At 37.4% G+C, this 241,392-nt stretch overlaps 3 protein-coding genes across 3 annotated transcripts; 2 read left to right on the top strand and 1 right to left on the bottom strand.

Annotated features, from left to right (window-relative positions):
- Nucleotides 1–19,412: 19,412 nt before the first annotated feature.
- LOC132559140 (cleavage and polyadenylation specificity factor subunit 2-like) lies at nt 19,413–162,375 on the top strand (the record flags this gene model as incomplete). The annotated part of the gene is made up of 12 exons (XM_060223749.1): nt 19,413–19,994; nt 111,982–112,149; nt 120,755–120,858; nt 124,214–124,316; nt 135,619–135,722; nt 140,661–140,715; nt 148,303–148,336; nt 148,574–148,716; nt 149,122–149,262; nt 152,583–152,760; nt 156,736–156,938; nt 161,444–162,375. Coding segments are annotated over 12 exons (1,908 nt in total), but the record flags the coding sequence as incomplete, so codon positions are not given.
- Nucleotides 162,376–204,131: 41,756 nt separating this feature from the next.
- Nucleotides 204,132–215,638, bottom strand: LOC132559139 (SNW domain-containing protein 1-like). The gene is made up of 14 exons (XM_060223748.1): nt 215,619–215,638; nt 213,446–213,515; nt 213,082–213,156; nt 212,450–212,611; nt 211,217–211,416; nt 210,839–210,943; nt 210,564–210,633; nt 210,127–210,192; nt 209,780–209,896; nt 209,342–209,477; nt 209,039–209,135; nt 208,782–208,902; nt 207,245–207,402; nt 204,132–205,176 (listed from the first exon to the last, which is right to left on the bottom strand). Exons 1-14 carry the CDS (start codon nt 215,636–215,638, stop codon nt 204,969–204,971), a joined length of 1,605 nt encoding a protein of 534 aa, XP_060079731.1. The 3' UTR covers nt 204,132–204,968.
- A 361-nt stretch (nt 215,639–215,999) lies between these two features.
- LOC132559141 (aarF domain-containing protein kinase 1-like) lies at nt 216,000–223,693 on the top strand. The gene is made up of 10 exons (XM_060223750.1): nt 216,000–216,096; nt 216,711–216,886; nt 217,265–217,348; nt 217,923–218,126; nt 218,702–218,860; nt 219,399–219,557; nt 219,873–219,989; nt 220,527–220,670; nt 221,425–221,622; nt 223,093–223,693. Exons 2-10 carry the CDS (start codon nt 216,746–216,748, stop codon nt 223,453–223,455), a joined length of 1,569 nt encoding a protein of 522 aa, XP_060079733.1. The 5' UTR covers nt 216,000–216,096; nt 216,711–216,745; the 3' UTR covers nt 223,456–223,693.
- Nucleotides 223,694–241,392: the final 17,699 nt, after the last annotated feature.

Genomic DNA, 241,392 nt, shown 5'->3' with positions numbered 1-241,392 from the left:
TCCACGTATTCGAGTGCGTGACTACTTGTCTCGTTGCTCGGATTTGCGTGAAGTTGGAATTTGTTTTCTTGCTGCTTTGTCGGCCGTGTTGTACGGCCGTTTTATTTATGCAGTGCAATCTTGCTGCGTACGGTAGGCTTTGTGCTCTCGTTCGTAGTTTTTTGATTGTTCGAGAACTTCGTTTCCGGCCGTGTTTTTACTCCGCGTGTTCGAGTGAGTGACTACTTGTCTCGTCACTCGGATTTTCGTGAAGTTGAAATTGTTTTCTTGCTGCTTTGTCGGCCGTTTTGTACGACCGTTTTCTTTTTTTGCAGTACAATCTTGCTGCGTACGGTAGGTTTTATGATCTCGTTCGTAGTTTTTTGATTGTTAGAAAACTTTTTATCCTTGTTTTCATTGTTACAATTTTTTATTGTTTCGATGCTGGATAAAGGTGCCGGGTTTACGTCGGGGGTCAGCGCATGGATGTTCCTATTTCTATAGATAATGGGAACCCCATGATACCTGTCCCATTTGCCGACATTACAGCCAGACCTCACTATGTGAACTTTGTTTGCACATGGAGTCTGCTGCTTAGGCTCCCATGCCTTTCCAGCTTACTTTCCGCCGGAAGAGGGATTCGTCCTCTTCTTCCGGTAAGGGAAGTAAGCTTTTTAAGACCTCCCTCCTGAAGTTCTGAACCAGAGCGTTCCTGCTGGGGGTGCTCTCGTTCCACCGAGCTCCGCCCTTCAGCAGGGGGTGGCTCCCCCTGTCCAGGTGCGTCCTGGAGTAGGGGGGGGGCAGCCCGACCCTGACTCGGCGCAGTCAAGGGTCGAATTGGCCGGTAGCTCTCGATAGGCGGCGGTGTTACCGTCGGAAAGGGACTTCCGGTCGAGGTCTCTGATTCCTTCAGGGACCTCGGCACGCCAGGTGGCGTCGTTGGTGGGGGCCGCTTTGACTCCGGAACTGTGCCTTCGGGTATAGGTTCAGGGGCCACAGACTTTTTGTCAGGATTGTCTGTGGCTACGGGGATTAGTGACACTTGAGTTCACTAATCCTGGTGTCAGCGCGGGGTCTGTTTTCCCACCCTCACAGGCTTCTGGCTCTGGGACTTCCGTCCCAATCCAGATTTCCCAGTGCAGGGTTTCCCAGGGGGTTTTCCTCCAAGGGTTTGGGGCTTCAGGCCAGGAGTCCGGTTTCCGGTCTCCCTTTCCCCGGGGCTCAGGGAGTAGGGGTGCCTGCGGGCACTTATTCCTGGGTCGCCCAGGCCAACCTGCGGATGGTTTTGGGTACCAACAGTTACTCAGCAGTTACGGGCTTAGCCTGTACATGTCTGGGTTTCCACCTGGTGGGAGTGGCGGTTCATCCTGGTCCTTTGGACAGGATGTCCAGCCCCAGACTCAGGCAGGCCATCTTGGCCAGTTCTGGGGTCACTCCCGGCCCGCTGGACCGTTCCCATTCCCTCAGGGGTTTGGGTTTTTACCCCATGGGTCTTCACTCGTGGAACCCATAGGGGTTGGTCTCTCCTCTAGGAGATGTTATAGCAGTGCGGAATCCCCCCAATGTTCTGCTACTTCGGGGGCCTTGTTGGCCGGTCCTATAAAGGTTTGCCAGACCTTAAGGACTTCCGCCTCCAGCGCGGACCCGTCGGTCTCCTGTTCCCAGGGGTCGGCTTCGGGTCTCCGACCCAAGCCTACAGCTACAGCTGTTGGTCGCGCTGCGTCCAAATGCCATAAAGAGGAGTTCCCCTCTGCGGAGATGGCTCCTCTGGCGGCCCCTGTTCCTCCCAAGGGGACTTCGGTCTCTATTGAGGAGGAGATGGACATCGAGGGTGCGGGCTCGGCAGAGGAAGACGATGTCATTCATCTTTCTCCTGGGCCAAGAGGGTTCACAAGGGGAAGATGGCCCTGAGACTGCTGAAGCTGAGGCTCAGCATGTGCTTTCTGGGATGCGGGTCCTCCGGGCCAACATCTCCCGGATTCTCAGGGCGGAGGTTTGCCCACCGCCTCAGCATCGTCGGCGCCTGAATCCACCATCCTTCTGGGTTCCCTGGTGGCTCCTCGGGCTTCCGTTCGCTCAGATCGGTCTCTGCCAGAAGGCAATATCATGTCTTCGGTTCTGGCCACGGCCCGGGCTCCGGTTTTAGAGAAGGACTCCTTCTCTACCCGTGCTCTCGGGTTTGTCGGTCTGCAGCTCGGTGTTGGTGAATTGTCGGAGGCTTCAGCTTCCGACTATGCCACACATGATGGGCAGCTGGCCTCTCAACCAGCACAGCTGGAGTTGAGACAGCTGGCTGCCTGGCCCGGCAAATCAGTGGACCAGGTGGTGCTCGATCCCAAAGAGCACCACAGGATGGAGAGAATGTTGCACCTCTCCATCCAAGTTCTGTCATACATAGACTTCCTGACAGTTTGTCTATACAGGGTATCCGATTTGCCTGAGTGTCGGTTATCCGAGACAGAACGGCCGACATACAGGACACGGCAGCCTTGCAGGTTCTCTGCTCGTCAATGCCGTGTTGGCTAGGCAGTTTTCAGTTCTGAAATTCCGCCCAGTCCAGTAACCCTACCGTTTCCGCTTGTTGAATGCCCCCTTCTAGGGCTCTACCCTGTTCAGGGGAGCTCTTCCTTGGGTTCAGAAGGATATGAAGGAGGACTCGGTCGCCTCAGCACTTCTGGTGAAGAGGTTTCAGGCTGAGAAGGCCAGTGCCTCGCAGGGGTCAGTGCCTCCTAAGAAGAAGGCGAAGTCTTCGGCTGCTCAGTTTTCTGCACAGCCCAAGTCCCAACCTCACTTCAACGGCAACAAGGGGAAGGGTAGGAAGGGTAAGAAACCTCCTGGGGGCAAGAAGAAGGGTTCCTGACTATTTCTGCTTCTTGGCCGCTAAAGGCGAAGGGTATGGCCGGGTGGACGGTGGTTCTCCTTTCCCGGGCTCATGTCCTTCTCCTGCAGGCTCAGGCTCCGGGTGGGCAGACGATTCTCTGGTCTGGCAGGGGCTCGATCTGCCCCATCCGGAACTCCCTGTGGGCGGACGTCTCTCTGCTTTCCTTTCCTAGTGGCAGGATATTACAGAGGACGCTTGGGCTTTTGTCGGTGGTCAGGGAGGGTCTAGGTATTCCCCTTCTTCAGGATTCGTCCCTCGCCTCCTGGCCGTTTTTGTTTCTTTCCTCCTCCCGGGGATTCAGAAAGGGCACGGGTGCTCCAGGAGGAAGTAGGGACCATGCTGCCAAGGCAGAGATGCCCTTGGGGCTCACGACAGCTCCTTTGGTGTTCACCAAGTTGCTGCTGGTGTTTCCTTCACTCCTGCAGAATAGACGTCCACATCTATTTCGACGACTCCCTCATGCCTCTTTTGGTGTGGGAATCGTTAGTGAAGGACACTCGTCTGGTCCTGAAACTCTTGCTCAGAGTCGGCTTCATTCCTTCCAGAGAGAAGTCAGAGGTTCCTTCATATTAGGACTTCTTCTTCCTGGGGAACCATTTTGACATGGTTCGGGGCTTAGCCCTTCCACCTCTGGAGAAGTTTGAGAAGGTCAGGGCTCTGGCTCTGACTTTCATCACTTGGTCGCTTGTCCAGGTACATTGGTTCCTCAGTTTTCTGGGGTATCTCAACTCCTTGGCATATGTGGTCCCCCTAGGGAGGATTCACATCGGACCTCTCCAGATGTTCCTCCTGTCTGACTGGGTTCCGTCATCCAGGAGGCCTGGATCCCGCTTACCCAGTCGGTCAGGGAGTTCTCTTGCTGGTGGACCATTCAGGAGAACGTTTTCCACGGGGTACCTCTGACCAAGCCTATCCCCTCTATGATCCTGTTCATGGACGCGTTCATGACAGGAATGTGAGCTTACCTCAATGGGGGAGTGGTCTGGCGAATAACTCTCAGAGCACATCAGTGTACTCGAGATGAGACTGTTCATTTGGCTCTGCAGTCCTTTAGGGGTATCCTGCAGTCCAAAGTGTGGCTACCGACAACAGTTGTCGCGTATCTGGAGAGACAGGGGCCACCAGGTCTCATGTCCTGTGTGCCCTTTCCATCCACATCCATCTTCTCTGCCAGGACATGCAGTTGACCATAGCGGTCAAGCATCTTTCTGGCAGGCTGAGTGTGTTGGTGGCCACTCTCCAGGCGCCACCAGCCGGTGTTGACGGAATGGCAGCTGTGTCCCTTGATTTTCAAGGGGAATTGTCAGGCGTGGGACAGACCTATTATAGACCTGTTTGCCACTTCCCTGAACAACCAGCTGCTAACCTTCGTCTCCCCGGTCCCAGACCGTAAGGCGTGGGCTGTGGACGCCCTTTCTCTGGAATAGGAAGGGACGTATGCATTTGCATTCCCTCCCTTCAACCTGGTGGGCAGGGTTCTACAGAAGTTCGGGGAGCATCACTGCTCCTTACTTCTGAGATCCCCTCTGTGGCCGAGGCAAGCTTGGTTTCAGGAGCTCTTGTCGTTTCTGGTGGAGGAGCCCTTGGCTCTCCCCACCAGACCGAATCTCCTTCGCCAGCCTTGGCCCAGAACGACACACTCTTGACCAGAGATCATCCACCTTCACGCGCTGAGGCTATCTCTGGAAGCCACGCCAAGGCAGGCTTTTCTCAAGAGGTGTCAGATTGCATTGAGCAATCAATCAGGGCTTCCTCTTCTGCCGTCTACCAGTCACGTTGGATGATCTTCTGTGATTGGTGTGTCGGCAAGGAAGCTTATTCATTCGAAGCCTCTGCATTTGATTGCGGAATTCCTAATCTCTCTGTTTAGGTACCGCTATCTGCCACCTGGCACTATTGCTGGCTATCGTACAGCTATTGCCAGAGTTCTTGCTTGTTATGGCAGGAAGGAGATCGGTTAGTCCTCCTCTCTTTCTGCCCTAATCAGAGGCTTTGCTATGAATAGAGTTGTTTTTAGCGAAGAATCAGGTTCCGGGGTTCTCGCACGATCCCATCAGGATCCTGGCTGTGACTAGCTCGGAGGAGCGAGATAGGTTGCTTTGTCCTTGTCGGGCTCTTAGGTTTTATCTTGATAAAACCAGGGGGGGGCGGGGCTCTCGATCCCGTCTGTTTTGCCCATTAAACAGGGGCAACGAGATATCTCCTCCCAGTCGGTTTCCAGGTGGGTTTGCCAGGTGATTTAGTATGCTTACGAGCATTTTGATGATCTGGCTCGGGCGAGAGTGAAAGCGCGGTCTCACGAGGTCAGGGCCCTTGCTTCATCGTGGGCCCTTCTCTCAATGAGTCCTCCTTTCAGGAGGTCATGTCTGCAGTATTCTGGCAGGGCAGGGATACCTTAACAGATTTTTATCTGTGATCCCTAGCTTCCCACTCAGAAGGCCTGTATTCATTGGGACCTTTGGTGGTGGCATAGTCAGTGGCTGGGCCTCCTCGTTAGCCCCGGGCCATGTCTTTCCGTACGGCGGCATGTGGGTACACCTGCTCTTTCACAGAGAGGTCCCTTCCTTCACTTTAGCACTCTGTTCTCCCTCCCTACTACTTTGGTTGTGCTGAAGGGGCTGCCTGGCTTCTAGTCACCACTACGGTAAGACGAATTCGCATACTAAAGTTATGGTAATTATTACTGAAATGAAATTGAGGTTTTTTAATGTAAAACCAATTTTCATGATGTAATACTTACCATAACTTTATGGAGTCCCACCCTATCCTCCCCTCTTCCTTATCTGCCTGGCTGCCCCTCTGTGGGGTTTACGCCATAAAGGTTATTAGAGGAAGGGAGATCACTCTGCGTTCCTGCCGTGATGGCTCATGGATCGTAGGGAGGGCGGGATTGTTTTTCTTTTGAATCTTTTGTTGTTGGGATACAAAGATGGGTGTAGGTACTGTATTTGCATACTAAAGTTATGGTAAGTATTACATCATGAAAATTGGTTTTACATTAAAAAACCTCAAATTTCTGTTCTTGCCGTACCATTTTAATCTTTTATGATAATATAACCATTTACATTTTTAGCATTTGTCTTTTACCTTTTAGTTTATTTGATGTTATTTCCTTTTGGATTGCTGTGTATTTCACCTGTTCATGGCCCTAATGACCTTTTATGTGTGTCGACGAGCCGTTAAGAATATCATAGTAATATAACTGTTCTTGGCAGAGAAATGGATGAGATATTCTATTCACCCCAGAGAGAAGAGTGAAGTATTCTATTCACCCCAGAGAGAAGAGTGAAATATTCTATTCACCCCAGAGAGAAGAGTGAGATATTCTATTCACCCCAGAGAGAAGAGTCAGATATTCTATTCACCCCAGAGAGAAGAGTCAGATATTCTATTCACCCCAGAGAGAAGAGTGAAATATTCTATGTAAAGAATGAGTGAAGATATCAATTGTACAGGTAAAATAAAAATAGTCCCCAAGTTTTCCCTGTAGAACGAGTGCTTAAAAATTTTAAAGAGATTTCAACAGATTCAAAACATCTGCAGAAAAGACATATACAATGTATATTCTGTGTCAGTAAAATAGTAACTCCAGTTCTGTCATATTCCCATTTATTTTTTAACGTTGCTAATTTGATTATTTGTAAGCATCCTAGATACAATCCACCTGGACCCGATGGTAATTTTTATCCCCATGACTTTGATACTAGGTAAGCTGAGCCTTCACCTTTACTTAGTATTTACCTTTGGTAGACAAGGTAAAAAAGTCAACAGTTTCCCTATACACAGGTGTCTCAGTATATAGTTATTGACTTTGGCTGAGGGTGACAGGTGATTTAAGTGTGTCTGACTCTAACCTTGATGATAAAATCCCTGGTTTCATTTATTAGTAATCCTATTCTGACTATTTCCTCTAGAACACATGTTCTTCCAGATCCCATCTTATTTTTGACCAATTTCTGAGAAAAAGAACATCTTTCCCTAAAGGTTAACAACTGCTTGTTCTTGAATCTCACCTTTTGTTAAGTGATGTGAATTGGCATACAAGCTGAAACAGCTGGCTTATAGTCAGAAAAAACACGTCAAAGGTTCTGTGATGTTACAAGAAAAGGACCTATAAAATCCAAAATGGGTTCTGCAAATGTGATCCAGCAGAGATCCAAATCAGGACCGGGTACATAATTCAGTAGGGATCCAAAGCAGATTCAAAACAGGACCTAGGGACTGTAGGGATCCAAAATAAGATCTTTGTATATGATCCTGTAGAGATCTAAGACAGGACCTAGGGTAGGGGAAATAATCCTGAAGAGTTCTAAACAGGACCTGGATAGGGTCAGGGGAAATAATCCTGTATAGATCTAAACAGGACCTGGATAGGGTCAGGGGAAATGATCTTGTAGAGATCTAAATAGGACCTGGATAGGGTCAGGGGAAATAATCCTGTATTTCTTTATTAATGCTTGGTGGAAGAATGGATGTGTTGGGACTTAAAGCAATACATTTTGATTTTTAGATTGATTGCCAGCTACAGTACATGGAGTCTGAAGAATTGGCTAGTGATCACATGCCATAGGCATAGTCTCAGTGTGTCAGACATAGCTTTAGCTATAGTAACTGTCTCTGTGTACTCTCTAGGACAGTATTCCTCCCCTCTACCTTCCCGCTATATATACATGTTAATACCATCCCATAAAAGCCTTAAATTTTTACAGAATATATACATCAGATGTGTATAAACTATTTAAAGATTCCCTTTAATCCATCAACCCTCTTCTTACCCATCAATTCTCCCATAATCACAATGGCTTATTATCATGTATATAGCCAATAGATTTTTCTTTCCTCTAAATGTACTGTATCAAGGTATATCAGCACAGCAGCTAAAGTAGAAGAGTGCATTTTACTTTCAATCAGAATTTTACTACATTAAGAAATGGTTGTGTGGATAATGTGAGATATTATGATATTCATGTGCAATATACAATGAAGCTATGGTTTTCAGCATCTGAATTTGCCATGAAGATTTGGGTGTAGAAATAGAGTTGCCATGAAAACTAAGATACAAGTGTCTAAATATGTCATTAAAATTAAGATAAAAGAGTCTAGATATGCTGTTAAAATTAAGGTAAAAGAGATACACAATTTAACCAAGGTGTAAGACTCTAGATACACCATTAAATCCAATTTGTAAGAGTCAAGATACACCATTAAAACCGAGGTGTTAGAGTGTAGATACACCATTAAAACCGAGGTGTTAGAGTTTAGATACACCATTAAAACAAAGGTGTTAGAGTTAAGATACACCATTAAAACCGAGGTGTTAGAGTCAAGATACACCATTAAAACTGAGGTGTTAGAGTGTAGATACACCATTAAAACCGAGATTTACCATGAAGATTGGATGTGAAGGTCTAGATTTACCATTAAGATTGGATGTTAAGGTCTAGATTTACCATTAAGACTGGATGTGACAGTCTAGATTTACCATTAAGATTGGATGTTAAGGTCTAGATTTACCATTAAGATTGGATGTGAGGGTCTAGATTTACCATTAAGATTGGATGTTAGGGTCTAGATTTACCATTAAGATTGGATGTGAGGGTCTAGATTTACCATTAAGATTGGATGTGAGGGTCTAGATTTACCATTAAGATTGGATGTTAAGGTCTAGATTTACCATTAAGATTGGATGTGAGAGTCTAGATTTACCATTAAGATTGGATGTGAGGGTCTAGATTTACCATTAAGATTGGATGTTAAGGTCTAGATTTACCATTAAGATTGGATGTGAGGGTCTAGATTTACCATTAAGATTGGATGTTAAGGTCTAGATTTACCATTAAGATTGGATGTTAAGGTCTAGATTTACCATTAAGATTGGATGTGAGGGTCTAGATTTACCATTAAGATTGGATGTTAAGGTCTAGATTTACCATTAAGATTGGATGTGAGGGTCTAGATTTACCATTAAGATTGGATGTTAAGGTCTAGATTTACCATTAAGATTGGATGTGAGAGTCTAGATTTACCATTAAGATTGGATGTGAGGGTCTAGATTTACCATTAAGATTGGATGTTAAGGTCTAGATTTACCATTAAGATTGGATGTGAGGGTCTAGATTTACCATTAAGATTGGATGTGAGGGTCTAGATTTACCATTAAGATTAGATGTTAAGGTCTAGATTTACCATTAAGATTTGATGTTAAGGTCTAGATTTACCATGAAGATTGGATGTGAAGGTCTAGATTTACCATTACGATTGGATGTTAAGGTCTAGATTTACCATTAAGATTGGATGTGAGGGTCTAGATTTACCATTAAGATTGGATGTGACAGTCTAGATTTACCATTAAGATTGGATGTGAGGGTCTAGATTTACCATTAAGATTAGATGTGAGGGTCTAGATTTACCATTAAGATTGGATGTGAAGGTCTAGATTTACCATTAAGATTGGATGTGAGGGTCTAGATTTACCATTAAGACTGGATGTGAGGGTCTAGATTTACCATTAAGATTGGATGTGAGGGTCTAGATTTACCATTAAGATTAGATGTTAGGGTCTAGATTTACCATTAAGATTGGATGTGAGGGTCTAGATTTACCATTAAGATTGGATGTGAGGGTCTAGATTTACCATTAAGATTAGATGTGAGGGTCTAGATTTACCATTAAGATTGGATGTGAGGGTCTAGATTTACCATTAAGATTAGATGTTAGGGTCTAGATTTACCATTAAGATTGGATGTGAGGGTCTAGATTTACCATTAAGATTGGATGTGAGGGTCTAGATTTACCATTAAGATTAGATGTTAGGGTCTAGATTTACCATTAAGATTGGATGTTAAGGTCTAGATTTACCATTAAGATTGGATGTGAGGGTCTAGATTTACCATTAAGATTGGATGTTAAGGTCTAGATTTACCATTAAGATTAGATGTGAGGGTCTAGATTTACCATTAAGATTGGATGTGAGGGTCTAGATTTACCATTAAGATTGGATGTGAGGGTCTAGATTTACCATTAAGATTGGCAGTGAGGGTCTAGATTTACCATTAAGATTGGATGTGAGGGTCTAGATTTACCATTAAGATTGGATGTGAGGGTCTAGATTTACCATTAAGATTAGATGTTAGGGTCTAGATTTACCATTAAGATTGGATGTTAGGGTCTAGATTTACCATTAAGATTGGATGTGAGGGTCTAGATTTACCATTAAGATTGGATGTTAAGGTCTAGATTTACCATTAAGATTGGATGTGAGGGTCTAGATTTACCATTAAGATTGGATGTGAGGGTCTAGATTTACCATTAAGATTGGATGTGAGGGTCTAGATTTACCATTAAGATTAGATGTTAGGGTCTAGATTTACCATTAAGATTGGATGTTAAGGTCTAGATTTACCATTAAGATTGGATGTTAGGGTCTAGATTTACCATTAAGATTGGATGTTAAGGTCTAGATTTACCATTAAGATTGGATGTGAAGGTCTAGATTTACCATTAAGATTGGATGTGAGGGTCTAGATTTACCATTAAGATTGGATGTGAGGGTCTAGATTTACCATTAAGATTGGATGTGAGGGTCTAGATTTACCATTAAGATTGGATGTGAAGGTCTAGATTTACCATTAAGATTAGATGTTAAGGTCTAGATTTACCATTAAGATTGGATGTGAAGGTCTAGATTTACCATTAAGACTGGATGTGAAGGTCTAGACTTACCATAAAGATTGGATGTGAGGGTCTAGATTTTTATGTAAAGATGTCATGAGAGTCTACTACACAGCCGTTGTGGATCAGCTATATAAGTGAAAGTGACAGTAAAGACACATACTTCTCTTTTTGTATACTTTTTCAACTGTTGACAGCTGATATCCATTTTGATATCTTTTCTTTGATACAATATCTCTGTTAACAAAAAAAGTTGACGTTTTCCTTAACCGTGATTCCTGATTTGTTGCGAACAAGCAGGGATTGAAATAGCCCAATTATGTGTAGCAACAGGTAGTGAGTGTGTATTTTTGTTCTGTTTGAGTCACGATTCATCATCCTCAACTTCAAACAGACTCGTTTTTAAAAAGACCTGTTTGTAGAGCTCTATGTGTTTGAGAAAATTTAATTAGTGGTACAATTTTCTTGGAAGATTTCTTTTATAAATAGATTTGACAGAAGTAATAGTAAGAATACATAGAATTAATCAAGCAGAGTTTGTATTCTGCTAAAATTCAGTTTGAATTATATCTGCTGGAAAGATTAAATGATTTCTTTAACAAGCCCATTAAAGTGTTTATTTTTAGCAGTAAAACATATATACTTATTAGACCATTTAGGGAATGTTTACTATGTTTGGCTTACAATCTATGTTTTTTTCTGTTTATCTCACTGTTTGCCTGGGGTCCTTCACTGGTAATAAATCTGAAATAGGGAATAAAATGGTTCAGAGAAATTCCTATAGATGGATTTCTTTTGAGTTATAATTTTTTGAAAAGAGACAAATAGGAAAATAAAATTCTGCATTCATTTCTTTATATAACTAATAGCGGACTTGTATATTACGTTTTACGGTTGGGATTATCATCCTGTGAACAATCAAGGTCATTTTGAGGTGGGATATCCTTGTAGTAGCTGGTGGTTACCTCCATGAACAACATACAGGAGGCCTGCCTCATGCCATCCAAAGAAATTAGTGTGAAGTGTCTTGACCAAGTACACGACAATGACAGCTCAGACTGATTTTGTGGTTTCTGTCGCAGATTTTGATTCAGTTGTGTAACCAAGCATCTGTATAGCTTCTACATTCGCCATGAATGGATGACGATAGTATGATTTGTCGTATCTATAGCGTTCCTCAAGTATCTATCAAGGATGTGTTTTGTTTCCCAATCACTAGCACCATTGATTTTTCACAGTGAAACGCATTTGGTACATTGTAACAGCCTATCTCCCCTATATATTCTGCCATTTACTTAAAGTGCTTGTTACTCAGAATAATTGATTTGGCCTCGTCGGAGATTAATTATTTTGACTCTGTATCAATGTTTTGTGTGATAGATGACCTCCTCAGCAATGGTTCCATGGTCAAAATAACAGGTCATTCACAAACAAAAACTGACCAGTGGTCAGAGAATCTGTGTTGTAACAATATGAAGTCTTCAAGGATTCAAGGTGTCGTTTCTGGTTTATAAAAAGGGGCCATCTTTAAAAAAGGAATTGGGGAAAAAAATTATAAAAACTGGCTTATTTGAAAATCAATCTTTCTTCATTTCAGGAAATTTCAAAGCACTGCTGAAATATGATGAGTATGAATGTGGAAGGACACAGTAAATGGATGATTGATGAATATTTTTGTCCTTTCCTGATTTGAAATAATGATTGATTTTTTTCACCAGATTCAAATTCTGTTTTGATCAAAATCAAATATATCCATGAGGGAATTGAACAGCAAAGTAATTTAAAATTTACTTCAATTTCTTTTCCTCTTGGCACTGTAATAATTCACAATAAGATTTCTGCTGTCTTGTTTTCAAAGGTGTTCCTATGGACAACAAATAAAACACACAGCCTAAAGAAAAATTATCTACAGTCGTATCATATTTTCATAGGATTCAAATTTTCAAAGAGCTCAAATTTTGTGGGGATTTTTTTGAAAGAATTCTGTTGTCATATACTCTTTATTAGAAGCATTTTCAAAATAAAAATGTATTGATATTAAATATGTCAATTTTTTAAAAGTTTGACAACATGTAGTTATGAGTGCAGGCACAATATCATGGAAATGACGTAAAAAAATTATCATATTACGTTATGGAGTCATTTGTAAAAGATGTCAATTTAAATAGAAAATAGATTTTTTAATTAATGTCAAATTTTACAGATTAAGTCTGAGTCATTGTAAGGTTAAGAAAACTCTTTGTCAGTTGTAATAACTGGTAATTGTTAGGTAATTTAATGCTTTGCCTTGGTCTTCAATATAAAACACCACAATGGTAATTTTTAATTCTTTACAGTAAAACCTTTATATAGCAAACCTGAGACAGGATATAAAACTAACACTCTGCAGTAAAACACAGATCATCAGAGATGTAGTCTCTATATTAAAACACACACAGCCATCTTGAGGGATTTTAAGTTGTTAATTTTTAGCTGTGAAAATGTTTGCTTTTAAAAGATACTCTGAGACTAGTTGCAGAAGCATGTTCCTAAGTCAGTGATTATCTCAAAGCATGCCGGATGAATGGCTGCAGTTTTCACACAAAAACAGCTCCATTGAGAGAGAACATGTAATTGAGTTCTTCCAGACGGTGCCGTCATCTAAGGACCAAATATTATAGCTATTTGACAGCCTGGGTTTTACAGGGCTGGTTACTGGTCATTGATTAGGACAGATAGGACAAGAGTACCATCTCTGTCATAATGCATAAGCACACTCCAGTAGATAGTGGTTAGAGAAACTTGGCATTCTCAAGACTGTTGTGTGGCTGAGTGTTTTGTGTAGAAAGGTTTATGTGTATCCCCTATACTGCAGTATATGCCATCAATAATTGAATCATGGATCTTACAAAGAAACAATGTCATTTTATTTCTATGTATAAATGGCAAGATGAATGACTCTTTTGAAATTCACACCAGCACATTCTTGGTGTGTGTTTAAGTACACGTCTGGGCCCACTGTTAAGTTTACAGTCATTCTTATGTTGCATGCTTTTACTTCTTGCGAGAATTCTCGTTCAGCACCAAAATTCCTTGGTAAAAAACTTTTTTTTTTTAGATAAAATGACTAGTTGGATACTGTCATACAATGTTGGAATTAACATGCATACATTTGAGATCAAAGGACATTTGGTTTGTAGATTGAGTCAGTATAAAGACATTTTCACCAATAACAGCTTCAGCCATCACAGTTATTATCATCCTCATCATAAAAACTTCTAGATAATAACATTATACATTAATAGATCCTTGAAAATAAATCACTCACAAAATTTATATAGGTATTTTTTTCTAATTTTTGAAACAAGAATTAAACACAAAAATGACATGTTAAGTTCCATGTATGTGATGTTTTGCTGTCAATTGACATTGGGAGCTGTCAATCCTACTATGTCTGAAGACTACCACATATTTAAGTTTGTTTTTTATCATTTATAATAAAAGTGCAATCAAATACATGTGCAACAGCTTAAATCAATATTTACACTTCTGGTATTGTGTCGAGATAATGTTATATCAGTAAATATTGACTTACCTGTGCTGTAGGAGCAATTTATAATTGATAAACAATTTTCATAAACATGTTTTTGAAAAATCTGTAAGACGACATCATGACCTTAAGGTTGCTTTAATACCTCTTACTAAAGGTCATTATTAGCAGGTGAATATACAGGCCTCAAGTGCCTTTTACTAAAGATCAAGACATGGTCATTAACATGTGATTGGCCTAAGTATGATTCAATAAATCAGGATAAATGTTTTCAGGTAAATCATTTGATCTCCACACAGACCTACAATCTGTTTTTACCAGTGTGTAGGTAGATAGGAATGTCCTGTTCTATCCAGCTACAAACAGATGTGCTGCCCCATCAGGATATTGATATTCAGCTTTCTACTATCTGTCACTGTTGATAAGGCTTACTTAGAGTATTCCTGTCTAACTCGACATCTAGTAGAATGGCTTCTCAGTTCCTTGATTATTTCTCTGTTAGATATAATATGAATCTATCTACTTGTAATCAGTAAAGTCAATTAATACAGAAGGTTAAGAGATGAAATATGAAAGACTTTTCACCACTAATATAATCTGTGGGATGTACTGAAGGTTTGGGTTTACTGTTATCCCACTTGTATCATTACTCCTTACATAACTCATATGTATGATAACCATTGTCCTAATTGGTGTGTCATTATTCCACCTGTATGATAACCTTAGCCTGTGTGCACTGATAACCCACCTGTATGATAACCTTAGCCTGTGTGCACTGATAACCCACCTGTATGATAACCTTAGCCTGTGTGCACTGATAACCCACCTGTATGATAACCTTAGCCTGTGTGCACTGATAACCCACCTGTATGATAACCTTAGCCTGTGTGATAACCCACCTGTATCAATATCCCAAACCTTGATATACTGATAACCCACCTTTATGGTAACCCCTAACCTGGGTGTACTGATATCCACCATTCTGATAACCCCAAACCTGGGTGCACTGATAACCCACCTTTATGATAATCCCTAACCTGGGTGCACTGATAACCCACCATTCTGATAACCCCAAACCTGGGTGCACTGATAACCCACCTTTATGATAATCCCTACCCTGGGTGTACTGATAACCCACCTTTATGATAATCCCTAACCTGGGTGCACTGATAACCCACCTTTATAATAACCCTTAACCTAGGTGTTCTGATAACCTATCAATATGAATACCTGTGACATGTGTTTACTATTCACCAACTTCATATTAGCCGGTGAAGGTTTCTGTTTATTTACTGCCTTGTTCAATTCTGAAATTTCTGGTAGTCTGAGGCCAATGTCTGTTGTGTCATGACAAAGACCTATCCAATTTTACTGATCATAACATCACAAGTGATTTAGATAATAAAATATGGCTGTGGAAATATCAACATTTGATCCTGTTGTAGGGCAATAAGTGGTATTGTCCTTTGATAAGTATCAGTGTCAAAGATGATACACTGGAAATAAAAACAAATATCTAACTAGCGTGTTACTAGGACAAAAATATAACGTGTGCAAATAAGTGTCTGCTCTCAAACCTTGTCACATAGACTTCTAGTTAGGTAACTAGGATGTCAAGTAAACACAGCTGGGAAAAAATTGATATCATCTCTTAATGTCATGTGTTACTTAATATCACGTGATATTTTATGTCTTGTGTTACTCAATATCACATGGTATTTAATGTCATGTGTTACTTTATATCATGTGATATTTAATGTCATGTGCTACTTAATGTCAAGTGATATTTAATGTCATGTATTACTTAACGTCATGTAATGTTTAATGTCATGTGTCTGAGAAATGAAATGATGAAGAATATTTCTGATTGGTAGCATCATGAGGTTCATAAGACAATGAAATATTTTTGCCGCATCACATGGTTTTTATTATAGGAATGTATTGTTTACTTCTGTAGCAACAAGTGGCTGTAAGGAAGGTACCTTGTATAATTGTTCTGTTTTGTTAGGAAGGTGTTATATACACATAATTGTGGTGCTATTCACAAGGCTACATTGTTATGTTCTAGTAATGTCTTTTTGTTTCCGTTTTTTTGTGTGTACCATGAGATTGTAGATAGACAAGTCTTGTGATAGGATATATTTCTGTCCCGTTAAGAGCGTCTCGGAGACATCTTGTGTCTGACACTGCCTGAAATGGCTGTGGCTGACTTGGAATTGATAGTAAATGTATATGATACAAGTATTCATTTAAATGAATGTTTGTAAGGGCCAACACCTCATGTGACCACAAACAATTTCTGACAGATTTGCCCCACATTTGGGCAATACCTGTTGTTGGTAAGATGTTGTCTCCATGGTGACAGTGATTGTATGTCTGCCTTGTAAAGGTAGAGTAGCCGTTTTATTATCTAATTATCCTGTGTCACAGGTTAGGAGGAAAACACGTGATTAGCTGGAAAATGGGGTTTTGACTTTCTATAATTTAGTGCTGCATAGAAATTTTGGAAAAAGACTGAAAACGAAACCATCCATTGAATAAAAATTGGAATTCCCTCTGAGTGTTCCTGTTGGTTAATGGAACTTACCAGTCGATGTTGTGTGGAATAGTAACATCTCAAGTGATTTTACACTTTATAATGGGGGAAGAAATGCATCCATGAAGATGTGTTTCACTAGTTTCATTGACGCCTTGATTATTTCAGTACAACTATAGTACATTGTTTTAAATATCTTAAGGCCATGTTTGTGTTACTATAATCAATAGATCTCTGTAGCAATACCTATATAGGCAGCCTGGTTTAGATATTTTTGTTTATTTCTAAATAAATATTGATCCAGACACAAAGCCTTATAACTTGAGGAAAAGATTTTAATTCTCAGAGTCAGTTTATGTCTAATGTGAGAGCTTATTTTTCTTGGAGTCTAGAAACTTGGTAACCATTTAAAAAAAACAACCACATGCTCACAAAAAATTGAACTGTTGATATGTTCACCTTTATGACATTTCCACCAAGAAAGAAAGGTTATGGGTTCTGTTCTCTGGTAGAGACAAACCAAATCATGTAAAACCAAGTGCTTACTGCTCTGTCTGACATTCAAATAAAGGTGACCTAGTGGTAAGGACTTGTTATATTGTGCTTATAATTTGACCAGAGGGATGAAAGGCTACCATGTCCAAACAGGAAATTTCAGTGTGATGGCACATTTTAAAATGGCTCAAAAAAGACCCTTCAAGCACGAATATTATTATTATATAACGTTTTCCTGCACTCACAAACAGCAAAGCTTTGTTTGGTAATGGTTTGATCCTGGCCTAAAAACTGATGCAATTGACGCTAGGACCCACAGTCATTACAGACACAAATCTGAAATCTCTGTTTCTGCATTATTTGAAGAGGTCTCCGTTTGTCTTCATTTGTGATGTTTTATAATTGTTGTGATAAATGAATTTAAGTAGTATTACTTAGTTAAGTTTTACTTAAATCAGCTAATTATCTTTGATGAAATGAAAAAAAAACATTACAGGAACAAAAAGCGATATGAAGGAGACATGTATACTGTTGATTTGGTTCCTATATTAGATAAAACCTCACTAGTGTGGGGTGCTTGTCAGTAATTAAGACTAAACAAACACACTGCCACTCGTTAGTGTCATATAAATCATCATTACAAGCTCTTTCACACGTTTCTGATCATTTTGTACAGAAAGGATACATAAAACCAACCCCATCCCATCTCTTAGGTGTCCTTCCAGTTCTCAACCCATCAGTCATAATATATAGATGATGAAATGCTGTAACAAAGCTAGGCAGTCTAGTTCATGCTGACCTTGAAGATAGATTGGGCACTGGCATTTCCATAAGTGTTGGGTAGATATCAATCTAACCCTGTGTTTAACTTGCCAGCCACCAGCAGCTTTAGCTGTGTCACTTAAATAGTAAAGGCCTGCATTTTCTTACTATTTAAAAATTTTTTGCTTTTTTTCATCCTCGAAGAGAAAAAGATTTGAAATAAGAAAATGAATATTTTACGTGATCAATGCTCCACCAGTTTAACCATCAGGATGTTTGGAAATTACAGTGTAATTAGTTCATTCCTATTGATAAAGGTGCTGATCTGGTATAAAATAGGAGTATTGATTACGATGTAAGTAATTATTTATAGGACAAATTTTCATACCAATTTGTGTTACCTGTGCCATGACAAATTTTACAAATTATATTCCTTTTTTGGAAAAAAAAATTGTTTTCATATTTTTGGTTTTGAAATATTATCACACTTTTTTAATTTTCATCTATTTAATGATAATTATCAGTGTATGGAAAAATCTCCCTTGTCTTGTTTAATCTGTATTCTAAGGAATTTTATTCTTATAATATGTCAAGATCAATTTCAAAATTTTGAACGTCAAACCTTAAAGAATTTAGAAGGAAATTATTGCTGTAATTTACTTTGAGAAGCACTTAAGAAGCATTTTCAGTAAATCAGCTGTTCTTTACATCTATATTAATGTGATTTCATGTGTTATGGTGGAAAGTTTTCACATGTTTTCTCATTTTCCCATATATTATTAACAAGTAACCGTTCGTTAAGTTCTTAGAAGAATTTATCTCAGAATGGACTTCTTTGTGATTGTATGTTGAGTCTTGAAATGATTCACTGACAAAATATCAAAGCTTTTAAAGGAAAATAGACATGATATTTAAATGATGTATCTTGTTACGAAGGCATGACTGACAGTATAACCTATACCTTATAGGCAGGGTGAGAGTGTAGTCATCAGACAGCAATGACTTACCTTGTGGAAGAGATATTCCGTTACAGTGTCCTAAGACCCTACAGCTCCTTATACTGACTTATCTGTGACAACACAGGAACTAGCATCCCACCACTGATATATAGCACTTCACAAAACTTTGTTCTCCCGAGGATGAAGGTGATATTTTTTTTGTAGATAAAAACTTTTACATCCTGTTGTTAAAGAGATGGTGTCTACAGGAACATCATCAACAAAGGAACATTGACAGGTGTTAGTTCCTCATGTATGTGAGAGGATCAATGCAATATACGTCCTTGTCAATCACAAAGCAGCAGGCGGGATGTTGAGGCCCAGCCACTGCATCAGAGGAATCGGTCTGATTGGTCCATAGGTGATGTTACATCTCTTTATATACATTCAACCAGAGGAAGGGTACTAGGGAGAGGGTGTTACATCAATTGTTTATATACACACATCTTTTGTCAGTGGAAGGGTGAATCAAAGGTTTCACTTTCTACCAAAGGCAGTTTTCAGGTAGATTCGTATTGTCTACTAAAGGAAGGGTAGGGGGAGAATTGTGCTGTGTACAAGGGAAAGGATACTGAGGAGGGTTGTGCTGTGCACAAAGGAAAGGATACTGAGGAGGGCTGTGCTGTGTACAAGGGAAAAGGTACTGAGGAGGGTTGTGCTGTGTACAAGGGAAAAGGTACTGAGGAGGGTTGTGTTGTGTACAAGGGAAAGGATACTGAGGAGGGTTGTACAGTGTACAAAGGAAAGGGTACTGAGGAGGGTTGTGCTGTGTACAAGGGAAAGGGTACTGAGGAGGGTTGTGCTGTGTACAAGGGAATGGGTACTGAGGAGGGTTGTGCTATGTACAAGGGAAAAGGTACTGAGGAGGGTTGTACTGTGTACAAGGGAAAAGGTACTGAGGAGGGTTGTGCTGTGTACAAGGGAAAGGATACTGAGGAGGGTTGTACAGTGTACAAAGGAAAGGGTACTGAGGAGGGTTGTGCTGTGTACAAGGGAAAGGGTACTAGGAGGGTTGTGCTGTGTACAAGGGAATGGGTACTGAGGAGGGTTGTACTGTGTACAAGGGAAAAGGTACTGAGGAGGGTTGTGCTGTGTACAAGGGAAAAGGTACTGAGGAGGGTTGTGCTGTGTACAAGGGAAAAGGTACTGAGGAGGGTTGTGCTGTGTACAAGGGAAAGGATACTGAGGAGGGTTGTGCTGTGTACAAGGGAAATGATACTGAGGAGGGTTGTACAGTGTACAAAGGAAAGGGTACTGAGGAGGGTTGTGCTGTGTACAAGGGAAAGGGTACTGAGGAGGATTGTGCTGTGTACAAGGGAACAGGTACTGAGGAGGGTTGTGCTGTGTACAAGGGAACGGGTACTGAGGAGGGTTGTGCTGTGTACAAGGGAAAGGATACTGAGGAGGGTTGTGCTGTGTACAAGGGAAATGATACTGAGGAGGGTTGTACGGTGTACAAAGGAAAGGGTACTGAGGAGGGTTGTGCTGTGTACAAGGGAAAGGGTACTTAGGAGGGTTGTGCTGTGTACAAGGGAACGGGTACTGAGGAGGGTTGTACTGTGTACTGGAGGAAGGTTACTAGTGAGGGTTGTACTGTGTACTGAAGGAAGGGCACTAGTGAGGGTTTTAGTGTGTACTGGAGGAAGGGTACTAGTGAGGGTTGTACTGTGTACTGGAGGAAGGGTACTAGTGAGGGTTGTACTGTGTACTGGAGGAAGGGTACTAGTGAGGGTTGTACTGTGTACTGGAGGAAGGGTACTAGTGAGGGATGTACTGTGTACTGGAGGAAGGGTACTAGTGAGGGTTGTAGTGTGTACTGGAGGAAGGGTACTAGTGAGGGCCGTACTGTGTACTGGAGGAAGGGCACTAGTGAGGGTTGTACTGTGTACTGGAGGAAGGGTACTAGTGATTGTTGTACTGTGTACTGGAGGAAGGGTACTAGTGAGGGTTGTACTGTTGAGGAAGGGTACTAGTGAGGGTTGTAGTGTGTACTGGAGGAAGGATACTAGTGAGGGTTGTACTGTGTACTGGAGGAAGGGTACTAGTGAGGGTTGTAGTGTGTACTGGAGGAAGGGTACTAGTGAGGGTTGTACTGTGTACTGGAGGAAGGGTACTAGTGAGGGTTGTACTGTGTACTGGAGGAAGGGTACTAGTGAGGGTTGTACTGTGTACTGGAGGAAGGGTACTAGTGAGGGTTGTACTGTGTACTGGAGGAAGGGTACTAGTGAAGGTTGTACTGTGTACTGGAGGAAGGGTACTAGTGAAGGTTGTACTGTGTACTGGAGGAAGGGTACTAGTGAGTGTTGTAATATGACAGAATTTCCTGAGGAAGTTTAATTAGATTATCTTAATCAGTGGAAGATTTCACATCAGTATTACGTTGTAAGGGATGGTGGATAGCATCACATCAGTATTACGTAAGGGATGGTGGATAGCATCACATCAGTATTACGTTGTAAGGGATGGTGGATAGCATCACATCAGTATTACGTAAGGGATGGTGGATAGCATCACATCAGTATTATGTTGTAAGGGATGGTGGATAGCATCACATCAGTATTACGTTGTAAGGGATGGTGGATAGCATCACATCAGTATTACGTTGTAAGGGATGGTGGATAGCATCACATCAGTATTATGTTGTAAGGGATGGTGGATAGCATCACATCAGTATTACGTAAGGGATGGTGGATAGCATCACATCAGTATTACATTGTAAGGGATGGTGGATAGCATCACATCAGTATTACGTAAGGGATGGTGGATAGCATCACATCAGTATTATGTTATAAGGGATGGTGGATAGCATCACATCAGTATTACATTGTAAGGGATGGTGGATAGCATCACATCAGTATTACGTAAGGGATGGTGGATAGCATCACATCAGTATTACGTAAGGGATGGTGGATAGCATCACATCAGTATTACATTGTAAGGGATGGTGGATAGCATCACATCAGTATTACGTTGTAAGGGATGGTGGATAGCATCACATCAGTATTACGTAAGGGATGGTGGATAGCATCACATCAGTATTACGTTGTAAGGGATGGTGGATAGCATCACATCAGTATTACGTAAGGGATGGTGGATAGCATCACATCAGTATTATGTTGTAAGGGATGGTGGATAGCATCACATCAGTATTACGTTGTAAGGGATGGTGGATAGCATCACATCAGTATTACGTTGTAAGGGATGGTGGATAGCATCACATCAGTATTATGTTGTAAGGGATGGTGGATAGCATCACATCAGTATTACGTAAGGGATGGTGGATAGCATCACATCAGTATTACATTGTAAGGGATGGTGGATAGCATCACATCAGTATTACGTTGTAAGGGATGGTGGATAGCATCACATCAGTATTACGTTGTAAGGGATGGTGGATAGCATCACATCAGTATTACGTTGTAAGGGATGGTGGATAGCATCACATCAGTATTACGTTGTAAGGGATGGTGGATAGCATCACATCAGTATTATGTTGTAAGGGATGGTGGATAGCACACTAATAACTTTAATCTATTGTCTATCTGTTTAGAACCTACCACTTACATTGGACCATGCTAATTTCTGGCTTTAATGATTATACACTAAGTAAGTGGAAGACTTTGTAATTATGATAGATAAAGAAAGGTATGGTAGACATTTCTGTATAATGTAATGTCCCATAAGAGCAGGAGATAATGAGAACTTATAGGTCTGTGATAGACAAGAGTACCTTGATGATGACTAACACACAGACTGATAAACTACTTGTGATAGCGAGAGGTATGGATAATGGATGGAAAACTTGCTGTAATTGTCACCTGTAGCCACTATAATATAAGTATATAATAATATACAGAGAACAGGGGACAGAGTTTTGTTATCAAAATACCCATAGGTTGAATAAGATTTCTGTGGTCAGGGTATATAAAATTATCTATGGTCAGGGTATATAAAATTATCTATGGTCAGGATATATAAAATTATCTATGGTCAGGGTATATAAAATTATCTATGGTCAGGGTATATAAGATTATCTATGGTCAGGGTATATAAAATCATCTATGGTCAGGATATATAAAATTATCTATGGTCAGGGTATATAAAATTATCTATGGTCAGGGTATATAAGATTATCTATGGTCAGGGTATATAAAATCATCTATGGTCAGGATATATAAAATTATCTATGGTCAGGGTATATAAAATTATCTATGATCAGGGTATATAAAATTATCTATGGTCAGGATATATAAAATAATCTATGGTCAGGGTATATAAAATCATCTATGGTCAGGGTATATAAAATTATCTATGGTCAGGGTATATAAGATTATCTATGGTCAGGGTATATAAAATCATCTATGGTCAGGGTATATAAAATTATCTATGGTCAGGGTATATAAAATCATCTATGGTCAGGGTATATAAAATAATCTATGGTCAGGGTATATAAAATTATCTATGGTCAGGGTATATAAAATCATCTATGGTCAGGGTATATAAGATCATCTATGGTCAGGGTATATAAAATTATCTATGGTCAGGGTATATAAAATTATCTATGGTCAGGGTATATAAAATCATCTATGGTCAGGGTATATAAAATAATCTATGGTCAGGGTATATAAAATTATCTATGGTCAGGGTATATAAGATTATCTATGGTCAGGGTATATAAAATAATCTATGGTCAGGGTATATAAAATAATCTATGGTCAGGGTATATAAGATTATCTATGGTCAGGGTATATAAAATTATCTATGGTCAGGATATATAAAATTATCTATGGTCAGGATATATATAAGATTGTCTTTGGTCAGGGTATATAAGATTATCTATGGTCAGGGTATATAAGATTATCTATGGTCAGGATATATATAAGATTGTCTTTGGTCAGGGTATATAAGATTATCTATGGTCAGGATATATATAAGATTGTCTTTGGTCAGGGTATATAAGATTATCTATGGTCAGGATATATATAAGATTGTCTTTGGTCAGGGTATATAAGATTATCTATGATCAGGGTATATAAAATTATCTATGGTCAGGGTATATAAAATTATCTATGGTCAGGATATATATAAGATTATCTTTGGTCAGGGTATATAAAATCATCTCTGGTCAGGGTGTGTAAAATTGTCCCTGGTAGGGCAGGTGACCCCTTACCTTATCATGTTCATTCAAATATTGAAACCCGGATGACTAGGTGGAAGGAGAGAGCATTACCACTGTGCCACCTGATTTGAGGGAAATTCAAGGTCATTCATATAATGTTGATTAAGGTCATTGCGGGACTGAAACAATTGATGTATGAACTTGTTGCTTCTGCGAGGATATTGGCTATCCTCAGGATGACAGTTCTAGTTTGAAAAAGAGGTCCATTACCAGTTAGTCTGTAACTTGATTATTATGACTGATGATGGGGGTGTTGTCTTTTGATTGAATGCCCATGTGGTCACACAGGAAATGTCGAAATTCTGTAAGAGGCACCCTCATTTAGAAAACATGAATAAGAAATGAAACAGCATCCCCAAAATCAAGTCAGGAAAATTGGAAATAAAGAATGATTAGAGTTTGAGAAGGAAACGTTTCTGTGTTATGGGTGGTGGCTTGATGAATAGATTAGTTAGGTGAAAAAGGTCAATTTTTACATTATCAATGTAACTGCCACATGTTATATTACAAAAACACACTTAGAAAAATTCAGAGTAGCTACAAACCATCACATTTCTGTATAAAAAAACCTGAAATACATGGTGCCAAGCATTAAGTTTTGTTAATGAAAAAAAAAAAAAAAAAGAGATAGACCTGAAAAAAAAATTGTTAGGTCAAGAATACATCATACTTAAGTATTGTAGTTGATGCAGAAAGAAGGCTTAAAAAAGTACACTTTGCTACAAATCTCAGCTCTTGTGTCAAAGAAGCTGGAGAAGTATACTTTATGTTTGTGTAAAACATACACAGATTTTTTCCGAATGGTACTGCATGATGGCTTGCGGCAATCTCTACAACAGAGCTAGATGATGTGACTTTAGGTAGTAAAGCATCAGGGATGGTCCTGTACACAGAAAATACAGAGAAAGGGAATGTTAGTGCGTTTCACTCTCAAGTATGCACAGAGCTGAATGAAATGTCTTATCCTTGTCAAATTGAAAAAATCCACAAAAGGCAAAACTACTCCATACCTATGCTCATCAGGGATGCTGTACAGGTGCCTTGTTCAGAAAATTGTGCAAAGTTTTCAGTGTAAAACTCACAGCTGTCAACTTTTATAAGATGTAAAGAAGTTTAATATCTATCATTTTATTTTAATGGAACACATTTGTCATGTTTATATTACTGTTTTTATGTTTATTGAATTATTTTCGCATTTAGAGACTGCTGTACAAAGTTCAAACCAAATGTGAGAGTTCAAAGTTCAGAAAGAAATGACCCTATAAGGAATGTGTAATTTAATAACCAATGTACTGCTGGTCAGGTTAGTGATAAAGTCCTGCTTGGGAAGATTAATCTGGTATATATCTTATTGACCAAGAAAGTGCCAGTGCCTGGACGACTACGGAAATGTGGACATATTCCAACGTCCTGTCTGGGTACATCTGCTGTTGATGTTGAGTTAGGTTGATGTTGTCAGTAGTGAATCGACCAGACTATAGCACTGATATTCTGATAATTGAGAACTGATGTTAAACTGATATCTTCACTGGTCAGCAACCAATGTAAAATTGACATCCTCACAGGTCAGAAGCCTATGTAAAATTCACATCCTCACAGGTCAGAAGCCTATGTAAAATTGACATCCTCACAGGTCAGTAACCAATGTAAAATTGACATCCTTACAGGTCAGTAACCAATGTAAAATTGACATCCTTACAGGTCAGTAACCAATGTAAAATTGACATCCTCACGGGTCAGCGACCAATGTAAAATTGACATCCTCACAGGTCAGAAGCTTATGTAAAATTGACATCCTCACTGGTCAGTAACCTATGTAAAATTGACATCCTCACAGGTCAGTAACCAATGTAAAATTGACATCCTCACTGGTCAGCGACCAATGTAAAATTGACATCCTCACAGGTCAGTAACCAATGTAAAATTGACATCCTCACTGGTCAGCGACCAATGTAAAATTGACACACTCACAGGTCAGAAGCTTATGTAAAATTGACATCCTCACTGGTCAGTAACCAATGTAAAATTGACATCCTCACTGGTCAGCGACCAATGTAAAATTGACACACTCACAGGTCAGAAGCTTATGTAAAATTGACATCCTCACTGGTCAGTAACCAATGTAAAATTGACATCTTTACAGGTCAGTAACCAATGTAAAATTGACATCCTCACAGGTCAGTAACCAATGTAAAATTGACATCCTCACAGGTCAGTAACCAATGTAAAATTGACATCCTCACAGGTCAGTAACCAATGTAAAATTGACATCCTCACAGGTCAGTAACAAATGTAAAATTGACATCCTCACGGGTCAGTAACAAATGCAAAATTGACATCCTCACTGGTCAGTAACCAATGTAAAATTGACATCCTTACAGGTCAGTAACCAATGTAAAATTGACATCCTCACGGGTCAGTAACCTATGTAAAATTGACATCCTCACTGGTCAGCGACCAATGTAAAATTGACATCCTCACAGGTCAGTAACCAATGTAAAATTGACATCCTCACTGGTCAGTAACCTATGTAAAATTGACATCCTCACAGGTCAGTAACAAATGTAAAATTGACATCCTCACGGGTCAGTAACAAATGCAAAATTGACATCCTCACTGGTCAGCGACCAATGTAAAATTGACATCCTCACAGGTCAGTAACCAATGTAAAATTGACATCCTCACTGGTCAGTAACCTATGTAAAATTGACATCCTCACGGGTCAGTAACAAATACAAAATTAATATCCTTACTTTGTAACATTCAGTACAGATTTGGTAATATGTTGATGTGGTGTAAATGTAAAATATATAGATGTTGCACATCTTGAATCTTGTGTAGAGAAGTTGTAGTTTTGTGGGCTTTAGAAAATTCACACAAACCCATTGAGAACATGGTGAGCAGCATGTGGATAAATGTCTTATTATTAGTTGAAAACACGTTGTCATACTTAATATCTGTTGAAACAATATACATGATTGATCTGTTAAAGAGAACACCTTTACAGGTAAAATGCTGCCATTACTTAAATCTATAAATGATTGCTGCTGTTGTGCCCTTTCAATTTTGGGACTTATAAGGAAAGCAAAGTGGCTAACAGGTGATCTTGTTGGGTTTGAACAAGAAAAGATTGTTTATGTTATTCCCGAGCAGAACTAGATGAACCATTTCCCATTTTTATATATAGATTCCCTTGGTCCCTAGTTATGCCATTTTGATTTTAGTTTAGTGGCCATTGTGTTTAGAAAAATCAGTATAGGTTTATATTTAGCATATTTGTATCTGATAAAGTGTTGGATACCGTATATGACCTTTTTAGGGCGCTTGCCTCAATAAGGGCACCCGTGCCTTTTTTCATGAAAATTTCTTTGCCGAGTGTCTAGTTGATAAAAGATACTACACCTACCTTTTTATTCAGAATCTATAAATAGGCCTATGCTGAGGATTACAATGACTGAACTGTGGACATTGAAAACAGGCCTGAGTTCAATGTCCAGGGCTAGTTTATATCACTGTCCAACTAGCCTTGGCTACATCAATGTAACTTTTCAAAGTTTTCGGTTGAATGGCTTTCAAAAACACTTTCACATGCCAATATTCTGGCTAGACTTAGTCTATAGATAACACCAAACGGTTTCTTGGGAATTCCACTATAGTCTGTTTCAAATTTCAACTTACTCTCAGTTGAACTGGAAACTCTGCTGAATACATATCACCTGTATCCCGTTTTATAAAACTTCTGAATTTTAAGTCTTATTAAGGGCGTCCTCGCCTAAATTACCCGCGCCTTGCGCCCTTATTAGGTCATATACGGTATGTCTGTAGTTAACTAGTCCCCCTATCCATCATGGGTGTTATCGGGTACAGACTGGAACGATTCCTTGTCCACTGATTCCTTTTGTGATTGATGCCCATGTAAACTGTATGCCTTGTCACAATGACCGCTCTATCGGATTTTGGAAGATACAGAATCATTGACCAATATTTCTGCTATTTTTGTATACGTTGCTGATTCTGTGAGATGCAGATTATTGATAATATATATCATCTGGTGTCTTGGCTTGTCTTCATTTCAGCATGAATGGTTTGAATTGATGGCTTATAAGGCAGAACTCATTGTGTTTGTAACCTCATTGTTCCTTTGTTGAATCTTCAGTGTTCAAGCTTCAATGAACTTACAATTCTTTTCATTGTTTTAAGATTTGGCAGCTCTGATTAGTCATTAGATTGTGCAGCTTCTGATACTTCTGTGTTAATGTGGCCTCTTCTGACTTCAGGTCACTTGTGTGACCTCTTCTGACTTCAGGTCACTTGTGTGGCCTCTTCTGACTTCAGGTCACTTGTTTGGCCTCTTCTGATTTCTGGTCACTTGTTTGGCCTCTTCTGACTTCAGGTCACTTGTGTGGCCTCTTCTGACTTCAGGTCACTTGTGTGGCCTCTTCTGACTACAGGTCACTTGTGTGGCTTCCTCTGACTTCAGGTCACTTGTGTGGCATCTTCTGAATTCGGGTCACTTGTTTGGCCTCTTCTGACTTCAGGTCACTTGTGTGGCCTCTTCTGACTTCTGGTCACTTGTGTGGCCTCTTCTGACTTCATTTCACCTGTGTGGCCTCTTCTGACTTCAGGTCACTTGTGTGACCTCTTCTGACTTCAGGTCACTTGTTTGGCCTCTTCTGATTTCTGGTCACTTGTTTGGCCTCTTCTGACTTCAGGTCACTTGTGTGGCCTCTTCTGACTTCAGGTCACTTGTGTGGCCTCTTCTGACTACAGGTCACTTGTGTGGCTTCCTCTGACTTCAGGTCACTTGTGTGGCATCTTCTGAATTTGGGTCACTTGTTTGGCCTCTTCTGACTTCAGGTCACTTGTGTGGCCTCTTCTGACTACAGGTCACTTGTGTAGCCTCCTCTGACTTCAGGTCACTTGTGTGGCATCTTCTGAATTCAGGTCACAAGTGTGGCCTCTTCTGACTTTAGGTCACTTGAGTGACTTTGATTTGTATGGCCTGTTGTGACATCAGATAATTTGTGTGTCCTCCTGCAGCTACTAGTTATCAATGTATGGCCTGTTGTGAATTTAGGTCATCAGCCACCAATGCACCACTTCATTCAGATTCGTCTTTTGCAACTTTTCTGTTTTTGAACCAAAATCAACAAATGGTGGGCTATTTAAATTGCCCTGTGGCTGTCGTCGATGGTCCATCAGTAAACAATCCTTGTTATCAACATTTCTTAATAAGTATAGAAGGGTCATTTCAGAAACTTCCTTTGTAGGTTTACCTTGGTCTCTAGTTGTGCCCATTGAATCAGATTGATGAGCAAAACAATATGGCCGACAGGTGGCCATCTTTGTTTTTGACAATTGAAGTTTGTTATTGCTATATCATGAGAAGTATTGGAAAGATATTTCTCAAACTTGACTTGTTATGTCTCCTTGGTTATGATTGTTCAGTTTTGAGGTGAAAACCAAACCGTAGTGGACACCAAGATCTTGCTTGGATTCTTTTTTAGTTGGCTTAACCATTTTCATTATCCTTTGAACAACCACAGTTTTTTATAGATATTTAACCAAGATCAAAACATTTGTAGAAGTATCAAGTGATCTGTGTCCATGTGTCACTTCATTGTCTACACAGTCTCAATGATAAGTTCTTAACATCAGAGTTTTTCTGCAGGCATTCGCTCCTATAATGGAATGCAGAAGAAATAATTTTAGCATGATCAGATACATCATATAAAATTGATAAGTCAATGTGCCAAGCAAATTGTTTTCAATAGAGAATTTTAAGAAACTTAAAAAACAAGATGATGCAGTTACTTGTTATTAAATGATAATGTATTTAAGAATAGAGAGAAATATGGCCTATTGATCAGAAATGAGATTTGTCTTTATTGTAGGTGTGGGAGATGTAATTCCTGACAAATTCTCTCATCCATCTTTATGTGATTTGGTAAAGAGATGAAGCTCTATATATGTAGGAGGAATTTCACACAAGTACTAGATACTGCTCTCCTTGTTCCCAGGCTCTCTAACATCCCAGAATGTTAGATTGGGCAATTTGATCTGTCTGAATTTTAATCCCAGAAAAATATGGATTTCAGTTTCTGGTTAAAGGTGCGGTCATGGTGAGACCTGCTATTACACGAATTGATGCCAAAGGGAATGTTTCCTTCACAATCACCTTGAAATAATTTAATCAATGTTTTCCTTAATTATATTGCTTTTCTCATTCTATATCTCCTCTCTTTGGAATTATTTAAGGACAATTTCCTAATGTTCGTTTTGACTTCATTTAGAGGCTAATTTTGCAAACATTACATGAATCTAGTAGTTTTACACCCAGACTGAGTAGTATACTGGTACTCACATGTACCAGGGCCTGTGAAATATTATTTCATATTGATACACATATTTATTATTCATAAAGCATTGTTGTAAACAAATATAATGGGAAGTTTCCTGTAAAATTATGGAAATGCAGCCTGTTGCTGTGATTTTCATGCAAGTAAATAAATGACTTTTTGTAAGATCAGATCTATTACTAAAGAAAAAAATTCTTCAACTTGTCCAAAAGCAACGAAAGCATAGGCTAGTCATTTTCGTAATGATGTTCAGATGTCCTGACAATTCAAATCAGCCTTCTCTTACTGTTGTTCACCTCAAGGGAGAAGGACATCTTGGTTTGTTAACAAGCTAAGTATCAGTTTGAATTTGTCAGCAGTCCTCAACACATCCCAACATAGCTATATATCTTAAATGGTAGATATATTTTAAAAGACAGACCGTCTATCCTGGGGATTTTTCTTACATATACAAAGTACTTCTTGTCATGTTTGTTTTGAACTGTAGTTTATTTCTCTGTTATTTGTCAATTTGTTGCTGTCTGTGTGTGGCTTCACATTTTAAAACTATTATCAGCTTTCTGTTCACAGTTATCAGAATGCCAATTTTTAAACAATATTTTTACCATTTTGTTTTCAATCTTAAAATGATTGTTTACATTCAAATCTGTATGAAGCATTTATCAACTTTGAACAAACAATTGATCAAATCTCAATCTTTGTTCCATGTCATTGCTCAAATAAAAACATTTTTTTAACAGAGATTATCCAGATGGTTGAATACTTACTGATAAATGAATTTTTACTTACCAAAATATTGCCTGTTTGTTGTTTGAGGGATAAAAAGTAAATAAATCATTTGTATGTCTATGTTCTATATTTAGACATGTTGTATGTCTATGTTCTTTATTTAGACATGTTGTATATCTGTGTTCTTTATTTAGACATGTTGTATATCTATGTTCTTTATTTAGACATGTTGTATATCTATGTTCTATATTTAGACATGTTGTATATCTATGTTCTATATTTAGACATGTTGTATATCTATGTTCTATATTTAGACATGTTGTATATCTATGTTCTATATTTAGACATGTTGTATATCTATGTTCTATATTTAGACATGTTGTATATCTATGTTCTATGTTTAGACATGTTGTATATTTGTGTTCTATGTTCAGACATTTTGTGTGTCTTTATTCAGTACTGATCTAGAATCTTGATTTTTTTTTGTTCTATATGATCCCAGTGTTGAGAAGCCCAAGTCCTATATTATATAAAATTTCATTTGTAATCTCTTTCAAACTCCCCAAATTTTTATACTAAACTTTACTAAACACTGGTTGGAGGGGGAGCTTATTTGAGGATATATACGGTAAGAAGAACTACAGTGGATTATTTGAGGATATATACGGTAAGAAGAACTACACTGGATTATTGAGGATAAATACGGTAAGAAGAACTACACTGGATTATTTGAGGATAGATATGGTAAGAAGAACTACACTGGATTATTTGAGGATATATACGGTAAGAAGAACTACACTGGATTATTTGAGGATATATACGGTAAGAAGAACTACACTGGATTATTTGAGGATAGATATGGTAAGAAGAACTACACTGGATTATTTGAGGATATATACGGTAAGAAGAACTACACTGGATTATTTGAGGATATATACGGTAAGAAGAACTACACTGGATTATTTGAGGATATATATGGTAAGAAGAACTACACTGGATTATTTGAGGATATATATGGTAAGAAGAACTACAGTGGATTATTTGAGGATATATATGGTAAGAAGAACTACACTGGATTATTTGAGGATATATACGGTAAGAAGAACTACACTGGATTATTTGAGGATATATACGGTAAGAAGAACTACACTGGATTATTTGAGGATATATATGGTAAGAAGAACTACACTGGATTATTTGAGGATATATACGGTAAGAAGAACTACACTGGATTATTTGAGGATAGATATGGTAAGAAGAACTACACTGGATTATTTGAGGATATATACGGTAAGAAGAACTACACTGGATTATTTGAGGATATATACGGTAAGAAGAACTACACTGGATTATTTGAGGATATATACGGTAAGAAGAACTACACTGGATTATTTGAGGATAGATATGGTAAGAAGAACTACAGTGGATTTTTTGAGGATAGATATGGTAAGAAGAACTACACTGGATTATTTGAGGATATATACGGTAAGAAGAACTACAGTGGATTATTTGAGGATAGATATGGTAAGAAGAACTACAGTGGATTATTTGAGGATAGATATGGTAAGAAGAACTACAGTGGATTATTGAGGATAGATATGGTAAGAAGAACTACACTGGATTATTTGAGGATATATACGGTAAGAAGAACTACACTGGATTATTTGAGGATATATACGGTAAGAAGAACTACAGTGGATTATTTGAGGATAGATATGGTAAGAAGAACTACACTGGATTATTTGAGGATATATACGGTAAGAAGAACTACAGTGGATTATTTGAGGATAGATATGGTAAGAAGAACTACAGTGGATTATTTGAGGATAGATATGGTAAGAAGAACTACAGTGGATTATTTGAGGATATATACGGTAAGAAGAACTACACTGGATTATTTGAGGATATATACGGTAAGAAGAACTACAGTGGATTATTTGAGGATAGATATGGTAAGAAGAACTACAGTGGATTATTTGAGGATAGATATGGTAAGAAGAACTACAGTGGATTATTTGAGGATATATACGGTAAGAAGAACTACACTGGATTATTTGAGGATATATACGGTAAGAAGAACTACACTGGATTATTTGAGGATAGATATGGTAAGAAGAACTACACTGGATTATTTGAGGATATATACGGTAAGAAGAACTACAGTGGATTATTTGAGGATATATACGGTAAGAAGAACTACAGTGGATTATTGAGGATATATACGGTAAGAAGAACTACACTGGATTATTTGAGGAAAGATACGGTAAGAAGAACTACAGTGGATTATTTGAGGATAGATATGGTAAGGAGAACTACACTGGATTATTGAGGATATATACGGTAAGAAGAACTACACTGGATTATTGAGGATATATACGGTAAGGAGAACTACACTGGATTATTGAGGATATATACGGTAAGGAGAACTACACTGGATTATTGAGGATATATACGGTAAGGAGAACTACACTGGATTATTGAGGATATATATGGTAAGGAGAACTACACTGGATTATTGAGGATATATACGGTAAGAAGAACTACACTGGATTATTGAGGATATATACGGTAAGGAGAACTACACTGGATTATTGAGGATAAATACGGTAAGAAGAACTACAGTGGATTATGATGATATTGGAAATGTTGGAGCAATATTTAAAGTTTTAATCACATCATATCATCTCTAATAATTAACTCCTTGGGTTAATTAGTGCCAAACACTTAACCCTTTAATTAGTTAATCATACATCATTGATGCCTTATCGTGACAATTCTCTGATAATTGGTAAAGGACACATGCACTTTTAATATGACCTTTCATTATCATCATTGACTTATATGTTAGTAAAATACTGTCAACTGTTATTTTTTTGTTGAGCAAACTAAACAATTAACTTCTGTTGTGTTAGATCAGCCATGCTGCTCCAGCAGGGCTCCAATGAACAATTCATTAGGCATGGCTGCTCACTTCATTTCTGTGTTTATTGTTCTTTGTTTAGGAAAAGTATACAACTGTTATGGCCCGGGGGATGTGTTGCTGGAATACTGATTGGATGTCAAAAATGTTTATTGTCATTGTTAATTCGTATAAATATTAAATGGTGCTGGGAAGTGTGATAGATAAGACACGTGATTATTGAATAGGTAAGTTAAGAGTTAGAGATAATGGGGAAATGATGAAATACGGATGTGAAGGATGGAAATCATGGAGAATCCAACATTATGTACATTATATGAATGTCATAAAGAATGATACAGTGAGGTCGGGTGTTGCAATGGTAACTCCTGCCTTTCACTGAGGCATTCGGGGTTCGATTCCTGGAGTGGACGTGAAAAGGTAGGGGGGTAACCTGCCTGGATACTACGGCTTCATCCCGCAGTATGTTCTCCATTGTGCTTCCATCTGAGTCAATAAGAGTGATTTACATCACTTGTTTGGCAAATTGTTACACAATAAATGATGTTTTTGTATCCTTATATAGTTCTTAGGGTAGAAAATTGTAAAATAAATAAATACAATACTGGGAATCATTAACTATAGAAAAACTTGGAAAACAAGTTTTGAAGCAAAGAAATGCCTAATACACAAATAGTAGAAAAATCAAAGGAACAATGAGGAACTGACAGGTATCAGATAAACGTATTATAACAGTATAAAATGATAAAGTCGTGCAATAAAAGGTAAACAGAAACATTGTAAGTTGTTCTGTTGTATCTGACAAGATTAATCGTGTTATTAGTTAAAGTGCAAATAGGTTACCATTTGCACGTACGGCTATTCTCTAAGTATCAGGTGTCATTGAGAGCCAAGATCATAAAACCTGATCATCAATTACCGACTACTAGCCATCAGCATATCACAGTGTCCAACTTAGATGCCTGCTCATCTCCACCATTGGCCATGATGAATTTGTCCTATTTGGTTGAGGTAACGAGATGCCCATCCTCAGACAGACTTTGCTCCACAGTAATAATACCTACCGGAATCTATTCCTTGATAATAACACAGGATAATATCTTTCATTGACAGAAATAGCCAAAGGGCTTAGCATATTATCACATAGACCAGAAGTAAGACGAGCCATCTATATTGGAATAGTGTCGTTACCCCTTACACATATGATTAGGCGGAGGTATTGGCAATATTGAGTCTGTACATCCTTGTTTGGAATCACTGCTAGCCGAGAGTGCCATGGAAGTGACACTATTATCATTTATTGAATGAGATGTAATTTAATTCGCAGCTCAGTGATTCAATATGAAAAGTTGTATCAGTTGTAAAATTTGATGGCAGTCCCAAGGAGAAGAGCCAGTATTTACAAAGTCCAGTGATTACCATGATTATATTATAGTCTCAACCAGCGGATAAACACTACAGTATCACTGTCCAGTTGTGGTAAATGTCTGACTGGACGGATATTTCCTTACTGCGTAACTCTCTCATGAAAATGCCATTCACAAACAAGTGACATGAATAGAAATAGAACTATTAAGTCCAGACCCTATGTCATTATTGCTCAATTTTATTCACTAAAAATTCATGATGAAAATGATCTGGTAATGCTTTCCTTAAGTGGACACTCTGAGTGTACGTAATTGTCAATCTGTGACAGAAAAAGAAGTCAAGGAGAAGTTTGGTCTAGATGTATATGTTGAAGCTAATGTTGGTTTTAGTTATCTGACTACTGTTTATTGGCTGTCCCTATCATTATACACAAACAGTTCATAAAAAAAATCTCAAAACATATACCTCAGTAATATTCTTTCAGAAATCTAAAAATTATTCTTCATACCATTACGCTACAGATATGCTTCCATTGAAGTCTATTTTCATCATGTAATGTATATATTTCAGATCTTACAGGCAGATTATCAGGTCAGTGTTTTCTGATATAAAGAAAATTGTATCTTGGAGACATGTAACAGGAGATTATTTATATCACTGATCTACATACATTCTTATTGGAATAGCTTGTAAATCTTAGTGAGAATCCCAGTATATATTTGTAGAGTGTTTGCTGTGCACTTTATTATTTAAGCATCCATTCACCAGTTTAATTTCAACAGCTTTATTCCAGATTCAAAGCTCATTTACATGACTAGTCAATAATGAATTTTAGTGTAGCCTTCAGGTCTGTCTCTACCAAGGGCTCGTACATTCATCATTCTGTTCTCTGTGACAGAATCAAAATGCTTATGTGCAGTTTGCTTAAAAAGTGAAGTAAATACATAAAGATGTATTCCAATCTATGGAATGTCTATGGAATGGAATGTTGAAAGAGTTTTTGTGACAATACAGTCATCTCTGTTTGTTGTTCTAGCCACTGACTTGTTTCAAGGTCATTCAGTTCTTGTTAACAAAGGTCATTTAGATCATAAATCTTGTAGGCAACTTGTTTCAAGGTCATATTGGACACAATTCTTTCCATTGACTCATTTCAAGCTCATTCAGACCATAGCTCTTGTTGGTATTTGAAGTGATGTTTGTTTACTTCAGGACTGTGTTTTGTTGCATGAATGTTGAAACAACAATGGTTCTCCTCATGATACAGAATTCTGGTCTTCAATACTGACCAAGGTGTTATTCCTTGTAGAATAAATAGAGACTAGAGACTTGGGAAGTGAACACAATACCAATTACCATCTTAATTCTTTTTGTCGGCAAAGACATTTTATCTAGTAGAGAAAGGAAATAAATATACAAATAGCTTCAATATCACAGAAAGGCTTTTATATTTTCTTGGGTTTTTTTTTTATCTGAATATGATAGCTGGGCATTTGAAAGGCAGCTTCTTAGTCTGTCCGAATATGCATGTGAAATACCGATTCTATGGATTGTTTCATATTACAGATTAAACTATACACCACTCCATCAAGTTGGTGGGATTCACACTAGTTGAGTATTGTGGAAATGTGATGTTTAGATTACCGTGAACCTGGTGAGGAGTTCAGGAGATCTGGTCATTGTCTCCATTTTTTCCATGTAGGAGGATATGTCAGGCATAAATATCTGTCTGGGATGCAGACCCTATCAAATCAGTAGACGACATATGGCAGCTGTATATGCATGTTTGTGTGTTATAGGGTGTAATTCTCCATTTCGATGCATTTTTGTTTTGGTAGAGATTTTCATGAAAACACTAGGTCATTACGTCTAAATGTCATATAACTGATCAATTTGAAATTGAATTGCTGTGTACGGGTTTTCTCCAAGTAAACAGACACTGTTACATCAACAGACTTGGCCTAAGGTGTTGGCAACTGTTCCAGGAATGTTCCTTAACCATTGGAAAGCATTGCAAGAGTTATGGATAAAGTTCAAGGCATTATCGTCTTTTACTGGAAAAAACTTTTGTGAAATTCCTTGAAAATAGATTTAAATTGGCAGGTTATGTGTCGTATGCTTCCATTGATCCCATTAGTCCTCAGGAAAGAACAGCTTCAATTATCTTGTTTCAAGGTTTAAGTTAGTCAAAATAGGGTCTATGAATGCACTTTTTTGAAGATTGAAGTATTTCACAAACAACTGCAATTTCATTTCTCTCTCCACTGCCGACCTTCCCCCTCCACTCAGTAAAAGCTGTAAAAAATTAACAGTACTTTTGTACTAATTAACACAAAATTCATGTTTTGACATTAATATTTTGTTTATTATCTAAGTGTGTACGGTGACAAATTTTGAGAGTAGTTGCATAGTTCTCTTTAGGTGAAGATACTGACAGTGGTGGCATGGGTCTCTTTAGGTGGAGATACTGACAGTAGTGGCATGGGTCTTTTTAGGTGGAGATACTGACAGTAGTGGCATGGGTCTTTTTAGGTGGAGATACTGACAGTAGTGGCATGGGTCTCTTTAGGTGGAGATACTGACAGTAGTGGCATGGGTCTCTTAAGGTGGAGATACTGACAGTAGTGGCATGGGTCTCTTTAGGTGGAGATACTGACAGTAGTGGCATGGGTCTTTTTAGGTGGAGATACTGACAGTAGTGGCATGGGTCTCTTTAGGTGGAGATACTGACAGTAGTGGCATGGGTCTCTTTAGGTGGAGATACTGACAGTGGTGGCATGGGTCTCTTTAGGTGGAGATACTGACAGTGGTGGCATGGGTCTCTTTAGGTGAAGATACTGACAGTAGTGGCATGGGTCTCTTTAGGTGAAGATACTGACAGTAGTGGCATGGGTCTTTTTAGGTGGAGATACTGACAGTGGTGGCATGGGTCTCTTTCGGTGGAGATTTAAACATTGGTCATTAAACCACATTGTCGCAGTAAATGGAGGCTTTATGGTCAGATCCAAGAGAAAAAACTATTTACACAGGCTCAAATGACCTTAATGTCTCTGAAACAGCTAACATATAGACACAGAGGTGGGATAGGATGAAAGCTGGGAGGGAGGCTGAATCATGGGGACTGATAAATGATTCTGTGTTTAACTGACCAAGTGATGTGATGAATCTGATAGTTATCAGCCATGGCAAAATGAAATCAAGGACAGGAACAAATGTCATAGATAAAAATGCCATCCATACAAATTGGGATCAATGAATTATTCTCCCACACTTCACAGGTACATTTCCGTGTTTGCTGTGGAAAATGATAACTTATTCTTTCCCCAGGGAAAAGACATCTCACACCAATTTTAATACTGCCTCTCAAAGTAGGGCACAGCACCACTTTAGGTAGCATAACCATGGTGGACAGCATCATCAATTTGACACACATTTCATCAGCTGTTGATGAAGGCATGACATGTTCAATTTACATCTCCAACTTCCAATATCTTATGATAGGAAAAAGTAAGAGAAAAATATTACATTACCTCTGTGTGATGTGAACAGAATTATCTTAAGCCTTGGGATAATTTATTTATTGTTTAGCACAAGGCTTTGCTGAATCATGGATATTAAAGATATAACTTTCTCTGTCTACAATTCACAGGAGTGATATAATTTTTTATCTATTTGAACTTTGCTGATCACCATACCTTCATAGAAAATGTATTGGTCTATGGCCGAAGAAAAAATAAGATTAGAGCTAGATATCACATAAACTGATATTGAATTGTGGAACCAGAAAAAAAATCTGTTAATAGAAAACATAAAAATTTGTTCAATATTTATGATATGGTCTGTTGAAACATATCAACTAATTCATTAATTAGAAATTTTGAAGAGATTTGTAATATATTATTTACAAGCAATAATGGCCTTTCACCGACATAGCTTTGTATGGTATGGGTTATGCTAGTGCTGCAAGTACATCTACCGTGTGTTATGCCACACTGTTCAGAATCAATGGAAATGATATTCCTTGTGGATGCAGCAGGATACTAAGAGATGGTTACTCCATACAATCTGGGTTATGTTATGTTGCTAATTACAATACCTGATGAGATCAACAGCCACAGTTTCCTACACATATCAATCTTTATGTCTTGTTTGGTAAAACAACCTATTTCCAGTCCAATGTAACCTCTTGATGAAAGATATAGCCCCAAGGTGTCAGGACACAATGTAGGCTAGTCATGGTCCTTAATCCTAGATCTTAATCCATTCCTTCAAATTTTCTTCTATAAGTGCCAGTTTCTACATAATAACCAAGATTCCCTTCTATAAGTGCCAGTTTCTACATAATAACCAAGATTCCCTTCTATAAGTGCCAGTTTCTACATAATAACCAAGATTCCCTTCTATAAGTACCAGTTTCTACATAATAACCAAGATTCCCTTCTATGAGTACCAGTTTCTACATAATAACCAAGATTCCCTTCTATAAGTGCCAGTTTCTACATAATAACCAAGATTCCCTTCTATAAGTGCCAGTTTCTAAATAATAACCAAGATTTTCTTCTATAAGTGCCAGTTTCTACATAATAACCAAGCTTTTCTTCTATGAATGCCAGTTTCTACATAATAACCAAGATTCCCTTCTATAAGTACCAGTTTCTACATAATAACCAAGCTTTTCTTCTATGAATGCCAGTTTCTACATAATAACCAAGATTCCCTTCTATAAGTACCAGTTTCTACATAATAACCAAGCTTTTCTTCTATGAGTACCAGTTTCTACATAATAACCAAGATTCCCTTCTATAAGTGCCAGTTTCTACATAATAACCAAGCTTTTCTTCTATGAATGCCAGTTTCTACATAATAACCAAGATTCCCTTCTATAAGTACCAGTTTCCACATAATAACCAAGATTCCCTTCTATAAGTGCCAGTTTCTACATAATAACCGTTACATGCTTATACTTATTGCAATGAAGTAAGAGTGTCGGTCTTTCCATCTGTTAGAAGATTGTTCTTTCTCTTGCCACTAGTTACAGTGACTACTTGTACACATAGTCAGTTTCCTTGCTGTTCATTTTAGTTATGTTCATTGACTTGGAGTTTGATAATTTCTGTTCTTGTTTGGTTTATATACTTTTGATCCTTGTTTGACGGAGAAGGGTATTTTTTAACCTGTGGACAGTGTCTTTCTGATGATTTCATTTATGATGATGAATTCATGAAGCCAATTTCATTTTCTTTTTTCTTTTTTGTCATTACAGGTAAGTGAGTATACATGGACTGAGACAAGTGTATGATGGTAAGTGGAGACCTGCACTGACAAGATAGATCTCTTGGAGATCTGTTGTATTTCTTGGGCACATTTTTCTTCCAGTGGGAGATTCAGACACCTTGGATGTCGATAAATGAATATATATGGCTCCAATGGGATGGCAAGTTGACTATTATGGAATGATAAAGCTGTTTTTAAGTCTAGAATAGAAATCCCAACTGACCAGTCTGGTCCCAACGACATAAAAAGTGATGCTGGTGCTGGCCCCTCGCATCAACACTGACCCTTGTCTTCATACAACCTTGTCTCCATGTCACCCTGTCATGGTAACTGAAGCATCGGTGTATGTCTATATCCAATCACACTTGGTCAGGGAATGTTTCATTAGTCTCCATGTGATCACTCTTTATGGTCATTTATTTGGAGTCTGGACGGCCATACCAATTACAATGGCATCTGTCAGGCATAGTATGCCTGCATGTCCTGGATGCCTTGTTATAGTTTCAGTTCTCTTCAATGCTCCCTGTAGGATATCTGTGGTATGTGTTTATGTAGGTTTTAACCCAACTTACCAAGCTGTTCAGAGCTTGATAATTGCTTCATGATCAGTTGAAACCAAACGTAGATGTTGTATGATTAGAAATGCTGAAATTTAATACTGGAATTAAGATCACTGAATATGGGACAAACATTCCGTGGCTTAATTTTCACTCTCTCTTTAACATGTCTTTGTCCTGTGTAAAATTTGCTTGAAAAGCATACTGACATCTTTAACTATAGATATCACTCCATTTTTGTCTTTTTGGCAAAAGGGTGAAACAGAGGAACACTAAATGGTGGTGAGAGTTTCCTCATTATACAGTAGTTATATGGAGAATGGAAACAGATATATGTGAAATTTCTAGGTCATCTTTAAGAATTGAATTTGGAAAGTGAGTAGCTCTAAGAAACAATCATAAACTGGACAAGTAGACCTAACACTATACCATTTAGTCTATGTCCTAAACAACACACAGAAACACTGAAGAGAAACTTTCCTTGGAAATGAACTGATATGACGACAAAATTTGAAATTTGAATGAAATTCTTTCACAATATTGAAGTTTGATATTTCACTATATCAACACTAGGATCCACATCACTAATGAGATGAAAATGTTTCAGTGACACAGCTCTGTTATACTGTAAGGGCACTGTATGTAGTTAGCTGGGATATGATATATTGTAAACACAGCTCTGTTATACTGTAAGGGCACTAGTTAGCTGGGATATGATATATTTGTAAACACAGCTCTGTTACTCTGTAAGGGCACTGTATGTAGTTAGCTGGGATATGATAAATTGTAAACACAGCTCTGTTACACTGTAAGGGCACTGTATGTAGTTAGCTGGGATATGATATATTGTAAACACAGCTCTGTTACACTGTAAGGGCACTGTATGTAGTTAGCTGGGATATGATATATTGTAAACACAGCTCTGTTACACTGTAAGGGCACTGTATGTAGTTAGCTGGGATATGATATATTGTAAACACAGCTCTGTTACACTGTAAGGGCACTGTATGTAGTTAGCTGGGATATGATATATTGTAAACACAGCTCTGTTACACTGTAAGGGCACTGTATGTAGTTAGCTGGGATATGATATATTGTAAACACAGCTCTGTTACACTGTAAGGGCACTGTATGTAGTTAGCTGGGATATGATATATTGTAAACACAGCTCTGTTACACTGTACGGGCACTGTATGTAGTTAGCTGGGATATGATATATTGTAAACACAGCTCTGTTACACTGTAAGGGCACTGTATGTAGTTAACTGGGATATGATATATTGTAAACACAGCTCTGTTACACTGTACGGGCACTGTATGTAGTTAGCTGGGATATGATATATTGTAAACACAGCTCTGTTACACTGTAAGGGCACTGTATGTAGTTAGCTGGGATATGATATATTGTAAACACAGCTCTGTTACACTGTAAGGGCACTGTATGTAGTTAGCTGGGATATGATATATTGTAAACACAGCTCTGTTACACTGTAAGGGCACTGTATGTAGTTAGCTGGGATATGATATATTGTAAACACAGCTCTGTTACACTGTAAGGGCACTGTATGTAGTTAGCTGGGATATGATATATTGTAAACACAGCTCTGTTACACTGTAAGGGCACTGTATGTAGTTAGCTGGGATATGATATATTGTAAACACAGCTCTGTTACACTGTAAGGGCACTGTATGTAGTTAGCTGGGATATGATATATTGTAAACACAGCTCTGTTACACTGTAAGGGCACTGTATGTAGTTAACTGGGATATGATATATTGTAAACACAGCTCTGTTACACTGTAAGGGCACTGTATGTAGTTAGCTGGGATATGATATATTGTAAACACAGCTCTGTTACACTGTAAGGGCACTGTATGTAGTTAACTGGGATATGATATATTGTAAATACAGCTCTGTTACACTGTAAGGGCACTGTATGTAGTGAGCTGGGATATGATATATTGTAAACACAGCTCTGTTACACTGTAAGGGCACTGTATGTAGTTAGCTGGGATATGATATATTGTAAACACAGCTCTGTTACACTGTAAGGGCACTGTATGTAGTTAGCTGGGATATGATATATTGTAAATACAGCTCTGTTACACTGTAAGGGCACTGTATGTAGTTTGCTGGGATATGATATATTGTAAATACAGCTCTGTTACCCTGTAAGGGCACTGTATGTAGTTTGCTGGGATATGATATATTGTAAATACAGCTCTGTTACACTGTAAGGGCACTGTATGTAGTTAGCTGGGATATGATATATTGTAAATACAGCTCTGTTACACTGTAAGGGCACTGTATGTAGTTAGCTGGGATATGATATATTGTAAACACAGCTCTGTTACACTGTAAGGGCACTGTATGTAGTTAGCTGGGATATGATATATTGTAAACACAGCTCTGTTACACTGTAAGGGCACTGTATGTAGTTAGCTGGGATATGATATATTGTAAACACAGCTCTGTTACACTGTAAGGGCACTGTATGTAGTTAGCTGGGATATGATATATTGTAAACACAGCTCTGTTACACTGTAAGGGCACTGTATGTAGTTAGCTGGGATATGATATATTGTAAATACAGCTCTGTTACACTGTAAGGGCACTAGTTAACTGGGATATGATATATTGTATTCTCTACAGACAGATTCTTTGGGTATATACCCATCATGTCTGAAATGGTCAGCTGAGTTTCATTTTTGTGATACTTTCTTTGAATTAGAAGCTCAGAGTACAAACTCTTCATCACATTATAGGTAAGCCTGTCGGAGGCATCCATTATAGCACGGAAGTGTGACTGACCTGCACCAGTAATAGGTTTTAACCCTGCAATACCATTGGATGACCATTGGGTGCCATTGTTTTCCAATTCAGGGAATTAGAAGGAAGCAATTGTTTGGATCAGTGGAAGGAGATCTAATTTGAGCTGTTCAAGGACTTCTAATCTGTTCCAAGCAGAAGCTTCACTGTGAACGGTTCCGGAATGAAAAGCGATTACAGTAATTTGTTGAAAGATATTGGAAGTCATGCGCATCTCTATGTCATCACCATGACAACAACATACTGGCAGGAACAGGAAATTGGACATTGGTTCTGAATAACACATACTAGGGAAATTAACAAGTATTTTATTATTCATAAACAATTACTGTATAGGGTGTCTTATAAGAGAATTTCTTAAGATCTGTATTCTGATGGTTACATCCAAACTACCTACCACACCAAGGTCACTGTTACTACCTGGTCTGTACCTACCACATCAAGGTCACTGTTACTACCTGGTCCGTACCTACCACACCAAGGTTACTGTTACTACCTGGTCTGTACTACCACATCAAGGTCGCTGTTACTGCCTGGTCCGTACCTATCACACCAAGGTCACTGTTACTACCTGGTCTGTATCACCACACCAAGGTCACTGTTACTACCTGGTCTGTATACCTACCACACCAAGGTCACTGTTACTACCTGGTCTGTATACCTACCACACCAAGGTCACTGTTACTACCTGGTCTGTACCTACCACATCAAGGTCACTGTTACTACCTGGTCCGTACCTACAACGCCAAGGTCACTGTTACTACCTGGTCTGTACCTACCACATCAAGGTCACTGTTACTACATGGTCTGTACATACCACACCAAGGTCACTGTTACTACCTGGTCTGTACTACCACATCAAGGTCGCTGTTACTGCCTGGTCCGTACCTACCACACGAAGGTCACTGTTACTACCTGGTCTGTATCACCACACCAAGGTCACTGTTACTACCTGGTCTGTATACCTACCACACCAAGGTCACTGTTACTACCTGGTCTGTATACCTACCACACCAAGGTCACTGTTACTACCTGGTCTGTATACCTACCACACCAAGGTCACTGTTACTACCTGGTATGTATACCTACCACACCAAGGTCACTGTTACTACCTGGTCTGTATACCTACCACACCAAGGTCACTGTTACTACCTGGTCTGTATCACCGCACCAAGGTCACTGTTACTACCTGGTCTGTAAGACCACACCAAGGTCACTGTTACTACTTGGTGTGTACCTACTATAATATGTCAGTACAATGAGAAGTAGAGAATATGTGGTATTGTTGACAGTATAATTGCCATGATGTTGATGGTTATTTATTTCTATGTATAATTATTGGGAGCTGTGTCTGATTTCAACATGATACTGGCATTCACACCCTAATGAACTTATTATGTGTTTGTTATGAAGCATGAACAATATATTTACATATTGGTCGATTGTATTTAATTACAATTTCCCTCAGGGACACACTATTCTATCAGCCAGAATGTCTGGACACGACTTATACACTGTTAGATGTTGTATTATTCACAATATCCAAAGGCCAAAAATCTCAACTTGTCATTGAAAATAAAAATTATTATTCTTTTTAATCAAAATTGGGTGAAAAATAATTTAGAATTTACAAATGGTATGTAATAGCTGTGACAGAAATTATACATAACAAAGTTTGATTGAATATACATTTGTAGAAACAACTTTTCATGTTCCAACAATTTCAAGTTTTTAACCTGAGGTTACTTCAGCATCAGTTACAATTGTACATAAGATGGCGTTAGATTTTTACTTTCTTTCTAAAACTGAAGCATGAGATGGTTTCCAAAGTGAGTGCTTCCGTAGTTAAGGACTTGAGGTTGATGATTTAAGTTCTCCGATTACTGTTGAATTTGACACAAACTTATAAAAGTCTATATAAAAAATACCCACTAATAACACTGAAATGAACAGGTACTATGTTCACATCTTAGAAACGTTGGTGAACACTCTGGTATAAAACTACATGGTTTAGTCATCATAATGAGTATGTATGGAAGTAGATTGTCCTTATCAGTTTCAGCTCATTTGACAGCTAGACATTACTTCGCTGATCAAAATGGCAATTTAATGACGTTATTTTCCACTATTAGATGCTTTTATAATGCCAATCAACAGTGGGCAATAGAGTTAATGTTTCTAACGTATAGCATTTTTATCTTCATCTGCTAACCGTAGATTTAGAACAAATATGATCGGGTATATGGTCAGGGAGCAGATTTCATCATAGATTATACACAGACACAGTAAATGGTCAGTGGTTCTTAAATGATATCAGAATGCTGTTTATTTCTTAGTTTGATGTATCTGTAAATATGGCCCGAGACATAAGTTTGGCAAATCTCATTTGTCACCATCAATATCTGAGGGAACAGTGACACACATCCTCACACACAGTATTACTCTACTGACCTTTGCACCAAGCCACCTTAATTCCTTAGGGATTGTGCTATAAAATCATACTGATTTACTCCAATCAAACTTCGATGTTTGGAAGTTCAAGGGACTACCAAAAAAAAACTTTGGTACATCGAGACCTGGAATCATAGAAATTGATGAGAAATCGATAATACAAGCTTATGTTTCCATTTGTACCTTCATGTCACACAGTATATGTATTTTACATAACTATTTTAAATGAAATGATGTGCAACATTAAAGTGGACTTCAAGTGTTATAGTAATTATTTTAAGACTAACCCATAAACGTTTTGGCACTCATGAATTTAAAAGAAAGCAAATTAATATCATAATGAATTCTGTCCAAAAACGTCACACATCTTCGGCCATAGAAATTACAAGAGTGTTTGCGGATGTTCTGACGACGGCTAGTCTGAATCAATCGGAGAACACATGATTGACAGATAAATCACTGTGTTTCTGATGCTTTTATGCATAAAACTGAAAAGTGATGGTTTGGGAATGGGTGAAATCATCATACAAGTCATAGGATTTCCTCGGATTGTTTTTAAAATTCCGTAAATTAGACCAAACTGAATCCCATTACAGCATAAAGGGGTAAGTTACTAGTAATACATAGGAATAAAATTCAGGGTCGGACAAAAACTTTGATCACGTCGAGAAATTCAAACCATCGAAGTTTGATTCAGAGAAGTTGTATTTCCTGTATGTGTTTTTAATGGTGGATCTCTCTTAAAATATCATATAACGTAGAAGTGAATTCTACATTCAAGATTCAATAACCCACTATCATGAGATATTGGGCTAGATTCAATAACCCACTATCATGAGATATTGGGCTAGATTCAATAACCCTCTATTATGAGATATTGGGCAAGATTCTATAACCCACTATCATGAGATATTGGGCTTGATTCAATAACCCTTTATCATGAGATATTGGGCTAGATTCAATAACCCTCTATTATGAGATATTGGGCTAGATTCAATAACCCTCTATTATGAGATATTGGGCTAGATTCAATAACCCACTATCATGAGATATTGGGCTAGATTCAATAACCCTCTATTATGAGATATTGGGCTAGATTCAATAACCCTTTATCATGAGATATTGGGCTAGATTCAATAACCCTCTATTATGAGATATTGGGCTAGATTCAATAACCCTCTATTATGAGATATTGGGCTAGATTCAATAACCCTCTATTATGAGATATTGGGCTAGATTCAATAACCCACTATCATGAGATATTGGGCTAGATTCAATAACCCTCTATTATGAGATATTGGGCTTGATTCAATAACCCTTTATCATGAGATATTGGGCTAGATTCAATAACCCTCTATTATGAGATATTGGGCTAGATTCAATAACCCACTATCATGAGATATTGGGCTAGATTCAATAACCCTCTATTATGAGATATTGAGCAAGATTCAATAACCCACTATCATGAGATATTGGGTTAGATTCAATAACCCTCTATTATGAGATATTGGGCTAGATTCAATAACCCACTATCATGAGATATTGGGCTAGATTCAATAACCCTCTATTATGAGATATTGGGCAAGATTCAATAACCCACAATCATGAGATATTGAGCTAGATTCAATAGCCCACTGTTTATGAGACCAAAGCATTTGTCCTTGGTCCTTGTCACCCATCAGCCCTTCTTTAAACAATTGATATTACTGTTTCTTGAGAAGTTTTGGATGACACTTACACGATTCAGATTTGAGATTGTTTTTTTAAAAAAATGGATTATATCTTTGATTTTACAGATAATATTTTTGGTAGTTTATATATGTTTCTCTTGTTAGATAATGTTACCATATGGTTAAATCACCTATCAATACAACACATCAAAATAGCTATGAAAAAGAGACAAGATAAAAATAAATATAAACCTTATAGAGGTCATACAATGATGGGTCCCAAGATCCCTCAGGTATATAGGTCCTGTCTAAATGTGTCCAATTATTAAATGTCGATGATAGTTTTAATGTAGATGTCAAAACTGAGGTCAGACAGGGTTAAATGTCAATGGTAGTTATACTGTAGATATCAAGACGGAGGTCAGACAGGGTTAAATGTCAATGGTAGTTATACTGTAGATATCAAGACGGAGGTCACACAGGGTTAAATGTCAATGGTAGTTATACTGTAGATATCAAGACGGAGGTCAGACAGGGTTAAATGTCAATGGTAGTTATACTGTAGATATCAAGACTGAGGTCAGTAGATGTCAAAACTGAGGTCACACAGGTTTAAATGTCAATGGTAGTTATACTGTAGATATCAAGACTGAGGTCAGTAGATGTCAAAACTGAGGTCAGACAGGGTTAAATGTCAATGGTAGTTATACTGTAGATATCAAGACTGAGGTCACACAGGGTTAAATGTCAATGGTAGTTATACTGTAGATATCAAGACTGAGGTCAGACAGGGTTAAATGTCAATGGTAGTTATACTGTAGATATCAAGACTGAGGTCAGACAGGGTTAAATGTCAATGGTAGTTATACTGTAGATATCAAGACTGAGGTCAGACAGGGTTAAATGTCAATGATAGTTATACTGTAGATATCAAGACTGAGGTCAGACAGGGTTAAATGTCAATGATAGTTATACTGTTAATGTCAAGGCCGAGGTCATAAGTCAAATGTCGATAGTAGTTATATTGTAGGGGTCAAGACAGGGGTCAGACAAGGTCAAATGTTAAGAAGCTGATTCATTGTAACCAGTTGCTTCGTCTGGTTTAATGTATCTTAATTTTAACTTTCTTCTCTTGCCAAAATAAACCTGTAATAATCTAAATTGAAATTGAACAGGAGGCTTGTAATTCTGGGTTTCATAGTGGGTGTACTTCAGGTCGGGGTTATAGCACATAGCTACTCTATTTACTGATAGAATAAATGTTGCTTTAGTGTTGATGGTGCTGGATTGATATGGGAAATGCTTGTCTCTATTGTAATATTTACTGTGTACAGGATATTGGAAATGCATGTCAGTCTCTCACTAAATTGAAATCTTGCTGTAGCAAATTTAAAATCTATCAATGAAAAGAGAAAGATAATACGAACAGCCTTCTATAATGTGCATTTGTCCACAATGCTTTACACATTTAAATAGGAAGTGTGACCATAATTAACTGAGTTTGTGATAAATAAGCAGCCATTAAATAGAGCACAGGTCATTGTCCTATCTGCTAATGGTATGATAGTAATGGTGTCCGTCATCAGTCACAATATCAGATATGTGTAATGGTACGGTAAATGTCCTCATCCTCTCTATATCGGCTGTGTGTAATGGTACGGTAAATGTCCTCATCCTCTCTATATCGGCTGTGTGTAACGGTACGGTAAATGTCCTCATCCTCTCTATATCGGCTGTGTGTAACGGTACGGTAAATGTCCTCATCCTCTCTATATCGGCTGTGTGTAACGGTACGGTAAATGTCCTCATCCTCTCTATATCGGCTGTGTGTAACGGTACGGTAAATGTCCTCATCCTCTCTATATCGGCTGTGTGTAACGGTACGGTAAATGTCCTCATCCTCTCTATATCGGCTGTGTGTAACGGTACGGTAAATGTCCTCATCCTCTCTATATCGGCTGTGTGTAACGGTACGGTAAATGTCCTCATCCTCTCTATATCGGCTGTGTGTAACGGTACGGTAAATGTCCTCATCCTCTCTATATCGGCTGTGTGTAACGGTACGGTAAATGTCCTCATCCTCTCTATATCGGCTGTGTGTAACGGTACGGTAAATGTCCTCATCCTCTCTATATCGGCTGTGTGTAACGGTACGGTAAAAGTCCTCATCCTCTCTATATCGGCTGTGTGTAACGGTACGGTAAATGTCCTCATCCTCTCTATATCGGCTGTGTGTAACGGTACGGTAAATGTCCTCATCCTCTCTATATCGGCTGTGTGTAACGGTACGGTAAATGTCCTCATCCTCTCTATATCGGCTGTGTGTAACGGTACGGTAAATGTCCTCATCCTCTCTATATCGGCTGTGTGTAACGGTACGGTAAATGTCCTCATCCTCTCTATATCGGCTGTGTGTAACGGTACGGTAAATGTCCTCATCCTCTCTTTATCGGCTGTGTGTAATGGTACGGTAAATGTCCTCATCCTCTCTTTATCGGCTGTGTGTAATGGTACGGTAAATGTCCTCATCCTCTCTATATCGGCTGTGTGTAATGGTACGGTAAATGTCCTCATCCTCTCTATATCAGCTGATATATAATGATATGTTGCTAACAAGGAATCTAGTGTCCATTGTAAGGTAGATCAATGATAGGAGTTGGTTGCCATTGGGTTACAGTGTCTGTTAGATGTAGTAGAAGTACTCAGTATGCCATCTAAATCAGTCAGACTCTAAAATCCTTCAGTAGTGACCTTTGACAACAGGCATTTAGTGAACCAGTAAGGAAGCTCATGTTTTTACAGAAAAATTTATTTCCAATCTGTACAAAGTTAGAAACAGATCTTTTAAAATAAAAAGTTCAGATGCTGTGTACTTTAAACGAGCTATGTAAAGATTTTGCTTTCCAATAGTTGATGGTTTATATACAACTGGTGTCAATACTGAACAATAAACTATTATCATCTGTTCTCTATGGAAAGTTAAAGCAGACTAATATGTTGATTTCAGTGGAAATGTCGATATCGACCATTATCATCCCACGCACCCTAAATTGTCTTACACGCCAAAAACAGTAACACTTCAATACCGTAACTTTAAGTTAGAAGTGTTGTCTGAAGTCTTGTGTTATCGTGGAGTTGATCTACTTTCTGTGTGTTTCTTTAATCAGTCCAGATTGGCGTTGATGCTTTAATTTCCTTCAAATTGATCTACTCACTTTTGGTGTAAGGAAAACTTATCAATAACAAGATTTTTATTTCATATCCTGTTTTCAAAAATATCAAAGTGTAACTTAAGTGTTACAGCAAATATTCACCATAGATCTGGAGACTAATTCCAATCACCTCCTAAGGATATCTAAGTACTAATTGTTTTTTGACATTTGAATGGGATACAATTTCAGTGTTAGGTGTGAAATGTAGAACTGAGTAGGACAATAAATAGTACAGCCCTATTACCAAGGTAATATAGGACAATATGGAAGATTCCAATTGTTTGTGATCATTCTAAAATTCATTACAATTAAAAGCATGGAATTGCATTACTGAAGCCATAAACGAAATTTTCATCTTATTTTATCACTGCGATATTTAGGAAATTCACAATTGATTTGAACACAGGAATATGTTGTGCTGTAATGAAAGGGTTTAATGTCTTGGGTATAGCATTTATGTTGATTAAATCATTGTTTAATTCACCTCAAGTGGATCTGAAGGGGAGCCAATTGTTTGCCATTGGACCACTGTTGTTAATATAACATGTTATGAAGAAGTAAATGACAATTGCAAGTTCTAGTTACTGACAGACATTAAAATATGGAATATTCTAGTAATGTAAAAAATCAAAAATGAGAGAAAGCCATTAAAAAGGAAAGATCACAAGCAGGTCTTAAAGTCAGAGCCTTGTGAATTTTCTTTGGAAATGTATAATTTTGATTGCAGAAATGACTGATTGCTCTTTTCTTATACACAACTGACACCTCAAGGGCTATTCCTAACTTGAACAGGAGTGGCTACTCTTTGACAAAACTGACCACAATTGTCCCACCACCTGGACACAATTGTCACATCACCAGGACACAATTGTCTAACCACCTGGACACTTGTCACACCACCTGGACACAATTGTCACACCACCTGGACACAATTGTCCCACCACCTGGACACATGTCACACCACCTGGACACTTGTCACACCACCTGGACACATGTCACATTACATGGACACAATTGTCCCACCACCTGGACACAATTGTCACACCACCTGGACACAATTGTCTCACCACCTGGACACAATTGTCACACCACCTGGACACAATTGTCACATCACCTGGACACACATGTCACACCACCTGGACATATGTCACATTACCTGGACACATGTCACATCACCTGGACACAATTGTCTAACCACCTGGACCCAATTGTTACACCACCTGGACACAATTGTCACACCACCTGGACACAATTGTCACACCTCCTTGACACAATTGTCACAACCTGGACACAATTGTCACATCACCTGGACACAAATTCACACCACCTGGACACAGTCACATTACCTGGACACATGTCACACCACCTGGACACAATTATCACACCAGCTAGACACAATTGTCACACCACCTGGACACAATTGTCACACCACCTGGACACCTGTCACACCAACTAGACACCTGTCACACCACCTGGATACCTGTCACACCACCTTGACACCTGTCACACCAACTAGACACCTGTCACACCACCTGAACACATGTCACACCAGCTAGACACATGTCACACCACCTGGACACCTGTCACACCAACTAGATACATTATTCTGCTTACACTCTTGCCAGATTCATTAGGGCCCCACATCGCGATGCGGGTCCCTATAGTAATCACCTTGTTTGTCATTTAGAAACACAAAAGTGTTTTAGAAAATATCAGTTCTGTATCTTGGACAGATGGAAACCATGGCAGTATTTCTTTAGAAATCTTGGCTCTCATAATTGAGGCCTTAACTTTATGTAATGTCCTGTATTTCTCTAGAAACCTTGGCTGTTGTAATTGAGGACATAACTTTATGCAATGTTTGTACAATGTCTTAGAAATCATGGCTGTTGTAACTGAGGACCATTGTTAATGTAATATTTTGAAGGGTCTGTAGTTACCAAAACCCTTTTGTCTTGGTAATACCCAGTATTTAGTTATTCTGCGTAGAAATTTTCAATCAAATTTCTACCACCTTGACCACATGCAATCAAATAGATCACACATCAAATCTATGACTGATGGGTTTCGTTTAACATTATGGAACACATTTGTCTTGATTTTCCTCCTCAAAACTAGACCCAGGATGGCACAGATGGATTTTTCATCCAATTTTACCATAGCATTTATATTAATAAACCATTTCAGATTGTCATGTGTTTGACTGTGTAGAGTACATTCCACTCACAAATGATACATCGACCTGATCATATTTTTGTAATCAGTTTAGATTGACAGAAGATTCCTAATCCTTTTGGGCTTCTCTTGGAGTTGAAAATTAGGACAGACTTTTGACTCTTTACTTTCCTTTTTTTCATTGTAGAAGTTTCAACCAATCAAAATTAAATTTTAAAGGTGAACTTTGCTAATATCATGGATTTTTATTTAGTTTTGTGTATGTTTTATGCTCCCTGAAGGGAGAGCATGTAGTCACTGTTGTATTCATCCCTCAGTCCCTCCATCATAATTTTGTCTGGAGTATGTCTGGAGTATAACAAGGAAACTATAAGAGGTATCAACATAAAACTTCATAGGCAGATAGATCTAAACAAGGAGAAGGGCAATGAACCAGAACTATCACTCTCTTTCGCATTATATATGAGTTATTGCCCTTTGTTATTTTTCATACTTTAATTTTGTCCGGAGCATTACACTAAAATTATAATAGGTGAACTTCCTAGGTAAATAGATCTCAAGGAAAAGGAGGGCGGATCACAAGAATCAAAACTCTTTTTTGCCCTTTGTTATTTTCCATACTTCAATTTTATCCTGTCTCTGATGGCTGTTGTTATTTTCCTGTAAAGATTTTATTATCAGCTTCAGCTGATATAGAGGTTTTTGCCTTGTTATTTTCCTGTAAAGATTTTGTTTATCAGCTTCAGCTGATATAGAGGTTTCTGTGTGATGCCTTGGTTGTTGTTTAGTGGTTAATACTAGATGTTAATGCTTCTGACCTTTCACCATCGCAAGTAACAACTTAATTGTGTAAATATTGCTGCATACTTACTAATTAGCAAGTAGGATTGTTGATTGTTTTTGCTCTGTACCTAGCTTGTAGATAACAGTGTTGTTATGAAGTGGAAATGAATAAAGGATTACTACAGCAGTCTTCAGATGAAAAAAAATCTGATTTAGGTAAATGAACATAGCCTATGTATATATATGTGTGTAATTTTTTTTTTTTTTTTTTTTGCTGAAATTTAGCTAAGAAACAAAGAATCACATTTTATACAAAAATTACAGCTTGCCTTTAAAAAATTTGAAATATTCCTTTTTTAACAATAAGTGAAAAAGGACACCATTTCTGTTGGCACATGATAATCATCTTTGATTTTAACATCTTTTCGTAAAGGTTGTTTGTCCCCATCTGGTACAACGTGAATGTTAATTTAGTCACATAATTAAATTGCTATTCCTTTGTCTGTTTCAAAAGCTAGTTATTGTTTATTATGTGAACAAAACTGGAGTTCCTTTGTTCAAGTTATAAATAAAGTTATGGCCTACTAAATACTGAGTTATTGCCCTTTATGAATAAAAATGAAGGAAGCCATTGATTAGATCTATATTTGTTCTTCAAAAGCTGGATTTTCATTCTTTTTGCTATTCTTTCTTCTGCCCCTATTTTGAATTATATGTTGCCTCCACCAACACAGATGATTCCACAACTTGACTTTCGTCTTTCCAGTTTGAGAATCCAATAGGGGTACTGTAATCCAAGCCTGTCTCACTCTGATCTCTATAGTCACTACTGGAGTCTCACCATGTCTGAATATCTTTTACATCAACTGAAGTCATTGGCTTGGAATTCAAATGGTCATGACAGCTATGTACCACTGTTTTGAGGACGGCATGCCGAAAGCATGTCAACAATTAATCCGTTTTAATTCTTCCTTCGGCTGTTGTCTGGTCCTCTATATTTGCTGTTTACACATCTTTGAACTGGACTCCTGTATTTCACTAGGAATCTATCACAGGAAGACTGTCGATATTACTGAACCTACCAGACTGGATGATATTACGATATTACTGAACCTACCAGACTGGACGGTATTACTGAACCTACCAGACTGGACGATATTACAATATTACTGAACCTACCAGACTGGACGATATTACGATATTACTGAACCTACCAGACTGGACGATATTACGATATTACTGAACCTACCAGACTGGACGATATTACGATATTACTGAACCTACCAGACTGGATGATATTACGATATTACTGAACCTACCAGACTGGACGATATTACGATATTAATGAACCTACCAGACTGGACGATATTACGATATTACTGAACCTACCAGACTGGACATCAGATTTTATTTTCTTTGTGTTATGTAACAAGATTGTTAATTGCAGGACACCTTGTCTAGTGAGATGAAAATAAATCTCTGGTAAAACTCTTTGTCCCTGAAACACTAAGATAGCCTATAGAGATTTTCATGTGTATTATAAGGTTATTTTCAAGTCCATGGGTAAGTCACCCAGTCAAATTTTACCGATGTAAACTACAGTGAGATAATCACTCAGGGTTTCTTGAAACTTCATGGAGACTGTGTGTTTGTTTGATTCAAACACTTACCTGCTACTTTTCATATCTACACAGTATTGTTAAAGTGTTGTGTCATGTGTATAATGCTAGTTTGTGATGAAGTTGATGAATATCGTTTGCCAGTTAAGAATATAAAATCATGGCTTCAGCTCCAAGAGAAAAGACAGCTCTCCCAATCAAGGTCAGATTTTAAATGATTGATTAAGTTGAAAAGGGATTGAAATCAAAATCCATTACAGCCACTGAATATGGATTCACCCCTATAGTACAGCGAATGATATTTTTTTTATTTGGACAACATAAGGGCAGCACATACAAAGCATTCCCACAGATCAAAGAGATTAATGCTCCAACAAATGAAATTTTTAGAAATTGAGGATCTGTCATTTTCATGGTCCTAAATTGAGGATCTGTCATTTTCATGGTCCTAAATTTGGTCACTTTGCAAGATCCTGATTTCCAGGCTGCTTATAACAAGATAAATTTGACGGTTCACTCAATCTTTTCCTGTGTCAAATTTATTGTACAGAGTTATGGCCCTTTTGTGAGCAGAAACCGAGTCCTATGCTCTTCTACATACTAAGTTATGGTCATTATAAACAGAAACCTTTATGAACAGAGATAAAGTCCTATGTCCCATTACACAGAGTTATGGCCCTTTGTAAATAGAAAGTGAGTACATATTTCATACAGAGGTCATTGTCCTTTGTTTTGTCTATCAAGAAGCTATGGATTGCTGACTTAGTCGTTATTCCTTGTCTATGTCCAAAATGTAGGGAGAGAGACACATGTCTCTGTCATATGACTTGTCTGAAGACTGCACACAGGACATGTGGTGCTAAAGAGTATATTCATATTTATTTGTTAAAATGCTGCTGTACCTTATTATACATATTTATTTGGATATGATGAGGTTTTTTTTCATTCCATTAGCCTGTCGGCCGTGGCCCCTGTCACAGACAGAGTACTTTGCAGTAGTAGTCGTATCACCATTGTCCAATCCTTCTGTGTCATATGAAGATTTACACTGCTGGCCTTTTCAAAGGCAAAGTGCTCTAGAGATGAGGCAGATAAGAAAATATTGACAAGCCATGATAGATGTGGATGGCTGTTCATTTGAATGTTATCAGTATATCAAATTCAACCTTTGTGTCAAGGTAATATTGATAAAGTCGGTTGGTCAGACCATTTCGACATTTGAGATGGATCACCAAACAGAAAAGACCTTGCGATCTGATGAAACAGACTGGACCTGATATTCTGATAAATATAAGGTCCTGTTGTGTGTGAGGTTTTCGTTCTAGAAACATTTTTAATGCCCTGCAGATTATATTTTTTCTAGACTTGTTCATTATAACCTTAAGACTTTATGATTTCTCCACAAGAGTTTGAGAGTTGAGCTAGTATTGCTGGCAGTTGGCCACCATTTCAAACTAGTATAATGGTAAACAGAGCCAGGATCATGTTGTAGAAATATGTATAGCAACACTCTGGAAACATTATAATTATAAAATTATTAAGAGTGTTAAGTTACCACCTGTAGTTTATATGCAGGCTCTCAAAAATAGAAACATTTGGAAAAAAGATTTTGGGAATGGACAGTGTAATCCTACGGAATTGGAGCTGTTCCCAAAATTTCAAGGTTTTCGGTGTTGTATTCAGGAAGTGTAAGAAAAAACATTGATGAAAGTGACAGTTAGCATACCGTGAATGACAGTGAGGCTCGGGCTTTAGCATCTGTATGTCTGTTCTGTGTGTACAGTGGTAATTATCATTATACCAGTTGGTGAATGGCTGTATTTATGATATAGAGCATTAAGCTTATTGTCAATGGTAACCCAAAAATTTTGATATGTGTATTTGGATGGGTCTGAGGAGATTGCTTGTGACTTGTATTTAGTCTAGAGATTGGAGATGTTTGTAATGATGGCTAATTATTGTGTCTAGAGTTGGGAGAATATGGTGCTAATTAGTGTCTGGACTATATGGTGCGCTGGGAGTCAACACAATCATACTGATCTTTGCTTGTTTAGTATATTCATGAAGGTTGATGTCACTCACATATTTACTTGATTTTGCATTTTCCTTTCAGTATTTAAATTTTAAATCTCAACATATGTGATGGGGGTACATTATTATCAAGCAGTATCAATTAACAAACAAAACTTTCAGTTATTACACTTAAAAAAGATTGAAAAACATTACCATTGTCAACATTACACAGCTTAGTCGAAATTATAATTTTCAGCTTATGTAAATAAAATCCTCCCAACAGTTTTAGAAAAGTCATGATGAATTCTATATTAGTTTACCATCTGTGTAGAAATCAGATCAAGCAAAAACAAAGCAGGATCCTCAGCTGCATCCATTAGTGGATGTTTATTTCAGAGTCCATTATACCTTGTTATAGTTTAAACAAGGAAGGTATATGGAAACTATTCCTGTTTCAGGTAAAAATACCTGTACTACAAGCAAACACTCATGGAACTTTTCTGCCATGTCATACATTTCAAACATTGTCTACAATGTCATACATTTCAAACATTATCTATAATGTCATACATTTCATACATTGTCTGCAATGTCATACATTTCAAACATTGTCTACAATGTTATACATTTCAAACATTATCTATAATGTCATACATTTCAAACATTATCTATAATGTCATACATTTCAAACATTGTCTGCAATGTCATACATTTCAAACATTGTCTGCAATGTCATACATTACAGACATTATCTATAATGTCATACATTTCAAACATTGTCTGCAATGTCATACATTACAAACATTACCTATAATGTCATACATTTCAAACATTGTCTGCAATGTCATACATTGCAAACATTATCTATAATGTCATACATTTCAAACATTGTCTGCAATGTCATACATTTCAAACATTGTCTGCAATGTCATACATTACAAACATTATCTATAATGTCATACATTTCAAACATTGTCTGCAATGTCATACATTACAAACATTATCTATAATGTCATACATTTCAAACATTGTCTGCAATGTCATACATTACAAACATTATCTATAATGTCATACATTTCAAACATTGTCTGCAATGTCATACATTACAAACATTATCTATAATGTCATACATTTCAAACATTGTCTGCAATGTCATACATTACAAACATTATCTATAATGTCATACATTTCAAACATTGTCTGCAATGTCATACATTACAAACATTATCTATAATGTCATACATTTCAAACATTGTCTGCAATGTCATACATTTCAAATATTGTCTGCAATGTCATACATTACAAACATTGTCTGCAATGTGATATATTTCAAACATTGTCTGCAATGTCATACATTACAAATATTGTCTGCAATGTCATACATTACAAACATTGTCTGCAATGTCATACATTACAAATATTGTCTGCAATGTTATATATTTCAAACATTGTCTGCAATGTCATACATTTCAAATATTTCTTTGGACAGGATCCTGTTTTAGCCTTCTCTTAAATGTTTTCTCCATCCAAAATCATGTTAAACAAAAAAAAAAAATTTCTAAAAGTTGACTTTGTCGCGTGAAGTATAATGATCTACATTGGATAGGATTGTAAGTCACCAGCTAGAAGTTATGGTTATATTGTAGTGTTTTCTTCTTTCATAAATAACTGCAAATAGACGAGGGACGTCAGGAATGGAAAGTTGATTTACTGATATGATAGCATTTTTAACACCTTGTCAGAAAACAAATCATGCCTGATATTTGTGGTGGGGGGAGGGGGAACAAAATAAAAAAAGGACAAATAATCTTGTTGGTAGAAAGAGCTTAAAACAGAAGTATGATTTAACTGAAGTGAGTTACTGTTAGTTTCAGAATTTAATGTACAGTTTATGTGCCACAAGAGTTGTTGGTTATGGAGTTTTAGAGTTGTTAAGGAAAGTGATTGTCTGAGGAAGTGACACTTTACGTACATCATAACTACTGTGAAAGGAAATAATAAGTTTAGGATTGACATATTCCTGTGTCACTTCGAGATTTATTTGACACTGTTGCATATAGTACAATAAAGTGGAGCAATGATTTAGCTGGAGATAGCTGTGGGTAACAAGGCTTGATTGATAGTTTTTATATGTACTGTAACAAGTCTAGATATTATAGCTTTTTACTCACTTTAAGAGAATAGATGCTTTTAAAAAAAATGACCACATGTAACAGTGCTTATAGTGCAGTCTATACCCATCTAGATATGATGCGAGTTCTATACAAGATATCAATATAGCTTTGTCATCAAATACTGACAAGTCTCAGGGATTTATAGCTTAATTTTCTCAAATTCACAAATAATATTTGATGCCATGTCATTCTTTGATAAAAGATGACATTTCGAAAAAAGACTGTTCCAGTTACTGTTGTTTGTAACAGGAGGGTTGATGGCCCTAATGACTTTTTATGTGTTGACGTGCCGTTAAGTCTGTAATTATAATTGTAACAGGAACTTAAATTAGTGGAAAGTATCAAGTATATGTACTGATACTTACTGGTGTCTAAAAATGTTCCATCAATGTCTTATTTTACAAAATTTGATTAATTAAAAATGAAAAGAAGCAATAACAAAAAATATTGCAAGAGGAAATTATACTACTGGGAAATTTATTGTAAAACAAAAACATATTTGAATATAATATTGTACAGTCTTGAGTCCAGCTGTGAGTTTCACAACAAATATCACATGTTTATGTATGAAATGATAATATGAAAATATAACAAAGTTTAACAAATATCACTGTGCAACATACTTGATTGTGTGAAAATTGTAAATAAAGTTTTCTGTTATAACATTGGCTTACTGGAATATTCTTGTACATTCAATTGGTCAGTTGCATTTATTTCTGGGTTCAAAAAACTTTTTAAGAATTTAAAAAATTATTGCGAAAGTACTATCAAAACATTGTCATGACAGCTTTTTTGGTCTCAATAGTTACCCCATGATACCCCATATGATATCATTTACTAGGGGAACTAACTCTAAACTAGCAACGGTTTTCTTCTACATCGTTTATATATGAGACAAAGTATTATAAAAAAAGCTCTTTGCAGTTAGAATTGATTAAGAGGTACTGTTTGTAAGAGTGTACATATATTAAGTTTACTTAACGTTTACTGCATGGACATAAAACGATTCATGTTAGTTCTGAATGAAAAACAGATTTTAAATTCACAGCTCCGGTTTAATCAAATGATTATCTTTCAATGCCAGATATTCAGTGAATCAAGTTCCCTAAAAAAAAAGAAAAAGGAAATGTGGTTATCCTTCTGATTAAGTGTTTCCAGTTGTATTCGCTGTTGACATTAGTACACTTATTTGAATGATGAAATCTTTCCATTGTCATGACAGTCCAGCAGTACGGATTGATTTCTTTGTGTTGATGATGAATGACTTATTAAAAGGGTGGCCCAGCAATGCTTACTGTGCTGAAAGGATACAGGCCATCAGGAAATTACTTCGACTGTTGTTCAGGCAATAATCATATAAAGGATGGACAGAGCATTTTTCCCCCTACACAACACTTAAGCAAAATCCTGAGAATACTGACGGGGAAATGAATAGGAAATAGGTCTATAAGAGAACTGAAATTCTTTGATCATTTCTGACACTGCTTTTATTTGAAATGGACAGCAATGCTTTGATTGGAAACAAAAACTGTTTTTACAACTGTTTAATGTTTATTTGTTGTTTACAGGTTGTAATTGGTTGATAACTGTAATAACAATGTATATATAAGTAATGTTTGTATGTTTGTTTGCTGGGAACCATCACCCGAGGAACAGCCAAGGTCATTTTGCGGCTGGATCTGCTGGTAGTATCTAGTGGCCTCCTCACTGAACAACATACCACAGGCCCAATGCATGTCATCCAAAACAATAATAAAGTGTCTTGCCATAGGACACAACCTCATCAGCACAGACCAGTCCTTTTTCCAGATCTCTCTGTTGTTTAAGAGTTATTTCCCTTGTCTTCATTATGTTAGCCTTTTCAGAAGATCTCTCTTTTTGAAGAGTTATTGCCCTTGTCTTCATTGCTTTAATCTTTTCTGAAGATCTCTGTTTTTTAAGAGTTATTTTCCATGTCTTCATTATTTTGATCTTTTCTTAATCAAGATCTTTTCTCTTTTTGAAGAGTTATTGCCCTTGTCTTTATTACTTAAACCTTTTCTGATATTTCTCTTTTCTGTTTCTGACCAATCGTTTGATACGTAATATTCTCTCATGACAATAGAGCTGTGTTTCCCTCCAGTTGTTTCGATAAGACACAGTATGCCAGAGTTTTAGCACTTTGGTCTTTTTAGCATTTAAATTTTGCTGTGAGATCCCCTCCCTTAGTTTCATCACTCACTTTTAATCTTGGTAGACCTTTTGCTATAATGACATGAACTCTTTTTTATTAGTATTATGATTGAACAATTATTGTTACAATTCCATAATTCTTTTGGATATAATGAGTTTTGCCAGGAAATGGGATGGCTGTATACATTTGTGGCTTACATTACTTTCTTGTTTCCTAATTTCACTACATTTCAATTATAGATGTAATTTGGTTTGTCCAGGAAGTGACTTATTGTCAGATAAACAAAAGGAGTCTGAATGTACGTTTTTCTTCCATTGAGATCTTTGAAGAATTTTATTGTTGTTGTTAATTCATACAGATTCCAACACAAGGAAATCACTGAGGTAAGCAGAAGTTTCATGAAGCATTCGTTGGTCTTTTGGGTGCCACACATTAAGGAGATTAGTGTTCCCGACTGGAGGCATCACTCAGAAGTACTGCTGTATCTTGATTTGAAAGATATTATCACTACAACATCCTCTAGATAGGCAATTTGTGAATGTGAGATAGTGATTTGATGATAGTCCTGTAATAATTCATATGAAGAGTTATGTAAGGAACAAGAGGATTGAGCCGTGAGATTTATTCATTTCATGTGTGATAGTTTATATAAAAAGCTTACTTCAATTGCAGCCAGATGTAATGAAGGAATAATATGGCATTATTGGATATATGTTGTAGGTGACATACAAATTACCCTTAATTAGATGGAAACCTCAGAAGACAGAAACACTTTCAGGAGGATAACAAATTTGTATTTGATATTAGGAAATGCAAGTCTTCAGTGATAACTAACAAGTCTTCAGCAGTTACCAGCATTCTGTTTAATAGAGTGTGTAAAGGGAAAATTAAGATTTGAACTATGGGGGTGCTGTATTATCCTTATCTCAGCAGTCCTGTACACCCATTAAACTTCAGACCTCTTCTGTACACCTATTAAACTTCCATCCTCATCTGTACACCTATTAAACTTCAGACCTCATCTGTACACCCATTAAACTACAGTCTTCTTCTGTACACCTATTAAACTACAGTCTTCTTCTGTACATCCATAAAACTACAGACCTCTTCTGTACATCCATAAAACTACAGTCTTCTTCTGTACACCTATTAAACTACAGTCTTCTTCTGTACACCTATTAAACTACAGACCTCTTCTGTACATCCATTAAACTTCAGACCTCTTCTGTACACCCATTAAACTTCAGACCTCTTCTGTACATCCATAAAACTTCAGACCTCATCTGTACATCCATTAAACTTCAGACCTCATCTGTACATCCATTAAACTTCAGACCTCATCTGTACACCCATAAAACTTCAGACCTCTTCTGTACACCCATTAAACTTCAGACCTCTTCTGTACATCCATTAAACTACAGACCTCATCTGTACATCCATTAAACTACAGACCTCTTCTGTACATCCATTAAACTACAGACCTCATCTGTACATCCATTAAACTTCAGACCTCTTCTGTACATCCATTAAACTTCAGACCTCTTCTGTACACCCATAAAACTACAGACCTCTTCTGTACATCCATTAAACTTCAGACCTCTTCTGTACATCCATAAAACTTCAGACCTCTTCTGTACACCCATTAAACTTCCATCCTCATCTGTACATCTATTAAGCATTAGATTAATTCCAGGTTTGAAATTATGCAAAATACAACAATATGGAGTGAGAATATTCTTGGGAAAATACAGAAGGTTGATAGTTTTATACATGTCTTCTTTCTTCTCTGTTTCTGATTTTGAAATTTACTGATACATGGAAGTTTTAAGATTTATAACCCTTATCAGTCTAGCTATTAAGAAGTGAAGAAACAAGACTCTCTCTTTCCTGATATTAAAGAAATTGCACAACCTTTCCCTTCATGTAAAGGAGTCTCAAGTGTGTACTATAGTAGACATTTTCAGTTGAGAATAAGGTATTATCAAGTTACCATGACAGAGTGACTGATGGCTAATGGTCTCCTGTGTAACATTGATAAATAATGAAAGCACTTTTAGATGGGGCAAGGCCATACCTAATGACCAATGATACTATACCTTGATAGAAACTATCTGGAACAGAGGAAGAGAGTACATGAAGTTACTTAGGGGAACCTGTTACAACCCCATGGTGTGTCATTCACACCCATAGTCACAACTGTTTGGACACTAACAAACTATATATACCCAATGTCATTTGGCTATGATGTTGAAGATGGCAATAACTACACCTACCAGTTATCCCCCTGATGTGCTAGATAACCTCATTTTAAAGAGACGGTTTGACAATTTCAATTTGTGTTCATGCAATAAAAGTTGTAAAAACAATTAAGATCAAACCTGTTGGTCTGTATGATTATTGAAGTATTGGGTGAGTTGTTCAATATTCTAGAATGCTCAGGAATTAGGAATTATTTTAGCCAGATTTTTGTACCTTTCTCCATTTCTCTAGAAGTTCTTTTTCAACAGTGGCCAAACATAATGATATTATGTGTTCTATTTCTTGACAAATAGTACACAAGTTTATATAAAAGTCACCATAAACGGGCGAATATTACACAAATATATACATTGTATTAAAGTCACTGTTGTAGATATTTCAAATTACGTTGAAGAAACGGGGCGAATATTGATTTGGAGGCATCTGTCAGTCTATTTTTCTGTCCCTCCTACTTAAGTTTCTGTGTGGTAACTTTGCTAAATTTAAGTAAAATTTCAGTGAAATTTCTTTGCATATCTGTCTTACATTCCTTCAGTCTGACTACAAACATTCATTGACATAATTAATGAAGTACTTCATTTCTGATTGGCCATCTACTTTTTTCCTGCTATAAGTTTGTCTAAATGTGAATTGATAAGATTTGGCTGGCAATCTGAGTTTGAATACCAATGACGTTTGTGCATGATTCATTTGGGACTTCACCTCTGATTGGCCAATTGGTTTCTGTGTGTTGACTTTGCTAAGTGTCAGTAGAATTTGGTTTACAGATGCATGTTGTCCTTCACCCAGACATCAGCTGCATAATGAATTGACCATTGAAAGCAGGGGACATTGATTCCACAAACTTTCTTGTTGTTAGTTTTTAATGTCTGTTTATCTTTTACTTTAAATTGGGAAAGAGGAATGTTTCCTACTCTCTGTTCATTAGATTTTGTTTCAGTAAAAGTGATCTTCATATCACTATAGCTGTAATGTGAAGCCTGAAATATACCCTAAGACACTAAGCTGTTGACCCGGTTCATTTACATAGTTACTACATTTTAATCAAAATTGGAAATCTTTTTTCCATTTACAGAAGCAAGGATGGATTGACACATTGACAGGAGGGACAGCTCCACAAGATGTGTCTATCCATGTTATCAGAGAGTTCTCTCTTGTTGTTACTTCAATCATTCTAATGAAGTCTGCAGAGGTCCTAGAACTGCTCAATGGAGGACGAGCTTTTTCATTTATCAGCTCTGCCAGTCTGTCAGATATACTACAATTGGATAAAGCTTTCTTTATTTGTATCTTCAGTGTCATGATTAGCTATAACCAGAAGTCCTTGTATGTCAGATTAGTACCAGTAAGCTTTCAGATTATGTCAATCGCTGGCTCTGTAAATCCTATCACTAGATGTGTTGACATCTCCAACCCTCTGTGTGCTTGCCCATAGGATCAGTAGGTCAGTCTCTTTACAGTGTACTGAATAATTCTAATAAATGGTGTGTTAATTGACAACAGAAATGCCTTACTTGACTATGTAAACAGTGCCAGCCCCACCCCCACCCCCTACCCTCTAACCCCCTCCCCCATCACCTGTGTGTTTGTTATAATCGGTGATACATTTCTTCAGTGTTGCGTTTCTCTGAAGTATGTAACTTAATGACTTTCATATTCCAGCAGTGATGTTGAATTGACCATTATAACCAGTGGCTGGAGGCAAATTGCTATAGACAAGGTTAATGAATGACTGAACATACCAACCTATTCTAACCAGAGTCTGTTACAAATGCTTCTCCTAATAACATTCATCATTGGTTTCCATAAAAATCACTTTCTGTATGACCTAGATTATCTGATGGTTTCATGATCATAATCACTGCCCCTTCTCCCCCCTCCCTCTCCTCCTGTTCCTCTTTCCCCCCTCCCCCTCCCCACACCTAGTACTACTGTTCAGTCACTTGTTGTCACTGTGGCTAACAGGTCTGGGGTAACGTTATTATTGAAAACAATCTGTGGTTACTTGTGTTTTTTTTTTATTGTTGTGAAACTGTTAATTGTAGGCAAATTACAAAAAAGTACATAAGATATAGAAAATTTCACATACTGTACATTTAGCATTCATCGTAGTATGATTGATATTGGTATTACATATACACTTTTAACCCTTGATGATAACTTACTAATGTATCGTCATGGTAACAATGAATTCTGTTAACATACTTGATTTGAAATTTTATCACATTATCTTGTTTTAGCAAATCATTGTAATGATGAATTAGTGTATCCACAAAACTTGCTGTATAATCAACAAACAGAAACTGCATTTATAACAATTATATTCTAAAGAAATATGTGAGCATGAAAACAGCTAAAATAAGACAACACTAAAATGTGTACCTTTGCAGTACTAGTAATAGATAGACAAACTTTTATGTATACCTTAAGGGTGATGATTTATGTTTTTTGAATTGGAATCCACTATTTGGCCAAAATAGAGACCATATTGATTGAGCAATGGTCAGCAAAGACAAAATGTGGTTAGATCAAAGTAAGAGACAAAATGTGGTTAGATCAAAGCAAGAGACAAAATGTGGTTAGATCAAAGCAAGAGACAAAATGTGGTTAGATCAAAGCAAGAGACAAAATGTGGTTAGATCAAAGCAAGAGACAAAATGTGGTTAGATCAAAGCAAGAGACAAAATGTGGTTAGATCAAAGTAAGAGACAAAATGTGGTTAGATCAAAGCAAGAGACAAAATGAGTCCAGATCTCCTTTATCAGTTACTAGCCAGTGTACTACTATATTACCTTATGAGTTACTGACCAGTATATCTGTACTATATGAGTTAGTGACCAGTATATCTGTACTATATTACTAATATGAGTTACTGACCAGTATATCTGTACTATATGAGTTACTGACCAGTATATCTGTACTATATGAGTTACTGACCAGTATATCTGTACTATATTACTGTATGAGTTACTGACCAGTATATCTGTACTATATTACTGTAGGAGTTACTGACCAGTATATCTGTACTGTATTACTGTATGAGTTACTGACCAGTATATCTGTACTATATGAGTTACTGACCAGTATATCTGTACTATATTACTGTAGGAGTTACTGACCAGTATATCTGTACTATATTACTGTAGGAGTTACTGACCAGTATATCTGTACTATATTACTGTAGGAGTTACTGACCAGTATATCTGTACTATATTACTGTAGGAGTTACTGACCAGTATATCTGTACTATATTACCTCTTAGCTTTTCTGTCTGATTGTAATTTCTTTGTTGGACAGATTTATTGATATTCAACAAAGGTAGTTAAATTGCCACATCATAAAAAGTAGTTCATAAAGCATGGATTTAGCTGGAGGTTGGTAAATAGGTTGAATCTAACAGTAGCCAGGTGACAAAAACAATCGTAAGGCAGACATAAAAAATGAGTTATGTGTATTGATCTAGACTTAAGTGGTTGGTTGTATTTGAGTATAAATGTGTTGATAGATGACATTGTGGTATCATTTCTGATTGGCCCTTGAGAAATAGAACACTGGCCCCAAGGAATGTGAGGAAGGATATGGAGAGTTTTATAACACAAAGTGGTCACTCTCTGATGTCCTTCCTCTGTTTTATTCCCCTGTTCCAAACACCGATAAATGGACCATTAGGTGTTCAATACCAGGATATTTTTTTCTTTGAGAAGAAATCTGTTGATATGGAATCATGTATCAGTATCAAGTTTGTCCAGCTACGTAATCTGTTACTGTCAGCCATTAATATCTTTGATGGTAGAGAGAGGTTATGTTACTCTGTGGTCCTGTTGTATAGATCTGTATTGTCATTACTTTGACCTTAAACGTTTACTAATTTCTTTCTATTGACATGTTAGTCACAAGTTATGATAGGATTTTCCTTCAGTTCCTTTGTTGTATGTGTGTTTTTCCATTTATTTGCTTTTTCCATTTATTTGGATATATTTCTGAAAATTTACGTCTTTTTCCTGGTGTTGTGCATCTTTGAAGTATATTGATAAAACTATGATATTATTCACACACCAGGTGAAATTGGAAAATAGTTCAATTTTGATTGGAAAAATATCAGCTCTTCAACCCACTATTCTGTATCAGCAGCTTACTTGAATCTTTTACAACCAAGGTGGGCAGCTTTCAACCACCTGCATGTTAAGACTGATGGCTTCAAATGTGAATTTGCTATTTCTGGATACCAATAACCTTGCTTATCAAACAGGGTTGCAAGAGATGAAATAGATGAAAACTATGGAGAAGTGTTACAGTTGTCATAATTATCTAATTGGGAAATATTTCAATTTCTTTGGGTGAAGTTGGACATGCTTGATACTTGTTAGTCTACCTGATCTTTTCGTTGTTGTTTGTCTTGTTATCATTTGCAAGCATGACATGATTACATGATTACAGGGTAATTTTGAAGCAATAGCTCCTTTCACCCGATGGTAGCTATCTTGTTGGACAGCATACAGGAGGCGGGTCACATGCCGTCCGAGAGAGAAGTGCCTGTCTCAAGGACACAACCACAAAAGGACATTTGTATCCTGGAAAAAGTAAAGCAACAAGAATAGGGATCATTAAACTGTATGTCCAATGTTTTACCAACTGAGCTATCAGAGCCCCCACATACAGATAATTGATGCTTGGTCCACTCTGTGTTTTGACACAGTTCGGTGTGGAAACCAGATCTAGCTCACTGCACCAGAAGGCTTTAGAGAGTGGAGATCAAAACTCTAACCAGGTCTTCAGTAAAACACCATTTCATGCCTGGAAATAATTGTAAGAAAATTAAATCAATCATGCAATTATTGATGCTTTCCAGCAGGAATTTAGGTATAACTTTGTAGAAGTTTGATGTATTCTGTAGGATTTCAGGGCATGAGAGAGTAAGACAGCATTTGATGGATGGCACAATAATGACAACCTATTCTTGTAACTTTTGTGCACTTTAGTTCAGTGCTAGGAGTTTGAATCACAAATGGTTCAGTATTGTTCTCTTAATGATTTCCCTGTAGACTTTTGCACTGAGAATGTTTAGGTGTTAGTGTTTAATCAGTTCAGGCAGTTTCTACTTTTGTTTTAGCTATATGGTTACATGACATATTTACTGGTTTCACTGAGGGATACATATCCATGTTTACATCTGTATTCAAGTACCAATCAACTTGGTACCAATTTTACAGCATAAATATATTTAGTTCCCTTAAAAAGATTCTCAAAATAGCTCAAGCAATAAATATTTTCTTTCTTTCTTTTTTTCACGAAAGCTTGAATTAAAACAACTTCCGCCTGGACAATTTGAAATGTTGATACACCTCATCAGAGAAAACATAATCATTGCATTTTAACTTGACAGGCAATTCTGTACCACATTTGTCTGATAATATCCTGTGGTCTGCTTTGTGTGTGATTTAATGTATTGATGCTTTCTAGTCAGGTGATCATTATGACAATGACCTCATTTCTGATCGGTTGTGAAAAAAGAATTTGGGAAGAAAATGAATGGATTTTGGTTAGAAAAGTGAATTGATTTGAGCATGCAGAATGACAGACACAAACTCTTTAATGGTAGGTTACAAATACAATATGATGTTAAGGGAGGTCCATATTTAAATTTCTGAGACTTGTTATTGATGGGTATTTTGTGGTATCAGGTCAATGCATGTCTCAATTCTAATTCTAGTGATAACTTCTACAGTCAGATAGAGAGGTCCAAACAGTTACTGGTGATAGCTTCTACAGTCAGGTAGAGAGGTCCAAACAGTGACTGGTGATAGCTTCTACAGTCAGGTAGAGAGGTCCAAACAGTGACTGGTGGTAGCTTCTACAGTCAGGTAGAGAGGTCCAAACAGTTACTGGTGATAGCTTCTACAGTCAGGTAGAGAGGTCCAAACAGTTACTGGTGATAACTTCTACAGTCAGGTAGAGAGGTCCAAACAGTTACTGGTGATAGCTTCTACAGTCAGATAGAGAGGTCCAAACAGTGACTGGTGATAGCTTCTACAGTCAGATAGAGAGGTCCAAACAGTGACTGGTGATAGCTTCTACAGTCAGATAGAGAGGTCCAAACAGTGACTGGTGATAACTTCTACAGTCAGATAGAGAGGTCCAAACAGTGACTGGTGATAGCTTCTACAGTCAGATAGAGAGGTCCAAACAGTGACTGGTGATAACTTCTACAGTCAGGTAGAGAGGTCCAAACAGTGACTGGTGATAGCTTCTACAGTCAGGTAGAGAGGTCCAAACAGTGACTGGTGATAACTTCTACAGTCAGATAGAGAGGTCCAAACAGTGACTGGTGATAGCTTCTACAGTCAGATAGAGAGGTCCAAACAGTGACTGGTGATAGCTTCTACAGTCAGATAGAGAGTGACTGGTGATAGCTTCACAACAGTGACTGGTGATAACTTCTACAGTCAGATAGAGAGGTCCAAACAGTGACTGGTGATAGCTTCTACAGTCAGATAGAGAGGTCCAAACAGTGACTGGTGATAGCTTCTACAGTCAGATAGAGAGGTCCAAACAGTGACTGGTGATAGCTTCTACAGTCAGATAGAGAGGTCCAGATAACTTCTACAGAGGAGAGGTCCAAACAGTGACTGGTGATAGCTTCTACAGTCAGGTAGAGAGGTCCAAACAGTGACTGGTGATAGCTTCTACAGTCAGATAGAGAGGTCCAAACAGTGACTGGTGATAGCTTCTACAGTCAGGTAGAGAGGTCCAAACAGTGACTGGTGATAGCTTCTACACTCAGATAGAAAGGTCCAAACAGTTACTGGTGATAACTTCTACAGTCAGGTAGAGAGGTCCAAACAGTGACTGGTGATAACTTCTACAGTCAGGTAGAGAGGTCCAAACAGTGACTGGTGATAACTTCTACAGTCAGGTAGAGAGGTCCAAACAGTGACTGGTGATAACTTCTACAGTCAGATAGAGAGGTCCAAACAGTGACTGGTGATAGCTTCTACAGTCAGATAGAGAGGTCCAAACAGTTACTGGTGATAGCTTCTACAGTCAGATAGAGAGGTCCAAACAGTGACTGGTGATAGCTTCTACACAGTCAGTTACTGGTAGAGAGGTCCAAACAGTTACTGGTGATAGCTTCTACAGTCAGATAGAGAGGTCCAAACAGTTACTGGTGATAACTTCTACAGTCAGGTAGAGAGGTCCAAACAGTGACTGGTGATAGCTTCTACAGTCAGATAGAGAGGTCCAAACAGTTACTGGTGATAGCTTCTACAGTCAGGTAGAGAGGTCCAAACAGTTACTGGTGATAGCTTCTACAGTCAGATAGAGAGGTCCAAACAGTTACTGGTGATAGCTTCTACAGTCAGATAGAGAGGTCCAAACAGTTACTGGTGATAGCTTCTACAGTCAGATAGAGAGGTCCAAACAGTTACTGGTGATAGCTTCTACAGTCAGGTAGAGAGGTCCAAACAGTTACTGGTGATAGCTTCTACAGTCAGATAGAGAGGTCCAAACAGTTACTGGTGATAGCTTCTGCAGTCAGATAGAGAGGTCCAAACAGTTACTGGTGATAGCTTCTACAGTCAGATAGAGAGGTCCAAACAGTGACTGGTGATAGCTTCTACAGTCAGGTAGAGAGGTCCAAACAGTGACTGGTGATAGCTTCTACAGTCAGGTAGAGAGGAGAGGTCCAAACAGTTACTGGTGATAGCTTCTACAGTCAGATAGAGAGGTCCAAACAGTGACTGGTGATAGCTTCTACAGTCAGATAGAGAGGTCCAAACAGTTACTGGTGATAGCTTCTACAGTCAGATAGAGAGGTCCAAACAGTTACTGGTGATAGCTTCTACAGTCAGATAGAGAGGTCCAAACAGTTACTGGTGATAGCTTCTACAGTCAGATAGAGAGGTCCAAACAGTTACTGGTGATAGCTTCTACAGTCAGATAGAGAGGTCCAAACAGTTACTGGTGATAGCTTCTACAGTCAGATAGAGAGGTCCAAACAGTTACTGGTGATAGCTTCTACAGTCAGATAGAGAGGTCCAAACAGTTACTGGTGATAGCTTCTACAGTCAGATAGAGAGGTCCAAACAGTAGAGAGGAGAGGTCCAAACAGTTACTGGTGATAGCTTCTACAGTCAGAGAGAGGTCCAAACAGTTACTGGTGATAGCTTCTACAGTCAGATAGAGAGGTCCAAACAGTTACTGGTGATAGCTTCTACAGTCAGGTAGAGAGGTCCAAACAGTTACTGGTGATAGCTTCTACAGTCAGGTAGAGAGGTCCAAACAGTTACTGGTGATAGCTTCTACAGTCAGGTAGAGAGGTCCAAACAGTAACTGGTGATAACTTCTACAGTCAGATAGAGAGGTCCAAACAGTTACTGGTGATAGCTTCTACAGTCAGATAGAGAGGTGATAGCCTAAACAGTTACAGTGGTGATAGCTTCTAGTCAGGTAGAGAGGTCCAAACAGTTACTGGTGATAGCTTCTAGTCAGATAGAGAGGTCCAAACAGTCTGGTGATAGCTTCTACAGTCAGATAGAGAGGTCCAAACAGTTACTGGAGATAGAGAGGTCCAAACAGTTACTGGTGATAGCTTCTACAGTCAGATAGAGAGGTCCAAACAGTTACTGGTGATAGCTTCTACACTCAGATAGAAAGGTCCAAACAGTTACTGGTGATAGCTTCTACAGTCAGATAGAGAGGTCCAAACAGTTACTGGTGATAGCTTCTACAGTCAGATAGAGAGGTCCAATTACTGGTGAGAGAGGTCCAAACAGTTACTGGTGATAGCTGTCAGTAGAGAGGTCCAAACAGTTACTGGTGATAGCTTCTACAGTCAGATAGAGAGGTCCAAACAGTTACTGGTGATAGCTTCTACAGTCAGGTAGAGAGGTCCAAACAGTTACTGGTGATAGCTTCTACAGTCAGGTAGAGAGGTCCAAACAGTTACTGGTGATAGCTTCTACAGTCAGGTAGAGAGGTCCAAACAGTTACTGGTGATAGCTTCTACAGTCAGGTAGAGAGGTCCAAACAGTTACTGGTGATAGCTTCTACAGTCAGGTAGAGAGGTCCAAACAGTTACTGGTGATAGCTTCTACAGTCAGATAGAGAGGTCCAAACAGTGACTGGTGATAGCTTCTACACTCAGATAGAGAGGTCCAAACAGTTACTGGTGATAGCTTCTACAGTCAGGTAGAGAGGTCCAAACAGTGACTGGTGATAGCTTCTGCAGTCAGATAGAGAGGTCCAAACAGTTACTGGTGATAGCTTCTGCAGTCAGATAGAGAGGTCCAAACAGTGACTGGTGATAGCTTCTACAGTCAGATAGAGAGGTCCAAACAGTGACTGGTGATAGCTTCTACAGTCAGATAGAGAGGTCCAAACAGTTACTGGTGATAGCTTCTACAGTCAGGTAGAGAGGTCCAAACAGTTACTGGTGATAGCTTCTACAGTCAGGTAGAGAGGTCCAAACAGTTACTGGTGGTAGCTTCTACAGTCAGGTAGAGAGGTCCAAACAGTTACTGGTGATAACTTCTACAGTCAGATAGAGAGGTCCAAACAGTTACTGGTGATAGCTTCTACAGTCAGGTAGAGAGGTCCAAACAGTTACTGGTGGTAGCTTCTACAGTCAGGTAGAGAGGTCCAAACAGTTACTGGTGATAGCTTCTACCGTCAGGTAGAGAGGTCCAAACAGTTACTGGTGATAACTTCTACAGTCAGATAGAGAGGTCCAAACATTGACTGGTGATAGCTTCTACAGTCAGATAGAGAGGTCCAAACATTGACTGGTGATAACTTCTACAGTCAGATAGAGAGGTACTGAGCCAGTATTATGCTGGGATAAAAAGGCTACCAAGTTGTTCTAATAAATGACCTTGACCTATATTCAAGGTCACAGGGGTCAAATGTGTTAAAATCATTGATTTACTTCTTCTCAATAACAAAATGATCCAGAGACATGATATTGGTCCAGTAGCATGCTTGGATAAAGGGCTACAAAGTTTCTTCAAATGAATGGCCTTGCTCTATTTTCAAGGTCAGAAGGGTTAAACATGTTAAAATCATTAAATTATTTCTTCTCAATAACAAAATAGTCTAGGGTCATAATATTGGGCCAGTAGCATACTGGCATGATGGGCAAAAATGTTTGCTCAAGGGAATGACCTTGACCTTTATTCAAGATTACAGGCATGAAATATGTTAAACTACAACAACAGACAGTGTTATCAGTTCCATAATATTAGTATGTTTATATCATGTGTGTTCTGTCTGCCTCAATGCTGGGACTGATGGACAGGTTCTAAAACCGTCTGAAGACCTAGAAACGTCAGGTGACCTTAAAGCCCATGGGCCTATTGTTTGTTAATGCAATACATGTTAGATATAAATGTCAAAGATAGTAATCATATGGTTGCTGACAACAGGTTTACCATGGTACTAGAAATTTCCACATTGTATTTCTCGCCCATCGTGACAGACAATTTTGTTCATGCATTGAAGGTGCTACTCAATCTTGTCAATGGCAGTGTGCTAAAAAACAAGGCTGTAAATTTCAACAGTTTGACACAAGCCTTATTGATTAAGTTTCATGTTACATATACTTTACATTCTCAGTTGACCTTAGGACCTCAAAGCAAATTACACATGTCCATTTTATTGATAGTCAGATAAGGCACTGACCTTGGTTCTCTACTGTACAGCTTCCGTACTTTCTGTGAGCTGGGGTCATACTTCAGATGTCATATAGATTCACGGTTCACTTTTTGAAACACCATGAATATCCACCTGTCTGTTGTATGTGTTGTATATACCCATGGTTATACAATGGTGGTGGTTTGGAAGGGGGAGAGGGGGCTGAATTTTAAAAGTAAAGAAATGTTTTCCGGAGAGTAAATTATGCCAACCAATAGAGACACTTGGCTGGCTGGGTTAAGCCATGTATCTGCTGATCAGAAAATCATATTGCTTTCACAAGGTGTGCTCAGGAAAAAAAAAAGATGAAAATTTACTATGTAGACACAAATTACCTTAGGGTACATCGCAAATCAAGACTAAGTCTTTGCCAGAAAACCTAGTAGTACACTGTTACACCAATCATCTTTAGACCTGGGAAGACACTGGTCTATATATGGGCCCAAGTCTGAGCATGGGTCTCCATAGATATGCCTTGTTCTTGTATATTTTTGAAAAATAGAAAGTGTGCATTATATGCACACATTTATGGTACAATCATACGGTATACAATTCCACTGTCAGAGATTATTGAAACAAATTTAGACAAATTGCTTTATTGTTTCTTTCTTACCCTTAAAAAATAATTGTGATATTGCGTTTAGAAGAACTTGATTTGAAATTGATGTATTTTAGTGCAAGTATGTCCCCTCCCCCAGTGAAAGGATTGTAAAAATTTAGGATGTGGGTTTATTTACAACCATACTCCCTGTTCCCAAGTTGATTAGCAGCTGCTTACGGAGAATTTCAAGGGAATGAGATTGATCCTGCGACAAGTAAAATGTATTCCTAGATCTTTAAAAAATCTGCTTGTTTCTATATTTGAGTTTCAAAATGAAAGAATATTCAGGATTGGGTTTTTCAATAAATTTCAATATTCTTGACATTTTACACTTATAAATATAAAAAGATGCAAGATACGTTGTTTTGAAAAAAATTATTGACCTGTTGCACTGCATCCATTGGCCAGAGTTACCTTGTGACCTTTGACCTGTTGCTCTGCCTCCATTGGCCAGAGTTACCTTGTGACCTTTGACCTGTTGCACTGCATCCATTGGCCAGAGTTACCTAGTGACCTTTGACTTGTTGCACTGCCTCCATTGGATGGGATGAATTATGCCGCTGTTTTTATGTATGTTGACCACAGTAACCAGAAGAAAGGTTACTGTTTCTGCTGTGGGGATGTGATTGAAGAAGTATTCATGCTGATGTATAGGTCATTTTCCTCGTGAAACTGGTCAGTTACTTTTACAACATTTTTGTGCCCAGTAAACATTTCTCCTACTTTTCTGTAGTTTCTTCTGATGTCTGAAATGTATTGGCCTGGACAGGTAAGAATGTTGGACATGGGAAGATCTGTAATACTTGGAGGTCATAAACATGGCTGTCTTGTAGGAATGTAACATCTTCCTCATAAACATTGTGATTGTGGGGGCAAATTGAGTGGTCACTGCCAAAACAACATGCAGAGCTGCTGAGATAGTGCATACAATGTAATTCCTACTTCAACTCACAACACTGGCATGCCACTCTGTTTTTTTATTGGTGGACATCTAAATCTTCAGCAACAAAATCAAACAAAGTCTCTTGTCATATTTGTCCTGACCGTTTTTCTTTTCAACTTTGTTTCCTGTTTGATTTCTGTTAATTCCTCTTCTGATCATCTTATTGTAATGAAATCTTTTTGATGTATCATCAGTGTCTAAAGTTCAGATGTGATTTATTTTTATTCCATTTATCAATTAAGGAGTTATGTCCCTTTTAGGACATCTTTTTATGCATTTTATCCAAATAACAGCTATCAGTCTTCTAACCACTCTTTAAATTTAAGAAATGTACATATCAGGGCTGTCTGTCAGACTGGTGGCCAAAATAGGCTGCACTAGGAATTTACTAGCTCAGAAAAATTTGCACAAAATTTGCACAAAATTATGCATAGAGCACACATGATTTAATAAAGTTAAGTTGTAAATAAATTGTTGATATCCTTCAAAAGCTTAGCAAAGCTTACCTACAGAGAGTGATACTTAAGTAGACACACTTTGGAGAACAATCAACAATACAGCTACTGTATATATCATGGAGTAGGCAATCTCAGAATAAAAAGAATTGTGATTTTTATCATAAAGAACCTTTAGAGAAAACATAATGCTAACATCATAAAATATTGTTGATGATAGTTTTGATTACTTATGGCAACTGTTTTTGTTTTTCTATGGTTGACAAGTAGAAAGAAATGTAACTTTTGCTGAGTTACTTTATATATTCATTGAAACATTTATTTCATCATATTCAGTTTTTATCATAAGGGGCACATACATGACAACATTACTGAAAGATTTTGTGTAACAATTTTGCACAAAAGAGTGCACAATAGATAGAGAGTCTATTGAGAACATGAAATAACATGAAAAAATCTGCTCGTTCGACTGACTAGATACCAATCAAAATCACTCATCTGTTGGCAAAATCTGCTCATTCGGACTAGAAAATGAGTGCTTTTGTCAGCCCTTTGCTTGTTGTCTTCTTGTGAATTTTTTCTATGTTAACCGCTTTTTTTTGGGAGTTATTTCCCTTTTCTGATTTTTCTTGTAATATTTGTTGCTTTTAGCTTACAGTGCATTGTGTATTTTTAGTTTTATGACTTACACAGAAAGTTTGTTATAGGACACAGGAACTCTAACTAATCCTTTAATAAAAATGTAAAAAAAAAAAAGTGGAAAAAAATACAAAGAAATGAGTATGAAAATATCTATTACTTGAAAGTGAAAAAAAAAGATATTCTTTAAAGGGAAATATGTCTGATGCATGCCATCAAACAGCCATTGCTTTATTTCATTGTTTTCAGACGATACAGCTTCTGGTTGTGTTGTTATGAGTTATTTGATTTCTTTCCCGCTGGCTCTGACATGTTGACTTTCCTTGTCAATCATAACAAGGGAAGACCATCCTATGATACAGGCAAGGTTTAGTGATATGTCTGACACTGTGATGTAGCTGTGGGCATACTTTTGGTGAGAAACAAAAATACTAAAATGGAAATATTGTGTAAATTGCAAAATGTTTGAACTTCAAAAGCATTATATATCCATTATTGGGATATGTGTCCTTTAGGCAGAGTTTGCGATGGTGTTTTTACTGACAGCTGTGAATTTGGTGTTTAGTATTGATTCTCTGGTAGTTTTTTCAGGACACAATTACACACTGGCTAGTATGCTATTACACACAACATGTTGTTTAGTTAAAGTTTACTTGTAACAGCTGTAATCTTTCAACCAGTACATCCTTTGTTTTACCCTCTAAGGAATGGTTTTATACCATCAGGATGGTTTTGGTGTCCTTTTCAAAGTAACTTGTTTAGTTCTTGGTTATTAATGGCCTCTGTTCAACCTTTTTATCCCACATTCCCTTCTCAGTTCAAGACTATGAACAACCCTCCCCCAATCGAGACTCTCCATGTATCATAATTTTTCAATGTAAGGTTTAGTTTTTGGCAATTCAATGTTATTTGAAAGAGGTATTTTGAAGTATATGTATGCTGTAAAACAACAGAAAAACCATCTCTTGATCTGATATGGAATTTTTTTTAAAAAACTAAGAATTTTTTATTGAGAATATTAAGAAAGTGCTAAAACATTCTTAGAAATGTTTTGTAATTCTGATTTCATGAGAAATGGTTTCATTTCAAGAGATCACCTTTTCTGAGAACTCATCTTTTTCAAGTTGGACAGTTTAAATATATAACCAACAAAACCTCAACAACGGGTGTGAATCATTGGAGGCTTGACAAAAACAAGGTCCTAACAATGCAGATTTATAAGCTTGGTCATCTCTTCATATGTTTTCTCTTTGTGGTGACTTAATGGAAAGCCACTCGAAGAATACCGATTTAGCCTTTTAATTATTCATATGTGGTTTTGATTAATTCTTCATAAGTCTGCCCTAGACTTTGATGTCAGGGGATGTCAGGACATCTCAATTCCATTGAGCTAATGTTAGGAGACCTCAGTTGGTTCAGCCGCACTTCAGGTCACAAAATGTGCATGTTGCGTGATATAAGATCATTATCAATTCCTGAAATATATTGTTTTGTTTCAGCAAATTAAATTTTCTAACAATATATTTAATTAGCAACTTGAATGGCTCATGAAGATTTGTTTAGAAATTGTGTGTTGATAAGCATGTAGTGCACATGTTAAGTACTGTAAGAGTTCACACAGATGGGTGAAGATCTCTGTATATATGCTGCACCATGTATAAGCTCTACACAATGCTGAAACATCATAACCTCCAAATGGAGCCAACGTTTGTCAACCAGATCTCGTGAATCGTGCTGTAGCTTCCTTGTCTGTTCTGTAGAAACTTCTACCGGTAATTAATTTGAAATACATCTGATCCCTTTGAAGTGGGCCATATTTATATCTTGATTCACTGCTTGATAGACAGAGAAGCAGAAGTAACAAATTAAGTTGCTGTCATCAATAGGTTATAAACAGCACTCACTGAATCCTGATTACTGCCAGGGTAGGTGGACTCACAAAGATACACATCACTGAATCCTGATCACTGACAGGGTAGGTGGACTCACAAAGATACACATCACTGAATCCTGATCACTGACAGGGTAGTTGGACTCACAGAGATACACACCACTGAATCCTGATCACTGACAGGGTAGGTGGACTCACACAGATACACATCACTGAATCCTGATCACTGACAGGGTAGGTGGACTCATAAAGATACACATCACTGAATCCTGATCACTGACAGGAGAGGTGGACTTACACAGATATACATCATTGAATCCTGATCACTGACAGGATAGGTAGACTCACACAGATACATACCAATGCTTAGTGTGAAGCTTTCCCAAAATTCTATTTCATTTCATTTTTATCACCATTTTATGTATTGAGACTGGTATTTTTTAAGTGTTTGTTTTACTTTGATTTTATTGTACTTTGTCATGATATTCAGTACACACAAATAACGTACGTCTACATCATTATGTAATAATGTTATAGAATTCTTGCTTTATATTACGATTTATCACATAATTGCCCTGTTATTCAGTATCACCACACGTTTAGCATTACCTACTGTCCTCTATAAACTCTTCACCAGACAATAACTCCAACACATAACTGTGATTAACCTGCATGGATAATAGCTTTCACTATTTAACTAGCCTCTCACATACCACACTGAAATACCACACTCGTAAGTTACAACCAAAAAAAAAACTGATGAAGCCAAGCCAGCCAACCAACTTGAAAACCTTAGGGAAACAGAGGAGGTGCACCAACGTTCAAGGCTTAAGGCTCAATGGTCTGGATTTCGAACAAATTATAAAATTTAAAGATAAATAAAATTTCTATGCATTATCATCATTTATGCAGCATAGATCGTATAAAACCTAAAGAAATGCCAATAAAAAAAAAAACGATATAATTAGAATGATGCTAGTAATACAAATATTACTACATGCTACTGCTCGGACTGTCGCCCATGGCCAGAGTGCCACGCCTCGCTCTTTCATTGGAAAATCGCCCGTAAACATCTCATGGAAACACCCAAAGAACGTACCTAGAGGCCAATTATCTCCTGCTATTCTCCAATGTAAAAAATATGAAAGTAAAATCTTGTTGAGATAAAGAAATCACATCACACACTAACAGTTTGTATTGTGATTTAACAATGAGGATCTAAGAGACTTGGAAATGTCCGTTACTACAATGTTAATAATAACAAAAGGCATCTTAACTTTGCTACATTTAAAATGTAAAGTATGAAACTTGTCAAGATATTTTGAATTTTGATGGGGAAGAATCAACTACTTAATCATCCCTATAACATATCCTTTCCTTTAGATACTATACTCAAGGGATAAAGAAATGCAGGGTAAACTTTGAAGATGATTCTAGGCAAGACATTTTTGTGTAAGAATGAAGATTAATCCATACAAACCAAACTGCAAAATCAATGATTTGTATCTGGTAAGTTATTTAGGAGTAATTAAAAGGAATTGAAAGAAAACTCTGTAATCTGAAATCGAAATGGAGCAGGCTAGTCAATACCGGGTATGTCCCCTCACTCGCTCTCTCCACAGCCCTGATTCTCCCAGGCATGGAGTTCATGAGTGAGTTTATCCTCCTCATTTGGATGTTTGCCCATCCTTCCAAGAGGGCTGCTCTTAGTTAGGCCAGTATAACCAGGGGGAGGCTGGTCCCACATGTGTTTAATAGAGGGTGTGGCATCAGGTGTGGGGTCTAATTGTTAGACAGGACAGACAGAGGGTGTGGCATCAGGTGTGGGGTCTAATTGTGAAACAGGACAGACAGAGGGTGTGGCATCAGGTGTGGGGTCTAATTGTGAAACAGGACAGACAGAGGGTGTGGCATCAGGTGTCGGGTCTAATTGTTAAACAGGACAGACAGAGGGTGTGGCATCAGGTATGGGGTTACCTGGCCAGCGGCCACGGTATGGTAATCATCCACGTAGATTAATGCACTTATTTTACTGCAGTGGGAAAAAAGTCTATATACTGTATAACTATGTTTATAATTAAATGGCTTTATTAGGGATCAATGGTATTGCATGCTTCATCTTGACAACAGGTTGTTTGAAGTCATGAACATGTGTTACTCCTGTGATAACTTATTTATTAGTTTCATAAATAAAATAATGCAACATTTTGTGCTTGACATATTCAAATGGAAAAAAGTATTTTGATATAATTTTCTGATGTTACAAAGCTGTAATGAGTATAATTGATAACGTGTAGACCTGTTGGTAATTTTTACTACGTGTCATCATCACAAAGAGGATTTTTTCTTCATAAATTTGAGCCAGTCTCTTGTAAACCTAATGGGTTGATAAAACTTGTAACAGATTAAGCGTGATACAACTCCTGTCAACTTGAAACTGCTTACAGATTTCATTTTTTTATTTAAAAATTAAGGATTTTGTAAAATGATAAGTGTCAGATTGGTGTTGTCATGTGACAGGGGTATGTCAGATTGTTGTTGTCTTGTGACAGGGATATGTCAGATTGGTGTTGTCATGTGACAGGGGTATGTCAGATTGTTGTTGTCTTGTGACAGGGGTATGTCAGATTGTTGTGTTGTGACAGGGGTATGTCAGATTGTCGTGTTGTGACAGGGGTATGTCAGATTGTTGTGTTGTGACAGGGGTATGTCAGATTGTTGTTGTCTTGTGACAGGGATATGTCAGATTGGTGTTGTCATGTGACAGGGGTATGTCAGATTGTTGTTGTCTTGTGACAGGGGTATGTCAGATTGTTGTGTTGTGACAGGGGTATGTCAGATTGTCGTGTTGTGACAGGGGTATGTCAGATTGTTGTGTTGTGACAGGGGTGTGTCAGATTGTTGTCTTGTGACAGGGATATGTCAGATTGTTGTCTTGTGACAGGGATATGTCAGATTGTTGCCTTGTGACAGGGATATGTCAGATTGTTGTTGTCTTGTGACAGGGATATGTCAAATTGTTGTTGTCTTGTGACAGGGATATGAGATTGGTGTTGTCATGTGACAGGGATATGTCAGATTGTTGTCTTGTGACAGTGATATGTCAGATTGTTGTTGTCTTGTGACAGGGATATGTCAGATTGTTGTCTTGTGACAGGGATATGTCAGATTGTTGTTGTCTAGTGACAGGGATATGTCAGATTGGTGTTGTCTTGTGACAGGGATATATCAGATTGTTGTCTTGTGACAGGGATATGTCAGATTGTTGTTGTCTTGTGACAGGGATATGTCAGATTGGTGTTGTCTTGTGACAAGGATATGTCAGATTGTTGCCTTGTGACAGGGATATGTCAGATTGTTGTCTTGTGACAGGGATATGTCAGATTGGTGTTTTCTTGTGACAGGGATATGTCAGATTGTTGTCTTGTGACAGGGATATGTCAGATTGTTGTTGTCTTGTGACAGGGATATGTCAGATTGGTGTTTTCTTGTGACAAGGATATGTCAGATTGTTGCCTTGTGACAGGGATATGTCAGATTGTTGTTGTCTTGTGACAAGGATATGTCAGATTGTTGCCTTGTGACAGGGATATGTCAGATTGTTGTCTTGTGACAGGGATATGTCAGATTGTTGTCTTGTGACAGGGATATGTCAGATTGTTGTTGTCTAGTGACAGGGATATGTCAGATTGGTGTTGTCTTGTGACAGGGGTATATCAGATTGTTGTCTTGTGACAGGGATATGTCAGATTGTTGTTGTCTTGTGACAGGGATATGTCAGATTGGTGTTGTCTTGTGACAAGGATATGTCAGATTGTTGCCTTGTGACAGGGATATGTCAGATTGTTGTCTTGTGACAGGGATATGTCAGATTGGTGTTTTCTTGTGACAGGGATATGTCAGATTGTTGTCTTGTGACAGGGATATGTCAGATTGTTGTTGTCTTGTGACAGGGATATGTCAGATTGGTGTTTTCTTGTGACAAGGATATGTCAGATTGTTGCCTTGTGACAGGGATATGTCAGATTGGTGTTGTCTTGTGACAAGGATATGTCAGATTGTTGCCTTGTGACAGGGATATGTCAGATTGTTGTCTTGTGACAGGAGTATGTCAGATTGGTGTTGTCTTGTGACAGGGATATGTCAGATTGGTGTTATCTTGTGACATTGGTACCTCGGGGCCTTGTCATCTTAAGATGATGCTGACAATGGTTTGAGTTTTATTCTAGTGACATATCACTCAATCTTGAAGATTAAAACAAGATAATTCGGACCTGCCAAGTGTGCCTTTAGGTACATGATACTTAAAATGTCAATTATTGATTGTTGTTACTTAATCTCCATCTGACTGATCAAGATTAAGTGTTGACACAGGAATAGACCTGAATCTGTATCGATGAACAATGACATCGACCAAAGTCTGCTTACTTTCTTGTCTGCAGTGGAATCAAGGTCATTTAAGGTCGTATGTTTAAATGAAGAATACATATATTGTTTCTGAAAAATATCTATTGATATAGAAATTTTTTATTTCATTTCAGATCCTAACACACCCGACTGGAAAATGGTTCTATATATCTGTTTTACGGGGGATTAATAAATTAGGCTTGGTCTGTCCTTGCAACACCCTAAGAGTTTCCAAGGCTACAGCTTGAAAATCATTCAAAACACATCTCTGCATTTTAGGCTGGTGACATATTTGTAGATATCCTAATACATATCACCCCAGTCTGTTCTTGTACAGAACATGTGTGATATCCTTATACATCACACCCCTGTCTGTTATTGTACAGAACATGTGTGATATCCTTATACATCACACCCCAGTCTGTTCTTGACCAGAACATGTGTGATATCCTTATACATCACACCCCAGGGTCTGTTATTGTACAGAACATGTGTGATATCCTTATACATCACACCCCAGTCTGTTATTGTACAGAACATGTGTGATATCCTTATACATCACACCCCAGGGTCTGTTATTGTACAGAACATGTGTGATATCCTTATACATCACACCAGTGTCTGTTACTCAGATCTTGTCAGGTCCTATTAAACCTTGTTAGGATCTGTTATTGCTCAGGACTTTGTCATTGGCTCAATTTGATATGATATTATGTAAATAATGCTATGTAGTTTGTTACTGAACAGTCTTTGTAACGAGTGTGATGGGGTCTCAGAATGAGGAACTTAGGACCTGTTTGTGTATGGTTTATATAAGAATAACAGCAGTTATTGCATCATGAAACCACTCTGCACTGCCTGTCTAGACACCTAGCTTCTCCTCGTCATTCAAGTTGTCCATCATATCATGCTGTTGTTTCTAATCAGTTACAAGAAACATTGTTGTAGCAAAGAGATGTTCCTCAAATTTATCTTAAAAATGAAAAGGATGAAAAAAATTGTCCTTTTCATTACAATGTTTGATGATGTGGGACTTTCTGTGTAGCTTGATAGATGTGTTTGGTGTTGTTTGGCAGTACAGTCAGATCTTACTGTAGACTTATAAGGTTTATTTAACCTTGTTTCTCTTGTGTCCAGTGTACTGACGTACATACATGTTTAACTGATAAAATTAGATTTTTCCTTCTCCTGATTCTATATAGAAACATCACTACGCTGCTACCTTTTGAAATGCCGACAAACAGTATTAGATTTGTTGTTAGTGTGATAGACTCACATCTCAGATGGCTGCTTCTGGTTCTCTCATTGACAAACTAACTAAAGAAGAAGACTAAATAAAGCTGGGAGTCATTTCATTCTTGGATTGCAATTAGATAAAACAATCACGTTTACCTAAAGCTAGATTTAGTCAGACATTGCCTCAAGATATTTCAGTAGTTTTAAAAAGATATTTCCTTTCTGTTGATTTATAAATAATCCTGTTCTTCGTGACCAACATAAGCCCCAGTAAATACTTAGTCATCCTGTCTAGGTCAAGGGGATTTCCAGGCTTATGGAAACATTACACTTAAAGAGTTCTGCTTTATAATTATAATCCTCTAGTAATTAACATCTGCTGTCCAAATCTATCATAGATACAGATTGATGTATAAACTTGCTTTGAAATGTTATAGTAAACGATGGGCATTGTTAGTTTTAGTAGAAGTTGACATGTTCGTTTCAACAGTTGGGTACCTAAAGCAATATACATTGATGATGATTTGTCCTGTTGGTCAGTTCAAGATTGTTAGTATCAGTGGATACAGATGGTCAGTTTAACCCTTTCGGCACCAATTATCTCTTACAATGTACAGCTCAGCGCCAAATATTTTCCGAAAATATCCGAAAACAATGGCAGCATTACTGAAACGAGCATATCTTGGCTAATAATAAAGATATAAAAATTGTCGACCAAAGTCGCATACAGCGACCTGTCTGCATGTCGACTCTGGACACCTACGGCGACCTGTCTGCATGTCGACTCTAGACACCTATGGTGGCCTGTCTGCATGTCGACTTTAGTCGCCCACGGCAGCCTGTCTGCATGTCGACTTTAGTCGCCTACGGCAGCCTGTCTGCATGTCGACTTTAGTCGCCTACGGCGGCCTGTCTGCATGTCGACTTTAGTCTCCTACGGCGGCCTGTCTGCATGTCGACTTTAGTCGCCTACGGCGGCCTGTCGACTTTAGTTGCCTATGGCGTCCAAAGAGTTAAGGTTAGACACTGTTAGTGTAGGGTGTTACATGATATTGATGAATGCAAATAATCATTTCAAGGTCAGACACTTGGTCAGTGCTAGGATTGAATATTATCCTATTGACCATTACAGATAATCATTTTAACAACTGACACTTTTTGTTCATGGGTTACATTTCAAGGGAGGCTACTGTCTTTAAGGAGGCAGACACTGAGGAACAGTACACTCTGACCATAATGACATTTGATAGAAACCAGAGTATAGTGTATATAAAGTCCATATGTTACACTTTGTTTCTACTTTGTTTTCGTAACCAACTTTATTTATAGGAATTTAATAACAGGAAATTCCTAATGTTTCTCCGATGTTTATTTCATTTAATAAAAATCATGATTCAAAGGCAAGCGTTCTCCGAGACAGGCAATCTGCCTTAATCAATTTAGAACAATATAGTTTATGCACTTTTATTTAAGAACCAGAAATCTTTGATCAAGTTATATATTTATAGCGAGCTGATAAATCTTTTCTATGGTATCTTATTACGTCCGAAGTTGTCTAACGGTATTAAAGACATCGTAAGTTCTTGTAAACGGTATGCATAGTGATACCAATATATTTTCTGTTTCTAACAAATCTGTAAGCTGAATGTTATAAGTTTCTTTGTTCTTTTCTAAAATTTTATCATTAGCTATGGAACAGGTCATTTTGTAATGTATGATTGTGTTTAGTAAACTGTAAATCATGCCTGTCACAAATTAGTTGATGTTGATCTACCAATGTTTAAGAGGTTCGAAGGGGATCTTAATCTGTTAGCATTAAAAGTACAGTGTGATAGTGCAGTGTAGCACTGTCTTGTTATTGTGAATAAAGAGGGTTAGTTTACTTCCCAGCTGGTACATTTACTGGAATACACATTAATGTAAGGTGAACACAGTATTGAAAAACGTCCATCTGTGCTTATATTAGTAGTAGATATATCTTGTCACACAGGAACAATGTGTTTCCATTGGTTCTTTATATGTTTGTCACATTAGCAACGTGATTACGTGGCACTTTAAATTAATATGGATACAGGTTCCCCTGATCAGCTGTACTTTACCATATAGCTCTTCTCCACTTGTCCCATCGACTTATTGAAAAATTTGCACCAACCTTTTTTTTTTCCTCGCAAGTGTTATTGATGTTTCTTTCTAAATGCCAATCCATCATTTTATACTGCCCTTCTCAGGAAGTTGGATATGTTTGATGGAGAGATAGCTGGAATTCATACATGTCAAACACACCAGGTCTGAAGACATTGATCCCTGCTTTAATTCTGCTGAAGATTAAATACAGATTTACTATTTTCCAAAGATCTTATAAGAGTTGACAGAGAATTGACAGCAAGCTACAGTTGTAGTGTTATGTGGAAATTTACATGAAAATTATAGGGATTAGTTCTTTTTATTTCCCAGCAGCATGCTACCACCGTATCTCAATTGGTAGTCACCTCTCAGCTAATGGAGCACATGTACTGTAAAACATGACTTCAGATAGCATACCTGCAGGAAATTTTGGCTCATAACAGAATCGTGTCCAGATTGGCAAACATTTTTGATGATTTTGCATTCATCTCGTGTTTATATCCCAGGTGTGGGTTGTTTTTGTAATAGCTAGGATGTAGATAGAGTAGGTAGATTGGAATTGATTTTATGTTTTAAGTAGTCCTGAGTAAAAATCCTGGTCGTAGCACCAATATATGATAGGAAATCAGGTTCAAACTCATAATCTCCGAACTGTATATACAGTGAGCTATTACTTACCATTAGGTGATATATGTTCCCTATGGGGCTGCTGTACATCTTATATATTCTAAAAAGAAATATTCATATTGAGGCATGTGTTATTATAGATATATTTTCTATATTGAGCTACGTATCAGAGACAGGACCTGAGGGATTCTACTGTAACACTACTCAGTAAATACCAACAGTCTACTGTATCAGAGACATGGACCTGAGGGATTCTACAGCACCACTCAGTAAATACCAACAGTCTACTGTATCAGAGACAGGACCTGAGGGATTCTACTGTAACACCACTCAGTAAATACCAACAGTCTACTGTATCAGAGACATGGACCTGAGGGATTCTACAGCACCACTCAGTAAATACCAACAGTCTACTGTATCAGAGACATGGACCTGAGGGATTCTACTGTAACACCACTCAGTAAATACCAACAGTCTACTGTATCAGAGACATGGACCTGAGGGATTCTACAGCACCACTCAGTAAATACCAACAGTCTGTTGTATCCGAGACATGAACCTGAGGGATTCTATAGCACCACACAGTAAATACCAACAGTCTGTTGTATCCGAGACATGAACCTGAGGGATTCTACAGCACCACTCAATAAATACCAATAGTCTACTGTATCAGAGACATGGACCTGAGGGATTCTACAGCACCACTCAGTAAATACCAATAGTCTACTGTATCCGAGACATGGACCTGAGGGTTTCTACAGCACCACTCAGTAAATGCCAAAAGTCTACTGTATCAGAGACATGAACCTGAGGGATTCTACAGCACCACTCAATAAATACCAATAGTCTACTGTATCAGAGACATGGACCTGAGGGATTCTACAGCACCACTCAGTAAATACCAATAGTCTACTGTATCCGAGACATGGACCTGAGGGTTTCTACAGCACCACTCAGTAAATACCAACAGTCTACTGTATCAGAGACATAGACCTGAGGGATTCTACTGTAACACCACTCAGTAAATACCAACAGTCTGTTGTATCAGAGACAGGACCTGAGGGATTCTACTGTAACACCACTCAGTAAATACCAACAGTCTACTGTATCAGAGACATGGACCTGAGGGATTCTACAGCACCACTCAGTAAATACCAACAATCTACTGCATCAGTGACATGGACCTGAGGGATTCTACTGTAACACCACTCAGTAAATACCAACAGTCTACTGTATCAGAGACATGGACCTGAGGGATTCTACTGTAACACCACTCAGTAAATACCAATAGTCTACTGTATCAGAGACATGGACCTGAGGGATTCTACAGCACCACTCAGTAAATACCAACAATCTACTGTATCAGAGACATGGACCTGAGGGATTCTACTGTAACACCACTCAGTAAATACCAATAGTCTGTTGTATCAGAGACATGGACCTGAGGGTTTCTACAGCACCACTCAGTAAATACCAATAGTCTGTTGTATCAGAGACATGGACCTGAGTGATTCTACTGTAACACCACTCAGTAAATACCAATAGTCTACTGTATCAGAGACATGGACCTGAGGGATTCTACTGTATCACCACTCAGTAAATACCAATAGTCTGTTGTATCAGAGACATGGACCTGAGTGATTCTACTGTAACACCACTCAGTAAATACCAATAGTCTACTGTATCAGAGACAGGACCTGAGGGATTCTACAGCACCACTCAGTAAATACCAACAGTCTGTTGTATCAGTGACATGGACCTGAGGGATTCTACTGTAACACCACTCAGTAAATACCAACAGTCTACTGTATCAGTGACATGGACCTGAGGGATTCTACAGCACCACTCAGTAAATACCAAAAGTCTACTGTATCAGAGACATGGACCTGAGGGATTCTACAGCACCACTCAGTAAATACCAACAGTCTACTGTATCAGAGACATGGACCTGAGGGATTCTACTGTAACACCACTCAGTAAATACCAACAGTCTACTGTATCAGAGACATGGACCTGAGGGATTCTACAGCACCACTCAGTAAATACCAACAGTCTGTTGTATCCGAGACATGAACCTGAGGGATTCTATAGCACCACACAGTAAATACCAACAGTCTGTTGTATCCGAGACATGAACCTGAGGGATTCTACAGCACCACTCAATAAATACCAATAGTCTACTGTATCAGAGACATGGACCTGAGGGATTCTACAGCACCACTCAGTAAATACCAATAGTCTACTGTATCCGAGACATGGACCTGAGGGTTTCTACAGCACCACTCAGTAAATGCCAAAAGTCTACTGTATCAGAGACATGGACCTGAGGGATTCTACTGTAACAACACTCAGTAAATACCAACAGTCTACTGTATCAGAGACATAGACCTGAGGGATTCTACTGTAACACCACTCAGTAAATACCAACAGTCTGTTGTATCAGAGACAGGACCTGAGGGATTCTACTGTAACACCACTCAGTAAATACCAACAGTCTACTGTATCAGAGACATGGACCTGAGGGATTCTACAGCACCACTCAGTAAATACCAACAATCTACTGCATCAGTGACATGGACCTGAGGGATTCTACTGTAACACCACTCAGTAAATACCAACAGTCTACTGTATCAGAGACATGGACCTGAGGGATACCAAAAGTCTACTGTAACACCACTCAGTAAATACCAATAGTCTACTGTATCAGAGACATGGACCTGAGGGATTCTACAGCACCACTCAGTAAATACCAACAATCTACTGTATCAGAGACATGGACCTGAGGGATTCTACTGTAACACCACTCAGTAAATACCAATAGTCTGTTGTATCAGAGACATGGACCTGAGGGTTTCTACAGCACCACTCAGTAAATACCAATAGTCTGTTGTATCAGAGACATGGACCTGAGTGATTCTACTGTAACACCACTCAGTAAATACCAATAGTCTACTGTATCAGAGACATGGACCTGAGGGATTCTACTGTATCACCACTCAGTAAATACCAATAGTCTGTTGTATCAGAGACATGGACCTGAGTGATTCTACTGTAACACCACTCAGTAAATACCAATAGTCTACTGTATCAGAGACAGGACCTGAGGGATTCTACAGCACCACTCAGTAAATACCAACAGTCTGTTGTATCAGTGACATGGACCTGAGGGATTCTACTGTAACACCACTCAGTAAATACCAACAGTCTACTGTATCAGTGACATGGACCTGAGGGATTCTACAGCACCACTCAGTAAATACCAAAAGTCTGTTGTATCAGAGACATGGACCTTAGGGATTCTACTGTAACACCACTCGGTAAATACCAACAGTCTGTTGTATCCGTGCCATGGACCTGAGGAATTCTACAGCACCACTCAGTAAATACCAACAGTCTGTTGTATCAGAGACATGGACCTGAGGGATTCTACTGTAACACCACTCAGTAAATACCAATAGTCTGTTGTATCAGAGACAGGACCTGAGGGATTCTACTGTAACACCACTCAGTAAATACCAACAGTCTGTTGTATCAGAGACATGGACCTGAGGGATTCTACAGCACCACTCAGTAAATACCAATAGTCTGTTGTATCAGAGACAGGACCTGAGGGATTCTACTGTAACACCACTCAGTAAATACCAACAGTCTGTTGTATCAGAGACATGGACCTGAGGGATTCTACAGCACCACTCAGTAAATACCAACAGTCTGTTGTATCAGAGACATGGACCTGAGGGTTTCTACAGCACCACTCAGTAAATACCAACAGTCTGTTGTATCAGAGACATGGACCTGAGGGATTCTACTGTAACACCACTCAGTAAATACCAACAGTCTACTGTATCAGAGACAGGACCTGAGGGATTCTACTGTAACACCACTCAGTATATACCAACAGTCTGTTGTATCAGATACATGGACCTGAGGGTTTCTACAGCACCACTCAGTAAATACCAATAGTCTGTTGTATCAGAGACATGGACCTGAGGGTTTCTACAGCACCACTCAATAAATACCAACAGTCTGTTGTATCAGATACATGGACCTGAGGGATTCTACAGCACCACTCAGTAAATACCAACAGTCTGTTGTATCAGAGACATGGACCTGAGGGATTCTACAGTAACACCACTCAGTAAATACCAACAGTCTACTGTATCAGAGACATGGACCTGAGGGATTCTATTGTAACACCAATCAGTAAATACCAACACTTTGCTGTGTCTGAGATATGAATTATTGTATCAAATTCCTTGATGAAAGCACCTTTCTATCTAATTAATGAGATTGATTAAAATTATTCATGTTAGTATCTTTAATATCAGTTTAATTCAATCACAAGATTTACTATTGCGAGCACTTATATTGACTTAATTAAGGAAAGTACCTGTATCTTGTTTGGCACTGTTGATATGTAGTTTCTACTTTATACCTTGAAGTGATGTCTAATATTATGGTTTACATTTGTAACTTACTGAACTTTGTTAATCAGTTTATTCTCTTGACTTTCTTCTTTTATGATCTCAAGACTGTTGAACAATATGGGGCCTCAACCTTCTAGTGCAAAGTCGATAGCTCAAAAAAAATTCATAAAAAACAGCGTTAGTGAAGAGCGTTTCAAAAGGATACTACTCAAGGGAGGTTACTCTTATTGAATATAATTATACGTTGTGTGAGGAAATAGGCCTCAGTGAAAATTTTTTGTAGTCTTCATTCATCATCGTAACATGTGAGGTTTTACTTATTGATGTCTAATTAGTAGTGTTCAGTGTTTCTAGAAGTACATTGTATTCTGTAGGGTGTGTTATTAGCTGTTGAAATCCTTTGTTATCATTAAGCAAAGGAAGTCCTAGTCACTGTGCTGTAGGCTATCAGTGTATGTATGTGATTCCCACCAGATCACTTCATCTCACTTGATGATCTACAAGCTCTACATAGATATATCTCAGTTTCATATAATTACAGAAATGAGAAAAGCAAAGAAGACTGAAAAAAGTGTTGTTTTAGTTTTCATTTGTGTCTTCCTGAAGAATATGTTGGAATGGATTACAGAAACCATTAAAGAACTGATCGGCCATAAATCTGGTTAGTAAAGTATGGGTGTATATTTCTCTGATTGATGTCTTTTATAAATCTGTCTGGTTTCAAGACAACAATAAAAGGAAGTGGTGAACAGAGGGTTTTTGAAGCCATACATCAGTATTCACAGGAAGTAACTACCATATATGGTGACTTTATCTTCCATCTCCTCCTTGTTTATCATTACATATGCAAGGAATTCTGTTATCACTACAGGCTTGCACTTTTCCAGGCGTCCATAGGAGAGACAGACCTCTTGTTGTCTTAGTCTGTAGTAATTTTTTTTTAGCTTTGTGTCTTTCAAGTGGAGTTATTGGATTTCTAAAATTGGAAATCAAAAGAAGTTGAAACAATTAATCATTCTCGGAAAAGGTTAGCAAAATGGGAGACATTTAGAAGTAGAAAGAAAGAAAAAGTATGACAGATGTTGATGCAGTGGGAAAAATTCAAGTTAATTACTTTCACATCCATTGAATTTAAATTAATTTTAAATTGTTGATATGGAGGTATCTGGGTATATTTTATATTGTTGATGTAGTAATATCACAGTAAGTTTGAAGGTAAAGGATAAAGTTGGTTCATGTAACATCTAGACAAGGACAATGTAATTGTTGATGTACCATCTCACAGTCATGGTAAATATAAAAAAAGGAATTAAGTCTTAATTATGATGACCTTTTGGTCACTCCCAATAAGACAACATGTGTTAAGTATTTATCACTTGTTGGAGTAGTCTACAGTTGGGGAAATAACCAATATTAAAGTCATTTTATCTTTATAAATTACATGTCATCTATAATCATGATCCTTTATGCTTTTCCATCTGTCAGAGGTTCTTATATACAAATCAGCATATGGAATCTATTCATGTCTTGGTTTTTACTCTTCATCTTCAGTGATTTACTCCTGACATTGTTCCTAGCCTGCCATTACCAAACACTTTACATATATCTACATCATGCATTAGAGACTATCAAACTCTTTACATGAATCTACCATCAGACATTAGAGACTATCAAACACTTTACATATATCTATCATCAGGTGTTAGATTTAATTGTAATGTATCTGAAGAACAAATCAAAAGATGGATGTCTCCAGGAAAGAAAGATCATTTGTTTTCTAAAAGATAAGTTTATGATTTCTGTTGGAAATGACTTTACTCTGTGTTAAATCATTGTTGTGTGTTTCTCAATGAAAGGTTTTTCACATTATTGAAATTTCCTGTCATCACACATCACTGATATCTCCCAGTGTCTTCACACATCACTTATATCTCCAAATGTCTTCACACATCACTGATATCTCCCAGTGTCTTCACACATCACTTATATCTCCTAATGTCTTCACACATAACTGACATCTCCCAGTGTCTTCACACATCACTGATATCTCCTGGTGTCTTCACACATCACTGATATCTCCTAATGTCTTCACACATCACTGATATCTCCCAGTGTCTTCACACATAACTGACATCTCCTAATGTCTTAACACATCACTGACATCTCCTAATGTCTTCACACATCACAGATATCACCTAATGTCTTCACACATCACTGACATCTCCTGGTGTCTTCACACATCACTGATATCTCCTAATGTCTTCACACATCACTTATATCTCCAAATGTCTTCACACATCACTGATATCTCCCAGTGTCTTCACACATAACTGACATCTCCTAATGTCTTCACACATCACTTATATCTCCAAATGTCTACACACATCACTGATATCTCACAATGTCTTCACACATCACAGATATCTCCTAATGTCTTCACACATCACTGATATATCATGGTATCTTCACTCATCACTGATATCTCCTGGTTTCTTCACACATCACTGATATCTCCTGGTGTCTTCACACATCACAGATATCTCCTTATGTCTTCACACATCACTGATATTTCCTAATGTCTTCACACATCACCAATATCTCCTTATGTCTTCACACATCACTGATATTTACTGGTGTCTTCACACACAACTGATATCACCTAATGTCTTCACACATCACTGATATCTCCTAATGTCTTCACACATCACTGATATTTCCTTATGTCTTCACACATCACAGATATCTCCTTATGTCTTCACACATCACTGATATCTCCTGGTATCTTCACACTTCACTGATATCTCCTGGTGTCTTCACACATCACCGATATCGCAAAATGTCTTCACACATCACCGATATCTCCTTATGTCTTCACACATCACTGATATCTCCTGGTGTCTTCACACACCACTGATATCACCTAATGTCTTCACACATCACTGATATCTCCTGGTGTATTCACACATCACTGATATCTCCTAATGTCTTCACACATCACAGATATCTCTAAATGTCTTCACACGTAACTAATAATTCCTGGTGTCTTCACACATCACTGATATCCCCCAAATGTCTTCACACATTACTAATATCTCCTGGTGTCTTCACACATCACTGATATCTCCTAATGTCTTCACACATCACTGATATCTCCTGGTGTCTTCACACATCACTTATATCTCCTGATGTCTTCACACATCACTGATATCTCCTGGTGTCTTCACACTTCACTGATATCTCCTGGTGTCTTCACACATCACTGATATCTCCTGGTGTCTTTACACATCACTGATATCTCCTAATGTCTTCACACATCACTTATATCTCCAAATGTCTTCACACATCACTGATATCTCCCAGTGTCTTCACACATAACTGATATCTCCTGGTGTCTTCACACATCACTGATATCTCCTGGTGTCTTCACACATCACTGATATCTCCTGGTGTCTTTACACATCACTGATATCTCCTAATGTCTTCACACATCACTTATATCTCCAAATGTCTTCACACATCACTGATATCTCCCAGTGTCTTCACACATAACTGACATCTCCTAATGTCTTAACACATCACTGACATCTCCTAATGTCTTCACACATCACAGATATCTCCTGGTGTCTTCACACATCACAGATATCTCCTAATGTCTTCACACATCACTGATATCTCCTGGTATCTTCACACTTTACTGATATCTCCTTATGTCTTCACACATCACTTATATCTCCAAATGTCTTCACACATCACTGATATCTCCCAGTGTCTTCACACATAACTGACATCTCCTAATGTCTTAACACATCACTGACATCTCCTAATGTCTTCACACATCACAGATATCTCCTTATGTCTTCACACATCACTTATATCTTCAAATGTCTTCACACATCACTGATATCTCCAAATGTCTTCACACATCACTGATATCTCCAAATGTCTTCACACATCACTGATATCTCCAAATGTCTTCACACATCACTAATATCTCCAAATGTCATCACACATCACTGATATCTTCTGGTGTCTTCACACATCACTGATATCCCCAAATGTCTTCACACATCACTGATATCTCCAAATGTCTTCACATATCACAGATATCTCCTGATGTCTTCACACATCACTGGTAATTCATGGTATCTTCACATAATGTATATCTCCTAATGTCTTCACACATCACTGGTAATTCCTATGATTTAACACATCACTGATATCTTCTGGTGTCTTCACACATCACTGATATCCCCAAATGTCTTCACATATCACAGATATCTCCTGATGTCTTCACACATCACTGGTAATTCATGGTATCTTCACATAATGTATATCTCCTAATGTCTTCACACATCACTGGTAATTCCTATGATTTAACACATCACTGATATCTTCTGGTGTCTTCACACATCACTGATATCCCCAAATGTCTTCACATATCACAGATATCTCCTGATGTCTTCACACATCACTGGTAATTCATGGTATCTTCACATAATGTATATCTCCTAATGTCTTCACACATCACTGGTAATTCCTATGATTTAACACATCACTGATATCTCCTAATATCTTCACACATCACTGGTAATTCCTGTGATTTAACACATCACTGATTATCTCCCAGGTTATGTTACATATCCTTTATAATATTGTATTTGATATACATAACTGATATTGAAGTTATTGCAGTATTTTACATCTCTGTTATACAGAACTGTTTCGTATTGATATTTCTCTGTAAATATGACATGATTTTTATTAATGACGTCACAATAGTTTAACTACATGTGTCATATAATGTATATGACATGGATGAAGTACATGAGAGAACAGGATTATTATACCAAGATTATCAATCTGTATGACATGAAACAGACACTTCTTTATGTACAAACTTGTTGGAGAAAATATCATTACAAGTCCTTTACCATTCAGATGCTTCTGATATCAATGGACCACGAATATGATTGACCATTTTCTAACTATTTCTTTCTTATACTTATCGATATTTACATGTTGTCATATTCACAACCGTTATTGTATGTACTTTCATGCTGGGTCACATTAACTTGTCGGTAGAAATCTAGGGGTGAAAGGAAATGGCTACAGAGAGAGACATTGGTATGTGGACAAAGTGTGTGGGCTGATTTCTAGACTTGGTGCCCTGTAATTGGACATGGAAATCGACGGTGTTGTATGTTAGATGTCCTATATTCATGGAAATCTTATTTAACAGGTTATATTCGTAGCTTTAAGAACTGTCATAAACCATTAGTTAGAGTGTGAATTGGTTAGGGTGCAAACCTCTCAGTACTAACATGGAGAAACATGTTGACTATCACCTTCTACCCTTTCAGCCATTTGTCACACTTTTTGGATCTAGCTACCAATCCTAACTCTCTGATTGGTGGAAATATTCCAACGAGATCAACATCCTACCCAGCGGCAGTCATATCCTATAAATAATGCCACAATGTTTTTAAAAACGTTGTTAAAAACGTTGTTGTCCACTGAAAGGCCAAAAGGCCATAATAGTAGAATTAAAACTGTTGAAAAATAAGATAAATTCAAATCAGTGTTATGCATAAGATTGCTATTTGCAAGCAAGTTTTATCCTAAAAACTTATCAGAACTGACAGGTTAGGTGTTCCTAACACAATTTAGTTTGAGATTCGCATCAATCACAATCTAACATTGCTCTGGTTTGAAGTAAATTTCCGGAGTCAGGACAATTTGGTGGAATGCTCAGTACTATGAGATCATTGACATCCATTCTTATCTAAAAATTGTCAACAAGTGACAATCAGCAACAGTAACAGTTGGAAAGTCTCTTCAGAAAATGTATTTTGAAATAATCAATATAGTTAGTGACGTCATAGATATGATCATCGTACACCTTTGTACCAAGTTTCCTGCTGATAGCTGTAAAGTTCTCTGATAGCTGATAGCTGTAACACGTGCACATCGTGTATCACACTCAAGGGCATTGTCTTCAAACTTTATCCAAAAATTCTAAGTTAAGTTAGTGACATCAAAAGATACATACTTAATATGATTATAAAACAGGAATACTCAAAGTTTCAGTTTTATACTTGGAAAATGCCAGTTATGACGAAATTTCTCAAGTGAGAGCAACTCATGTGCATGTAGGATGGGTTTTCATAGTGTCTTCAGACAAAGTTATTTTAAGCTTTGATAGGACTTTTTTAGTTTCATGCTGGTATGGAAGATTAACCTTTTTGCAAATTGAATGACTGTGCATTGCGCATGCATGATCAGTTTGCATATGTGTATTGTTTTAAGAAAAACAGCATTTCATTAAACATTTTGTAAGATGATCACACCAAGATTATGCTTCGTAAACATCAGTAAGACCAATTTAAATAAATAATGAAATCCCTAGTCTGGAGATAAGTCTCAATCCACACTCTGCATACTAATATATCAACACTAACTTCCATCAATACACAGGAAAATGGACATGTGCCCATAAGTTTTGGTTCATCAGGATTTCCAACATGAAGGAGAGTAGAATGAAACCTGTCAACCCCCAACTTTTAATCAATTTAATGGTCATTAACAATACTTGGACTTTTGTGTCATCACTTTGAATTTTGATATTTAAGTCCTGTATGAAGTGTTTTAAAACTTTTATATTGTTGTGGGTCCAGTATGCAATACCACTGCTAGTATCAGTCTCTCGTTTTGGAACATAAACACAGATTTCACTGATTTGATGTTGATGCTCGTTTGATATTTGATGCTCGTTAGTCTGGCTATGTATAAGTATCCTTGACCCATTAGTTTCGACCCTTTAAGACTCATACTATGTTGATTAACTGCCACCAAACAAATACAAAAATTAATTGAAATGTGTTCATACTATAAGATTTATTTTACAAAATAAAAATCGGCCAGTAAAACACTAGTATTTTTCTTTAGAAATCCCAGATACGATATCACATTTGCTCACCTGAAATGACAGACTTCTTTATCAGGCATATGACTGCAATTCCATTTCTGATGACATCACTAAATCACAGAGATGCTTGAGCTAGCTACAGCGACCCAGAAGTACACATGTAATACATCAAACTATGACATTTTTATGGGAAAATAAAATGGTGTGAAGATGGTGGATATCTCTGTTTATTTATACATCTTTTCTTCAGGGTTAGATTCAGTTTTTTATTCCTTATTCCCTTTTTCTCAGATTTGCCATTTTTCTTGGTAAACTTCTCTTTCATAATACAAACTGTTTAGATAAAGATAATTTGTCCTCTCTTGACCTACAACTCGCTAGTTAATTACAATCAGAAATGAGTCATCAGAAGTGATATTTCAGAAATCATCATTTTCCCAGACATGCACATTAAGACTTCCGAAGTCAAAAAATTGTAGGAAGGCGTGGCCAATTATTCATGTTCGATTTTTATTCACTTGACAGATGTCACAAAACATTGACATCAGAGGATGAAACGATGGGTTATTTCATCATATCTGGGAGGATGTTGGACAAATTTGGCAAAAAAAAATTTTTTACCGAAAAATTTTATGGGGAATTGTTTTAATCTGGAAAAGTAACATGTTTCAGCAACCAACGTTTAGATGGTATAGTCGCAACATGATTAGCTTTTCAATGATTTCAGTACTTTGCTTACTTAGATTGAAATGGTTTAATACAAAAACTGTGTTCTGCAATGCACAAAGAGGCTACATACTCTCCTATATCAGCAGAAGACCTAACATTATCAGATGAGTATAGTCAGTGCCTTCAGTAATCATGTTCTGTACATATATATTGAACAGATTGTTCATTGTCTAAGTTCCCCAGAGAATACGGGATGGTTGACAGGAAGGGGGGATACCCTCAAAGAATCCCTGATGATTGACTGGGAAGGATTAACCTCAAAGAATCCGGGATGATTGGCTGGGTGGGGGTGGGGGGTTAACCTCAAAGAATCCGGGATGATTGGCTGGGGGGGTTACCCCTCAAAGAATCCGGGATGATTGGCTGGGTGGGGGTGGGGGGTTAACCTCAAAGAATCCGGGATGATTGGCTGGGGGGGTTACCCCTCAAAGAATCCGGGATGATTGGCTGGGTGGGGGTGGGGGGGTTAACCTCAAAGAATCCCGGATGATTGGCTGGGGGGGTTAACCTCAAAGAATCCGGGATGATGGGGGGTTAACCTCAAAGAATGGGGGGCTGGGGGGTTTAACCTCAAAGAATCCGGGATGATTGGCTGGGGGGGGGGGGGGGGGGTTAATCTCAAAGAATCCGGGATGATTGGCTGGGTGGGGGTGGGGGGTTAACCTCAAAGAATCCGGGATGATTGGCTGGGGGGGGGTGGGGGGTTAACCTCAAAGAATCCGGGATGATTGGCTGGGTGGGGGTGGGGGGTTAACCTCAAAGAATCCGGGATGATTGGCTGGGGGGGTTAACCTCAAAGAATCCGGGATGATTGGCTGGGTGGGGGTGGGGGGTTAACCTCAAAGAATCCGGGATGATTGGCTGGGGGGGGGTGGGGGGTTAACCTCAAAGAATCCGGGATGATTGGCTGGGGGGGTCTGAGGGGAAAACCTCAAAAAAACCGTCAAGATTGGCTGGGTGGGGGTGGGGGGTTAACCTCAAAGAATCCGGGATGATTGGCTGGGGGGGTTAACCTCAAAGAATCCCGGATGATTGGCTGGGGGGGTTAACCTCAAAGAATCCGGGATGATTGGCTGGGGGGGTTACCCCTCAAAGAATCCGGGATGATTGGCTGGGGGGGTTACCCCTCAAAGAATCCGGGATGATTGGCTGGGGGGGTTACCCCTCAAAGAATCCGGGATGATTGGCTGGGGGGGGGGGTTAACCCTCAAAGAATCTGGGATGATTGGCTGGGGGGGTTAACCCCAGAGAATCTCATTGACTGGGGGGGGTTTTACCCCCAGAGAATCCGGGATGATTGGCTGGGGGGGGGGGGTGTTGTGTTACCCTCAAAGAATCCGGGATGATTGGCTGGGGGGGTTACCCTCAAAGAATCCGGGATGATTGGCTGGGGGAGTTAACCCCAGAGAATCTAGGATCATTGACTGGGGGGGGTTTTACCCCCAGAGAATCCGGGATGATTGGCTGGGGGGGGGGGGTGTTGTGTTACCCTCAAAGAATCTGGGATGATTGGCTGGGTGGGGGTGGGGGGTTACCCTCAAAGAATCCGGGATGATTGGCTGGGGGGGGTTACCCCTCAAAGAATCCGGGATGATTGGCTGGGGGGGGGGGTGTTGTGTTACCCTCAAAGAATCTGGGATGATTGACTGGGGGGGAGTTAACCCCAGAGAATCTAGGATCATTGACTGGGGGGGGGTTTACCCCCAGAGAATCCGGGATGATTGACTACTTAACAACAATGACTTATGGACAGGTTTGAGCTGGCTGTTATTAAGATTTTGTGTGTATTTTTTGTCCTATTAATTGGTTGTAACCTTAGTTATCGCTCAACTGTTACTTATGGCAGAATTCTTATTTCTGTTTGATTCACAACTTGGAAAATAAAAAAATGTCACATTTGTTGTTTGTTTACTGATATAATAAGAGTTGAGGCTCATTTCGTTTGGCCTTATTTGCATTGTGTAACAGACTAGATTGTAAGTAGATTTCCGAGTAGTAACTGTCATAGATATTGACAGAGATTCATTATTTGATAATACAGTTTCTGTGTACCACTGTGATAGTCTACGCCGTATGTCTTCCTTGTCTGATAAATTAATTTCATATAACCAGGAGATTGCATGGCGCCATTGCTTCATTGAGTAATAATTTATTATCCAATCAGACGATTGACTGCTAGAAAACTCTCTTGGCAACCTCAGCTTGTGGAGATGGACCCAATGACCGATCTACACCAAAGCTTGAATAAAAAATGTTTATATATAAAAGTAAACAATTTGATTTAGTTTATTTTTGCTTTATGTACTATTAACAGTTAGGGTCATTGTAAGTATGTACCAGGTTTGGTTGATGGGGGTAGCAGGAGTTCCCGTAGAAAAACTGACCTTCAGCTACTAGCTGGTGACTAATCTTTCTCTACCCTGCGGGTTAGACAACAACAAAAAAATCACCCCTCAGGTTGGGGGTTTCTCTGTTACACCCTCTGGGTAGGGGATGATTATTTTTCTCCCAACCCATTATTTTTGCCACAAAGTCAAAGAAAAAGAAAAAAAATCCTGCATTACAAGTGTCTGAATGGCGCATGAATATAACCATTCATGTTTCATGAAGTCACCGTTTGTTTGTAAATCATTATGCAACATAATAAAGATAGTAAAAAAATCAATCATATTTATTAATTAATCATTTACAATATAGTATTCCATATATTATATATCAATGAAATGGATCAACATATGCGATATATACTACATTGATATATATCTTTTTTCTTGCTGTCACTTCAAAGCTTGCCGACATGACATGAAATGTGATAAAACTGAATGTGATAAACCTTGTGGTTCTTCATGTATTCTTTGTGAAAATAAACAAGAAATTCATTCTGGTAGCTACAAAGCATAAGCTTTCTTTTTTTCTTTTTTTTCCAACACTGTTCAAAATTCGCATAAAATCTTCATGTGTATATAGTATTCTTTAGATAAGCATCAGGCTAACTACAAAAAACTACTGCATACAGTAAAAATATTTTGATTTAATTGAAATATAAACAATGATGCTTGTGTGTGATATGTGACTTCACTCAAAAAGACACCTGCAAATTGCCCAGTGGTGTTGGAACAAAGTTAAGACTAAGTGTTATACATGATGCGGTATAATAAAATCATGTTTTAAAACAATACTGTGTTAATGTTTCCATTTTGTATGTTTAAAGTAACATATTCCATCACTTGCGAATTTGGTGACAAAATCTCATTGTGGCCTGATGCGATTGCATTTTGTCCAGCATTGTGGGCTTTGCTACACTAAACCACTGGCATTTTCGACTTCAATGAAATTTTACTGAAAGCTTCCCTGACCAAATATGAACCAAAATTGTGAATTATACAGTCTCTATCACCAAATTGTCTGAGGAGTGGGGCCAAAAGCAGTCATATTGAATCAAAAATCTTCTTCTCAAAACCAAGATACGATAGAATCAAATACTCTTCATGGATGGAAGCATCTTAAGGTGCTTTACCAAAATTGTGAATTTCATGGCCCCAGGATCTTACATTTCTCCCTGGGGAGAAGGTAATTTTACAATAGTTTATATGGGAAAAGTAATTTTTGAGCAAAATTTGTTTAATTTTCATTGGAAATAACTTCATAATAATTATTAGTATAGGAACTCTTACTATCATCAATGTCACAATTTCTTTGTCTTGATACCTGAAAGTTACTTACCCTATCAGCTCTAGTCAATGTTTATTACTGTAAGTGACCGTCAAGGCCTTGAGGTCTGTTGCTAAGGTAGTCAGGGATGCACTTTCAGACACAGAACCAGACGCCTCCAGGTCAACGAGCTGGTTCACAGAGACAGAAGATTAAGTCTCATCAGTGAGACAGTGTAGTGTAATTAACTGTACATTTGTTCAACGACATGATCTGTATTACATAATGAAAATTTCCTCAGTTTTCTGAATTTTCAAGGTCAGAATCCATTGACATTTCTGGTAATCACTTCAAGGATAATGGGATTAGAATCTGTATTGTTTTTGTAGGAATTATGGTAAAAATCTTCAGTAAAAATCCTATTCAGGCGTGCACAGTATTTGAAAAATAAACAATTCAATAATGATGAGAAGATTGTTGCAGGTAATTGAATTCCTAAATTGACATCATTCAAAAATTAGCCGTAAATGGGAGACTGAGGAACCAGGTCCCCTGTGTCCTTGACTGGGAATTAAAATCTGAGAACACATCAATGAGTCAAATATTTAAAGTTGTTTCTGTGAGGAATTGGAATCACAAAGGGTTACAGGTACCGAATCTAGTACAATGTCTTTTCAAATGTAGAATTAATTATCTCTAGTGATGTAATGCTGTTTCCTTATTGATATAGTGTTGAGATGTTTATCGTCCCACCAGGAACAGATTTTTCGTCCCACCAGGAACAGATTCTTTGTCCCACCAAGAACAGATACTTTGTCCCACCATGAACAGATACTTTGTCCCACCATGAACAGATACTTTGTCCCACCATGAACAGATACTTTGTCCCACCATGAAGAGATACTTTGTCCCACCAGGAACAGATACTTTGTCCCATCATGAACAGATACTTTGTCCCACCAGGAACAGATACTTTGTCCCACCAGGAAGAGATACTTTGTCCCACCATGAACAGATTCTTCGTCCCACCATGAACAGATACTTTGTCCCACCAGGAACAGATTCTTTGTCCTACCATGAACAGATTCTTCGTCCCACCATGAACAGATTCTTCGTCCCACCATGAACAGATACTTTGTCCCACCAGGAACAGATTCTTTGTCCCACCATGAACAGATACTTTGTCCCACCAGGAACAGATTCTTTGTCCCAGCAGGAACAGATACTTTGTCCCACCATGAACAGATACTTTGTCCCACCAGGAACAGATACTTTTTCCCACCATGAACAGATACTTTGTCCCACCATGAACAGATACTTTGTCCCACCAGGAACAGATACTTTGTCCCACCATGAACAGATACTTCGTCCCACCAGGAACAGATTCTTTGTCTAACCAGGAACAGATACTTTGTCTCACCAGGAACAGATACTTTGTCCCACCAGGAACAGATACTTCGTCTCACCAGGAACAGATACTTTGTTGCACCAGGAACAGATACTTTTTCTCACCAGGAACAGATACTTTGTCCCACCAGGAACAGATACTTTGTCCTACCATGAACAGATACTTTGTCCCACCATGAACAGATACTTTGCCCCACTATGAACAGATACTTTGTCCCACCATGAACAGATACTTTGTCCCACCAGGAACAGATACTTTGTCCCACCATGAACAGATACTTTGTCCCACCATGAACAGATACTTTGTCCCACTATGAACAGATACTTTGTCCCTCCATGAACAGATACTTTGTCCCACCAGGAACAGATACTTTGTCCCACCATGAACAGATACTTTGTCCCACCAGGAACAGATTCTTTGTCCCACTATGAACAGATACTTTGTCCCACCATAAACATATATATCATTCAAAACATTTCTTTGGGCATGAAAATAATTATATACCTCTTTGATATGTTTTATACGCTACCTATTGGGTAAGATTTGGGTAAGATTCTTAAGTGGCCAAACACTCTGCAAGCCTCTTGTTGTTTTTATTTAAGATTAAGGCTCTGCATTACTACCATTAATGTATATTGTATGTTTAAGATAACATTGATTCTAAAAGGCTGATTCTTATTACTAATAGAAACTGCCTTTTTTTGACAATTTGTCTCTAAGTAATTGAAAATGAAATTTGGAAAACTTCACCTAATATACAAGAAGTCTTCAAGTAACCTTCATTTGAATGTTGTGGATGTCTACATCAGCTGAGTTCTATCAAACGCTGTGGAATCTGGCACTATATTGCACGGCCCCTCCTGCCCAATTATGACAAATCAGAGATGATTTTTGGGGAATTTTGCACCTATAGATAATGGCATATGTCAAAGATGGGATGTTTAGTTATATCAGTGAGGCTCCAGGGGTGCTTTGATTCAAGGGCTTGGTTTTACATAACACATTGGATCTTCATTATATCACCGTTCTGTGACTCAATCACACAATAACTCAGTGTACTTTTCAATTATAAACAGGTTTACAACAACGTTTTCCCTATTGACCTTCTCCTATTACACATCAATAGCTGCCTCCAATTGTGATTGGATGTACTTTTGTAGTCAGGTGACTTATCATAAACTAAACACCACATAACAGCTTTGTTTATAGTTAGGCAGTAATTACCCTGGCTCCGTATCATTATCACACTTAAGTTAATAGTACGCTTATGTCATATTTCTGTCAATCATGAGAAATGTTCTGTATCTATTATTGTCGTATTTTGGATTGATTTCTTGTAGTTAGCTCATGCTTTCTCATTGTCTAATGTTACTCGAAGAAAATATTTAGTAGTCACTTAGACACCCGGTGTAACACATAAAATGTATCTCCTGCATAAAACGTATGCGGATACTTTTAGCAGGGGTTAGTTTTTACACATGACACCGGCCCTGGTACCTCAAAGGCTGATTAGATATAACTTGGTTGGTGAACACTTAAACACAAATGAAATAACATGAGGAAATCCTTCATCATTTCTGTAGATTTGTTAAAACAGGTCAGATTGATATATCTTGAGCATTATTTTGTAAACTTTTTAACTAACCTTAACTACCCTTTGAACAACGAGGGCAAGGAATTGTGTGAGATAACTGGCTCAAACAAAGAATTGTACATTGTACCTAAAGTCCTAGATTTCACTCGTTATAAAATTCAGCCTCAGATTTCCAATTTGCTTTTGTTCACTGTTGTTGAAAACATCTGGTTTGATATTATAGGGAATATATCAGTGGGAAAGTCCGGAAAAAAAACTGTGCTTTGAAATCTTTGCCAAAATGATGCTATGAGAGAACTGTATAAGTTATGTAGAAAAAGGTAGATAATTATTTACAGACTCTGGGTGATGTTTAAGTTCATCCTAGCAGAAGAGATCAGAGTGTTAGAGTAGTATGTTATTGATGGGAGAGCCAGTACACTTTTGATCACGTCCCTACCTGCTGACTTCCAAACAAATAAATACAGGTGGTAAATAGTAAGTTTTCTGGCAAGAAGAAAAATAATCTTAAGTTAGTAAAAGATTGATATGTGTTGTCATAGTAAATAAACCGGGATTAGAAAATCATTACACTACCATAGATAAACATATCACACAAAAAAAATGGTTATAAGGGAGATAACTCTGGGTTAATGTCCTGGCCCTCTGAGCTAACAGGAGACATATACATCATTAATTTCATTGCTATTATTCCTAATAATTCTTTCAAGTTTCATTAGCTTGGGGATTTGTACACACAGGTTGAGTAAGTATTTCGGGAAATGTTGTGTTTTATAATCGGTTATTTCATCTGGTACCAACTTCAGAGCAGCTGTGAATAACTTTTTAGAATATGTCTGTAAAACATTGATTAAGGTACAAAGATAGTTCAGGAACGTACTATTTATTTGATTACCTTTGTACTGTACTATAGTAGTACATAAGTCTCTGTACTCTGTAACATTACAATCACTACAGTCCTATTCAAACATTCCTTCTAGGAACGATAATTGTTTCTTTTTAATTAATCAATTATTTGGCCATGACTTCACACATCCATGTCAATTTAGACCAGGTCTGAAAGCCTTATTTAATGTTTGATTACTGAGAAAGCCATTATATAATCAAATTGAGACCATAATGAAGTTAATGGACTGGGGTCAGGAGCTTCAGGGAAGGATTTATAGTCAGGTGATCAAGCCAATTAACAGACATTTAATTGTTAAGTGTTAATCAGTAATCAGCTTTGATGAAATTGTAATACATTAAGGATTAGTGGTGTAATTACACATTCAACATTCACATTATATTTAACTCCACCAGTACATAGAGGATTTATAGGCGTGGCATCCACAGTGCAGGGAGGAATGATAGGCAGTGGCATCCACAGTGCAGGGAGGAATGATAGGCAGTGGCATCCACAGTACAGGGAGGAATGATAGGCAGTGGCATCCACAGTACAGGGAGGAATGATAGGCAGTGGCATCCAAAGTGCAGGGAGGAATGATAGGCAGTGGTATCCACAGTACAGGGAGGAATGATAGGCAGTGGTATCCACAGTGCAGGGAGGAATGATAGGCAGTGGTATCCACAATACAGAGGCAAAGGATGGTGGGGATGTGGAAGTGAAGGCTGCAGGGGAGGGATGGGGAGTGAAGACAGATAGGGGAGGGGAAGGAAGGGAACAGAGTTTGAAGTGAAGGAAATTAAGGTAGCGAGGGGATTAGTGATGGGGAGGGTGTGAGAGGGATTGGAGGTATACTGGGATTTGTGCAATGGCAAGCAGGTGTAAAGGAGGATGGTGATTGAGAGAATGAAGCTGGGCTGGAAGGGGGACAATTACAAGTTGTAAGTACACCAAACATTTCATGAGTTATAAGACAATAAAGGATAGAATAATAATGATAATAAAATTTAATACTTTGTACTACTTATACCAAAGTAATACATTAAACTACTTATACCAAATAAATACATTGTACTACTTATACCAAATAAATATACAATACTATTTATACAAATTAATACATTATACTACTTATACCAAATAGATACATTGTTCTACTGACACCAAATTAATATTCTTTATTATTTAATGATTATAGCTGCTGTCTGTATAGTATATTTTCCTGATTGATGTCTGACAACCTAAGAGGAGGGCTGCAGAAAATTCCTAGATTTTGAAACAGTTTTTTTACTGATTGTGTTCATTTACTGATGAAAAATCAGGAAAGATAGATTTTGTTAAAAACTTAATTACATGTATTATTCATTCAAACATATATCATTGATGGTTCATCAGATGGGATTAGTGAGATTTTCTCAACAAAACTTTGGATAATTTAATCAGTTTCAGTTGCAGTCTGCTTGCAGATTACGGAATGCTGCATTTATCAGGAGAGGTTGTGTAGTCTGACATTTCTGTTCATTTTGATTCCCAATCGTATACTGTATGGTAGAGATGAAAATGTAGGTGATATCAATTGTTCAAAATTGTGTATATCTGGCGAGAATGCTTGTTTTAGAATTGTATTCCAAATTTCTTGGGAGTTTGCTTTATTCAGAATTTTCTAATCCTACTACTGTGATTATTCATGGTGAGATTTTGTCAATTTAGACATTTCTCCTCCTCCATTTTTTTCTGTTATGGCTTAATTATATGATCATTTCTGTTCCTATTTTTTATTATATATTTAGATAATATCCTTTCTAATACTTTAACTACCATTTCTTAGCTACTTCAAGAATACTCCCAACACATATTGACATTTCTGAAGATTTATTTCAAATTAAAAAAAAATCAATTGTCTGTATGAAATTTAAACTCTTTTTGCTTTATGTTTATTTTTCTGTGTTTTTTTTACTTTGTTTTTTGTTTTTTTTGGGGTTTTTTAAGGTTTTTTTTTCCCCCCATTTCTGTTCCCTTTGATTAGAGACATAGAGGCATGGTAACTAAGTGACAATCAGCGCTGTATTTTAACAACTTTTATTTTGCAAAAATTCATTTGAAACTATAAAATCAGTTACATGGCCTTTGATTATGCCTGAAGTGTAAGTTCACTGGTACTATATGTATAATGTATAGGTCCTTACTTCAAGTATGTCCTGAAGACATTTCAATTCCTGTGATCAAAGTTAATCAAAAAGCAAAGGTTACAAAACAATATTCAGATCAAACCTTATTTTTTACTTGGATGTTTTGTGGCAAAGAAATGAGACAATTTGTGAGTTGAAGTAGGAGTGTTGAATGATGGAGTGTTCCTCTAACACCTGTCTGCACTGGTGGAGTGTACCAGTAATCACTATTGATGTAGAAGTCAGGAAAGGCTCTAACAATACAACCAGTTTACTAATTAAACAAGGGTTTCTTCCCACAAATGTCATTAGGGAGAGAATCAGGGTGTGGACCTATGTATATTTTAGGTTCCTTGAGAATTAGGTCATCACCTGTATAGTGATATATCATTAAATAGCCACCCCTACAGATTAGCTTAATGCTTTGCTTTTATACAAGATCAAAGTGGAGCAAGGGTTGCTTTAAGAAACACACTGTGAACTAATTACACTGATTAAACCTCTTTCTGACTTTAGGAAAAAAAACATTTAAACAAAACCATCCAATATCAAAGGACATCTTGACCAAAACAAAAATGTGACCTTGTATCTGGGTTTTATTGTACAGGGTATATATACGTAGATGTGACCTTGTATCTGGGTTTTATTTTACAGGGTATATATACATAGATGTGACCTTGTATCTGGGTTTTATTGTACAGGGTTTATATACATAGATGTGACCTTGTATCTGGGTTTTACTGTACAGGGTATATATACATAGATGTGACCTTGTATCTGGGTTTTATTGTACAGGGTATATATACATAGATGTGACCTTGTATCTGGGTTTTACTGTACAGGGTATATATACATAGATGTGACCTTGTATCTGGGTTTTACTGTACAGGGTATATATACACAGATGTGACCTTGTATCTAGGTTTTATTGTACAGGGTATATATACATAGATGTGACCTTGTATCTGGGTTTTATTGTACAGGGTATATATACATAGATGTGACCTTGTACCTTGGTTTTATTGTACAGGGTATATATACATAGATGTGACCTTGTATCTGGGTTTTATTGTACAGGGTATATATACATAGATGTGACCTTGTATCTGGGTTTTATTGTACAGGGTATATATACACAGATGTGACCTTGTACCTTGGTTTTATTGTACAGGGTATATATACACAGATGTGACCTTGTATCTGGGTTTTATTGTACAGGGTATATATACATAGATGTGACCTTGTACCTTGGTTTTATTGTACAGGGTATATATACATAGATGTGACCTTGTATCTGGGTTTTATTGTACAGGGTATATATACATAGATGTGACCTTGTACCTTGGTTTTATTGTACAGGGTATATATACATAGATGTGACATTGTATATATATATACATAGATGTGACCTTGTATCTGGGTTTTACTGTACAGGGTATATATACACAGATGTGACCTTGTACCTTGGTTTTATTGTACAGGGTATATATACATAGATGTGACCTTGTATCTGGGTTTTATTGTACAGGGTATATATACATAGATGTGACCTTGTACCTTGGTTTTATTGTACAGGGTATATATACATAGATGTGACATTGTACCTGGGTTTTATTGTACAGGGTATATATACATAGATGTGACCTTGTATCTGGGTTTTATTGTACAGGGTATATATACATAGATGTGACCTTGTATCTGGGTTTTATTGTACAGGGTATATATACATAGATGTGACCTTGTATCTGGGTTTTATTGTACAGGGTATATATACATAGATGTGACCTTGTATCTGGGTTTTATTGTACAGGGTATATATACATAGATGTGACATTGTATCTGGGTTTTATTGTACAGGGTATATATACATAGATGTGACATTGTATCTGGGTTTTATTGTACAGGGTTTATACACAGATATTAATTATTGTACATTGGTATGTATAAAACTGTTTTGGAACTAAAACATGACCTTGCTATTCCAGGTGGTGCTGTCTAGTGTCCCAGATCTGCAATGTGGCTTTTCACGAGACCTCTTTGTGGCATGGTGTGGCAGCTCCAAAAACAGTATCATTTTGACCAATCGTACGTCTCCAGGCACTCTTGCCCGACAACTCATCGACAACCCAGAAAACAAGACAGTTACGATGGAGGTAATGTTATACTAGTCAAATATCATTACAGTAAATCTATAGCAAATGTATTCTTCTGTGAGACAGAACGAATGGTTTCTTTATTCAAATGAGGTTTATCAAATGTGGAACACAAGTTCAGAAAAGATGTATGAAAATAGATTTGAAAAAAAGAAAAAATGTGTTTATTGTCTTACAGAGGGAAATACCCTATTTTAAGCAATGTTCCTGCTGGTTTTAGTGGAGGGATCATGTGTTTTGTAAGCCTTTGTATGAAGACTTGGACTTTAGAGTCGCTCTCATCAATATTAAAATGTAATCTAGAGACAATTTAATGAAAATCCTTGTGAAGATTGTTATATCTTTGACCTTATCAAATTAACTCTAGACACTTATTTTTGCCTTTAAAAAGCCTTCTGATGTATGATAGACAGCTGACCTTTACAAAACAGCAGTTTTCCAGAAGAAAATACTTTGTAACTAATGCATGAAGTAGGTAATTGCTATGTCTATAAACAAAAGGTCATCATGTTTTGGTGGTTCTGTAGCTGCTCTGAAGGTCCTGATATTTTATTTGTCATCCTTGTTTGTTGAAATGGTTACCAAATTCTTTACAGCTTAGAGTACCAGTGGAGAATCATTTAAGGCGCAACTTCTGCGCTAGCTTAACATTTAAACAGAAATGGATATTTTGGAAATGTATCCAGATAGGCAATTTTTGTTTGTTTAAGTATCTCCAGATATTCTTGGAAGGACAGGCTTTTTTTACTAACTGGGTCTCCTGAAAGTCCTTGAATAGCAGAATTTTTTTATTAACTGTGCTCCTGATTGCCTTTGGAGGACAGTCTTTGTTTGATTGTCTCATGTTTGCCCTTGAAGGGCAGTCTTCTTTTTTATTAATTGTGTCTCCTGATAGTCCTTGGAAGGCAGTCTTTGTTTGATTGTCTCCCAATAGTCCTTGGAGGGCAGTGTTTGTTTGTCTCCCAATAGTCCTTGGAGGGCAGTGTTTGTTTGTCTTCTTATTGCCCTTGGAGGGCAGTCTTTGTTTGTTTGTCTTCTTATTGCCCTTGGAGGGCAGTCTTTGTTTGATTGTCTCCTGAAAGTCCTTGGAGGGCAGTCCTTTTTTGTTTGTCTACTGATTGCCCTTGGAGGGCAGGTTTTGTTTGATTGTCTTCTTATTGCCGTGGGAGGGCAGGTTTTGTTTGATTGTCTCATGATTGCCCTTAGAGGGCAGTCTTTGTTTGATTGTCTTCTTATTGCCCTTGGAGGGCAGGTTTTGTTTGATTGTCTCATGATTGCCCTTAGAGGGCAGTCTTTGTTTGATTGTCTTCTTATTGCCCTTGGAGGGCAGGTTTTGTTTGGTTGTCTTCTTAATGCCCTTGGAGGGCAGGTTTTGATTGTCTCTTGGGTTGTTAGACTGATTGAGTGTCCCCAGATGGAGTAGTCATTGTTAAGTTTTGTGTCTCTAGAAAATGACAACTTTATCATTGAAACTTGGTTGTCAGCTCTATCAGTAAATTTTGTGATTATTTTTTTTTCATATCTTTATATTTTTGTTTCTTTTTTTTCAAACCTTACTTTTGTGGATTGCCATTACAGCTATCTGCCTGTGAATCCTCACCTTCCCACAGCAATCTGACTCTGATTCCTTGCCTTCCCACAACAATCTGACTCTGATTCCTTGCCTTCCCACAGCAATCTGAATGTGATGTGTGATTCCTCATCTTCCCACACCAATTTGAATGTGATTCCCGCCTTCCCACAGCAATCTGACTGTGATTCCTCACTTCTCACACCAATCACATTCCTCAATCTGACTCTGATTGATTCCTCACCTTCCCACACAATCTGCAATCTGACTGTGATTCCTCTTCCCACAGCAATCTTCCCACAGCAATCTGACTGTGATTCCTCATCTTCCCACACCAATCTGAATGTGATTCTTCACCTTCCCACACAATCTGAATGTGATTCCTCATCTTCCCACACCAATCTGAATGTGATTCCTCATCTTCCCACACCAATCTGACTGTGATTCCTCATCTTCCCACACCAATCTGAATGTGATTCCTCGCCTTCCCACAGCAATCTGACTGTGATTCCTCATCTTCCCACACCAATCTGAATGTGATTCCTCACACCAATCTGAATGTGATTCCCACCTTCCCACACAATCTGAATGTGATTCCTCATCTTCCCACACCAATCTGAATGTGATTTCATCTTCCCACAGCAATCTTCTCACACCAATCTGACTGTGATTCCTCACCTTCCCACAGCAATCTGACTGTGATTCCTCATCTTCTCACACCAATCTGACTGTGATTCCTCATCTTCCCACACCAATTTGAATGTGATTCAACAGCAATCTGAATGTGATTCCTCATCTGCAATCTGATGTGATTCCTCATCTTCCCACACCAATCTGACTGTGATTCCTCATCTTCCCACACCAATTTGAATGTGATTCCTCGCCTTCCAACAGCAATCTGAATGTGATTCCTCACCTTCCCACACAATCTGAATGTGATTCCTCACCTTCCCACAGCAATCTGACTGTGATTCTTCATCTTCCCACAGCAATCTGACTCTGATTCCTTGCCTTCCCACAGCAATCTGAATGTGAATCCTCACCTTCCCACAGCAATCTGACTCTGATTTCTTGCCTTCCCACAGCAATCTGAATGTGATTCCTCATCTTCCCACACCAATTTGAATGTGATTCCTCATCTTCCCACACCAATCTGAATGTGATTCCTCATCTTCCCACACCAATCTGAATGTGATTCCTCATCTTCCCACACCAATTTGAATGTGGTTCCTCGCCTTCCCACAGCAATCTGACTATGATTCCTCATCTTCCCACACCAATCTGAATGTGATTCCTCATCTTCCCACACCAATCTGAATGTGATTCCTCATCTTCCCACAGCATTCTGACTGTGATTCCTCACCTTCCCACAGCAATCTGACTCTAATTTCTCGCCTTCTCACACCAATCTGACTGTGATTCCTCATCTTCCCACAGCAATCTGACTGTGATTCCTCATCTTTCCACACCAATCTGACTGTGATTCCTCATCTTCCCACACCAATTTGAATGTGATTCCTCGCCTTCCAACAGCAATCTGAATGTGATTCCTCATCTTCCCACAGCAATCTGACTGTGATTCCTCATCTTCCCACACCAATCTGACTGTGATTCCTCATCTTCCCACACCAATTTGAATGTGATTCCTCGCCTTCCAACAGCAATCTGAATGTGATTCCTCACCTTCCCACACAATCTGAATGTGATTCCTCACCTTCCCACAGCAATCTGACTGTGATTCTTCATCTTCCCACAGCAATCTGACTCTGATTCCTCACCTTCCCACAGCAATCTGAATGTGATTCCTCATCTTCCCACACCAATTTGAATGTGATTCCTCGCCTTCCCACAGCAATCTGACTGTGATTCCTCATCTTCTCACACCAATCTGACTGTGATTCCTCATCTTCCCACACCAATTTGAATGTGGTTCCTCGCCTTCCCACAGCAATCTGACTGTGATTCCTCATCTTCCCACACCAATCTGAATGTGATTCCTCGCCTTCCCACAGCATTCTGACTGTGATTCCTCATCTTCCCACACCAATCTGAATGTGATTCCTCATCTTCCCACACCAATCTGAATGTGATTCCTCACCTTCCCACAGCAATCTGACTCTAATTTCTCGCCTTCTCACACCAATCTGACTGTGATTCCTCATCTTCCCACAGCAATCTGACTGTGATTCCTCATCTTCCCACACCAATGACAATTTCCCACACCAATTTGAATGTGATTCCTCGCCTTCCAACAGCAATCTGAATGTGATTCCTCACCTTCCCACACAATCTGAATGTGATTCCTCACCTTCCCACAGCATTCTGACTGTGATTCTTCATCTTCCCACAGCAATCTGACTCTGATTTCTCGCCTTCCCACAGCAATCTGAATGTGATTCCTCACCTTCCCACAGCAATCTGAATGTGATTCCTTGCCTTCCCACAGCAATCTGACTCTGATTCCTCGCCTTCCCACAGCAATCTGACTGTGATTCCTCGCCTTCCCACAGTATTATCAATATCATTCCAACAGGAATTTAGTCAGTAAAATTTCATGACCTGGAATATTGTCAGGATTACCTGGTACCCTTATGCAGCCTTCCCAAATCTGTGAGAAAACAATAATGAATTTATACCTGTTTGTGATAATGGTCAATTAAGGCACATTTCATTAATGATAATAAACGTGAAATAAACCAGTCAAGGCACTTCCTGGACCCTGTTTCCTCATCACACGTTAATTGTCATAGCATAATACCACAGCCGCCATGATTTAATGTAACTTCCGACTTCAGGCAGACCTGCTAGAACTTTCTGTCTAGACCGTGAAAACAATATTTGTCCCCATTGTATCCTAAGCTGTGTCACTAATACTGACCAATGTTACAGGGTTTATATCATATCACACATACAGACAAAAATGGTACAAAACTAAGAAGTAAACTGTGTCAAGGATTCAGTGAAATCAAGAAAAATAGATTTCATGAAGATGAAATTGCTATTAGCAAAAGGAATGTATCTTATAGAGGTAATCTAACAACCTATGATACTCTGTATCAATTTTCTGATAATTATACTTTCAACCCCATTAAACTATATGTGTCTTTTTGTCAGAAAGGACTTGGTAGCATAAGGGCCATTTTTGGCCCATCCTCATATTTTTATAAAATGTTTTGGTCTGAGTACTCTTGGATATCTAAAACTGTATATAACAAATATTTAAAATCTGCATGAAATACATTTTGAGATTGTTCAAAAGATGTATACAACAGCAGGAAGATTATAGAATTTAGTGTAAAGTTACAAAACTGATGATGCTGCTCTACTTCGAAAGTATCTCCACAAAACGTTTTTCTTGGAATCTACATGACAATTTGTATACATGTATAGTTTGATATTATTTGGTTGGAACTACAGCTGAATGGATTCAGCATTCAACGGAAACAGAATCTATGAGCAGGTTTTTGCAGATTGACGGAGCAATTGGCAGAGTTAAGACGATTTAAATTTTTTGCAATTGCCGGCAGTTTCACTTCTTGTGTAGAAGTCTATTTCACAATATGCTCAATAAAATCATAAACACCGAAGGATGTATATTTCAAATGGTTTAAATTCAACAACGTATGAATATTCAATTTTGAAATGTGACAAAAATTAATGGGAGAGTTGTAACAATCTTGATGCATTTAATATACTGTCAATAGCTTTTCACATCGTACGGAATCAGATAATCTTGTGAGCTGGAATTATGGTTCGTTTCGTCAAAAATTCTTTGTTTCCTACAGGCAAAGAATTCTACATGAAATTTACCAATAATTCATCACATAATTTTTTTTAGTGATGGAATGAACGAAAACTTTAATGGGTTTTTTTTTTTAAAGATTTTGGTTTCTTGTGTGTTGTTACCCACAAATGATTGCACGCAACAAGAGTATGTTTCATGTATATAAACATTCCAACTACGACATAAGCACCTGCAAAGATGTTGAACGTATGATCAATAAAGCATAATGCATGAAACAAAAATCACCCCAATCTTCTACCCTCACCTCCCACGGACTTATGTGTCTTCTGTCAGACAGTTCTACCTTCACCTCCCACGGACTTATGTGTCTTCTGTCAGACAGTTCTACCTTCACCTCCCACGGACTTATGTGTCTTATGTCAGACAGTTCTACCCTCACCTCCCACGGACTTATGTGTCTTCTGTCAGACAGTTCTACCCTCACCTCCCACGGACTTATGTGTCTTATGTCAGACAGTTCTACCCTCACCTCCCACGGACTTATGTGTCTTATGTCAGACAGTTCTACCCTCACCTCCCACGGACTTATGTGTCTTATGTCAGACAGTTCTACCTTCACCTCCCACGGACTTATGTGTCTTCTGTCAGACAGTTCTACCCTCACCTCCCACGGACTTATGTGTCTTATGTCAGACAGTTCTACCCTCACCTCCCACGGACTTATATGTCTTATGTCAGACAGTTCTACCCTCACCTCCCACGGACTTATGTGTCTTCTGTCAGACAGTTCTACCCTCACCTCCCACGGACTTATGTGTCTTCTGTCAGACAGTTCTACCCTCACCTCCCACGGACTTATGTGTCTTATGTCAGACAGTTCTACCCTCACCTCCCACGGACTTATGTGTCTTATGTCAGACAGTTCTACCCTCACCTCCCACGGACTTATGTGTCTTATGTCAGACAGTTCTACCCTCACCTCCCACGGACTTATGTGTCTTCTGTCAGACAGTTCTACCCTCACCTCCCACTGACTTATGTGTCTTCTGTCAAACAGTTCTACCTTCACCTCCCACAGACTTATGTGTCTTATGTCAGACAGTTCTACCTTCACCTCCCAGGGACTTATGTTTCTTATGTCAGACAGTTCTACCTTCACCTCCCACAGACTTATGTGTCTTATGTCAGACAATTCTACCCTCACCTCCCATAGACTTATGTGTCTTATGTCAGATAGTTCTACCTTCACCATCCCACAAACTATCTTATGTTTTACGTCAACCCACACTCCTGATCATTATGCGTCTGAGGTTACCTTACCCTGACGTAGACTCTTTATAGCTGTTAAGGGAGATAGCAACTTTTTGTAGACTGCTGAGATATATAACTGATAAGTGATTTAGTAAGCTGGAGTTTCCACTGGATATCATAAAACATTGTTAGGTGATAATGTATCCATATTACTGTCTATATAGACTCTAGATTGCCCTAAATCAGGATATTTTAATTGCATTTCCATTGATTCATCATCCTGTGTCTTGTGTTTGTTTTTGTCATCTCAGATTTTTCAAACGGTAGACGTGGGAGTGTGCAGCCATCTGGCATCCTTCACATGTTTGTTTAGATACACATTTTTGCTGTTTTCTAGAGGTGCCCATCTTCTCTCAAATGGATTTTACTGACACACTTGGCGACACAAGGCCAAGTGTAGCATGTCAGAAGTGAATTATGCTGCAACAGAATTTCTTGCAATTTATTTTAGGGCATTGAAATCCTCATTTACAAAGAGCTGAAATAATCTTTTCCAGAGGGTTGAAATAACCTTTTCGAGAGGGTTGAAATGATCATTTCCAGAGGGTTAAGATCTCCCTAGATCACCAACAACAGGGGATGCATGATTAGTTTTCTGTTACCCAGCTGACCTAATTCAGTTTGTTTTTGTTGTGTTATGCATTGATGATGTGACATACTAGACATAAAAGGGTTATAATTAGTGTCAGTGAGTGGTTAATAGGCCATTGTCCTGACTAATGAATTCTCCCTCTCAGTCTTGGGGTGAAAAGCATAGATAACTTGTTTGAGAGTTGTTCCTAAGGCTTGGTAAAATACTCCTGTCTTCACATCTGACAGGGAAAAAAGTGACCTTATCACACCAGTAGTGTTTAGAGTATTGAGGTTTTCTCAGCAGTACAGTAGTCCCTCAAGACAATATCATAGGACCTGATTGTAGAAATACTCTTTCCTCTCCACTGAATCTTTCAATCAATCAGTGACAGATAAGGGATTAGGGGACCCTTGATGACGATATTTTGGGATTATGTAGCCCTAGGTAACCTCATAACCTGTCCCATTATGTCCCAGCTACAGGATGATGTGTCCCCACAGACCAGGGTATTGTGTGGAACGTACACATCCAGGGGACACATGGCCAACAAAAAAATATATTACATTGATAACATCAACACAAACCATCAGACCTGTAGCTTTAGAATGTTAACTCATAATCACCTTCTGATGATGCTGGGCATCTCAAAACGGCTGTATGTCCATTTTCCATTCTTGAACATTTTTTGTTATCACTTTTTGCGAGAGAAGTACTAGATGGATCTTTATCAAATCATATGAAGGTTTCCCTTGGTCCCTAGTTGTGGCCATTTGATTTGAGACTGATCAGGAGACCAGGCACTCATCTTAGATTTGGACAATGAAAGTTTCTTATCACTGTTTCTTGAGAAGTACTGGGTGGATCTTTTCAGGATTTCATATGTAGGGTACCCTTGGTTCCTAGTTGTACCCATTTAACTTTGAGGTTAAAAAACCAAAATGACTGAAAGGTGGCTATCATGGATTTTAACATAAAAAAATTTGTTTTCATCGTTTCTTGAGAAAATAATGGATGGATCATTTTCAAATTTCATATTAAGGTTCCCCTTACTACCTAGTTGTGCCCTTTTGGCTGACAGGTGGTCATCGTGGATTTCACAGGTTAAGATTATTATTTGAGGAATTTTCAATTTTTAAACTTCAAAAAACAGAGGAAAAAAGGAAAAATGTTTAAGTTTTACAGAGTACAGTACATATCTCATTAACAAGAGAGAGAAAAATATACATTTGCACATTGAATTATTCTTGTAAAAAAAATGTTTGAATTGGAAAATTTGTGGTAAAGAGGAATCTAAAAATTCACTTTGGTACCAATTACAACTTCTGTGTTGAGGATGTCGACTATTACATAAAGAAATGAGTGTTGTTTGAGATAATACACAGCATAATATAATTATCTGTTACAGATACGGAGGAGAATTAAGCTAGAAGGAGGTGAATTAGACGACTACTTGAAAAAGAAACAAGAAAAAGAAGCAGAGATGGCAAGAGTGAAAAACGAGCAGGATAAGTGAGTATACTGGAGTAGATATTCCATAATTCTGATGGTACATAATCCTACCAGGGATGCATGGGATTACTTGTTTTATGGATATTTACAACATAAAGCACTTGCTGTTGGCATATTTGTATGTATATATGATGTTTGCACAAGGATTTTATGTATACTTTCAAAAACAACTTAATCTAAAGAACTTGATGAAAATAAGCTTCGAGGTATCCTTTTCTCATGACTTAAGATAGTTCATGAAAAGAAGCTTATGAAATCAGATTAAATTTAATTCGGCTCATTTGATCTTTCAGAAGATTTTTCTATTTTTATTATAAAGTTGTTTTTTTTTCCCCTACAAGGAACAAATCAGTCAAGATTCTTGAAGGTTGAGTGTAAAAGTTCAGAGTGTTATCAGAGGACTGTATAAAGATTGAGAACAGCAAAGCACAGTCCTTTTCATCTTCTTCATTTTTGTTGCATTATGACTTTTGACATTTGCACTATAGGTGATTAATTAGTTGGTTACTTGCTGTTAGTCTCAAGGAATATATAAAGGGTTACTGTATTGTTCAGATTATAAGCTGCAGCTCCTTACTGCTGTGGTTGGGCGTGCGGCTTATATACCAGTACAGCTTAAATGTGAACGAAAGAAAATTCAGCAGAATGAAATAAAGCATATTGTCTGGAGATCGGTTCCGGACCATTATGTATTTTGGAACGGCATTTTGTTGAGGTGTACCACATGCACTATTGACCTGTGTGACCTCACATCCTGATCATTTTGATTGCTGTAACATGTCACACTTCCAGAAAGAATAAAAAATAGTCCATCCCATGTTTGTGCCTGAAACAGAACCATCATTTGCAACTGTATACAGAATGATTTAAAGTTTGAAATAAAAATAACATTCTCATGGATTTAATTAATCATACTTTTTGACATTCATAATCACTATAATGGCTTTTGAAGTTTTGTGGTTGCTTCAGCAACCATTACGATAGTTTACAAAAGCTGATATAGTCTGTTATATCAACGAAAGTGTGCAGCTTATATTCCGGCTAATATGTGTATCAAATTGTTAAAAATTGGCTCAGCAGCTTACATACCAGTGTGTTTTACAACCTGGAAATACGGTAATCATGTTTACAGAAGACAAAGCAAAATACAATTTCAGGTGCCGACCCAGCAAATAACAGACACCTGTTGGTTTCATTGTAATGAAAAATATCTTCTTCAGTTGTTTACTTTCGTGAAGCAATGCATACCAGAATTACTTTGATGTTCATGCTGCCCTCTGAAATGTCACCCTGCTGACTTTAGAAATGTATTAACCATGTGACGTCAATTATCCAATGGAACACTTAGATTTGAATTTGAGGTCAATTAAGAAATAGTGAGATGCCTTGTCAATTGCTGTTATCCTCAGTGAGACACATGCAGTATAGGTAAAGGAAAATATCAGAATTTGTTATTTAAGAAATATTTAAGCTTTCTACAAAAACCATTACACAGCTGCTTCACGCTGGAAAAAGCATCCAAGGTCATAGCGATAAGAAGACGCGAAGACCCCCCATTGTAGTTATCAGGTTATAATAACCCTCATCATTATACTCATTGGTAGTAATGAACTGGTATCAAAACAAGCTGTGATGAAGCTCATAAATCAAGCCTTAAAGTTACACCAACGAGACTGATATGTGGATGTGTGTGTTGGTTTTTAGAAATAACATAATTACCTGGTACTTTCTGTATTCAATTAAGTCTCTGTCTTCTATACAGCTCATCTGATAAAATTTGAGGAATCTATTTCTGTATCTATTATCAGCATATGTTTAATATGTCATTTAGATAAAAGGGAGATGTTTCTTTAATCACCTCTAAGGGTTACATGTAAATAATGTGATAAGTTGGTAATTATAAGGATATAGCCTTGTGAACTCTGAGATATGTTTGTGATTACTAAGGTTAAGGTTAAAAGTCTACCAGAGCAAGATCAGCCGCACAACTTTCCATTACGTCACTCATCCTTGAGCTAGGTCAGGCCCATACCTTTCCATCACGTCACTCATCATTGAGCAAGGTCAGGCCCACACTTTCCCATCACCTGTCTCCTCACTAAGCTAGGTCAGGCCCACACCTTCCCATCAGTTGTCTCCTCACTGAGCTAGGTCAGGCCCACACCTTCCCATCAGTTGTCTCCTCACTGAGCTAGGTCAGGCCCACACCTTCCCATCACCTGTCTCCTCACTGAGCTAGGTCAGGCCCACACCTTCCCATCACTTGTCTCCTCACTGAGCAAGGTCAGGCCCACACCTTCCCATTACTTGTCTCCTCACTCAGCTAGGTCAGGCCCACACCTTCCAATCACTTGTCTCCTCATTGAGCAAGGTCAGGCCCAAACAGTTCCATCACCTGTCTTCTCACTGAGCTAGGTCAGGCCCACACCTTCCCATCACTTGTCTCCTCACTGAGCTAGGTCAGGCCCACACCTTCCCATCACTTGTCTCCTCACTGAGCTAGGTCAGACCTACACCTTCCCATCACTTGTCTCCTCACTGAGCTAGGTCAGACCCACACATTTCCATCACTTGTCTCCTCACTGAGCAAGGTCAGGCCCACACAGTTCCATCACCTGTCTCCTCACTGAGCTGGGTCAGGCCCACACCTTCCCATCACTTGTCTCCTCACTGAGCAAGGTCAGGCCCACACCTTTCCATCACCTGTCTCCTCACTGAGCAAGGTCAGGCCCACACAGTTCCATCACCTGTCTCCTCACTGAGCAAGGTCAGGCCCACACCTTCCCATCACCTGTCTCCTCACTGAGCTAGGTCAGGCCCACACCTTCCCATTACGTCACTCCTGACTGAGCTAGGTCAGACCCACACAGTTCCACTACCCTCCCTCTTTACTGAGCCATTTCTTGCCTACACATTCCCCTGACCTACACATTACCATTACTTCCCTGTATACTAAGTCATTTCAAGGATGCACATTCCAATTACCTCCCTCCACACTAAGCCAGTTTAAGATTAGTTAAAAAAACTTGACAATAAGGCTGCTGCTTGCAGCAAGTTGTCTGGTTGATACAACAGATTATCATTAGATTTCTGATTGTATGCCTGATTAAATTCTCCAGTCATCACCACTGTCTGTGATAATATCATAAAAACAGTCATCCACTGGCCTGCCCTTGCAAACATCATATTGCAGTCATGAAATTCAATGAAGACATCAAATTGTTATAAGGTATTATTCAGTGTGTTGTTTTCTAATTGAACTACAAAACAGCTGATAAGACATCTCTTATCTCGGTTGATATTATCAAATCAATCTGCCCATGTTATATGATATTGCTTTTTGATTAATTTGTAGTGACCTTGACGATGAATCCAGTGATGAAAGTGAGGCAGAAATGGACATTGATACATATGCTTCTGGCACGAAAGGAAAACATGACCTCATGATGAAAAGTGAAGTGAGTGTTGATTTTTATAACTTTTTCTGAACTCCTTACTGAATCAAAACAAAACATACCAGTATAGCATTTTAAATAAGTCTTGATTTTTACTAAACAAGGTTTTGAAATTTTTGATTTTTGCAAGTCTGAGTGAGCAAAATAAATAACTTTCCAATCGAGTCAAAAGAATTTATGACTTTGTGACAAGTTCAATAAATCACATGAAATGGAAGTAAATTTAGATCCTAATTAGGTTTTTTCTCAAGTGATAGAAAACAAACATTTATACATCAATGTTGAAGTCTTGTCTGCCCTATATCTATGGTCTCCATTATTATGTCACAATGCCATCTGTAAATGTGTTATGTTATTTGATTATCTATTGTAACATCAGAATGAGCTGTGTAACACATGTGTTAATTATGATGTAATATGGGTATATTCACTCAATAACTAGCACTATAAATTGGAAATAGAATTTAAGATATTGTTGTCACAATGTGGAGGGCAAAATTGATTTCTGACCTGCAGCCAATGAAAAATGCACTAAGGTACATTACACTAGTGACAAAAATGATATAAAGTCTACTGAAAAAACCTGTCATCTCATGTGTCACCTCAGTCTATATAGTGTACCACACAAACCCTGTCATCTCATGTGTCACCTCAGTCTATATAGTGTACCACACAAACCCTGTCATCTCATGTGTCACCTCAGTCTATATAGTGTACCACAGAAACCCTGTCATCTCCTGTGTCACCTCAGTCTATATAGTGTACCACATAAACCCTGTATCTCATGTGTCACCTCAGTCTATATAGTGTACCACACAAACCCTGTCATCTCATGTGTCACCTCAGTCTATATAGTGTACCACACAAACCCTGTCATCTCATGTGTCACCTCAGTCTATATAGTGTACCACACAAATCCTGTCATCTCATGTGTCACCTCAGTCTATATAGTGTATCACACAAACCCTGTCATCTCCTGTGTCACCTCAGTCTATATAGTGTACCACACAAACCCTGTCATCTCATGTGTCACCTCAGTCTATATAGTGTACCACACAAACCCTGTCATCTCATGTGTCACCTCAGTCTATATAGTGTACCACACAAACCCTGTCATCTCATGTGTCACCTCAGTCTATATAGTGTACCACACAAACCCTGTCATCTCATGTGTCATCTCAGTCTATATAGTGTACCACAGAAACCCTGTCATCTCATATGTCACCTCAGTCTATATAGTGTACCACAGAAACCCTGTCATCTCATGTGTCACCTCAATCTATATAGTGTACCACAGAAGCTCTGTCATCTTTCTGTCATCTATAGATGGTCCTTTTCGAAACCTTGATGATATTAATAACACACGGCTTTGTCTTTGAAAGCTGATTTGTGGGTTATGGTATAGCCTGTATTTTGCCTAACTTAGATATAGTCAATGCTTGAGTTTATTTGATTAAATGCTTACAAAATAGGAATGACATGTACTTTTTTCGTGTCAGGCTTGTATAATACAATAACCATATCATTTGACTGTATCATTTATAAAATGATGTGAATAATTTCTTTTTTGTCACAAATTGTTTTCCTTGATATTCAGTAATGAGCAGATAGCATGTCAATATAGAAAAAAAACAATGATAGCTTTTAAAAAGTCTATAAAACCAAATCTTATCTTATACTCAAGTGAATTGTGTTTTACTGGTGTGTATATTTACACTGATTCATCATTTCACGCAGATAGAAAAAAATGCACTTTTGTTCAAAGTATGCATTTGTCAAATAAGAGGAATGTGCAAGTTTTAGCAGGATGTGGTATCTGGCTGTGTAGTTCACAAGTCCAGACATTTACCCTGGTGAGGAAACACAAATCAAATCTCTCTACTTACATGTATTTGGGCGTGGTTCATAATTTTCATTCTATTTAGAGATTGAAAACTGCTTTTGTGAGATGAAAAATAATGACAGAAGTAATTGGAGAAGTAGATTTATCAAGTTTGTTGTAAAGTTTAAGTTATTCAGGCATTTGCAAAGTGCAAATCAGTATTGGTCCCAGGCCACCAGATGTCATAACCAATGTCTGACACGGCATCGTGAAAATCATAATAACGCAGAATTTTCATCTGGAAAATAAAAATTACATCTTTTTTATTCTCAGGAAAATCAAATTCCACTTTAGATACGGACTGTTACTAATTAAATACAACTTGTCATCAACAACCTCTTCTTAGCTATTTTATATGGAGTTTCTCTGATTGGTTACCAGCTTGGGGAAATAAAAGTACATCTCAATTATACTCAACACTTAGTATGGACTGTGTAGGGAGGGAGTATGGACTGTGTAGGGAGTATGGACTGTGTAGGGAGGGGAGTATGGACTGTGTAGGGAGGGGAGTATGGACTGTGTAGGGAGGGGAGTATGGACTGTGTAGGGAGGGAGTACGGACTGTGTAGGGAGGGAGTACGGACTGTGTAGGGAGGGAGTACGGACTGTGTAGAGAGGGAGTACGGACTGTGTAGGGAGGGAGTATGGACTGTGTAGGGAGGGGAGTATGGACTGTGTAGGGAGGGAGTATGGACTGTGTAGGGAGGGAGTACGGACTGTGTAGGGAGGGGAGTATGGACTGTGTAGGGAGGGAGTATGGACTGTGTAGGGAGGGAGTACGGACTGTGTAGGAAGTATGGACTGTGTAGGGAGGGGAGTATGGACTGTGTAGGGAGGGAGTACGGACTGTGTAGGGAGGGGAGTATGGACTGTGTAGGGAACAACCTGTGTAGGGAGGGAGTATTGTGTAGGGAGTATGGACTGTGTGGTTACCAGACTGTGTGGGAGGGGAGTATGGACTGTGTAGGGAGGGGAGTATGGACTGTGTAGGGAGGGAGTATGGACTGTGTAGGGAGGGAGTACGGACTGTGTAGGGAGGGGAGTATGGACTGTGTAGGGAGGGGAGTATGGACTGTGTAGGGAGGGAGTACGGACTGTGTAGGGAGGGGAGTATGGACTGTGTAGGGAGGGAGTACGGACTGTGTAGGGAGGGAGTACGGACTGTGTAGAGAGGGAGTACGGACTGTGTAGGGAGGGAGTACGGACTGTGTAGGGAGGGAGTATGGACTGTGTAGGGAGGGGATTATATAGTAATCACTTTGTTTATAGACCAGAGCATATGTCTGCTGAAAAGCTTTCATGCATTACCAGATATGTATTGACTAAAACAGATTCTGTTTATATGCTCAGCAGAGGATGATAATATCATCTTCTGTTTCTACCAATGATTGAAAAAAAAGTTCAAAACTACTTTGAGTTTGAAAAACATTTATACAAAATTTCTCACCAATCCCTCTACAAATTAAGCTAATATTTTCACATTGATATCACAATGTCAAGAACACATGCATAGGTTTGGGCGGTGGTTGGTCAAGGTGAAACAGTGAAAACTTACACTGTTCTGCTTTTGAAATAGAAATTTTGAATGTAACCTATCTTGTGAAACCTTCAACAGATTTAGTTTATATGTTCATAACATCACTCCATCGAATTCTACTGCTGATTAATTAGATTTGGCAGTCATTAGTCAAGGTCAAGGGGTCAAAAATCATACTTCAATACTTCTAAGAAAAAGTCTGTGTATAATGTATCTGATGAAACTTTCAGCATTTTGCATTAATTTAAATATAGTATCAGTACAAAATTTGATGGACATGAGGGTAAGTGTGAAGGGGTCAAAGGTCATACAAGACTTTTTCAGGTTTTTTCTGATAATTTGTGGAGGTCAGGAGTCCGCAGTCATGGTATCATATTACCCAACAAACATATGAAAGAAAGACATCAACAGACAAGTTTATAGAATGACATTGTGTACATGGTTGTGACATCAACAGACAAGTTTATAGAATGACATTGTGTACATGGTTGTGACATCAACAGACAAGTTTCTAGAGGGATATCATGGACATTGTTGAGACAATGAGAACATAAATTATGTTTTGATAAATGTTCATGCCAATTGACTAAGTTTGTGTTCTTAACCCCCAAATTATTAAATGGGACAAAATTATTATTGTTGCATTTAATCTGGGGATATGCAATATTTACAAAATCAAGAGGAAAAATGGGAGGAACATCGACACAAATAAGCTAGATGTTCTAATTGATATGACCTTGGTGATGTGCTGCTTAGTGCCCATCATAGGTCTCGTCCAATCAGAATGTGCCATGACAAGAGGAAATGGCTTAGTTATCCTCCAGGCATTCCAGTAACAGTAGCTTTATGATGTGAAAATGTTTCAGTGAAAGTTTCTCTGAAGATGTATACTTTTGATAAACTCACTGAGAAATGATAGTCTGCACAATCTTTAACATGAGATCTGGATGACACAGTTTTTATAAACCTATTATAGTCAATAAATCCAATTGAATTATAAATTATAGCCATATAATTGTTTGTAAAAATGTGATAGTATTGATAGTAAACACTGGTGTCCTTGACATGTAAAACATCATAAGGTATCACCGCCATCTACTTATCATGCAGGTTAGAGTTTTTCTCCCATTACCCGCAGCCATGTTCAGCCTTGAAATCTGATCTATATACATGTGTTTTTGGACCTTAAGAGGTGTCATTCTCCTTGGTCCCAATCAAGTTCCATCATGCCATTTAGATAGGCAGTTCCCATAGGAGTTTAACCACCATGGTTAGTCATTGATAAACACTTGTAGGGTATTATAGAAATAATAACTAGGCACTTTATCACAGATTCATGGTGATTTCTCACATAAATTTTTTAATTTATTTTTTCTACATATAAAACAGGATGTGAACAATTGTATGTATTAATTGATAGAATTTGTAGAAGCTTGATATGAATATCATAGTCTTGAGTCTCAATCAACAGTAATTTATCTTCGTAATTTTATAGCTAAAGACTATTTAATCCTGTTGAGACCATATGATTTATATCATTTCATAATATCTTATGAAAATATGAAATTGAGAAATTGAATGCCTGATTTTATCACAGAGCATGTACCCGATGCATAAAACTTACATTTGGCCTTGATGTTCAGACTTCAAAGACGAAACAATACGCGAGGATGATAAATTGGTTATTCTGACAATACCAACTTTCTAGTACATATATACCATGAAGATGATGGTCCACGATAATAACACTCAGAAGGATAGGTATCCAGGGATCATTTTCTGAAAAGTAAAAATATTATCTAGAGTTTAGAAAGGAATTTATTTCAATCTTTTATATCTATATAGAAAATACATTATGCTTTCCTTCTGTAATTTTTCATCAATATTAATCATCATTTTCCAATCCAAAAATAACTTCCACTACATCAAACTCATCATTAAAACAAAATTTAGTTTTTTTTATTTGAAAAGACTCATATCATCCAAAAATTGATGTTTTTTTTTAAAATTTTTGGTTTGTGATTTGACATTTCAGTTATAAATAAGGCTGTAGTGTTTATAATCGACTATATCTCTCAGTACACTGATGACCACAAAAGCTGTCCTGCCCCATTTACCTAAACTTGAGGGTATGGAAAGTTTGGAGGTGGAGGGAGGTCTCATGACGTCATAGTATTACCTCAGTTATAGGAAGATTGTATCATATTATATCATACCATCCAAACGACATGCCGACACACGTCATGCCTTTAGTCATTTACATGCATTCATAATCTTTTTCAAGTGAAACCAACTTTTGTGTATAGTGTATTGTTTAGATATTGCGTTTGATAACAAAAAAGATTTTTTTAATCATTCATGTAAAGGGAACATAAATGGGAGATAATTATACATGCAGTTATATGAATGACCTTGTCTGTAATTACTTAAAGCATATACGCCTACAGCTATAAATTATTTCTAGTATTCTGTAAATTTTATGTATTCCATGTATTCATAGATATAAAAATCCACACCAGGCAAATCTCAGGGTAGACATTTGTACTCAAGAAGCACTGGAAATTCTTTCCTCAAAATGGTTCATGTCATCCAGTTAATATGCTTTTACTGCAGAATTATCACTGGGATTCATTTTCTTTTTATCAGTTACTCATAGATATCAGCATAATTCTTTTGTTTACATTACGATTGTTGACATACGTACCCATCGTATGGAACTGAGTACACAAATCATCGTGTGTGAATACCATTGTTACAAAGTGATGTTGTACCTCGTAAATTAACGACATCATAGTGTGAGATAGATATGGAATATATGACCTGTATATAGAGAATACATGGTCAGTGTCTTAAAATATAACCTGTATTTTGGCAAGGGTGAAGAGAGACAAAAGTGGCAAGCCTCATTTGTCTTTCTGTCCAAAGCCACTGGCCATGTATTCTATTTATCCAGTAACATTGATTGAAAACCAGACAATCAGAAGTTAAACAGTGTTGTTGTTCAGCCTTTGTTACCGGACATTGATGTTACGCTGAATTTTGCCTGATGACGTTCCAAACTTAACGAATATCACAGCGATTTCATGAATGTTGGTAAATGACCTTGTTCATTACAACATATAAAATCGCTAAACTTGTTTGTTAATATTATTGTTAAAAGTAATTTTAAAGTAATTTCAGAAAGTAATTCTGTTGTATTAATGCATGTGAAAAAATACAGCTGTTTTCCTTCACTGCCAAATACAGAAAAAAATATATGTGGCAAGTATATTATGACAATGGTGGTACTAGTTGCAGGATAAAATGATATTCCTTGTAATATCATAAAGTTATTCAATAACAGTAAAAGCTGATCTGTAACCACAAACATACGTCCAGAGATGTATTGCTGAGTGACAATCCTTTATTGTATATTTACCACTAATTTCATTTCACCCACGGTTTCAGTTGCTTAAGTTTGTATAGAATGATATATATAATTTAGTTAAAGCAAAATATATTACTGTCAATCAGAGGTATCATGAAAAAATCAGGATCATATGAAAACTAAAACCATGGCCAAAACACTTTAAGCTTCTGATAAAACTCTTCAATATTGCCCAGTGTATAATTTGTACTCAAATATACCAAATAAATAAACATCAAACTTCAGCCTGCATTTATTTTTGTTTTATTGGCAAAACAGGAACTGAACAAGTGTTAAATTGTAATGAAAGGTTCCCTATAAACAGCATGTACTTACATTTGCACGATTTCTGATGATAATAAATTACTGCCACATGCAATAATGTTTGTTTTTGTGCATCTATGGTTGAAAACCAAGCAGCAAACCGTTTTATGGCCATGGTATTACTGATATTGAATTCTATTGGGTTTATAATCAGGAACACAACACAAACTAGGCAGAAACCTAACAGACATTAAATTTTATTTTGTTATCAACAATTGTAGAAAAAAAAAATGATTTGGAAACAGTTGTCTTGGAAGTGATCAAGTCATCCTGGAATAAAACAACTTGGTAACAGTTGTCAGGGTAGTGATCAGGTTGTCCTAGAATAAAACGACTTGGTAACAGTTGTCAGGGTAGTGATCAAGTCGTCCTAGAATAAAACGACTTGGTAACAGTTGTCAGGGTAGTGATCAGGTTGTCCTAGAATAAAACGACTTGGTAACAGTTGTCAGGGTAGTGATCAGGTCGTCCTAGAATAAAACGCCTTGGTAACAGTTGTCAGGGTAGTGATCAGGTCGTCCTAGAATAAAACGACTTGGTAACAGTTGTCAGGGTAGTGATCAGGTCGTCCTAGAATAAAACGACTTGGTAACAGTTGTCAGGGTAGTGATCAGGTCGTCCTAGAATAAAACGCCTTGGTAACAGTTGTCAGGGTAGTGATCAGGTCGTCCTAGAATAAAACAACTTGGTAACAGTTGTCAGGGTAGTGATCAGGTCGTCCTAGAATAAAACGACTTGGTAACAGTTGTCAGGGTAGTGATCAAATCGTCCTAGAATAAAACGACTTGGTAACAGTTGTCAGGTTAGTGACTTGGTAACAGTTGTCAGGGTAGTGATCAAGTCGTCCTAGAATAAAACGACTTGGTAACAGTTGTCAGGGTAGTGATCAAGTCGTCCTAGAATAAAACGACTTGGTAACAGTTGTCAGGGTAGTGATCAGGTCGTCCTAGAATAAAACGACTTGGTAACAGTTGTCAGGGTAGTGATCAGGTCGTCCTAGAATAAAACGACTTGGTAACAGTTGTCAGGGTAGTGATCAGGTCGTCCTAGAATAAAACGACTTGGTAACAGTTGTCAGGTTAGTGACTTGGTAACAGTTGTCAGGTTAGTGATCAAGTCGTCCTAGAATAAAACGACTTGGTAACAGTTGTCAGGGTAGTGATCAAGTCGTCCTAGAATAAAACGACTTGGTAACAGTTGTCAGGGTAGTGATCAGGTCGTCCTAGAATAAAACGACTTGGTAACAGTTGTCAGGGTAGTGATCAGGTCGTCCTAGAATAAAACGACTTGGTAACAGTTGTCAGGGTAGTGATCAGGTCGTCCTAGAATAAAACGACTTGGTAACAGTTGTCAGGGTAGTGATCAGGTCGTCCTAGAATAAAACGACTTGGTAACAGTTGTCAGGGTAGTGATCAGGTCGTCCTAGAATAAAACGACTTGGTAACAGTTGTCAGGTTAGTGACTTGGTAACAGTTGTCAGGGTAGTGATCAGGTCGTCCTAGAATAAAACGACTTGGTAACAGTTGTCAGGGTAGTGATCAGGTCGTCCTAGAATAAAACGACTTGGTAACAGTTGTCAGGGTAGTGATCAAGTCGTCCTAGAATAAAACGACTTGGTAACAGTTGTCAGGGTAGTGATCAAGTCGTCCTAGAATAAAATGACTTGGTAACAGTTGTCAGGGTAGTGATCAAATCGTCCTAGAATAAAACGACTTGGTAACAGTTGTCAGGTTAGTGATCAAGTCGTCCTAGAATAAAACGACTTGGTAACAGTTGTCAGGGTAGTGATCAAATAAAACGACTTGGTAACTGTTGTCAGGGTAGTGATAAAACGCCTTGGTAACAGTTTGTCAGGGTAGTGATCAAATCGTCCTAGAATAAAACGACTTGGTAACAGTTGTCAGGGTAGTGATCAAATCGTCCTAGAATAAAACGACTTGGTAACAGTTGTCAGGGTAGTGATCAGGTCGTCCTAGAATAAAACGACTTGGTAACAGTTGTCAGGGTAGTGATCAGGTCGTCCTAGAATAAAACGACTTGGTAACAGTTGTCAGGGTAGTGATCAAGTCGTCCTAGAATAAAACGACTTGGTAACAGTTGTCAGGGTAGTGATCAGGTCGTCCTAGAATAAAACGACTTGGTAACAGTTGTCAGGGTAGTGATCAGGTCGTCCTAGAATAAAACGACTTGGTAACAGTTGTTAGGGAAGTGATCTGGTCGTCTGTAAATAAAATGACTTGGTTTCAGTTGTCAGCATTGTGATCTGGTCGTCCTAGAATAAAACGACTTGGTAACAGTTGTCAGGGTAGTGATCTGGTCGTCCTAGAATAAAACGACTTGGTAACTGTTGTCAGGTTAGTGATCAAATCGTCCTAGAATAAAATGATGTGGATGGCGATCAAGACGTTGATGCAGATGGTATCTATAGGACCCAGGTGTGATATTTATAAAATGATTTCAGTTTGTTGAGAATGAATATTAGGAATTGACACTGCAGGTAAAATTCTTTTGGATTGAAGTCATCTGGTGTAACAGAGGCATAACTTAAGTGATGTTTTAACTGATGTCGTAGGTGTTATATTGGCTGTTAAACATCTAATGATGTAACATAATATACAAATCAATGGTATAAATATGACTCGCTGTTAGGCTGTCTAACAACTGATGGAGATCACTCCCCAATAAAAACCTAACTCTCACGATAAAATGTGTCACCTTCAAAGGACTTTTAGTATTTCTGTTGGTCCCAACAGTGGTTTAAATCTTGTATTTTGTTAGAGCTCTGTAGAGCACAGCACCAGTAACTATACCATAAAATTGTAAAGTAGGTTTCAACACATTGGTTACATGACAAATTCTTGATAGGATATTTATCACTGAAAGGGTAATAGGGAGAGAAATTGTGCTTCCGTTGGTGTTTTTACAAATATGAAGATTTTCATAAAATAAGATGAAAGTTAGTGTTTCAACTGATCGTGAATAATTTCAGAAATGTAAAATGAAGAACTGATAACAAGTTTTACAAAAATACATAGCTGTTGATGGCAAGCATGTGACTAACGTTTTAGAATTAACCTAAAAAGTCATTTAGCTTATTTCATGATACCTCTGACACTTTTATGTAAAAGCTATTTCCTTCAGATGTGTCACAGTAAAACACTTCTTGTGATAAAAGTAAAAGAGATTCAACTATTTCAAATTTAAGCACTGGTATAGTATGCTGTGAGACAGAATGAAGAAATTTAAAGAGACAGGAATATGATACAGAGGTTAAATGTAAAGAGACGGGAATATGATACAGAGGTTAAATGTAAAGAGACGGGAATATGATACAGAGGTTAAATGTAAAGAGACGGGAATATGATACAGAGGTTAAATGTAAAGAGACGGGAATATGATACAGAGGTTAAATGTATGATACAGAGGTTAAATGTAAAGAGACGGGAATATGATACAGAGGTTAAATGTAAAGAGACGGGAATATGATACAGAGGTTAAATGTAAAGAGACGGGAATATGATACAGAGGTTAAATGTAAAGAGACGGGAATATGATACAGAGGTTAAATGTAAAGAGACGGGAATATGATACAGAGGTTAAATGTAAAGAGACGGAGGTTAATATGATACAGAGGTTAAATGTAAAGAGACGGGAATATGATACAGAGGTTAAATGTAAAGAGACGGGAATATGATACAGAGGTTAAATGTAAAGAGACGGGAATATGATACAGAGGTTAAATGTAAAGAGACGGGAATATGATACAGAGGTTAAATGTAAAGAGACGGGAATATGATACAGAGGTTAAATGTAAAGAGACGGGAATATGATACAGAGGTTAAATGTAAAGAGACGGGAATATGATACAGAGGTTAAATTCTAGTCCTGTCAAATTTTAACTCGCCACTTTACATTGTTTCTGTCGAGAATTGTAAACATGTTGTCAAGGGAAGTAACTCTAATCTACAGAGAAATAACTGCTTGATTTATATTGTGTGTATCACTGTAGTAGAAAATACATTAAGTTTAACAGCTGTCCTGTTGTATTATGATAGTTGTGTGCCTATTATTCAGCTATATCATTGATATCAGTTTTTTTTTATATCTATATTAGACACTGTATACCTATAATAGGTAATCTTGTTTCTATTTTCAGGGTAAAAGCAGGACAGGCTTTTTCAAACAAGCCAAGAAGGCATATCCCATGTTTCCTTACACAGAGGAGAAGATAAAGTGGGACGAATATGGAGAAATTATTAGGTATGGTAATACATCAATGAGGCAAATATGATCACTTCAACACAGAGGCAAATATGATCACTTCAACACAAAGTCAAATATGATCACTTCAACACAGAGGCAAATATGTATTCAGTGTTTAGATGCATCAATTTCTGTTAAAGATTTAAGGGAGACAGAAAAAATTCAAAGCTGGAAAAAAAGGCTTTCATGGTTGAGTTTTATGAAGTAAATTTGTACAATTCTTTGGTAGGAAACTGTCTTTAATCAAACAAATTATTTATAAAAAAAAAAAAAAAAGGGAATGTGTCAGTTATATACTGGGGCATAGCGGATTAGGTTCGATGTCATGTGTACCAAAAGTAAGCCATCATGTTTTCATCTCAAATACAGTGTTATTCTCTACAATGCATCACAAATTCACATTTAAGGAACATATTGTACTGTCTGTTCTGACACTTTGTATGGGAGGTCATTTGTCTGCCTGTATACCCTGGTTTCAGTCTGATGAATGAGGATGTCTGACTGGGCTCCTACAATGATGGATACCAACACATGCCTACATTGGATTTTGTGTCACAGCCTCTCCCCTCCACAGGGAGCCATATGTCTTAGATTTCAAAATATAGATAGATTCACTAAGATGGCCTGGTTTTAATAAGTCAAAGTTTCATTGTATTTGTAGTTTAACTGTTGACTTGTTTTAGATTTAAATTCTTAAAAAAATTTCCCATTATCATTGGTAGAAGATTTTTAAATCTGATAGTTTATTAATGGTTTCTTGAATAATTCCTGATCTCTGTAAAATTTTCTCAAGGAGAAAAGGAAGAAAAATGAAAAAAAAAATCAAGTTATTTCATAAACAGGAGTTTATGTTTCCAAAATTGATAATTTTTAGCATATATGGCCCAAAAGGCCAAGTGAGTTTTTTTGTGGTATTTCATGCATGTCGGTCAGGCATCAACTATTTTTTGCATTACAATGACTTATTCTCAACAGCCAACAGACCAAATCTAGCAATATTTGGCTGGTGGAATGTTGGGATATCAATGAAGCGCCCAAAAGTTTTGCGAAAAGAAATTACCTTGACCTTTATTCAAGGTCACAGTAGTCAAATTTGTTAAAACTTCAAATCATCTTCATCTGAATACCTAAAAGATGGTTGGCTGATAGGCTTTTAGGAAGAAGCTCGACGATGTTCAGAAATTGCCTTGACCCTTATGCAAGGTCACAGAGGTTCAATTTGCCAAAACCTTTAAACAGCTTCTTCTGACTAACTAAATAGACCAAAAGCATGATATTTTGCTGGTAGATCTCTGGGATGAAGCCAGACAATGTTTGTTAGAAACGAATAACTATGAACCATGTTCAAGGCCACAAGGATCAAATTGCTAAAACCTGTTCAAAACTTTTACTGGTAAATCTGGGAAGCAGGATATTTGGTGGAAAGGTGTTTCTACGTCTAAAACTCAACAACAAATTTTGAGAAAAAAGGAATTGACATTTACCTATAATCTGTGTTATAACTGTTAATGTTTAGAACTGAATATTAGAAGCTGTTTGTTGTGGAATATGCCCACTTTGAATGCCATTGATGTACATAATGATGTATTGTGATGATCAGTTATTTTTCTGATGAACATTGAATACCAGGCCCATTGGGCCTCTTGTTGGTAATTCTGACAAATGTGTCTGAATGTAGGCCTCATTGGAAGATATACATGACAAACATCAATAATACAGCTGTAGTAATGAAATAGTTATGTTAACACTTCAATATGACTCCAGTCTCCTTGTCATGTTGTGTGAAGATAATGATTGGTTCATGTACAAACCTTCATCTTCTGTACAGTATTTTGACAGAAGACACATCTCATCCATGTTAATAGATACGGGTATTTGTGTAGAAACAGGGATTATATGGCCTCACCACTAAGTCACATTCTTAAGATAAAGATACGGGCTGATGTTTGTACTAAGGTATTTACTGCTGGTGATGAGCTCTGCTTTAACCAACCAGCAAATCACAAAGGGGGAAAAAGTACACAGCCTCCGAATCAGGAACGACTCTAGTGACAAGTTAACAGTAGTTTGATCAAAGACAATTGTGGAATAGACATGCTTTAGCTCTGATCACAAAACACCCTTCAATTTCACTAATTTTGATTTGATAGACTTGCTCTACACGGCAACTACATTACAATGAAATGATAGTGTCAAATCAATGGCCATATATTCTGTAAACTAAAGAACATGGAGGCAGGTGGTTTAATATCCAATTGTATATACCAGTAATGTATTGTATCACATTGAAATAGGTATCAAAGATTAGATAGAAAGGTTAATATTCTAAAGCAATTTTTATCCCTATCATTTCACCTGTAAAAATGAAGATAAAGATATTGCCTGCAGCCTTGTATAACTGAATTGATACCTATTCTGGGATTCTACATCAGAAACAAAAGCACACAAATAATGATATATACTTCTCAAGATCAAATGGTATACATTCTGTAATGTTGAACAATAAAACAAACAAAAGCATGGAAACATTCATGTATGCTTTTGTTGCGTCTTTGAACCTGAGCGAAAACTAGACACAATCGTTGAAATGATATTAAGAATATCTCGGAGTTGGAGGGGTATTTGATAAAGAAATACTGAAGAAGACTTAACTTCCCAGCTTGTATATTTCTGTGTAGTTATTAAACATGTAAAGGTTTCATACATAAATCAATATTTTGAATTGATTAATGATGAACTTTTAGAATTGTAACGTTGTACAGACTCCAAAAGGTCTCTCCCCATCATCCTCAACAATCATGTAGTCGTACTTCATGTTGAAATCAAGAGGGTACTCTGTTGAATATTCATGATAAAATATTGAATTAACAATGTCAAACAAGTACATTGTACTTAAATGTTAGCCTATGTAGGTCTCCAGGGCCTAGTAACCATAACGATTCCTTATAGATCTATCTCACATAGATCACATTATTTCTTGTGTAGAAGACAAATCTATCTGTGCACTTTTTATGTTTGGATGTGTTTGAGTAAACTGATTTGCAGAGACTATCTATAATTCATTAGTTTTTAGATAGTAGGTTTCAGATAAAAAGGTGCAAATTAGGTGCTGACAGTAAACACTGCATACATGTTGGGCAATAGATAACATTTACACCACCAAGATATATCCTTGATGTGACTAAGATTATCCTTGTTGTGACTAAAATTATCCTTGTTATGACTGAGATTATCTGTGTTGTGACTGAGATTATTTCTGTTGTGACTAAGATTATCTGTGTTGTGACCAAGATTATCCTTGTTGTGACTAAGATTATCTGTGTTGTGGCCAAGATTATCTGTGTTGTGACTAAGATTATCTGTGATGTGACTAAGATTATCCTTGTTTTGACCAAGATTATCCTTGTTGTGACTAAGATTATCTGTGTTGTGACTAAGATTGTCCTTGTTGTGACCAAGATTATCCTTGTTGTGACTAAGATCATCCTTGTTTTGACCAAGATTATCTGTGTTGTGACTAAGATTGTCCTTGTTGTGACTAAGATTATCTGTGTTGTGACCAAGATTATCCTTGTTGTGACTAAGATTATCCTTGTTGTGACTAAGATTGTCCTTGTTGTGACCAAGATTGTCCTTCTTCTGACAAAGAATATCTCTGTTGTGACCAAGATTGTCCTTGTTCTGACCAATGTTATCCTTGTTGTGACTAAGATTATCTGTGTTGTGACCAAGATTATCCTTGTTGTGACCAAGATTATCCTTGTTGTGACTAAGATTATCTGTGTTGTGACTAAGATTATCCTTGTTGTGACTAAGATTATCTGTGTTGTGACTGAGATTATCTGTGTTGTGACTAAGATTATCCTTGTTGTGACTAAGATTATCTGTGTTGTGACCAAGATTGTCCTTGTGACTAAGATTATCTGTGTTGTGACTAAGATTATCTGTGTTGTGACTGAGATTATCTATGTTGTGACTAAGATTATCCTTGTTGTGACTAAGATTATCTGTGTTGTGACCAAGATTATCCTTGTTGTGACTAAGATTATCCTTCTTCTGACAAAGAATATCTCTGTTGTGACCAAGATTGTCCTTGTTCTGACCAATGTTATCCTTGTTGTGACTAAGATTATCTGTGTTGTGACCAAGATTATCCTTGTTCTGACCAATGTTATCCTTGTTGTGACTAAGATTATCTGTGTTGTGACCAAGATTATCCTTGTTGTGACTAAGATTATCTGTGTTGTGACCAAGATTATCCTTGTTGTGACTAAGATTATCCTTGTTGTGACTAAGATTTTCTGTGTTGTGACTGAGATTATCTGTGTTGTGACTGAGATTATTTCTGTTGTGACTGAGATTATCTGTGTTGTGACCAAGATTATCCTTGTTGTGACTAAGATTATCTGTGTTGTGACTAAGATTATCTGTGTTGTGACCAAGATTATCTGTGTTGTGACTAAGATTATCTGTGTTGTGACTAAGATTATCTGTGTTGTGACTAAGATTATCAAGATTATCTGTGTTGTGACTAAGATTATCTGTGTTGTGACCAAGATTATCCTTGTTGTGACTAAGATTATCTGTGTTGTGACTAAGATTGTCCTTGTTGTGACCAAGATTATCCTTGTTGTGACTAAGATTATCCTTGTTTTGACCAAGATTATCCTTGTTCTGACCAATGTTATCCTTGTTGTGACTAAGATTATCTGTGATGTGACTAAGATTGTCCTTGTTGTGACTAAGATTGTCCTTGTTGTGACTAAGATTATCTGTGTTGTGACCAAGATTATCCTTTTTCTGACCAATGTTATCCTTGTTGTGACTAAGATTATCTGTGTTGTGACTAAGATTATCCTTGTTTATCCACACACAAGTGTATTATTATTAACTACACAGCTGTTTCCCTCTATATTGTTAAGTTTTCTGTTTCAGACCAGAAGATTACACCATTTTAGAAGTACCTGTACAGGATGAAGAAATGACCATGGTGAGTTTGCCATGATACAATGTGTGTCTTACACTCAGGTACACTCATGAGTATTTAATGAAATAGAGATAATTTAAAAAAATAAATAAATGTTGTTGGAATTATTTTCAGTATTTGCCTGATCAATAGATGGTGTGATTGTCCAACCAATCAGAAAGCTTTGATTTTTAATGACATCAGGGCATGTTCATTATGAGGACAAACTGGTTTGCTGACACTTCAAAAGTAACATTTCAGACAGAAATCTGGACGGTCCTACAAATATTGATACAGTCCTCACTAGGCGTACTTAAAGCTCACTGGAGGCAAAATATGATCAGTAGGTCTCTAATTCATTAACAAACAACCCTGGTGCGAGTGATCAAACCTTTACGTGAAAATGACCCTAGTTTCAAAGGTTATCTTACCTTTCATTGTTTCTTTTGCCATTTGTTCAAATGATTGACATTGATAAACTTTCAAGGTCACAGAGGTCAAATGGATTAAAATCTTTAAATTACTTCTCAATAACCTATAAACACCAAGGCTTCTGATATTGACTCTGTAACATGTTGGGATGAAGGGCTCTCTAGTTTATTCAAGTGAATGACCTTGTCACATTTTCAAAGTTACAAGGGTCAAACATATTACAATTTTCAAATGACTTCATCTGATGAACCTAAAGACTAATGATATTTTCTGTGACATAATTATATGAAGGGCTACCAAGTTTATTCAAATGAATATTTCAGGCGCATAGCTTGTTGTTTTTATTTACTGTTAAATATTCTGAATCTGAACTATTTTCATCATGTATATGCCTACTTCTACTGTTGTTATATATATCTATCTTGAAAGTCAGATGGCTTTTAAGAGTCATGGGTGGCTTGAATTATTTCATTTCTGGTTCTTTGAAATATCTATCCTTTAATATGAAAAGAACTTGTTTTGAGTGACCAGTTTCTCCTTTCTCAAGAGAAATTTTACAAATATATGACAATGGCCAACATTGTATGATGGTTCTGACTTCTGTTAACTAATGTAAGGGATTTGTCCAAAATCATTGTCTGAACCATTCTCAAAATGAAATGCTTTAGATCAGGACAAATTCTTGTTAAACATTACTTCTTGAAATTATACAGCTCTGTAAAAGTACATTTTATTGCTGAGCTGATGATTTCATGATGGCATGAATATTTCCATTTCAAGAACTTGCTTTGTGACGCAATTGAAGCTATCTTACGATGTTTCAATATGCAGTTTAAGATGATCAGATTGAGTGTTTATGCAGAGTTTATAGCTGAAAGTAGAGATAGGATCGGGTTATTGAATGTGAATGCTTTACTTGGTAATAGAAAATGTGGCCAAAAGAATTAAAGACCGGCATATGTATTACTTGGTTATGACGAGAGAGGTTCGGTTTATTGACAGGAAATCTATATCTGGTGTAGAGGTGACACTGACGTCAATACATGTACAAGTCACAGTGACGCTGATGTCAGTATGTGAACCGGTCAGTATGTGCACATGTCACTGAGACACATGTCAGTATGTGTACATGTCACTGTGACACATGTCAGTATGTGAACAAGTCACTTTGACACATGTGAGTACGTGTACAGATCACTGAAACCCGAGACACATGTCAGTATGTGTACAGGTCACTGTGACACATGTCATTATGTGTACAAGTCACTGTGACACATGTCAGTATGCGAACAGGTCATTGTGACACATGTCAGTATGTGTACATGTCACTGTGACACATGTCAGTATGTGTACAGATCACTGAGACACATATCAGTATGTGTACAGATCACTGTGACACATGTCAGTATGTGTACAGATCACTGTGACACATGTCAGTATGTGTACAGGTAGCAGTGATACATGTCAGTATGTGTACAGATCACAATGTCAGTATTTGTACAGATCACTGTGACACATGTCAGTATGTGTACAAGTCACTGTGACACATGTCAGTATGCGAACAGGTCATTGTGACACATGTCAGTATGTGTACAGATCACTGTGACACATGTCAGTATGTGTACAAGTCACTGTGACACATGTGACTATGTGTACAGGTCACAGTGACACAGGTCAGTATGTGTACAGGTCATTGTGACACATGTCAGTATGTGTACATGTCACTGTGACACATGTCAGTATGTGTACAGGTCACTGTGATACATGTCAGTATGTGTACAGATCACTGTGACACATGTCAGTATGTGTACAGGTCACTGTGACACATGTCAGTATGTATACAGATCACTGTGACACATGTCAGTATGTGTACAGATCACTGTGACACATGTCAGTATGTGTACAGGTCACTGTGACACATGTCAGTATGTGTACAAATCACTGTGACACATGTCAGTATGTGTACATGTCACTGTGACACATGTCAGTATGTGTACATGTCACTGTGACACATGTCAGTATGTGTACAGGTCACAGTGACACATGTCAGTATGTGTACATGTCACTGTGATACATGTCAGTATGTGTACAGATCACTGTGACACATGTCAGTATGTGTACAGATCACTTTGACACATGTCAGTATGTGTACAGATCACTGTGACACATGTCAGTATGTGTACAGGTAGCTGTGATACATGTCAGTATGTATACAGATCACCATGTCAGTATTTGTACAGATCACTGTCAGTATGTGTACAGGTCACTGTGACACTGACACTATTATGGCTTGATGGTATACATATATTGATCCTGACTAACTCCCATAGAGCTGATGGACATGAACAAAAAGGGTTCAAATTGATTCAAATTCAAAAATCTTCTTCCCACACCTAGATATTGTAGAATTAAGTGCTCTTCATGGAAGTGTTTTAGGATGCTTTACCAAAATTGTGAATTTCATCGCCTCAGGGTCTCGCGTTTTCCACTGGGGAGAGGATACAGTTTACCATAGTTTAAATATTAATCCTGGCTCACCCCCACCCAGGGTCTCACATTGTTGATTTAACATTGGAAATAACTTTGTAAAAGTAAGTGGTTTAGGATGATAGTTGTGATGGTATGCTGGCTGGCCCCTAAGGGCTTAATAAACAGTAATATTTAGGGCTGGTAAGCCTCCTGTACTTAATTTTAACATTATCTGTAATGATCTCTGTGATGTAATACAGGACAGACATTTGAGTGTGTCTTTGTAATCAAAGCTATATGGATATATTTAACAATTCTGACAAATATTGTTAATGTCCATGAAGTCTATGATACTACATTGAGATAGAAGTTTTAATTCTCAGAAGACAATATCGTGTGGAGGCTATTTTACTAAATTGCTCCCCAATCCCAACTGATTCATCAAATTTTGCTATCCCCAACCCTGTTACAAAAGGCTCGACCACAATTATATGCACTTCAGAAATGCTCATGTCTACCAATTATTTCATTTCTTTAATTCTCAACGTTTTGAAAAATCTTGCAAATATGCATGTCTCTCCGTTGGGAATGTTTAACTTATGGAGGGAGTAACCATTCTAAACCTGTATTTACATTTGGCATGCAGTTTTGTTGTCAAAATTTTATGTAAGAAATATTTGTCATCCTAAAAATTTAATGATGTTTAATGGTTTTACTCAGCATGGCTGTTCAAAAACTTTGTGATTGCATAAAAGCATTTCCTACTATGACAGATCCTATAAATATACAAGATAGATTTGAGTGCTGCTGTTTACAGAGGGTAACATGCATGGTTAAAACATTGCTTTAAAATCCCAGCTCATTTAACTTGTGGATTTTAATGACAATCAGAAAAGTCTATGCAGACAACAGCCTATCTTGAAGTAAAGAGTTATTCTTTATGGGATAACTTTACTCTCACTGATTAGGGTATACTCCTACATATTAATGACTTACCTGAAAATGGACCTCTTTTTAAAGCTTAAAGACCTGGGTTCACACATTTTAATATACATTATATTGTTGTGTTAAATTATTGAATTTGGTATCTTAATGATTCTTATAAACAGTTGAGGATTTACATCTGTCATACAGTCTTACACCTGTCATACAGTTACACCTGTCATACAGTCTTACACCAGTCATACAGTCTTACACCTGTCATACAGTCTTACACCTGTCATACAGTTACACCTGTCATACAGTCTTACACCAGTCATACAGTCTTACACCTGTCATAGTCTTACACCTGTCATACAGTCTTATACCTGTCATACAGTTACACCTGTCATACAGTCTTACACCAGTCATACAGTCTTACACCTGTCATACAGTCTTACACCTGTCATACAGTTACACCTGTCATACAGTCTTATACCTGTCATACAGTCTTACACCTGTCATACAGTTACACCTGTCATACAGTCTTACACCAGTCATACAGTCTTACACCTGTCATACAGTCTTACACCTGTCATACAGTCTTACACCTGTCATACAGTTACACCTGTCATACAGTCTTACACCAGTCATACAGTCTTACACCTGTCATACAGTCTTACACCTGTCATACAGTCTTACACCTGTCTTACACCTGTCATATAGTCTTATACCTGTCATACAGTCTTATGCCTGTCATACAGTCTTACACCTGTCATACAGTCTTATACCTGTCATACAGTCTTACACCTGTCATAGTCTTACACCTGTCATACAGTCTTATACCTGTCATACAGTCTTACACCTGTCATACAGTCTTATACCTGTCATACAGTCTTACACCTGTCATACAGTCTTATACCTGTCATACAGTTACACCTGTCATACAGTCTTACACCAGTCATACAGTCTTACACCTGTCATACAGTCTTACACCTGTCATACAGTTACACCTGTCATACAGTCTTACACCAGTCATACAGTCTTACACCTGTCATAGTCTTACACCTGTCATACAGTCTTATACCTGTCATACAGTTACACCTGTCATACAGTCTTACACCAGTCATACAGTCTTACACCTGTCATACAGTCTTACACCTGTCATACAGTTACACCTGTCATACAGTCTTATACCTGTCATACAGTCTTACACCTGTCATACAGTTACACCTGTCATACAGTCTTACACCAGTCATACAGTCTTACACCTGTCATACAGTCTTACACCTGTCATACAGTCTTACACCTGTCATACAGTCTGTATACAGTCTTACACCTGTCATACAGTCTTACACCTGTCATACAGTCTTACACCTGTCATACAGTCTTACACCTGTCACACCTGTCATAGTCTTATACCTGTCATACAGTCTTATGCCTGTCATACAGTCTTACACCTGTCATACAGTCTTATACCTGTCATACAGTCTTACACCTGTCATAGTCTTACACCTGTCATACAGTCTTATACCTGTCATACAGTCTTACACCTGTCATACAGTCTTATACCTGTCATACAGTCTTACACCTGTCATACAGTCTTATACCTGTCATACAGTCTTACACCTGTCATACAGTCTTACACCTGTCATACAGTCTTATACCTGTCATACAGTCTTACACCTGTCATACAGTCTTATACCTGTCATACAGTCTTACACCTGTCATACAGTCTTATACCTGTCATAGTCTTACACCTGTCATACAGTCTTACACCTGTCATATAGTCCTATACCTGTCATACAGTCTTACACCTGTCATACAGTCTTATACCTGTCATACAGTCTTACACCTGTCATACAGTCTTATACCTGTCATAGTCTTACACCTGTCATACAGTCTTACACCTGTCATACAGTCTTACACCTGTCATACAGTCTTACACCTGTCATACAGTCTTACACCTGTCATATAGTCCTATACCTGTCATACAGTCTTACACCTGTCATACAGTCTTATACCTGTCATACAGTCTTACACCTGTCATACAGTCTTATACCTGTCATAGTCTTACACCTGTCATACAGTCTTACACCTGTCATACAGTCTTACACCTGTCATACAGTCTTATACCTGTCATACAGTCTTACACCTGTCATACAGTCTTACACCTGTCATACAGTCTTATACCTGTCATAGTCTTACACCTGTCACACAGTCTTACACCTGTCATACAGTCTTACACCTGTCATATACTCCTATACCTGTCATACAGTCTTACACCTATCATACAGTCTTACACCTGTCATACAGTCTTACACCTGTCATATAGTCTTATACCTGTCATACAGTCTTACACCTGTCATAGTCTTACACCTCTCATACAGTCTTACACCTGTCATACAGTCTTACACCTGTCATAGTCTTACACCTGTCATACAGTCTTATACCTGTCATACAGTCTTACACCTGTCATACAGTCTTATACCTGTCATACAGTCTTACACCTGTCATACAGTCTTATACCTGTCATACAGTCTTATACCTGTCATACAGTCTTACACCTGTCATACAGTCTTATACCTGTCATAGTCTTACACCTGTCATACAGTCTTACACCTGTCATACAGTCTTACACCTGTCATACAGTCTTATACCTGTCATACAGTCTTACACCTGTCATACAGTCTTACACCTGTCATACAGTCTTATACCTGTCATAGTCTTACACCTGTCATACAGTCTTATACCTGCCATAGTCTTACACCTGTCATACAGTCTTACACCTGTCATACAGTCTTACACCTGTCATACAGTCTTATACCTGTCATACAGTCTTACACCTGTCATACAGTCTTACACCTGTCATACAGTCTTACACCTGTCATACAGTCTTACACCTGTCATACAGTCTTATACCTGTCATAGTCTTACACCTGTCATACAGTCTTACACCTGTCATATAGTCCTATACCTGTCATACAGTCTTACACCTGTCATACAGTCTTACACCTGTCATACAGTCTTACACCTGTCATAGTCTTACACCTGTCATACAGTCTTACACCTGTCATATAGTCCTATACCTGTCATACAGTCTTACACCTGTCATACAGTCTTACACCTGTCATATAGTCTTATACCTGTCATACAGTCTTACACCTGTCATAGTCTTACACCTCTCATACAGTCTTACACCTGTCATACAGTCGTACACCTGTCATATAGTCCTATACCTGTCATACAGTCTTATACCTGTCATAGTCTTACACTGTCATACAGTCTTACACCTGTCATATAGTCCTATACCTGTCATACAGTCTTACACCTGTCATACAGTCTTACACCTGTCATATAGTCTTATACCTGTCATACAGTCTTACACCTGTCATAGTCTTACACCTGTCATATAGTCTTACACCTGTCATACAGTCTTACACCTGTCATATAGTCTTATACCTGTCATACAGTCTTACACCTGTCATATAGTCCTATACCTGTCATACAGTCTTACACCTATCATACAATCTTGTACCAGTAAATAAAGGTATTTGCACCTTCCATACAGTTTCATACCTTTAGAAATGAGTTCGATTGGATTTTTTTACAAAGTAAACCTTATGTTGCAAGATTTATCGTAGAAGCTGTTTACTGGATTTTTTTTACAGATTTATAGGTATAATATAAGGCCTGGCTATAAGTGCTCTTAACAAATTAATTTCTACCTCAAAGACAGAGTTATATATATATATCATTATCTTTTCTCACCTTTTGCCTTTTGAATTTCAGGACAGTGTGTCACGTGAGGTGGAATCAATGCAAGGTAATCAGATCTACAAGTAATTAATGATATCTCTGTGTATATAAGGTGACACAACGTTTGTCACACGCTTCTATGTCTGTAGGTATCAAAGTTCAACTTCAATTAAAAGTTGGATTTAAGGACAGATAATTCAATGTAAAGAATGCCTTGTAAGAGGTCAATGTCTGTAGAGATAGAATTATAAATGTTTCTGAGAGAAGACACTAAATTGGTCTAACCTTTGTTTCTGTGTTACAGAAGTGTCTGAGGTACCTACAAAGTGTGTGTCTGCCACGGTCACACTCGACATCAATGCCAACATACAGTACATCGACTTTGAGGGCCGGTCGGATGGGGAGTCCATTAAAAAAATCCTTAGTCAGATTAAACCAAGGCAGCTGGTAAGTCAGTGCAGTGACATGGACTTACTGATACTACCAGTACTGCAATGATAAGCCAAGGCCTCAACCCTTCTCCATCTTTTTAAACAAGTTGATAACACTTTCCAATGTCAGATTTGTAATGATACTCCAGATAATTATATACAGTTTTTTTTCTGTAAAAAGTCAGGAAGTAAAGAAAAGATGCTGTGACCAAGCCCTGTCCTATATTCTGACCTTTCTAGATTTGTACAACCATTATGATGGTTTCCATCTGGACTTTTTTTTGCTATTGGTGACTTCCTGTTTAAATGTTAAAACACTTGCTATCTACTTTTGTGACCTGAACATTTCAGGAAACCATGTACATATATTTGAAATAGCTAATGCCTTTTAAAATCTGATGATAAAGACCTTGTCCTCCAGATACTCGTACGAGCTGTGTCCGAGGCTACTGAAGCCCTAGCAGACTACTGTCGCAAACTAGAGGGCATGGTTCAGGGCAAGATCTTTTCTCCAAAAGTGGGTGATGTTGTGGATGTAACCAGGGAAAGCCACATCTACCAGGTATGGTAACCATGGAATCGGGAGCCATTGTAAGACAAACTGTGCTAATATTATCTCTATGGTAATCGTACACATCTAATTTATGTTTGATGTACACTGTTTCAGTATAAGAATGTATAATAATCGTTCGCAATTTGGATTCCTTCTATTTTGAATTAACTTTTTATTTTAGAAATGAATATCTCAACTAGTGATACCATAACATTTCTTTTGGCAATAGTGTTCACGTAGATTAGACAACTAGGGTGCTGCAGTAACGCAGTCGGTAATACAGACTGACATGACCTGCGGCAAAGATCCGAAGTGCATCATTTGACACTTTTTACCTTTGGCAGATTGTGTTTCTCAGGAAGCTGAGAAATAGACTTTGCTGTTGTGTCCGAGGGCACTTTACCGTAATTGCACTGTGATGGGCCTTCCTTTTGTTGTTCAGTGAGGTAGCCACCTCTTAGTAACAAAGAGACACTGCCTCAGATTATCCTAGCTGTTTACGGGGTGATAAACCCAGAAGAAACAAACTTCTGGGAGATACTAAATTTGGCTGCTCCATCTCAGTCTCCACATGGATACTGATACATTCCTACATAACATATATGATGGAGGTGTTACATGAAATATCAGTTGGTTGCTTTCATAACCTGAAACCTTACATGTTTTGCCAGCACACTCATAGCCTCAGTAATTGTGATTGTGTGTAAAGATTTGTCCTCCACATCTCTACCACCTTGTGTGGCCTCTTTTCTATTAATTTATAGTACACTGATTAAAAAGCTATTAATATATGTTTTCTCAGTCCTGTTAGTAATACATTTTGTACACTGGGTGCTTATAAGGTAATATATTGTGTTCATCTATTTGTGATAATAAGTGTTACATAGGTTGTCTGAAAATTGTTTGGGTTCCTTCATCATAATAATAATTATCAGCTGTAGAAATAAGATATTGATTACGCAAAGGCAGTCATGATAAAAACCCTAAATATACCTGTATGATGAGGCATTCACTAGTTATCCAGTTCCTTAAGAGATTGATAAGTCAGTAGATTCTAAACCAATGTAGTGGTAGGACAGCCACTGTAGTGGTCTGAAATCTTACCTAGATAGTCAGGTAGTGACAGCCCTCTTTCGTTTGAGAAGGACAGCCACTGTCGTGGTCTGAAATCTTACCTAGATAGTCAGGTAGTGCCAGCCCTCTCTCCTTTGAGAAGGACAGCCACTGTCGTGGTCTGAAATCTTACCTAGATAGTCAGGTAGTGACAGCCCTCTCTCCTTTGAGAAGGACAGCCACTGTCGTGGTCTGAAATCTTACCTAGATAGTCAGGTAGTGACAGCCCTCTTCCCTTTGAGAAGGACAGCCACTGTAGTGGTCTGAAATCTTACCTAGATAGTCAGGTAGTGACAGCCCTCTTTCCTTTGAGAAGGACAGCCACTGTCGTGGTCTGAAATCTTACCTAGATAATCAGGTAGTGACAGCCCTCTTCCCTTTGAGAAGGACAGCCACTGTCGTGGTCTGAAATCTTACCTAGATAGTCAGGTAGTGACAGCCCTCTTCCCTTTGAGAAGGACAGCCACTGTCGTGGTCTGAAATCTTACCTAGATAGTCAGGTAGTGACAGCCCTCTTCCCTTTGAGAAGGACAGCCACTGTCATGGTCTGCCACTGTGACAGCCCTGTAGTGGTCTTCTTACCTTTCAGGTAGAGAAGGACTCTGAAATCTTACCTAGATAGTCAGGTAGTGACAGCCCTCTTCCCTTTGAGAAGGACAGCCACTGTAGTGGTCTGAAATCTTACCTAGATAGTCAGGTAGTGACAGCCCTCTTCCCTTTGAGAAGGACAGCCACTGTCGTGGTCTGAAATCTTACCTAGATAATCAGGTAGTGACAGCCACTGTAGTGGTCTGAAATCTTACCTAGATAATCAGGTAGTGACAGCCCTCTTTCCTTTGAGAAGGACAGCCACTGTCATGGTCTGAAATCTTACCTAGATAATCAGGTAGTGACAGCCACTGTAGTGGTCTGAAATCTTACCTAGATAATCAGGTAGTGACAGCCCTCTTCCCTTTGAGAAGGACAGCCACTGTAGTGGTCTGAAATCTTACCTAGATAATCAGGTAGTGACAGCCCTCTTCCCTTTGAGAAGAAAGAGTTTGATTCCCATATCGCCAACATCCCCAGAGTGTTTCCTTCCAAACCAAGACAGATTGATATCAGCTGATATTACTTATTTCATCAAAGTTTTGAAAATAATTTCATTTACTAAAATGCAATTAGATGAAAACACATGATATATGTGAAGTGTTATATTGAGCAATCATAAGCAATTTTCATCATTTGTAATTGTTCTATAGATATAATCATGGATGAATTGAAATTCATTCAATGCACCCGCCTGAATATTGTCAGTGCCTCCTTTCTATCGAATCAGATAAACATTTTCTCTCAAATTAGATCTATCTCACTCAATTTGTGAGCAGAATGATTAATTTTATACATAAATCATACTTAGTGGTAATTACTTGTGAAGATATTAATCACACAAAAAGTCTTGTTTGTTGTATTCTATATCAAACTGATTCAAAAATCAATTTTCACCCCTAAAACTGTTTCTTTTAACAAGTCGTTTTCCCACCAATCACAATATACCACATTATACCTAAAGGTAGTGAGTGCCCTGTTATGACAAAGCTTCATTAAACGGGCTTCAGATCAGCTTCCATACATTTGCAAACATGTCGTAATATTTTTGTTTTAAGTAGAACTTATATATTTGAGTGAAGTTCCTTAGCCTGAAATTAAGTGAGTCACATTGATCTTTTTTTTTTTTTAACACAAAATAATTACAAAATGTTATGAAGAGATGAAAATTATCAGTCAGAAATGTCCTTGCCCCCCTGATTACAGATCTATTGATAACTTAGCTTAGGTGAAGCTCTAAGGTACATAGTTCGACAATTCCCACTTATGGCGGATTTCGTTTCTCAAGAAGTTGAATCTTGTGCTGTATTGGTTGTGTTTGTTGGCAACAATGTTGTGGCCAATCACAACAGGCGAAGAGGTATTGTTCCTCAATTTATTGTTGTCAACCGGTTTCGCCCTCCCGGGCTTCCTCAAGACACACAAGTATATTTTAAGATGAATTAGCTAGCCTCCAAATTCTTCAAGAATCTGTCTCAATATAGGTTATGATGATGACATTTCTTGGTTCCAGTTAAGTTGATGTCATGATGTGAAGGTATAAACATCCTGTCTGTAGTCAAGGGATACATACCAACATGGCCACTAATAGGGTAATAAAGTTACATGATAACCAAATTTGTTTACAGGTAAGACTTAGGGACTATGTGGTCAGTGCACTGGACTTCCAGAAGGCTAAGGACACAGAACTGGCCTGGATAGAAGGCATGCTGGACATGAGTCAGGGGAAGACGGATACAAGCCCAATGTACGAGTTAGAGGATGGTGAAATGTCAGAGGAGGCAAGGGAGAGGAGACTACAGCAAGGTAAACACAGACTATGTGCAATATTACAGGGCCATTACAGGCTGTATATATAGGTCAGTATCACAGGACATAAGGTCAATACAAACTTCATACAGAATCAATATTACAGGCTGTATATATAGGTCAGTATCACAGGACATAAGGTCAATACAAACTTCATACAGAATCAATATTACAGGCTGTATATATAGGTCAGTATCACAGGAGATTTAAGGTCAATACAAACTTCATACAGAATCAATATTACAGGGCCATTACAGGCTGTATATATAGGTCAGTATCACAGGACATAAGGTCAATGCAAACTTTATACAGAATCAATATTACAGGGCCATTCAGTATCAATATTACAGGAATGTTACAGGCTGTATAAACAGGTCAGTCAGATCTTCTAATTAACTAAGATATTGGAATTCAATAGCATTTGATTCATATTTCATGTTTCTGTGTTTTTAGGTCACCTGAGCCTATTGTGACCTTTGCAATCATGTTTTGTCTGTTATGGTCCATTAACTTTTCACATTTACAGCTTCTTCTCAAGAACTTATGTTCACATTCCAACCAAACATGGTTACTGATTTATAAGCATCATTACCTGAAGGGGCATCAAAATTACAAAATTAGCCATCCCCATCCCCCTGGGATTCACAGGGCATTGCCAAAATGATGAAAAACATGTTAGTTTTAAATAAAATCTTCTGCTCTTCTCAGAGACATCAATGACATAAGTATGTAATATGATTGCAATGTCAGAGTAGATCTAGCAAAATTGCCAAATTCATCTCTGGATGTATCACTAAACCTCCAGGGATAAGACAATTTTAGGACAGCTAAACTACTGAAACAACAATAAAATGACCATTCATTTGAAGTTTTAAGAAGTCATGCAAAGATTTTATTTGCCTAGTTTTAAGGTCACTAGGTTAAAGGTCATCAACATGTAGAAGGACATATATCTGCCTATTTTCTCCAAATTCTTGAATGTTTTGTATAGACATGTATGTATATATGATAGTCATTTTAGGCAAAGTTTCAAGGTCACAGGGTCAAAAGTCACCTTTTTCTATAGGCATATACATTTCAAACATTACATTTTTATGTCACACTAATTACTGCTGGTATATCCTTAACTATGGTTTTATATGAGTGCCACATGCAGGGTGTTTATTGACTTGCTAGTTTTAATTTTGGAGGAAATTCGACTTCCCAAGTAGAAATACCTGTGGATGGGATCTATGTAGTTTGGTTTAGTAGAATAGTTAACTTTTAGACCTACATGTGAAACATATCATCCCTGAAATTTTATAGCTTTTAACACAAGTGAATGGATAATTAAGGCTTCAGATAATTTTGTGACACACAAATTGTTTTAAACAGAAGAGATATTTAAAAGCATGAGATGATATTAATTTAACTCATTAAGTTGTACAATAGGAACAAGTGGGGGAAGATAATGGAATACTTAGTAGAAAGTTCCATTAAGTGGCATAATAATTAAGGAAATTTATCATCTTTAAGTGAACTAGAAAAAAACAACATGAGAAGCGCTTCTTTATACAAGGGGACATAACTCTCCTTGATTTACAGTGAAAAAACTCAGATTCTACACAAGTTTGTAATAGATAAAATGATTACTATAACATTGTTTAATGGTCTAGGTTCTTGAGGGAAAGACAGATTCTTTAGATTATTTTTGTCTAATAGATTTAAATGAATATTTTGTTGTAAAAAGCGACAGCATTTCAAAGGAAACAGTGTTTAAAGATGTGTTCCAATTATAACTAACAATTAAGACTTCATTTCTACATTTATCGCGGAAGAAAACTTCTCTCTAGTGACAGTGTAGATGTTACCCTATACAGACATTCAGATCAATCTCTGTATTTATCTCTAAAGAAAACTTCACTCTAGTGACAATGTAGAGATTTCCCTATACAGACATTCAGATCAATCTCTGTATTTATCTCTAAAGAAAACTTCACTCTAGTGACAATGTAGAGATTTCCCTATACAGACATTCAGATCAATCTCTGTATTTATCTCTAAAGAAAACTTCACTCTAGTGACAATGTAGAGATTTCCCTATACAGACATTCAGATCAATCTCTGTATTTATCTCTAAAGAAAACTTCTCACTAGTAACAGTGTAGATGTTACCCTATACAGACATTCAGATCAATCTCTGTATTTATCTCTAAAGAAAACTTCTCTATAGTGACAATGTAGATGTTTCCCTATACTGACATGCAGATCACACTGTATTTATCTCTAAAGAAAACTTCTCGCTAGTGACCATGGAAACGTTTCCCTGTACCAACATGCAGATCAGTCTCTGTATTTATCTCTAAAGAAAACTTCTCTCTAGTGACCATAACGTTTCCCTGTACCAACATGCAGATCAAACTCTGTATTTATCTCTAAAGAAAACTTCTCTCTAGTGACCATAACGTTTCCCTGTACCAACATGCAGATCAAACTCTGTATTTATCTCTGAAGAAAATTTAAACATTATCCTTATTGCTGATAGTCAATCCCCTGACATTACCTCAGAGAATGTGGACAGAGAAATGACAAATGGCTAGGTTGTTCCTGTGGAGTATACTTTACTAGTTGGGTAAACATGCTAGGAGGACATTGAGACAACAAGCTAGGTAATGTAATGGTATTAAGTAATGGTCAAATTTAATACATATATAACCACTAATGGCCAACACAAGATGTATTAGAAACCTGTAGTCTGCACTTGTTGCTGTATTAAAGGCACTTGTGTATGTTTTATCTTAAATTATCAAAGGTTTGCATGTACTTCTTATTACAAATGAATAATATTACTGTTTGAAAGTGGAGATAATTACGGAGACGTTGTTTGAAGTGGTAATTATATGGGTGTTGTTGGGCCTGTGAGAATGAATTAAGTTGTACCCTTACCTGTTTTATATCATATCCAATTTTAATTTTGTGGGATGGAACCGATAGAGTTAAGGATGAAGAGGATACATGTCTCTTACGGGACTTTTAATTTGATTATTTTGTAAGCTTTTCCATCTATTTCATGTCTTATGGATGATTAAAATGTGGAGGAGATTTGATAGATTTGGGGGCTAAAGTGCTTCACAGTTCTTGTCTTTACTTTGTTGTGTACATGTATGTGATATTACTATTAAATGCAGCGCATGATCATCTGGAGTGGCAAGTGATCGAAAGATAATCACAGCCCCCATGAACCCCCACTGGCCCTTACAACCCCAAAACCCCCTTACCCTATCCCTCCCCCCACTGTCCCTTACAAACCCCTATGCCCCCTCCCCCCATCCCCTCCCCCATTGCCCCTTACAATCTTTATTGCTCCTTCACAACATCCCCCACTGCCCCTTATGCCCCCTCCCCCTACATCCCTCCCCCATCCCCCCCCCCATGCCCCTTTCAACCCCTACACCCCCTGCCCCATCCCCTCCCCCCACTGCCCCTTACAACCCCTACACCCCCTCATCCCTCACCCCTCCCCCACTGCCCCTTACCCCTTTCCCCCATCCCCTCCCCTACTGCCCCTTACAACCCCTACTTCCCTATCCCCCACTGCCCCTTACACCCTAACATCCCCTCCCCTACTGCCCCTTACAACCCCTACACCCCCTCATCCCTCACCCCTCCCCCACTGCCCCTTACAAACCCTACACCCCCTTCCCCATCCCCTCCCCTACTGCCCCTTACAACCCCTACACCCCCTCATCCCTCACCCCTCCCCTATCCTCCCATCTCCAATAATGAAACTTAATGTATACATTGGTCATACTATGATAATGTACAGGGTTCTACATTTTTAGCCCACAATCCATTAATTACAGAGTTATTGCCCTTTGTTCAAATTTTGTGATCAGTAAAGTAATTTTCAGTAAGCACTAATCAGTTTCACTGATACTTACTTTTAGACAAGAAGACTTCATGTCTCTTATTGTTTTCTATCTGTTTATACAGAGAAGGATGATGAGGAGGAAAAAGCAATGGACATTGTGCCTACCCTGGAGTCGGTTCAACCACACCAAATAGAAGGACATAAAGCTGTATTCGTCAATGAACCTAAGCTCTCTGACTTCAAACTGGTTCTACTACAGGAAGGCTTCCAGGCCGAGTTTATTGCAGGGGTCCTGATCTGTAACAGTAGTGTGGCTGTCAAAAGGGTAGGTAACCATTATAATGAAACAATGTTACAATGATGTAGCCATCAAAATAACATAATTATAGCAAAGTTATTTGTCACAGCACAGTAGTCTGACTGTTAAAGGTGTCCTTTGTCATCTGTAACAGTAGTGTGACCATCAAAATGGTAGACAAATATTTAACAGTAGTGTGCCCATCTAAATGGTAGACAAACTTTGTATCGTTGTTTAGCAAAGTTAACGACACCAGGGCAAGACAAAGGTTAATGTGTAATCTTGTGATAATGGGAAATGTTGAAGAGCAGACATTTTAGTGAATTCACTTATAACTTTTAACATTTTGGCATATCCTGTGAGACTATAGTTTGAAAAAATACTTTCTTTTATGCCAATTACAAAAAATATGTAGAAACGAAAAATGAATTCATGTAAATGCCAGAGAACATTAAGGGATGAGGACACTCATTCTGTGTGACATTTACAAGAACATAGGGGTAGCGAAATGGTAAAAAATGATTAAAGATCTTTTTTTTTTTGAAGATAAATGCCTGATGTACATGATGTTTCTGTAATGATCCTCAGGATATTATCAAATGGCTCTCTTATATTTGCACCTGATCACTACAGAGTCGGACATGTATGTGACGAGTAGGCTAATAAAGCTCAGTCAGTAAAGGGTAGAACCACATAATGTAAGGTGTAGCTTAGAGGGATATAGTCTGATGCTCCCTACCTGTGGCAGTTTATGTGGCTCAGGCAGCTGAGAAATCCTCTCGTCTCTGCTGTCATTGTTATTCCCTTTTCCAAGACACTTTACCCTTTTTTGGCATTTGATAGGCCTCCCTTATGTTGAAAGTACAGCTGACATTAGGACTGAGACAATGTTATGTCTGTAGGAGAATGAGAGAGTACAACTGACATTAGGATTAAGGCAATGTTATGTCTATAGGGGGATGAGAGAGTACAACTGACATTAGGAGTGAGGCAATGTTATGTCTGTAGGGAGATGAGAGAGTACAACTGACATTAGGAGTGAGGCAATGCTATGTCTGTAGGGGATGAGAGAGTACAACTGACATTAGGGTTGAGGCAATGTTATGTCTGTAGGGGGATGAGAGAGTACAACTGACATTAGGGTTGAGGCAATGTTATGTCTGTAGGGGGATGAGAGAGTACAACTGACGTTAGGGTTGAGGCAATGTTATGTCTGTAGGGGGATGAGAGAGTACAACTGACGTTAGGGTTGAGGCAATGTTATGTCTGTAGGGGGATGAGAGAGTACAACTGACGTTAGGGTTGAGGCAATGTTATGTCTGTAGGGGGATGAGAGAGTAAAACTGACATTAGGGTTGAGGCAATGTTATGTCTGTAGGAGAATGAGAGAGTACAACTGACATTAGGATTAAGGCAATGCTATGTCTGTAGGGGGATGAGAGAGTACAACTGACATTAGGGTTGAGGCAATGTTATGTCTGTAGGGGGATGAGAGAGTACAACTGACATTAGGGTTGAGGCAATGTTATGTCTGTAGGGGGATGAGAGAGTACAACTGACATTAGGGTTGAGGCAATGTTATGTCTGTAGGGGGATGAGAGAGTACAACTGACATTAGGGTTGAGGCAATGTTATGTCTGTAGGGGGATGAGAGAGTACAACTGACATTAGGAGTGAGGCAATGTTATGTCTGTAGGGGGATGAGAAAGTACAACTGACGTTAGGGTCGAGGCAATGTTATGTCTGTAGGGGGATGAGAAAGTACAACTGACGTTAGGGTTGAGGCAATGTTATGTCTGTAGGGGGATGAGAGAGTACAACTGACGTTAGGGTTGAGGCAATGTTATGTCTGTAGGGGAATGAGAGAGTACAGCTGACGTTAGGGTTGAGGCAATGTTATGTCTGTAGGGGGATGAGAGAGTACAACTGACGTTAGGGTTGAGTCAATGTTATGTCTGTAGGGGAATGAGAGAGTACAGCTGACGTTAGGGTTGAGGCAATGTTATGTCTGTAGGGGAATGAGAGAGTACAGCTGACGTTAGGGTTGAGGCAATGTTATGTCTGTAGGGAGATGAGAGAGTACAACTGACGTTAGGGTTGAGGCAATGTTATGTCTGTAGGGAGATGAGAGAGTACAACTGACAATAGAATTGAGGCAATGTTATGTCTGTAGGGGAAGGAGAGAGTACAACTGACGTTAGGGTTGAGGCAATGTTATGTCTGTAGGGGAATGAGAGAGTACAAATTAAGATAGAGTAAGGGAATCTCATTAAGACGGAGATGGATGTTTGTTTCTAATCGTTAGGTGGTCAGATCCATCATTTTCCATGTTAGATCCAAATACATTACATTTATTACTCATGTCAACAAGGAGTTCCGCCTGACAGCCAGAAGTTCTGTCTGTCAGCGAGAAGTTCTGTCTGTCAGCCAGAAGTTCTGTCTGTCAGTGAGAAGTTCTGTCTGTCAACAAGGAGTTCCGCCTGTCAGCCAGAAGTTCTGTCTGTCAGCCAGAAGTTCTGTCTGTCAGTGAGAAGTTCTGTCTGTCAACAAGGAGTTCCACCTGTCAGCCAGAAGTTCTGTCTGTCAACAAGGAGTTCAGCCTGTCAGCCAGAAGTTCTGTCTGTCAGCGTGAAGTTCTGTCTGTCAGCCAGAAGTTCTGTCTGTCAGTGAGAAGTTCTGTCTGTCAGCCAGAAGTTCTGTCTGTCAACAAGGAGTTCCGCCTGTCAGCCAGAAGTTCTGTCTGTCAGCGAGAAGTTCTGTCTGTCAGCCAGAAGTTCTGTCTGTCAGCGAGAAGTTCTGTCTGTCAGCCAGAAGTTCTGTCTGTCAGCGAGAAGTTCTGTCTGTCAGCGAGAAGTTCTGTCTGTCAGCCAGAAGTTCTGTCTGTCAACAAGGAGTTCTGCCTGTCAACCAGAAGTTCTGTCTGTCAGCGAGAAGTTCTGTCTGTCAACAAGGAGTTCCGCCTGTCTGCCAGAAGTTCTGTCTGTCAGCGAGAAGTTCTGCCTGTCAGCCAGAAGTTCTGTCTGTCAACAAGGAGTTCCGCCTGTCAGCCAGAAGTTCTGTCTGTGAGTGGCAGTCTGATGGTTTTTTGGTTGAAGTGAAATTGTCAAAATTTAATTTACTGCTTCAGTAAGTGGTCTTTTGGGGCTTGTTTTTACAAGTGTTTGATTCTGTCTCTTTGATAATGAGGATTTTAATTGAATTTTACTGAAATGAATCAAAAGTTTTCCATTGAAGATAGCTTGATTACTCACCTAACTCAAATATTGTAATTGAATTATTTTTTGCTTTGAAATGAAAGTGAATCCTTTTCTTCAGTATCATTCTTTAATTTGTGTATAGAATCACAGAGTACCTGTGTTGTTGTCATTATTCAGGTCTTTAACTAAGCTAATAACACCTTCACAACATGATCAATTTAAGGTTGCTTTTAATTCCTTCCACGTATTCCTGTGGTAGATACACATTCTTATAGTATTAAAGTCTGTTTATATTTATGCTATCAAGAAAACTGTGTATTTCTGTAGAATATTGATGCATGTTGGTCGTAAATATCAATCAATTTCATGGAAATGTACAGTGTGGGTGTATTTCCCATCACAGTGTGGGTGTATTTCCCATCACAATGTGGGTTTATTTCCCATCACAGTGTGGGTGTATTTCCCATCACAATGTGGGTTTATTTCCCATCACAGTGTGGGTGTATTTCCCATCACAGTGTGGTTGTATTTCCCATCACAGTGTGGTTGTATTTCCCATCACAGTGTGGGTGTATTTTCCCTCTGTAGACAGGTATACATTATTGTTAATTTTCCCTCTGTAGACAGGTATACATTATTGTTAATTTTCCCTCTGTAGACAGTTATACATTTATTGTTAATTTTCCCTCTGTAGACAGGTATACATTTATTGTTAATTTTCCCTCTGTAGACAGGTATACATTATTGTTAATTTTCCCTCTGTAGACAGGTATTTTACTTTCTGTAGACATGTACATTTATTGTTAATTTTCCCTCTGTAGACAGGTATACATTTATTGTTAATATTCCCTCTGTAGACAGGTATACATTTATTGTTAATTTTCCCTCTGTAGACAGGTATACATTATTGTTAATTTTCCCTCTGTAGACAGGTATACATTTATTGTTAATTTTCCCTCTGTAGACAGGTATACATTTATTGTTAATTTTCCCTCTATAGACAGGTATTTTACTTTCTGTAGACGTGTACATTTATTGTTAATTTTCCCTCTGTAGACAGGTATACATTTATTGTTAATTTTCCCTCTGTAGACAGGTATACATTTATTGTTAATTTTCCCTCTGTAGACAGGTATACATTTATTGTTAATTTTCCCTCTGTAGACAGGTATACATTTATTGTTAATTTTCCCTCTGTAGACAGGTATACATTATTGTTAATTTTCCCTCTGTAGACAGGTATTTTACTTTCTGTAGACGTGTACATTTCTTGTTTATTTTCCTTTGATCTAAGTCTATATAGTGTATTTATTTTGTTATCTTTTACTTTTTCAGAATGAAGCTGGCAAAATTCAGCTGGAGGGTTCAATATGTGAAGACTTTTACAAAATACGTGAACTGTTGTATAGCCAGTATGCTGTTGTGTAGACCTAAAATCATCATTTAGTCTTCAATGAACAATCATTACATTTTCGTTTCATCAAAACATCAATATGTCATGGAATTTGACAGTCAGTGAATATCTTTATCTTCAATACATCACTATTGCAAACTGTCCGTGAGTGATGTTTTAATTGGTCATGGAGTTGGACAGTCACTTAACACTTTCATTTTCAGAATGTCATTGTATTGAACAGAAGTGGTGTTCATTTCATCAAGACATGAAATGTCGTGGAGTTTGGCAGTTAGTAAACTCTTCAATCTTTAATTCATCATGATTTCATTTCACCAAGGTAAAGAACTGAGAAAACATTGGTATTATATCAATATAACTGCATCTTTATTGAGGTTACTAGTCAGTTGTTCTGTAGGTTATATAAGTAAGCACTGGAAACCATATTATATGGTCCTGTAGATAGATCTGAACTATAAGAACAATTTTACAAACCTCTTATCAGTAGAGGGCATTGGCTAAGTGTAGATGTTTAGTTAAACATCAGATTGGTCTTCCTTTCCAATTCTTTACCCAGTTTCACTCACAAATAGTCATTCCAATTTGTCCATCAAAATATCAAAAAGTGAATTTATCCATGAAATTTCTGAAAAGTTTTTGAATGTGAAATCCGTTCTCTTCACTTGTATGATAAACAGTTATAAACAAGTTAGACTCCATGCCATTGGAGAGGGGGGATGTCAGTTTAATTATCATGTGACCTGTTGATTTTAAAACATTTGTTTTATTGGTAAAACCATCTCACCGTGAGTTGTAATTGTATACATTGTCATTGTGTTGTTGTTACTCCATTAAAACTCAGCAGTCAAAAGTGGCTCTTGTGTTTGTGTTGTTACTCCATTAAAACTCAGCAGTCAAAAGTGGGTCTTGTGTTTGTGTTGTTACTCCATTAAAACTCAGCAGTCAAAAGTGGGTCTTGTGTTTGTGTTGTTACTCCATTAAAACTCAGCAGTCAAAAGTGGGTCTTGTGTTCATGTTGTTACTTCATTAAAACTCAGCAGTCAAAAGTGGGTCTTGTGTTTGTGTTGTTACTCCATTAAAACTCAGCAGTCAAAAGTGGGTCTTGTGTTTGTGTTGTTACTCCATTAAAACTCAGCAGTCAAAAGTGGGTCTTGTGTTTGTGTTGTTACTCCATCAAAACTCAGCAGTCAAAAGTGGGTCTTGTGTTGTTGTTACTCCATTAAAACTCAGCAGTCAAAAGTGGGTCTTGTGTTTGTGTTGTTACTCCATTAAAACTCAGCAGTCAAAAGTGGGTCTTGTGTTGTTGTTACTCCATTAAAACTCAGCAGTCAAAAGTGGGTCAACATTGTTACTTTTAAAACTCAGCAGTCAAAAGTGTTGTTTGTTGTTACTTTAAAACTCAGCAGTCAAAAGTGGGTCATGTGTTTGTGTTGTTACTCCATTAAAACTAGAGTCAAAAGTGTGTGTTTGTGTTGTTATATCATCTCAAAAGTGGGTCTTGTGTTCATATTGTTACTTCATTAAAACTGTGTGTCAGTTAAAAGTCTCTGTGTTTGTGTTGTTATCCAGACAAAAGTGTGTGTCTGTGTGTTGTCTCTGTTAAAACTCAGAGTGATAGACAAGTGTGTGTCTGTATAATTTCTGTATAGGTACATTACATGATAGACAAAGGTGTTTGTCTGTATAATCTCTGTTAGTTCAGGTGATAGACAAAGGTGTGTTTCTGTATAATCTCTGTTAGTTCAGGTGATAGACAAAGGTGTTTGTCTCTGTATAATCTCTGTTAGTTCAGGTGATAGACAAGTGTGTGTCTGTATAATCTCTGTTAGTTCAGGTGATAGACAAAGGTGTTTGTATAATCTCTGTTAGTTCAGGTGATAGACAAAGGTGTTTGTCTGTATAATCTCTGTTAGTTCAGGTGATAGACAAAGGTGTGTGTCTGTATAATCTCTGTTAGTTCAGGTGATAGACAAAGGTGTGTGTCTGTATAATCTCTGTTGGTCCAGGTGATAGACAAGTGTGTGTCTGTATAATCTCTGTTAGTTCAGGTGATAGACAAAGGTGTTTGTCTGTATAATCTCTGTTATAATCTCTGTTAGTTCAGGTGATAGACAAAGGTGTGTGTCTGTATAATCTCTGTTGGTCCAGGTGATAGACAAAGGTGTTTGTATAATTTCTGTTAGTTCAGGTGATAGACAAAGGTGTGTGTCTGTATAATCTCTGTTGGTCCAGGTGATAGACTAAGGTGTGTGTCTGTATAATCTCTGTTGGTCCAGGTGATAGACAAATGTGTGTGTCTGTATAATCTCTGTTGGTTCAGGTGATAGACAAAGGTGTGTCTCTGTATAATCTCTGTTGGTCCAGGTGATAGACAAAGGTGTGTCTCTGTATAATTTCTGTTGGTCCAGGTGATAGACAAAGGTGTGTGTCTGTATAATCTCTGTTGGTCCAGGTGATAGACCTAGGTGTGTGTCTGTATAATCTCTGTTAGTTCAGGTGATAGACAAAGGTGTTTGTATAATTTCTGTTAGTTCAGGTGATAGACAAAGGTGTTTGTATAATCTCTGTTAGTTCAGGTGATAGACAAAGGTGTTTGTCTGTATAATTTCTGTTAGTTCAGGTGATAGACAAAGGTGTGTGTCTGTATAATCTCTGTTAGTTCAGGTGATAGACAAAGGTGTGTTTCTGTATAATCTCTGTTGGTCCAGGTGATAGACAAAGGTGTGTGTCTGTATAATCTCTGTTGGTCTAGGTGATAGACAAAGGTGTTTGTCTGTATAATCTCTGTTGGTCCAGGTGATAGACAAAGGTGTGTCTCTGTATAATCTCTGTTGGTCCAGGTGATAGACAAAGGTGTGTCTCTGCATAATTTCTGTTGGTCCAGGTGGTAGACAAATGTGTATGTCTGTATAATCTCTGTTGGTCCAGGTGTTAGACAAATGTGTGTCTGTATAATCTCTGTTAGTTCAGGTGATAGACAAAGGTGTTTGTATAATTTCTGTTAGTTCAGGTGATAGACAAAGGTGTTTGTCTGTATAATCTCTGTTAGTTCAGGTGATAGACAAAGGTGTGTGTCTGTATAATCTCTGTTAGTTCAGGTGATAGACAAATGTGTGTCTCTGTATAATCTCTGTTGGTCTAGGTGATAGACAAGTGTGTGTCTGTATAATCTCTGTTAGTTCAGGTGATAGACAAAGGTGTTTGTCTCTGTATAATCTCTGTTGGTCCAGGTGATAGACAAAGGTGTTTGTCTCTGTATAATCTCTGTTGGTCCAGGTGATAGACAAAGGTGTGTGTCTGTATAATCTCTGTTGGTCCAGGTGATAGACAAAGGTGTTTGTATAATTTCTGTTAGTTCAGGTGATAGACAAAGGTGTGTGTCTGTATAATCTCTCTTGGTCCAGGTGATAGACAAAGGTGTGTGTCTGTATAATCTCTGTTGGTCCAGGTGATAGACAAAGGTGTGTCTCTGCATAATTTCTGTTGGTCCAGGTGGTAGACAAATGTGTATGTCTGTATAATCTCTGTTGGTCCAGGTGATAGACAAAGGTGTGTCTCTGTATAATCTCTGTTGGTCCAGGTGATAGACAAAGGTGTGTCTCTGCATAATTTCTGTTGGTCCAGGTGGTAGACAAATGTGTATGTCTGTATAATCTCTGTTGGTCCAGGTGTTAGACAAATGTGTGTCTGTATAATCTCTGTTAGTTCAGGTGATAGACAAAGGTGTTTGTATAATTTCTGTTAGTTCAGGTGATAGACAAAGGTGTTTGTCTCTGTATAATCTCTGTTGGTCCAGGTGATAGACAAAGGTGTGTGTCTGTATAATCTCTGTTGGTCCAGGTGATAGACTAAGGTGTGTGTCTGTATAATCTCTGTTGGTCCAGGTGATAGACAAAGGTGTGTGTCTGTATAATCTCTGTTAGTTCAGGTGATAGACAAAGGTGTGTGTCTGTATAATCTCTGTTAGTTCAGGTGATAGACAAAGGTGTGTGTCTGTATGATCTCTGTTAGTTCAGGTGATAGACAAAGGTGTTTGTATAATTTCTGTTAGTTCAGGTGATAGACAAATGTGTGTCTCTGTATAATCTCTGTTGGTCCAGGTGATAGACAAAGGTGTGTGTCTGTATAATCTCTGTTGGTGTAGGTGATAGACAAATGTGTGTCTCTGTATAATCTCTGTTAGTTCAGGTGATAGACAAAGGTGTGTGTCTGTATAATCTCTGTTGGTGTAGGTGATAGACAAATGTGTGTCTCTGTATAATCTCTGTTAGTTCAGGTGATAGACAAAGGTGTGTGTCTGTATAATCTCTCTTGGTCCAGGTGATAGACAAAGGTGTGTGTCTGTATGATCTCTGTTAGTTCAGGTGATAAACAAAGGTGTGTTTCTGTATAATCTCTGTTGGTTCAGGTGATAGACAAAGGTGTGTCTGTATAATTTCTGTTGGTCCAGGTGATAGACAAAGGTGTGTTTCTGTATAATCTCTGTTGGTCCAGGTGATAGACAAATGTGTCTCTGTATAATCTCTGTTGGTTGAGACAAAACATTTGTGGTATTGTCTAAATACATTCTTTGTACACTCCAATTACATGATGAATTTGAATTTAAGTTTACAAACAGCAAAGCTTGTGAAAATAACACTTAGTATTAATACATTTTTATATTTTATATTTCATGTGTCAATAGTATAATTTTGGAAAGAAAAAATCAAAATGTAAATGACAATCCACGGCTGTCAAAAAAAGGCGATGAAGTACTTACATGTACATGAAAATCAAGTACCATGCCTTTGTGTAAATTCTACATAAAACAATATGCTTAACAGATGTACAAGTGTGTTTCACTGTTTTAGGAAATTATATCATGTGATTTATGCAGGAGTTGAAGAAAGGAATCTTTTGAGTCAAAAACAGAAGAGGAACAAATTAGTTTATTCTAAATTGAATATTGGCCAAATCTGTTCAGTGTGTAAAAGTTTAAATGCTTGATTTTACATCTAAATCTCTGTCGAAGTCAAGTTTCATTGTAACCATGATTCTAGGTCCATGTATAGGTAATAAGTAAGAGGGAAAAAATCTGCTGACATTTTCAACGATTTCAGTAACAAAGAGAAGTGAAATTTCAATTCAAAATTGAATGTACCGTAAAATTCCCAGATGAGCAATTTTCAGACATTGTGCAGGAAAAAACTTAATATAAGAAGTTGAACATTGGTTGTTACAATGACAAAGATAATTTGAAATTGTTGTGGTATAATTCCCTTGGGATTCACTGTAACCAGACATAACTTCTGAAAGGATTAGATTTTATTCAAACTAATGGATAGGAGATATACATTTATAACTGAACTTGGTGTGTTGCCAGATTTTTAATCTAACATTCAATCTACTGCTTGAAGGAGAAGATATATGTCTTTTGGCCATTTTCAAGGACATTACAGAAATTCTATTTACTGTATTATGGAAATGTGATTTGTTTTGTGCAGATTTTACGGTTAGAAATGAACTACGATTTCCTCAGTAGTATGTACAGAATTTTAAGAAAATAACACCAAACAAAATTTCAAGAGAAGACTTACTGTTCTTATGAATAATGTATTACAGGAATTCAAGGGTAAACGTGATGATAATACTTCCTACAAGTTGGACCTTTTTCAGAGTCACTCGCCCTTCATCGCCAGTTTTCAGAATTTCAATGTTAGATGTATAAGAGTTAAAATGACAGAAGATGACAATTCCTGTTTGTATTGGTTACCATGGATACGATCACCTCCTAAAGGCTACTTTGATGGAAGATGATGACAACCCCTGGTTACCATTTAAGACTTGTCTGTATTGGTTACCATGGATACGGTCACCTCCTAAATGTTACATTGATAGAAAATGATCACAGTTGTTACCAGATAAAACTGTACCTGTAGTAGTTACCATGGATACCGACCACCTACTTAATGTTACATTGATAGAAGATGATCACAGCTGTTACCAGATAAAACTGTACCTGTAGTAGTTACCATGGATACCGACCACCTACTTAATGTTACATTGATAGAAGATGATCCTGTTACCTAAAACTTATAGGGCTGTGTACTTCCTGGGCTGTGTACCTGTAGTAGCTACCATAGATACAGTCACCTCCTAAGGGCTGTGTACCTTTAGTAGTTACCATAGATACAGTCACCTCCTAAGGGCTGTGTACCTGTAGTAGTTACCGTAGATACAGTCACCTCCTAAGGGCTGTGTACCTGTAGTAGTTACCATAGATACAGTCACCTCCTAAGGGCTGTGTACCTGTAGTAGTTACCATAGATACAGTCACCTCCTAAGGGCTGTGTACCTGTAGCAGTTAGTTACCTCCTAAGGGCTGTGTACCTGTAGCAGATACAGTCACCTCCTAAGGGCTGTGTACCTGTAGTAGTTACCATAGATACAGTCACCTCCTAAGGGCTGTGTACCTGTAGTAGTTATCATAGATACAGTCACCTCCTATGGGCTGTGTACCTGTAGCAGTTACCATAGATACAGTCACCTCCTAAGGGCTGTGTACCTGTAGTAGTTACCATGGATACATTGCATCACCCTAAAGGTGACAATGATATCAGATGTTGTTTATGGGAAGAAATGATATCACTTTAACAAATTGAATCTTGTCAATATTACCTTGCTAGATACAGTGTAGTAAGTTTATTTCAATACTCACAGTATCTCTAAAGCAAATAGTTGATTTTGGTTCAGAAATGTCCTGGTATGACCTGAGATCTCAAATGATATTTCTGTTAGAATGGAGGGATGAAGTATTTGGTCTCCACACCAGGGATTTTTGATGTCCCATATATGATGTTTCTATGGTGTTTTAGAATCACCTACAATTTCTTAAGACCATATAAGGAAGAACTGAGTAATATCCCTTTTGTTCCTAAAGAAAGAAAACTCAAACTTTTAATTTGATGTTAGACTCATTATAGTGTTCCCTGGTTGTGCTTAATCAGTCAAGGGTCTAACTATGGTATAAGCCATACCTAGAGAGATGTGGGCTGTGAGAGAGTGATTCAAAATTATGGTATGGGCAACCATGTACTTTTGAGGTAAGGATGACCTGTAGCCTTCAAATTTTATTCGTCAATATGTACCGTCTGCTGTGCGTAATTTTTCAATTCAAATGACTTCTTCCCAAACTGAAAGCACGTGGTTCTCATATTTAGCATGTACTGTGCTGGATTGAAAGGTTATAACGTTTGTTCAAATAAATGACTTTGTTCTACTTTTCAGAGTCACAAGTGTAAGATGTGTTAAAATCTTCGAACAAGCTCTTTTCAATAACCAAAATACCTAGGATGCTGATGTTGGGCCTGTAGCATGCACGGATGAAGGGCTACAATTTTCTTTTTTTAAACAAATGATATTGACCCACTGTCAAGGTCAAAGGAGTCAAACATGTTTAAAAATTTAAACAACTTCTAAGTAAACAAGATGTCCAGGCTGCTGCCATTGAACCTGCAGCGAGCTGGGACGAAGGACTATCAAATTTGTTCAAATGAATGACCTTGACCGACTTTCAAGGTCACTGGTGTCAAATGTGTTGAGAACTTAAAATTTCTTTTTTCATTAAGCAATTGGTCCTGGATTATGATATTTGTGTTGTAGCATGCTTGAGAATTAGGATTTTAGGTTTACAGATACTGACAAAATCTTCTGTGTAAGCTCTTCAACAGATGAGAATTCACGCCCATTGAACCTTTATCATTTATGTGTTGATAGTCAGATGACCGTTTAGGCCCATTAAGTAAGGATTTGTTTACAGAATTGATTTCTGTTCTGCGTAGCTCATAACAAGGATAGGAGTCCCTTTTTATTATCCTATTTTATTATGATTTTTGAAAAAAATTTTCAATTTGAAATGTACATAGGTGAATGGGGTGAGTTTCCTCCTGTGAGAGGACAAAAGTGTATCATACTCTTATATTGTTTTGTAATCTTAACTGTCAAAACAGGAGGAGCGGAATGATACAAATATCTTGTGTAATACTGCTTCAGCATAGTAAACGTGGAATGTTTAGTTGCCAGATTCACAATGTCTTCAATCCAGATTGTTACTGGATTCTACATGTCTGTATATGTAGGTACAAACAATTTGGTCTGATACATTTTTTTGAGTTTCATTCATGTGCAGAAAGATTAAGAAAATACGAAACTCATAAATAATGAGAAATAAACAACCCTGGTGAAGGCCATAATAGAAACAATACAACTAATTGTATATAATGCAAACATACATTGTACTCCAAGTCTATCACAGAAACAACATGGTGTCAGTATATCCAGAAATGTCCCAAAAATAGCAGAAGATTTGGAGGAACGTCTGTCGTGAACTGTCTCCAGCTACCTCCAAATCTATCACAGAAACAACATGGTGTCAGTATCTCCAGAAATGTCCCAAAAATAGCAGAAGATTTGGAGGCACGTCTGTTGTGAACTGTCTCCAGCTACCTCCAAATCTATCACAGAAACAACATGGTGTCAGTATCTCCAGAAATGTCCCAAAAATAGCAGAAGATTTGGAGGCACGTCTGTTGTGAACTGTCTCCAGCTACCTCCAAATCTATCACAGAAACAACATGGTGTCAGTATCTCCAGAAATGTCCCAAAAATAGCAGAAGATTTGGAGGAACGTCTGTTGTGAACTGTCTCCAGCTACCTCCAAATCTATCACAGAAACAACATGGTGTCAGTATCTCCAGAAATGTCCCAAAAATAGCAGAAGATTTGGAGGCACGTCTGTTGTGAACTGTCTCCAGCTACCTCCAAATCTATCACAGAAACAACATGGTGTCAGTATCTCCAGAAATGTCCCAAAAATAGCAGAAGATTTGGAGGCACGTCTGTTGTGAACTGTCTCCAGCTACCTCCAAATCTATCACAGAAACAACATGGTGTCAGTATCTCCAGAAATGTCCCAAAAATAGCAGAAGATTTGGAGGAATGTCTGTTGTGAACTGTCTCCAGCTACCTCCAAATCTATCACAGAAACAACATGGTGTCAGTATCTCCAGAAATGTCCCAAAACTAGCAGAAGATTTGGAGGAACGTCTGTTGTGAACTGTCTCCAGCTACCTCCAAATCTATCACAGAAACAACATGGTGTCAGTATCTCCAGAAATGTCCCAAAAATAGCAGAAGATTTGGAGGCACGTCTATTGTGAACTGTCTCCAGCTACCTCCAAATCTATCACAGAAACAACATGGTGTCAGTATCTTCAGAAATGTCCCAAAAATAGCAGAAGATTTGGAGGCACGTCTGTTGTGAACTGTCTCCAGCTACCTCCAAATCTATCACAGAAACAACATGGTGTCAGTATCTCTGTCCCAAATCAGAAGATTTGGAGGAACGTCTGTTGTGAACTGTCTCCAGCTACCTCCAAATCTATCACAGAAACAACATGGTGTCAGTATCTCTGTCCCAAAAATAGCAGAAGATTTGGAGGAACAATATTTCACCGAGATTCTCCAATATTCAGAACTGTGAACCAGCACCAAGATTCTCCCTGTGGAAGATGATTCAATGATGATAGAGAAAATGACAGATAAGGCAGGCTAGAATCCACACTCTGAACTTGTGGCCCTAAAGCCAGTCTCAGTATATCACATCAAAAAAAGTCGTCTGTATCTGTAATACAGAGAAACAATCAGGTCAATCAGTTCTTACAAGGAATGATGTATCTAACAGTGAGGGACAACCCAGGATGGGGGAGTGATGGTAGACAAAAGTATAAAGGAAACCCAGAGTAGATGACTAGTAACATAGAACAGATCTACAGAAATGTAGGAACCTCTGATCTAGGCTCTAATACATACACAACATGTACTTTGTCAGGTGAACCTATCACCTTGGGGATTTTGTTTTGTTTTTGAGAAACCATGTGTAATGCTTCTCAAGTTAAAGGCCCTATTGTCAGCATGGTGCAAGACAGCATTGCAACCAGCACAACAGCAGCAGAGACATAAAAACACTAAATATATCTTGATTGTTGGAAGATAAGTTCACCTGATGAAACTGCATTGGAGCTAAGAAACCGGGCAATAGAGAGAAATGTTGGAATTCTTAGGTGGCAACTGGACTGGGAAAAATCATTCCAGAGAAATGTTGGAATTCTTTGGTGGCAGGTGGACTTGGAAACATCATTACAGGGAAATGTTGGAATTCTTAGATGGCAGGTGGACTTGGAAACATCATTGGAATTATCAGGTGGCAGGTGGACTTGGAAACATCATTGGAATTATCAGGTGGCAGTTGGACTGGGAAACATCATTACAGGGAAATTTTGACATCTTGAGGTGACAGGTGAGCTTAGAAACAGAGCGGCACGAAAATGTCGGGGATGGCAAGGGAACTGGAAAACAGACCAGTGCAGGGAAAGGTTTGCGTTCTGAAGTGGCATGACACGTCGATATAAAGACCCAAGATGACTTGTGGTAGCAGAGACTGGTGTTCCGGATGTGTATTGTACAAAACACACAATTAACGCATATCAATACATATTTAGATACAATAGATCAAAATGATGACGAAAACTGCATCATACAGCTGATTCGTCTTTGTAGAACTCGTCAGGAATGCTACATCATACAGCCGATTCGTCTTTGTAGAACTCGTCAGGAATGCTACATCATACAGCTGATTCGTCTTTGTAGAACTCGTCAGGAATGCTAAGGGCACAAATTTTGAAGCCCATGAGGAGACTGTGAAAACTCCAAATTGATTTAAAGAAATGACAGAATCCAGATTGGAAAGTGTGTAAGTCCCATAATTCAAATGAATTTCGAAATATTCTAGTCTAATAATTTTAGAAGAGCGTCAAGCACACATGTATATAGGCTGCACTGTGCCGGTATTGGAATGAATTTTAAATTTCACCAGCAATGACTACCACCTGCTATCTCAAGGTTACAAACAAGACAAACAAGTGAATGACACCTATCAAACGCTACAACAGACCAGGCTGGTTACAGTGACATAATGTTGATACGATTAGGTTAACCAAATTAGGTTTACATGTTTTTTAAGATAGGACAAATGAAAAAAATCATTTAACTTTTTACTTTAATGTTTTTACCTATGAATCTAAAATAATCAATTCCCCTAGAAGGAGCTCGAAAATCCTAGTTTTAATTTGTTCTACTTTTTGAAACTTTGAGTTTTCGTTTACGAACCTGCTACCGCAATGCAAAGATCGGTTGCACGTCCTACATATCACACTGACGGCTGATAAGGTAACTTCCCATACATTTATCTCTGAAACAGCGACACAATCGCTAGAAAGCTTACTACGTTGGAACATTGCATGTTAAAGAAAATGTAGAAATGTGAACGCATTCTTAACTGGGATAGCAATACTTAAACGTGACTGGGACTTGTTAGATAATGGCTGTTCTATTTACTGTTAAATACTAAAGCATCAAAGCATACGATTATCGACATGATCACATGACAGTTTTTTTAAGTCTGTTATGTGACAATGATTTATCTAAGGTGTAAATTACATTGGCCAGCCATCTTTCTGTGGATAGTTTAACCTTACACGACCTTCGGGAACAGATAGACCGAACATGTACACGTCAGCCAGGAGAAAACTGACCACTTTGGACAGGTTTGACCAGCAGGAAAAGACGCTGAATTCTCGACTGCCTACGTACATAAAGTGCGTACGCAAGGATGCATTTGTTTTATTAAGATCGACATTTACACATACGGGTTCAGTCTACTGCGATAAACACGACTGTCTCCGAAATGGTCTCCGACAAATTTTCGGACGCGTAATCGTATCCGTCCCGACTTTGAGTCTAATGTTTGATTTGATCGATATACATCAGCAAATACATGGGACTGTACCCTTAATAACCAGGTTCAATTTCGTCAAAATAATCTTCAATATGCTGGTTTGAATTATATTTCACATTTCTGTTTTTAGAAAATATAGCTCAAGACGAACTCGTTAATAAGACGAAATGTTGATAGAAAGTCGACATTCTATATGAAGTTTAAGTCGATTAAGCCAAGTTAGCAGCACTTAGAGGTTCACCGAATGACACATATATATTATACCTACATGTATGTACAGTTGATTATGTGGGTACGAAAATGAGTTTAAAGATAGATACCTGTGAAAACATTATGAGTTTCAAATTTTTAAAAAATGACTTTACACCGTGTAGTTTTATATGAACGATTTGTTTGCAAGAATACTTAAGGAATTCAATACGATCGGTGGCGGGTTGCCTTCAGTAAACTAGTAGGATAAAGAGTGTTCAATGCAGGAGAAAACCCCATTATCTACTTTGTAAATGCTTAACCCTTTGCCAATTTTCATTTGCGACATTTTTCGTATTCTCTGCCACGTACAATCGCTAAAATAGTTATAGTAACTTCTTTAGGTAAACTTAGGAAGAATAACTGGGTGGTTTAAATATCCCATACACGAATTTATAGTTAGGGCTATTTCGTCACAATATGTCCATTTCTATCGAGGGATTATCTCAGGAATAATCCACATTAAGGTTAGATTTAAACTAATAATAAACGCATGCAAAAATGTCTGTAATTAAATGACCAGAAATTGTATTTAGCAAATTCTAATATTTCCTGCTATTACATACGTATTACTATTAAGACGCCAATCAACAAGAACGTTCTCTAACCTGTGTCTGTCAAGTGACAGAGATGTCTACTGTTCGATTTTAGGAAAGCTATTTTTTGTTTTGTTTGTTTTTATCTGAACTATCGATACGTACAGAGCCCTGGGTCATACGGTGTAAGAACCTAATAACTCAACATTTTAGTTGCTAGGGAACACAATCTGTACATACAAAACGCCAATCATTAGAAAACATGTTAGTGAGTTGAACGAAGATCGCTGATACCATTAAGTTACATTAAAACTGATTGCGTGCGTTGTTTCATCTTCGGAACTGATCAATTTTATTTGAATTTTCTAAGGATATGTTTTCAAGCTATAAATTACATGCTATATTTCTGTTCGATACAAAACTTAAAAAATAGCAACAGATATCCGAAGAATATCTCGGTCGGTTAAGCGATGGGAATCGTCTCCGTACTCCCGCACGCCGGCAGTGGGACCGAAGATTTCACACACTTTATAGCATTAGAAAGGACAGTTCACCGCTGTGTCTCGGTAAACTGTACAATAAACACTGTTCATCCAGTATTTAAATGATATGCTATAATTTTTACTTTCTTTTGCCAAAGACCTAAGTTACATAGTCTCTGCCTTTTAATGGAGTCACTATTTACCGACACTGGTCGTTATAAATTGTAACCGTTGATAGTAACACTAAAAGACGGGACCATTCGTTGATAATCGGGCATCCCCATTCATCGTAACAGATCTGTATAATTACATCATTTCCATAGATTTGTCGTTGCCATAACATCGGCTCTCCTCGACACACCTAATTTCTTATCTTAAAACGTCGATTTCGGAACAACATTTCGATAGATTTGTTTTCGGTCGCTGCCATTACCTCAGCTCTCCTCGTCACACTTAAGGAAGGGACACTAAGACTTGGGTAAGGAGAGGCCACTAAGACTTGGGTAAGGAGAGGACACTAACAGTTGGATAGGAAGAGGACACTAATAATTGGGTAAGGAGAGGACACTAAGACTTGGGTAAGGAGAGGACACTAATGGTTGGGTAAGGACAGGACACTAACAGTTGGGTAAGGAGAGGACACCAACGGTTTGATAAGGAGGGGACACCAACAGTTGGGTAAGGAGAGGACACTAACAGTTGGGTAAGGAGAGGACACCAACAATTGGGTAAGGAGAGGACATCAACAGTTGGGTTAGGAGAGGACACAAACAGTTGGGTAAGGAGAGGACACTAAGACTTGGGTAAGGAGAAGACACCAACAGTTGGGTAAGGAGAGGACACCAACAGTTGGGTAAGGAGAGGACACCAACGGTTTGATAAGGAGGGGACACCAACAGTTGGGTAAGGAGAGGACACAAACAGTTGGGTAAGGAGAGGACACTAACAGTTGGGTAAGGAGAGGACACCAACAGTTGGGTAAGGAGAGGACACCAACGGTTTGATAAGGAGGGGACACCAACAGTTGGGTAAGGAGAGGACACAAACAGTTGGGTAAGGAGAGGACACTAACAGTTGGGTAAGGAGAGGACACCAACAATTGGGTAAGGAGAGGACATAAACAGTTGGGTAAGGAGAGGACACAAACAGTTGGGTAAGGAGAGGACACAAACAGTTGGGTAAGGAGAGGACACTAAGAATTGGGTAAGGAGAGGACACTAAGACTTGGGTAAGGAGAGGACACCAACAGTTGGGTAAGGAGAGGACACAAACAGTTGGGTAAGGAGAGGACACAAACAGTTGGGTAAGGAGAGGACACTAAGACTTGGGTAAGGAGAGGACACCAACAGTTGGGTAAGGAGAGGACACTAACAGTTGGGTAAGGAGAGGAAACCAACAGCTGGGTAAGGAGGGGAAACCAACAGTTGGGTAAGGAGAGGACACAAACAGTTAGTTAAGGAGAGGACACCAACAGTTGGGTAAGGAGAGGACACCAACAATTGGGTAAGGAGAGGACACCAACAGTTGGGTAAGGAGAAGACACCAACAGTTGGGTAAGGAGAGGACACCAACAGTTGGGTAAGGAGAGGACACAAACAGTTGGGTAAGGAGAGGACACCAACAGTTGGGTAAGGAGAGGACACTAACAGTTGGGTAAGGATAGGACACCAACAGTTGGGTAAGGACAGGACACTAACAGTTGGGTAAGGAGAGGATACCAACAGTTGGGTAAGGAGAAGACACTAAGACATGGGTAAGGAGAGGACACAAACAGTTGGGTAAGGAGACGACGCCAACAGTTGGGTAAGGAGGGGACACCAACAGTTGGGTAAGGAGGGGACACCAACAGCTGGGTAAGGAGAGGACACTAACGGTTGGGTAAGGTGTAGACAATTGGTAAAGGTGATCTTAAAATGATATGGAAGGGGAAATCATCCAACTGTTGCCGTGGTCACCACAGACAACACGCACAATAGGTCTGTTAGATACGTGTTATAGACATAATCTATGTTCTGCTGTAGATGTAGCTGGCGATGTCTGGACTACTGTCTCTACATAACGAATTATCTCAGAATCTTATCAAACACTGCATTTCATCGCATTGAACACAATACTTAAAGATACGTATTTTATCTGTGAACCCGACCACTGGAAAGATACGACTACTGACAAAGGATTATAAACAAATACCATCTGATGTTGAACTTGACAAAGACGTTCACCATTGACGAAACTTTAGAACTAAAATTCACAGACAATATCGATAGTTTGCAAAGTTTAGAAGATATGTTAAATTGATCGCTTGATGAAGGGCTTTCTCTTTGTCCATTGGTATTAAAGATAGCGAGTTTGTTACATGCGATCACATTGATTTAATTCCAAATATACTGGAAAAATGAAAGCTACAGGTCATCTACCCATGATTAATCTTAACAGACTTATTGTAGAGAAGCGTTTCCATATAAATAACCACAAGTTCATTGATTTATAATTACTATTTAATATTTTTTTAGCACGGTTCCGTTGTAGAAAGGTACTGATGAATATCATCACAATTACATATAATGGGATTTACACTACTGATTGACTTTTTTGTATAGACACACATTGAAAGCCAAATAAACAATAACTCCATCACGGGCTGTCGCAACTTGGCTCCTCTTTCACCAACAAACTAAGGTGCAACTCTTCCAATGGACTTGTAACAAAATTTTACTCTAGCCATCTTTTTTTCTTATTGAGTCTGTTATTTAAAAGTCCGAGTCTCTCTTCAATGTCCCTTCCAAATCAAATATTTACATCAAAATAACGGAGTCCCTCTCATTGGTATCCTCGGTGTCACACCCGTTAAAAAAATTCTGATTTCAATCAATGTATCAAGAACTGTTGCAAATATATAACAAAAAATGACTAAAACGTTTAGTCCCTTAAGAAATGAAGGGATGTGTGACTTAGGTATCACAGAGTGTGTGACTTAGTGTGCCGGAGTGTGTGACTTAGGTATCACAGAGTGTGTGACTTAGTGTGACGGAGTGTGTGACTTAGGTATCACAGAGTGTGTGACTTAGTGTGACGGAGTGTGTGACTTAGGTATCACAGAGTGTGTGACTTAGATATCACAGAGTGTGTGACTTAGTGTGACGGAGTGTGTGACTTAGTGTGCCGGAGTGTGTGACTTAGGTATCACAGAGTGTGTGACTTAGTGTGACGGAGTGTGTGACTTAGTGTGCCGGAGTGTGTGACTTAGGTATCACAGAGTGTGTGACTTAGGTATCACAGAGTGTGTGACTTAGGTATCACAGAGTGTGTGACTTAGATATCACAGAGTGTGTGACTTAGATATCACAGAGTGTGTGACTTAGTGTGACGGAGTGTGTGACTTAGGTATCACAGAGTGTGTGACTTAGGTATCACAGAGTGTGTGACTTAGTGTGATGTGTGATCACAGAGTGTGTGACTTAGATGTGTGATCACAGAGTGTGTGACTTAGAGTGTGTGACTTAGTGTGCCGGAGTGTGTGACTTAGATATCACAGAGTGTGTGACTTAGTGTGCCGGAGTGTGTGACTTAGGTATCACAGAGTGTGTGACTTAGTGTGACGGAGTGTGTGACTTAGGTATCACAGAGTGTGTGACTTAGTGTGACGGAGTGTGTGACTTAGGTATCACAGAGTGTGTGACTTAGTGTGACGGAGTGTGTGACTTAGGTATCACAGAGTGTGTGACTTAGTGTGCCGGAGTGTGTGACTTAGTGTGCCGGAGTGTGTGACTTAGTGTGCCGGAGTGTGTGACTTAGATATCACAGAGTGTGTGACTTAGTGTGCCGGAGTGTGTGACTTAGGTATCACAGAGTGTGTGACTTAGGTATCACAGAGTGTGTGACTTAGTGTGACGGAGTGTGTGACTTAGGTATCACAGAGTGTGTGACTTAGTGTGCCGGAGTGTGTGACTTAGGTATCACAGAGTGTGTGACTTAGGTATCACAGAGTGTGTGACTTAGGTATCACAGAGTGTGTGACTTAGGTATCACAGAGTGTGTGACTTAGGTATCACAGAGTGTGTGACTTAGTGTGCCGGAGTGTGTGACTTAGGTATCACAGAGTGTGTGACTTAGGTATCACAGAGTGTGTGACTTAGATATCACAGAGTGTGTGACTTAGTGTGACGGAGTGTGTGACTTAGTGTGACGGAGTGTGTGACTTAGTGTGCCGGAGTGTGTGACTTAGGTATCACAGAGTGTGTGACTTAGGTATCACAGAGTGTGTGACTTAGTGTGACGGAGTGTGTGACTTAGGTATCACAGAGTGTGTGACTTAGTGTGACGGAGTGTGTGACTTAGATATCACAGAGTGTGTGACTTAGTGTGACGGAGTGTGTGACTTAGGTATCACAAAGTGTGTGACTTAGGTATCACAGAGTGTGTGACTTAGTGTGACGGAGTGTGTGACTTAGGTATCACAGAGTGTGTGACTTAGGTATCACAGAGTGTGTGACTTAGGTATCACAGAGTGTGTGACTTAGTGTGACGGAGTGTGTGACTTAGATATCACAGAGTGTGTGACTTAGTGTGACGGAGTGTGTGACTTAGGTATCACAGAGTGTGTGACTTAGGTATCACAGAGTGTGTGACTTAGGTATCACAGAGTGTGTGACTTAGTGTGACGGAGTGTGTGACTTAGGTATCACAGAGTGTGTGACTTAGTGTGCCGGAGTGTGTGACTTAGTGTGACGGAGTGTGTGACTTAGTGTGACGGAGTGTGTGACTTAGGTATCACAGAGTGTGTGACTTAGTGTGACGGAGTGTGTGACTTAGATATCACAGAGTGTGTGACTTAGGTATCACAGAGTGTGTGACTTAGTGTGCCGGAGTGTGTCACTTAGATATCACAGAGTGTGTGACTTAGTGTGCCGGAGTGTGTGACTTAGATATCACAGAGTGTGTGACTTAGATATCACAGAGTGTGTGACTTAGGTATCACAGAGTGTGTGACTTAGGTATCACAGAGTGTGTGACTTAGTGTGCCGGAGTGTGTGACTTAGGTATCACAGAGTGTGTGACTTAGTGTGACGGAGTGTGTGACTTAAAGTGTGATGGAATGTGTGATTGAGATATCACAGAGTGTTTGACTTAGGTATCACAAAGTGTGTGATTGTGTCACTTAGATATGACGGTGTATGTCACTTGATGACGGAATGTTTGACTAGATGTGACGTAGTAAAATGTATGTGATTTAAGATGTCGTGAAGAGTGTGTCACTTGAGATACAATACAATGTTTGAAATAGTTTTAACGGGTTGTGTGACTTATAAGAAGTGACTGAGTGTACGTTCAGGACTAAGCCACATGATAAATCAGATATCGTCAGTATGAGATGGAATGTAAAACGTTACGTGTCAGATTATAAGACCAGATGAACTACTGTCGTGTGTCGGATAGTTAGACAGGTGTCACATCTTTACTTCTGTCCCAACAGGGACTAGTGTCACATCTAATAAGACTAAAATCAAGCTACCTAAGTTGGAAGTTCTCCGTCATCAGTTTAGAGACGCTGATTTAACAAACAACTGCCGCCCAATGACTCCGAGTTATTGGAGATGAGAGGTTACAAATGTTATTTGGCTATGCAGCGTGCCCACGCGTCCCCCGTGCGTCTATCATCGGTACATTTGATTACCCTCGCAAAGCTTGTACAGTTGCATAAGGACCTTAGATTAAAACACTTCAGACCAGATTGGTGTGTAAGCAGAGACATCGACATGTTATATTGAGTAGTAAATAATTCGTGTGTGCAACGTCTTACATATGGTATACCATACTTTTTCCTCACAAAACTTGCACCATTTTTATGAAATTGTGCTAATCAAGGGCTTTTTTAAAGACACGAGGCAACTTTTCACACAACTTTGATAATAGATTTAGATAGAAAAACTACATCATAAAGCTTTTTCATCGTTCTAGGATTTGTGGAAATCCAACTAAAGGTTCGTAACCTGTGGTTTAATTGATGCGAGATCAGGTATGCGGATTTCTGAAGGTTTTTAAATACATATAACAGACGTATACCATTTAAATACCAACAACAGGTGTATACCATTTAAATACCAACAACAGGTGTATACCATTTAAATACCAACAACAGGTGTATACCATTTAAATACCAACAACAGGTGTATACCATTTAAATACCAACAACAGATGTATACCATTTAAATACCAACAACAGGTGTATACCATTTAAATACCAACAACAGATGTATACCATTTAAATACCAGTAACAGGTGTATACCATTTAAATACCAACAACAGGTGTATACCATTTAAATACCAACAACAGATGTATACCATTTAAATACCAACAACAGATGTATACCATTTAAATACCAGTAACAGGTGTATACCATTGAAATACCAACAACAGGTGTATACCATTTAATACCAACAACAGATGTATACCATTTAAATACCAACAACAGATGTATACCATTTAAATACCAACAACAGGTGTATACCATTTAATACCAACAACAGGTGTATACCATTTAAATACCAACAACAGGTGTATACCATTTAAATACCAGTAACAGGTGTATACCATTTAATACCAACAACAGATGTATACCATTTAAATACCAACAACAGGTGTATACCATTTGATACCAACAACAGGTGTATACCATTTAAATACCAGTAACAGGTGTATACCATTGAAATACCAACAACAGGTGTATACCATTTAATACCAACAACAGGTGTATACCATTTAAATACCAGTAACAGGTGTATACCATTTAAATACCAACAACAGACGTATACCATTTAAATACCAGTAACAGATGTATACCGGACATCAGTATTGTTCTCTTGGAACATTTTAGGGACATTTCGCTATTAAATAAAAAGCAAACTATTCAGTAAAATCGACAACTATTTATATCTGTTTGTTTTGTTGTGTTTTTTATCTGTTTGTTTTGTTGTGGTTTTTTATCTGTTTGTTTTGTGGTGTTTTTTAATCTGTTTGTTTTGTTGTGTTTTTTTTAAACATCTAGTGTAATCGAATAATGGTTGGAGTTCGAATAATTTACGTCTTCTAAACCTTCGACTAACGGTGTTGAACAACAGTTTTGGCATAAGGTTGTCATCGTGTTGTTTTGCCTGTTAATGGCGGTTAATTATCATCTGATATCTGTATATTATCACATGTTTAAAATGGTTCATTTTCATTGAGATTTAATCACAGAAATAACACGAACCGACACTTTTCAAGTCATCTCTAATTATATCTATACATAATGCAGTTTCTTTGGTTATGCATGTCATGAATATTCGAGAAGTGTCACCGAAACCAAGTGAACGGGATTCGTACTAGAGCCTATGGTGGCCGTTATACACAAGTTTATCACGTCGTTCCTAGGGGTCATTTCACAGCGAAGCTTGCTTCTTTGGAACATATGTCATCCCGCATAATCATCATTATTTCAATAGGCTTATTTTTTTTTTGTTTTGTATATCATTTTGTACCAGTTCTTATGGAGTTCAATATGCACAGATTCCACAAAGGACGTTTTAAACAATTCGTTCAAATATTTTTTTGTTCAGTTTACGACATGCTTGATATGAAAACTTAATTTGTTTCAGGTCTAGGGATTGGCACGTGACTTCTCAAAGTAAAATTCAATACGCTTGACACTGCGCTATGTAACCTGCATGTCACGTTTTAATTCATTCGAATAGTGGCACGATTCAGGCATCCTAGATACTCCAGGGGTTACAATCAATTTCGCTCTCTGCACCCCTGGAACATTTCATGGCAAAATTGGAGGTTTCACATGCGACACCTTGTGGTTAAGATGAGAAGACTGGTTTGATCCTTTTGTACATCAAACGAATCTCGAGGTCGCTTAACGGTATGTTTTACTGGCTTTGAAGTTGAGTGTCGCTCCTTTGTAATCTTCAAACAAGCGTATCAGTCTGTGATTGGTCAGGTTTTTATTTCTCCTAAAACTCGCTCTGGACCAATCGAATTACTTTGCGTGTAGCTTCAATTATGCCAGGAAATGTTCCAGGGGTACAGAGAGCGAAAATGATTGTAACCTTTGGAGTACCGAGGTTCATCCTACACGCATTTTTCATGGAGTCCCTTTGAAGCAATACAATATTCTCAGGAAATAGTAAAATTGATTGAATTTGTGGGTTTAATAAACCTCCACGTTTGATTGTTTACATTCATTTCGGCCTATTGTGATTATCTCGGGCTCCTCCTGGGTTTCAAAAATTCAGGTCCTTTAGCATCTCTGAAGAAACCTAGAAGGACGAAACATCAGAATAATGCAGAAGAATTTACCTTTTGACTATACAGTATTTGACTCTACATTTGTATGAAAGGATCTTATCCTTCACAAAGTTCACATATCGTTGTCCTTGCAGCGTAACGATGAACCAAAGTGCACGAAAAGGCAAAAATAAACGTGTAAAACGAGGCTCCGAGGCTGCTACCATACGTCACACAACCGACAGCAAAATCTGTCCAATGAAACGCCAAAAGGTACATTTCAGCGTTTAAGTTCTTGCAAAATAACCTCCTTCACATAATATGCTGAGACAAATATATCCATGTTTTGATCGGCCATTACTCATGCGTGGTTAGCCAGTGACTTACGTCGTGTTTACTTTTTTACTTATATGGTATGTCGTGTTAACTAGTTTACTTATATGGTATGTCGTGTTTACTAGTTTACTTATATGGTATGTCGTGTTAACTAGTTTACTTATATGGTATGTCGTGTTTACTTGTTTACTTATATGGTATGTCGTGTTTACTAGTTTACTTATATGGTATGTCGTGTTAACTAGTTTACTTATATGGTATGTCGTGTTTACTTGTTTACTTACATATATAATATAAATATAAATATATACCCGTTCTATAAGATGTCAGAATCTACAACGCCAAAAAGAATCATCAAAGAAGATTTCTTTGTCAAACTGTTTACTGTAAACCGTCCCTAAATACACACTGAAGATTGCGTCGGGACACAATTAATAACATTATTAACTCCTCTGTAATTAAAACAATAACATTACGTCACAATGTAGGTTACTAAGTAACGTACAGTATACATGTAATGTAATCACCTGAAGATGGCCGTGAGGCCTGAAAACGTTAGTGATTTATTTGTTTGTCATGTTAAAGCCCCAATATACGTAACATTCACCAAAAATTTAGTGTAGAATCACACATAATTATTGAGATATTCTCTAAGTTGTAGTTAAAATTAAGTTATTCAAACAATAGTTACCATGACTTTGTGCATAAAGTATTGATATATGAGCAGTTGAAACTCGCTATTTGTAAACACACCTCTATTTTAAACACGCCGCCATCGAAATTACGATTGTTGCCGAACCACGTCGGAAAGTTCATGACCTGATCTCGCGAGAGTTGAGGTTTCTACTTATAGAGGAAGCACATGCAAGATATGTCTTCGGTAAGTTTTTGTTTACAAACATTGTTTGCGAAGTCTTGTCGTAGACTTGAGGTATTCCTGTGATAAACATTCAGTTTTTGGGAAATTATTAGAAGGAATAATTAGTTTAGATACGATACGATACGACGCACAATTATAACGTAAGAATTCAGAACTGGCCTGATGTATGATTGGAAAAAAAGGGAAGCGACTGGTTAACGTCTGTACTGTGTCTGCCATGTTTACACACGCGAAATATGCGCATGCGCAATGTCATCGCTACGAGCGTTAATGTATGAATTATTGTGGGTCCCACATTGTTTATTTTCCAATTTTTTCAATTTTTATTTAAATTGAAAACAGTCAGTTTTATTTTCTTTAATTAAAGGAAAGTATTTGTTTTGGTACATATATTACGGGGGAAATAAGATAAAGTTTGTTTTTTTTATAGTGTTTTTTTACGTATATTGGGGCTTTAAGTGATTAATTATATATATGTGTGTGTGTGTGTGTGGGTGTGTGTGTGTGTGTGTGTGTCTAGACTCCAATATCTGTTGCTTTTTGGCGGGAATATTCCAACGGAGTTATCAGAACACATGGTCCTTCTAGTAATACATCTCCGTGGAATGGCAACAAGCAGCCCAGAAATACTCATCGTCCGCACTCAGAAAATAGTTCGCCAGAACACAAACACACGTCATGTAGAATACGATTAAAAACATTTGTGAACTGTCAGGTGTCGTCATTAATCATTAATTTTGTATATAAAATTGGAACATAGTTTAGAGGCCCCATGTTATTAGAATTAAAAAAAATAACTTAAAGTACAACAGTAGATTCTATAGCGGTGTAATGACCCGTCTCAAATTTTAACTTAAGATTACTACCACATAACATCTGAAAACCATCGTTTTACTCTGCGGTAGAATTTCGTCCTTGTTTCAAGGGATTATATCGTTAGTTTTCCGTTTTGTTTTTTTTTTTTTTGTTTTGTTTTGTTTTTGTTTTTTTTTTTTTTTTTTTGTTTGTTTGGTTTTTTTTCTTTTTGTCTTTTTTTTAGGGAGGGGGGATTGTTTTTGTTTTTTGGGGTTTTTTTTTGTTCTTTGTGTGCGTTTTATTCAGGATGAGTGTTGGAAAACCTGAATTTAGCATATTACCAAATTTACAACACTACTTGTGAAAAGTTGAAAATGATTGCCAGCAAGTATAACACCATTTGAGAAAGACTGATAGAGATTGTCAGCGCGAATCCTTTGCTACTCAGCTATCGATGTTGTGTTTATTACAGGAATATTTCAGGTTTACCGATTGTCTTATTGTGTTAGGTATGCCAGCCTTTTCATTGAATATAAGAACCGTGACACGTGTAAGTTAATCTGTTAGCTTAAGTGTCTAAATAGCGTTTTAGATAATGCCAATTTTAAGCTACAGACTCAGGGAAGAAAACTGACATGTGTTTGTTTGTCAGGATTCCGAAATTTTCAACATGTAGATGAAAAATAATAGCAAAACTGAACTCAAAAAAGAGAAAAGGACAAAACCTAAAAATAAACAAATAAGAAACGAAGGAATGCCCGAAATTGATAAAAGACTATCAACAAAGAAAAAGGACCAGCGTACAAGTATTCCAGATGTACATGTTCATATAATTCTCTGAAAGATATCACTGATTTTACTAACGATTTAGATTCCTAATATGGATTACTCCGGGATTGTCTTGGTTGAGTGATAACAGCCGCTTCTTACACCAGTTATGTAAACGGACGGACGCCTGGACGGACGGCCTGACGGACATCTAGGGAGTTTATATATATTGAAACAATGGTTTTGTTACATTAGTCAATGTAACGTTGGTTAAATGTTGCATTGCTAACATCAATGTTACATTGTTAACATCAATGTTACATTGGTTAAATAATTTCTGAAGTTAAACCATTCGTGTAAATTGAAAAAAAATAATCATTGAATTAATATTACCATGCGCGGTATATCCGTTCTAAACAATTCCTGATGTTGACGATGGTTTACAAACAGTAGATTTTGTTCACGTGATGGCGATGAAATGGTTCATCCGTCCACTAATTTAGCTAAAGTCTCCAATCACGGGGTTAAACGGTAATGAACCAATCTTGTAAGTATGTATGTAAAGAAAACCTAGGTAAGGTATAAAGATCGGAAGAGCCTGCTTTCGGAGATGGATACATTTCCAGCTTTCATTAAAAGAAATAAATTTTTAATTCCGGAAATGTTCTTTTGGAACGTGGTGAAAATCAGTAGTCTTTCTCAGGTTTCCGAAATAAAATGATCATTTATACTTCGTTGCGAGTGAGTTGTACGTTGAGTAATGACATGTTCAAAATACATGTAGCGTCTACAGACCAGTGTCGCTTCTCCAGATGAAAGCGACCATATGTTGAATTCTATCAACTATACACTGTTGCCATCTCTCACTATTGGTAAGATTCCAAACTCTCTACAGATCAGATATCTAATGACAGTCTATAACAAATACATCACATCATGGTCTACCCTACTTAGGTCTAATGGCTGTCTATAACAAATACATCACATCATGGTCTACCCTACTTAGGTCTAATGACTGTCTATAACAAATACATCACATCATGGTCTACCCTACTTAGGGCTGTCTAATGGCTGTCTATAACAAATACATCACATCATGGTCTACCCTACTTAGGTCTAATGACTGTCTATAACAAATACATCGGATCATGGTCTACCCTACTTAGGTCTAATGGCTGTCTATAACAAATACATCGGATCATGGTGTACCCTACTTAGGTCTAATGACAGTCTATAACAAATACATCACATCATGGTCTACCCTACTTAGGGCTGTCTAATGGCTGTCTATAACAAATACATCACATCATGGTCTACCCTACTTAGGTCTAATGACTGTCTATAACAAATACATCGGATCATGGTCTACCCTACTTAGGTCTAATGGCTGTCTATAACAAATACATCGGATCATGGTCTACCCTACTTAGGTCTAATGGCTGTCTATAACAAATACATCACATCATGGTCTACCCTACTTAGGTCTAATGGCTGTCTATAACAAATACATCACATCATGGTCTACCCTACTTAGGTCTAATGGCTGTCTATAACAAATACATCACATCATGGTCTACCCTACTTAGGTCTAATGGCTGTCTATAACAAATACATCACATCATGGTCTACCCTACTTAGGTCTAATTGCTGTCTATAACAAATACATCACATCATGGTCTACCCTACTTAGGTCTAATGGCTGTCTATAACAAATACATCACATCATGGTCTACCCTACTTAGGTCTAATGGCTGTCTATAACAAATACATCACATCATGGTCTACCCTACTTAGGGCTATCTAATGGCTGTCTATAACAAATACATCACATCATGGTCTACCCTACTTAGGTCTAATGGCTGTCTATAACAAATACATCACATCATGGTCTACCCTACTTAGGTCTAATGGCTGTCTATAACAAATACATCACATCATGGTCTACCCTACTTAGGTCTACTGTCTATAACAAATACTTAGGTCTAATGTCAGTATATAACAAATACATCACATCATGGTCTACCCTACTTAGGTCTAATGGCTGTCTATAACAAATACATCACATCATGGTCTACCCTACTTAGGTCTAATGGCTGTCTATAACAAATACATCACATCATGGTCTACCCTACTTAGGTCTAATGGCTGTCTATAACAAATACATCACATCATGGTCTACCCTACTTAGGTCTAATGGCTGTCTATAACAAATACATCACATCATGGTCTACCCTACTTAGGTCTAATGGCTGTCTATAACAAATACATCACATCATGGTCTACCCTACTTAGGTCTAATGACTGTCTATAACAAATACATCACATCATGGTCTACCCTACTTAGGTCTAATGACTGTCTATAACAAATACATCACATCATGGTCTACCCTACTTAGGTCTAATGGCTGTCTATAACAAATACATCACATCATGGTCTACCCTACTTAGGTCTAATGGCTGTCTATAACAAATACATCACATCATGGTCTACCCTACTTAGGTCTAATGGCTGTCTATAACAAATACATCACATCATGGTCTACCCTACTTAGGTCTAATGGCTGTCTATAACAAATACATCACATCATGGTCTACCCTACTTAGGTCTAATGGCTGTCTATAACAAATACATCACATCATGGTCTACCCTACTTAGGTCTAATGGCTGTCTATAACAAATACATCACATCATGGTCTACCCTACTATAACAAATACATCACATAGGTCTAATGGCTATAACAAATACATCACATCTATAACAAATACATCACATCATGGTCTACCCTACTTAGGTCTAATGGCTGTCTATAACAAATACATCACATCATGGTCTACCCTACTTAGGTCTAATGGCTGTCTATAACAAATACATCACATCATGGTCTACCCTACTTAGGTCTAATGGCTGTCTATAACAAATACATCACATCATGGTCTACCCTACTTAGGTCTAATGGCTGTCTATAACAAATACATGGTCTATAACAAATACATCACATCATGGTCTACCCTACTTAGGTCTAATGGCTGTCTATAACAAATACATCACATCATGGTCTACCCTACTTAGGTCTAATGGCTGTCTATAACAAATACATCACATCATGGTCTACCCTACTTAGGTCTAATGGCTGTCTATAACAAATACATCACATCATGGTCTACCCTACTTAGGTCTAATGGCTGTCTATAACAAATACATCACATCATGGTCTACCCTACTTAGGTCTAATGGCTGTCTATAACAAATACATCACATCATGGTCTACCCTACTTAGGTCTAATGGCTGTCTATAACAAATACATCACATCATGGTCTACCCTACTTAGGTCTAATGGCTGTCTATAACAAATACATCACATCATGGTCTACCCTACTTAGGTCTAATGGCTGTCTATAACAAATACATCACATCATCACATCAAATACATCACATCATGGTCTACCCTACTTAGGTCTAATGGCTGTCTATAACAAATACATCACATCATGGTCTACCCTACTTAGGTCTAATGGCTGTCTATAACAAATACATCACATCATGGTCTACCCTACTTAGGGCTATCTAATGGCTGTCTATAACAAATACATCACATCATGGTCTACCCTACTTAGGTCTAATGTCAGTCTATAACAAATACATCACATCATGGTCTACCCTACTTAGGTCTAATGGCTGTCTATAACAAATACATCACATCATGGTCTACCCTACTTAGGTCTAATGGCTGTCTATAACAAATACATCACATCATGGTCTACCCTACTTAGGTCTAATGGCTGTCTATAACAAATACATCACATCATGGTCTACCCTACTTAGGTCTAATGGCTGTCTATAACAAATACATCACATCATGGTCTACCCTACTTAGGTCTATATAATGTCTGTATCAAAACAAATACATCACATCATGGTCTACCCTACTTAGGTCTAATGGCTGTCTATAACAAATACATCACATCATGGTCTACCCTACTTAGGTCTAATGGCTGTCTATAACAAATACATCACATCATGGTCTACCCTACTTAGGTCTAATGGCTGTCTATAACAAATACATCACATCATGGTCTACCCTACTTAGGTCTAATGGCTGTCTATAACAAATACATCACATCATGGTCTACCCTACTTAGGTCTAATGGCTGTCTATAACAAATACATCACATCATGGTCTACCCTACTTAGGTCTAATGGCTGTCTATAACAAATACATCACATCATGGTCTACCCTACTTAGGTCTAATGGCTGTCTATAACAAATACATCACATCATGGTCTACCCTACTTAGGTCTAATGGCTGTCTATAACAAATACATCACATCATGGTCTACCCTACTTAGGTCTAATGGCTGTCTATAACAAATACATCACATCATGGTCTACCCTACTTAGGTCTAATGGCTGTCTATAACAAATACATCACATCATGGTCTACCCTACTTAGGGCTGTCTAATGGCTGTCTATAACAAATACATCACATCATGGTCTACCCTACTTAGGTCTAATGGCTGTCTATAACAAATACATCACATCATGGTCTACCCTACTTAGGTCTAATGGCTGTCTATAACAAATACATCACATCATGGTCTACCCTACTTAGGTCTAATGGCTGTCTATAACAAATACATCACATCATGGTCTACCCTACTTAGGTCTAATGGCTGTCTATAACAAATACATCACATCATGGTCTACCCTACTTAGGTCTAATGGCTGTCTATAACAAATACATCACATCATGGTCTACCCTACTTAGGTCTAATGTCAGTCTATAACAAATACACCTGATCAACTACATCACATCATGGTCTACCCTACTTAGGTCTAATGGCTGTCTATAACAAATACATCACATCATGGTCTACCCTACTTAGGTCTAATGGCTGTCTATAACAAATACATCACATCATGGTCTACCCTACTTAGGTCTAATGGCTGTCTATAACAAATACATCACATCATGGTCTACCCTACTTAGGTCTAATGGCTGTCTATAACAAATACATCACATCATGGTCTACCCTACTTAGGTCTAATGGCTGTCTATAACAAATACATCACATCATGGTCTACCCTACTTAGGTCTAATGGCAGTCTATAACAAATAGACCGGATCATGGTCTACCCTACTTAGGTCTAATGACAGTCTATAACAAATACATCACATCATGGTCTACCCTACTTAGGTCTAATGACAGTCTATAACAAATACATCACATCATGGTCTACCCTACTTAGGTCTAATGGCTGTCTATAACAAATACATCACATCATGGTCTACCCTACTTAGGTCTAATGGCTGTCTATAACAAATACATCACATCATGGTCTACCCTACTTAGGTCTGGCAGTCTATAACAAATAGGGATCTGTCTATAACAAATACATACATCACATCATGGTCTACCCTACTTAGGTCTAATGACAGTCTATAACAAATACATCACATCATGGTCTACCCTACTTAGGTCTAATGGCTGTCTATAACAAATACATCACATCATGGTCTACCCTACTTAGGTCTAATGTCAGTCTATAACAAATACATCACATCATGGTCTAATGGTCTAATGTCTATAACAAATACATCACATCATGGTCTACCCTACTTAGGCTAATGGCTGTCTATAACAAATACATCACATCATGGTCTACCCTACTTAGGTCTAATGGCTGTCTATAACAAATACATCACATCATGGTCTACCCTACTTAGGTCTAATGGCAGTCTATAACAAATAGACCGGATCATGGTCTACCCTACTTAGGTCTGCCTAATGGCTGTCTATAACAAATACATCACATCATGGTCTACCCTACTTAGGTCTAATGGCTGTCTATAACAAATACATCACATCATGGTCTACCCTACTTAGGGCTATCTAATGGCTGTCTATAACAAATACATCACATCATGGTCTACCCTACTTAGGTCTAATGGCTGTCTATAACAAATACATCACATCATGGTCTACCCTACTTAGGTCTAATGGCTACCCTACTTAGGTCTAATGTCTATAACAAATACATCACATCATGGTCTACCCTACTTAGGTCTAATGGCTGTCTATAACAAATACATCACATCATGGTCTACCCTACTTAGGTCTAATGGCTGTCTATAACAAATACATCACATCATGGTCTACCCTACTTAGGTCTAATGGCTGTCTATAACAAATACATCACATCATGGTCTACCCTACTTAGGTCTAATGGATGTCTATCACATCATGGTCTACCCTACTTAGGTCTAATGGCTGTCTATAACAAATACATCACATCATGGTCTACCCTACTTAGGTCTAATGGCTGTCTATAACAAATACATCACATCATGGTCTACCCTACTTAGGTCTAATGGCTGTCTATAACAAATACATCACATCATGGTCTACCCTACTTAGGTCTAATGGCTGTCTATAACAAATACATCACATCATGGTCTACCCTACTTAGGTCTAATGGCTGTCTATAACAAATACATCACATCATGGTCTACCCTACTTAGGTCTAATGGCTGTCTATAACAAATACATCACATCATGGTCTACCCTACTTAGGTCTAATGGCTGTCTATAACAAATACATCACATCATGGTCTACCCTACTTAGGTCTAATGGCTGTCTATAACAAATACATCACATCATGGTCTACCCTACTTAGGTCTAATGGCTGTCTATAACAAATACATCACATCATGGTCTACCCTACTTAGGGCTGTCTAATGGCTGTCTATAACAAATACATCACATCATGGTCTACCCTACTTAGGGCTGTCTAATGACAGTCTATAACAAATACATCGGATCATGGTCTACCCTACTTAGGTCTAATGGCTGTCTATAACAAATACATCACATCATGGTCTACCCTACTTAGGTCTAATGGCTGTCTATAACAAATACATCACATCATGGTCTACCCTACTTAGGTCTAATGGCTGTCTATAACAAATACATCACATCATGGTCTACCCTACTTAGGTCTAATGGCTGTCTATAACAAATACATCACATCATGGTCTACCCTACTTAGGTCTAATGGCTGTCTATAACAAATACATCACATCATGGTCTACCCTACTTAGGTCTAATGGCTGTCTATAACAAATACATCACATCATGGTCTACCCTACTTAGGTCTAATGGCTGTCTATAACAAATACATCACATCATGGTCTACCCTACTTAGGTCTAATGGCTGTCTATAACAAATACATCACATCATGGTCTACCCTACTTAGGTCTAATGGCTGTCTATAACAAATACATCGGATCATGGTCTACCCTACTTAGGTCTAATGGCTGTCTATAACAAATACATCACATCATGGTCTACCCTACTTAGGTCTAATGGCTGTCTATAACAAATACATCACATCATGGTCTACCCTACTTAGGTCTAATGGCTGTCTATAACAAATACATCGGATCATGGTCTACCCTACTTAGGTCTAATGGCTGTCTATAACAAATACATCACATCATGGTCTACCCTACTTAGGTCTAATGGCTGTCTATAACAAATACATCACATCATGGTCTACCCTACTTAGGTCTAATGGCTGTCTATAACAAATACATCACATCATGGTCTACCCTACTTAGGTCTAATGGCTGTCTATAACAAATACATCACATCATGGTCTACCCTACTTAGGTCTAATGGCTGTCTATAACAAATACATCACATCATGGTCTACCCTACTTAGGTCTAATGGCTGTCTATAACAAATACATCACATCATGGTCTACCCTACTTAGGTCTAATGGCTGTCTATAACAAATACATCACATCATGGTCTACCCTACTTAGGTCTAATGGCTGTCTATAACAAATACATCACATCATGGTCTACCCTACTTAGGTCTAATGGCTGTCTATAACAAATACATCACATCATGGTCTACCCTACTTAGGTCTAATGGCTGTCTATAACAAATACATCACATCATGGTCTACCCTACTTAGGTCTAATGGCTGTCTATAACAAATACATCACATCATGGTCTACCCTACTTAGGTCTAATGGCTGTCTATAACAAATACATCACATCATGGTCTACCCTACTTAGGTCTAATGGCTGTCTATAACAAATACATCACATCATGGTCTACCCTACTTAGGTCTAATGGCTGTCTATAACAAATACATCACATCATGGTCTACCCTACTTAGGTCTAATGACAGTCTATAACAAATACATCACATCATGGTCTACCCTACTTAGGGCTGTCCACTGACTGTTGAAACATAGAACTAGATCAGTGACTGTTAAACATATGAAGATTACTAAGATTTGTATGTCCTTTTATCAACTTTTAGTGGATTAATGCTTCAAATACGAGGAGGGGAAGCTTTAAAATCTACACGTAAAGACGTTCAGATAAAGAACTGAATAGTACACGGCTTATTCACGGCACAATTAATACTGTTACGGCGTTTTTGAAACAAGATGAAGGACAAACAGTTGAGACTGAATCACAGAATTCATCAAAATTCAGTCCCTGAAACTTCATGTTGTTTCCTTTGCGGAAGAAAAATGTTCCATAGAAAAACATGTACGTCCGTAAATGCCTCAGGTGCTGTGATATTCCAGAGCCTCGCCACGTTAGGGTTGTAATAGAACAATTTAACCACATCAACCATGCATTTTCTTTATCACACTTATGGCAGAATTTATTAAACGCCTCTCGTACCATCATTATGTTTACCATCGTCATTACTAGCTGTCTCTAATGATACTATATCGTCGTTTTACGTGTGGGCTGAAATGGTTGGAAAGCTAACTGTAATACATAAATGTACAAGTTTATCTATTCGCTTGCTGGCGTACATCATATGAACTGTTTCTACATTCCGATTACTGAACCGTAATGTCATTCATTTCCTCTGGTTTCAATATCGGTAGTTATAATTGCTGGGGTTTGTTTATGTAGAAACTATTTGGTATTATCCTTATAGTGTCGGTATATATCTCTAGTAAATAGAAAAATCTATACCAGCCATTCACACACCAACTTACGGGTGAAAACAATGTGGCTCATTTTCTTGTCAAGTCAAACAGAAATGCTTTCTCCTGTCAAACAATACATTTAAACACACAGAACATTTATTTTCCAACTATATTTTCGTCACGACTATCCATTCTCTGTCTCATTGTTTTACCCGTGTGTAACGTGTTTGAAGATTTCAATTACAGGTAATTACGTATAGACAATACACGTGTCAAACCATCCACGTGACAAACCACTATACAATGTAGGGGTACTACAAAGGGTTCTAGGATAACACTGCTATGTTATTGGTTTCACCTTAATTGTATAACGAAGTGTTGAGATGCATGCAGCTACTGGTTATCGGTTTGTTATGTGAACTGTGTGTACTTTTGTTTGATGAACCCATGTAAAACTTCTTCTGTGATCTGTCCTTCAAGAGTGAAGATATCACCACACACCTTATTGTACCTAGCAAAGAGTAACATATATTTGGTCGCTTACACTTGACACACATTGAACATGTGGAATTGGCACTGAGGGGAGGTTTGTTATCCTTGTACCCACGGGATTATCATTGTATAGCAATGTCACGTACCCTGGCTGACGAAGGCACACCATTTGACTTGGAGGCCAGACAAATACGGAAGGGTAACATCCGAGCCCAAAGACGTCTGCAGTCGTATATCTATCAGCTGGAAAAGTCCTACAGGGGGCGCGTCAGTCTATTGGACAGACAAATATCACAAACTAAACTCGAGGCCAGAACATTCAAATTTGAGAAAGATAAATCAACATTTGATTTATTCCAGAAATACCACAATATTGCCAAAGACTTGGAGGAGCATGGAATCGAGCAACACGGAACTAGTGTGCCAATTCTTCAGACGGTTCGTTCCAAAACTTTTCATAAAATCACCTGGCAGAATCCCGAATCGGATGAATATAAATCGCAGGTAATGGAAGAGAATGATAAGATTGTGGCGTCTAGCGTTAATAGGAGAGTGCAATCAGAGCCAGTTAGAACAACGGTTAGATATGGACGTCTGGACATACCATTTCCACGAGGAAATTATCGTACACGACCAAGCACGTGTACAATAAAGCCTCTTCCTCGAGTTACACACAAAGGGCTTAAACACAAAACTACTGAAGACAGCAAGATAAGACGGCCGTCTTTGATCAGCGAAGGAAGTAGACTCAGTTTGAAGCAGAGAGGCGAAAGGTCCAAAGTTCTGCCGATGTTCACAAATCCCGCGACGGCGCATATTCATGCTCTTTGGGAATCGAACAAGTGTCTGGCACGCGGTCACGTGCCTATTGGAGGCATTCATTTTGAAATTCCATCGGTCAAGGGTAAAGCAATCAACGGGAGTAGTATGTCCGATAAACAGAGACGGACGGACGGACAGGCCGTGACATTTAGGCTGCCAAAATTAAACAATATGCAAGAGCAAAAGAAAAACACGCCTAGACGACGCGTAGGCGGGACTGTTTACAGTGTCAAAATTGTGTCGTGATTCTGTCTGACTCGTCCGGAGAACCTAATTAGTCGGTGGACATTAATCTGTGATAGCGTATCGCTGTAATAAATGATAACTCTTAGTAATATGTGTTTAAAATATTCAGATACATTTAATACATTTTAGCTATTTTGTTGTCATTGCTTTGTAGGATGTCTAGATTTTAAAACAAGGAAGACACGGTTCTCGGGTAGACGTGTTATCGTTATCCAGACAATAGTATGATACATAGGTATATCTTTTTAACAAGACCGTTATCCAGAAAATAGGAACATATCATGGTACATAATATTCAAGATACTGTTTCCATTGCACAGACAGAAGTATGGGATCTAAACGTAGTTATCCAGTAACAACCAGAACTTACTTACAGACCTTTGATCAGGAAGTCGAGATAAAGGAGAGTAGTTGATTAGTCGAGATACAGGTGGTGATTTTATTGTATACTATTACCTGTAAAATGTATTATTAGATAATAATATAGAGCACTAAGGAGTTATGACAAGTCGAGATAAAGGAGGTGAAAAGAGGAGTTCTGACAGAGAGACTGAGATGGATTTATTTTAAGAAATATTTATTTTTCTATATCTATACATGTATATTATATTTACAGTGTCTTTATATAAATACATTATTCCGTGGCTATCATCGTTACATTTTAAGTGTTCAATTCGTCCAGCAGGGATAGCCTGGGAAACCTATCAATTTGTCTGACGTGAGGGTAATGCCAGATCGTCCGTCGATCTGATTGTAAGAGGATTGTAAAGTCATTGACTCTTAAGTTATGATGTCAATGTATACTTGTATATATAAAGACATGGTCCATTCTTCTCTTGGTTTCATTAGTAATATAAAGTGTAAAGTCCCGTATCTTTGGTCAATTGAAACAACTGTTTTACAGGTAAGTTAAAAGTTATCGTCTCTGTCTCAGGACAAATGCACCAGTCCACAGACAGGTACATAGTCGATGTATACAGGTTTATATAATGTATACACAGGTTAAGACACTATAGACAGGTTTATATACTGTATACACATGTTAAGAAACTATAGACAGGTTTATATACAGTATACACAGGTTAAGACACTATATACAGGTTAATATACTGTATACACAGGTTAAGACACTATAGACAAGTTTATATACTGTATACACAGATTAGGACACTATAAAAAAGTTCATATACTGTATACCCAGGTTCAAACACTATAGACAGGTTTATATACTGTATACATATTCAAACAGGTTTATATATATCAGTGTCCTGTATATACAGGTTTATATATATATATCAGTGTCCTGTATATACAGGTTTATATATATCAGTGTCCTGTATATACAGGTTTATATATATCAAAGTCCAGTATATACAGGTTTATATATATCAGTGTCCTGTATATACAGGTTTATATATATCAAAGTCCAGTATATAAAGGTTTATATCAGTGTCCTGTATATACAGGTTTATACATATCAGTGTTCTGTATATACAGGTTTATATATATCAGTGTCCTGTATATACAGGTTTATATATATCAAAGTCCAGTATATAAAGGTTTATATCAGTGTCCTGTATATACAGGTTTATTTATATCAGTGTCCAGTATATACAGGTTTATTTATATCAGTGTCCTGTATATACAGGTTTATATATATATCAGTGTCCTATATATACAGGTTTATATATATCAGTGTCCTGTATATACAGGTTTATATATATCAGTGTCCTGTATATACAGGTTTATATATATCAGTGTTCTGTATATAGAGGTTTATTTATATCAGTGTTCTGTATATACAGGTTTATATCAGTGTTCTGTATATACAGTTTTATACATATCAGTGTTCTGTATATACAGGTTTATATATATCAGTGTTCTGTATATACAGGTTTATATCAGTGTTCTGTATATACAGGTTTATATATATCAGTGTTCTGTATATACAGGTTTATATCAGTGTTTTGTATATACAGGTTTATACATATCAGTGTCCTGTATATACAGGTTTATATATATCAGTGTCCTATATATACAGGTTTATATATATCAATGTCCTGTATACAGGTTTATATCAGTGTCCTGTATATACAGGTTTATACATATCAGTGTTCTGTATATACAGGTTTATATATATATCAGTGTCCTATATATACAGGTTTATATATATCAAAGTCCAGTATATAAAGGTTTATATCAGTGTCCTGTATATACAGGTTTATATCAGTGTCCTGTATATACAGGTTTATACATATCAGTGTTCTGTATATACAGGTTTATATATATCAGTGTCCTGTATATACAGGTTTATATATATATCAGTGTCCTATATATACAGGTTTATATATATCAAAGTCCAGTATATAAAGGTTTATATCAGTGTCCTGTATATACAGGTTTATACATATCAGTGTTCTGTATATACAGGTTTATATATATCAGTGTCCTGTATATACAGGTTTATATATATATCAGTGTCCTATATATACAGGTTTATATATATCAAAGTCCAGTATATAAAGGTTTATATCAGTGTCCTGTATATACAGGTTTATACATATCAGTGTTCTTTATATACAGGTTTATTTATATCAGTGTCCTGTATATACAGGTTTATATATATCAAAGTCCAGTATATACAGGTTTATATATATATCAGTGTCCTGTATATACAGGTTTATATCATTGTCCTGTATATACAGGTTTATATCATTGTCCTGTATATACAGGTTTATACATATCAGTGTCCTGTATATACAGGTATATACAGGTTTATATATATCAAAGTACATATCAGTGTTCTGTATATACAGGTTTATATCATTGTCCTGTATATGTATATACAGGTTTATACATATCAGTGTTCTGTATATACAGGTTTATATCAATGTCCTGTATATACAGGTTTATATCATTGTCCTGTATATACAGGTTTATACATATCAGTGTCCTGTATATACAGGTTTATACATATCAGTGTTCTGTATATACAGGTTTATATCAGTCCTGTCCTGTATATACAGGTTTATACATATCAGTGTCCTGTATATACAGGTTTATACATATCAGTGTTCTGTATATACAGGTTTATATCAGTGTCCTGTATATACAGGTTTATACATATCAGTGTCCTGTATATACAGGTTTATACATATCAGTGTTCTGTATATACAGGTTTATATCAGTGTCCTGTATATACAGGTTTATACATATCAGTGTCCTGTATATATACAGGTTTATATATATCAGTGTCCTGTATATACAGGTTTATATATATCAGTGTCCTGTATATACAGGTTTATACATATCAGTGTCCTGTATATACAGGTTTATATATATCAGTGTCCTGTATATATACAGGTTTATATATATCAGTGTCCTGTATATACAGGTTTATATATATCAGTGTCCTGTATATACAGGTTTATACATATCAGTGTCCTGTATATACAGGTTTATTTATATCAGTGTTCTGTATATACAGATTTATTTATATCAGTGTCCTGTATATACAGGCTTATATATATATCAGTGTCCTATATAGGATTTGAACCAATTATACAGTGATTGGTGTATTGCTAAGAATTCCCGTTGTTATTTTCCCATTAACCAACACTTGACAGCAAATGGAGCCACATTTGATTATCACATTTGCATATAAAATGTATAGGTATGGTTTTTGACCAATGAACACTCAGGGTCAATTTGAACTCAATGAACACTATGCTTAAGGACCATCACATGCTATGGGTAAAGTGTTTGGCTTACAGATGCAATCATGACAGAACAGAGTAGTCAATAATCATAGGTTCTTAAGAAACACAACCACCATGGGACCACACATTTCATATCTTCATCCAAGTTTAAAGGCCCATGTTGGTCAGTCATATGAAAATACGATTTACATATGTCAAAACATAGGTGTAAGCTTTTTAATTGTGATGTGTTCATTCAGATTACGTTTAATGAATAAAAATGTATTGATTTAGATGAGGTAGAGAGCAGACCAGATCACAACACTTCGGTACGTATTGTTGCAATAGCTATATAAACCCACAGGGATATAAAACATGTTTTGGGCATTTTCCTATCAGAGTAGCGAGCTATCATGACAGTACTCGGAGCTATTGAATGTTAACACAATGAAGTAGTCAGTGTCTTCATACCTCTGTGTCAGTGTTATTAAAATAACTCCACATTCTCAAATTACCTCTCCTTTCATCTATTAAGTCTGTCAATGGAATTGTGTCAATTGTTTCAAACAGATGTCACTTTTTATCATGATCACTCTTTCTCTTCATATTTCAAAAGACTTATGCCTACATTTCAAATATAATTTCATTGAAATGTCTGTATAACTAGATATTGTATTATTATCTGAATTGGTTTGCAATATTCCATGGCAGAGAGGAGCCGGTATTTGTATAATTACACTCTAGCTACCATATTGATTTTGAATATGTCTAAATATAAAGCAGAAAGTAAAAGGGTAACCTTGTGCAGGCGACCAAATGTCCAGCCAAACAAAATCTCATGGCCATGCTTAGCTGTAGCCAATCTCCTGGACACGACAGTATTTATTTAATGGATTAGTCTTTCATAATGTTCAATGTCAGATATTCCATTGAAAAATATATTTCTTGCATATTGGATTCTAAATATGATGTGGCGCCAACAATTTAGAGGCAAATCCCTTTTAGATCTGGGATATAAAATAGTGTATAAACTGACCATGTGTAGATAGGGATGTAAAATCCTGTATAGATTGACCATGTACATATACGGATGTAAAATGCTGTATAGACTGACCATGTACATATAGGAATGTAAAATCCTGTATAGACTGACCATGTACAGATAGGGATGTCAAACCTGTATAGACTGACCATGTACAGATAGGGATGTAAAATCCTGTATAGACTGACCATGTACAGATAGGGATGTCAAACCTGTATAGACTGACCATGTACAGATAGGGATGTAAAATCCTGTATAGACTGACCATGTACAGATAGGGATGTCAAACCTGTATAGACTGACCATGTACAGATAGGGATGTCAAACCTGTATAGACTGACCATGTACAGATAGGGATGTAAAATCCTGTATAGACTGACCATGTACAGATAGGGATGTAAAATCCTGTATAGACTGACCATGTACAGATAGGGATGTCAAACCTGTATAGACTGACCATGTACAGATAGGGATGTAAAATCCTGTATAGACTGACCATGTACAGATAGGGATGTCAAACCTGTATAGACTGATCATGTACAGATAGGGATGTAAAATCCTGTATAGACTGACCATGTACAGATAGGGATGTAAACCTGTATCCTGTATAGTAAAATCCTGTACTGACCATGTACAGATAGGGATGTCAAACCTGTATAGACTGATCATGTACAGATAGGGATGTAAAATCCTGTATAGACTGACCATGTACAGATAGGGATGTAAAATCCTGTATAGACTGACCATGTACAGATAGGGATGTAAAATCCTGTATAGACTGACCATGTACAGATAGGGATGTAAAATCCTGTATAGACTGACCATGTACATATAGGGATGTTAAATCCTGTATAGACTGACCATGTGTAGATAGGGATGTCAAACCTGTATAGACTGACCATGTACAGATAGGGATGTAAAATCCTGTATAGACTGACCATGTATAGATAGGGATGTAAAATCCTGTATAGACTGACCATGTATAGATAGGGATGTAAAATCCTGTATAGACTGACCATGTATATAGATAGGGATGTAAAATCCTGTATAACCTGTATAGACTGATCATGTACAGATAGGGATGTAAAATCCTGTATAGACTGACCATGTGTATATAGGGATGTAAAATCCTGTATAGACTGACCATGTGATAGGGATGTAAAATCCTGTATAGACTGACTATGTAATAAAATGGGATTTTTTTTTATTTTCAATTATTTTTACGTACATCATCAATGACTGGTAAACAGAGTTTTTAACTCATATAGTTGAAGTCTTAGAAATCTGAGTTTTCAGTAAATGTTTTAGGACAAATAGATCATGTAGCGTCTTAACATTGTAAGCTGTGTTCTCTCTAAGGAAGATGAAAGTGACTTGCCTAAGGCTCATCCCTTTTGTCTTTCTTTACCCCTGCCAAAGTACAACTTAAATTTTACGACAATGTATTATCTGTATACATGAGACATATGCATCTTTCATACCATATAGAAAAGGGTATCTCTAGGAAAGTATTATGATAAATAGAAATTTCACATCATTCAAGCTAAACCATTCATCATAAGAATGTTGAATAGGATTGTTTCTATGGATTATTGTAAAAGGGAAAACTTCTCTGGAGACTTAAGTTTAAAATACACATAAAGAAGGTTGTTTGAATATAATTCCTTTGTAAAAAGGAAAAACTTCTCTAGAGACTTAAGTTTAAAATACACATAAAGAAGGTTGTTTGAATATAATTCCTCTTTTTTTTTCTTACTGTTGTTTAAAGTGCACTTTTTATATAGTTACTTAAAAGATGCATTTTAGAGAATTAATTTTCTTATATTCACAATCTGACTGTTTTTTTTATAGAATTATTCTAATTACTTTCAAAACAAAGTTGTCATTCAATAGATGTTATATGCACTGAACAAAAAGGCTGACAACTGATGAAATTAAAACAGAACTGATTTCAATTTGGCAGTAAATTTTGTGAAACAAGGAAGTAAAAAAAAGAAAAAATTCCACTTTGACATTATTTTTTATATTTTGTGAGATATTTTTAAATGTTCATGTGAAGTTTTTAGTTTAGGTAAATAAACTAAATGCACAAAATGTAGATTTATAATAGCTACAGTAGGGGATTCTTAAGTGTACAGCAGTTCAGCTTCCAACAGAATTTTACAATAAGTGTACAGCAGTTCAGCTTCCCACATAATCTTACAATAAGTGTACAGCAGTTCAGCTTCCCACATAATATTACAATAAGTGTACAGCACTTCAGCTTCCCACATAATCTTACAATAAGTGTACAGCAGTTCAGCTTCCCACATAATTTTACAATAAGTGTACAGCAGTTCAGCTTCCCACATAATCTTACAATAAGTGTACAGCAGTTCAGCTTCCCACATAATTTTACAATAAGTGTACAGCAGTTCAGCTTCCCACATAATTTTACAATAAGTGTACAGCAGTTCAGCTTCCCACATAATCTTACAATAAGTGTACAGCAGCTCAGCTTCAGCTTCCCACATGATTTTACAATAAGTGTACAGCAGCTCAGCTTCCCACATAATTTTACAATAAGTGTACAGCAGTTCAGCTTCCCACATAATTTTACAATAAGTGTACAGCAGTTCAGCTTCAGCTTCCCACATGATTTTACAATAAGTGTACAGCAGTTCAGCTTCCCACATAATTTTACAATAAGTGTACAGCAGCTCAGCTTCAGCTTCCCACATGATTTTACAATAAGTGTACAGCAGTTCAGCTTCCCACATAATTTTACAATAAGTGTACAGCAGTTCAGCTTCCCACATAATTTTACAATAAGTGTACAACAGTTCAGCTCCCAACATAATTTTACAAAAAGTGTACAGTAGTTCAGCTTCCCACATAATTTTGCAATAAGTGTACAACAGTTCAGCTCCCAACATAATTTTACAATAAGTGTACATTAGTTCAGCTTCCCACATAATTTTACAATAAGTGTACAGCAGTTCAGCTTCCCACATGCCTGACTTGTTTACTGTAGTGTAAATAGATAATTCAAATTGGAAATATGAATATGATGCTTTACGGGTGATTTGAACCTTTGATGAACATAAATATTTTGTTTGAAGAGTGAAGTAGACTTTTCCCAGTATAGAGTATTGTGTTGTTATAGGTGTAAGATATCAGTTACATACAACAACAGAAACAACATCTCTATATACACATCCTTTTTATTCTCTTTAGAACACATCTTTAATCAAGTTGTTATGCTTCACAACTTTTTGGTCATGCATGAGTAAACAGTAAAAGCAGTAAAACATAGCTACCTATCGTAACCGAAGTGCTGACCCATTTGATACCTTGTGACTTGATGTACATCTGGTCAATTCTGAGTCCTTCATGCCCATTATATGTAGCATGTTGAATTTCATGGCAGTCAACAGGAAGAATAAAAAGATATAGTAGGATGTTGGGTACTCTTCCAGAATATCATACAATATATTTATAACTTGTAAAAACAACTACATGTACAGGCTATCTACTCAATGACAAAAAGAATTTCAAGGTACCATTTGTACTGCTTTCAAAACCTGCTTTCTGTACTTAAAATATTTGTCCATTCTCTGTTGTGTTACCAGAATATTTTGACAGACCTACCCTTACATACAAGGAGAGAGTAGCAAAGACACTTACTGAACTGACAGTTCTGGACTATTTTCCTCACTTTGATATCAATTATTCTATTAACACTATAATTCTCTGAAGAATATTGATGCTATCTAAATAAGTGAGTAGTTTAATCCTTATTACCCCGTCATTTCTCTAACATGAAATAAATCTGTTACAAGCATTTGATAGTGAGCATTTCTGAAAGTCCAGATTTTAGGTCAGCACTTTTGATGACTGTTTTTCATCTTCTTCAGTTTGACTTAAAACTTTTCTCTGATGGTCTGTTTTTTTCTGAACAATTAAGCAATGTTACAATTTCCTGAATTCCTTGAAGAGGTGATTTTTCGCATCATTCTCAGTCTTTCTCTTGTTATCTTTCACTATTCCCTACGCTTATGTTTACTTTTGCTGCCTTCATAATCACGACTTGAACGGTTATCTTCATTTCCTCGTTTCTCACCACGCTTAGCTTTCTTCAAGAACTGATCAAGACCGAAAGGATCTTCTTCTTCAGCCTGCTCAAACTGGACCGGTCCCTCTCGCCTACGACTCGGATCTGAGCCAGCAAATCCCTTGTCTGGTACAAACCTGTCATAGAAATAAAAGGTAATTTTTGTGTTAATCCTTTTGTCTGGAACAAACCTGTCATAGAAATAAAAGGTAATTTTTGTGTTAATCCTTTTGTCTGGAACAAACCTGTCATAGAAATAAAAGGTAATTTTTGTGTTAATCCCTTGTCTGGTACAAACCTGTCACAGAGATAAAAGGTAATTTTTGTGTTAATCCTTTTGTCTGGTACAAACCTGTCATAGAAATAAAAGGTAATTTTTGTGTTAATCCTTTTGTCTGGTACAAACCTGTCATAGAAATAAAAGGTAATTTTTGTGTTAATCCCTTGTCTGGTACAAACCTGTCACAGAGATAAAAGGTAATTTTTGTGTTAATCCTTTTGTCTGGTACAAACCTGTCACAGAGATAAAAGGTAATTTTTGTGTTAATCCCTTGTCTGGTACAAACCTGTCACAGAGATAAAAGGTAATTTTTGTGTTAATCCCTTGTCTGGTACAAACCTGTCACAGAAATAAAAGGTAATTTTTTGTGTTAATCCTTTTGTCTGGTACAAACCTGTCACAGAGATAAAAGGTAATTTTTGTGTTAATCCCTTGTCTGGTACAAACCTGTCATAGAAATAAAAGGTAATTTTTGTGTTAATCCTTTTGTCTGGAACAAACCTGTCACAGAAATAAAAGGTAATTTTTTGTGTTAATCCTTTTGTCTGGTACAAACCTGTCATAGAAATAAAAGGTAATTTTTGTGTTAATCCTTTTGTCTGGAACAAACCTGTCACAGAAATAAAAGGTAATTTTTGTGTTAATCCTTTTGTCTGGTACAAACCTGTCATAGAAATAAAAGGTAATTTTTGTGTTAATCCCTTGTCTGGTACAAACCTGTCATAGAAATAAAAGGTAATTTTTGTGTTAATCCTTTTGTCTGGTACAAACCTGTCATAGAAATAAAAGGTAATTTTTGTGTTAATCCCTTGTCTGGTACAAACCTGTCACAGAAATAAAAGGTAATTTTTGTGTTAATCCCTTGTCTGGTACAAACCTGTCATAGAAATAAAAGGTAATTTTTGTGTTAATCCCTTGTCTGGTACAAACCTGTCACAGAGATAAAAGGTAATTTTTTGTGTTAATCCTTTTGTCTGGTACAAACCTGTCATAGAAATAAAAGGTAATTTTTGTGTTAATCCTTTTGTCTGGTACAAACCTGTCACAGAGATAAAAGGTAATTTTTGTGTTAATCCCTTGTCTGGTACAAACCTGTCACAGAGATAAAAGGTAATTTTTGTGTTAATCCTTTTGTCTGGAACAAACCTGTCACAGAAATAAAAGGTAATTTTTTGTGTTAATCCTTTTGTCTGGTACAAACCTGTCATAGAAATAAAAGGTAATTTTTGTGTTAATCCCTTGTCTGGTACAAACCTGTCACAGAAATAAAAGGTAATTTTTGTGTTAATCCCTTGTCTGGTACAAACCTGTCATAGAAATAAAAGGTAATTTTTGTGTTAATCCCTTGTCTGGTACAAACCTGTCACAGAGATAAAAGGTAATTTTTTGTGTTAATCCTTTTGTCTGGTACAAACCTGTCATAGAAATAAAAGGTAATTTTTGTGTTAATCCTTTTGTCTGGTACAAACCTGTCACAGAGATAAAAGGTAATTTTTGTGTTAATCCCTTGTCTGGTACAAACCTGTCATAGAAATAAAAGGTAATTTTTGTGTTAATCCTTTTGTCTGGAACAAACCTGTCACAGAAATAAAAGGTAATTTTTGTGTTAATCCTTTTGTCTGGAACAAACCTGTCACAGAAATAAAAGGTAATTTTTGTGTTAATCCTTTTGTCTGGTACAAACCTGTCATAGAAATAAAAGGTAATTTTTGAGTTTAAGAGATATATATAAATTTCCTATATGATCTATGGTCCCTTTGCTTATTGTTGCTGCAGTCAACAAACAAATAACAACGATCAAAATGATATACAAGATTTGCATTTGTATTTTAATATTAATATATCTAAACGAGGAGCCAAAGATGAAAGTGAGAACTACTGATCTAGTCAGTAAATGAAGACTGCAGGACAACATGTGAACCCACCTATTAGACTTGATGAGATTGTCCAAATCCTCTGCATAGTTATCCTTGTCAATGTTTTTAGATGGCCTGTAGATATTACTGGCGATGGTCTGGTCCTGTCTCCATGGCTTGTCATATACGTTGTATGCCTCCTCATCACCAAACCCACTGTCCATCCCCTGAAACAATCATCATGTTACGACACTTAACAGCCTGGTATCTTATACAAGGATTTAAAGAGTGTGTGTGGTGTGTTACTACTGTAAACAGCCCAGTATTATACACAAGGAGTTAGAGAGGATGTGTGTATTGTATTACTATTGTAGACAGCCCAGTATTGTACACAAGGACTTAGAGAGGGTGTGTGGTGTATTACTACTGTAAACAGCCCAGTATTGTACACAAGGAGTTAGAGAGGGTGTGTGTGGTGTGTTACTACTGTAAACAGCCCAGTATTATACACAAGGAGTTAGAGAGGATGTGTGTATTGTATTACTATTGTAGACAGCCCAGTATTGTACACAAGGACTTAGAGAGGGTGTGTGGTGTATTACTACTGTAAACAGCCCAGTATTGTACACAAGGAGTTAGAGAGGGCGTGTGTAGTGTATTACTATTGTAAACAGCCCAGTATAATACACAAGGAGATAGAGAGGGTGTGTGTGGTGTATTACTACTGTAAACAGCCCAGTATTGTACACAAGGAGTTAGAGAGGGTGTGTGTAGTGTATTACTACTGTAAACCATCCAGTATTGTACACAAGGAGATAGAGAGGGTGTGTGTAGTGTATTACTACTGTAAACAGCCCAGTATTGTATACAAGGAATAGGAGTTAGAGAGGTTGTGTGTGTAGTGTATTACTACTGTAAACAGCCCAGTATTGTACACAAGGAGTTAGAGAGGGTGTGTGTGGTGTATTACTACTGTAAACAGTCCAGTATTGTACACAAGGAGATAGAGAGGGTGTGTGTGGTGTATTACTACTGTAAACAGCCCAGTATTGTACACAAGGAGTTGGAGAGGGTGTGTGGTGTATTACTACTGTAAACAGCCCAGTATTGTACACAAGGAATAGGAGTTAGAGAGGGTGTGTGCGGTGTGTTACTACTGTAAACAGCCCAGTATTGTACACAAGGAATAGGAGTTAGAGAGGGTGTGTGCGGTGTGTTACTACTGTAAACAGCCTGGTATCCTATTTCTTTTGTGTGATATCAATAAGAATTAGAGGCAGTGTGTGCATGTTGTGTTACTACATTAAATAATTTGATATCTTATATTAGATATAGGTGTGGGAGGAGGTATGTATTTAGGGTTTTTACAGTTAACATTAGAGTTGTAACATCACAGCTAAAATTTATCTTGATACATCACAATGCACAGAGACTGTATTACAATATGTATCATGATATCATCAGTACATACTGACTGTGACTACAAATATCATTAATTGGAACTTGACGGATATGTACTTGACAGATATTGTTGAATGGAAAGAGACCAGTACGAACTGTACTGTGACCTACAAATATCATTGATTGGAAATTGACCAGTACATACCTTGGACTGATTAAAGAGGCGCTGGTCATACTGAACCTCTGATGACCCTGCACCTGTGTTAGGGAGACCAAGAGCAATCTTCTCGCTAATGTCACGCTCTCTCTCTTTCTGTAGTCGTGACCTGGAGAAATAAAATTTTTTTTTTACAAAGATACATCAACAGAAGAGAGATATTTTTTCATTTAAATTCCATGAGTGCATTTCTCAGGTTTTGTTTATTTTGCATTGTGTGTGTAACATGTCAATATTTATTTTACCTCTTATCAGGGGCAGCCCTGGACAAGTTACGATCCTTCTGTCTGTCTTTCTGTCTTTCCCTACGAAGGTCATCTCGTTCCACTACATCATCATCACCTGCACACATAAAAGTCATACATCTCTTTAAACCAAGACTTCAGTTAAATATTCATAAAAGCAGATTTTTCATTTCAAGAGAAGTTCCAGTGTATTGTACAGAAACTACTGGTACAGACAAAGAAAACAAAGCAAATTGAATTAAGTAATTCTATAAGAAAGTTTACAATTAAGATGACAAGAGTAAAAACATAGACAAAATTTACCATCTCCCCTCCTGATGCCTGCTCTTTCCTCCCTAGCTTTCTGAGCCAGCTGTCGCAGTACTCCTTCTTTCTCTTCCTTTTTCTTCTGTGCTATCTTTCTGTCAATCTGTGCTCTCATTTCAACAGCTTCTCTTGCCTACATGTTCAAGATAGAAGTTTCATATACTGCTTCAGGGGAAGTAACTCCTAATTGAACAACTCCAAATGGTAACTTTATGAAATTTTACAAAACTGCTACAAAAAACATTTAAAGAAACCATTACATACAAAGACCAAATAAACTTGTTTTTGTATATAGTACAACATATTACAGAATATCCTTACCAGAGCAGTCTTCGTCAATCACTAGGTCACTCTAATACCAAATCAAACTTTATGCCAGAATAAGTATTTTGTGAGTATTTTAAAGAGAAGAAGCCAATACAATCAGATCTCTACCTTTCTGTCAGCAATGTAAAGCGCTTCAGCTAATTTAGCGAAGTTTTCATTGATGTGGACACCTTGGAGCCCGCGGCCATCAGCTGCTAACCGCTTGTCCAGAGGAATGGTATAGCCCTGTAATCAAAATGACATAATCTACTAAATACAATGTTCTTCTATCATCCTTTACTGAGTCATCAGAACTATCTTTGTTTCCCTTATAAACAGATCATGCTGTAGTATTGATAATCCATATGTCTTATTACAAATGATGGTGACAGTTGTCTGCAGATATTGTTTATCAAAGTTAACAGTTTGTTATATAAGAAGATCTTTAGTCATATCTACACATCTAAATCACTTACTCTGGCGTTTTTCCAGTTAGATATACAAGGGGGAATCTTCCATTCTTGTTGCTCTTTCACTGTCACCTGTTAGAACAAGAAAAATTGTAATATATCATAATCGTATGTTACACAGTTATTTATCTATCTACAACTGAACAAGACTGAAGATATTCACTCCAGTTTTCCAGACACAAAGCATACCAAGGCCATTTACAATGCAAAGTTTATTGTCATATCAACTTTCATAATGTCACAACACATCTTGGAACGGTGTCAAACAACAGAATACTTCTGAATATTCCTAATGGCAAAATATCCAAACTTGTCTGAGAATATGAAGATGTTTACTGCCACTTTGTATGGTGAAATCAAGACACAGTAATTATTGGTCTGAAATATTAGAAGGCAGAGAATAACAATAAGGAAAGTAAATCTAGTGTTAATGTAAATCTCACTTTTCTGTTTGGTGAGTGCATCACAGGGGCAGGAGGTGAAGGAGGTCCACGAGGAATCTTCTTGTTTACTCTGGAAAACAGAAATAAAACAATTAAACACTGATGAAGTTTAAATTAAGCTAAAATATATATGAAATTTTATCATTTAACAACATATAATTTCACAAGCCTTACTTAACCAACGATCACAAACTATCTTAATCATTACTAATGCGTCATACGTACAATGCTGAATAAAACAAGAATTGTTTTTGTTGTGATTTTGATGCACTCACTTGAACTTGGGAGGTTCCATGGGGTCCTTCTGAGCATCCACCATTCTAATGATTCTTTGTTTGGCTCCAGAGTTAAAAGCCACGCCTTGTTGTGATGGGGTATATCTATAAATAAAACAAAAAACTTGGATATATGATAGAAAAGATATCAATTCTGTGTATGTTACTTTCTCAATAAATAAAGCAACACTCTTGTTGTACTTCTGTTTTTCAATGCTGTAAATAGGAAGCAGCATTCTAGTAAAAACTAAAATAGAGACATGATCACAGGAAAAAAGCACTATCAAGGAAAACTGATATCATCATTTGCAATTATATCATATTTCTGGCTGCTATCATTTATGTGACTGAATTTTTTTATGTTATTAAGTGTATAACCTAATGTATTGAGCTGGTGCCTGTTTTTCTGCAGCTCGCACAGGTAGGGCTGCAGATATCTTTGTAGATACAAGTCTCTCCAGGGCTTGTCTAGTCTTCTCTGTTGTTTCCCGAATAGAATCTTCATTCGGTTTCTCCAACTCTGGATCATCTTCATCCATTTGTTTTGGAACCAGATCCTGGAACTTTGAATGGACAACCTGCAAAATAAAAAAGAAAAATACAATTATTCTGTCAATGAGTTGAAGTCTACATACGCTAAAATGACAATACACTACAACTACTATTTAGCAGTGTTAGAATCACTAACTTACAATACAAAAAAAAACTGTTTTCTATCTAAGGATGATATGCTGATAGCCACAACATTTTCAGGTTAACTAGAGGCCCATGGGCCATGACTCACACCTGAGTTATAATGCTGTTGTTGTTCTGGTCACAGGTCATAGAAGTAATCTTGTTCAAAAAGTAAGATAACTTAAACTACAACTTACATGTAATGCAAATGTAAAATATCTCATGCTAAGGCTTCTAACCATGTTTGAATCAAACTAAATTACATTTTTCTACATGAACACTTCCCTCTATGAAGAGCATTTAATAGATTCATCATACCTGGATAATGAGAATATTTTTCAAATTTTAATGAATTTGACCCCATCAGTCCCAGAATGTGATTTTCCTACATTAACTGTAGTAAAATTTACTTCGCCTTCCCTGGGGGAGATGTGAGTGTCTAAGTTCATGGCATGTACTATTCTGATAAAGCACCATATGAAAACTTTCCATGAAGAAAATTTAATTCCATGATATTTGGGTACTGAAAAGTAGATTTTTGAAATTTCAGTCCATTTGACTCTTCAATGACTCTGCCCCTCATGCCCCTTAGGGTGAGGACCTTATAACTTACAACTTTGGTACACCTTTGGCCATAAAAAATGTCTGCAAAAAATCTCTGAAATTGGTTAAGGGGTTTTCCAGAAGAAGTCATAGACAAAGTAAAAAGTTACGGACACATGGACGCCAAACTAAAGGTCACCCGAGACAAAGCCTCATTTTAACCTAAAAACCATTTTAATTTCAAATGAATATTTACATAGTTATAAACACATATGTCTCATCCTATCTATATCAACATGACATAACTTAAAATATCTTTGTTTTTTCTGTCACCACACTACAATTTCTACTGATCTCAGGTGATCACCATACACCACAGTGATATCTCCTCACCTTATCCTTGCCATGGCCATACTTTGCTATGGCATCATACTTGATTTTACCCTGAGCATCAAGCTGTGTTGGTAAAGCATTGGAGGAGCTTTTCTTCAGTCCCATCTCCAGGGGATATTGAGCAACAGGAATCTCTGGAAAAGCACCTCCATCTCCAAAGTCCTTAAAACAAATCAAGTTTTTTTTTTGTGAAACCTTCTACTTGATTGCATTATATACACTATACATGTACAAATTATATCAAGGCAGTAGAGAATGGACAGTCTATTAGGCTTCAAATCTGACTTTTTCATTATTTATGATACTGAATTTTTGGACAGAATATTTGATGGCAATGCATGCTTTTGACTGAATTTTAATGATAAACACTTGTCAGAATCATTACAGTATATATATCATTATAAAATTTATTGTGATACCCATGCATTTTCCCAAAGATTTATTTTACCTAGTATGGATACCTTACCAGGGACATGTCTCTTAGGAAAACATTGAAATGAAATGAACTTGAGGTGCATAACAGCACAAATACCATAGGAGCTGACAGGCCAATATATAAAAGTATGGGTTATTATATAATGTTACAAATATATGATTCTGTGAATTAATCATAGCTGGACATTGAAACTTACATCCTGTGAGCGAGGCACCCAGCCTTTTCTGTGTCCATATGGTGGAGCAGTCCATTTACTAGTAACAGCAGTTACCTAAGAATGTTGAAACATAACATACATAAGTAACAGTGTATCTAAATAGTAGCAAAGTATTTGATAAGTAACGAAGTGCCTAAATAGTAACAAAGTGTCTTAATAGTAACAGAGTATTTAATAAGTAACATCATACAACTTCTTTATCATCATATCAGTAGTATCAAATAGTAACAAAGTGTCTAAATAGTAACAGAGTATCTAATTAGTAACATCATACAAATTCTTTATCAGTATATCAGTAACAGAGTATCTAAATAGTAACAAAGTATCTAAATGGTTTCTTTACCGCTGCATTTGCTCTGTATTGTCGATCATCATCTTCTCTGTCATAATGCTGACCTGGAGCAGGCAGAATACTGGAAAAAGTAACAAAAAAGTGAATAAATTCATAGTAAAAATTCAAATATACACTGTATACTGATACTGGTTGTGGACCCATTATCGTGATGTATACATTATCATTTCTAGCACCATAATGCATGAGGAATTTTCTTGTCCATGTCACCCCTAAAACTCCCAGGGCCACAAAAAATATTTTTGTCTCCAGATTTGGAATAAAGAAGATCCTTTTGTTTTTAAGAGCATTGGTTAGCTTACCATAAACATACGACCAATCAGAGATTTATCCTGCCATTACTTCCAGTTTTAGCTTTACATATGCTTATTGATAAGAGCCAAGCTGTAGATTGGTAATGTGTTTACGACAGGTACGGAGCACAGGTGATCTGCACTGTAACCAATAGCTAATATTAACCAAAACTTTTACATATTACGAAACATAAAGGAATATCATGACATCAAATTATTTACCCTATTATAAGACGCAGAGCCGTTTTTTTACCAATTTTTTCTATTTGATCAACATATAAGCCGTACCCTTTTCTGATGATATGGTGACCACTAATGCTGACATTTAATATACCATTAACAGATAACGGAAGACAGTTCCTACGAAGTGGTTACCATTATGTTGACCAAAGTTTGTTGATATAACAGACAATGGAAAGCAATTTATCAAGATCATCAGGAAACATATAATAAATTTTGCAAATGAATTATACACAGATAATCCTTTATTTTATTTCATGTAGTTGAAAAAAACCATAAAGTAGCAAATATTGAACTTGTTTGGCCTGATGTTATGCACGGTTTACTAAACAATCTCTCCTTCAATGTGTGGCGTTACATTTTAACAAAGTCCCTTGAATGCTGACCAAATTCTCATAGTTTTTCTTGTAAGTTACATGAAACCAGGTGGTCTTTCTAGAATTTGACCTTTAACCTGATTAATCAAATCCATGAGAACATTATTTTCATTTCAATCTTCAAATAATCTAGTATGTGAATGCAAATGACGGTTATAGATGATCTGTTTCAGTCACAAACATGTGACGGGCAGGTACTAGTAAAAATACTCAGTACTATCTCTACTCCAACAATGTTAGAGGTTTTACACAGCAAGAAACTTATGACAGGCCCTGTGTAGTTGCAGTCAGCATAACCATGACAGATAATAAAACAGCCAACCAGTGGCCTCTCATGTTATAGTATACCGTCTCATACTGGTGTACTGGTACCATTCCCTTTTTTTTCATTATGCCAATTATCTTTTTCATCCACATATAAGCCACATCAGTATATAACTGCACACCTCAACTCATGAGGAAAAAAGGTGCAACTTATAATCTTGAAAATATGGTACATCAGCACACAAAACACCAAGATCACAACACTTATAGGATCAATCACTTGCTGAAGTGCATCAAATTTTCTTAATATCTTGAAGCACTAACCAGTTTACAAAAATTCATTGATGAAGCTTTTTCCAGGTACTGCCAGGTTAATCGGGTCACATATTTGTTCCGATCGAAAGATCAGGGGTAAATTGTTTTTGTGCTGTTTGTTTGTCGGTTTCTGTCTGTTGATAACCGTTAATCTTGTCCATAACTATTGCAACATAATAGGCTTTCCTATTGGCATATGTGTTCCTTGTGACAAGACCTTTCAAATGGTACTAAAATAAAAACAATTCTTGCAATCGGAGGCATAGTGTTTCATAGATAAATAATGTTTTCTTTGTTGTTTTTTCGTGTGTGTAAGGGGAAATATATCGACAAACAATTAGCCATTACCAAGTGTTTACCACAATAAAACCACCAAATTACAACGTTGTATGACCGTTCGCATATCACTAAAAGTTGTTACTAAATTATTGCCTGTCGTAACTAATAAGCGTTACGTTGGAGCTTCGCTTGCAAATGTTGGCCCAACGATTGGGTAGCAGTTGCAAGTCGATTTCCTTTTAACAAATCTCTTATCATAATCACTGGTCGAACACCAAAATACAGTTATGAGATACAAATTCATAGCATTTGCTATGTTATGTTTATATATAAAAAATCCAAATGTTAATTAGGGGTAAATTTTACGTGTTTATGTCAGAAGTCTCGGTCACTTACTCTGATAATTTCATCGCCATGTTGAATTTGTCATCTAATAACAAAAACGGTAATCATCCGGAACGTTAAAAAAAGAGCCAAAATGTGTATAACACCAAGTTTTAAAGAAATTGTATTTTTTAACTTCCATTTCAATGGTGAAAATACGCATTGTCTTCTGTGCTGATACATCAACAGGTAATGAATAATATTCATCTGTTTTTTTTTAATAATAATAATTTACGGTGCCAGAGTCCGTGCCGTCGAGTAGTCTTATCACAACACGACTACATGCAAGCGCTTGAGGTAAACGAGATTATCATAAAGCTTTAGGACGACATTGACTTTTATTTTGCCAGACCAACTTTGTGTACTTACATAAGTATATGGGAGTCACCTCTACGTGGGTCTACAGGTCAGTTCAGGTACCTGATCATGAAGAAGGATAAGCAGAATTTCACGAATGAAGACCATACTGCAGATCAATGAAATGTGTACAGTATGTGTATATCTGTTGTCGTTCTGAGTTAAAACTATACAGCAGACGATATTTCCCCCAAGGGCCTGCTGTCGTGCTGCTCCTAGCTGCTTTATCAACGAATTAACATTGCTAAAACTTTGAACGTTGAATTCTCAGCAACGATTTGTACACATCATGCATTTACGTAAAATCATTTCTATTTCCAAAGTCATTGATACTATGTTGTATGTAAATATTATATATGGATATATAGGCTTATAGCCTGTGTCCATCAACTTGCTTTTAAACTGATCCATCAGTAGACCTGGAAATTGTCTCTAAATGATAATTAAATGTCAATATTCACATTTATCACTATGATCAATAAACGTATTAACTGTGAATATTGGCATTAAGTTACCATGGTATCGTTATAGAGAATTTTCAGTCAAGACTCCACTGCTCTATGGTCTTCTCATTGAGCTCATTGAGCAAGTGCACCCATTCAACTTACAGGATACAATCCTCTCATTCCAACATCACTAGCAAGTAAGCTACAAAGTGCCTTTTAAAAAAAGACCATACAAATTGATGTATTCCCATTCACAGAGACATTTATCAGATGTTACACTGTTAGATGTTCTATTTTTCAGATTCCCGTTAGAAAGACAATATCTTAATCATAAAAATGAGTCGACATTTGTTGAAGCGAGCTGTGAAGTATAGCATCCTTGGTAGTGGGATTGGATGCTCTACATTCTACCTTTGGAAAAATGACTGGGAATTGACTAGCATAGGTGTTGTTAGATTCGGACGAGCTGCATGTGTGGTGAGTGTGTTAAAATATACATTTATACATTCATTTATGTTGTGCATAATATATAGACATGTACCAGTATATGTTATATTATGCAAGTTTAGCATTTCAGGCAGGAGCAAAATTTAGAAACATAGGGTGTCTTTTTACATATAAAACAAAAAAAGGGTATCAGAATTGAAAATTTAGAATACTGAAATGTACATATTTGATAAAGTACAAGACAGCAAGCTCTCCTTGTTGATATCAGCATTTTCTGTGAAGTTTCAAGTATCTTATCTCATTTCCTCTATAACAGAAAAAGATAGTGTTAAGTTAGCTAAGATATGCCTGTGTAGCATATCCCTTACATATCCCTTAAGATAGAAAATGTTATGTTTTTATTTACAGGCACTGCGGATAGCAGTAGATTATAAATTAAGCTTACATAATCAAGATAATACTTCCCCAGCATACCAAGACCTGTTGTCAAAGGTAGGCTTTATGAATATCATTTCCATCAGCTTATTGATATACCATCTGGGATGCATGGCTTCCTCTAGACAACTGAATTTGTTGACTTTCCATAATTAGTATGAACTCTCTGGTTGGGAAGGGCATGTCTATTTGACAGGTGTTATGACCATCCCAATTTCTGGGAATTTCACTTCTTAACTAACTAAGTCAAGAGTCAAATGGAAGCCCTGAATTTCAGTAGTCCATGTTTTCTGTTATGACCATCTACCCATATTGTCAAGAGCATAATTGAAGAGATTCAAATTTGAAAAAACACTAAACAATGCCTGTGTTGTTGTATACTGAGTCATTATACACTTACTTTGTTCATGTATAAACATCTGTAAGTAGCACTATCAGTTACAAGATATTTCGTAAATAGATCTTCATCATCAAAGAAAGAGGCCATATAAATACAATCTGATAAGAACCTACATAACAACCCATTAAGATATATATCATTATGCCATTGCTGTATGTCAACAGAAATTACAAAAAAAAAATTAAATAAGAATTAATAGCATAATTCAGTTTTTTTCTTTTTCATTTCTAGATACATTTACGTTCGGCCCTGAGATTGCGAGAAATGATCTGTAAGAATGGAGGTGTATTTATTAAGGTTGGACAGCATGTTGGCACCCTTGACTATCTCCTCCCTGAACAGTATGTTAGCACAATGAAGGTACTTCACAACCAAGCTCCACAGTCAGATCTGGCTGATCTTCAGAAAGTGGTAGAGGAAGACTTGGGCAAAAAGGTGCACTTCAGTTTCTACATGTTAAAGAGGGTAGATCTATTAGTGTATTTCTTGTTTAATGCCTGGTAACAGCTTGTCAGGTTGATTCTCACAGTGGCAAGTAAAATAAGGTGCTTTTAGATACAAATATGGCTGATTTTAATTCTCTGAATAAACTTTAAAATGAACATGTATTAATCTATGCAATCTTTTTGTTTTGAAAAAACCAGTTGTCTCTCACATGCTACCATTAAGGCAAACAAGAATGAAAATATGTTGAGAAACCTTGCTAAGTAATGGTTTTAAAGTACATGCATTTAGTAAACAAATGATAACAATCTGTCCTGTAGTTGATACAAATAGGGTTTCAGCCCAAAACAACAAATTGATATCTTCAGGTATGAAATTTGTTTGAGTTATGTTTGATAAGAAATGCTTCATCACAAACCCACTGAGAAATTATTAGAATGGAAAAAGGATACATTGTATGTGAGACTTGTTTATACTCTTGCTACTTCAGTAGTGAGCTAGAACTTCTAGTAGCCGTTGAAAAACTCTTGATTAATGTGTCAAATATTGTTTTTCTTTTTGTATAGATTGAGGAGCTCTTCATTAATTTTGAGTCCAAACCCATTGGAGCAGCATCCCTCGCCCAGGTCCACAAAGCCACTCTCAGAGATGGCCAAGTGGTGGCAGTGAAAATCCAGCACCCTAAGGTTAGGGCAAGGTCGTATGTGGACATCAAAACCATGGAGGTCAGCTTTTGAATTATTCATGTGACAATTATTAATGAAAGATGCTTTTTTTTCTATTATTCAACTGCATAGGTTATTTTTCTATAAATTATACTTGTCAGATATGCTGTTTTGAAAAATTTTTGGTATCAAAATAGACACACATCTTAGTCTCACTCTTGGCATTGGCTCATGACCTTTTAAGACTTTGAAAGTGAAAATTGGAGATTTGGTGTTAAAATTCGAGAATAGATAATGATATAAATATATATATAGTAATAGATATGAAATTGATGATGAAGTCAGAGTAGTTAGGACATTCTTTAGTTGATTCACAGATTGAGAAAATTTATGATTTTTTTTGCAGAAGTTTTGTCATTAAATATGTTGTATATTTATTTTTTGTTTTAAAAAACTTGAGGCAAAGTAGTCAGAGTGAAATTCATATAATCAACCTACCGGGTATTTATGCATGTGGTTGAAAATGATCTCGAGTTCCTAAATAAGGTTCTCTTTGATGCTTGGCCATGATATTTGAAAAATTTTATTTTGCTTCCAGCTTCTTGTGCGGGGACTAGCCATAGTGTTTCCAGGCTTCCAGTACCTGTGGCTGGCTGAGGAAACAAAGAAAAATTTACCTTTAGAACTGGATTTCCTTAAAGAAGGAACAAACTGTGAGACAGTTGCTAAACAGTACAAGCATTTCAGCTTTTTAAAGGTTTGTCTGTGGACAAGTTTACCCCAAATACCTGACATATGTTAATGAAAATATCTTGTGTATATAAAATTGTTGTGGGATGCTTTATCTTATAGATTTAGTAATAAATTAGATCTACCAGAAGGTATTTACCGATAGTTTATATAAGTTGATGTTTTAGAAAGTATAAGCTTTTTCATTTTATCAAAAAAGAATTTTTTCCGTTTGTAAATGAACATGAACCAAATACTCATACAAAATTATAGCGATTGTTTGAATTATTTGTTACTTATCTTGGTGTGTAACACCTGTTACCTAGTTGATGCTTCTGCTCAGGTACCCAAGATTTTGTGGAACTTGTCATCAGAACGGGTACTAACCATGGAATACTTTGAGGGTGGCAAAGTTGATGATCGTGAATACATGAAAAGTCATGGCATATCAGTCAATGAGGTAAATACAGTGCTTATGCTCAGACAACCTGGACTCTATTTTAACAGGCACCATAAATTACTGGAAAACATATTTTGTGTGAATCTTATCAAATTAGTCCACAGTTACTGGAATATTATGCGTTTTGAAATGTGTAAAGTTCATCATGAAAGACAGGAAAATCTAGATGTAATTTCTTGTATGTCTTCAATTTAAAACAATAGAAAACAAGGCTTAGAATGTTTTGTTTCACAGCAACACCTCTGCATAGGGATATTTGTCATGTTTAATCATTAAGGCACAAACCAGGACTGTGGAGTAGTCATTATGGTCTGGTGAAGATGCCTTCATTTGATAGAACAACTTAGACATGCTGTAAAGCATTCTACATCCATTTCCTGGTAGATCATTTCATTCCTTTGTAAAACACCAAAAAAAATGACTTTCATTTCGGCTTACCTTAATTGAAACAAAAAATATAAAACCTTTTAAACTGTACATTCTGATTTTAATCTTTTGTGCTGTAATACATTGATAATGAATGACATTCTCTGACAGGTGTCACGTAAGCTGGGAAAACTGTACAGTGAGATGATATTTGTACAGGGCTATGTTCACTGTGATCCTCACCCAGGAAACGTCCTTGTAAAGAAAACCGAGACAGGAGTAGACATCATTCTGTTAGACCATGGACTTTACCAGGTATGATTGATGTTTGTGGTAACGAAAGAATAATGGTTAAAATTCCTTTGTAATTTTTAAAATGTATCTCTCACTGAATATTTTACTGTTGTAAATCCTTCGTAATTTGATGAGTTATGCCCCTTTGTCATGTAACATTTTGCTTTGATGATAAATTTACACTCGGCAGGGTTTTAGTCTGACATATCCACTGGTAATTTTTTATATGTTGTGTAAGACGGAGATTACGTATCTGGAGACCGACTCAGTATTAAGAGACAGGAAGTGATTATATACCATTTCTAACAAGGATGAGTGATCCATAAAATGATGAATGATCAAGGTAGTCAGACTGAACATGTCCAGCTTGTCAAACATATAAGATCTAATGATTGGAACCATTTATAACTGGTTGCTTGACATATTTGTTTATGGCAACATGTATTTCTGCCATGTAAACATGTATTCTGTCTATAGCCTTAGGACATAATGACGATAAGGTTTTGGATATAGCTCATATTCATATTTTGTTTAATACGAAATACAAGATTTTACAATATATAATAATTTTGAATTATTTTTGAAATGTATTAAGGTTCACTCGTCTTTTTGTCAATTTAAATTAGATATAGTTTTTACATCATGTCTGAAATCATACTTGAAGTAAATATACATAATGAAGTTACAAACTAGGAAAGTATATTGATGAAGTATGGTTGAATGATTTTAAAGTATGGCAGTACTTCAATGTATTGATAATGTCACTGTTTTGTAGTCTCTGACTGATGACTTCCGGCTACATTACTGTAAGATGTGGATGGCTATGATCAATGCTGATGTAGAAGGAATAAAGGAGCATGCTACTGCACTGAACGCTGGAGATTTGTATGGATTGTTTGCTTGCATGTTATCAGCCAGATCCTGGAGCTCTATAACATCTGGAATGGGAAATACAAAAATAACACGTGAAGAGGTAGGTTTTAGGTCTTTGTTTAAGATTCTATCATAATGATGATGGCTGAAACATATTGACATTTCATAAACTATGTTAGATGTTGATAATCCGTCATTTACATATCAAGATTTAATCATTAGACACAATTCATGATTTTTAATTGAACATGTTGCTAACATATTACTTACATGTGATGGTACAACCTTACTCCTGCAGCACATTAAAAGATTACTGTTGGTGATGAATAACATTTGGAAATATACATTAGATAATGTTTATACAGTGCCCATTGTTCATGTTCATTAATGCATAGTTATCCTTTCCTAAGGAATAGTTGGTTTGTTCCACTTTCATTTTGAGTTGTTAAGTAAGGATAAAAAGAATTACCAGATGATTTCAACCTTCCTGAAGCTGTCCCAGATACATGTGAGCTAAAAGATTTAAAGAATAAATTCTAGATCTTTAATGTTCCACATTTGGTAATTATTGAAAAGGTCAAAAGTGGTTTGTTTACAAAGTTCCACACATGACCAGCTTTTGTGTACACTCATTATATATATGTTATATATGTAAACATGAAATGGACCTTTCTTTTTGTCTTGGCAATAAATCAATTAAAATCGGATATGGTGAGAAAGTAGATTTTATTTTCCTTACTTCTATATTATTCTCATTTTTCTGATTATTTGTAAACAAAAAGTACTTTGGTAAATAAGTGTTGTTTGTTACACATGAGACCTAACTACTACAAATTTGGACCTGTCACAACATATGTACTTGTATATAATTAACTTTTGTTGTCCAACACACACCGCTTGCCACTTTCTGAGGTGTGAAACTACATGATAAAAAGACCAATAAATGCAAGGTCCAGTGTCATTTCAAAAACTGTCAAATTAAAAATGTTTTTTATAATCACCAATCAATTTTGATACACTTGTCTTTGTTATTTAGTGAAAAGTATACAAGTTTTCTGTTTAATTTTCTATTGATGATATTAAACAACCATTTTTACCAAACAACTGTAATTTAATATTAAATATCATAGTATTCATCTCTGGGCTGAATCTAGCACAGTTAATTGGAAGGCTAGAGGAAGCGGAGAAAATGCACATTTGTATCAGAAAAGTTTGATGTGAGTCCAGATGCCATTGTAATACCCTAACAACTGCTGATATTTCTGTGAAATTTCAAATATAATAATCAGGAGTAAATCTATTGGAGGTTATTACCACCTTTCATCCATGTTCAGTGATAACTTAATACATTGACAATTTTTTTATATGAAAGTTCTCATCTATTTTGTCTAAATATCAGTTTTTATATTAAATAAGTGGAGAAGCCTTACAAAGGCTTATTCTGCTCTCTCTTATCCAAGTATGTTTTTGTATGAAAGACCTTGTTGAAAGAGAAGAACATTTTAAAGCGTTGTTTGATCCACAGAAATATATAATATTGTTTGATATCAACATTTCACTGCTTTTACAGACAGATGAAATTAAATCCTATGCTGCTGCTCTCTTGATTCAAATATCAGATCTTCTCAACCGGGTCCCTCGACAGTTGCTGCTTATCTTGAAGACAAATGACGTCCTTCGAGGAATAGAGACTTCTCTTGAAACCAGAGCCAATGCCACTTCCTTTATAAACATGTCACGTTGTTGTGTTCGTGCTTTAACAGCAGACAAACTTCAGAAATGTCACTCTAACCTTGAGACATTCAAGGTCAAGCTCGGCTGTCAATGGCAGCTATGTAAAATTGGACTATATGAAATGTTTTTGTGGTTACAATCATCTTTTCTTGGCAGATATATTTTTACCATAAGAAATGCTCAGCTTCTAGGGAGATAACAAATAAAGTACTTAGGTTTAGATTTAGATGAGAATAATTGTTGTAACAAAGAAATGTATTGGGTAGTAAAAAGAATCTCTTACAGAAAGAGGATGAAACCTGTGTCCAGTGGTCATACAGATTATTGCCCTTCATATTAACATGAAACAGTATGTTTCAAAGATAACTTACCTGAATTATGACTTTATTATATCCCTGAAATGAAGACGTTAGTGTGTGTATGTAGGGAGAGGGGGAAGGGAGATTGGTCATGTGTGTGTGGGGAAGGGGGTGAGGGGTGGATGTTTGTGGGGGAAGTTGGAAATGAGGTGGGGGATTGATGTGTGTGGAGGAAGGGCAGAGCTGGGGGATTGGTTTTTGTGTGGGAAGATTGAAAGAGGGTTGGGAGATTGGTGTGCGTGGGAGAAGGGGCAGGTCTGGGGGATTGGTGTGTGTGAGAAAGATGGTGGGCCATTGGTGTGAGTGGGGAGGGGGGAAGGGTGTGAGGAATTGGTGTATGTGGGGGAAAATGGAGGGGGGGGGGCTGGGGGATTGGTGTTATGAGGTGTGTACAGTAATCAGGTTGTCTGATGAGCCACATCCAAAGGCAGGACCATTTCCACACAAGTCCTTTACAATTTTTCATTCAAACTCAAAAATTGTAAAACATTTTACATATAGACATCATGCACTGAAGTTTTGTGCTTATTTTTTTTTTAATCTATCTTTATCTACTTTTCATATGGTTACTAACAAACTGCCAAAATTGTTTTTACCTTGTATACCTAATTTGCTCTTTAAATGTTTTCTGGTGAGAGCATTCTCTGTAATCTGTTGTTTAAAAAAAGGTTATTTCAGGTGGAAAGAGAGCGAGTTGGCAATGATGAAGGTGCTGATTATCAGCCATCATGGTGACAGTTTTAGTGACTTTACCCAAATAAAGAGAAAATGTTGATGATCCTAAAATTTTGCAGAATAATTTTTGCAGTCTGTAGATTTACGTAAAAGTAACATTTGGCACTTCAATTCATAATTTGTTGTTGGTGGACCTTAAAAATTATTGACTTAAACCTATTTGTACTGTGTTAAAATAAGAGAGCAAGTGAAAATTTTGATTTAGATTATTTTATCAGTCCATCAATCAAATGTTCATTTCACCAGTTATAAAGAATATGTTTTAACAAACATTTGTTCACATTTTTTTCATCATTTATGATATCTTGTCAAAAGAATTTTTATTCAGTAAAGTTGCTTTCCAGGACAATTTATTGATATGAAGCTTAGAACACTTAGTACCTTATTAGCAGTGTTCAATCTGTTTATATATTTTATTTGTTGAAAATATCTGACATCTTTTCACTGAAAGTTTTGTGTAGTCAACAACAATCTGAAGTCTGTGCCTTTGTCTTTTACTCTGTAAGTTACCTGACAGCAGGTGCATGGGCAGGTGCTATACAGACACTTCTTTGATATAAAGTAGATATCTTTTGTGATTTGGATGTGAAATTAGGATACATTAGTTAGCCTGTGGATTAATGTTCTAGTTTTAAGTCTTGAATGAATATATCAAATTATTACCCTTATATTGGTAAATGTATGTTGAGTCTTTCTGGCCCCTGTTGGTTTACTGAAACTAAGTATTTAGGAATGACACATAAATCAAGTCATTTGACCTTATTTTAATGTTTTATTTGATGTGCTGACAATCATTCATTATACTTTCATCATTCTGTTTTTTATGGAATGGATTTAAGATGTAAAATGACATAATGAAATAAATCTCTAGAGTACCTCCTTTGTTTAACTTTGTTTTACATTCATATTCGACCTGCCATTAACTTTTATTGAGAAATTGATACAATATGTATCTTGTGATCTACTGGGATAGATTGTATTACATTTCTTGTAGTGATAAAACTTATACAGGAAACAGTGATGGTATAATGGTGAAGAGGTAATGTTTTCATATCTTTTGTGGGACATTTTTCAGGTGAGTTACATATGAACCACAGGTTGAATTTCCACTTAATCTGTGCAATGTTCAAAGCAGCAATGTGTTGCTGTAAAGTGTGACTTCATTAATATCGGACCTCAAAGAATGGTCTACAGTTGTTGGATCAAAAAACATTACACAATATGAACTGTACATGATGTGTGCAAAATAGGATAACTGGATGGAATTTGGTAATACACATCTGTGCACATGAACATAAGCATTAAATCACTTTGATGACCTGACCTCAATTTGTACTACCATAACCTTGATAACATAACCTCTCTCTATAAGTTTGATGACCTGACCTCAATATGTACAACCATAACCTTGATAACATAACCTCTCTGTATAAGTTTGATGACCTGACCTCAATATGTACTACCATAACCTTGATAACATAACCTCTCTGTATAAGTTTGATGACCTGACCTCAATATACTACCATAACCTTGATAACATAACCTCTCTGTATAAGTTTGATGACCTGACCTCAATATACTACCATAACCTTGATAACATAACCTCTCTGTATAAGTTTGAAAACCTGACCTCAATATGTACTACCATAACCTTGATAACATAACCTCTCTGTATAAGTTTGATGTCCTGACCTCAATTTGTACTACCATAACCTTGATAACATAACCTCTCTGTATAAGTTTGAAAACCTGACCTCAATTTGTACTACCATAACCTTGATAACATAACCTCTCTGTACAAGTTTGATGTCCTGACCTCAATATACTACCTTAACCTTTATAACATAACCTCTCTGTATAAGTTTGATGACCTGACCTCAATATGTACAACCATAACCTTGATAACATAACCTCTCTGTATAAGTTTGATGACCTGACCTCAATATACTACCTTAACCTTTATAACATAACCTCTCTGTATAAGTTTGATGACCTGACCTCAATATACTACCATAACCTTGATAACATAACCTCTCTGTATAAGTTTGAAAACCTGACCTCAATATGTACTACCATAACCTTGATAACATAACCTCTCTGTACAAGTTTGATGTCCTGACCTCAATATGTACTACCATAACCTTGATAACATAACCTCTCTGTATAAGTTTGAAAACCTGACCTCAATATACTACCATAACCTTGATAACATAACCTCTCTGTATAAGTTTGATGACCTGACCTGAATTTGTACTACCATAACCTTGATAACATAACCTCTCTGTATAAGTTTGATGTCCTGACCTCAATATGTACTACCATAACCTTGATAACATAACCTCTCTGTATAAGTTTGATGACCTGACCTCAATATGTACTACCATAACCTTTATAACATAACCTCTCTGTATAAGTTTGATGACCTGACCTCAATATACTACCATAACCTTGATAAAATAACCTCTCTGTATAAGTTTGAAAACCTGACCTCAATTTGTACTACCATAACCTTGATAACATAACCTCTCTGTATAAGTTTGATGACCTGACCTCAATATACTACCATAACCTTGATAACATAACCTCTCTGTATAAGTTTGATGACCTGACCTGAATTTGTACTACCATAACCTTTATAACATAACCTCTCTGTATAAGTTTGATGTCCTGACCTCAATATGTACTACCATAACCTTGATAACATAACCTCTCTGTATAAGTTTGATGACCTGACCTCAATATGTACTACCATAACCTTGATAACATAACCTCTCTGTATAAGTTTGATGACCTGACCTCAATATGTACTACCATAACCTTTATAACATAACCTCTCTGTATAAGTTTGATGACCTGACCTCAATATACTACCATAACCTTGATAACATAACCTCTCTGTATAAGTTTGAAAACCTGACCTCAACTTGTACTACCATAACCTTGATAACATAACCTCTCTGTATAAGTTTGATGACCTGACCTCAATATACTACCATAACCTTTATAACATAACCTCTCTGTATAAGTTTGATGACCTGACCTCAATATACTACCATAACCTTGATAACATAACCTCTCTGTACAAGTTTGATGACCTGACCTCAATTTGTACTACCATAACCTTGATAACATAACCTCTCTGTATACGTTTGATGACCTGACCTCAATATACTACCATAACCTTGATAATGTTAACTTTGTGTATAAACTTGATGACATGACACCACATATTTGCCATACTTATCAAATGAATGACAAAGTACATGACTGGCTGATCAAGGATTAACCACTAACACGTCACAGGCCACATTACAGGGTGATCAAGAACTACTCCAGTAACATCAGGCTCAGATGTATATATATATATACAAAAAACTGAGAATAAGACATAACCCACTACGTCATAACATAATGACATCATGAAAAATTAATAACAAGCAACCTCAGCATGAAGCGAACTTATAAAATACCATAAGTCAACAATGTTCTATTTGTCCTAATGTGAAAACTTGATGAAAAGCCGAAAATCACTATACAGCTATGTATTAATTTCACATTCACATTACATCTAAACATTAAAGATGTATTTAGTAACTCATATATGCAATGTTATCTTTCTCTTGGCTGTAACGTGAATTAGACAACTACCAAGAAGTTTAACATTATTGCTAGAAAACAGTTCAATCAATTTGAATACAGATAGTCGACGATAAAAGTATGGTTTAAAATATAATGATCTTATTTCTGAATAAGCTGGACATAAGAGTATAAAATGTATTTCATCCTTCGTTTTTGTCATACAGCGTGCACAATCTTGGAGTTAAATGAAGGCCATGATATCTTCCAGTCTCAACATTTAGTGTATCCCCATTCAACCTATACTTAGAAATAATAATTTTATCTTTAAAGTTAGTGGCTTGTTGAGATAGGATTGTGTAGCAAACTGATTTACGATATGTTTTAATATAATACCCTTCGAAGAATTATCAAAACTATTTCTTAATTCTTAAATAAAAATATCCTGTATCGGTTGTTTATACAATAATAAAAAATATCTTTCATTTGGTACCGCTCTACCAACCATACATCACTAAAACTCCTGTTTTGAATGAAACCCCCAATTTGCCTTACAATTGGGTTTCTTTGTAACTAATAATTCGTCATAACAATCCCTCAATATGCAGTTATCAGTCTTGAAAAGTTTCAGTCAATATTTAACAAAAAAACCTCTACGCTGTATTTAATAAGAAAACTGGCCAAGTTCGCAATATACCATAGAGTTATTAACATTTGTGTTCACATCCGATAGAGATTTCATAAAAGCTAGATGCAGTTTTTCTATCTGTGGTACATTATCGAAGCCCTAACCATCACAGTCGTACTTCAGAACACACGATATATAAGTATCCCATAATACGAACTTGGTCTTTTTGCTCGAGATAACCCTTTTTACCTTATGACTAAGTAGAAAATAGGCCTTTTTATTTTATGTAGTAATATTATTATAAACAACACCAAATTTACCATTATAATTACATACCAAGCCTAAATAGCAAACCTGAAATACCACTTCTATGTCTTTTCCATCAAATTTCCACCGCTGATTTGGTTACAACAAATTGCTTTTTCTAAATAACACTATTCTAGTTTTATCTACATTCACAGTCAGATTCCAACGATTCAAATACCTCTTTAAAAAGTCCAGAATATTTTGTAGTTCATCGATATGTTCAGAGAATAACACAGTATCATCTCCATACATAATTAAAACACAGATTAAGTAGCTGAATGTGATAACTCTTACAAGTATATTCAATTTAATTCTGATTTCATGTCATTAATTAAAAATGAAAACCTAATCAGTGATAAAGATTGCCCTTGTAACAGGCCGACTTGCAAGTTGATCATTGGAGACAATTTACAATGCAGTTTTACGCAGGACTTGACATCTATAGATTTAACAACGTTCAATAAACGCTTCCCGACACCAATTTTACACAATTTAAACCCTACTGTATCATGTGGAATGCTATCAAAGCTTTTCTTTAGTCAACAAACATACAGTAAAGCCTTTTGTTGCTTTGCAAAGATGTTGTAATTAAGCTATGTAGTACAAAAATCGCATTTCTAGTACCGCTACCGTGTTTAAAACTGATATGATATTACATTATCACTTTCACTCCATTTAAACATACGCTTATTTAAAAGTGACGTAAATATTTTGGTAATATGGCAGATCAACGTAATTCCCCTATAATTAATCACGTTTTTATCACCTTTCTTAAACAAAAGTATAATGGCCCTTCCGTTTTAGGTAAATAGCCTACATGAAACGTAATATGGTATTTAACAGTTTTAGTAAAACTGGAGCAAAAACTTCCTTATATTCAATAAAACATTCATTTAATACTTCGTCAAGTCCTGATGCCTTACCCCTAGATAGCCCCTTAATTAAAACAAAATGTTCATCAATAGTATAATCAGTGTCCAAATCCAGATAAATACATTCATTATCCATAACATGTCGTTCAGTGTTTTTTAGTGGTATCAAAGGCTATATTAGAAATTTATTTTAAGTGTCTAAAACTGACCTAATCTTAAACTTCCAGCGTCCAAACTTTTACGCCTTGAAAAATGTTGAAAGATTTTTGATCACTTTTTTTAAAATGTTTAACATATCTCCTTCTATGTGAAGATAATTTCGTTTCACCCGTGTTTCATACATTTGGTAATTTTTCCTGAATCAAACCAAAACTTCTCTATAATCTGATAATAACATCTATTAAAATAAAACGAAGCTTCCCTATACGCCTTGTGTAGACGTATACATTAATGATCAAACCAGAGATTATTTCGTTCCTTAGCCTTAAATTTACAGATTGGTGGATATGAACAACAACTATTTACAATTCTATCATGAAACAAGCCTATCAAATACATAATGGATATTGTTCATTAACACCCCCAGACAAGAATCAATACTATCTTTGATATTCACTAATCCTTTTAAGCTATCAATTAACCCTTTGTTTTCATTTATAAACTCTGTAGAATTCATTCTGGCAGCATGTGACCGAGAGGCAGGTTTAATGGTACACAGATTATCTTTTGTAGTACAACACTTACAACTACTGGTAACTGCCTTCAGAATTAAAAACAATGGAGTGTGATAGGAACATTCGTGGAAATTTAACACAAAAAAATGTGAATTTACCGTCTATATCTCCTGGAGCCCGACCGTTTAAAATTCGAATACCTGTGGTCGGTCCATTCTGATCTCCAGATGTATTTACTATGTTGTCGGTCCATTCTCATGTCAAGATGTATTTACAATGTTGTCGGTCCATTCTCATCTCAAGATGTATTTCCCATGTTGTCTATCCCTTTTAATTTCCAGATATATTTACCATGTTTGTCCATCCATTTTAAAATCCGGAAGTGATTTAACATGTGGTCCACTGCTGTTAAATCCAGAAATACAGTTTGTATTCAACATCCTTTTTAAACTTTTAAAAGATATATTTACCATGTGGTTTAAATTTTTGCGGAACTTATGAAATTCTGTGTTAATCTTATCTTCAATGTCCCCTATTTTTCGCTATTTCAGCCCATCCTCGGAAATAGAGGTGTGAAACAAAGGTCGAGTGAAATTTTAAAGTTTGCCGTAATTTTTAGTTTTAAAAGAATTAATGAGCTAAATTATTTTAAAAAATACGACTGAAATTTGTTTTTATGGACAAATAGTTTATAACGTTCCGGACTGTTTTGTTTGAGTTTCAAGTAATACAATCTCATGATCTCGTGGTAGCCGTTATCAAAAAGAATAACAAAATTATTTTAAATTAATTTAACTCAACAGACAGCATAACTAGACATCTACAATTATTCTTGAAAAACATGGGTATATATAACAGTTTACATAAATTATGTTCAGGACAAAATATATTTTTGAAAACACAACATGTCAACAAATCCAAACTCAAATTCCATAAAACTAGGGCAAAATATAAACAAAAGAAATATTTACAGGAAGACTGCTATAAAAGAACAAGGAGTAAGTGTCTTTTGCTTTATCGACGTCAGCTGCCATGTAAAGATTGATCATTCCAAGGTAATGTCAGGTCTCAAATGAGAACAACACCAGAACCAGCATTGAAACTAACGAGCATCAAACACGTCCAGCATCATATACCACAAAAAGAAATAGAGTATTTCTCAAAGATAACACGAACATAAAACTTTCTTGTAATTTTCATCAAACTGCATTTTTAGGTCGCCTGAGCCGAAGGTTCATGGTGACCTATTGCCATCATAATTTGTCTGTCGTCGTGCGTCGTGTAGCGTCGTGCGCCGTTCACTTTTCACATATTCGACTTCTTCTCAAGAACCAGTGGATGGATTTTGACCAAACTTGGCACAAAGCATCCCCATGGGAAGCCCCTTTAAGTTTGCGAAGAAAAGGGCGTGGCCCCAATAGGGGCCCCAGGAGGGGGGAAAGGGGAAACTTGATACGAATGTTCTACACAAGGTCCTGGCAAGTGTTTTTAACTTTTTGGGGCGATTCAAAATCCAAGATGGCCACCCTGGCCTCCGTTTGGCTAAGACATTATGGACTTCCTCTCAAGAACCATTGGGTGGTTATGTTCAAACTTGGTACAGATGTTTTACACATGGTCCTGCACAAGTGTTGTTACATTTTTGCAACATTTTAAAATCCCCAGATTATTGACATATATTCCTCAGGTGACCGTTAAGGCCCCTTGGGCCTCTTGTTTAAAACCCTGTCTTACGAGTTTGTTCCTCAGTTGAGGACTTCTTGTACGAAAATCATGATAATGGGAACAGGCCCTACGAAAAAATAAAGTCGTCACGTTTATCATACAGCTTGGTTGAGAGCTGTCCATGTTGGTTTCGTTGTCTAGAAGATCTGTCTGCCGTGTCTTTGATTTCCAGTTCTGGTAGGTATAGACGATGGAAGTGGTTGATACACTTCTTATTATTTAAAGGCATTATATCTGAAAGTGGAATTAAACGACTATGCAAGGCCTTTGTGACATGTTTTGATGAGCCCCGTAGGAAAAATGAAACAAGTCTTCTACCATTTAGTGACATTTACAAATTCATCAGAAAAATAAAATGGCCGCCATGACGTCATTTCCGATTTTACCTAAAATGCCGTAACTCAAGAACTGATTAAGCTAGTGATCTCAGTTTTCATCATGTTATGTAAATTAAAAAGAAAACACTTTTCACAAGAAAAAAACTGGGATCAAAGGTCAACTTCCGGTTCTCGGTAGGGGTCAAAGTTCAAAAGTGTTATTTTCAGACACAGACTTTGACAAACTTCTTCTCAAGTTCTGCAAAGCCTTGTGTCTTGATATTTCATGTGTAAGATGTCTGTTGAATTATCTATCAATTTTGTTAATATAAATGACCTTGATCCACTTTCAAAATTTGAAAATTAATTAGAAACCTTCTGTGGACACTTCCTATTGATTGTCATCAGAAAAACTTCCCTAAATGTTCAACTTCCGGTTTTCGGTAAGTCACAAAGGAGGAGTGCCAATTTGGGCCTTCTGGCGGCCATGACCGATATTTTTTATTTCTTGTGTAGGAATTCCTTGGGGTTAGGCGGTCATGATATGACATAAAATTAAGGTCAGATCTGAGCCATTCATTAGTTATGGGGGGGGGGGGGGGGTAAAGTGGGGGTTAAAATTCATAAACAGCTCCATTATGACAAACCTACATTATATTTTTGGATTTTGTTTCTTCTTAATTTTCATGTAATAATCCATATCAAAACATTCATTAGTAAAATTGATTGAAAAAAATATTCCATTGTTGAAAAGTAGGTCATGGTAATTAAGCTCATTAATTGCGAATTATATTAAAGATGAACTTAATTTTCTGCCTTAATGCACATAAAAACAATACCTTTATCATGTGTCATGCTTTAGTAAGATTTATTTTTGAATACTTTATAGAAAATGGAGAATTAATTAATGGGAGGGGGCGGGTTCACACTTTTGACAACTTTTGGTTGATATCAGAGTTGTCTTATGTAATTATATTAGATAATAAATATCTAATAAATAAATGTTAAATTGTACTGCATTAAGAACTGTTTAAAATAAATTGCTTGATAAATGTAGAGATATTTAAACCAGTTTGGTACGGCTGGTTGAGCTTTAAGCTAAAATGGCGGGATATAATGCCATCCCCTGACATATACCTTGTTAAGGATCTTTGTGTCTACCGGTGAGTATACATGTGCACCTTGTCTCAGACAGTTCATATACCCTTATATATACAATTAATACGTGGCAACTACACTTCACAACCTCAGCGATTTTAGTATACTTTCTTGGTTTGACTGTCACTGATATTGTACATATAATTTAGACATATAATTGTAATTCAACTGTTGTTCATAATTTTGTTCATCCAAATTAAGGTTTTAATAAGGAGTGTTTTCTAAGTTTATGCCCTGTTTTCTTTTCTTTTATCAATATGCCAGTGCACAGGCAGTGCGCTTGTTGTAAAGCACAATATAAAGTAAGGCTCTGTTGTCTGAATAAAACAGACATTCTGTCTTACTTGAAAGCATGTAAAAAATGCAGGGGAAGATACTACAATCACCATTCATCTACTGAACATCCTAGTAGCGATGTAGAGCACCAGCTTGAGTCACCTGAAAACAAAAAAATCAAACTTGACATTCCACGGGCTACATTAGGTGAATCTCGATGTTTCATTTGTAAAATGTTAAGAGAGGAATGTAAAAGTAAAATGGTAATGCTCTCAACAGAAATGCGAGTAAAGATTTTTATTAAGACAGGTATCCTTGTCCCAAACACCTGCAGATGTTGTTCTTCCCACATAGTGAATGGCGATTTCCCATCTGATAGTCTATCTTCACTCGCATATTCCAGCAAAGACACTGAACTGGATTCTTCTGAAATATCAGAGATCCTTTTGACACTTAGGGCAGCTGCTTCAAAGAAAAGTTGTTTAGACTTTGATTCCTCAGATGGATTAACTGATCAAGATTACTACCGTCTCACAGGTCTGTATAAAAATCAATTTTCTGACCTTTTACGATCAGTTAATCCCTCTCTTTACTCTACACTGAACAGAAGCGCAAGGACTGCATTAGCCATCCTGCTTGTAAAGTTGAGGACTGGCATGTCTTTATCAATATTAGCTTCTCTGTTCAACATGACAAAGAGAATATGTGGAAAATGTATTCATTCAGCTCGCCAAGCATTGATGACCCACTTCGTTCCTTCACACCTTGGCCTGCAACACATCACTAGAGAACAAGTAATTCAAAACCATACAACGGTATTTGCAAGGAAGATGTTTGCCTCTGGTGAAGATGTCGCTATAGCTGTTGCTGATGGCACATATATTTATGTTGAAAAGTCAAGCAACTATACTTTCCAACGACGCTCTTTTTCGATGCACAAAGGACGCCCTCTCCTGAAACCAATGCTTCTTGTGGCCTCAGATGGCTATATACTGTCTGTCCTAGGCCCATATTTAGCCTAATAATGACGCCAACATTACAAAACACATGTTGAAAACTAACACTGAGAACATCAAGGATTGGTTTCAAGATGATGATGTTCTTGTCGTTGACAGAGGCTTCAGAGATGTGACAGAACTGTTGAATGATGCTGGCATCAAAACAGAAATGCCATTTTTCTTGCTAAAGGGGCAGAAACAACACACACATACTGAGGCAAACGAATCTCGTCTTGTAACAAAGGTAAGGTGGGTTGTGGAGTCGGCAAATGGGCGGATTAAGCAGTGGAAGACCTTGGGACATGTTTTGCCCAACACTCTCATTCCAGTTGTAGGTGATTTTGTGAGAATTGTGTGTGCAATTTGTAATGCTTTTCGCCCCCCACTTGCCTCTGATTCTCCCAATGACCTCATCATTGCTGAGCGAATGTTGGCTCTGTCAAAATGTCCCAATAAATTGCAAATTCAAGTTGAAAAAGAAGGCTTGGCTAGGAAAAGAGCCATATGGGTCAAGCTTGATGAGGCCAGTTTGCCTGACTTTCCTCAGCTGACAGAACCGGAGTTGAGAGATCTTACCATGGGAGTATATCAGTTGAAGCAGGCAAAGTCATATACCATGGAGCACTTGTCTGAAGATGGCCAGTATGAATTAATGGCATGCAGGGAAAAGCCTGGCTTAATTAAAGTTCAGATTCGTTCCAGACATGTTGCTTCGAAACTGTACAACCTGTGGATTGAGTATTCCCCTGGTTTGACTCCTATATCTGGTTGGTATTGCCAGTGTAAGGTTGGTGCCAGGGTAGTGGGCTGCTGTGCCCATATTGCATCTGTTCTCTGGTACCTTTCTTATGAGCGACACCAGCCGAGGATAGCACACCCAACTGCCTCATCAAGCTACCTCAGCTGTGCTGATGACGCAATGATGATTGAGGACTGGTCTGAGTCTGACATTGACAATGAGTAACTATGTGTACGACCATTGTATGTATAGTGGAGTGAAATGCAACACTAGAGGTTAAGATTGATATCTTTCATTAGCCATTTCTGTGTTAATACTTCGGTAAAACCACTAGATACAGACATATGGTCAAAGTTGTCGAACTAAAATTCAAAGCACCGCCTCTTCTTTGTTTTCTTTAAAGTATGCAAAAATATTTCTTATTAAAACATGGTACATGATAAAGGTATTGTTTTTATGTACATTAAGGCAGAAAATTAAGTTCATCTTTAATATAATTCGCAATTAATGAGCTTAATTACCATGACCTACTTTTCAACAATGGAATATTTTTTTCAATCAATTTTACTAATGAATGTTTTGATATGGATTATTACATGAAAATTAAGAAGAAAAAATCCAAAAATATAATGTAGGTTTGTCATAATGGAGCTGTTTATAAATTTTACCCCCCACTTTACCCCCCATAACTAATGAATGGCTCAGATCTGACCTTAATTTTATGTCATATCATGACCGCCTAACCCCAAGGAATTCCTACACAAGAAATAAAAAATATCGGTCATGGCCGCCAGAAGGCCCAAATTGGCACTCCTCCTTTGGAAAGAGCTATTTAGGGTACCAATCTTTGAAATTTGAAAAACTTCTTCTCAAGGTCTGAAAGACCTAGAGGCTCTATATTTCACATATATGAAGCAAATGTAACTGGCAACAAAGTTTAATAATATAAATGACCTTGACCCACTTTCAAGGTCACAGAGGTCAATTTACTAAGAATCGTTAAATGACAGTTTCTCACTTTCTAGAAGGCACACAATGATGAAAATTAATTAGAAAACTTCTGTGGACACTTCCTATTGATTGTCATCAGAAAAACTTCCCTAAATGTTCAACTTCCGGTTTTCGGTGAGGCACAAATTTGGAAAGAGCTATTTATAGGGTACCAATCTTTGAAAAACTTCTTCTCAAGTTCTGAAAGGCCTAGAGGCTTGATATTTCACATATAAGAAGCGTATGTAACTGGCAACAAAGTTTGATAATAGAAATGACCTTGACCCACTTTCAAGGTCACAGAGGTCAATTAACTTAAATCGTTAAATGACAGTTTCTCAATTTCTAGAAGGCATGCAATGATGAAAATTAATTATAAACCTTCTGTGGAGACTTCCTAGTGATTGTCATAAGAAAAACTTCCCTCAAAACGTCAACTTCCGGTTTCCGAAAGGGGTGAAAGTTCAGGGGTACCAGTGTTCAACAATCTTCAAACAAAGTTTCACAAGGTCTAGAGAACTAATATTGGGGATATATTGATCATCAGATGTTACATTATAAGGCTTGCAAATATGAATAACCTTGACCGACATTCAAGGTCACAGGGGTCAAATATGTTTGAACCTTTAAAAAGTATATTTCTTCGTTATTATGTAGTTATATCTCCTTAACGTTTCAAGATTCAAAGTTCATCTTTGGATATGTTGTAGAGACTAACAAACAAGGAATCTTTCTCATATATTGTTATCAGGATAAATGTCAACTTCCGGTCAACTTGTCGCCAAAGAAGTGAAAAGCCCGCAAAATTGTTAACAACAATTTCTAGTTGTATTTAGATATGCAGTAATTTCAAAGAATACAAAAACGCGTTGTTTTTATGTGTCATTGTTATGGTATCTATACTGTTGTATTCGTTGTATGTATCAATGACAAATTGAAACAATGTCTGTACGTATAAAATGTACACCATTTTAGACATAATAAACTAATACACACGCCTGCTTTAAGGATATTTTTCTAGCGGAACACCGATAAAGGTTCAACGGTATATGCACATGTATATGTAATTTTTGATTGGGACAAATCCTTGAAGAATTACCGTTAACCACACATTATTGGCATATGCATATCATGTTTTGTTGTACCAGTGTCGTGACGGCACGACCTATATCGCTAGTTTATTCCTATATGTGTCGAGTTGGAACCTACAATGAATCCGTAATAGAGTACTCCTCAAGACTATGGAAAGTGTATGAAAGGTAAGGAGTTTGAGTCCAGTCAAAAAACTTTATGCATGATTAGAGTTGATACATTAAAAGGATAAAGAAACGCAACTGCTTTAAATGTAAAATATTTTGCATTGAATATGCATAGCCGTATGAAATGTAAGAAGACTATTTGGGCATCTTACCCATTCCCCCGATAAATGTTTAAAATATGTCATCCGTAATAAAAAAGAAAAACCCACACACACTTATCATCATCCGGTGCGAAATTCAAGTAACTGTCGATGCCAACACCCAACATTTTAACTTTCATATGCAATTACATGATTGCCATATTGAAAGACTGAAGTTCCTTTGATTTTTTTTGGCTTGCATGTCATTTTACTAAACCAGTTTATCAAATTTTGACTTTCTTTTTCTAGTACATCAGAGAAGTGTTTTTGTTAATCACTAGAGAGAGGTTGTTGTCATCGGCATAGTTGTATAAAATACAATCGTAAATATGATAAAAAAGTCCTTTATGTTAAAAAGGCAGAGGGCCTAGTATACAGCCCTGGGGTTCTTCCTCAGTAAGCAGCTCCCAGTCACTGGCACTGACTAGCCCCAGACCAGTCCTCTGGTGTCTGTTGCTGAAATAGCTGCTGACAAGACCTACCGATGCGCTGTCGAATCCATATGTCCGCAGCATTTGCACCTGCATGAGGAAGGCACTCGACGGCCTTAGACAGATCCATCAGGATGGCTCCAACATATGTATTGCTGTCCACGACTTGACGCCAGCCCTCCAGGAGAGGCAGAAAAGTGACCTGGTACACAAGGCATTTCCTGAAAACTGCACAGAAAGGGTTAAACCAACATTGAAAAAGTATCAAGTTGGTCATGAAGGATCCTTTGTAAGACAGGTCTGTACTTTCCCTTGTTCATAGGATCCTTTTTTAACACAGGACTGACCTGGGCCTCATCCAATCTGTCCGGGAATAATGTTTCTTATACAGAAATTTACCAAGTTTGAAAGGGGTAGCGATAGAGAGTCAGAGCCCAATTGAAGTATCTTGGCAGATATACCATCAACACCAGAGGATTTTTAGTTTGTTAATGGCTTTTGACATAACAGATTGGTCGATAGGAGGAAAGTCGAAAGATTGCTCTCTTTCTGTTTTACTACTAATATTAAGGATACTAAGATGGCTTTATGACAATTATGACAAAATGTGGGTTTGAGAACGAAGTACAACATCCAGAAGGATGGGATAAAATCTTTGACAAAACATTTAGGTGAACTTATATATTTTACAAGATAAATCAAAATCATCACACAAGTCAGTGAGAGGCTTTCTCTTTGTTTCATGACTCAAATAATACTTGAGGTCACCTATAATAATAATATTGTCAAAATTGGTAGATATTTGATCAAAACCAATAATGCAACTGTCAATATAAGTGTTATCTCCAAGGCTTCGAGCTTTGTAGGCGCCAATGATGGCTCATTTCCGTTTAAGTATACTACATTCTAGCAAAATAGTCTCTATAAAATGTACTGTAGGGGTGTCGACACATTTGCAATGAAACCATAAGTCACAAGTATCGCATTGTACACTTCTTTGATTTTTCCTAACTAGCTTCTCGCATCTTGCACATGGGAAGCATTCGGGCCCATGGTAGGTAGATATATCGCCAGACAGAAAAATACAAATTACATACATTTTCTGTTGAAGCCAGTTTAGTCATTTGGAAGGCGATAGTGAAAAGTACTCACGCTTTCATCATTGTAGGGATTGAAATGTTTTCCAAGCACAAAGACTCAAAAGACAATGGGTTGATTCTACAGACATAGAAGCAGATCCCCAATGTGGTAGTACGTCTGCGGAAAATATAATTGGAAAATTGGGTAAAAACTATTTGAATTCCGTTTGAACCTACCTCCATCTTACCGGCAGCTCAGATTTGGAGGTGGATTGCCTATGGTTTTGGAGGACGTTATCGTGGTTTAAAAACACCTTCATTGATTATTAAAGGGAATATAACGACTGTACGCTATCGAGATGAGATCCTGAGGCCGTATAAAACTGTTATAACGGCTGTACGCTATCGAGATGAGATCCTGAGGCCGTATAAAACCGTTATAACGGCTGTACGCTATCGAGATGAGATCCTGAGGCCGTATAAAACCGTTATAACGGCTGTACGCTATCGAGATGAGATTCTGAGGCCGTTTAAAACCGTTATAACGGCTGTGCGCTATCGAGATGAGATTCTGAGGCCGTATTAAACCGTTATAACGGCTGTACGCTATCGAGATGAGATCCTGAGGCCGTATAAAACCGTTATAACGGCTGTACGCTATCGAGATGAGATTCTGAGGCCGTATTAAACCGTTATAACGGCTGTACGCTATCGAGATGAGATCCTGAGGCCGTATAAAACCGTTATAACGGCTGTACGCTATCGAGCTGAGATTCTGAGGCCGTATCAATCCTGGAGAACGGCTGTACGCTATCGAGATGAGATCCTGAGGCCGTATAAAACCGTTATAACGGCTGTGCGCTATCGAGATGAGATCCTGAGGCCGTATAAAACCGTTATAACGGCTGTACGCTATCGAGATGAGATCCTGAGGCCGTATAAAACCGTTATAACGGCTGTACGCTATCGAGATGAGATCCTGAGACCGTATAAAACCGTTATAACGGCTGTACGCTATCGAGATGAGATCCTGAGGCCGTATAAAACCGTTATAACGGCTGTACGCTATCGAGATGAGATCCTGAGGCCGTATAAAACCGTTATAACGGCTGTACGCTATCGAGATGAGATGCTGAGGCCGTATAAAACCGTTATAACGGCTGTACGCTATCGAGATGAGATCCTGAGGCCGTATAAAACCGTTATAACGGCTGTACGCTATCGAGATGAGATCCTGAGGCCGTATAAAACCGTTATAACGGCTGTGCGCTATCGAGCTGAGATTCTGAGGCCGTTTAAAACCGTTATAACGGCTGTGCGCTATCGAGATGAGATCCTGAGGCCGTATAAAACCGTTATAACGGCTGTGCGCTATCGAGCTGAGATTCTGAGGCCGTTTAAAACCGTTATAACGGCTGTGCGCTATCGAGATGAGATTCTGAGGCCGTATTAAACCGTTATAACGGCTGTACGCTATCGAGATGAGATCCTGAGGCCGTATAAAACCGTTATAACGGCTGTACGCTATCGAGATGAGATTCTGAGGCCGTATAAAACCGTTATAACGGCTGTACGCTATCGAGATGAGATTCTGAGGCCGTATTAAACCGTTATAACGGCTGTACGCTATCGAGATGAGATCCTGAGGCCGTATAAAACCGTTATAACGGCTGTACGCTATCGAGATGAGATCCTGAGGCCATATTTAACCATTATAATGGCTGTACGCTATCGAGATGAGATCCTGAGGCCGTATAAAACCATCAAGTTGAAGTGGCGTTTTCTTTTTCCTCTTAGTATATAATTAATGACTTATTATCATTTGTTGTAAACTACGTTTATCATTTATTTGTAAACCAGCAAAATATCTTCTT

This window comes from Ylistrum balloti, unplaced genomic scaffold (genome assembly GCF_031769215.1).
Source record: "Ylistrum balloti isolate Yb309-2 unplaced genomic scaffold, AGI_CSIRO_Ybal_v1 Utg370864, whole genome shotgun sequence".
NCBI lineage: Eukaryota > Metazoa > Mollusca > Bivalvia > Pectinida > Pectinidae > Ylistrum > Ylistrum balloti.
The sequence above is the reverse complement of the archived record's forward strand: the minus strand, read 5'-3'. Positions and strand labels throughout refer to the sequence as shown.

Excerpts from the sequence above, each read along its gene's own strand:
- LOC132559139 (XM_060223748.1), bottom strand. The coding sequence starts at position 215,638 with ATGGCGATGAAATTATCAGA. Across the intron at positions 209,897-210,126 it reads CTAACTGGAAAAACGCCAGA|GGCTATACCATTCCTCTGGA; the intron begins GTAAGTGATTTA and ends TTTTGATTACAG. Across the intron at positions 209,478-209,779 it reads TTTACATTGCTGACAGAAAG|GCAAGAGAAGCTGTTGAAAT; the intron begins GTAGAGATCTGA and ends TTGAACATGTAG.
- LOC132559141 (XM_060223750.1), top strand. The coding sequence starts at position 216,746 with ATGAGTCGACATTTGTTGAAGCGAGCTGTGAAGTATAGCATCCTTGGT. Across the intron at positions 216,887-217,264 it reads TCGGACGAGCTGCATGTGTG|GCACTGCGGATAGCAGTAGA; the intron begins GTGAGTGTGTTA and ends TTTTATTTACAG. Across the intron at positions 218,861-219,398 it reads TGGACATCAAAACCATGGAG|CTTCTTGTGCGGGGACTAGC; the intron begins GTCAGCTTTTGA and ends TTTTGCTTCCAG.